The sequence below is a fragment of the Podarcis gaigeae genome (genome assembly GCF_964106915.1).
Source record: "Podarcis gaigeae genome assembly, chromosome: 2".
In the NCBI taxonomy this organism is placed as follows: domain Eukaryota; kingdom Metazoa; phylum Chordata; class Lepidosauria; order Squamata; family Lacertidae; genus Podarcis; species Podarcis gaigeae.
Genome location: NC_139679.1, coordinates 70,611,529 through 70,843,429, shown reverse-complemented (window position 1 = coordinate 70,843,429; position 231,901 = coordinate 70,611,529). Strand labels below are relative to the sequence as shown.

Below are 231,901 nucleotides of genomic sequence, written 5' to 3'. Positions count from 1 at the left end.
GCGCGCGCACAGCCGGTAACTTTCCTCTTGACCGTTTTCCCGCTCTCCGATGGAGGCGTGGCCAATCCGGACTCATCTCCTCTCGCTGGTGGTGAAAACACTGGTCCTGATGCCTGGGACTCCTCCCCCCCACTGCGCTCTGGTGGGGAAGCTGGTCCTGATTTCCAACTGCTGCTCTGGGAGTCCCCGCTGGCCCCTTCCTTCTGGGGTTTCCCCCTTGGCACCTCCCTTGCCCTGGCCATCGGCGCTCCCTTCTGTGAATCTTCCGATTCGCTGGAGAGGCTCATGGAATCCCTCTGATCACTGTCACCGCCTACGCTCCCTTCGGATTCCTCCCCCTCACTCTCCATTTCCTCCCTCTCCTGTGCCTCTGCTCCTGAGCCCCTGACAGATATGAACTTTGTAGATCTGCACTGTAAATAGTTTGCACAATAAAACCTGTGAAAGACAGGTCGGAGTTCTGCCTGGTTACTCACGAGCAACCACCATCAGCGTCTGACACCTACTGTAACACTATTTGTTTTTATTATTATTACCCTTCTTAGTGGTTATGGGGACTGGGTGAGCTCTTCAGAATGAGCAATATAACCTTTGTGTTTGAGCACTAGGAGGGATGATGAAGGCTAATTGACTTTAGCCCTGGTTTTTTTGGTATTGAGGTCTGAATAGGAAAAAGTTTGCCTGAAAGGGATTTCTGTTGGTGCTAGGAAATGCAACTGTGCAATGACTGTGTGTATTTAATCATATGTGCTTCTATCGTGTATTGATCTATTTCGTTGTGCCTTAGAGGAGAAATGGTTCTTCTGCCGTAGGTTTATTGTTGCTTTACAGTACGCGGGGTTTTTTTGGGGGGGGGGAGTTCAGTTGGCATCCATCTGTCTCTAGAGATAATGGGAGGCAGACTTCTTTGGAAGGGAGGAATATAATATGTTTGGGGTTGGATTAAATGGCTTTGGGGGGCTCCCCTCTAAGCCTGTGATTGTATAGCTATAGTTGCAAGATTTATGCAGAAAAGGGGACAGGAACACTTTGTCCAGCAATAGCTTCCTAGAAGTAGCATCACAGTCACTAGGAGAGGAAGGCTTGGAAGAGGCAACAAGGTTAGGGCTATGTGAGTGTCAGGTTTCACCTCTCAGCTCCTAGTAAACAGCAGCTCCATTGTTGCTGTGGCTTTGCCCCACCAGATGGGTCACTCTTTCCTGGAAGGAGAGCGCAGAAATTATCTGACCAGTTTCTTTGGTAAGTAAGCAGCCTAGCCAGGTCGGTTGAGTACTGCTTGGTTATGTAAGCTTTAGCGGAAGAGTTGTGATAGAAGCTAATTAGCTGTACAGTGGTACCTCGGGTTAAGTACTTAATTCGTTCCGGAAGTCCGTCTTAACCTGAAACTGTTCTTAACCTGAAGCGCCACTTTAGCTAATGGGGCCTCCTGCTGCTGCCGCGCCGCCGGAGCCCGATTTCTGTTCTCATCCTGAAGCAAAGTTCTTGTCCTGAAGCACTATTTCTGGGTTAGCGGAGTCTGTAACCTGAAGTGTATGTAACTTGAAGCGTATGTAACCTGAGGTACCACTGTAGATGCTTCTGGAAGGTAAGCTGAAGGGGGCATGTCTCTCTCTCTTCTCCCCTGGCTGAAGGTGATGGTATTGCAGCTTGAAGAAAAGCAACAGTAAAGCAATCTCGACAGAGAGGCCTGGTTTGCTGTCTGGGAGAAACCAAAGCAATGGCTTTGGTGCTGGTCCCCCCCCCCCCCAATATAATGTGGGAACAGTTTCTCTTGGAGGGATAATGGTGGGATGTTTCCATTTTATTCTCAGCCTCTATACCTGTGTAAATAAACAGAAAACATAACGGAAAACATCACCAGTCTTCAGTGATCTTCATTTCACGGAAACCAAGCCCAATGCAGGCCCTGGGAGCCCTGAAACTTGTCATACCATTATGTCTGCTGCATTTCCACAGTCCGCTAAGAGAGTAATCTTTTTTTGAAAATATTATTTATTGATCTACTGTACATGTACGGCTGCCCAAAAACTTAAATAATTCGGGTGACATACAAAAATTAAAAGAATAAAAAACAATATGGAAAAATACCATACAAAACAATAAAAGCAGCATAATTATTGTTATTTCTGGCAAGTAGACAATAAAACATGAATCACAGAACTGAGAAGCTCGTATTATAAACTACATAAACACTCCCCTTGTGCCTCTTCAGTTTGACACACTACTTTCTATCTACTCCTATTCTCTTTCTGTCCCTGGTTTCTGACTGTGGTTTTGTTGATTTCCTTTTCCTTATGAGTCTGCATCTCAGGAAGCTGCAGTCAATTGTGAATTCCTTGCAGTATGTTTAAGGCATGTATTTTGACACACAAAAGGACTTTTACTGGTTTCGTGTAGCACTGGCGCATAACGCCGTAAGGCCATTAGCAGCCAGTAAACATATCCATCCAGCATCATTTGAAAGCACTTTCTCACCTTGCTGATATTAGCATGAAAAGAAGCCGTTTTGGCTGGGTGGATGCTAACTCAGCAGGCGAGACATGTTAGCTGCCTGCGCAACTGACCATTCGCCTTCTGTGACAAGTAGATGACCTCTGGTACCACAGGGGGCCTTCAGGCAGCCAGAGTTTTGCAGGAGAGGTTCAAGTGCATGCTGGAAGTTTAGGTTTGTGCAGTTAAAGTGGATAAAAGCACTTTGTTGCCCTAGCACAGCAAATCCACTTTAAAAACCACCACCCTGATGTTTTTTGTTTGCAATTTGGAAAGTGACAAGGAAATATAGTGAAAAGGGTGGGATGACCAATGATTAATGTGAAGGAGTAAAAACACCCATGTAAGCAAATCAGGATGAATGCTCATTGTCGTATAACTGCTTTGAAAACCAGAATGAGTGCTCAATGTAGACTGGACATAGTGTGATCATTGCATAAGTTTTGTGGAAGCAAATCAGGATGAGTTGTCTGGAGGAGTTTGACCCTGTAAGTCGTAAACGGACATAAATCTGACATCAGGAATCACAAGACAGAGAAACCAGTAGAAGAACACTTCAATCTCCCAGGACATTCTATACAAGATCTCAAAGTAGCTGTTTTACTACAAAGGAATTTCAGAAATAGACTGGAAAGAGAAGCTGCTGAATTGCAACTTATCACCAAACTTAAAACCATGGAGAGACCTGGTCTGAACAAAGACATTGGATTCTTATCTCATTATACATGACAAAGCCATTTTTCACCTTCTCACCCCTTGCTTTTTCCTGTAAGACCTATTGCAGTCGTTAAGAGTCGTCAACAGGCTCATCACAGCTATCTGCCAATCACCCATTCCCACCACCCTTCTGAGTAATACCCCTCCCCACCTTCTCACTATATAGAAGGGTCTGGTAACTTCTGTTTCAGTGTATCTGAAGAAGTGTGCATGCACACGAAAGCTCATACCAAGAACTAACTTAGTTGGTCTTTAAGGTGCTACTGAAAGGAATTTTTTGACTATGGCAGACCAACACGGCTACCTATCTGTAACCTGTAAGTCGTCTTAGCCTTGATGCTACACTGCAAGATTGGCCTCTGAAGAGCTGGGTACAGTCCAATGTCTCCCCACCCTTTCAAAATTAGATTTGTAAGTGGCCGTTTGTGGCACCTGTTCCTTTATCTCAAATGTGGCATTGGAACTTACTATTAATATGGCAAAGGAAAGAAATGAGGCTGAATGCCTTGTCTGTACAAGGGACAACACGCCCTGTTCCGCCGGGCTGTAAATGTTTCCACTCGAGGTTATCGTAAATAGTTCGGTCTTTAAAAAGAAGAGGAAGAGCGATGCTTCTGCAGTACATTTGTTTCCAGACTGCTGCATCACCACCAGAAATAAGCATTGTGGTTTCTTGCTACATCTCAGTCACCCTGACACAGGAAATGCTGCTCTCTGCTTCTGTCACATTTTCCACAAGTCTGAGAAAAAAAATCAAGATTCAATGTGATCAGATTAAGGAGAAAGAAAACAAAAGGAAAACATCACTCACAGGACATAGACTGACATACCAAAAGGAAAGGAAAAAAGAAGAGTCCTTCCTATTGTCTGCTCCCTAAACCACTGCTGGCCAGCGACCTGCCTTTTGTATCTTCTTGGGTCTGATTACTCAATCAGATCACATTTTCTCATTGGCCATGTAGACTTCTCTCTACCCTTGGGGGGTCATGGCACATACACTGTTGTCATCAGGAACTGGTGGTAATAGTTGTTTTTCAGTGGCATCCCTGAATGCCAGTCACATTTTGATGTACTCAGGAGCAGATGGTCTGAAGCACCACAGTGCAGACTGACCGAGCTGCCAAGATCTCCGCTGCTTTTCTGCAAATTACGTAACAAGCCAATTGCAATCAAACTGGGACAAGACGTAAGATTTGTGCTGCCAGCTCTGATCTGTGGCCTTGGAGACACTCAACATTTGACAGTTGTGCCTTGGGCTGGTAGATGTCTGTGATTTATTTATTATTTGTTCCCTCTGATTTGTAGCCAACGCTATTCAAAGAGCTCGGGTTGAGAAGCAACACAATCAACCAACCAAAAGATAGCCAGCTCCTGTCTACACAATGTAAAGGTGTCTGTATACAGGTTAGATCAGGGATAGACAGTGTGGTGCCCTCCAGATGTTGTTGGATTATAACTCCCATCAGCCCTGACCATTGGCTACACTGGCTGGGGCTGATGGATGCTGTAGTCCAACAACATCTGGAGGGTAACACATTAGCTATTCTTGGGTTAGATAGTGACTTACTCAGAGCCCTCCTATTGGCTTCATGGCCACATGGGGATTTGAACTCAGGTCTCGCCATTCCATCACTTCATTCACTACACCACACTGGCCCTCTGGCTAGCTGCCTGATGCCATAGTTTGACAAAGACAATTTCTGCAGAACTCATGGTCTGAAGTGCTATTCTTCTCATTCATACTCTGGCCAGATTTCCCTCTTGACACAAAATTGCTCAATATGTTGAAAAAAGAGGCCATAGCTTTGTGTTCTAGTCCTCCTCACCACCTCATAAACTACAAAAACAGCATTAAAAAGAACAACAACTATGCTGCATCTGTTATCTTGGGGGTAGGACAGTGGATCTGGCTGGGCGGCAAATCATTTTCTCTCCTACCTCTCGCAGGCCAAGTATGACATGCAGGCTGAGTCTCACCTGACATCACACAAGCTTTTTTGCCTACAGGGGTCTTTGGCAGACCCTCTCAAAGTACTAACTTGAGCAGAGCTTTGAATGGGACTTCTGACAATCAGCTGACTGGCGGTGCCTGCAAGCCCCATTTTGGCTGAGCCAGGTTTTACCTGTCCACGTGGGCAGGTGGGCATGGCTTGGCACAAAGTCGCCTCATGGGCTAAATGAGGCCTAGCTGGCCTGATTAGGCCTGTGGGTCAGAAGTTCCCAACCCCTGCTGATCTGATTTTGATGAAGTTCCTGTTAATGGGTAGGGCAATTACACACTCTAACACACACCACAGAGAAGGGTTAGCCAAAACTCCCAACACTCTGTATTAACCTTTACCAGCAGGACTGAAGACATTAAATGGGCATTTTTTTCTGCCATGAAAAGTGTCTTGTTTCCAACTTAAAAGCAACCGCCACCAAAAAACTGTAGTAACCCCATCCTATCAATGTTTGCATGGCAAGTACAGATCAATGAGAAGCAGCTGCTCTGGATCTACACGGACTATCTGGCAAATGGCTGGTGAGCCTCCATGAACCTCCAAATGTTCTTGGATTACCAACTCCCAGTCAGATCCAGGACCGGGGAAAAACCTGCAACAGATTTCAGGAGTGCTAGTCAGTGTTTGTTCATTTGGAGGAAGAAAGGTTTGGTTTTGTACAACAGGAAGTGCTGTGCTGATTAAGGAAGGAAGGAAGCCAGGCTCCTACTGGCCATACTAGGCTGGGCCAACCCAGAAGCTTCTGAGTGCTGTCAGTTGCACAGACCAAAGAGCTACACCATGGCTCTTTATATGCCTGAAGGGCTCTGAGGTTGAACACTCATAAGCAAACAGAGAAAGCTTGCAAGAATTGATCTTCAGGCTTTGATTCAAGACTTGGGTCCTTTGTGCCTTCAGACTTACAATAAGTCTCACAGCTGCCATTTTATTGTCTTTTTCAACATTAATGGAACACTTGTTTTTCTTAATGACATGCCCTGGTAAGCCGAGCTGCCACTTTATTTTCTGTTTCCTTCCTCTCCTTAATGTGGGTATTGAGATATTTCCTCCACGTTTTGGAGCCTCTGTCAAGCACTCTGAGATCTTGGCATAAACAAATTAATTAAGCCTTACGACACCCTGACATGGTAGGTCAGCGCGGCTGAATCTAATTACTTGGCATTCTTTTTCATCCAAATGTCTTTCAACTTGTCAAAGGCATTTGATCTTCTCGAGTTCAATAGCACATCTAATGTTTGAAAACTAACCTTTTGAAAAATATTGGCTTTAAAAATATATCCGACTTGCATTATTTAAGCCATCAACCACACAGATTTGTTTTTAAAGGAATTGTCTTGCTCTGAGAAGATTAAAGGCGTTTCACAGATTTAACACAAGTGTGATATATAAGAGAGCCCTTAGCTCTCGCTTTACCTTGGCACACCCTGTAGGAGCAGGGTCACAAGAAAGACTGATTTTGCTGGCCATATAAATGCTTCACCTTGGATACTTGGGGTTAAACCCACAATAGAATGGCTCAATGGATTGTTAGCTGCTGCCACCTATGGAAGAGCAGGACTCTTACTGCTGCCAGCCTAAAAGACCTATGGCAAGGATGTGGGGTGAGATACTGGTCACATCCAAAGCATGCTCTTTACATCTTATACCACTTTAACAGTCATAGCTTCCTCCAAAGAATTCTGGGGACAGAGGTTTGTTAAAGGTGCTGTGAGTTGTTAGGAAAAATCTTAACAAACTGCAGTTCCCAGAATTCTTTGGGGGAAGCCATGACTGTTAAAGTGGTATAAGAAGGCTTTAAGTGTATGGTGTGGATGTGCTTTCTGTAGGTGATGCAGAATGCCCTTGGGTCAAATGACACTGTTGTATTTTTAACCAAGCAATTTAACTGCCTGATAAACTGACACAGTGGCCTAAGCTTCATCAGACTGGTGTGAAACAAAGGTCAATGCTGAGTGCTTATTCAGGAACCAAAGAAGAGGAAGGATGGCAAGAAGGAAACTTGGGTCTTGGGATCTAACAAAAGGTCAAAATTTTGGAAATTTCCTCTGATTCCTAAACTTCTCAATAATCTGTGACATCAACACAATGAACTACACAATGTTTCACAGACCGTTAAAGTGGGACATTGCCCCCAGTCCACAGCGAATGGTTGATTGGTTTGATTAAATAAAATAAATAGAAAAGAATCCCAATAAAATTAACAGCGACAGGTCTCTACAAATAGTAGTAAAATAGTAAAAAAATCAAGTCCTCTGTCTGTTTTTAACTTCCACGTGCATACAACTGAAACAGGCCAGAGAAGCAATCAACACATACCCCAGCATCTGAGGTGTTCCTCCGTGGTTTGAGAGTGTGAATGGAGATGTATTGACATTTCTGGACAGCATTTTGTTCAGGCATAGGCAAACTCTGGCCCTCCAGATGTTTGAGAATACAATTCCCATCATCCTTAGCTAACAGGACCAGTGGTTAGGGATGATGGGAATTGTAGTCCCAAACATCTGGAGGGCCAGAGTTTGCCTATACCTGATTTCATTTATAAAAGTAAGAGGTACAAACAAAAATAAGAAGTCATAGCAAAGTTTTTCTCTTCCACATTGCTGTGCAGGCTAGGGCCATCACTAGGAATTACACACCTGCCCAGCCCGCTTCTTTACAGAACATAAACTCCAGCCTTATGTTCCCAGGATGAGCAGATGAAGAAAGCTGGTTGGGGGGGATGTGTGCCAGACCACCCCTTGCCCATAAGGGCCTGGCAGGCTGTAGGTTCATGCATGCTAAATGGGGAAAGGACAAAAACAGGAATGTGTTGTACCCTGTGAGGATCGCTCTATGCCTGAGTGCTGGTTTGTGCTTATTGCTATGCATCAATCCTTGCCTTGTTCTTGACATCCTCTCTTTCTCTGTGCAGTGACTATAAAGCTTAGAAATAACACAACACGAAGATCTGAAATGTCTGCAAATCTAGCTGGCAGAATTGAAACTGCAAGGGGAACCTTTACTTCCTGGTTTTGTTTTGTTTTTGTTTGTTTTAAATTAGGCATGGCACTCAACTTTTGATTAGTGCCATTTTGGAAAATATTTATTTACATTGAGCTTCAAGGTGGTATTCAACACATCTTAGAAATATAAGAATGAAACACAGCTATTAAATAACCTGTTATAAGAATTTTAAGGTCAAAGTGGGAAACCTCCCCATTGTCTCTTTCCTCACAAATCCTGTCCTCACAAATCCTGTCTTAAGGGCACATTCAAGATATGAACAGGGTGTGAGCCTGTGACCTGTGACCTATATTCAGGAATTAAGTAGTTATAATAACAAAAGAGTGGCCAAAACCCAGATAATGCAACCAAGTAACTTGCCAGACAGGAGATAAACAACGCACTCAGATTTCTGTTGTAGACTGCCTTTTCTGTGATGTAGGTATGATGTATTGGGGGAGGTGGTCTTGGGCTACAACCCTTCGGTGATGTATGTATGGGGTGGTCTTGGACTCCAGGGTGGGCAATTTAAAATGTCTATATAAGGGCGGGCACACCTTTGTTCTGGGTCGTCCTCCTGTCTCCTGCGTGTGGGGGAGCACCCTGTTGCAACAGTTAATAAAGATCAGGTTTACTAGCTGCTTTGCTTCTGAATACTCTTTGGTTGGTCTCTGTTATTTTCTCCTAACGATGGAGAACCTACAAAAGGACTCTATATTGGCTCTTGGGTACCCCATAAGGGAAAAAGAGCAGTTTTTTTCTTATATCACGACAGTGGTTCAAGCTTTCACTGCTCCCTTAGTCTTGAGATGTTGGGAACTTCTGCATGAACAATATTGTCTGATGAATTCACTGAATGAACAGTGCTAAAGGCAAGATCTGTCTCTATCTGCAGAGGAAATTAATCAACTTCTCCACCACCTTATAGATTCAGCCTACACATGTTACCCTACAAGGGGTGGTGGAATAAAAACGCTGACCCTTCAGCCAAAAGAAGACAAACCCAGTGCATGGAAAGAGTTTATCTTTATTGCTGAAGCATTAATCTAGAGGCCCCAGTGGTTATCTCCAAAAAGATGGGACCCCAAATACAAAAATCAAGACACTTTTATGACAATTACATGTGTGATCACCTCGCGCACGATCCTTGTCAGCAATATGATTGGATAACTAAAGCATGGACAGCTTGTGGACCGCTAAAACTAATTTCATTGTTCAGAACAGCCTGCCCCTAATTACTATGGCAACAGGTATCTTTAAGCAAGCTCAAACCAAAATGTTGCTTTTCTTCTATTTGTTTTTTGTTGTTGTTGTTTAGTCGTTTTGTCGTGTCCGACTCTTTGTGACCCCATGGACCAGAGCAGGCCAGGCACTCCTGTCTTCCACTGCCTCCCTCAGTTTGGTCAAACTCATGCTGGTAGCTTCGAGAACACTGTCCAACCATCTCGTCCTCCGTCGTCCCCTTCTCCTTGTGCCCTCCATCTTTCCCAACATCAGGGTCTTTTCCAGGGAGTCTTCTCTTCTCATGAGGTGGCCAAAGTCTTGGAGCCTCAGCTTCAGGATCTGTCCTTCCAGTGAGCACTCAGGGCTGATTTCCTTATCTGTTACAGGAAGCCTATTCTGGGTCAGGAAAATTTATTGTTCTCCTGACTTTGATGCTAGCCCCCCATCTTCTGCAGAAGGCCAGTGAGTTCTTGGCATCCTTTACTAACCTGATAAGGTGAAGCAAGAGGTCTATAGTGGGTGCTATGCTAGCAAAAACAGAAATAAATGCAGCGTCTATTCCTAGGTGGGGGTGCAGGGTGAAGAATAGTTTAAACCAGAAAGCAACTTCAAACTAACGAGCTGTCAGGAGTTCAAAGCCAAGGTACCACTGAATTCTTTGCAAAATAAGTAGGCAGGAGAAAGATAGCTATTTCCAATACATTTCCAATACAGGACAAGGTCACAGCTACATTGTGGTTGTGGTTGTGACGTGATAATGTGTTTATGCAGACTCAACACTTAGCAGGCTGAGGTCAGTTGTCTATTAGAAATGTGTTCTGTGACAGAAGGTGTGAGTGTAGGTGTGTTTGCGATGGGTTCTGACATATTTCCTAGGCCACGACATCCACCTGGTTCCCAGGCTATGACACTCACGTATTCAGCCATTGCAGTGCAGTATTTTACGTCACTGTAATGATTGTATGGATCCCCTGTAAGATTGGCTCCATTTATTATTATTTTTTAATGTTAAGAAAAGCTCCTTGTTCCAGCACAACAAACATCCAAGAGGGCCTGATGTTGGATGTAGAGGTGAGAAGCTTAAATAGATGATTTGTAGCCTTTTGCAAAGTTGATTCCTGTGTCTGTGTGCTTCTGTTTTGATCTCATTGCAGAATCTCTGCTGCCTTCCTTCTGTCAAAGGTTGGGGTTAAATTTTCTCAACATTTTCTTAAGATGTAATATTTACAAAAACTAAGATTCTACTTCCATCAGTGTTTATATCACAGATATTAGAGTCGTGCAGAGGAATATTTAATACAGTCTACTCTGGCACTTGAGATAAAGCAGTTGATCAGTTGATCCCATCTGAAATTGGACCGGGCTTTGATTATGGATATGAGAAAAAGAGATCTGCTATAATCTGGGAGTCTTAGTCAACCCTCCCTGCTGCCTACTGCCAGTCAAGAACCGGAACCTTAGGAAGGACTGATGTACTCATTTCGGCCCTCAAAAGGATCATGAGTGGCAGTTGGACTGAGAAGATGTGGAACTCCTTTCCCCGGACATTTTAAGAATGAGACTGAAACACCTGCCATGTTCTGTTAGGTAATCCTTTTGCTGCAGGAGGTTGAACTAGATGCCATGTCCCCCCACAACCTGCCCTTTTTTCCTTTTCTTTTTGCAGAATTCCTGTAATAGCAGAAATTCATATTTGAAGCTTTTCCTGGTACAAAGAGACATCACGGGGAGATTTCACCTGCTGAATTTCTGCTCCTGCATAGTTGCCTAAGGCAGAAGAGTCTCATGAAGTCCTGAGGTGAACCTACAGTTTGGGACATGGGTCCTCAACACCACATCAGCAGCCCACCCTCCTCAACCCTGATGCCTTGATGCTAAAGTGGAACCTGGGTGGGCTCAACTGGGTGAGACTAAGACCCTCGTATTCGCCCATCCAGGACTTGCTTATATGCAAGGTCAGTCACCACAACCTTGACTCCATTGTGGATGGAGAACACATCCTCTCCACAGAACAGGGTCCAGGTGGCAAAAAGGCTGGCTGCTCCAAGACTGTCCTGGCAGCTACACCCCTCTCAGTGCTTTTAAATCTCCTTTGGCTATGAATTATACTGGGTTCCAGGGGTTCTGCAGGGGCAGGGAAACCAAGGAGGCCATTTGTGTGGGGTTAAGACATCCCTGCCCCCTCTTTCATATGAAAAACTCCATGAAAATGTGTCTTGAAACACAGGGGGTTGGGTTGGTAGGATGACTTCACTGTGTTTCAAGCCACTAATGTGAACATACCCCTTCCCTACTACCTTTGGGGGGGGCCAAATCTGCTTCTCCCCAGTTTTCCATTACTTTTTGAGGGAACAGTGAAGAAAGCTGAGTGTATTAAAAACAACCTTAGTAAAAGGAACAGTAGCTGAAGCAGCTCTAGTGTGTATCGCAGAGGCCTGTCAGTGCTTCTGCTTGCCAGGTAGCCATGGAAACGCACTCTCCAATACCGCTGCTTAGAAATAATTGGCAATTTCTGCCTTTGCAGCTCAAAAGAATCTCTCCTGAAATCAATTCACACCTGTCTACAGTTGTCACCTTTTGCTCCCAGGAGGACTCCTGTGCGTTTAACAGGCAGCAATTCTGCAGGTATTGCATTTCCCAGTATTGCATTCAGTGAGGGAAGAAAGCTTCACCTGTTGAGCATCTTCCAGAAGAAAATGGCACCTCTAGGCCAGTGAAAATTATACCTGGGGATAGGTTGCATAGAAAAACGTTTTTCAAGGTGAAAATATAGAATGCTCAACTTCTATTTTCTGTATTGATATATATCACTAACATGTGAATATACCCTTAGTCTGAAGCTGAAATCATTGGTGTTCGGGGCTGCCAGCGAAGGCCTTCATGGGGGCTGGGCTGGTGAGCCCCACCCTCCACTGACTTTAATTGGGGTGTAGGAGAAGTGTGAACAAGGCAACAAATGAAAATGTTAGAATTCAACAATGCCAGTTCATTGTTTGTAGTCATGTTCCAAAGGTATCCTCTCATTTAACAATGCATACTAATAACTTGGGGGCCACCCCCAATTCCGATAGGCCTAATTCTGTGCATATCTATAAATCCACCACTGTACAATCTCTAGGTGGACTTGGCAACCCAGGCTAGGCCAAGTTTTGCTTAGTGATAAATACAGTGGTATCTCAGGTTAAGTACTTAATTCGTTCCGGAGGTCTGTACTTAACCTGAAACTGTTCTTAACCTGAAGCACCACTTTAGCCAATTGGGCCTCCTGCCGCTGCTGCGCCACCGGAGTACGATTTCTGTTCTCATCCTGAAGCAAAGTTCTTAACCTGAAGCACTATTTCTGGGTTAGCGGAGTCTGTAACCTGAAGCGTATGTAACCCGAGGTACCACTGTATATACATCACTCGTTGGTTTTACATTCCTATAATGGAGAATCTTGTAGTATTCCAGATTATATAATATTATTTATATCACCAAGCTTCTATTTTCTGATTTATACTCCTTGGAAGATTGTAACTAATGAATGGCAATTAAAAACACAGTTTATTCTTGCCCTTTGCATTTGGGAGCATCTGGCAGAAGCCTATCAGATCTGGTCTTCCAAATCTACCTTCAGTTTCCTTTCTCTCTGAGAGAGAGAGTTCTTTTCGTGTGTGTGTGTCCCCCCCCCCTTTTTCTGCTTAGTTACTGTTTTCCCTCCTTTCATTTCCCTCAGTACCTGGAGCTTTTACTCTGAACAGCTGGTTCTTCTGTAACCATGACAACTCCGTGATGACATCAGCAAAAGGTCCCACCACTACTCTGTGGAGTCAGATCTCATTAATGCCTGTGATCCCTTTTAAACTGCAGTTTAATACTCCCTTCACAGGCCAAGGAAATGATCCACTGGTGTCCCTGGGGGGGGGGGGGCGTGTTATACTACATATATGCACAAAGGCTGATGGCGTTTTCACACACTGTTTGGAAGCATGTGCAGTAAACATGGGAGCGAAAGTGGGAGGCCTTAACTAAGCTCAATGCACATTTTATACAATATGTAGGAGTTGCGCTTGGATTACACATACCCAGTAAAGAAGGGGGGAGAGGAAGTTAAACCTCATTAAAGGATAGCTAAGAAGCCCTACTAGGTGACACAGATAATTCTCCGAACTGGAGAAGGAGCAGTTAAGGATGTGAATTTTGCAGTGATCTATTGGGAGTAGGGAAAGTGGTGAGTCTACAGCACTCCTCTCCCAGTGACATCTTTTTATCAGCATTATACTGTATTTAAATTTTTTTAAAATTTGTGCTAGAATGCCCTTTTGCCTATATTTTATTTTTTAAAATATTAATGTACTAGCACTTAAATGAAATTGGTATTTTACCCCCTTTTAGCACAATGTTGGGACGCGGGTGGCGCTGAGGGTTAAACCACAGAGCCTAGGACTTGCCGATCAGAAGGTCGGCGGTTCGAATCCCCACAACGTGGTGAGCTCCCGTTGCTCGGTCCCTGCTCCTGACAACCTAGCAGTTCGAAAGCACATCAAAGTGCAAGTAGATAAATAGGTAAACGGGAAGGTAAACGGCATTTCCATACGCTGCTCTGGTTCGCCAGAAGCAGCTTAGTCATGCTGGCCGCATGACCCGGAAGCTGTCTGCGGACAAACGCCAGCTCCCTCGGCCAGTTAAGCGAGATGAGCACCACAACCCCAGAGTTGGTCACCACTGGACCTAATGGTCAGGGGTCCCTTTACCTTTAGCACAATGTTAATCTCTCTCCCCCCCCCCCCAGCTTTTAATTCACACCAAAACACTTTTTAGGCTGATGCTTCAGCAGCTTCAGGGGTAGCTGGTTATGCAGTGGGTGCACTTTGGGACTCCTGCCACACTCCTACAATAATGGCACTGGCATGACTGCAACATTTTGCTTTTCTTTATTAGCTGATTTCTTGGGGGCAAGAGAATGAGCTCACCTATTTCCAGAAAAGGTTTCCACGCAGGCATCAGAGGATGGGAGTGGGTTGCTTTCTCTTCTGCCGCCATTTGCGTCCATTTCCCATTTGTCACAGCTCTTATCATCCTCTCACACTCAATCTTGCTAACAAGCCATTTCCAAGTTGCGACAATACAATTGGATTTTTAAAATATATATTTAAAAACCTAGACAAATTAGATCGATGGATAGAAGTATCAACCCTTATTAGTCAAATTGGCCAACGCACGACGGCTGCTGTTCAGTGTCTGTCTGTGCACACTAGGGAGCTCTGGGATGGGTGGAGAATTCCACTGTGACCTTGGCACTCGTGGACTCTTCCTTTGAAACGCCCGAGTCTGGCAATGTGATGGGGCTAAATATGAATGGTTGGATTGATCCAATAAGGCCAGGGCCAGATTTAGGTTTGATGAGGCCCTAAGCTACTGAAGGTAATGGGGCCCTTTATATGTCCAGCTGCCCTTTGTCAACAACAAATTGCCGCTGTTTTTGTGTTGAATGTATGCTATATGGTAATTTCTAGACCTAATAGATATCTAAAGCCATTTGCACATAACAAAATATGTATTACCATATTTTTCGCTCTATAAAACGCACCCGACCACAAGACGCACCTAGTTTTTGGAGGAGGAAAACAAGAAAAAAAAAATATTCTGAATCTCAGAAGCCAGAACGCCAAGAGGGATCGCTGTGCAGTGAAAGCAGTAATCCATCTTGCTGTTCTGGTTTCTGTAATAGCTGCGCAGCCTGCATTTGCTCCATAAGACGCAAACACATTTCCCCTTACTTTTTAGGAGGGAAAAAGTGAGTCTTATAGAGCAAAAAATACGGTACTTATATCATAGGAGCCTACACAACACAAAACACTGTTGCTGTATGTAGGTTTTATTTTATTTGTTTTTTATCTATTTTGGAAATGTATATCCAGTTTTTTCCCTTTAATTTTTTGGGGCCCCCAACAGAGTGGGGCACAGGGATCAGCAACCTTTTTCAGCCGTGGGCTGGTCCACCGTCCCTCAGACCATGTGGTGGGCCAGACTATATTTTGGGGGAGGGGAAATGAACGAATTCCTATGTCCCACAAATAACCTAGAGATGCATTTTAAATAAAAGCACACATTCTACCCATGTAAAAACACACTGATTCCCAGACCGTCCGTGGGCCGGATAGAGAAGGCGACTGGGCCGCATCCGGCTCACGGGCCTTAGGTTGCGTACCCCTGCTATAGCATGTTTAGCTTATACGTAAATCTGGCACTGAATAAGGCTGTCGGCCCCCTTCCTCTGCTCCATGGGAGGTCCCATTCTAGGGACTCTGCAAGAGATTGCAGTGTCTTGGAGCAGCATGAAACGAGGCCTCCTTCACAGGTAGAAAGAAAGGTGGAGGCAGACAGCTTTAAACTGAGCAGATTCCTCCATATCCCAAGAAAAAGCTTGGGAAAAGTTCTGGTGTTGCCTTGCTGCACAGGAACTGGAACAAAGTGAGGTGCAGCCCTAATCACACTTACTCGGCAGTAAAGCCCCATTAAACTGGGTGACATGCATTTCAGAGTAAAGAAGCATGCTTCCTCTCCAGGCTGACTTGTGCAGCTGTGTGCTTTTTATATGGTCCGAGAGGATAAGACCAGAAGGCTGGTTTCTGGATCTCTCTGTCAACTTTCCTTTTGCGTAGTTTCAGCAACCAACCGAAAGCAAGCCCCAACAAAGGGGAGATGTAAAAAAAAACTTCAAAGGCACAGATTTGCATATGCTACTTTATAGGTACAGATGTAAATATAGAAATAAGTACATAATTTAAACAGAAATGCAGTACGTGATCTCAGCATAGTGGGGGAAACTGCTTTTCAGAAGCTACCTGCTGGTGGGCATCTTCCAGGCCCCTCTTGCTCTCCTTTCTTAGATTTGAACATGACAGCTTTGTAAACAGAGGACCGTCCTCTGCAAAGGAAGGCATGTGGTCACCTGAGGAAGTGCAGATTCCCATGCCCCCTTCCTCCCACCTGGCCCTGCAGTTTCCTCATATCTTCAGCACGATATGTGCAAACCCCCACCTGCAATTTTCAGCCTCACAGCCAAGGCGCACATCTTTCAGTAATACTGATTTGCAGCTCTAGTATGATGATAAGGCCCATATTTCTATTCAGTAGCAAAAACACATAAATGTCCTTGCAGCCTCAAGAACACTCTTCAATCCTCCTTTAGCTTCAATGCACACACACTGATGCAATTTATTTCTGCCTTATACATATTTATGCCTCCTCCCAGGCAGTTTCTTACTGCTGTGCTCAATAAAGCCATGCAGAGGCTCTTATTCAAAGCAGCCAGAGCAGCAGGGTCTCAGGAAGCACGGCTGCACTTCCCTCTGACGTCAGAGTCTGGAAATCCCATTTTAATCAGGTTTGTTGATTTTATGTGTCCCTTCTGAAGAACAGAATGAGAGTGAAATCTTGTCTAATTGCTCTGGGGAAGCAGATTCATTTTAACTATACCATCGCTGCTGATTTTTGTTTGTACTTTCAGAGCTGGAGAGGAGCTGCAATTTTATATTGGAGGCAGACATCAGAATAGGTTGCCCTTGTTTGTAAAAATAATAATAAAAAACCAAATACAAAACCCCAGAAGCCTGTTTCTGAAGATTTATGACTCCAGGGGTTTGTGCAAACTAAGACTCACTTGCCTGTTTGCTTTCTTATTGTATCAGACTCAGCTCCACGTATCTTCCTACTAAATAATACTGTTATAGCTGAACACAACTGTAGCTATATTGCCATGTGCACCCCAGTGATCGGAGTTTACAACAGTTTTCCTGACAGTAATAACTGTGATCAGGTAAGAGTGCTCTCTCTCCCCTTCCCCATGATGAAGGCTTTGGAAAAGAGCAGAGCACAGAACTGTGTGAATGATCAAGAATTGCATGGCTGAAAAAGAGAGACATTCTTTAAATGAGAATTATAGCACACCGTTCTGTAAGTATTATAACCCTTGTCTGTAAGTAATTCCACAGATATGATAAACTGGGTGCTATTCCACAGGTGCAAAACTCTGACTTTTAAAAATGTCGCACTTTATATTGCCCGGCCAACATTTGCCCCAGCTGCAACAAAACATATCCCTCTATCAGTCTCTATAGCCACAGCAGGCATTGTAACTCTCCACCCCCTGAAGGCACACTCTTCCATTGTCTCCCAAGACAGACGGATGCCAACAACAACAGATTGAGCACCTGTGTTGTTGTTGCCATCCATCTGTCTCAAGAGTCAATGGTGTGTGCCTCTGGGGTGAAGTCAAACCATTGTGTGGGGAGGACCAAAGTGATCTAAGCCTGGGCAGCGTGTACATGTATGCATGCATGTATGTATGTATGTATGTATGTGTGTGAGTATGTATATAGATAGCCAGATTGTCTGATTGGTTTAATAATTTTTATATAATGAATATATCCTACAACAGACAGCAAAAATGCTGATACATTTTTGTATCAGCCCCTACAGATCCTTCCTTTGTTACCACCATTCCATCTAAATTCAGCGCTCTGCTTACTGTGCTCTTTGGTTTCAGACTTCCACTGATCAGTGTCACATTCTGAAGGCAGAGGAGAAGATTTCCAGGTCATTAAGGAAAACATCCTCAGTCATTAAGGAACAATAAGGTTCTTTTGTCTGACTACCCATTGGTTTGTCAGCGGAAACCAGTGATAAGCCCATTCATGACAACCAAGAAAGCAAAACTCAAAGGTGTTACGTATGACGCAACAGCAGTGCAGATCTATCACTTAGCATTAGAGGAAGCATTTTTGAAGTTATTTGCATGATTCAAGAAATGTATGCACAGATGGAATGCCATCAGCACTTATTAAAATCCTGTTGGTCCCTATCTGCAGTGTTCACCAACTCTTCTCTCAACACTTAAAAGCAGGACTGTGGCTTAATGGTGGAGCAGCTGCTTTAGGTTCAGAAGGCTTTGGGTTTGATTCCCTGGCCAATCCAGGTAAAAGGTGATGGGAAAGACCTTTACCCAAGTCAAAGTCTGTTAGATAATCACACTGGGCTAGAGGGACCAAAAGTCTGAACTATTGCAAGGCACCATGCAGAGGCTAATCTTGAAAAGATTCCATGAGTTAATATTCCCAGCAACCCAGAGCGGGGAATCGTGCTTTCAATGTGATTTAAAGGTATAGTGTGTACAGGGCAGTGTCCCAAAGGGGTAGCAGTGGTCTCCTTCTCAGCTGGTGGTGTTCCTTGGATTACTTTCTGCATATGTGGAGCCACAGAACTTGTACAGTTGCCCACTCTAGGAAACTTAATGGGGTGTTTCCAAAGTAGTGCTGCTGAGTATGACGTCCTGTCAGCTGAAAGATTTCCACTTGTGCTATGGGACACACAGCTTTCTCCCCCCCTCCCCCAGTACCTCCTAAATATGTTTTAAGGTTTCCCTCAAGCCTCTGAAGCAGGTTTGGCCAGAACATGCATGAGAGGGAGGTCGAGGGCCCACACTGCACAGGCAGAAAACCTTGCTCTGTCAGGACCTGTCATTGGATAATGCTGCCCTATGGAACATGGCTGCTTTTCTAAGATTTTCCCTGTGAATCAAAATGTACGGCAGGCAGTGGCCCTAAACTGAGCCAAGAGTTGCAAGCTTAATGTGTCGTAGCCATGGCAACATTACCTTTCTCCACAGTCCAGGTCCTCCTCATCAAAAAGTAGACGGCGTAAGTACCATGCCACCAAACAACTAAGATGTCTTGCCCCAGTCTAGTGTCCTCCTGCCAAACTTACATGGTTGTGTTTTGGTAAAGGCTGACTGTTTGACACAGGATGATTTTCCAGGTAACTGACTGATCACTTTCTAATGCTTGTCCTGCTTAAGACTGATGGAGGTGAAGAGTTGCCCAAAGAACTAGGGCTGAGTAGGACTCCATAACAGGTAAGATGCAAAGGATTTGGAGGCTGCTGATTTCTCCTCCCTCTAACACTTGTCCTTTCCACAGTACTTTTACATCAAAAGTCACTGAGCCAGGAAGATTATGTTTTCTATTTTGAGAAGCCCAGCATTTTTTATTCTGTTTGCACAGCCCTCCTAAAAGGGCAGTTCAGGGTTTAGTTTAAATTAAAGTTTAGAACTGGCAGAGGGACTAAAAACAGACTTAGGGGGGATTTGTCTGTTGAGCCGCCCCAGCAGACGTCTGCGCAGTGACTTCCATTGGTGCAATAGAGCTCTCCTCCCTGCATGCCCCCTGGAACTGGCTCTTGGGGGGATCAGGAGAACCACCAGGACAGCACATGGGGGTAGGAGAGGGCAGATAATTTCATCAAGGAAGCAGACATGCTTGTGCTGACACAGAGATCTGCTTAGCACTACACTTGTACCTTGGAAGTCAAACGGAATCCGTTCTGGAAGTCAAATGGACTTCCAAAACGTACAGAAAGCAAAGTGCGGCTTCTGATTGGCTGAAGGAAGCTCCTGCAGCCAATCGGAAGCCGTGGAAGCCCTGTTCGGCTTCCAAAAATAGTTCGCAAACCAGAACAGTCACTTCCGGGTTTGTAGCATTCAGGAGCCAAAATGTCCGAGAACTATTGTACTTTTCCGTGTATAAGACTAGGTTTTTTCCACTTTAAAATAATGTTAAGGGGGGGTAGTCTTATACATGGGGGAAATCTCCCCCCATTTTCTTACTTTTGAGTCCCCAAAAATAGGGGGTGTCTTATACACGGGGGTGGTGGTGGTGTTATACACGGAAAAATACGATAAGCTGTTTGAAAACCAAGGTACGACTGTACTTCTTTTCCCTCTAGGAGCTGGAATGTAGGAAGTGCCTGATTCAAATCTGAACCACTGTCATGGATTCCTGAGGCATTAATGAATACTAACATTTTTTCGTCCAAAACAGTGAGGAATGTTACAGCACCTTGAAGACAAATGTATGTATTCTGGAGCAAGCTTTTGTGAACTGTTCATCTTTTAACATGCCACAAGACGCTTTTGCTGTTTTTGATGGGACAACAGTTTGTTTGTTTGTTTGTTTGTTTATACATACCATTTCCAAATTATCTTTGCTCCAAAAGAGCTCAAGGCAATGTACAACAATCATATTCCTACTTAGAGTAGATCCATTGTAATTAATGAACTTCACTTAGTTATGTCTATTAACTTCAGTGTTTCCGCTCTGAGTAGGACTGGCATTGACTATCACCCATTAATATTAGCACAAAGCTAAAAAGAAGAGTAAACTTCTCGTTACAACACTGAATCAAACATTGCTGCTGAGGATTAAGCATCCTATTATCAAACTACAAAATCCTGGGTAAACAACAATGTCTTCAGTTGACATCTGAAGAACAACAATGAGGGCAATAGAAGTGCTGGAGATTGTTCCAGAGTTGAGGCCCCATCGCAGAGAAGACCTTCTATAGGTCCCCTCTGCAGGGAACTGTGAGAAGAGCTCCTGGTCAGGCATCAGCCCATTATAGGCACCAGCTGAAAGCCATGAGCCTAAATTCCTTGCCAGAAAAGAAAATCAAGCCTGATGTTGGATTCAGGGGACATGGAATAGAGCAGGCATAGGCAAACCCTAGCCCTCCAGATGTTTGGGAATACAATTCCCATCATCCCTAGCTAACAGGGCCAGTGGTCAGGGATGATGGGAATTGTAGTCCCAAACATCTGGAGGGCCGGAGTTTGCCTGTGCCTAGAACAGAGCAATGTTAAAAACCAACAATTAAAAGAGTGGCAAGTCCACATGTTTTCTGCAGTCACCTACTAGGTAAATTCCAATTTTGCAGCAAAGGCTGACGATTTCAATCTTTCCTGTGACACTACTCTTATTTTTAGATTGGTAGAGTCTTGTTTAAGACAGTCAATATGGGGCAACATCCAGTTTCAGCAAATAAAAGAAAAAAAACAGGACGCCAGGTCACCATGGAAATAAATGACTCAGAAGTCAAAAGTCACAAATGAGAAGGACATCTAACTTGTTGTTTTTCAAGGAATACAGCATAGTTCAGTCACTGCTGCTGTGAGCTGGCTGTCGGCCCCTGATTTAGCAAGAAAAGATTTATTTCTCTTCCCCTTGCTCCCTTTCATCATGCTTCTGCCTCCGACAGATGTTCTATGATTTAAATAGATTGAAAAAAACAAAATGATTGGTTCCCCCCCAAAACATGTCTTTCATTGCCTATTTATATGTTATATATGTGTTATCTAAAGTTATGTGGCTCCCACAGCAACGATGTTCAGATTAACCTTCTGATTTTGGAAATATTGTGGTATGACAATTAATGGGAAATGACCACAGTGTTCATCTGTGACCAGCTGGGAGACATTCTGGAAAGACTAGATGTACTTTGTGTGTGAGAGAGATGTGCAACAAAATCAGCTTTCATGACACCAGATCTGTACCAGGTACAAAAAGATCAGCTTGCATCACAACTGCTGCGATACAAACAGACCCATTCCATAAACAATGAAATAGTCCCATGAATGACTTCTGAAGGCTCCAGTATAAACATGCTTACATGTATTAAAGAGATGTGGCAGGATCCAGAGAGCTCATTGCACGAGCTGAAGGCACCTGAACTTGCACAAGGCATCATTCAGGTGGGTTGCTTGACCCTCCAACGTGGCTTTGATGGAGTTGTATTTTATCATTTGGGGTGGCACATAGCTTAGTTTGAAGAGCAGCCCCCAATTCATTATCTATGTGTATCTGTGTATTTAGCTATTATTGGTGTGGCAGGTTGCTTGTCAGTGTCAGTCTGCTACCCAAAGGAAGTTCTGGCTGGGCCAGAAGCAATGATGTGGCATCTCATAGTGATCACTGGATGACCACGCAAATCACTCTGGGGCTCTGGCCTGAGCAGCTGGCTTCTCCTTGCTGCATGGCTGCACTGACCCTGAGTAAGAGTTACATAGAATGTTATTATACCCAAAACTCTTTGGTTGCTGCAGGCCTACCACCTAGTTTCCATCTCTTGGTGTGTAGAACTTACAAAAAAAGATCACGTGCAGTATTATTCATCACATATGGTAATAATTTTTGTCCTGGTTCAAGGACTAAATACTCCATCACCCTAATCCTTCTTTCTAGAAGTCAGAATATGTCCATAATCACGTCCATTTTGTCCCAGGGGAAGAAGGAAACACTTTGTGGTTACCTAGCAACCAACTATCCGCCATATTGAGTGACATTTCCTTGATTCTACTAAGAACCAGGCTGTATACACAATGTTGTTTACTCAGACTCCAGTGCGCTCCCACCACAGATATTTGGATCTGTGTTCACACAGTGTTACTAATGATCGAGAGGCAGCTCATCGTATCTTGCTAAACACATAGTTTTATGTGCCTTACCTCAAGTCAGCTTCAACCCAACTTGAAAATGGTACCTGCATTGATTCTGCAGATTTCCCGCAGGTGGGTGTTTCCTGTGGAGGAGCCTGCCACTTCCCACCTGTTCACCACCTGCAGCTTATGTCAAAATTAGGGGTATATGAGGAGATGATGATACTAACAGTGATAATATTTCTGCCCCTGCACTGGACTCCCTCCCTGCCCCCCAAACATCCAAATTGGCTCCCCTCCCATTCCATGCTAGGGCGACAAGCAAGGAGCATCCTTTGGAATGATAGAACTGTAGAGCTGGAAGGGACCACGAGAGTCATCTAGACTAACCCCCTGCAATGCAGGAATCTTTTGCCTATTGTGGGGCTCGAACACACAACCCTGAGATTAAGAGTCTCATGCTCCACCCTCCTTGCTTGCCCCTGGCACATCAAGGGAGAGGGAGCCAAATGGTTGCTGTGGCTGCTGGCAGCATGGCACATTGATTTCTCCTGCCTCCCCCATGTGTAAAACATGGCTTCCCATTAAAAACAGACATTCCAGTTCATTAGCATTCTAGGACTGCCTTGCAGTACAGGCAACAATGAATTTTCTTGCATAGCCAGCAACACAACCCTAGCTAGGTCTGCTCAGATATATGCCCTGTTTAATTCAGTTAGACTTACCTTCAGATAAGAAGAGTTAAGATTGCCACCTTAAATGGAAATCCTACCCCTCCCTGTCCTTGAGAGTAAGCCCTAGTAAGCACAGTGCGACTTAATTTTGAGTGGCCCTGCACATGGTTGCACTGCCAGGCTGCCGTCTTATGCTTTCCCATTTACTTGGAAGTAAGACGACAGCTGCACAGACCTGGGGCAGGGAAGCCAATTGAGCAATCTGCATCAGGTGAAGACATCCCCTCTCCCCCCACTAGTGTGGACAGAGAACATGGAAACACATCAAAGACCAGCGATTTCATGAGGCTGGACTACATGATCCTTGGAGTCCCTTCCAACTCTACAGTTCTATGATATGCATGATCATGTGCAAATTTGACTTGAAGCACATGGCATACAACCTCACTGCACTTGAAGCTGATACTGCATCCACAGACCTACTCTGAGAACACAACACAACAAGCCAACACTGCCCCACAGCCAAAGCTTACATAGGACCCCCACTAGACTCTGTGAAGAACTTGTTTTGTGTCAGACATGATGAATGAGGAGTTGCCACCCTGCCCATAGCCTCTAGAGAAAGCAGGCAGCTATCAACCCAATTCTACACTCTGAATAGGACTAGGCAGTTGTTCGATAACTAGTTGCCTGATCTTTCCTATGGGTCAGTGTCCTGAAGGCATGTCCACCTACAAGAGAACATGTTTTGGAGGATGGAGACAACTTGTAAGAGCCAAGCAGCAAAAAACCTCTTGCACAAAGATAGAAGTTGATCGCTCAACTAAGCAGAGGCCTGACTGAAAAAGCATGGGAGCTCCCCACTGCTTCCTGATTAATATGCTAGGAGGCCTGTGTGACATTTCTATAAAATGTCTCTGTGCTCCTGGGATTTGATGATTCAGTGCAGGCTGCCTAGGATTTCTGCAAAGCATCAGCCTTCCACATTTGCTGCGGCGCCTTTTATCAGCCTGTCAAACAGCAGTATTTCCTCCGCTTTGGCTACGACAACAAAAAGGGAGAATGTACAATTCACAGTTAAGTTGTGTGTAGCAATGGATTCAAAGGGCGCTGGCACGCAGGTAAATCTACCTTTTAAATCAAGCTAAAGTCCAGCTGCCACAGCCAGTTAATCATTTTCTCTTTGATCTGAAAAATAATAATAATCCAAGATTGACACAGGACTGTGAGAGTTACATGAAGCAGAGCATTTCCAGAACCCATATAGTACTTGATTTTAGCCTAGCTCCTAGAATATGGGTGTATTTCCATGACTGCCTTAGGATGCAGCAAAGTTGTTGTTGTTTTTCTGGTGTGTATCACAGCCTTCCACCTCCCGCCCAGCTATTCACATCAGCACAGCTGCATTTGTGTCAGATCCGTTTTTGTTTCCTTCCAATCAGGCCAGAACTTACCTAAATCTGGCTGCCAGGACACGCTCCTGATGGTCCTGATCCTGGAAGGAAGAAAACCAAAAGAGGCTTGGACAAAGGGGTCAGCCTCTTTTCTTTGGCCTTAGCCCTACCCCTGGCCGGCTGTCCATTGTTGTCCCTGGCCAAGGGTGGGTCAAAGGCCCAGCCAAGCAAGTGGGAGGCACCCGCCCAGGTGAGCCCCCGCCCGGTGCCACAAACCCCGCCCACCTGTGGGGAAGGGAGGGCGGAAATTGTGTACACACCAGGGGCTGTTCACAGGGTGGGGATGTTTTTATCCTATGCTAAGGTGTTCACAACCTGGCTAGAGACAAATGTATGCAGCCTTAGAGGACACAGTGAAATGAAGCAGAAGAGTGTGATCATATTCACAGGGACAGAGAAGACCAGCTGGGAGGCATTTAATTTAGTTGACTTGAGTGTTGTCTTGGTGACATGACCATAAAGAGTTTGTTGCAATTTACTTTGGTTTCAGGCACAAAACCGTAGCCACAACATGTCACTAAAGATGAGGAGAATCATAAATGCTTTAGCACTAAAAATGAGTTAACAGAGATGAGGCATCTCTGGAGCATTCTCATAAATTATCCTGAATTGGTTTGTCCTTTCAGCTTTACTCCATGTAGATGCATATTTATGGCTTCTTGTGTTTAGATGTGGGAAGAGTGAAGTCAACGTGATCTAGTATGCCCCCCCCCAGTTTTAATAAAATCATCCTCCCCGCCTTTTGCAGCATTTCAGTCACATTTTATTAATTCTGAAATGAACAATCTACAGTCAGCTGCTGAAAAGCTCATTAATACCAGGAAATCCTGGGCTTGGAACTATGAATCTCAAAGATTGTGACCCTTTGTCAATATCTGAACCTGGTCCCCAAGCTCTGGAAATCAGGAAAATCTTGTTTGGGGCCTATGCCTGGACAACACACACAGCCCACAAGCCCTCCAACAAAGCTCTACCAAAAACAGTAGAATGCCACCACTCATTATTGTCTCCCAGTCTGTGGTAGGAGACCTTCAGACCTTTCTAGATGTCACTTCAGATTCAGCAAGGCATGCAGAGCCTCAGGCATTCAGCTACAAGGTAGCAGTTGACCAAGCAGGTCCAAAGCACTGGAAAGAAGTATCCCAGCTTCCCAAAAATAAATCACACAACCGTTGAGGTGGTGTATTTACAGTGAGTATTTCCATAAAAGAATACCAATAACAGGGCTGCCATACGTCCGGATTTTCCCAGACATCACTGGGATTTCGAAGGTGGAATTGACGTCCGGGGGAATTTCTGAAAGGCGGCACTTTGTCCTGGATCTTAGAGAAGTCAATCGAAAAATCATGGCGATTTTTGGCATTTTTGTAAAAAGAAATCTCAACAATTTGGGTGGTTTCCTGGTTTTTACTTTTTGAAATATGGCAACCCTAACCAATAAAAAGTTTTATTAAAAGGCTGTAGGTGAAAAAAGAAACAGGGGAAGAAACTACCAATCAGGGGGGAAAACCCCAATAGCATTAGCTTACCCAGTCTACAGTATGAACCTCACACTTTGGAACAAACTGCATGAGCATATGTGTGAAGTCCTGAACATAATAATAACTTGGAATTTGCCTAGCAACCAGACCAGATCTTTCAGCCAATCAGAAAGTTAATCAGCTGGAACCATGGATTCTCACAGATTCAGTGTTGCTAATAATGAAGCAGGCCGCCATGATGACCTTTGGCTGCTAGCCTCTGCAAGAGAGCCCAGGTGCAAGCAATCCATGATTTGTGAGGACTGAGTACCTTAACAGAAAATAATTCAGACCCTCCAAGTGTCCCTATTTTCCAGGAACGTCCCTGATTTAGAGAAACCTTCCCAGTTTCTGATTTGACCCTAGAATGTCCCTATTTCCAGTGGGGAAATGTTGGAGGATATGTCATTATCCGACCCCTGAGCTATCTGAAGGCAATCCTGTATAGGGAGGTTTTTGTTAAAAAAAAGTTTACTGTTTTATTATGTTTTTATATATGTTGGAACCTGCTCAGAGTAGCTGGGGCAAGCCTGTAAGATCTGTGGGGTATAAATAGTAAAATTATCGTTATAGAATGGGACGTCCCTATTTCCATCAGAGGCATGTTAGAGGGTATGATAATTTTTCTATTAATCCGAGGCCTGCATAAACCAACTCTGGTCAAGGCCTGGCAATATAGGTAGGGCCAGCCCCCCATTGAGGCAAAGTGAGACATCCACCTTAGGCAGCAGGATCCACAGGGGCAGCAGATCCTAATGCAGATCTTTATTCCTGATTTGGATCTTCATACACCCCTTCTTCCCTGGAAGTAGGTGTGGGGCACCATTTTGTGGTTTGCCTCAAGGGCCAAAATGTCTTGGGCTTCCTTGAATAAAGGCTTGTCTTGAGCCCTTCAGGCTAGTGAAGTGCTCAGGATTTAAGCCTACAGCTTCATGTCAGAGCAGCTAGGTAAGGTAAAGGTACCCCTGCCCATCAGGGCCAGTCATGTCCGACTCTAGGGTTGTGTGCCCATATCACTTAAGAGGCCGGGGGCCAGAGCTGTCCGGAGACACTTCCGGGTCACGTGGCCAGCATGATGAAGCTGCTCTGGCGAGCCAGCACCAGCGCAGCACACGGAAACGCCGTTTACCTTCCCACTATAAAGCGGTACCTATTTATTTACTTGCACTTAAGGGTGCTTTCGAACTGCTAGGTGGGCAGGAGCTGGGACAGAAAGACGGGAGCTCACCCTGCCACGGGGATTCGAACCGCCGACCATGCGATCGGCAAGTCCTAGGCACTGAGGTTTTACCCACAGCGCCACCAGCTAGAGATGCCAACAATAGCCACTGTATTAGGTCTTTAGATTGGACTAACTGCCAAGATCCTGACCACCTGATCTCTAGAGCAGAACCTACCACCTGTTGCATTCAGAGTATCAGCTCCTGCCTAAGATTCTGAGAACCTCATTGTTGCTGCGACCCCTGTGAGCTAGGTATATTCATTCCGGAGATGGTCCTCATATAGTGTCCATCTCTCCGATGGGCACACACCAGCCCTGGCAAGTGAAGATAAATGCAGCAAAGTGTTGCGTTCAGAATAAACTGTTTATTCTTTTATGTTTGTTGTTGTTGTTTAGTCATTTTGTCATGTCTGGCTCTTTGTTATCCCATGGACCAGAGCACGCCAGGCACTCCTGTCTTCCACATTCTTTTATGTAATGCCTAAAAAAGAATGGAAATCAATTTGGAATTCAATTAATGGAATATATATGCTAATTTGGAGCAAAGCAAAGGAGTGGGGGGAAGCAGATCCTGTGGCTGGCCGGAATCTCCTTGATTTCAGGATCTGCACTCAAGGTACATTGGAAAGTTTTAGGGAATAAAGGGCGGGGAATATGCTGCTATCTGGGGGATTAGCAAAATAATCTCATTGTGAGAGAGTTACACAGGAAGCGAAAGGCTAAGAGATGGTGATGTCAAGACACCAGGAGACCAAAATAGAAACTGCTTACTAGCTCAACAACATAGCAGTATAAATGCTGTACATAGAGCATGAAACAAACAGCTCATGTGACAGATCAACCTACAAATCACCATAGTGCATTCATCTTTTGAAGGTGTCATTGTATTGGCAACAAAAATGAGAACTCAAAGGCATGAAGGGTAAGATCTTATATTTAGAGTCAAACAATCACACGATATGACCTTTGCTTTCTTTCCTATTCATAGAATTGCTGCAACTGCAGTGTTGGTGGGGAACAAACTAGAACAATACTAATCTTCCAAATCTAACACTTCCTACAGACTAGTCAAAATAATTTGGGCTATATGAACATCTCATGTGCCTTAAAGCAGAACATATGAGAAAACAAGGTACCGGTACACTGTACCGAAGACTACTAGTTCATCACCTATCAACAAAGGCATCAACACTTGTTCAGTATTTGGTGGAACTCCTGCTCTCTCTTTTTCTTTTTAGGCATATTTTCGGAAAGATATAGATCTTCATTAGAGATGGCTTTGGCCACACTGTGTGGGATACTCAGGGGCGACATCTCCCTTGGTACTACATCCATTGTGCATTGTTCCTTGGACCATCAGAATGGAGTCTGTTAGAAGGTGAGACACCATGAAGGGTCAGTCACTGCTAATTCACGCAACTAAAATGGCATGGGAAGGATGTCATTAATATTAGACCAATGCCCATCTACTACTCTAAGCCAGGTTCCAGGTCCTTGTACTGATTTGCAAAGCCTAGAACAACTTAGGTCCAGTCTACCTTATTGCCCACCTAAATATCCCCGCTCAGTCACTGAGATCATTTGCAGGAGTGTTTTTGGATTTCTCCCAAGTTGGTGAGGCTCATTGGACATCACTGTGAAATAGAGGATAGTACTAATTGACCCAGTGTTGTCGCTGGAGACACAGATGACTTTTTATCAGCTTTGGCTTACGAACCAACTGTGACTCTACCCAGAGATAACTTGGCTACCATAATCCTTGTTCAAGTACCCCATTTTGATGAAGGCAATACACTGTACATGTATTTGAAAGGGCTTCAGAAATTCCAACTAGTCCAAAATATGGTGTTCAGGAATGAAATTGTTCCACTATTTTGCATTCTGCTTGGTTCTTATGAAATTGTTGACTTTGCTTTAAAGGCTATTCAGCACAGGATGATATAATGCACAGGATGGGCAAATGTTCACAGGAAGGTTAAAAATGCACATAAGTTCTATTTTGTACCACAGCCAGAAATGCTCACTGGAGGAAGTTTTGCATTGGAAGGTCAAAGAGTCATCCTCAGAATATGGCAATTGAGGAGAAATAGAAACTTATCCAGGACTCTACTGACTGGCTAATGAGTGGGAAGGGGAATGAAAATATGATACATAAGTCAGGATGTAAAAGAGAGGAGTTAGCTGGAAAAGCTGGAACTGATGAATCTAACAGCTAGAAGAGCTGGAACAGTTTTCTAGAAAGCTGGAAACATCCATTAGGAGTGGGTGTGGGTGCATGCCAGAGACAGAGGCGCCAACGTCTGAGGGAGAAGGGGTGGGACAATGTCATGCATGTGATATCAGGACATTGGGAGGAGCCAGGGATGGAGCCAATCAGGGGGGCAGCATGGCTTCAATGGTCAGCGGCTCTTCCTCCTCCTGCTGCTGCTGCCACCGGCCAGGAGCTGCTTACCTGCTCCTTTCTTACCATGGCAGGAAGAGGAAGAAAAGGAGAAGCTGTGCTGCGCTCAGCTCCATGTTTGGACTTCTCTGCCCCTTTTGAACATTGGGGCTCCCCCCCCCCAAAAAAATATTGAGGTACCCAAAAGGGCTCAGCCCCCCAGGAGTTGGTGCCCCTGGCCAGGGAGATATCCATTTGGTGGCCTTAAGAAGAAATGGTTGATTTGGTTGGTTGGCATGCCTCCTTTCACGGTGCAGCTAACCCCACACAAAGATATTGACTGGAACTGGATTATTATTTTTTTACTGTTTTATACTGAATGTTTAAAATGAAGTTTGCCACTCAGAGAACCTCATTAGTATGGTGGCATAGAAGTACTATGAATGAATAAATAAAGAATAAAGAAACACATTTCAATTACAGTGGTACCTCAGGTTACATGCACTTCAGGTTACATACGCTTCAGGTTACAGACTCCGCTAACCCAGAAATAGTGCTTCAGGTTAAAAACTTTGCTTCAGGATGAGAACAGAAATCGTGCTCCGGCGGCGCGGCGGCAGCAGGAGGCCCCATTAGCTAAAGTGATGCTTCAGGTTAAGAACAGTTTCAGGTTAAGTACAGACCTCCTGAACGAATTAAGTACTTAACCTGAGGTACCACTGTACTCTATCTTGTAAAGAGCCACTCACTCAAACGACAGATTCCCCTTGGCAAGCTCGGATATGTAACTGGTTTCAACATTTGGCACACAGAGTTTGTCCAAGGCCTCTCCATTCCTAGAAATTCTGGGCTCCAAGCAATTCCTTTTCAGAAGAGAAGTCTGCTTGTCTCAGTATACTTCCCTCCCAACACCATCCCTGCTCCCGCCATTTATTAAATGTGTCGCCTTTTCAGATTAATTAAGACTAGCTGCTTTGCCAGAAAGCTTCATACACAAGCAATGCACACGGGCTGCCTTTGCTGTGATGGCAAAAATCGCCATAGCAACAGTGTGTTTGCCGCCTGCATTCCTAATAGGAGTGACGTTGTGCCTGCATTTGCCTATCAGGGAAATTGATGTGGAAATTGAATCTATAAATATTGCAGTTACTTAGCTTGCCTTCTAAACAGCTTTCTATGGCTAACAGAGGGGAAGTTAATTTTTTGAAAATTGGCCGGCTTGTTTTGGGGGGCTGGTGGTGGCTTCTCAACTCTATGCAAAATGAATCTACAGGAAGAGCTTTTCTCTTAAGCTGAGATGCTGCCTTCTCCTTCCTCAGCAGAAAGATTTACAGTCAAGGTACCTGTTATAAGTGATAAAACTGCTCCTTTCCCCTCATGGGGTACCCAAGAGCCCATATAGAGTCCTTTTGTAGGTTCTCTATCAGTAGGAAAAAATAACAGAGACCAATCAGAGAATATTGTGAAGCAAAGCAGCTAGTATGCCTGATCTTTATTAACTGTTGCAACAGGGTGCTCCCCCACACGCAGGAGGAGGACCCAGAACATAGGTGTGCTCTTATATAGACTTTTGGAATTGCCCACCCTTAAACTCCAGACCACCCCCAGAAACATCATACATACATCACAGAAAGGGTGTAGTAGCCCAAGACCACCCCCCAGATACATCATACCTACATCACAGAAAAGGCGGTCTACAACAGAAATCTGAGTGCTTTGTTTATCTCCTGTCTGGCAAGTTATCTTATTGCATTATCTGGATTCTGGCCACTCTTTTGTTATTATAACTACTTAATTCCTGAATCTAGGTCACAGGCTCACCCTGTTCATATCTTGAATGTGCCCTTGTGAGGACAAGATTTGCGAGTGTCAGAGTTGCCTCCAGGTCCCAGCTCACAGAGGACCAACGCTAGTCAGTAATAATGTATAAAAGTCTTTATTGAAGATTAGTTTCCATTTCCAAACCGCAGCGTGCAACTCTACGTCTTAGAACCTAGACCGGCGAAGCTCCATCTGAGTCTCCGCCTCCTAGACACCAGTTTAAGACTCTAGCCTTACTCCACCTCTTCCGTTGTTCTTTCCTCCTCTGGGTCCTTCTGCCCCCTGGGGTTTCCTCCTTTCTGGACTCTTCTGACGCTGACCCCCCTGAGTCTTGCCCCTCCTTCCGGCGGGCTTTAGGACCTGGCTCCCTATCCGGGCTACCTGCTGTGCCGCTCGCCTGTACATTTGAACTTGGCGCGCGCGCCCAGCCAGTAACTTTCCTCTTGACCGTTTCCCCGCTCTCCGATGGAGGCGTGGCCAATCCTGACTCATCTCCTCTCGCTGGTGGTGAAAACACTGGTCCCAATGCCTGGGACTCCTCCCCCCCACTGCGCTCTGGTGGGGAAGCTGGTCCTGATTTCCAACTGCTGCTCTGGGAGTCCCCACTGGCCCCTTCCTTCTGGGGTTTCCCCCTTGGCACCCCCCTTGCCCTGGCCATCGGCGCTCCCTTCTGTGAATCTTCTGATTCGCTGGAGAGGCTCATGGAATCCCTCTGATCACTGTCACCGCCTACGCTCCCCTCGGATTCCTCCCCCTCGCTCTCCATTTCCTCCCTCTCCTGTGCCTCTGCTCCTGAGCCCCTGCCAGCGAGGAAAGAGACAATGGGGACATTTCCGACTTTGACCTTGCAGAGAAATATTTGAGGTCAATTTCTTCAGGACCTTGTCTATGGGGTTTCAGACATGTGGTTTATATACACAGTTATGATTTTTTTTTAAAAAAAAATGACCTTAAAATTCTGATAACAGTACCTGAGGGTGATAAACAGCTGATGATACATGCCATCTCCCCAGTGTTGGATTACCCAGTAGACAGACTAAGCACTTATTTAGGACACCAGCAAAGCAGGTGTACAAATTCCTTTAATAAATAAATAGATGACATTTGATATATTTTTTAGAAGCATTATTTACGTGGGTGGGTGGCCAATTTAATAAAAAAAAAAATCTGAGAAGCAAATTTTCTGACATGCCAGACTTGCACAAAAGAATAGGTTATTAAAAAAATAATAATGCATGTGTCATGACTAGACCCACCTGTAATCCATCAAGGAGTATCTCCCATATGGAAGTAGAAGGTGTGGTGATAGACGACACCCAGGAAAACATCACCACACAGGGGGGAGGGGAAAGGCCCACACAATACACTTCAGTACATCCACAGCTGGGTAACATGATTTTATGTTGTATTCCCTTCTCTCCTTAACACACTATTTGGCAAAATCAAAGTTAAATGGAGGGGGGCAGAATGTGGGCTGCCACTTGGCTCTGGAATGAATAATGTGAAAAATAGGCATGTGCCAAGAAGTTAAAGAAAAGGTCTCATGACGGACAGAAGGGACCAGCTAAGCAGCATTGTGCAAATCCAGCCTCTGCTGAGACCCATAATAACAAGCTTTACTCTTAGCTCGATTTTAGGGAGCAGGTTGTTCACTTGCTCAAAATGCTGTGAGTGCACTTACACAGTGGGCTCACCTCACTCAAATTACATTCTATCATTCATGTTCTGTGCTTCTCTGATAAGCTTAAAGGTAAAGGTAAAGGGACTCTTGACCATTAGGTCCAGTCATGGACGGCTCTGGGGTTGCGGCGCTCATCTCGCTTTACTGGCTGAGGGACCTGGTGTACAGCTTCCGGGTCATGTGGCCAGCATGACTAAGCCGCTTCTGGCGAACCAGAGCAGTGCACGGAAACGCTGTTTACCTTCCCGCTGGAGTGGTACCTATTTATCTACTTGTACTTTGACGTACTTTCGAACTGCTAGGTTGGCTTAGGAGGAGCAATTTTCAGAATGTGAATAGGGAAGGTAAAAATCAGATGCAGCTCTACCACATATGATACCAAATCTGTCAAATAATGAATAAATGTAGTAGAAAATACCAACATCTTGCCCCAGACATTTGCAATAAATGATAAGTGTATTAGGAACAGGAGTAATTTTCTCCGCAGAAGCACTCAACAGGCCTGTAACAAATTCAGTAACTCAGAATTGCTTGTATAATGTGCTCATTCACTCACCCACAGTCATGCAAATGTTCTTTGAATGCAGATGTTAAGAGATGTTGTAATGTTCTGATAAAGCATAAGTAGAACCTTTTAAGTAGAAAGGGTCATGTATTATCTGGTCAAACCATTTACCATAAGGAAAGGACTCCCAACTTCTGACAACCTTGTTTATTGAGCATTCATCTTGATTTTCTGGCACAAAACATGCGGTGGGGGCTGGTTTTGCCAACCCCTACGTATGCCTCTGCCTTCTTTGGTGATCTCTCGTAGTCGAGTAAGAATGTCTTCCATAAACACGGTTTTAACAGTGAGTCCGTAAGTGACTGTGGAGGCCAATTCTGCATCCACACATCCTTCCACAGCGGGGACATAGGTTTCCGGGCGGGAGTTGATCATCATGAGGGTTTGCCAAGCGTGCCTTCCTCTTAGCACATTTCTCCCTTGCGTCCTGAGTTCGAGTGTCTTCAAAGCCCATGACACCTTTGGTAAAGGCTGTTCTCCAAGTGTGGAAGGATCTGTCATTTTCAGTTCTCTCAGTGTCTAATTTTTCTAATCTTAAATTCAGTTCTCCATATTTGTGGGTTTGTTTTTTTAAGTCCTCATGAAAATGTTTCAGTATTTTAGTGCGAATCTCTCTTAAAAACATCTCTACCTGCAATTTTCACATTTTTGAACGCAACTTAATATAAAGCATTTTTGTATGCTATTTTCACAAATATATTTTAAAATGCATTTCCTCCTAGTATATGCATTTTTATAAACATTGCTTGGTTGGAGAAGTGCATTGCAGAATTTGGATAAGTGCTAATTTTGAATATTTTGAAGGATGACTGTGTTTTGGTTCTTATATTCTTCTGGAAAGTGCAAATCTGATAAAATTGGCTTCAAAATGTAAACAGAACCAAATTTGTCCCCTGTCCCTGGCTGAGACTGATGGGAGTTGGAGCAACAGCAAATGGGGGTGGTTGGTTTTTTTTGTGTTTTTTTTTTACAGTTTTCTCATCTTGCTCAATACAGAGTCATGATAGTTTTGTCCCTAGATGTTGAATGTCCAAAGGTATTCCATTATAGTATGCCAGTAAATGTGTGTTTGCATAAAAAACTGGATATGCTTTTGGGTTGGGGCTGTGTGCATCTGTGTTATGCGCAGAACCAAATGTATGCAATGCATTAAAAATGCACCCACTTAACACACTTGCCAAGAGCAAATGCACCAAAGCATTGGCTTGCTCCTTTAAGCAGGTTGCCTCTCTCAGTTGGGAGCAATTGCTGTGAACTCTGTTTCTTACATCTGCACACCTGCTTCCTTACAGTGAGAACATCTGTGGACGGGAGAAGCTGGCACATCCAACAAAAAGGACATGAGGCAACAGTCAGTGACAGAGAAGAGCAGGTTGGGAAAGGGTCTCCACTTCTATACAAGCTTCTAGAGCAGTGTTTCCCAACCTTGTGCCTCCAGCTGTTTTTGAACTACAACTCCCATCATCCCTGACTAGCAAGACCAGTGGCAAGGGATGATGGGAATTGTAGTCCAAAAACAACTGGAGGCACAAGGTTGGGAAACACTGTTCTAGGGGAAAGTCAGGCTCAGAGAGAGCACCCTAGACTGAATTTCAAAGCCAAGGAATTCCAGCTCAATCAAGAGAAAGTGCCCAAGATGGCTTTAAGTAACTTCCATCCATTGACTTGCAGTGTGGCAGCCCAGCCCGCCATCTTACGCAACACACAAAACACAAATCTATTTGCTTTTTCTTTGGCTGGCTATGGCAAAGACACCCCCCCCCAAATTATGGATACTGCAAGGAAGCAGTTTAAACTATGTCCTCTACTTCAGTATTCCTTTTTGTTCCTGTACACAGAATATTCATGTTTAATGAAGGATATAGGAATTCCTCTTCAGACCTACAGAAGAACTCTGGAAATGTGGACTAGATTTCCCACCCACCCCCATTTAAATTAGTGAACACTAGGGAATCTCTAATATTTACATATAACAACTGCAGCATTTAGCCAAATCTGACTATACCTGTCTGTATTTCAGATATTTAAATGGACAGGTGTGTTTCTCATAGCTAAGGGGTCTAGTAATCTAACATCTCATGCAAAACACATAGTATTTATTATTTTATCTCTTTCTATCTAATAAAAATGTAAGAATGTCACCACACAGCCTCTATTGGAGGATTTGTAGTGCTGCATCACAGTCCTGGATTTGCATGAAGTCACAGTGGGCTAAAAGGAGCAAAAGTGAAGGAAGGTTGCACCACTGAGAGGGAGAAAGCAGTGGTTTAAAACAATGACAGAAGTCTGACTAAAGGATGGAGGGAACTGGGAGGAAAACTGTGGTTTTAAACAATGTCAGAGGTTTGAATAAAGTACTCAGCATCCTTTCTCTCGCAGCTGAGGAAATGAAGAAGGCAAACAGCAAAAAGAGAAAGTGAAGGAGGGGAAAAAACTGTTTTAAACATAGCAGAAGTTTTAGCAAGGCTTTTTCCCCTCAGTCGGAACTCACCGGTACTGAGTTCCGGCACCTCTTTTGCATTGCTGTCACTTAGAATTGCCCTTGAGATCATTATCTCAGCATTCCCATTCTGTTTGAAGATGGGCATCTATGACCATTTTCTATCTGATCCCACACACTGCTTTTCAGTATAAGAAAGAGAAAACTAACATCAGAAGCAGCCCTAAGGTGCATCACATCAAAGATGCTAGAGGACGGTTGTAAACTGATAAACTACAAATCTGAAATCATTTGGTTTCAAATTCATGGGGTAGTTTATCAGCATGTTTTACAGCAGCTTTATGAGAAGTGGGACAAGAGAGTAAACATTCTTATTTAAAATTCCTATTCAAAAAAGCCTGATCTTTGCTTCCCTGCTCAGAAGTGTTCAGAGAAGCAGAGTGCCATTTATGCAAGCACGTATCTCTAGTGGTGCAGGAAATTATAACAAACTGTATCTCCTAATTGTGGTTTGGAATTTTCTTTTGCTTGTTCTCAATAAATATCTAGGTCAGAAAGGAATGCGGCGACAATACAGTGATCTTGTTAAGAGAATTTATGTTCCTCTCTATTGCTCTCCGATGCAATAAGAAAATTCTGAATTTTGCTTGGAAAGGTGTGTGTGTAAAGTGTATACAGCATCAACAAAAGGTTGAGAGGCAATAGCGAGCTTTAAATAGGTGATATGATCCAAGAGGAGAAATCTCTCCAGCCAACGTCATAGCAAACAGCCTGCCATCACACACACCAATACGCCAATTTAAAGCCACCGCATCACAATATTTCAATCTGAGCATGTCATAGATGCTGCCTCCCTGGCACCCGCAGGGTTAATGCAAAAATATTTCCCCCAGAAACATTTCTGCACAGTTAATTGGCTATGTCTTTTCCTTTCTTTTTTTAACTGTCCTCCATCAGATCACAAAGCTAGCATTTAGTTACCATGGTCACCTATTACCCTGGAAACCATTAGATATTTTCTATATTTTTAGAATTTCACAATTGGTTCCTTTCCCATAGGAGATGGATACAGTTAACAGCATTGCCCTCCCACCCTGTCCCAGGGAATCACATTGGGCAGGGGCCGGGGGCCGGGGACACACACAATGACAGCACAGTTACAAGTGTAAGCGGCATTTGCAAGTAGGTTACAAGACAAACAAATCCTTGCAGGATGCCCTTCCCTGTAGAGACGGCATCCAAGAGACTGATTGGATATTACTGGAATGAAACATGTGGAATAATGGGAATGAAAAACACTTTAAGTATGCTTAACTGGTGAGCCTTTCATTAACAGCACCAATAAAGCTGGAAAGGCTTTTTGTAGCCAAAGGCGAAAACTAACTTCATTCTACGGTCCCTCCATGACTTTCAAACCCGTAATTTTACACATAAAGATACAGTCTTTACATAAAAGCTATTTCAGACTCTCAGCCTGCATTATTATTCAAATCACTCTCATCTACTTCCAGGCTGTTGGGCACTTGAGCAAAGTTTCAGCAGGTGTGATACTTACTCCCTCTGGTGGACAAAAGATAACAATCCCGAGTTTTCCTGCTTTATTTTTAGGTGAATGATAACAGTCAAATCACAACAGGCAGGTGATCAAGGTATAATAAACAGTATTTAAACCTTAATTCCTAAATGTCAGCATAAAGAATAATCATATATTCTAATTTAGGGCTGTCCAATTTCCAGCCACTGGGGATTAACTGAATTTCAGAAGAGGCAGCACCTCTCTTATTTTGCTTCAAATTATTGCCCTACTCAAGCTTTGCTCAGTGTGGTTTCAGCTCAGTGTTCAGACATCCATGGGAGAATACGTAACAAAGGACAAAACACTGTACAATTCTAGGCAGGATTCTCTTGTTTTAGAATGCTGCCTAAAATTGTAGAATGTTCTGTCCTTTGTCAATTTAATCAGAAACGAAACAAATCAAAACAAATCCCAAGACAACCATGGTGGTCCCAAAAAAATGCCAGAATCCACCGTTGGGTAATACTTTTATTCGGACTACCAAAATGTCACAAAATAGCACACAAGCCATGGGCGTAGCTAAGGGGGAGGGCAGAGGTGCAGCACCCCCCCCCCAATACCAAGTAAAACAATAGAAATACTTAGTGCTTTTTCCCCTAAAAAAATGTTTAGGGGTACTCAAGAAAATCACTATTTTATAGTTCAAATTGAGAAAAATAAAAGGCAGGCCTTATGGTTTTTCCAAAATGGAGATTAGCCATTGGGTGAAACCTGATACCTGCAAGCACCTAGCAGGGACTAATTCTGCCAGCCTGCGGTCTCCATCTTCAGGCTTCAAGACTTCAACAATTAGCCCAATTTTGGGACTTTGGGGGGGGTGCCCCCTTATCTGCCTCACAAACCTTTTCTTCATGTAACATCCAGCCTGACATAAGAATTTTAAGGTCATATATATATATATTCATAACTGTATATATAAACCACATGTCTGAAACCCCACAGAAAAAGTCCTGAACAAATGGACCTCAAATATTTCTCCGCAAGGTCAAAGTGGGAAACCTCCCCAATGTCTCTTTCCTCACAAATCCTGTCTTAAGGGCACATTCAGGATATGAACAGGGTGAGCCTGTGACCTGTGACCTAGATTCAGGAATTAAGTAGTTATAATAACAAAAGAATGGCCAAAACCCAGATAATGCAATCGGATAACTTGCCAGACAGGAGATAAACAGTGCACTCAGATTTCTGTTGTAGACCGCCTTTTCTGTGATGTGTGTATGATGTTTCTGGGGATGGTCTGGAGTTTGAAGGTGGGCAATTTAAAATGTCTATATAAGGGCTTGCGCGCCATTGTTCGGGGTCCCTCCTCTCTCCTGCGTGTGGTTGTGAAGCACCATGTTGCAACAGCTTTAATAAAGATCAAGCTTACTAGCTGCCTTGCTTCTCAATATTCTCTGGTTGGGCTCTGTTATTTTCTCCTCCCGATAGAGAACCTAAAAAGAGGACTCTATATGGGCGCTTGGGTACCCCATAAGGGAAAAAGAGCAGTTTTTTTCTCATAACACTGATGAAACATTCTGGAGAACTTTACAGATGTGCACATTTTGCAACATTTCTTGTCAGTCCTAATAAAAGTCTTCCCAATGCTTGGAGCTTGGTCTTTTTAAAAACAAGTTTCTATACACCAACTAATTCTTATAGGCACTCAGCAAATATAATCAGAGCTGCAATGTTTAGTCAATTACTTAGTTATGTGATTAAAAAGATTTGGCAGACTACAATATGTCCCTGCTTAAATCAGTCAGCTGTTTAAAATAATTATTTAAATTCAAGTACTTGTAGAAATGGTTCTGGCCTGTTGAGTTCTCTGGGAAAGAGGGCTGTTCTCATTTCTATCCAATACTGAAGTGGAGGAAGTGGGGGGGGGGAGACCTTTTCTAGTGAATAAGCTCTGGAATTGGCCTCCCCAGGAGTCCCACTTAATCTTCTTTACCTCTCAACTTCTCCAAGGGCTACAAAGAAAGCTTTTTAAATGGGGGTTTGATATTTAATTATTCTGTTTTGAGCAATGGAGGGTGCAATCCATAAATACACACTTACTCAGGAATAAGTCCCATCAAGCTCATTTGACCTTACCACAAAGTATACATGTATTTGAGTGGGCTGTACTTCTGAAGGTTTTAGATATTGCTGCCTTACTATTAACAACAACAACAACAACAACAAAACAACAACAACAACAACAACAACAACAATAATAATAAATGTTTATTAAATGTGTTCATCGTTTTATCCTGTCCAAGGTAACCCAAAGCGACTTACAACCAAATTATGGATATTATGTATTTTTTTAATATTTCATGTCATTACTTTTTATGCTCTTTTTGGTTGCAAGCCTAAAAAAAGCACATTTTTCTATGCAGTTGATCAATAGATAGCCTCTTGTTCTGGTCCTGCAAAGTAAGTAACCTTGCCTTATATTATATAACAACTTAACAGTCTTCTGCGACGATGTCTGCTGCAGCACTTTTATGCATAATCTAAAAACCAGTACATGTTCTTTACAACTATTTTCTCATGTACATTTCTTCAGATTTAATACAGCAATTGACTAAAACTCATACTATCTTAAGTACCGTTATTATATTTCATTGGTGACAGAGTTAAACCTAAGGGTAAACAAAGGACTCCTTCAAAACACTAGTTCTCATGTTATAGAACTGGTTCTCCAAACCTTTAAAGCTAGTTCTACAAGCTGTTATTTTCTTCTATGCTAATAAAAGCTCTGCAATCTGTTGCCAGGAAACAATTGCTTATCTCACAGATGACAAATTTTATCTTAGTCGGGCAAGTTGGGACCAAGTGTCACAAAGGTGTAGCAAGTTTTCAAGTTCTCCAGCTCTCTTCAACAGGCAAGGTGTTGCACAATGCAGGGGGCAGTGCAGGGGAACAGGAGTACCAAAATTAGACTGATGTTGTAGCTCTGGGGTTAGTTTGTAGACTCAGTTCCAAGACAGGGATTGCAGACAGGTTCCAGGTTACACACCTAGAATTCTGGAATAAATAAGAAAATGGTTGCTTTCCCCATTTGTGAGTAACTCTCAGGCTTGTAACCCTGATCAGTCCCAAGCCTTAAGCAAAGCACAAAGATTCCTGGGATAGGCAGAGGTTTTACCTTAAGCATCAGAGATGGACTGACTTGTAATGATCATTTTCTAATCCCGTATTCCTGTATTTGGTATTAAGGCAGTGTTATTCACTCTAAGCTGCAAGTGCAGCTTTCTCCCGATTGAAGTTCAGAGTGTTTGAGGACCAGGACATTCACAGGGTAACCAAAATGCTTGTTTACAAAGCCATTGTACTACCAACCTTGCTGTACACTTGTGAAACATGGACCACTTATAAACGCCATTTCCAATTCCTCAAAAGATTCCATCAACAGTGTCTCTGAAAAATTTCACACTTCACTTGGGAAGACAGGCGAACTAATGCCAGTGTACTGAAAGAAGCAAAGATCACCAGTGTCGAAGCAATGATTCTTCAACATCAACTTTGTTGGACTGGTCATGTTGTGCGGATGCCTGATTATCGTCTTCCAAAGCAACTACTCTATTCCAAACTTAAAAATGGAAAGCGTAATGCTGGTGGTCAACAATACAGGTTTAAAGACTGTTTCAAGGCAAATCTTTTAAAATGTAGTATAAACACTGACAGCTGGGAAACACTGGCCTGCAAGCACTCCAGTTGGAGAACAGCCTTTACCAAAGATGTCATGGGCTTTGAAGACACTCAAACTCAGGACGCAAGGGAGAAACATGCTAAGAGGAAGGCATGCTTGGCAAATCCACACCATGATCAACTCCCGCCCGGAAACTTATGTCCCCGCTGTGGAAGGATGTGTGGATGCAGAATTGGCCTCCACAGTCACTTACGGACTCACTGTTAAAACCGTGTTTATGGAAGACAATCTTACTCAGCTACGAGCGATTGCCAAAGAAGAAGAAGAAGATACATTCCATTTGGCACACATTATGTTTTGCCTTCACAAAGCTTTTATATTTCCTCTCATCCAGGCTCTTGTTTTTACAAGGCCCTTTTTCAGATGAGTTAATCACCAGATCACTGAATGCAAAACATTGTTTTGCAGCATAATACCCAAATCCCTTGAGTTGATATGCTCACTTTTCTTCCTCCTCTCTCCAAAAATTCCTATGGTAGTTATCAAATAGTGGTTCAGGAGTTTGCATGCCCCCTGAAGAGGTTTTAGGAGTGCTTATAGCACTAAGAATGAGCCAGTCACAGATTCAATTCAAGGGGTTGGTTTTGGTCTTTAAGGCCCTTCACAGCTTGGGACTAGAGTATCCGAAGGACCACCTTTCCCCACCCCAAGGCAGACCCTTGGAGGGCCCTCCGGAGTGTGGTGTGGTGGGTCCAGGAGATATGGCCTTGTCAGTGGTGGTTGTGGAATTCCCTCATCTAAAGGGCACCAAAGGTGCTTACTTTGGTATCAAGCAATAACCCTTTAATTTCCCCAGGATTTTAACACTGTCTTAGATTTAAGCTCCATTTTCCCCTGTGTTTTCTGTTTTTGTACTTTATTAAGTTTCTATTGTTACTGAATTTTAAATTATTTCTTCTTATGGACAGCACTCAGAATTTTGTTATAGGGTGACCTATAAACACTTAATAAATTGGTGGAATGGCTGAATTAAGGATCACTATGGGATTTGATTTTTAAACCAAAATTCCACTTTAGGCATTCTGGGAAAATGTTTGGGAACTGTTGTGAGTAGAACCTCTTCAGAGTCATATTCAGATATCTCCAGTGAAGAATTGTGGCTGGTTTATGTTCTGAACATTTGAAGTTTTGTTCCATTAGTACATTCCACCTAGACTTTAACAATATTGAAGTTCACATGGTACCATGTTAACAATTTTCCTGACCTAGTGAGTTTTCACTAGCATTTTTATTGATAGACCTTATGAGCATTTTTGCATGCTAAGGCAATGGCTTAGAAGTGACGTACAATAGAATAACAATCAAGTTCAATAGTCAATGTATTTGAACAACTAGAACATCTTGTCAGGATACTTCTTGACTGTTTTCGTTCCAGGCACTAGCCTAGCATGCAAAAGCACTTTGACTGGGCCCCAACTCAGGGTTGCTATACAAGAGAAAATGATGGCAGTCATACACTAGGGTGCTGCAGATCTTTTGCCTGTAGCAGCTGCAGAAACAGCAACATTCAAATGCCAGACTGAGAGGGGATGCTGAAGACTTGTAAATAGTGGGTGTATATTTGTAAAAAGCAATATGCAACATATGAAACACCTTTTGGAATATACTGTGTGCATGAGGGCTTTCTATGTGCACTATATGTGTGCAAACGCATGTCCATAAGAAGGTTAAAGTACTTTGGCCACACCCACTACTGGCATGGAGCTTTTTAAAGCTTGGTCAATCCTCAATGTGGCCCTCAGCCAAAGAAAGGTTAACCAACACTGGACTATGGGAAGAACAAACTTGGGACATATTGCCTCTTGCCTTTCTGTTGAATCAACAGACATATAAAAATAGTCAATGGCAATGCTCACAAGTTATAAAATTCATACTCTATGTAAAGCTTTGGATTTTTATTATTAGTACATGATTTATAGAATTTGAAAAGTGTCTTGAAAAGAGAGCTCTTGCTTGGAATCTTTATGAAAGCCCCATGAACAATTTTGTTCAAAGAAAATAGAAAATAGTGGCAGGGAAAGATGGTCTCCTCACATATCCCTATTTTCAGTGTAAAAGAGCAAAAACATTCATAAATCAATGTTGATTACTCATTTTGAACAACTTGTCTTTGGCATATTTCCCGTGTGGAAGTAGCTTCCTGAAAGAAAGAGCCCAAATTCTGAAAGCACAACACAATACAATACAATAATTGGTGGAAGGAAGCAAGTTACGAACAGCCCTTCCAAGAACGGGGAAAGATTCGTGTTTACTGCACTTAAAAAATTAAAGAGACAAGAGGCCAATATATATTTGTCTACATTCCATATTATTTCTGATTCCAGTTTGTCATTGCAAATAAAACAGTAGCAGCTTTGATACTGGACTTTGCTACAAACACTTGTTCAAATATCTGTAATTCTCAAAGGTCTAACATCAAAGTTCATTCTTTCAGGCCAGAGAATTTCCAGGAAAGGTCAATTTCACAGTCTCAGGTGGCTGCTGTAAACTTTTTCTCCTCTGGAATCCTACTGCATTTGGTCCCACTGGTCCCAATACTTGGGTCCCAGGCTGCAACCTCTCTGCAGCTACGATACTCTTTTGAGGAAGGAGGAAATTCAACCACCATTATCCTGAAGTGACAAATATTCTAATGAAGAGAATTCAAGGCCTGCTTGGGGTGAAAAAACAGGAAGAGACACAGAATATAGTCATGATCTACCTAGTGAGAAATGATGCAGAAGCTGTGCTGGAGGCCAATTGATTGATTGAAGTACATTCCGTGGCCTTCAAACAAACCTTTAATGCAACTGGTGTTGCTCTCCTCAACCTTTCATGTGATATGATTTCAGTTAGTACATAAAGTGTAAAAACACTCAAATAACCATGCAATCTGTTCCCAAATATATGTTAGATACCTCTTCTTACTAGATCACAACTTTATAAAGGGCTCAAGTAGGAATAACAACAATTTGCTCTGGTAGAGTAAAATTATACAAGGTCATCTAGCAGGAGCCTTTGCCAGTCACCAAGAGCCTGAAAAAAACCAGATAAAATACTACTTAGGGTTCACAAAGTAATACTGATGAATGCATGTACACAGAGGCTCTGGGATACTTACACTGATACGTAACAAGACACCCAGACTCCTAGAATCTGATACAGGTGCCTGAAGTGTAAGCACAGATTCCAGAGCATTTGCACAATGGCTACAATATGGTATGGCTCAACCAGGTAACAAGATTGCCACTTAAAAGAGAACAGGGATAAGAGGGTGGAACAGAGCAGGGCTAAGTTTTTTTCTGTAATACAGCATCTTCATATCCAGCAATAAAAGAGAACTGTGTGTTCTCTCCATAGGAGATCAATGATTTTTCTGCAAGGCAGCAGGAAATAGTTTTTTTTGGGGGTGGGGTGCTGAGGTACATAGGTGCCTTCTTAAGAGGTGCCCCTGATTGTGAACATCCTCTATTCATGAGGTGGTGGTGGGGAGATGCATGTTTCTGAATAAATTCCAGTGACACAGAACATGGACTCCTAGGTAAGCAAGAGATCATGGGGCAATCTTTCCAGGGCTAGTAAAATAATTTGTGCTGGACAGAGCGGTACCGTGAAGAGCTCACTACAAGATGAAAGATGCAGGTGACAATCCAAGTCTGAAAACAGCAGCTCCCAGTAAGATGGGTCCAAGAATGGTGCAGCATCCAGGATGAATTGTTTCCTGAACATCTATCTGATCTCAACAGGCAGTCTTAGCATAGTCAGTATACATAAGTAATACCTTGGTAGACAGAATATGGTGGAGGAGCTTTTCATTTCCCATTAAACTGCAAAACATGATAAGGTTGAGGGTGAGCAGCTGGGCTCATCTCTCTCAATAAGACAAGGAAATGGCTTCACTCAGACTGCCTACCGATATGTTTCTATTAGTCCATGTAGCTGACTCATCCTTGGAGTCTCACCAGATCCTGAGAATAACTGGCTATTATCCCATCTCCTTGGAAATCCCCTTTCCTTTTCTCAGTTTAGTCACATAAATCCTGTGGGAGGACCTCCTCTAATCATTTGCTTAACAGCACCCTGTCCTGTCCTGCCTTGTTCATAAGTCAAGATACTCTTCATCCTTCCACCAGTGTATAGACAGCTGCTGTGTACGGATTATTCTTTCTCTGGAGCAATGCAAGCAGTCTCCCCCCCTTTTTTTAAATGCTACTAACACTGGCAGCTTGACAACAGCACAAAACAACATGTGGGGAGGAAGGTAGCCCTGCTGAGAAGGGAAAAGTTGTTTATTAAATTTGGAGTCTAACTCCTGACAGAGGCAGCTTCCTACAGTCCCCTACAAGCCCAAGCAGGAGTAAAGCTGACTAGACCCGATCTTCTGCTCTAGCCCATTTCACTCCTAAGGGGACATTTATTTTTTATAAGAACAAAATATTTTTTTCTCTCAGCACAAGCTATTTTGCTGCCTGAGGTGGAACAGCAGATACTCTCCAACCCAAACAAAGTGTGCAGTACCCAAGGCTGACCAAGTTATTTTTTCACCAGAGACACAAAATCCTACAATCACCTCTACTTGGCAGTCAAAATACAATAATAAATTAGAAGTAAAAATTAGTTGCAAATTCAGGACACCCAAAATCTGCTTTCTGATGAAGTATCCCCACTTAGCCTAATGGTAGAAGAGGCTCTGAAAGAGTGTCATTTCCTTATAATGAACGTTGTTTCTACAGAGGTCACATTAAAATGGGCATATTTAGTGTTTCTTCTGCTAAGAGGTTGCTTCAACTTCCCCTAGACCACTTGAAATGCTACAAAGTCTGCAAAACTAGTTTGACCAGAGATCAGGCAATGGTCACTCCAAAATGTTGCCTCCTGTTCTCTGAAAAGCTATTGTTTACCCTCTGCCAGTATACTCACTGTAGACTTGACACAGTGGCCTAAGAGGTACTGGAGCTGCCAATGACAGCTGTAACTGAACTATGATGGCAAGGATCTGACTGACTGGGCAGCAGGATTAAGACCTTTAAATAAGTTTGCTTTACCCAATCTTGTTGTCCACTTCTTACTGACTGACTCTGTTCCTCTCGCAGGCAGAAGGGAATACACTGGTATAGCGTCCTACCTTGTCACATCTACTGCTGCCTGTTCAACAAACAAGGGAAATGGCTGGCATTCAACATAATGAGTCTCCGTTTCTTGGTTCTCCTCCAGACCTGCCATGCAAATTCGAATCAGTCACTGTGAATGTCTGCAAAAGAATGACAGCAGCACTGTCCCCTTTACACAGCAGAAATCAGAGAATGCAAGTACTAAGGCTAGCTCAGATTAAAAGAATCCTGATAAAAGGAGGCAAACACAGACTGCTGCTGCTGCTGCTGCTGCTGCTGCTGCTGCTGCTGCTGCTGCTGCTGAAGAACTGGATCTACGTAACAACAGTGGCAGAGGAGTGACTTGTCAGTAAGCAAGCTGCTCCCAATGGAAAGGCTCTGTGAAACTTCAAGGCTTGTATTTGCTTACATTTGAGAGAGAAGGGTTCAACCAATAGGAGTTGGCACTTCAACGGATGTTGGTTGAAGAGAAGGCTATCGGATAACACCAGCTGTTGTTCTGGTGCAAGGATAATATCCCAAAGAGGTTCTAAAGACCATGTCCAACATGACAACACAAAAAAAGGAAAACAAAAGCCCCCCCCCCCAAGTTCCTGGAGAAACAATAAATATTTCAGCGCTACACAATGTTGAAAGACATTCTTGTCTGGAATGGGGAAGAGCCCAGATTTCATTATAAAAGTCTTTTCCAGCTATATTCTGCCTCTGAAGAGCGGCATTATTAGAGCCTTCTGCTAGCTACATGGGTTCTCTTGCTGTTACTCTTCTAATCTTACAAACCAAAACACAACAGCAAAGCCAGACTGTGGGAAGGATGCAGAAATAGGAGCACATTCTTACCACACCCTAAACGCAAGGTTTTCTGTACTACAAATGAAGTTTATTTATTTATTTCCTAAAATTTATACAATGCTTGATTGTAGAAAAAAAACCCACAAAACTGACTAAGTGGCAATTCAATTTTGCACCCGACCAAAAACAAGTTCTGAATTCTTCCATCGTGGACTTCCTAGCACATAAGAGGTAAAGAGAGGTTAAAGAAAAGAATTCAGATTACCATGTTATTTATATGGTGATCTGTCCTATGATAGTCTCAATATCAGACTCTTTCATCACAGAGCCATTAATGGCACAACCCTACAATGTTTACATAGAGATAAGTCTTATGATGTTTAGTGGTCCCAAGCAAGTGTACATAGGATCATGGCCTTATTGTGATAAAGTCTCTTAAGAATAATAGCAGCCAATAGAGAGGAAAATCTCCATTCAAGGAGCTCTATCATCCCCTCCTCCCATGAACTGTTAAACAGGCTACCCAAGGGCCAGCTACACATAATGTTAATCACATGGTTTAACATCCTGCATATCTCCTGCTCCAAAGATTGTAAATAGCAGCCACTGGTCAGGATCAGGTGCATGGGGGGCAGGTTTAACCCTTTCCTTCCACACTGCAGTTCCAATACCTGCCCTCACCGGGGGGGGGGACAGCTATTTGGCATATGAGGGGAGTTCTCACTGCTGCCAATAGAAGCTTTCCTCCCATGCCAAACAGCAGCTGAATGGGGGGTATTTTTGTTGGGACTGTAGTATAGGAGTTGAAAAAGGTGCAGGAAAGAGCAACTAAAATGATCAAGGGGCTAGAGAAACTGCCATATGAGAAAATATTACAGCATTTGGAGCTTTTGTTTCAAAAAAAGGGAGAAAAAGTGGGGAGATATTACGGAGGTGTATAAAATAATACATGGTATAGAAAAAGGGAGCAGGGAAAAAGCAGTCATGTGAAGTATCTTGAGTCACTCTGTTTCCTCCCATATTTGACAGAACAGTAAATAAATGGATCAAGATCTTAGAAACTCTCCTATGAAGAACAACCGAGAAGGGTAACATGTGGAATATTATGTCCCATGACAGGTGTGTGCAGCATAGGCCACCAGACCAAATGCAGCCCACCAGCCATATACGAGGGCCTGCCAGCTATCTAACCTCTGACTCAATTTTTGCAGCCTGAAGTATGCATCAAAAATAAGTTTATTGGGCCTCTGGCAGGTTCCCAAATATATTTGATCATCAAGCTGAATATGAAGCCCAGCTGCAGGATAATGATGTTCTTAAACATAAAACTGATAGGAAATTTAAAATAATTAAGGGACACAAATATGAAAAGACCACATGGTGTTACACAAAAGCAAACCAACAAAAACCAGACGCCTAACAATTTAGATATTTTGTTGCCTGCTGAAAATGTTTCTTTTATGACAATTGTTTTCAGAGGATTAATCTGATTCAGTGAGGGTCATTTGTTCTGTATTTTAGATTGTTTGAATACTTACACATTGCACACCATCCTGATATTTTCTTATGAGCCAGTGGTTTAGAAATACTTTTATAAGTATAATAAAAGTAAAACACCCAATTGGACTACAATTAAAACTGACCCAACAGGATGTGGTGAGAAGATGGGGACTGAGAAGCAGACCAGGCTAATATGAAAAGGTAGAAACTGCCTCAGGACTTAAGCATCTCTGGGAATGGGCTCAAGTTATTCAGCATCATCCCATCCTTATACTTCACTGGAAGCACTGCTGAAAAACTGTGCACACTTCTAGGAGAAGTGCTAACCCTGATCCCAGTTTATCAACTTCTATGCAAAAGTACTGCCTCATACAAAGGATGCTGGGAAGAGTTTGATGAATGTGCTGTAAAAAACACAAGGCAGTATCTACAAGCAACAACCACAGTGTGCTGCTGAAACACAAGTTGATAAAAGCAAGCAAGTTGATAAAAGTAGTACTGCTTTCTCTGTGAAACAGAAAGGCTTTCCCCTTCATATACTACAGCAATACAAATGTCTCACTTACAGCCAGCCCAGCATTCAAATGCACTTTCCCCAGTCATACATATTCCAAGCATAAGGAAGTGCAGCCATTGCACATGTAAACCCATACTTGATTCAAACAAAACTACTGAAGATTAATTGCATGGTACTAGGAGAGAGGGATCTGCTGGGTAAAAAGTGCAGTATGTTTCTACATTCTCACACTCAGCAAACCAAAGTACCTTCCAAATAGTAAAAACCTAATCTGAGATTTAGAGTCTGCATCCTTGACAAATTACAAAATGTAATTTGTAATTATAGCTTGCCAATTTTTTGGCACTAAACAGCTGCTGCCAAAAAGAATGGCAAAAATGTTGTGATTCATTTTCTTTGTACTTGCAGAGGCTGAACTATCAGGTGTCCAGAAGAGAAGTACAGCACACGAGTGCAGGTTTGTAACTGATTTGGAAGACGATAAAGGGAGTCTCTTCAACTATGGAATCTTAATGATAAGCCTTCTCTGCTCTGAAACTATACAAAGTAAAAAGTGTGCCTAAAAGTGCAATCCTAAAGTACACTGATTAGGAAGCAGCTTCACAGAACTCAATGGAGGTTAGCTTCTTAAAAAAACTTATTTAGGAAGCAGTACATGTCAGCCTGTAGTGAAAAATCAGGATTTAAACTGCATAGTGAAGCAGCTGCGTGGCCATGTTGCATACCCAACATCAGCCCGATTTGCCATTAACCTATGTAGATAAGGGTAACTGAAATTTGTTTCCAGCACTGTTAGATCTCATATATTTGCTCCACTGTTTAAAAGACTAGTGGCTTTGGCACATATTCAGAAGTTGGATAATTTATTAAAGGGCTAGGTTAGAGAACAGCAGGGTTTATCTATATACTATGTGTCTCAGTATCCCTGCACTATAGTCCTAGATCAGGACAGTCATCTGTATATGTTAAACTGTCTGGAACAGAAATGTTTATCATTATTTATCTATCCATTTGATTGGAGCATGATACAAAACTGAATTCGGTTTTTCACAGAATGCTAGATGGTTAGAGCGTGGTGCTAATAATGCCAAGGTTGCAGGTTTGATCTCTGTACGGGACGGCTGCATATTCCTGCACTGCAAGGTGTTGGGCTAGATGATCCTCAGGGTCCCTTCCAATGCTACAATTCCATGATAGTCTCAAACACTAAATAATATTGCCTCCAAAATGTAAGCAGAGTTAAGAGGGAATGATGGAAGTCAGTGGTGGCAGAAATGAGTAGTTCCTGAGAGCCAAGTAACGTTATCCCTTATCCACCCATGGAATCATTTAGGAATGTCCCATCACTTACTTACCTCATTACAAAACGCCAGAAAAGCTCCAAAAAGGGTTGCTACTTTTTGCCTACTTATCAGGCTACACTGCTTGAGCTCCAACCTTATATTGCCAGTGCAAATAAAGCATAATTAAAAACACAGCAGAAACTTAGGGTACCATCCATATTTCCTTCAGCTTCTTCCATACACATGCCTTTTCCAAACAATTCTTACAGAAAACAGACTGACCTGTAAAATATAAAGGCAACTCTGAAGCAGGGGGCCAAAGTGTTTGGTTCTTAGACAGTGGCTATTCAGGATTTCAACTCTTTGGAGAGACTGATTTGTGCCAAGGCATCCTCACACCCCCTGCTCCAACCGTGGTCCTCTTAGCTTCGTCACCTTCCTCCCAGCCTTATTCTACTTGAAAAAAACCATGCAAATAGTTCTACCATCGCAACATCTACCATGAGCAGAGTTAAAACTCTTCCAACCAAGCAAAAGAGGCTGCTTAGAAATAGGCACCAGATAGTGGTAAAGAAGCCAGCCGCTTGCATTCTCACCTTCCACCCCTCTCCCAAACATCTGCAGACTCCCTGCAAAAAAATACCACTTTACCCAATCCCACAGGCAAGCAGTTGCCCATGTAGCAAAGCACCAAGCAAACCTACACTTTTGTCTCTTGTTTCTGCCCAAATGAGTTTAGATAACACTTTCCCTCAGTACCAGTCACTTTGCTCCAGGCACTTCCTAACAATTCCCCACAGCAGCTACAGCATGACAACCAGTGAAATGCTGAATTATTATTGGGGAGCTCCCCACCTCCAATTAGAATTTCAGTGGCACCCGTCTTGATTTTTTTTTTCTTCCAGCCTCTCTGTCAAAAATGGCTCTAACCCTAATTGAAGTGTTGTTCCAGCAAAGAGTTTCCCTATTAGGGTTACGCACAGAGAGGGAATCCCAAAACAACAGGCTATGTACAGACAGATTAGCATTCTCTCCATCACAGAGATGAAGTGTAAATAATTCCTGAGGATGGCCATCCTCTAATCTGTGTGCCAAATTTCAGTCACCCTCTTGCCTTGGAATGAGCTCTACAAAGCAGTAGCTGTTATGTACATGATCTCAGCTCCCTTTCCTTGGAGAGTGCTCATCAAAGTGTCTGAAGAGCCCTAGGACAGACAGGCTGGGGTGTCCTTAGGCTGACTCGCCAGCAGCACTGGAACCTGTAACTTTCTTCTTGGGACGGGCTTTGACAGTCTTTTGTGGGGGCTGGAAAGCAAGAGAGGAGAGAAATAACATGAAACTAGTTGCAGGACAAGGAGTTTAAAAAAAGAAAGAGCTTTGATGACATTTTTGCTGAGACCTCAGATCATTCACTGAGCTTCTGCTTCCAGAACAAAAGGAACTGATTGCTATCCAATTTTAAGCCCTCTTACTTCTGTAATTCTATTAATGAATCAATTCAATTAGTAACCTCAGAATAAGAAAAACTTCCAGTACAGTAGCACTAACAGAAGATAACAAAAAAATAAAAACAAACCTATAAAGCAGTCAGCAGAGGGCACTCAAATAAAATAGGTTATTCTCCTACACAGCCATTTCCTGGCTCTTTACCAGCTCCTTCAAAACTATTTCCAGAAACAGAACCTGAACAATCAAACTGAATAACCAGTATCATTTCAGCTACTCTTGAAGGCATGTCCAGATGTGTAGGAAACCTTTGGTTCAGATAAAACCCAAAACTTCACGAAGAAAGCCAGCCACAGCCAATTCCTGTCACCCAATGATATATCATCAGCTGTAATCTAGCTGGGGACCAGGACAGCTAAAGCACTCTACACTAAATGACCTGATGTGCTGCATGCGGCCACCACCAAATTTCAGTTAATGTCAAATATGTGAAACTTTTTAGCTCTTTAAAAAGGGGTGCTTCCAGAAAAAGGTTTATTGTGAAACTGGTGCTGTCCATGCACACAAGCATTTTTGCACAGTCCACAGGAGACTGTTGTCATCAAAATGCCAGCCTATGCTTTTTGACATTTAATCCAAATTCCCTCTTAATGTGAAATATATATGGAAGCTCATTAGTGCATTTTTGGTTGGGCCTTCCCCCCTAAAAATAAAAATTTAATTTTGATTTTTACAAACAAAATGAAAATTTATATCCCCATATAGTTGTGCATATACCCAGAGCAGAAAAGGTTACTGAAGGACAAGGGAGCAATTATTGAAGGGAGAGGCCAGAAAACCACAGCATGGAAACATTTCTTCAAGGTGTGGTGTGGACCTGATACAGTGGAATTCCTACGAAAAATCTAAGATTAAAAACTGGATGTGTGGACATGTGCATAAACTGCGCACACAGAAAATCTTATTTGAGCCACTTGTTTGCAACATAAAACCATACTAAATAATATATTTCGGCACTGGAAAAATCAAGAAGTGGAGCCCAAACAAAAACAGCTGATGGAATGTCTGCAGGCTGTGCCCCTAATGTCAGCAGCAGATCATGCAAAAACTCATAAAACTGGATGCATCCTGAGTGCCAAATAAGATGTGGCAGTAGCACATTCATGTTTATTCATTCATGTGCCTATGCATTCACAAATGAAGCAGGGGAATCCAACTTTAACATCAAAAGGGAGTACATAAGAGAAGGAAGTTGAATCTCCCCTCCTCTGCCTTTCCTTCCCATGTTCCAACACCCCAAACCCTTTCTCAAAGCTCAGCCAACTTCCAGTACTGCAAGAGGGGAGTGGGGACAATAGAGCACGGGAAGGTAAGCAAATGAATGAAGAAGTATTCAGCTGGTCATGCACATTCTCATTTAAAAATGTTAAAAATGAGACACTATCCACTCTCTGCTTGGCAGAGCAAAGGTGCAAATGAACAAACAAGTTGCTACTGCCATCACATCTACTTTCAGCCCTTAGTAATGCCTTAAATTCTTACTATAGCGGCATTTAAATTATTGACAGAATAGGAATGTGAAACAACAGGAGGAATTCAACATCACACTCTTCTGATTGTTCTGTTACTGCAAACATTTCAGCCTGACAAACAGAATGATCCCTCTTTCCTTCCCGTGAGCAGTTCTGGGTGTTCTCCTGATCCCCTCCGAGCCAATTTTGGGGGATGCAGGGGAGAAAGCCCTTTTGTACAAGCTGAAGTTCTTGTGCAGGCTTCTGCTGATGGGACCCATTAGTTGAATCGTGTCCAATACTTCAAAATGTAGAGAAAGATATCTGGCAGGCAAGCAAAGCACACTTGCAAGGGAGGGGCAGCTATTAAAAAGGATTATGTGCCAGGCTGAAGCACACAAGTTGTACATGAGGCACGATCCAGCTGCAAGCTTTCCAAACAATTACATCCAGCTCACCTCAGTCTTTGTCACTTTTTTAGGAGCTTTAAGACTCTGGGTCCGTTTGGGAACTTTGTCTCCTGTATCGTCATCTGATGGGTCTGTTCTGGCATCAGACTGGGCCCCATTATGTCTTTGAGACAGAGTCATCTCTTCTGATGAGGAATAACAGGATGCACCTGAGGAGAAAACCAAAAACAGAGGTGCCCCTTATTTTTTAATATGGAGGAGGAGCAGAAATGAAAATGCGATCTCTGATGCCAAGGTTCTTGAAGGAAAGGAGAAAATAAATAATACTAATACTAAGGCGACTAATAATTTATTACACACACACACACACTTGTGCCCCACCCATCTGACTGGGTTGACCCAGCCACTGTGGGCATCTTCCAACAGAATATAACAGAACACAGTGAAACATCAGACATTAAAAACTTCCCAAAAAGGGGAGCCTTCAGATGTCTACGGAAAGTTGTGGAGAATCAAACTGTCAAGGTGACAAAAGACTCGGCGTCTTTAAATGACTCTTTGAATCACTTTATTGGGCTTCAGCCCCCCCCCCTTTAACAAAAGTAACAGGAGTTTGGTTCCTCCCCCAATCCAGACCAGTGTGGATTGGTGGTGTGCAGTGTAAAGTGAAGAAGGGGTGCCCAGGTGCAGAGGAGATCAAACCCTTCCTTTGCACACATCTTCTCCCCTCCCCCACTCTATCTTCTAGCTAGGATCACTGGCTGAATGAAAATTACAGAGAGGTATAGAAGATAAAGATAAAAGAAGTTGTTTTGTGTATGTGAACACAGAAACCTCCTTTTATGCTTCCATGCCTTGCTTTATATATTACTGGAAAATACCCGCATTTAAAAATACGGGCCTGCTGCTGTCATGAGTAGCGTGGCCCAAACTATAATATCTTGCTGCTGGGAAAATGTGAATTCTTTCTTTAAGCAGCATGTCCATTGCAATTGTGAGTACTGCATGAAATATAGGTGTGCATGCACTCCAAGTTCAAAACATAAACACAGCTAACTACCACTGAAGTTAGACACTTCAATATTTGCCCCAAGCCCACAACTCTTAGACATCTGCCCTCATTAAATAATATGAATAGATTGCTGTTAACCTGAATCATCAACAGTTTCAAGATGACCAGTAGCAGAAGTACGCATTCGTGGCTCAGGGCTCCGTAAATGCACAGTGTCATCATCCCGAATCAAAGTCAAGTCCTGCATGCTGAAACTCCGTAGTTTTTCAGATAAAACTCCTTGGCCCTTTAAGATATAATTTCTAGTTGTAACTATGCACATGAGTTGAACCATTCAGAACACATCAGAGGACATACTAGAACAGCTTCCAATGGAAAAGAACACTCGACAGCAGTTAGATGAGAGGGACACAGCTTGGGTCAGGCAATAGTAATAATAATAATAATAATAATAATAATAATTATTATTATTTATACCCCCCCTTCCCAGCCAAAACCGGGCTCAGAGCAGCTAACATTAAATATATAACACATTAACATAAAATCAGGCAATCATTTAAAACACATCCTAAAATCAGATCAGGATCAGAATAAAATCCAATCAGATGGCAAGCTGTACTTGAAAGAACAACTTAGCAGACAGCATGGAGGTGGGGAAGTGGGATAGAGTTATGACACCAAAAGTCCAACAGAAGGGAACAGGGTTGATATGGCACATAGGTATATAAGGAGTTACCTTTGCAGCTGCAGTAACTGCTGCATTGGCTGCCAAATTTAATCCTCGCTTGCCAACTCGCATCATAGTTTCATAACTCTTGTCACGGGCCTGGCTGATATACTCATCGATTTCCTAGGATTTAATTGGTGGGAAAGGCCACATTAAAAAATTATTTGCATAGCTATAGCCCTCAAGAATGATACATACTCACACAAAAGCTTTTAAGAGGAAGTTTTTTGGGGAAGGGCTGAAGCTCAGTAGTAGAGCATCTGCTTTGAATACTGAATTGCTTAGGGTTTACCGTAATTCTCAGTACCTCCAGGAAGGGCTGGGAATGTTGCCTGTCTGAAACCCTAGCGAGGGCTGCTAGTCAGTGTACACAATACTTGGCTAGATGGACTTATAGTCCAACTAGGTATAACGCAAGAAGGTCCAAGTCCATAGGGTTTGAACAACAAAACAGAACAGAAGTTCTCAAAGTCATCACAATGTTTTACTTTTGTTAATTATAAATCCTTTCAAACTTTCTCTAATGACTAAGTAAATCTTTCCAGAGGTTATAAACTATCCATTGATAGCTTGCATGGTGGAATGAGAAAAAGAATCAGCTATGGATCATCAATGCCTATACACACAACAGAACAAATGCAGCAACACTAATTAGCAATACACTAGATTACAGAGTACAAAAATAGTTCAGCAGGACATGGTAACAGAAAAACCAACACCTCTCATTTTGAGAATAATGTACTTAGAAGTACCCATCACATCTTAACACAGGCAACCCAAGTAAGAGGGGAAGAAAAACATGCTTAAACAATTATTCACATGGAAGTAAGACTAAGATCAAGCAGTAACTTGTCTTTATGGAACAGAAGAGAGGAATTTCACAAACTAGTTCTGGCAGCAATGAAGCATAATTCTAAAGGTCAGTTTTAAAGTATCATGACATAACAGTAAATGTTGGCTTCAATGTCAACATCAATGTCAATATGTTGACTTCCAGTAAATGTTAAATAGGACATTTCTGGATTTTTTCTGGAAAGCTTTTTGGAAAATTTCCTATGCAATTTTGGGTAATTAGCAATAGAAAACTTTGTTTGCACTGGAAATTTTCTAGGACATACAGAAAATTTATCTAATTTACCATGTTTATTTTATATGCATTTAGTAAACAAAGCTAAAAAACTTGGAAACTTCTAAGTCTGTCTAATACTATTCACTGATATTAATCACCTTATGAAGTGGAAATTTTTCCTCCACTGTCATTCCAAAAAACACACAGGAAAAAATTCTTACATCACTGGTTCAATGACCTACACACATCAAAGGCTGGGCTAAACTCATCTGGATTATGAGTCTGGTGAAAATTTTTGTCACTGATTGATTTGCATTTTAGTCTATTGAAATGGAGAGAATGTTTTGTCTATCCAACCTGGAGAGAATGTAGCCCTGATAGACTCTAAATGCATGGACTAGTTATTGTTAAAGGTGGCTGCTATCAAATCACTCTATCTACAGAAACAATTGAATTGTATGGACTTTGGAACTCACTGTTCACCTGTAGGCATAAACATAGCTAGCAGGTCAATAAGCAAAAATAGCTGCACTTGTCATGTCTAGTATGATCCTAAAATAGCCAAATTTTATGAAAGATTAACCAATTAACTATAAGAGAAATTTCAGGACCATTATTCTTAGTTTTAACAACAGTGGGGGGATCTCTTCCAAGACTGGGTGGAATCAAGACCCTCATCAGTTTGTTAGAAGTATTGAGAGTGTGACCTCTCCTATTTATCAGAATACAGATACTGTATTGGCCTGAATATAAGCCGCACCCACAAATAAGCCACACCTTTAAAATGGGGGGGGGGACAATACCTGGGCCGCTTCCTGGGGGGAGCCACACTGCTTTGCTGGCAGCCTGAGGTCACGAAAATAAGCCGCACTTTAACTTTTCACTGTTGGAATTTGGGGGGAAAGTGTGGCTTATGTTCAGGCCAATGCAGTATACCATGACCTTTTGGCTCATACTCCTTTTTTTTTTTAGAACACAACAGCATACTAGTATCCAGTGAGAACTTGAATGATTAGCTACTCAAGAGAAGAGACACAGGTTCTTCACAGCAAAACAACAACAACCCTGTGTCCTGCTATTGTGAAATCTGATCCCCAGGAGAAAAATGGGAAGCATGTACCCTTGGTTCTTAAATGAGAAATGAACATCAAGGCTCATGTAATTGTTGTATTGTGTTTCATTGTGCCAAATTCAGCACTGTGCCAATTTCAGTTTCTCAACATTAGCAGCATCAAGGAGAAAACAAATTACACATATACCAAAACTTTGCCACAGAAAGAAAGCTACTTCCTGGGGTCAATTTTCTTAAATCTCTTCTACTAGAAGACCTCCCACACTTCAGGCACACATGACAAAAATATCCACTTGTGGTATTCCACACTCAGCAATTGAATCCTTTCTTGATTTTGCATTCTGTATCACAACTATGATGACCTAGCAAGCCAAGTGCAAAAGTCATTGTTGACTCCAGCAGGTGGATGATCAAGGGGAAAGAGAAACAAAGGTTGCAGTTTTTTGGAACTTTTTAGTTTCGAGAAAAGGCAAGAAAGAGGTGACACAATAGAAATTTAAAGTTATGCATGCCATAGAGAAAGTGGCTAGAGAAAAGTTTCCCTCCTCTTTCATAACACTAGAACTCATATCCAGTGAAGCTGAATGTTGGAAGATTCAGGACAGATAAAAGAAAGTACTAATTCACACAGTGCCTAGTGAAACCATGTAACTCGCTTCCACTGCAGGCAGTGATGGCTACCAAGTTGAGTGGCTTTTAAATTTATGGAGGATAAAGTTAATCTCTACCAGCCATGATGGCTATGCTATGCCTCCACAGTTAGGAGGCAGTAATGCTTCTAACATCAAGTTGCTGGAAACTCTAAGAGGCGAGTGTTCTTTTCTTCAGCCCCTGCTTCAGTTTCCCACAGACATCTTGTTGGTCACTATGAGAACAGGATGCTAGACTAGATGGCCCATTGGCCTGATCCAGCAGGCTCTTCTATGGGTGCAAACTAGTGTTATTTAGTGGGAAATTCACCATATCCACATTTTCCAATGTCTGATACTGACTGTCCTAGTCAGTCCTATGCTTGGAACAGATTTAACATTTAGTTAAACATATAAAACTTTGAAATCCTGCTATGCTCATGCTCTGGATCTCTTTAGAAATATAGAAGTCTGAATTTCAAGAAGGAATGTGAAGCAGCATGAAAAAGCAGCACCAGTCTGAGAAGTCAGTCAGTGCTAGAGGAAGCTTAACTAAATGTATGCATAAAGACATTGTGATTGAATACAATGCTTTGTGCCCCCTCCCCAAAAACATAGAGGTGTACAGTGCTTTTCAAGAAATACAGACTGGGAGAATTATTTGTGTTAGTATACCTTTGCCTTACATGGATCCATAGGATCCCTATCAAATACAGGGAGAATTAGCTTAATCATTTCACAATTATCAGACTTGTTTATTTTGTGAATAACAGTCATCATTTAAACATACATGTGCTATCATAACTGACACAAGGCAAATATACTAATATAAAAAGTATGGTAAGAAGCAGTCCTCAGACAGAGCCAGCCAGCCTTTGGCCTGTTAATTCCTAGGGACTGCCTAGCTCTCTTTTGCAACACTGAGGGATTAGCAGAGAAAGGATTAAATATAGTTCATGTGATTTAAAGCTGTATATGGAACTTGTTTCCTTGTGCAGTACATTCTTCTTTTTTAGCATTATGATCATGTATCCATAATTTTTCAGAATCTCGAAACACTTCTGCCTGAAATCCTAACTCCCTCTTGCACCAACATCATGAAGCCAACTATAAAATCCAGAAATCCAGGAAAACATTACATATTAGAAAACACATCATATAGCAAGTGCTCTGAGTTTCCCAACGTGTTGCCCAGCACTAACATATAGTGGTTGAAAGGAAGTACATTCAATATTCCAGTGAATGCTACTCCCAGAAGGCTGAAATATTACTCAAACAAATTCTGTCCTAAGGTAAAAATGCATAAGGCACTTGCAAGTGGATGGAGACTGTCACGCCTTATCTGCAGGCTCAAACTAAATGAATGACAATGTCTATACTTCGCCCTGTGCTAGAACTACATGAGATTAAGGAAAGTAATTATGCATCTACCACTAATCGCAGTGTATACTACAAAGAGTAAAGGTCCCAAAAATTAATAAAGGATCAATTAATACAGCAGCAAATGCTGAAAACATTGGCCAGAATCCAAACTGCCTCATGCATGAATGGACTGCAGTTCTGCACACACAGAAAAAGTTTGTAGTTTCTCTTCTGGTTATAGCCCCCTGCCCTGCAACAAATGTTGTTCCAAAGAGTCCCTCAAACTCTCCATGCATGGCCCTTTGGCTCACAGTTAGGAGCCAAGAACTCTATTCTAAAGTTACGTTATTCAGCTTAGAGCTAACAAATTCTCATCAGGTTACAAACTAGGAATTCACTATTGCTCTGTAAAAGCAGCAGTTGCCACACTATTATGAGCAGGCATAAGCATGATTAATATCAAGCACAGACAGAGCTAATACCAGTATCTTTTCTGCAATCTATCATGATCTCATGTCACTAAACTTGCAGGATTTATATGTAGGGCAATCTGAAGGAAGTACCTTCTCCTTATTGGAGAGCGTTGGGTGAACAAACTTCCTGTAGAGCACGCTGGAGCCCTTGGTGTAAGGAGAGAGCAGCCAGATCACAAATGCGATTTTCAGCTCGAAATAAAAGGGAAACCTGAGAGAAATGGAAAAGCTAGAATCAAGCTCAGGTTAGAGATGAACAAAGACTGACAGTCCAGAGAGCAGCAAAGATGAGATAAGCAGAAGGAAGAAGAGAGAAGCTACAGATGGAACAGAATCAACATGACAAGGCCAGCTTTTTAACAAGCCACACATACCCTTTACGGGATGTATCTTCTTGAAGTCTAAGTTTTCGCCATAGCCTTAATAAGTCCATATCCAAAGTTATCCTCAACCCTGCAAACAGAGTTATGTCCCAGCAGTTGCACGACTCAAGTATTTGTGAAGAGAGTCATTGGGAAGAGAGTAACATTGGGATGTTCCATCAGGACTGGCCCTCTGCCTGGGAATGACTGGTGTTTTCAACCCAGGAATTACCCCCTTCATTTTAGACTTCTGGACAAAGTGGCAGCTAGGAGTTTTGAACACAGATACTGCAGGATTAGGACATCATCTCTGTCCTCAGTTCTAGTCAGGACAAGTAAGTCAGCACAATACAGCTCAATGTTTGCCTAACAGGGATTTACATTGTTGAGAACAAATCTTTGGAAATTTGTTAGCAAAGCACAAGACATGCAATAGTGTCAGAACCTAACATTTAATCAGAACTAGAATCACAATATTCAAAGATTACTCTACAACTATCCCTATAGTTTCCATTAGGTTTCAGCTTCTCTCCCTCACACTCCACAAATCAGATTCATAAAACTAGAATCCCATTCTTCATTCATTTTTTGCTCTCTAGAACAGAGGTTGGCAACCTTAATCAGAGGATGGGCCGGAGCATGTGTGCACGCACGCTCTTCTGGGTCAGAGGAGTGCCTGTGCACACACGCTATTTCCGGTGCTCTCCCGACCCGGAAGTGCGCCGGAAATAGTGTGGGTGCATGCACACAGGCACTTCTCCATCCCACACGAGTGCGCACACGCTATTTCCGGTGCACATCCAGGTCGGAGGAGCTCCCATGCGCATGCGCCATCAACCCAGAAGTCGGTCCCTGCGCTGCACCACGCTGTTAAGGCGGAGGGCGGCAGGGGTCGCCATGGGCTGGTTAGACAAGCCTCGTGGGCTGCTACCAGCCCATGGGCCTTAGGTTGCTGACCCCTGCTCTAGAAGACCCTATATCTTTTTTTTCTAGGTTGGGAGGACAAGCAAAACAACTACACATTTTTGCCAACAACACAACTTTCAGTCATTGTGTATATGGTTTACTACAGAACATTCAAATAATAAACCTGAACAACACTATGTTTGTTTTTCTCAAGAACAGGATAACTACAGGGAAGCTGAATATTTTACCAAATTGCCTCACAGCAACCAATTCTAGATGGATAACTGAAAAAGAATTGAAGTATCCAGTAGTCCCCCCACCCCCCGCTTACTTCCTAAGTGTGGCAGGGTACTTACCAAGAGAGAATGATGTCTGTGAGTGTCTCTGCTGTGGTGAAGAAAGCAAACACAATCCAATACATCATCCATTTGACCTGCAAGACAGCCAGCACCATTACATATCAGTTGAAAGCTGCAACCTACTTAAAACAAATTCCTGACTCATGCCAAATCTTGTCATTTTGAAGCAGTTCATTATAATTATACCCATGTCCAAATGTCAGCAATTCTGGGTTTCAAACAGTTGGTCTCTCTTTTCAACAGTGTCTAGTAGCAGAGACATCAAGGTAAGTTCCAAAAACAGAAATTCTGCTTTAAGGTTTGCCCGCCAATAATTTTCAGACACCTATAGCTTTTCACCACACTTAAGTCTTATTATTACTTGGCCATGTGTACAGCCTTCTCGTTAATTCAAATGACCTGGAATTTTTGCACTTTCGTGAACAATTTGTGCAGATCTAAGATATATATAGTTCAACGGTCCTGTTCACAGTGTAATGCACATTTCTCCTCTAACATCTGCACTGACACCATCAAGGAACCTGGGCAGTTGTAACAGATTCTGAACAACCATCCCTCTTTACCAGATTGCGCTAACCTCACAAAGGAATTAAAACCTTGCACATCCTATTTACAACTGGTGCTTGAGAATAGAGACCTTGTTTGCACATCATGGTGATGACTTATCATGCAGAATTGTATTACTCCTACTTCACTCTTCTTGACTCACGCAAGCAACAAACAAACAACAACTCCTAGCTTTCCATTGTGTCTGACACATACATTGTGCTTTGTTTAACTCCAACGGGCCACAGTTTGCAACTAAGGTTTGTTCATGGCTTACTGATCATGGTTTAATAGAATAGAACAAACCATGATTAAAGACTCATCTAAATATAATGGTTTGTATAATGTGCCAGGAGGAGCAAAACAGCCCTGCTTGGCATGTTCATGGTAAATTATTAACTATAGTTTACCACAATGTGTGACCTGGCCAGTCTTTCATGTCTGATTTTCCTATCCCTTGTTCTCCTGCTTTGGTTGTGCTGTGCACAAGTCTGATCTTCACTAGGAAGTCTTAACCATTTCCAGGATGAGAGACAACACAGGAAACTGAGAGATACATTTTATGAGTAAATAATGTTGCTACCCACAAATCAACAATTCTCAGCAAAAAAAAGTTGGGGGTGACCAGAACAACCTAATTATAAGATGGACTACCAATATCAAAGCAGATTACAAGGATAATAGTATAAACAATGCAATGTATCCCCACACCAAAAAGGAGGAGTTGACCTTTAGAACAGCATGTCAATTTTGCTACAGTAAAGTTTAATACTGTTACGAATATTTTGGCAGCCAAGGTTATGCCCTCATCTGTCTGAACAATTTAACAAGCCTGTTCCACACTAGAAAAAGAAGCTGGCTCCCCCTGCTGTTCCTTAACTACAAGGCATTATGTAAAAAAATATTGCCACTGAAATTGGTGTTGGCTTTCAACAACAAAAGCTCCTGAAAAGCAGCTTGTTCTTAAACAGTAACTTTGAACTTGCAATTCCTTCCAAATACCTGGGTGACTCACACTTCTATACTACGATGAAATCTGAAAGTGTCCAATTTTAGCCACTTCACTCTGTATTATGGTTATGAACAATATTTCTTTTTAGATTTCATACCGTCTACCCTTTATTAATTAGGGTTGCCCATGCCATATTCCCCAAAGTGAAAATCCAGATGGAGTTGTTGAGCCTTTTATAGGAACATTTAAAAAAATAAAAACAGCCCAAATTTACCATACATCCTGGTTTTCCTTGACATTTTGCCAATTTAGCAAAAATATGCCTGGATGCCATTTTTTCTGAGCAATTCCCAGATGTGTCCAGGAAAGCCCAGACATTTGGCATCCCTATTACTAATCTTTTGAAAAATATTTTTTGATGCTCTTTTTTTATTCTTACTAAAGCTTGAGGATATCCAAAGAGCCTTTTCCCACTGACACTAACATGTATTTTCAGCTAATACCAACTAATGCCAGAGACACCAAATCCAAGTATAGCTGCTATTTTAAAGTACTTTCCTTCGAATTGTATTCCTCAGCATTCCTCATATTATCAGGGGTTCCTCAACAAAATGATCAGTAATGGCAGACAAAGTAAAAAAACAGCTTGCTTGCTGTTAACAGATTTGCCTTTCAGTGCACAGCTACACAGAAGTGATGGGGTATTTTAGGGTACATACAACTCATGCAGGACAATGGTCAAGATTATCTGCTCTCCGTGTAGCCCCTCAATAACTGACCATGCAACCTTGAATAGGGGTGAGCAAGGGAGACTGGGATTTAGTAGCGGTTGGGGAAGGGCTGCCAACTTATAATAATAGTTACAACAAAAATTATTTATTTGGGACCAAGGCTGTTCGAATCCCTGAACTTGTATTTGCAGGTCATCACTGTGCATGAATCATGGAACGCAGCAGAGAGCCAAATTTTCTCCCTAATGGGTCTGGGAAACTTAAGGCAATAAAACAACATGGGCAACAACTGGAATGACAATAGCGGGAGACTCATGACAAATGTGATCACACAGGCTAGAGCTCACTTTCATCACCCTGGTGGTGATGGCAGCAAATAAGTCAGACTTTTCTGCCACCATTGAATCTACTCAGTTGTCCAATGAAACTCTTCTAGTGATCAATGTTTGGCCTTAAAGGCGGGGGAGGACCACTCAACTATTTCACTGTGATCCGTTCACTGAACACTTCACAGAAAAAAACTACTCACATCCATTCCAAATTGGGTATCATAATAAGGGCAGAGCCAGATGTACCTTTCACACCTCCAGTTATTTTGGATACATCTGCAATCCATGGATGTGGGACGAAATCTTGGAGGAGTGAGGCCTACCACATGTATGTTCAACTTTTGCCCTCCCTAACTAATAAAAGCCCCGCTGGGGTTTCTGGGCCCCAGAGCCCAGGCTGGCCTTGCTGCCGTGTCCCGGGCCCTCTTGCTGAATGACTGTTTGGCTGGCGCTTGCTCGGCACACTCCCTGGAGGCAGGCAAGCAAGGGGCTGTAAGAAGTAGAGAAAGGTTACAAAGCCTATATGCTATGCTCACTATGGGATTCTGTAATATCTGCTACATTAAAACAATTAATAGTGAGATCTCTGCTGAAGAATCTCACCATGGATCTCTGAAACAGAAGGCTTATGTTAAACCTCCCTTTTTTGCCAAAGTGGTGGAGCAAACATAAGTTGCTGGATCCGACAGTCTCCATTCTAGTCTAGTACCCCATTTCTAACAATGTTCTGCCAGGTGCTACTGGAAGACCCACAAACAGCGCATGAAGGCAATAGTCCTTCTATGTCATTTGATTCTAAGCAACTGATATTCAGACACATGAATGTTCCATTTAGTTATCATGGCTAGCAGCCAAGGGCACTCACTTGCCCCCCACATTGCGGAGGTGCATCATGTGAGGCATCATGTTACATGGCATGTGACGTGTCCCGCTCACTGTGATGCCGTCGCTTGTGTGCCGGGTGGGGAATGGGGAATGTGGTTGGCCTCCTCCTCCCTGCACAACATTGGTCAGGGAGGAGGAGGCAGAGTGGGGCCGCCAGGCTCCCCGCTCAGCCTCCTCATCCCCACATGACATCAGCAGGGTTTCACGACATAGGTGGGGTGGAGGTGGCAGAGCAGGCCACTGGATTTGGGGGGAGCCCAGCCCCCTTCTTGAAAAACTGGGGGGCTGAAGACTGCTCGGCCCCTACCACAGTACATTTGCTAATAGCCACAGAATTATTTTCCTTCAGGAATTTGTCTAATGCTTTAAAAAGCCATCTAACTCAAATATTCTGCAAAACTAGAACACAAACCAAAGAGGGGTTTTCTTTCTTAAACTGCTTCAGAAGCATTCCTAGTATGCATTTTCAAATGCAATCAATATGTTAATTTCCCCACAACTGAACTTTAGTAACAAAGTCATAGAAGTTAAAAAAGAAATTTTCTTCATTTCATAATTGAATCACAGAGCAACAAAATGTGGTAAATAAGTAAATGAAGCAGCATTGCCCCTTGGACTAAATTCACTCCCTCTTGAATTATTTTCAACTATATATATCTTGCCCATTTAACAACTATACATATGTACATCATTTTGCTTGAGCTGCACTGTATCCTAAATTCATTATGGTAGGATTTTCACAAGTAATGGGTAAGGATGGTCTTTGGTCCCACATTTTAAAAGGAAGGGCCTACGTTTTAAAAACAAATAATCTATTCTGGATTTAAAATGCCTCTTTGCTGCTTTCAGTTTTACAACAACTTTCCGAAGAAGCACATCTCATACTAAGAAGAATTCTTAGTATTACTCTTGAAAATGCCACAGTATTATAGATAGCAATGTCAGGGAAACTGCAGCAAATAGAAAGTGGCAATAAGAAACACTTGCATTTTCACAAATGGCACTAAAATGACACTTTTCACACTTTGTGCAAACACGCAAGTGATAGAAGCATAGTTTGTAATGTGCAAAAATGTGCAACCATCTGATTTAAATTGACTAAAACCCAAACAGAAAGTGGATTTTGCCATTTATGAAGCACATGCTACAGACTAGGCAAGTGGGCTGCACTAGCTGTAACCTTTACTGCAGAATAAAGCAAAGAGGTAATGCAAATTAGTTGGAGCTGTGGTGAAGTGACATCACGGATATGTAGGTGCTAAAAAAAGTATTTAAGTCAATTGTGAAGACACCTCAGGAATTTTCACATTTGAAGTTTCTGTCACTTGGTGCTTAAATGGGTCTATAATGTAATTTTAAAACCGAAACTGAGCACAATGGGTATTTCAGCTCTATTCCACCATTATTTACTCAAATAAGGAAGAAAATGCTCAGATGAACTATTCAGTGTTGTGTAACAGGGTGACATGGACTGTAGCATCGTTTTGCAGTACAATTCCAATTTCCTGCTTGAACAAGCTATGTCGCTAGTATCTTCACACCACCAGGAGACAAGCTACAGTAAGGGTTGATGTTAAACCAAGCGTATGGTTCATTGCCTCACACTTACATATTCCTTCACATTTTTCGTCTTCACAGCTTTGTAAGAGGAGTATGCTGGGTACAAGGTGCCGAAAACCAGCCTGGAACAAGAGGTTGTTGTTATTATTATTTAATCAGAAAAGAGAAAGGAAGAAGAAAAACCTCATGAGATTATTCATTCAGCTTAGAGTCGGCTCCAGGCCGGAGAAGCCCCGGTCCCTGCTAGCCCGCCCATCCACCCTCTTCCCCCCTTCCGCTGCCAGCGCAGAGAAGGCCTAGCGCAGCCGCTGCAAGGCTGGCAGAGCGTCAGAGGCGCTGGGCGCCCTACCTGCAGCCCTCAGGTGGTGGCGCCCAGAGGCCGTTAAACGGACAGCAGCTTAATAAGCGGGGGGGGGGGTTAGCCCCGCGGTGTCCAGGCGACGCCCCTGGGCTCGCTCTTGTCACCTGTCAGGGTCAGGGCTAAGCTGGGCGGGGTAGCAGCAGGGGCCGGGGGGGGGGCGTCCACCTCAGGAGCCCCCGAGAGCCAGAGGAGTGGAGGAGCCGAGAAAAGGGCTGGGCGCAGCGGGCACCACCGGGCGGGGTGGAATTCCGGAGAGCCGCCCGTCCAGACGACCCCCGTCCCCATCTTCTTCCCGTTGCCTAGCAACGGGCGAGGAGGGCCTCCCCGTCGTCGTCGTCCCCCTCCTCCTGCCGCCGCCGTCGCCGCGCGCTTACACCACCAGCCGGGAGATGATCCAAGACACCATGGCGAGGCCAAGGCTCCTCCGGGGGCCGGCGGGGACTGGCGAGCTGGCTTTCGGCAGCGGCACCAGCGAGGAAAGGAGAGAGCGCTGTTAAAGGGCAGGTTCCTGCAGCAAGCGCGGCCCCGCCCCGGCTCCTTAAAGGGGAGGAGCCAGCGGCGCCTGTCGGAGGGAAAAAGAGCAGCGGGCGCATGGCGGTGGGCTTGTTGTCAGTGCGGCGGTTGCTGCTGCTGCTGGGCCTTCGCGTCATCTCTCCGTGGCAGAGCAGCAGGTCCGGCGCCTCCGCCAGGCCCCGCGTCAAGCGACACGCTCCCCGCCCTAGAAGGCAGAGCCAGCCCCGCAATAGCGCTCGTCTCTGGACCAGCGCTTTAGAGGGCTTGCAGCGCAGTCCTTCCCACGCCTCCTCAGAAGTAAGTCCTGTTGAGTTCAGTGCGGCTTACTCTCGGGGAAACGGGGTTCAGGTGGCAGCCCGCCTGCTTGGTTTGCAACGCCGCAACTGGAATAGGCAGCCTCAGGCCCCAGCCAGCCAGTTGCGTATTTCAAATATTCGTGTGCAAGAAGAGCCTCCAGGTTTGTTATAATAAACCGTTAAAGGGCAAGGCCGGGAAATAACCGAAAGGCTCCCCCCGCCATAGAAGTAGACAATGGATATTGGTGTGGGCGGGGGGCTCTCTTGCAGGTGCTGTTCGATTTGACGGAGTTATCCATCGCGAATCCCTAAAATCCTTGGGGTTTTGTTCAGGACCGGGCTGAGGATGTGGAGGAAACACCAGTCTGGGCCTCTGCCAACAGCTCTCATCGGTGTCTCAGGCAGCAGCTACCCCATGCTTATCAGGTGGCCCTCTCCGCAAAGGCCCTGGAAAGGGGCACTCAAGGTGTTTTTGCACCCCTGCTTCCTTCCAGAAAGCAAGCAAAACTCCATCTTTCTCACCCAATCCCCTCAGCGTTTCCATCAGAATTGAGATTGAATACCTCTTGTAGTTTAGATCATGTAATTAAATCAAATTATCTTAAACTGGCTTGTTCTTCCGTTTCCAGTATTTAAGACACATCCCACTGTTCTAGTGAGTCTTTTTTAAACCCCCTTAATAAACAAAGCACTACAACGAATAAGATACCAGTTTAAAAGATAACCCTATTTTCTTTTGTTTTACAATTTTCTGACATCCAAGAAAGTTAAAATGTACATGCGTTCTCAGTGGCCTTGCCATTCTTCTTAAAATGTTTTTAGCATATATATTTAATGGATAATTGGTGAAAGTGTAAAAAAGGAAAAGGCTCACTGGAGTCTGCGCTTTTCAAATGTTCTACCACAACCTCAGATGTAAAGTTGTGTCGCATATAGCTTGGTCAGTCAATCACTCTGTTTTGCCATGTACTAAAAAATGACACTGAAACCTTTACTACTTTTAGCTGGCCCCCCAGTGGCTGAATAAGCCATAAGAAAGAAGGAAAGGAAGAGCTGGAAAGTGCCTATCAAAAGGCCAAAAAGGGAAAGGGAGTTCACTGAAACCTTCAAAGCATTTCAGCAGCCAGTTGGCTGGCTAAAGCATTTCACTGCACAAGAATGAGGATGTGAAAGGAGAACTGTAAGCCACAGTATTTTGATGTGCTCCCATGATGAAATGATTAACAGTTACCCATGGCTGGCCTGCTTAATGCCTCCTGAATGGATTATTCAGCAAAAATTTTGTAATTGCTGGCCAGCACATCTAGGAAGAACAATGAAAGAGGACAAAGGGTGCTATTCAACTAAGTTTTACTCAGAGTAGACCCACTGAATTAATGAACTAAGTTATGTTGTAATGGTGTGTGCCAATCTGAACTTTTTAGATCATGGCACTGGAATAGTTGGCATAAACTTTATATAAAATATACTCCTAAATGAACTTCCTTGACCCTGGTCCAGTTACTGTCTCAAATATGTCCCAGAAATATGTTCCTGGGCTCCTAATACTTTACATAAAGTTCAGCACAGTAATCTGGTGTTACCAGCAAACTTTAACATCTCCTGTAAAAAGAATGGGTTTCACTTTAAGAAAACCTTAAGACTCTGGAAACAAATATAGTAATTTCTCAGTACCAAATGAGCAAAATAAACAAAATGAGGAACAGACAGGAACTTAATAGGAAATAATGTAACAATGGAATATAGGTGTTATGACAAATCACTAATCCCAAAGACCCCCTCCCCTCTCCATAGCCTAGCATTGGCTCAGAATAATACCAAAACTCCAGATGTTCAGTGACTGGTTTGCTTTCATGGACCCGTTTTCACACTAATCTCAAGGACCAGCCTGACACTATGCTTTGCTTCAGGACACCATTCTCCCTCCCTTTCTTTGCTTTAGTGTGGGTACTGTGACAAATGTCACACTTAATTTCTCTTTGAGCTTTTGATAGGGATCTTTCTTTGCTCTTTAGACCAAGGTATGTTTGTGTTGTACAATTTGCAACCAGCTTGTATTTGTTAAGCCGCATCCATATATTTTGCCACATATATTCAAGTTAATCAATCTTTCTTTATTCCTTTTGCATGTGAACTTCTTGGGGCATAAGGTTAAGGCTAAACACATATTCATAAATAAATATTACAACTCCAGCAAAAGGTTCAGACACACTATAAAACAACATTCATTAATTTTAATAGGTCTAGTCAGCAAATTTTGGTTGACTATCACCCAAACAGGTGGAATTCAACAGTGCTAAGAAGGTCAGGGATCTTAATTTTATTGCTTTGGTTTCTTCTACAACTTGGAGAGGGCATGTTACATGCTCCTCTAGTATTGCTGCTATATGTTTTTAGTAGTAGCAATTGCATGACTTAGGATACAAATACTATACACACTCAAGTTTATTTCCTAATTGTTCAGAATCTAAGCAGTAGCTGAGATTTCCCATTAAAAACCCTATGAAATACAGTGCAACATAGCAATATTTTTAATACTTAGTCACTGGAGCACAGATGAGAGAAGTGAAAATCCAGGACATCTTGAAACCACCACAAATAAAATATGGGTTTGCAATTCAAATCATTGCTGTGATTTCCACTAGCATTTTTTGTCCTGAGGCTTAGATGCTTGGCAGCCATGATAAAATGTGTAGTTTGGAAGGCATCAACTCCTGCTTGAGAAGATTATCCTGCTCTGAGGGAATTACTGGAGGCTACAGAAAAGGAAGTACCATTAATGTCACCCACCAAAACCAGTACAGTAATGTTGGCCAAATGAGACAAACAAATTGCTAGTAGTTATGATGGTGGTATTAACTTCAGCTATCATAGACATGTTATGTCTGAATACCAGCTGCTGAGGATCATGAGCTGGAGTGTGTGGTTTTGCTCATGCCCTGCTTGTGGGCTTCCCATAGGCCAGGCTGGCCACAGAATGCAGGGCAAGACGGGCCTTTGGTCTGATTCAGCAGGCCTCTTAAGTTCTAATGATGAGGCCATGTTGACAGTCTGGAATATATAGTGAGGAATTTCAGCTGCTGTCCTATGTGGTCAGTGCTGATGAACTAGAATTGTTGGGGAGTATGCATGCAGAGATGAGGGAATAGATCTCTGGGGGGTGGCTATTTTACCCCTCAGTCACCCAACAGATGTGGAGAGATGTGACCAGAGCTGCATGTCATGGCACTGATTCTGGCCTTGCACCAACACAGTATGGGAGCCCAAGTATGCTCCAGCTGCCCAAACCTGGGTATCCAACGTTGGTTGCATGAGGCAGATTTCAAGTGAGATTGCCAACGAAATTACGATATAGCTGTAAATGGATGAGGAACATTTTGCTGGTGGGTGAAGGGAAAACTGAAGGCATTTTGAAGGGGCTTTGCAATTCAGATAAATAGCTGAGAGAGTAAGCACACAGAGACTTTATCCCAGTTTGAGTGGTGTAGATAAGTGGAAAACCCAATGTTGGCTACATCTTGGTTTCTTCTAAGTGATCACAACTATGACATTTTTGCTCTCCCATAGTAACTCTTACAGGGTTTAGCCTGTTCTGAATTGAGGAGTGGAGTCTGTGTTATGCCGGAGTGTTTCATGGGTCAAGTTTGACCACATCATACCTATGAGAGAAATAAAATACACATGGGATTGCTTGACTTGTTCACTGCTGAAACCATGTTGCAGTTTTGCTGCCTCCTGAAAAAAGGTCATTATTACTATGTACTGAAGGGAAACGGTGCAGCAAACCTTGGAAGTTGCCTCTGAAAAATATGCATGAATGCAGCTCTCAGAGTTATGGGAGAGGAGTGGGAGCTCAGAAGCAAAGGCACTTCTTTAGCCCCACCCACAATTCCTCTTGCACAGATTCAGTGTAGGTTTAAAGAAGATTCTACAGTAAATGACTTTTATTTTTTAAAAAATGAAATAACCGTGAACATATTAACAGGCCTGCAGGTGGCACTACAGTACAGCTGGATAGAAGGTAGATATAGTCCCAATGTACAGTCAAACAATGGAATCCATCAGTTCAATGGTGACAATTCTGAATACAACTCTATCAAGCAGGAACATTTTACTGAAAATATTTCTGGACAAAGTTGATATTGAAAATTAGCTCTGGGAAGTATAAGTCCCAATCTAGAACTGACAACTGGTGAACTATTACCTGGTTTGCCAGTTTAGGGAGAGATGTACAACATCTCCAAAACATAAAAGTTCTCCCCCCCCCCCCTTGCATTTGTGGAAACTGGTGTTGGAAGTCAATTTCTTTTAGCTCTCCTCTGGTCAATTGTGCTATTTTGGATTTATTTCTAAGAATCATTTCTTGAAAGGTTTTACTGAAAGGAAGACTAAACACAATGTGCCTTTCCTTGTAACCCAGGAACAGTTGTGGTATTTCAAATTCTAAAAATATCTACTTTCATGAAATACTGTTTCACTACAAACCTAGTTTTTCACTAAATACACATTTTTAAATCCTGGAGCCATCAGGGAAAAAGTGGTTTCTCTCTGCGATTCTACAGTGTATAGCAAACTCTTAAAAAGGGAGCATGAAGAACATCTTTCTTTCCTTGGCCTGTGTCAGACTCAGGAGGACCTGCTTCAGCAGCTGGGCTCCTGGTGATCGCACTCTTTCAGAGTTGGCTACTTAAGTCTGCAAGAGAATGTCCATCTTCACATCATTCTTTCTAACTTCTTGGAAAGACTAACTAGGCATGAAAAAGGTTCACACGTTCTATTCATAATAGGCAGGAACACCACATGGTTTCCATACAATTTAAATTTGCAAAAGGCCACAGGAAAGGAACACAGCACCTTTCATTAGGTGGGAAACTTTGCATGTTATAGTGACCTTCCTTTAGTTTCCTTAGTATTGAGGCAGCATAGAAGACGGTGGCTGGAGAGTGTAATGAATGCCATGGCATTTCTTAGCGAGAAGCGTTTGGCTCCTGCACAGGCAGGTATGTGCGCTCCCCTTCTATACTGTGAGCAAAAAAATGACTCCAGAGGGGGGGTGTTTGGAATCACCAGTTCCTACGACCTAGCCAGTTTGGACTCGTGAGCCTTTAGTGTGCCAACAGCATCTTTCACTGCATGGTAGATGATGTTCTTCACCTGTAAACAGAAGAAAATGAAGGCACTGAAAATCAAAACTCCGAACAGTCATTTCCACCTACTATGTAAGACACGCCAGAGTTTCTCAATTATTAATTCACTGTATTCATAAATGAATGTATTCATAAATGAATATGGGAAGGTGTCTAAGCTGGTAATACTTCTTACAAGGATACTGGATCAAACTTGAAAAGCATCCAATAAAATATTACATTCCAATATGAATGCTGATCTCCCTCCTCTCAAACCAAAGTCAGGAGAACCCCTTAATTGCCCCCCCTTTTGGCAAAACATGTACACATCTACTATGATAATCTTTTCTTAGCAACAGGCTAAGCCTTTGATACTGGTTTAAGTTGGATTGCATCCAAAAGTATAATGTGTTAGTGGAAAAGCACCCCCACAAGGCAGCCTTCCTTATGACCTACTGCAAGCCATTCCAGAGCATCCAGAGGGGTCTTTTGAAAGTGCAGGGGGCTACAGTGAAGAGGAAACAGGAAAGCCCTAGTGGAGTTCTTCTTGCCCTTCTTTAGGTTCAACCCATTTTATAAGAATTCATTCGGCTAACACAGGGTTCAAAAAGTAAACAAAACCCAAGTTCATTGACCCTTTTTTAAATAAAAAAAATGCCAAAAACCACCATAATTTTTCAAGTGACTTGCCTAAGATCCAGGACAAAGCACACCTTTCGGAAATTCCCTCCCATGCGTCAATTCCCCACCCCCCTGCCAATGTATGGCAGCCCTAGCTAACATGCCCAGCAGCTAGCTTATAACTTTAGTCAAATTTAACCCTATGCAATTTTGCAAATACTTTCTGCCAAATCTGATATGTGCTTTAGAGGTTGTTCCATGAAAACAGATGCTTACCTGCAGCTTATCTTCATGGTTTGTGTGAGTGTTAGACAGGTGCCTGAACTCCTGGGTTAGGCGGAAGCAGTGTTTCACATGTTCTGGAGATACAAAATCTTCTGCTACTTTAATGCAGCTATACAGATTATGAACCTGAAAAAATAAGCAGCAGAACCGGGTGCTAGATAAACATCAAAACTCAACAATCCAATGTATATTCAAAATATTGCTTTCTGCAGTATAAATAAGATTGGTAAATGCTATTTCAGTGTGTTCATGAGCCACATCTAACAGGTAGAAAGAGATCAGATGTTCAAAGTAAGTTTTCCAAACTGCCTTCCATTCAAATAATGACTTTGCACTATGAGTCAAATAACAGTGTTTCATCAATCAGGCCAGATTGTGTGGGAAATATGTGATTATTTTTTCTAGGGTCATTTTATATTTTAAAAAATGATGAGGCTTCAAGTTAATACTTTTAAAGGAAGACCAAGATGACAGTAATAACCAAGATCAAGAAAACCGAGAAAACAAGAGTGGAGAAAAACAGCTCTTCACAATGAAGATAGGAATAATAAAAAAAACCAGCGTTGGGTAAGAAAAGTTAGGAGTGGGGCGGATCACTCTGGAAAACAAATTTCTCACTGTCCCTTGAATGATGACCAAATGGTGAGATGACCAAGCTCAGGCAATCATCTCTCAGCTAAATAAGTCAGGATGCACAGAAACCTTCTGCCCATGCACGCACTCCTCCTCACTCCTCTCATTATTACATTCTGCAAGTCACCAACTTCCTTTTTCATCCAAACCAAGAAACTATGGTTACCAGCTTCAGAAGAAACAAAGATATTTAAATAGTGGCTTAAAATCCTGCCCTGTTCTGAAACTGGTAGGCACAGGGTTCAATCCAGAGGACAACTCTTGGAACAGGGCTTTATGGCTCCCCACCCCAAGGCCCACTTCTCCTCCATAAGCTGCTCCTGAAAACGGACAGACTCACTGGACTAGCATAGGATTTGGTGCCAAGTGAATGAGAGAAAGATAAGAAAACTGGAATAATTTAGTGGGGCCACTTTGCACGAGTCAGTTTCCAGGTTCAGATGAAGAGCAAACTCTGGTTAACTGTGGATTTCTGAGTTTAATTGCTGTGTTCTGCAAACTGAAGGAAAAAGGAGGATACATGTGAGAGCAGAAGGCCTGTGCATATCTTGGCATATTAGGCCAAACAAAGTTTACACCTGCTGCTTAACTGCCTCCTGAAACAACTGGCAATCATGCAGAAATAATTATCACCACTTTAGCATACACCTATGGTTTATGATGTGCATGATAAAATTTGCAAGGAGAATTGCACTGTAAATAAAGTTCAAATTCTTATTTAACATATTTATATACTGTTCTTTTGCTCACAGAATACTGAAGAGTTCAGTGGTATAAACAGGAATGAGAAACCCCCAGTTCTCCACGTGTTTGTGGGCTACAACTCCAGTAATTCCTGACCATTGGTCATGCTGGGTGGAGCTGATAGGATTGAACAATATTCAGAGCACCATAGATACCACAATCCTGGTATAAGAGTAATAAAAGGAGACAACTACAGCAAGCAGACAAGATCCAGAGCTGGGATGAGGGAACAGTTTTAGCCTGAAAACAAATTATTGGTTCACACCTGGGTGCTAGGCACTACAAAGTTACTGAATCCTTGCTAGACTCAAATAACTAGCTGCACCCAGAATGTACAACAAACATTTTATTGCTTCACCTGAGAATCCCAGATAGTGAATTTACACTAAAGTAAACACGCTAAGCGCATATGCTGATATTTTACTTTTAATTATTTATTCTAGTTTCCCGTATTCAAGGAATGTGGACCCCCCCCCCAACCCTTTCAAGAACTGGAATAAATTTTTGAGAAAAACATATGGAGCTTGAGACCCAGGAATAGTAGACATGGAACTCTATAGTAAGGTACTGAAACTTGACACTTCTGAGAACTAGAGTTCTCTCAGTCCTTATTTCAGCTTCTGGAATTTTACCAAGCACAGTCAGCAGGTTTTCAGTACTCTAAACTTGTTCCCGCCCCGCAACAGAAAAAGCTCAGGAAAACCAACCTAACCAATTGTACAGTGTTTCTGAAAATTCTGTTACCTGTCACATTCTAAAGTTGTGCTCTTTTTGGAACGCTTCATGAACAACTTGTTTTTTGCCCTACCCTTTTCGGCCCTAGCACTCCACACTCACCTGGTGAGGGGCCCCTGCAGGAATAAATACAGCATCTCCCAGGAACTGCACTATTGCCCAGCCTTGTACTCCATACTCCTCATACAGACGCTTACGGAGGGTCTGGTCCAGGTACCAGCTTTGGTCATGGATTGGGTCATGATCTGGAGGATTTTCTTGTCCTTGTTCTTCACCAACCTAATACAAATGTATCAGAGTTTAATGCTCCCTACTTGCAGATTTCATCTTCATCTGTATTCAGCAAACAACCGCAAGTTACTTTATGATGAAATTCTTAACTTTGCCTAAGGTGGACTTTACAGCTGCCCTAGTCCATTCCCAGACTATTTAGGGCATGAATAATCCACTCTTCAACAAGGTTTTTAGGGCAGTCCAATTAAAATATTGGGACACAAGTTTTATCAGAAAGTATACTGTATTGTTTTTAACACTTGATTGGGAGCCGCCCAGAGTGGCTGGGGAAACTCAGCCAGATGGCGGGGTATAAATAATAAATTATTATTATTATTATTATTATTATTATTATTATTATTATTGAATAATGTGTGAAATATTAAACTACTGAAACATCCAACCATCACACCTTGCGAAGAAGTTCCCTGATCTTCTCAGCATCCTTAGCAGCATAAATGTGCCATAGTGCTCCAGGCTTCTCCTTTGCTTCATGGATTCGCTGTTTTGTAACATCATCAGCGTCTCCCTCATCAATCGTTTTCAGCACCTCTGAAATTCACATCAGTAAGTTGCATGGCTTTCTAGTGTAATGTGTAACAATCAAATGAATTCAAGGAAGCACAAAACTACAGCCATAAGAAATTATCTAAGAAAGTTATCCTACTTAATGTTACAGGACAGTTAGGAAATTTGAAAAGACCAAATCATACTTTCTTTTGTAATTCTGGAAAAAGCACTAAATTTGTTCCCTTTGTCAAGAGCACATCATTTCAAGCCTGCAAGGGTGCTTATGTATGCCTAAAAATCATATATTATGTTTGCACTATCCATATATCACAAATATATAAGCTAAGAAACACATCAAACTGGTGACATTTGCATTTGTGCACAGGTGATACTTTCAATCAGGACTCCACTTCCAAGTTTCATCCGGGCAGAGTTAGCGCCTCACAGCAGTACTCTGCTTATTATAATGTTCTGCATGATTAATAGACAGGTATCTTATTTGTAGAGAAACTGATACATCTACTCATGAGTAAATTCACATGACTAGGCATTCCAGTTTGCAGCTGAACTATCTTTTTTGTCCTCTGATTACCTTTGTTCATATGTATTACCAGTGTGCAAAGAGCAACACAAGAGCAGAGAAGAAATCAAAACAAAAAGAAATTAAATGGTGCAGGCCTAATATAAGCAATATTTTGCATATCTAGGGGGAGATTCAGAAGTTAAGTTAAAAAGATTATCGTAGAAGTTTACCATCATCATGAGAACCTTCCCCGATGGGAATTCCAACGTACACCATGACGTTAACGGCATCTGACACATCCAAATGCAGATTGGTTGTACCAACTCTTCTGTCTTCTGCTGTTATCAGTCCTACAAAAAAGCAGCAAAGAAGAGAGACGATGACAGCAAGCTTGAAGCTACTTGTTATAGGTATGCTTTTTTATGCTACATTCAAAGTATATCATCACCACACAGAGAATATTCAGTTATTAGCCATGATAATGTGAGCAGTAGCAGAGATACTTGATCTCTGCTGATTAGATATATCAAGGGTAGCCAACATGATGCCTTTCAGATGTCATTGGATTCTTAACTCCCACCAGTCCCAGACATTATTGTCAAACGTCAAGAATGAGGGGGCATGTAGTCCAGCAACATCTGGAGGGCATCATAAGGGCACCTGCTATGCATGTTTAACTATAAAAGGAGCCAGACTTAAGGTGCAAACTCCCTATCACTTTGTAATTGCAGCACTTAGTACAAACAGATGTTATGGTCCACTGCTTCGAATCAACAAATGCACTTTATTGAATATTTTTTATCACAGCCACTACCACACTCGAAGTGGCACACAATCTGATAAAAATAAAATGCACACAGAAAAACCACCAAGGACTCAGCTCTTAATAGGTGTCCTAGAAACACCAGCAGAAAGGAAAATCCAGGCCAATCACCTTCAGCCAATAACAAAGTCTGTTCTGAAACATCAGGTTTTCCCAAGCCAACAGAACAAGGGGGCATCAAAACATGTTTCCGGAGTTGACGATCAACGCTTCCTTTAGCCGCTTAAGGAAATAGCCCCTTCTTCTGTGATCTATTTACCACAGCTAGCAAAAGCTTATTGAACTTGGGCCAGGCAGATTTACCAGCCAAGATGGACAAGGGTTGAGGATTCGTCTCCCAAGAATCACATCCATTTGTTTGGAAAATAGTAGTTGAAACCTGCTCATCAAAACTGGACAGGCAGATGCTCCTGAATCCCATACCCAGATCTGCTCCAACACTGGAACCCAAGTTAGAGCAGATGTGAGTGATTTTATCTGCAAAATAACTTCCAAACTGATCACAGCGAGTCTCAGGGGCTTCTCTCATTGGGATGAGCAGACGAAAACAGTCCTTTTACAGGTTAAGAGCACATGGATGCAACTGAATATGGATACATAAACTAGTGTAAAAACTCATCTGCTCTTCAGTGTGATGGGCATGGGTCCTTGAGTTCTCTTACCTGATTTGCACAGCATCATTTCATTTTACAAAGTTCTCTTTGATTCTGACAACACTGTCTGATTCCATTTAGTCTACAATTACCAAATTATATTCCACTTCTAATGACATTATACTTTTAATTAGAAGCAAAGAGATTTAAAGGAAACAAATTAATTTTATGACTCACATGGGTAATAATCCATCTAACTCATTTACTTCTCAGTCCATATACTTTCATAAGACACAAACTATGAGTAGGGACAAAATTATGCTCTCCTGGTCTACATACCATATGCGTTGTACATTTTGGGACCCAGATCTGGTCGTACAAAGTAGCTTGGCAACCTTGATGCCAGATTCAGTCTTCCATCCCTCTTAGTGTACTCTGGGAGAGGAAGGTTCTCCATTAGGTCCTCAAACCTGAAAAGGGCAAGTACCATGTTAGACACTGGCAAAGGCAAAAAGAATACATTGCTAGAACACCAACAATTCTTACAGAGGCCCAGACCCAGAGTAACAAGGGATCTTACCTTGTCGGCATCATGTCTCTAAAATCTTCTCCCGGAGGCCAGTCCTTTAACTTCAGTACCATGGGCTGTCCATCATCAGATCTTAGACGCTCTGAAAAGAAATAGTTTTACTTGGCTTGTATGTTGTTCTATTGCTACAGGATTTTTTGGGAGTAAGGGAGAGAAGAATGAAACCTAAATCCATAATGAGAGATCTGGGTTTAAATCTCCTGTTCAGCTATGGCATTAATAGTGTCATAAGTTGGGGCAGAGACTACACTGATGTGATAGATAACTTTTCACAAATAATATCAACAAAATTAGGTGGCACTTACTACAAATGACCTCAAAGCCATCCCAGAAGTCACGCACTTTCACATCTGAGATTATGGCACAGTTCCTACAATTGACCAGATCTACATCCTGATCTCCAAATTCTTGACTAAAGGCCTCTGGTTTCCAGAGTTCAGGCTTCAGCTTCTTATGAACACCAGAAACTAAAACAGGCTGTAAAAAGAAAGAGGAGGTATTATTCCAAAATGACAATTCGCAGAAGGCATTTTATTTTTTATTTACTAATTTATAATCTTTTATAAAAATATAGCCAGACAAAATGAAAATAAGAAACCACTATGTTTCCAGTATTATTCGTTAAAAAATTTCTGGTCTGAAAATGTAAGAGATGGAAATGTTGGCAAAGGACCAAGCTGTTGTCGTTTTGTTTTTAAAAAATGGATTCGTAAATGATAGACTTGTTCAAGAAGAAAAACAACAATAATTTCTGCAGGAAGGCTGCAACTCAGATAAACAAAATGAACATATATTCTCCACTAATCCTCTGTATATTTTACTTGGCTGCCTTAAATAAGTTATAAGGAGGGAGCGTTCAGAATTAGTAGACCTTTTAACAGCAGCAAAAATAATTACAGGCACCAACAGAAACAGAAGCAACTATGGAAGTCACTGATTGTATGAAACAACAAAACAGAGGTAATAACAGATATGCTCTGGTTGCTAAGATATCATTTTGTATAAATACAATATAAAAAAGAAAAATTAAATAATGTAAATTCAAATTAAGTAGGTAATACCTTATAGTGATAAATTTTAAGACTATTATATGTTATTATAGATTATGTATTTCTAATATTTTGGTAGGTTTCGTAAATTTATACATGGATTAAAAAATCAAAGTCCAACTTCTGTGCTAAGAAAAGCTATTCTAGTTTTATACAAATTGAAATCTATGGGCTGATGACCATCTTTTGATAATACCCAATATATTTACCTTTTTAACAGAAGCACTGAATTCTAAGCTTCTGGCTGCTGGAAATCCTGGTCAACCCAGCCAAGTTCTGAATATTCATCAGGCATTATCCATATTCTATCTAGCCCAATTTCCCAACAATAAGGGCCCAAAACTTGTTGCTGTAATTTAACTGAATCCCAGGGTTCTAAGGGTACCACGTCCTGTTCCAGAAATGAATTTTTGTGCTTGTATCACACATAGACGAGTGCCATTAACTGTGTTTTGTCCTTCAACCTTAACCTACTAACAAAGTCTGCACCAACATAATTATCATTAAATAGCTGCTAGTTTGTTTTAAGTACAATGAAAATTTTGCCACAGGCAGAAAGGATGTCCACACAAACTTTTTATTTACCTGGCCCTGTTTCCAACACTCCCTGAAGATCTTCCAGTTGTTTTTATTGCTGGGGTCATGGAGACACAAAAGCCTTCCGTCACAGAGCCAAGAATGGGAAGTGTGTGGGTCCAGCACATTTAATCCCATTACCATCTCTTTCACTTCTTTCTGAGTATCAGCCACGTTGCTTGCTCGCTTGGCAGCATCAGACGTCTTCTTATTTTCCACCACTGAGGCAATAATATGATCAAGGAAATTTGGCAAGCTGGCCTTATTCTTAGCACCCTAGAAGACACAAATCCACATAGCAACCCAAGTCTTGGGTAAAGAATTAGAATATACTGCCTGTGCCACAGATTCTGATCTTTCAACTAACTAAACACTTTCTAGAAAAGTTAGCACACTAAAGTGGCTAAAACAATGCCAAGGAATTAATAACAATGTGTTGAACCAAAGGGGAACTGTTCCAGAAGCAATGCAAACACCATCTTGGTAGTCAAGATAACACCACAGTTAATTGGTAGTTGTTGTAACAATGAGCTCATATATGTTTATATTCACTTGCTTTGATAGAAGCTAATTGGCTTGCTCATCTGTGGGCTTGGGGCCAGAAAGGGGAACTATCTGTAAGATTTGGATATTTGCCACTTATGCCCTCATCTGCTCAGGCGAAATGATGGGAAGTCTTGGCCGAAGTGCTGGTGAATAAAGAATGTATAAATGTTTGCCTGGGTGTGGATTACTCATGACAACCTCTCACTGGGTCTGTAAAGGCTCCACTGTATGTCTACATCTCCTTCTTATAATAAAGTACCAGAACTGATCACTCTGGCATTTTCAAAATCTTTCTTTGGTATACTTGAACCAAACCACTCCCACGAACCCCCCCCCCTTGGGCCAGTGGACAAACAATAATATGCCTAAATAAATCTTATTTTGAAAAGTTCAGTACAGTGGTGCCCCACAAGACGAACGCCTCGCAAGACGAAAAACCCACTAGACGAAAGGGTTTTCCGTTTTGGAGGCGCTTCGTAAAACGAATTTCCCTATGGGGTTGCTTCGCAAGACGAAAAAAATCTTGCATCCCCCCGCGGGTTTCCCCCCGCTTTTTTCGCCCTTTTCTTAAGCCGCTAAGCCGCTTATCAGCTGTTCCGCTGATAAGCCGCTTAACAGCTGATCGCTGGAAGCCGCTTGACAGCTGTAGCGCTAATCCGCTAAGCTGTCAATGGGCTTGCTTCGCAAGACGGAAAAACCGCTAGACGAAGAGAATCGCGGAACGAATTCTTTTCGTCTAGCGAGGCACCACTGTACTGTATAGGTTTTCCTACCTAAGAAAGAGATCATACCACTTTAGAGGTATAAATAGTTGCTTCTTTAAACAAAAAGCGTATTACTTACAGTGGAAGCTCCGGAAAAGACAGGAGGAAAAGGGATGCCTGTATCAAGTGAAGCCTGAGGCAGCTTTCCAGGCCCGGAGTTAAGCAAATCGCGAAGACTGGAACCTTCTGTCTTGTTGCTTGAGGCAACTGGGCCCAATAAGAGACTATTAAAAAGCTTTGGAGTTAAAGGGGAGGCCTTTGCATTGGTGTTGAAGGAATCCAATCCAAAAGGTGACTGAGATTCTTTATTGAGCACTGACCTCAGTGATCCAGCTTCTGTAAAAAAGCAAAAAAGGCACCATGAGGCACCATGAGAAGACGTATATTTCCGCGCCCCCTCCCCCAAAGGAAGTATTTTGACAATCACAGAGGAGGGAAGTGAGGTTATGAATTGTAACAAGAGATTTCATAAGCTCAAACTTATCATAACTACCGCTACAATATTTATGAGTTCAAAACAAGTAAGCCAAAATAGCAGTTGTAATTAGAAAAAGATAGCAAGCGTGAGAGGAAGGAGAAAATAAAATATTGCATAAATACTAATGTGTATCTTTGGACATTCTTCAATTGTAGATACAATTCTTGTAATCATAAGCAAGAGACTTTGTGACTGCTTTTTAAATCAGCATGGAATGGAATGTCTTAATGTCAAAGGGCCAGTGTTTTATGTGTGACCTTCAAAGGTTTAGATATGCTCCAGCCGGCATCAGTTTAAATTTGTTAGGACACAAATCTTCCAGAAGATTTACAAAAAAATCCTAGTAGCTGTCCAGATACCAGCCACTCATACATTTGATCATTAAACACATGAGAAAAAAATGCAGTAAGGAGGTCTCAGTATGAAATCCAAGCAAAATAAAACCCAACCCCCACCTTTACACAAGTTCTTTACCAGTTTAAGATATACTAAGATGGCCTAAGAAATGGACAAAACCAAGTAATTATGTATCAGTTTTACAAAGCCAAAACAGATAGGTTAGTCCAGAATAACTTTTAATCTCAAGGTTGTGAGTTTGGGCCCATGTTGGACAAAAGATTCCTGCATTGCAGGGGGTTAACTAGATTACCCTTGTGGTGCCTTCCAACTCTACAATTCTATGTGAAATGCAGGTGCAATACTACTGTTTGGATAGTTACCAAATTTTCAGACAGGCATGGAATTCCATGTGATATGACTCCCCTCACATCAAATAAATGATGTCAGCACTTGTGAAATTGCAACAGATGTTAAAAAGTAATTTTTCCAATGCAGTTGCAGCGTATGTGAAAGGGACATGCTGCATTTGTTTTATTAGTGCTGTAATCTTTTAAACATCCCTGAATAGCTAAGTACCCAAATTTAATCCCTTGGCATGCTTGAAACGTCACAGAACTATCTGTTTGCCATTTGGGTTAAGAAAGAGAGATGTCCCAGTGTGGATTATGAACATCAAGAGTATTAAAACAATGTGTCTTGACATGCAAAAAGCAGCCATCTTGGAGTGTCCCTGTTTTTTTCGGTCTTCTAAATCCTCATCTTCAAAAACATCCCTCTCTCTCCATGGTGATAATCAGCTCTCTAGCAAAAATCTTCAGCTCTCCAAGAACTTACCTTTTGTTTCTTCTTTTGCCTTTTGTGTTGCTAAATCTGCAAGCCAATGCAGTGCTGAAGAGGGACTTGTTTCTGGACATAGTGACTTGTTAGGTTTTGTCTCCCCACTGTTACTGGTTCCTTGAGCCTCTGTCTTAATAGGCTCCTCAGCTTTGTCCTCCGTAACTTCAGACTTAGGAATAACATTCGTGTCCGTCTGCCCTCCTTCTGTTGTCCCCGTGCCACTGGAGAAAGCGCTTTCATTTGCAGGTGTGGATACACTGGGATTCATACTGGGCAGCTGCTGAAACAGAGGATCACACACGGGGAAGTCAAAATGTGGTAACTGAAACTTAAGTATTTCTTTAAACAACGGAGACAAATGTAAAGTTGTTTTTTTTAAAACTAGCAATATTAAGACTAGACACAAGCATGAGACAAACTCAAAATATTTTAAGGGAGTCCATCTTCCCCCCCCAGTTCAGAAGGGTCTCTCTAACCCTTGGTAGAACATTGGGGTGGAGGGCTGCAATGGAGAATAGTGGGATGGATGACTTAGCTTCCATGAACCCATTGCATGAGCTTCTTCTGGATACAAGCCAATATATTGGATAAGGAGACCAGGGTACCTTATTATTCTCTCAAATTTCAAAAACAAACAAAAACATTTGACACTAACAGGTTGTGTATATTCCAAACTCAGAAAAAAATAAACATTCCACTGGTAGACACACTATCTGAGGCCATGTAAAAAGGCAAAATAAGTATGAATTGCAAATCTTTAGTAATGGCTGTTTCTTTATAATCTGCATTTTCATTAACATGGCACTTCAAATTCCACAAAACAATAGCAAATATATATTCCAACACACAAAATGCCAACAACTCTTTTCAAAAACAGCCCAGGTCAGGATGCCTAGAGGAAGTGGACAATTTCTAACAGGATCACATAACAGATTTCGGCCATAATAAAAGTTCACATACCTGTGAAATTCCATTGGTGACGGCAGGTCGCAGCACAGATTTATTCTGCCGATTAATACATGGACAGTTGGCTTTAATTCCCCATTTGCCACGGGCTGCATGAACCATATCTCCAATACTATACAGTGCTGAAAAGTGAGAAACCTCAGTATCAAATTTTGTAACAAGATCTGAAAGTCTTAAAATGCAAGGACTGGTATCTTCCTGCTTACAGCTGAAATGGTAGATCTTCTAGGCTTTTTACAAGTGTGAACCTATGTTTAAGAGTATGGCTTTTAGGCTGGGAAGGGAGACCCTCTGTCTGCATAAAAATCATTACCTTTGTTGTGACAATACTATTAATGGCACTAATTGTTAGAATACTCTCTTTAACAACTGCCTCAAGTAGCCTTAATAACCTCATAAGCATCCTTGTAAGCGATGAAAACTCTGCAACTGCAGATGCACTCTTGTTACAAAAATGCATTCAAATAATGAATCCACCTGGCTCGATCCGATGGCAAAAACAAACTACAACCTAACAAGGACCTGGCAACAGTCATTACCTCAGGCTGTAAGAGAGGGAGTGAAGGGAAGCAGGATCCTATAAAGCTCAGCTTAGAAGCCAGCACCATTAGGCCGCTGCTTCCACCAACTGTTGTAGCAGAAGCAGAGCCATGCCACTGGCACAACTAAGAGAGCAGCAACTTTTTGCTCCTGTCAGCAAACTGTTCTCCATTCCTGCTGATTGTGATAAGAAATTTGTTACTATGAACTCATGCCCAAGGTTGCTGTTCTCCTCCTCCCTTCAACCCTTTCCCCTTGTCTTTTAGATTGTAAGCCCGAGAGCAGGGGCCATCTTATTATGGGTATTTGCAAGATCTGGGAACCTTTGTGGCTGAAAAGCGGGATAAAATCTGTCAAAGAAGAGAGACATGATAGGACATGGAAAATAGGTTCACCTGTGCCAGGGATTATCTGTGTTGGCATGAGATTCTCTGGTTCATGCGACTGTCCCTTTGCACACTTCAACCATGAAAAAACCTCTTCATCACCAATCTCCTCTGTCTCTGAAATAGAAAGACAATTAAATCATTTAACTTTCCAAATGCTTGCTTGTATGTTCCAGTACTACAACGGCTTCAAACTAATAAATTCAAAGGTGGAAGGTTTTGCTGAGCACTCTCTTCATAGTCAAACAAAACATGCAACAGCCGTCTGTTGTGGTGCTTAATGTGCTACTAAAACCCTTCAGAGACAGTCACAGCTGGATGGGAGTTTCAGTCCAAAACAGCTGGAGGGCTAATGAAGGCTGTGCTAATGGAAGGTGTGTCAATACAACAACCGTTAGGTATGCAAGATTAAAACATGAACACACAAACCTAGAATCAATATTCTGTCCTATTTCCACACTGGAAGATGTTTTTTCAAGCTCTGTTGAAACTCTCCACAACTCCTTTCAGTAATGTGTTTGTGCATCAATAATCTATATGTGTATCAATAATGTGTATTTGTGCAGCCTTGTGCTTGCTTTTCCGCTAGTTTTTCACATTACCTCTTAAAGATGGAACATTCTGCCTCAAACATTATATTCATTTTCCTTTTTACAAAAGACATAATAGGTTGGGACAGTTCACAGGACAAAATAGAAAAATCAGACAGAAACCCTTGTTCCCATCTGTCCTAAGTCAGCACACAGTTCCTGTTTTAGTTTCAAAGCATTGAAAGGGCTTGCATTCTCTAATGGAAAAAAAAAAACTACCCCACCAAGGGCTCCAATTTTACTAGCAAAAGCACACCTAGAGTATTGCAAAATTATGCATGACCAAGTATTGTTATATTTTAATCACAACCATAAAGCCTTTTGTAACCTATTCAGAAGTTATTTTCCTTCAGAACTGTCTCCAGGGAGGCTGGGTGAGAAAGACTCACACACCTCCCCCTTGCTCCCCCACCCGGTAAAGAAACATGAAATGGAAGAACCCAAAGTTATTTCAATACAAGACCTTCTTAGCTCCTGGCTGATGGGTCTGTAATATCCCAAACCTTGGGTTTTTTAAATGGTAATACCTGACACTTGGAAAATAACTAAAGGCCTACTTTAGCAACTAGCAATTAGATGCCGTGAGGGACGCAGGTGGCGCTGTGGGTTAAAGCCTCAGCACCTAGGACTTGCCAATTGAAAGGTCGGGGGTTCGAATCCCTGCGGCGGGGTGCGCTCCCGCTGCTCGGTCCCAGCGCCTGCCAACCTAGCAGTTCGAAAGCACCTCCGGGTGCAAGTAGATAAATAGGGACCGCTTACCAGCGGGAAGGTAAACGGCGTTTCCGTGTGCGGCTCTGGCTCGCCAGAGCAGCGATGTCACGCTGGCCACGTGACCCGGAAGTGTCTCCGGACAGCGCTGGCCCCTGGCCTCTTAAGTGAGATGGGCGCACAACCCCAGAGTCTGTCAAGACTGGCCCGTACGGGCAGGGGTACCTTTACCTTTAATTAGATGCCATGCTTTACTCCAAAGGTCAACTGTGTCACAATGAAAGTTCCTTAAGAATGCATTGGTGAATTCTTTAAGCTATTCCTAGTGCAAGATGAGGAATTTTACCTGCGATTCCCTATGTTCTTCCTTATTCCAACTGTCCTCAATCTACATGATGATCCTATATATGCCATCCCTGTTCTTGAAGGCATGGCTAAGCTCAACATAGAAGGTAATTCTGTATTATGCTGCCACAAGGAAGCAGGAAGATGAAGCAGCAGCCGAGGAAATTAGGCCAATACTCTCAATCCATATCATCTTTTATCTTATCTAGCAACTCAGCAAACTGATCACTTAGCCTTCACACAGAACAACTCCCCCCCCAACCCTACCACGAAAAGGAGAACGCCCATCTAAACTTTACAGCATTCTTGGACAAATATCAAGTACTCACCACTGCGTGGACGGCTTTTTCTGAGACGGTAACAGTCCAGACACACCCCAAAGCCACATTTGCGACAAACCCAGTGAATATTGAACAGTGTTGTTTCACATACATCACACATCTCCCTCACTCCGCGTACAGCTCTCTTCCAGGCCACTTTCTCTATTAAAATGAATAAAATCAAGAGGAGGCACATGTTAACAGATTATACATTAGAACCATGCTGTAAAGTTGGTTTACAACAATTTCCTGGTTTTACAATAATTTATTAAAAGTTGTTCAAATTCAAAATGAAAACATGTGTTTGAGAGAAAGAAGTGATGGTGGTATTGAGAGATAAACTCAAGAAAAAGCCTCTTTGAATGCATGGATCACACATCTACAGTATTGGATTCAGGATAATTCATGCAATAGTTCTGGAGACATTTGGGGGGGGGGGTGTTTCCAAGATGCAGCGATGGCCACCAACTTGGATGTTTTTAAATGAGGACTAGTCAAATTCATGGAGGGTAAGGCTAGCTGTGGCTACTAGTTATGAAGGCTATGTTCCACCTCCACTGTTGGAGACAACATATCCCTGAATACCAGTTGCATACAAGTGGAGAAAATGTTGTTGTACTCAGGTACTGTTTGAGGGCTTCCCACAGGCATCTGTTTAGCTAATGTAAGAACAGGATGCTGGACTAGACGGGCCTTTGGCCGATCCTGCAGGGCTCTTCCTATACTCTTATTGCCAATTTTTAAGAGATTCCTTTATATGAAGACTTAAGGAAATTACTCACGCCTAGTTACATAAGAGCATATAATGTAAAAATGAGACTTAAGAAAATTGGTCCTCTAACAGATTAGTAGGCCAAGGTTTGATTTATTAAGACATTTTCATAAATTCCATGCATTCCAGAGAAGTGATATGTAAAAGAAAAATGAATATCACTATCCTTTAGATCAGAGGTTTTAAAGCTTTTTCAGTCCAAGGACCCCTTGACCAGTTACATTCTTCCTGCTCTGTGGGGCTCAGGAGCCCAGTTATGTCACCCCTTGCCTGCAGAGCTGGTAACCTCTCACCCTTTTTTGAACACCCTCCCTTGTGGACTGTTCCCTTGGTCTCTTTCCCTCTCTCCTCTCCTTGGGAGTCCTCTGAGCAGCCACAGCTGCTGCCCCTGGTCTCTGAGCTGCCTCCCCTGCTCAAAAGAGAGGTGCCTCCTCACACTGCCCCACAGGGGCCTAGAACTTGTCTGTCCATTCCCAACAGCAAGGGCTGGTGGATTGGCTGGCTTGCTTACTCCGAGGCCACCTCAACTTCTGGCGACCAGCACCCCCTGACTAGTCCCAGAGGCACCATTCACCTGCGGAGCTTGTAGCCAGGACAGCTGCAACAAACAGCTGAGCAAGCCTTTGGGAAGCAGAGACGTGAGACAACGTCAGAGGAGAGAGGGAAGAAAAGAGGAATAGAGGTCAGTGTTGCCCGCGGCACCCCTGAGCATCATTTAAGGCACCCCAGGGGGCCACGGCACATTGGTTGAAAACCACTGCTTTAGATCACTGGCTGGACAAAACTAGTATGTGAAAAAGAGGCCACCATCCACTTCCAAACTCCACAAGGGCAACTCCATTGGCTATTCAACACTTGCAGGTATTCAAATACTTGCAGAATAAACGATAGAGTAATGGGTTGGGTATCTTTTCTTCAATAATCAAGTTCCAGTTACACACATGGATTAAAAGAAAACACCAACTTACGGTGTGGTTCCACCATCATCATTGCCTCCTTCTCAGACATAACTAACTGACAAAACTGGTCTCCAACATTGGCCAGGATGTATTTGGAGGTTTCCAGGTCAATTCCCTCTGCAGGGGCAGTAGACGGGATCCACAAGCTCAAAGCATCAGTGTCACTCTGTTGGGGGTTCAAGAATCCCTCCACTCGTAGTATACCCTTCCGAGTAAATATCAGTCTGAAACAAAACTATGAGCTAGTTAAAAGAGCACATTAGCTACAATCTCTTCAAAACACAAATGAAATGGAGGTTTCCTCCATGGCTATTCTTTAGAACTAGTACAATTAATAGATTTCTTCCTGAAGACACGGTGCTGTAGAAACTTTTGTTAGAAACTATCATTAGAGGCTGGTTGGCTCAACATCTGTTCTGGAAAAAACTGGTAGACAGCATTTCCAAAAGATAAAAATTACCAAGCATATTAAAGAGCAAGTCTTCCTGAATAACAAGCATGGCTTCTGCAAACTAACCTTTTAGAGTTATCTGACAGTGCCAATAAGCACGTGGGGGAGGATGTGTCCAATTCCACTCACTTTCAAGAAACTTTTGATAAAGCCCTACACCAAAAACTATTGAGTACCAAAGCAATAATGGGATTAAAATGACAGATCGTATTATGGTCCAGTAACTGGTTAAAGAACAGGGAATAAATGGACAGTGGGCTTGGGAGCAAGTACTCTTTACAAACAAAGTGGGGAACTCTGAATTTCAAAACAAATTGTCAAATTGTCACCATTTCTTTCAGAGAACATATAAACTACCTTAAAATGGTTAGTCCTTGGTCAACACCTCACTCACTCTCTGCCTAAACAGCTCCTACCCCCCAAATGAGTGCATTATCTAGGCTAGTCTTAACTGGAAATTTAACGTGGGACTTTCTGCATGTACAGCTGATGTCCTGCTATTGAGCAATGCTCTCCCCCTGCCTCTGAGGGATTCTTAAAAACAAAACAAAAAGAGGCAATATTATTTAGGATGCACAAACATTATAATCAACTATTTTCTTTATTTTGCATACCGCCATTTTTAGAAGGCAAAATTCTTAATAATAATTACTATTTTCCCCACGCTTTTCTTCATTAGATCACAAATGAGTTAACAGATACTCAACAGCACAACATGCACTCACACGTACAGAGAAGAAAAGTGGTGCCTCGCAAGACGAAAAGAATCCATTCCGCGATTCTCTTCGTCTAGCGGTTTTTTCGTCTTGCGAAGCAAGCCCATTAACAGCTTAGCGGATTAGCGCTATTAGCGGTCTAGCGGCTTATCAGCGGATCAGCTGTTAAGCGGCTTAGCGGCTTAGGAAAAGGGGGGGGGGAAGGGGAAAAAACCTGCGGGAACTCGCAAGATTTTTTCGTCTTGCGAAGCAACCCCATAGGGAAATTCGTTTTGCGAAGCGCCTCCAAAACGGAAAACCCTTTCGTCTAGCGGGTTTTCCGTCTTGCGAGGCGTTCGTCTTGCGGGGCACCACTGTATGGTTTAAAGCAGGGTATGCATCACCATGGGTTTTATGAATCCATGATCTTTTGCCACTTCAACTAGTTCCAAGCCAGTTTAACCACATTTCTGTAACACTGACATCCTGCCAAGCAACTTAGTCTTTTATATTTATTAGTGTCTTATACAATTAACATCCTTCATGAATGCACACTAAAATCTAAAGCTTTGTGAGGCCAGACTCATACGGTTTCCAAAATGCCTGCATATAACCCTCTTTTGAAACAGATGTCTATTTTTCAGAATGGATTTCTTAAATCAAGGTGCTTTTAATATGCAGCTTAAATCATCAAGAAAAAATATGGATGTAGATCATGGTGGTGCATTCAACTAAATAATTGCATGTCTGGAACAGCTTCCTCAACCACAACAGAGCTTTCCTCCTTCCTGCACCACACCCAGATCTGCTCCAGCAGGTTGGGGGAAGCGTCTGTGTGTGCAATAATTTAGCTGGACACAACCCAACTAAATACAAGCATTTCCAGAATAAGAGTACACACCTATCATTTGGTATAATAAGCAACACATCTTGTTTTGTAGCTCAAACTCTACAGTACTTAGTACTATCTATGAGAATAATTCGAAGTCTCTGGTCATGCAACCAACATGCCTTTTGTATCACACAATTATATCAGTTTAGAGAAGGGGGTATATTTTGTCATTAATAGGTTTCTGTTTGGTTTTCTGCTCGCATGCAAGCAAAGCTGTTAACTTAACACAAGAGACACAATCCAATACAGCTGGGTATGTTGGTCCATGGACCAATTCCCCAGAACATTTTAAAAGTAAGGGGGGGGTAATTACTATGGATTGTATCCAGTTGGAGGCAATTTCCCCTTTCTCCTGCACCCTCCATACTCCAGAACAGATTGGGGGTGGTGCAGGAGAGCTAGTGGAGGGGGGGAAATAATAAGAAATCACCCCCCTCCTTGTTCCCCGAAGGACACCTACATGAGATCAAAGAGTCTCCTATCAGTGGAGGCCTATTAGATACCACTATAAGAACACCATCTCTCTCTGTAACAGGGAAAGTAAATGTTCACATTAGCAGATAAGAACTCAGTATTTTTTAATTGTCACAATAATGCAGTACCTATAGTATAATGCTTGCTTGCCTCAAAAATAAACTCATCTCATGGTTTGTTCTATGATATAGAAAAGCAGGTTTTAATTCAGTATGCCTGACAGAGTATTGGATTGAGTTTTAAGTGTAAAATTCAACAAGTTTGTTCAAATGATTTCATAGTAAAATATGAATGAAAGGTTTTTTAAAAGTGAAATGTACCTGAAATTTTTTAAAAATAATAATACTGTATAAAAAAATCATATTTAAATTAAAAATCCATCTTTGTTTTTGCTTTTAAATATTAAACTCTTGCTTTAAATGGTCATCATGTTATTCTGGTGCAATTTTACAGGCCAGTTTCCAGACGATGTGTGGAACTGACTACCCTGGAAGGTGGTGGATTCTCCACTGGAGGTTTTTAAGCAGAAGTCTGTCAGGGATTATGTAGCTGTGATTCCTGATTGCAGGGGACTGAATTCTACAATTCTATGATTCTAAGAAAAAGCACCAGGTGGACAGAAGTGCCAGTGGGTTCAGAGATCACTGCTCAATGGAACGTTCTATGAGTGCAAGGAGCCCTCAGAAGCTATAGCAGGAATTGCAACTGTCATTGCAGAAAGGATGTACCATTTTGAAGAGATAAAATTACTGAGCATTATCTTGCCATTAAAATATTTAAAAGCCAAGTGACACATTAGCCAGCAACAAGACATGCTCAGGGAGCTTTATTACCTGCGGAAGTGGAAGAAGCGACAGGCTACAGTGGAGTCGTCCTGCTCCTGCTCCTTAAACTTCCGGTAGCGTTCCAACCGACACTCCCGGCACTTGTGCAGATGAGGGGCTACGTTGATACAGGAGCCATCTTGGAGGAATGCTTCTCCTGATTGCTTCAGCTTCCTCACCTTACTCATGTCTTTCAGTACAGACTGGCCAACTATGAAGCAAAGTTAACAATTAGAGGCATTCAACAGAACAACAGAGGGAAAGGAGGTCAAGTTCCAAGTAGTACTTATTTAATGCTGACTCCTATAGAATGTAGCACTGTACCGATGTTAGGTTTGACAGACAGCAGGACTGGACTTGTCTGTACTTGACATTTATGACCTGGGCATCAGCATATGGGCCTGGGAATGCAAGCCTGATACAGATAATCTCTACATATCAAAGACAGTGCTTCGATCAGGCCTACATATTTACATGCCTTTCAACAAACATAAAGTAGTAATATGCAGTTAAGTGAAATTCAAGTAACTTATCCATTGACTCAATGGGACTACTCTGTCCACATTTTTCAATGGCTGCATTTGAACTGAGTAAAGTTGGCTATCACTCCTAATTTCAGCCAGGTAAAAGCAGGAGCAGGCATGATTCCACTCCCACTCAGCATTTAGTCTTTTCCCAGAAAAAAAAGTCTGCATGGGACTTAAGCATTCATACCAAGGGTTCCTAAACTTGCTCTAAAGTATAAATATTAATTAGGGGTTTCAAGATGCAGAAACATCTAGTCACATTAGTACAGTAGCATACACTGCTGTGCTCCCTAAGCAGTCCTTCTAAGTTAACATTCAGTTCATACATGTACTTCTGTCAGCAACCAGATTGTATCCATTTATCATTTCCTGAAAATAGGGGAGTAAATGTTTTTCTATAATGTGAAGAGTGCAAGATAATACTTTCACCCAAAAAATGAACTGCAAGTACATGCAGACAGATGTAAGAATCTCAGGTTGGTGGTGTGTTCTTCTGACGCCTTGCTTCTGGCTACATGCACAGAGGACATATTTGACAGAAGGTCACACACCACACGGCTGACCACACAGATAATATGGAAGTACAGAACAAAAAGCAGCCCTCCTTCAGCCTTCCTCAAATAACCCTTCCTTTAAAGCTGTCACCTTTCAGTGGCGCTGTGCGAGGCCTGCCCTTAGGGGTTTGTTTCCCTTTTCCTTTGCCCATTAGTAGTTCCGCATTCCGCTCGCCATTAGGACCCAGTTTCCCAATCAGATGCTCTGGGATTCCCTTCAGACAAGCTTTGGTGTGCAGCTGCTCCTCAGAATCACTCATATCCGAGAGGTCGCTATTGGTACTGGAATCAGAATCCTGCTTAGACGGCATGCTCCGCTCATCTAGAGAGAACCTTTTCACAGTTTCAAAGGGGTTTTTGTTCTCCAGTGCCAGCTCTGCCTGTGAAGAGAAAAAGCCAGCCGGATGTCTGCCAAACACATTAGAAAAGGTTTTCATAAGAGGATTGTCCTGCTGCCCAGGCCCAACAGATGGCTTTTCTTCTGTTGGGCTGGAAGAGAGCGTGGGCATTTCAATAGGTTGTGTCAAGCTTCCGATAGGTGAGGTGGAACGGCCATTCCCCAGAGTAGATGAACTCTGAACACCGGGAAAGCGAGTTGAAGTAGGTGCACTGGACAGGATCTTGGAAGAATCAGTCGTTATAAACAAGCTTTTCTTTTTAGCTAAAGAGTCAGCTCCAGTGTGCAAATCTGGCCAGCCAGAAGCTGCCTTGGAACCAAGAACTGAAGGAGGAGTAGCAGTTGCTCCTGGCTGAGATGAAGAGGCGAAGCTGCTGAAAGGACTGAGTTCTGATTTTTCTGAAAATGCCAAGAAAGGGTTTGAGGGCTCCTCTCGTGAGAGTTTTGGGGGTTGCAAAAAGAGATTCTCGTGGTTTTCTGGAGGTCGAGTACTCATAATGTTTCGGGGAAAAGCTGGAGTAAGCGTGGGCATAGATTCCGCTGGCAGTTTCCGGTCCACAGAACTGCCCAATTGAGTCCCAGCTTTAGCTTCTCCTGCAAGAGCTTTACCTTTGCAGATGCCCGCACTCAGGCTCTCTGAATTTTTTTTTAACGAGTCCTGACTAGCGGGCTCTTCAGCCAGGTTCTCTGACAAGGCTGTGAAGTAGTTGCTGGAGGGAAGATTCTGGGACATGCACTGAAAAAACAAGTTATTTGATAAATCAGAGTCTTTCTGGACCTCATGACCAGTGCTACTACCAAATGGAAATCCAACAGGCTTCTTCTCTGGAGCTATTACTCCATTGGACTGGCTTCGCCCGCTGTCAAACACCACAGGTTGGGAACCAGCTGAGTGTGCCACTCCAAACCCTGATGAAGCCAACATTGAATTGGGGGAAATCTGAAACAAAACAGGAAACCAGTCAGTTGTTCTCCTCTCCCAAGAGAGGACAAAACACTTTCCCGAAGCCTGCTTTATTTTCCCCAATATACTGCCTTTGCAGTATCTCTTGGCAGCTTGTTCTTTATCAGAAATATACATGTTGCACAACAACAGTTGAGGCATGAGACAAAATGCCCAGATTCTGCAGGCTGCCCAAATTAATTTAAAACTTTCAAAATTTTAAATTAGTTTATTGTATCTCTGCAAACCTTGCTAACAAGAATGGGTATAATGGAAAAGAAAAACAAATGAAATTCAATATTTTTAATTCAATTTCTAAAATGTTACTCTAAAATGGCAACATGTGTATCAAAACAACCATTCCGAAATTATTGATTGCTCCCTCTAGGCTACCATCTTCTGGTCCCTAGGTGTCCCAGGACTTTGCAGATCTCCCCTTATGTGAGGAAGAGGGAGAGCTATGGGTGGGGCTGCCTTGCAAGTGTCAAAAATTCCATGGCTGTCATTCATTTGCTTTTGCTCTGATGGCAGAGAAAGCAAAAAGGAGGTATTCGAGGAGTGTGTTGCAGGTGGACTGGGGGAGGCTTTGGATCCCGACATGCCCCTGAAACAGGACGAAAGTACATTACCCCTGGGGCTAGCATAGTTATTGTGCCTCCCAATGGTCCCAATAGCAGGAAAAATCATTTTTTTAAAAAGCCTCTAGCGGAGGAGGAAAAAAAGAGGAATAACACTTTCCCCTTTTCTGCAAAGCCCAGCAGGGCTTTGGATTTGGTGCTTTGTTTGCCTTTGAGTCTCTCTCCGTTGACCAAGTAGGATTGTTTTGCATATCTATTGATTAAAATATAAACACACTGATCTCTCTTCTAAGTTTAGTTGCCATATTTTCCCCATGAGCTTCCCCCCCCCCCCCGTAGCTATAGAAATCACTTTTTTGGGGGGGGGGGGATGTTCTTATGGACAATAAAGATATACTAAACCAGAGGCTATGAATTCAAGTTTTCTTTACTGTGAAACCCAGCAGCCTTTCCCTAATGTATAAATTTGGAGAGGAACACACTGTACACTGAGCAAAACGTAAGACCCTACCAGATAACAAGTCTGCAGTCGTAGTATTCCACATCCTGCTAGATGGCCACATCAATCATAACAGGTAAGGATCTCAAGTCCACTATAATGCTCCAACTGTACAGCTGTACATAGCCTTAACACAGCTATTCTAAGAGTTACAGCAAGACAAGGTATACAAAGTGCTATATATATATATGTGCTATGTATTATCACTACTCTGCTGACTGTAAATGGCTTACCTCTCCCTGAACAGGCAAATGGCCTGCCTTCTGTTTTTCTTGTCCAGTAGCTGCTGACATGCCAGCATCTGGAATCCGCACAGCAGCTGGCGTTGGCCCAGCTGTAGCAATAATGGCAGGGGCAGGCACCTGGACTTGGCTGACCTGCTCTAATGATTTTGCCATTTCTTGGTTACCACTGCCACTCAGCAGTGCCTGGGAAGCAGTTGAAGACAAGGAAGTAAAGGGCATAGGTGGCTCACCACCCACTGGTTCATCCTGGACCACAAGAGTTCGGCCATTCTCCTTGGTGTATGTGGCAAAACGAATACTGCGATTAACTTGAGGGACAAATGGAGGAAGTTGCTTGGCCCTTGGATCCAGAGTCACGTCGCTGCTGCTGCATCCTTTCCAAGCTCCCCTATTTGCCTCACCTCCATCATTCCCATTGCTATCCACTTCACCCCTCTCCTTTAGCTTCTTCGTTGCATGATCACACCCAGTATCGGAAGAATTTTTTCTCCTTCGTCCATCTTTCCCTTCCACACTTTCTCTCTTCTTTTTTCCTTTTGATGATTTTGCTGCCTTTAGAGAAGCTCCCTATAACAAATAAAAGCACATATCACTACAAAGAAGAAGCCAGTGCCAAAGGTTTTAAATGAGCCTGGCCATGAAACAATTAATACATTGCTTTAAACATCAGGGGCTTAGGGGTCAGGTGCCACTAGTACGCTAATGATACATAGTTCTATTTCTCTGTAACATCTGAAACAGAAGAGGCTGTGCAAGAGCTCTGGACCACTGCCTGGACTTTGTTGTGGGCTGGATGAGGGCCAACAAAATGAGTTGAATCAAAGCAAGACAGAGGCACTATGAGTGAGTGGCTCCCAAATCCAGATCATCAGCTGCCTGCTTTGGATGGAGCTGTATACTCTAAGAGGAAGGTTCATAGTCTTGGGGTGCTCCTGGATCCATCTCTGTCACTAGGGGGTCAGGTGACCTCACTGAGTAGGAATGCTTTTTACCAGCTTTGGCTGGTAAGACAGCTATGGCTGTTTCTGGACCAGGATACAATGATCACTGTAGTCCACACACTGCTATCCTCTATTACAGTGGTACCTCGGGTTAAGAACTTAATTCGTTCTGGATGTCCGTTCTTAACCTGAAGCACCACTTTAGCTAATGGGCTTCCCACTGCCGCCGCGTGGCAGCTGCACAATTTCTGTTCTCATCTTGAAGCAAAGTTCTTAACCTGAGGTACTATTTCTGGGTTAGTGGAGTCTGTAACCTAAAGCGTCTGTAATCCGAGGTACCACTGTATTGCTATGCCTCTGGGTAGGACTGCTCCTAAGGTTGGCCCAGAAGCTGCAGCTACTGCAGAATGCAGTGACTTGACTGCTCACTGGGGCTGAATTGGCACTAGTTGCCAATTAGCTACTAGGCAAGGAGCAAGGTGATGGTACTGGTGTGCAAAACCCTATACAGCTTGGGACCAGGATACCTAAAAGATTTATAGCACGATAGTATGCATACCTACTCATTCATAAGTCCCTTGAATTCAATGGAATTTACTCAGCTTAAGTCTGTAACGGACTGAAGCCTTAACTGGGAAGTCAAACTAATAGCTCTATGAAAATATAGATACATTTAAGACAGCTGTCATAATATGTTTTTGAGATGAGATCTTTAAAACATTATTGCTAATATAATGACCTGGTGCAACACAGTATGTGTACCTCGTTCAGTGCAGAGGTGTCCATCACTACATGAATCAGTCGGGGATCCACTGACCTGATTTCACCAGTCTGGTTTTTGTGGGCAACAAAGGGGGAGAGGGAGAGAAGACAAAGTCAATCATAAAGACTGGTAAGATACTGATCATAAAAGCAGCTTCCCCAATGTCCCTCTTCACCTGCCTTTTCCCTGCAAGCTGTGCTCCCATTCCATATCCCTTATCATCTTCAATCTTATAAATGTAACTGAAGTAATTTTACATAACTTATTCCATTTTAATAGTACATACATTTTCATGGTTGCAAAAATGATTTTGGCAAAATATGGAACGCAATCTTTTCTTTAAGGAGGACTTGTAAAAGAGCCTGGCTCTATAAGCTTAGGAGACTGGAAATAAATGTAAGATGGTAGAAAGGCAGGAGGTGATGTTTGTACTTTGAAAATGATGTATTCCCTAAGCATTAAGATATTCCACTCCGACTGCTTTACTTGGCTGCAACTATAAAAGACTAGAATTTGCTTAAATGCTGAAAACTGTCAGAGTTCTGCTCATGCTGAGTGTGCTTGTATTAAATGTCACAGTCCACGCAACATAACTAAGACCATGTAAATAACTGTTGGTAGCTAAATGAAGAAAGGAAATCAGGCATCAAGAAACCGCAAGAAAAGCTCCACACCTCAGTCAAAACCACCTCCATCAGACAGGTGATAGGATCTTGACAGCTCACAACAGCAGAGACCCAGCTGTTTTCCTCCTCTGGCTGGTACACCTTCACTCTTTGACCTTGGATGCTGCAAGGACCTGGGAAAGAACCCCAAGTGAGAATGCTATCAGCCAAACCAGTGCCACTGCACCAAGAATTAAAAGTGAGCATGGACTTAAAGCATTGGTCTCTTAATGTAACACACAAATAAAGCTTTATTAGGATATGTTTTGGGACAAGGGATAACAAAGGTAATCACCACAATACTGTGGAGTTCTGTGTCTTCATTTACATGTCTGTTTCTAAAATTCCAGCAAAGGGTGGATATGTTTATTCTGAATTTAGTTACGTCATATTGGAAACATATAACTCAAGTGCTAACTTCTTAATGAATTCTTCTTGCTTTTGTTTTTACACCTACAAGTTAACAAACCATTTGTGCAAACACAATAGCTGCTCAATATCTGTGACTACTCCGTGAATGCTTGGAGAAAACCCTCCTTTGCCACAGTAAGTGGCCTAATGAAGCAGGCTAACGAACTAAATATACAGTTACAAACATATGAAAAGATAAAAATAGAAGCAAAACGAGTAAGAGTAGTCAGTTAAATTAAAAACTAGCAGCAGCAAAATACCCTCAGTTCAATAACCTACAGGTCTGTCTGAACAAGGACTCCAGCTGTCAGAAAATGGCCAGAGAGCAGGCTGGATAGCTGTTCCTAGGAAGGAAAGCAGTTCCAGGGCCTTGGTGCAGCCACCTTGGTGCCAGGTACTCTCTTGTATCCCCACCAAACACAAATCCAGTGTTGCCGGAAGGATCTCTTCTTCAGATCTTTTTGCACTGGTATTCAAAGCCTTTTAGGGCTTTCAAATTCATTACCAATGCTTTGAACTGTGCCCAAAAACAACCTGGAATCTAGTGGAGGTGCTCCAACAAGAGGATCACATACTTCTGATCAGAAACCCCTTATCAATACTCTGGCCAGAGTATTCTGGATCCCTTCTGTGCTAAACATGTAATACTAGTCGTCAATCGTACAGCTCCAATATGACATTTGATAAGTCATTGAAATCGACTCCTTCAAATCTAAGCCAGTCAGGAACCTTTAAGCTCCTCTGAATAGCTCTCTCCAACTCTTATTTTAATAATATATAACAAAATATAGTCGTTCTTCAATGTCTTTCTTTATTAACCTTTGATTAATAACTGTCGTAGTCATTAATTTTTGACTAATGATAGTGGTTCTCCATGGCTGATTCTCTTCTTGTCGCTTGACTTAAGATTAATATAGTTGCTCTACCCTACTGATTTCTTGCATTCCTCTAGCATGCCAGAGTACTGTTACAATAAGGACTATAAACATTTTTTTCTCCTGAAAGGGTAGCTAAAGTTCATACTCAAACAACAAAACTGATTCAAACAAGAAAACAGAGTGTTAAGGAAATGAAAATTTAGGAAAAATTGAGCTTTCTCCTTCACAGCAAAGCTCAATTAATTCCTCAGTTTCAAGATCTTGAAACTTCATACGTAACAGACCTATGATAAAGCTGGAACAGGTCTTAGGATCTTAAGAAGCAGCTGTAAGCTGAATATAATTTCCAGGAGAACCAATTAGGTTCCTTAAAAAACTAAAACCAGCTGATCTTACCTCTGCTAAATATCTCCTGAAGCTTCTGATCACTGACCAATGAATTGACAGCTTCCCTCAATATTGGCTGTTGTTGGAGAATTTGGTTCTGACTTTCAGTTGCCATCTGCAAACAATTTTTTAAAATATGTAATAGCTGTTCAAGAACGGGGTAAAAGCATAATTTATATGGCCTAGATTGTTATGATTTCTTTTCCCCCTGTTTCTTGATGTTCCTTCCCCATGGTGACAGAAATGTATGGATTTATTTCTTAATGTTTATCCTGCATTTAAATTCTAAGGGATTGGTCTACATGAGGAAACATAGTGTACTCAGGCTACTTTTCTACAGCACACACCACTGCATTATAATTTTATAATTTTTATTATTAATACCCCAGCCAGTGCAAATCCCAAAACTACTACATTCCATAATGCAAGATTTTAAAGCCAGCTGGTCTTACATATACCAAGTATCTTGGAAGTACTTTGCCTATCACAGAGAAAAACAACTTGCTCAAATTCACATCACACAGAAGAGGCTTTTCCAGCACAAAATAATGTGAGAAGTAGTCCTGAGTGTCAGTTACCTCATCAAAAACTATGAAGGCCTACAAAGCTAAGCTTGGTACATGTAATTGTTTTTCATTTCATTAGCACTAAAGTGCTTTAAATTAAATTCGTAATCTAAAGAACTATTTTAGGCACAACAAGGTGGGATTTTCCCATGCCTTTGTTTTCATTGCAGATCCTCATGCCATATTGCAAGCCACTTTTTGAAACCAAAAGCCATTGACCATGTGTTGTTGTCGTTTAGTCGTGTCTGACTCTTCGTGACCCCATGGACCAGAGCATGCCAGACACTCCTGTATTCCACTGCCTCCCGCAGCTTGGTCAAACTCATGTTCGTAGCTTCGAGAACACTGTCCAACCATCTCATCCTCTGTCGTCCCCTTCTCCTTGTGCCCTCCATCTTTCCCAACATCAGGGTCTTTTCCAGGGAGTCTTCTCTTCTCATGAGATGGCCAAAGTATTGGAGCCTCAGCTTCAGGATCTGTCCTTCCAGTGAGCACTCAGGGCTGATTTCCTTAAGAGTGGATACGTTTGATCTTCTTGCAGTCCATGGGACCCTCAAGAGTCTCCTCCAGCACCATAATTCAAAAGCATCAATTCTTCGGCAATCAGCCTTCTTTATGGTCCAACTCTCACTTCCACACATCTCTACTGGGAAAACCATAGCTTTAACTATACGGACCTTTGTCGGACGTTAGTCCTCTTGGTCTAATGGAATTAGCTGTGTAAGTGTTCTGCCTGGTTATTGCCTTGCTTCCCTTTTTGCCTGCTTAGCTGGCATGGAAGAGAATGCTAAAAGCGAGAGAATTCCAGGACCATATTGCTGAAGTCATGATACCTCTACCACATGTACCTCTAACACTGCTAATTGTTGTAACCCACTCTGGACCTTAGGGTGAAGGGCAGGTAATAAATTAAAATAAATAAAATAACTAAACAAACAAACAAACAATATACCTGGAAGAGACGTAGTCCAGTGGCATCAGACAGGAATCTCAAGTCTCGGTCTACAAGAGACTCTACAGGAACCACAGAACCTAAGCCAAGCTTATCGACCAAGGGAGTGAAAGTCTGTGAATGAGAATATAAAAAACACGACTGCATAAAAACAGAAGGTAGCATACTTATTTCTTAAAAGTGCTATTATAACTGGTATTTCCTCACTCTTTTTACCCTCCTTAGATGCTTCCGAGAAAAAGTCTTACTCCATCATCTGCTGAAAGGAATCAATCAACTATCTAGCAGAAGCTCGAGTTTATTTCATAACTTGGGTGTTAATATAGATACAACAGCACACCAAGTAACTCTTCAAGTTAAAAAGTTTCTAAAACCGTATTATTCAGCTGGATAAAAATCCTCAGCTAAGGTTTAATCTTACATGTTTCCATTTATTAGAATACATTTTCACAATGGCCTAGATAAGAATTACAAGAAACAAAGACACTTGGAAAAAATAGGCCTTGAGACACATAACAAAACAATCCACCATTCAGACTTTGACATAAGGAATGTTTTTTATCAAGGGTAACAAGCTAAATGAAGATACTCACCAACGCAGGCCAGTGCCCAACTGACACTCTAGTTCCCTGAAGCAGAACTGGGTCATTTCGAGGGGCCCAAACAAGAGACCCTTCCAGCATCAAAACGATCACTTCTTCAGCATGAACTTTCACCCAGGCGTGTTGCTTCCAATTGCACCGGTCAAATTCCACAAATATCTGCAACAGATCCCAGAATGGGTTCTTTCAAACACATGTGGGCAAAGTCACAACAATCAGTCAGCAAAATGCTTGTAATGAATAGGGGTCTACAAATATCAGCTTGGCTTACCAGATAAACCTCTACCTGTCCTCACTACAAATTTTATCTCAACCCCACTGCCACACCTATGACGCAAGCAAAGGGGGCTTTTGGAAGAGGCCAGGGTCTCTTCAGTTTGGGCTGCAGTGTGGGGAAGGAGAAACAAGAGGTTCCTCTGCACCCCACCCATTTCTTTCTGCTGCAAGGGTGACAAGATTTCACCCCTTTCTCATACAGGGCTTGGGACAGAGGCAGAGTCTTGTCTATATGCATGGAGGTATGCATAAGATAAGAAACAGTGGGGGAGGTGCCAGGCTTCCTTATGCAAACTAATGCCAGTGAAAGTAAAATTGCACCTCACTTCAGACTCCTGTAATTCTTAAAAGGGCTGGAGGGAGAAGCAACCAATATCTGACTTGCAGAAAACTTTGGAGGAGGACAGAAAAAGTGGGGGAAACACAGCCTGTCTTCACCAAAGCTTCCTGAAAAACAGTAAATACTTTCCCTCTTCCATCAAGCCCTCTAGCAAACATGGAGGGTTGGAAGAAGATACAGATGGGATCTGGCAAAATCTTTGACTGTGCACCCACAGACTCCATCCTTCTCCAAAGTGTCCTGTAAATAAAAAAAGACCCCATCTTCGGCTCCATCTCTCTGTGCTATGGAAGACAGGCACTTATTTTACTTGCAAGAAGCTTAAGAGAAGGCAGAAACAGTGATGCCTATCATTTCTTATCAAAACTGCTCCACTAAGGAGGTGCCATTTTCAACTAAGGGGTTAAGGGACACTGTTGACGCCCAATTCTGAAACAAAACCATTTGAAGAATAATGTTTGTATACAACATTCCAGATGTAATGTACGTGATGTACCTGATGTGATCACAGGAATGAAACTGCATCTGTCCAATTTTAGATTACAATAACTTAATGCTATATATTTGTTTGTAATTTAGTTCCTCAAGCTACATTAATGTTTGCCCACTGTCACACTGTTTGAAGTTCACTCTGGAAAAGAGTCTACTTGATGCCTGGCATACCTTCTTCCTCTCTAACATCATCTCCATGCTTCTTCCTGGTGATTTTAACACTCAGGTTGATAATTTCTCTTACTCAGCTGCCTCCCATCTCCTGCCTTTCATCTTCAGCTTTTGACAGACCTCCCTGGACACTACCATGGCCACTCCTGATCATGTCTTTATAAGTGTCTGAACCTGTGTGCACGCTTGCAGCTGCTCTAGTCCAACCCTTCTCTGATCCAGAGCTGCTATATAACAGTCCTGTTGTATTACATCTGGAAAGGAAACAATCACCCAGGAGAAATTCTATTCTCCAGGACGTACCATTTTCTAGGAGAGATATTCCACTTTGTATTTATTTTATTTAATTTATTAAATTTGTATACCACCCTTCATCCATAGATCTCAGGGCAGTTCAGAACATAAAAATAAAATTGACTCTGCCCCTTTGGGAGTCATGTCACATCTCAACAAATTGTCACCAGCAAGTACTATAATGTTTGGATGAAGGGGAGCTGGAAGGTCTTCACCTCTCTCTGTTGGGTGGGTTAAGATTTTCTGCCTTCAGCAAATGAGAAGCTGGTGGAAGCAAAAGTGGGAGAGATGCTCTAATACCTGCTACCTCTAGTGAGAGATAAAGCATTATTTACTTCTATTTTTGTCCCTGGAAGACAGGAGGGATTAATAGGTGTATGTAGAACACACAAATAAGGAGCCAGTTGGGTACTTTATTATTGTATTTAGTACAATAATGATCTCTGGGGCTAATCAGAATGCTTTTGAGGGTAATTCAAATTTCCTATTTTCTTCTTTATATTCCCATTTCCCAACCTTGTTTCATTTTATGTTTTTGCTTGGATTTTTATATTTAGATTCCTTAGTGGTTAGTTTCCTTCTGTTTAGCTTTATTTGATGAAGTGTCTGTAATGGATTGTTAATGCAAATGTTACATTATTTTAAAAATATTGCCCTGCTCTGTATCCTGATAATAATCCTATATTATCTGAGTTTTGATGAAAAGTTTGTAAAGTTTTGGCTTTTAATTGTTTACTACTGATTATATTATATATTTAGTATTGCTTAATAATTAAATGTATTTATATCCCACCTTTCCATTAAAAAATTATCAAGGCACTTGGTAGCGTCTTCAAAATAGCCAAACAGCTAATGGTAATCCTAACAAGAGTTTTAAAAATTTGAAGATAAGATACACAAAGTCAGGGCATCAGCAAAAAACCCAGCAGGTCAAGATCACCTTAACCAGATGGCAGAAAAACAGAAAGAGAGCAGGCAAGACTGACTTCCCTAGGTAGGGAGCTCCTCAGTCTAAACTGAACCCTCCCACATCCTCACTTGCACTTCAGCTGCTGATGGGACAAAAAGAGTCTCCCCAGCAGATCTTCCAACTGTAACTGCATTGCACACAGTTACCCTGGAAAGGGATATGTCCTCTTTTAGATTATAACATACCATGCTCAGAAATTAAACAAATTGTTTGCTAGCTGCATATTAAGTAAGCCTTTCACTATCACTGAATAATGACAAGGCATGCTAAGCATGTGAAATCTCTTTGAAAGCATTTTTACTAAAGTAACTTGCCCAATGTAACAATACCTAGACGACACCCCATTATAAATTGTGGTATTCTGAAAACTTGAACATATCTAAGCCTTAATTTCTCATCCTGGTTCCAGTTGTCTCAGACTATCACTCCCACCAACACAACTCTGAAAAGTGTTAAGAAAGAATTATAAAACAGACCACTTGAAAATTGCCAAGAGTTTGGTGCAACACTTAAATTATGTTTCAATTTGTTACAGCAATTATGTAACAAACTACCATGCTATACGATTTTAATTGCATTTTAACTGCTGCTTTTATTTCTTTTATGTTCAATTTCATTGCATTACAATTTTAATTCCATAGAATTAAAATTGCAATACATTAAAATGCAAGATAATAAAAGCAGTAATAATAAAATCAATACAAATATTTAATGCAAGGGTTCTGCCATCTTGTGCCTTCAACCAAAAATTCATAGATACACGACAGGCCACCTGACTGAAGCTTGATGGTCCCTGAACCACAGTTTGGGAAAGCCTCAGGAAGAGGAACCCTCAGAGGTCCACTGAAACAAATCTGCAAAACAGTGCAAAACATCACTCATGGCATGTTTGCACATAAAAATCATACAGGGGCCTAGTTCTTGCCGACACAGAAATCAGTATAGTCCATCTAGCAGCCCTATATTGCCTACATTGACTTTCTTTCTTTCCCAGCAAGGGGAATAAACCTCTAGGTTCTTCTGCATGCTAAGCATGTGCACAACCAACTATGGCCATTCCCTGTTCAACACTACTGCTACTTCTTTTTCAGCATGCACAGATGCCCGTTTGTTCAGTGTAAAATGTGGACAGAAATCTTGAAAGGGGGTGGTCAATCATATCTGTATTTGACCATGCCTTTCCTGGAAAATCTAGTCAGTTATACTGGGACTTTTAATGAGGATTCTACACAGTGTTATAAACTCAAAATATATAAGCTAATCACCAAATAGCACCACGTATGTTCTAAATCTTCCAACATTCAACTTCACTGGATGTCCATGAGTTCTAGCATTATGAAAGGATAAAAACTTTGCCATGCCATGCATAATTTTATCAACTTCTTTCATGCCACCAATTAATCGCCTTATCTTTAAATTAAAAGTACTCATAAGCCCTATGAGCCCACGGCTCCCTTCACCAACTACCTTCTTTCTGCGGCACCCCTGTGGGGCTCAGGAGCCCAGTTATTGTAGAACTTGGGAAAAGTACAGAAAAAGGGAAAAATATATCAGGAGACTGGAATATATACCTAAGAGATAACAAGATTTGGGCTATTCAGTTTTTGAAAAAGTTGAGCAAGGGAGCAGATTACAGAAGTGAATAAAATTTGCAAGATATAGAGCAGAGAGGGGAATGTTTGTCTCCCCCTTCTTAAAATATTAGAATCCAGGGAATCCAGCTAAGTGGAACTGTGGGAGAGTAAGAATAGAAAAAAGAATCAGACTTCTTAAAACAGTTAAACTATAACATTTACTTCCACAAGATGTTGATGGGTCACCATTGTGGGTTGAAAGGGGGATTAGACAAATTCATGGGAGAAAAGACTATCAGCGGCTATATACAACTACAAAATAAGAGGCAGTATACCTCTGAATACCTGTTGCTGGGAAGAGCCGCAACGTAAGGGTTTTGCTCTCATGCCCTGCTTGTGGGTGTCTCATAAGTAATGGCCACTACAGACATAGGGTGCTAGTCAAGGGTGTAAACTATACACATATAAAAACCGTCCTGAAAATGCTTTTTTTAAAAGTGTTTTTAAAAATACATTGAATTTTCCATAAGGCTCACCATTGCCATCTAGTGCCACATGGTATATTGCACTTAAAACACACTTTAAATGTTTTATTTGCAGCTGTATAGCTGAGTCCTAGGTTAGTGTTTGATCTGTTCCAGCAGAGTTCTTATTTTCATATATAAACACAGCCCACATGATTTGTCAATTATTTAAACAGTTTCAGCTGATATTTTCAGGATTTTTTTTGAAACTCCCAAGATCTCTTTCCTAGGCAATTATTTGCAACTAATTCAATGTTTTCATACTTTTAGGATAATTTATTCCAAATTGTATTGCACCCTACTTAATAGCAGAGCAACAGAATTACAAATCGATTTGATTCTATCAACCAGATGGGAAAGAGCCTTCTCCGGGTCTTCAGTGTACTTAGTTTCTGAATAATTAAGTCACCTTAAATTTTAAAAATTGGGGTTAATCTGAAAAATAACTCTGCTTTTAGGGCCTAAAGGGATTCACCAAACATCCTATCCTTATTTTACAGCGCCAGAATAGGCAACCAAGGTATGATGGCAGGTGTAAAAAGGCAATGGTACAAAAAAGTCGTTGCTACAGTTGTTTGGAACACAACTTCCTCAGGCACTTTAGCTGAAGTACTTTGAATCTTGGAAATCAAGAGCTAAGTGCTGTGGATATGGTGTTTTCAAAAATAATCACACTGGCAGCTATCCTTCACAGACAATAACAGCATAATCGTAATAGCAACAGCACTGAACTGGTACCCATTATCAGTGCTGGCTTTCGACCAGTGACACAAATATATATATCCCATAGAAGGCTGCATGCCATTAAGAAATGAACGCACAAGCCTCAACCTGCCCTATTTGGAACACTTGGCAGCCCTCGACCTGGTACTTTTGTGGAAGCATCTTCGAAGTTTAGATTATCCTTTCTACCTAATAAAACTGCAAGGCATAGGGAAAACACAACACTGCACTGAAGTAAACATAAGCAGCGATCCCAACAACTAAGGAAAGTACGGGATCTAAGCTGGAAAACACGAAACGTTTAAAGCTCCCAGACTTCAAACGCGCTGCAGCTAGATACCAGCGTTAAGGGATCTGAGGCGCCCCAATCCTAACTACCACGAACAAACATTCCTTAGCAGGAACGCACAGCATACTTTCTTCTCTCACCCGCCACTTCAGTACAACCCCACGCACATCTCACCCCCGAGGTAAACGGTCTCGGGTGCAGCACCGCGCGCTGTCTCACTTCGGGGGGAATCACCAAGGACGGCCATAGATGCGGCAACCGAAAGCCGAGACGAAGCGTAACAAGAGATTCTGCAGCGGCAGCGGCAGCTGCCACCAGATAAGGAAGAGGCGGAGCAGGGAGGCTGAGCTACCTCGGCCGAAGAAGGAAAGCGGATAAACCCCTCCCCCTCCCCTCCGGAGTCCAAGCAGAAGCTCAGCAACACACCCCACCCCCACCTAGGCAGAGAGGGAGATATACATAAACACACGTACGCAGGACACGAGCCCCAGCTCCCCGCCCCCGAGGAAGGCGCTCACCGCTAAGTCCTGAGGCACGGCCCCGCTCATGGCCCGCACGGTCCCGCTCCTCCAGGCTCGAGAGGGCAGTGCAGGCCCAGGCTCCGGCCCCGCCGCCGCCGCCTCGCCCTCGCCCGGCCCCGCGACCAGCAGCAGCAGAAGTCGCTTCCCCACCGGGGAGGCCGCCGTGTCCGCCATCCCCGCCGGGCAGAAGCAGCCTCCGTCGCGCCTCCGAGCCCAACAGCCGCCGCCGGAGACACCGAGTGAGCGACGGCCTTGCGCTGGGCCCCCCGAACACCAGCCCGCCCTGATCCCGACGTGCCCCGCGCCAGAACCTCCGTTCCAATCCCGGCGTGCTCCGCGCCGGCCAGCCTGCCGGCCCCGCCCCTGATTCGAGTTCCCAGCGTGCCCTGCGCGCGCCCTTATTTATTTACTCCTCCGCTCCCGGCATGCACCGCAGTCGTCGCGCTCTTGTCCAAGGTGCCTGTTGTTCGTTTTTGCCCGTAGGGGGCGCTGCAGGGGACTCATTCCACAGGCCCCGATACACGCAGCACAGAACCTTAAAGCATCTCCCCCCAACCCCACAAGGCACATCACACCTGATGGGGAAAGTGGAATGGCCACCTACCGTGCCTTGGTTGACCTGAGGTACAAGAAGGGCTGCCCTCTTCTTTTCGGGTGTTATAAGTCATATTACTGTACTGACGAGGTCTCAGCCCGAGGGGAGCTTTCACCAGCTAAAGTTGTATATGATTTCCTGAACATTCATGTGTGTTTAGGGAATTCTTACTTCATTCTTTTGTGATGGTAAGTACTTTAATGCCTGAATCCTGGTCACAGGCTCACCCTATTCATACACAAATATGGCCTTAAGACAGGTAAGCAAAAGACAGTGGAGAGGCTTTCCCATTTCCTTCCTCCTTGCAGAGAAACATTTGAGGTCAATTTAGGAGTCAAAATGGTTTCAGGATTGCTCACCTATACTATTTCAGACACATGGTTTATATACTTATGTATGTGTTTGCCTTGTAAATTTATGAACATTTAATTTATATATTCAAGACCTTAAATTATTATAACACTGCTAAGTTGTAAAACGTTTGTTGCCTGCCTTGGATTTTGCTCATCTGATGAGTGTAACTGAACTAATAAAGTAACTGGCAACCAACCTAGGTCAGCTTTTTGTCACCCACTGTGCAAAATGCTCCATTTAAGGACAGTCTGCTCTCCCCAGTAGTCATTTACAATTTACAAATAGGGCATTCCCCAGGCTCCAGTCTAAGTATGAAGGCTTTGCATTTCTTCTTCTTCGGTGATGACTCATAGCCGAGTAAGATTGTCTTCCATTAAAACGGTCATAACAGTGAGTCTGTAAGTGACTGTATCCACACGTCCTTCCACAGTGTGATCACGGTGAGGGTTTGCCAAACGTGCCTTCCTTTTAGCTCGTTTCTCCTTTTCACCCTGAGTTTGTGCTTCTTCAAAGTCCACAACAACTTTGGTAAAGGCTGTTCTCCAATGGGAGCGCTTGCAGGCCCGTGTTTCCCAGTTATCAATGCTTATACTACATTTTTAAAATATTTGCCTTGAGAATATATTTAAACCTCTTCTGTTGTCCACTGATATTTCACTTTCCATTCTTAAGTTGGGAATAGTAGTTGCTTTGGAAGATGATAATCAGGCATCCAAACATGACCAGTCCAACAAAGTTGATGTTTAAGAATCATTGCTTCGGCACTGGTGAATCATTTAAGGTTTTGGTTAAGAATGTTTTGGTTGATGTTTAAGAATCATTTTGCTTCTTCCAGTATACTGACATTAATTCACCTGTCTTCCCAAGTGATGTGTAAAAATTTTCTGAGACACCGTTGATGGAATCTTTTGAGGAGTTGGAGATGGCATTTATAAGTTGTCCGTGTTTCACAAGCATAAAATTGGTAGCATAATGGCTTTGTAAACAAGCATTTTGGTTTCTCTGCAAATGTCCTAGTCCTCAAACACTCAGTGCTTCACTTAGGAGGAAACTGCACTCGCAGAGCTCAGGCGATGCTCAATTTCAGCATCGATGTTGGCCCTTGTGGAAAGATAACTGTCCAGGTAGGAAAAGTGGTCAACATTTTCTAACATGGCACCATTAAGTTGGATTTGTGGCACTGCATAGGGCTTTTTGTGTGCCTGTGGTGCAGCACTTTGATTTTTTTGATATTGAGCAATAGGCCAAGCTTTCCATAAGCTGTGAAGCTATTTAAGTTTGTTTGGAGGTCATTCTCTGAGTGTGCACAAACTACGTTGTCATCAGCATACTGAAGCTCTATGATGGAAGTTATGGTAACCTTACTCTTTCCTTTCATCCTACTCAGTTTAAAGAGTTTTCATCTGTTCGTTATATGATTTCTACTCCGGTGGGGAGTTTCCCTTAGACAATGTGTTGGATCATGGCGATGAAGATAATAGAGTTGGAGTGATAACTCATTCCTGTTTAACGCCTGATCCCACTGTGAACGGTTCATTTTGAGAGCCATTGTTATCCACAATTGTTGCAGTCATATTATCATGGATGAGTCAAAGGATGTTCACAAATTTATCTGGGCAGCCGATTTTCAGAAGGACACTCCACAGGACAGTGCAATTTACAGTGTCGAAGGCCTTAGTCAGGTCAATAAATGCCACATACAGGGGTTGGTTTTGCTCTCTGCATTTTCTTTGCCAAGCAGTGAAAATCATATCCACTGTCCCCCTAGAACGTCAAAAACCATTTTGGGAAGAATATCCTCGGATATAGCTAGGAGATGGTTTGCCAAGATCCTTGCAAGAATTTTTCCAGCCACAGCTAATAAAGAGATGCCTCAGTAGTTTCCACAATCCGTTCTATCATCTTTTTTAAAAAAAAAAAAAATTGATTTTTTTTTCATCTCTGAAGTCTGCTGGGATCTCTTCTTTCTCCCAGATTTTTTTGATGAGCTCTTGAAGTTGTTGTTTAAGTTCAATTCCGCCCAATTTGAAGACTTCAGCATGTATCCCATCAGGTCTGCTGGCTTTGTTGTTTTTCATTTGGTTAATAGCTGTACACAACTCACCCAGATTTGGACATACTGCAAGCTCATCTCCAATTTGTTTTTGTGGGATTTGTGAGAGGACCTCAGCAGCTACGGGGAAGTTGCCTTCCATTGCCACATCAACTTTTTATTACCATTTTAGACTTACCAGATTTCTCTTATCTAAAATCTTAAAATTTTAAGAGACCACATACCAAGTGCCCAGGATGCAGATCTGCCTATGGAAGGAGGCAGGTCAAAGGTAACTTTCCCAATCCCCTTCTCTTCCTGGCTATTCCAAGGGTCAAGAGACATTTCTGAATAGAGTAGACTGTGATGTACAGGGATATAGTGTAAAACTGGGCAGATGCATCTCCTGTGAGTAGAAACTATACTTACAGAAGTTACTTCACTAACTTTCTGTTATTTCTCCCTTTCCCCATAATGCCCCACTTAGTCACTTTCCACCCCACCACACCCCACTTCCGCAGGTTAATCTCTAGAGCCAACCCATCATGTTTACCAATTGAACAGATTTGCAAAAGTTGTAATGCAGACACTAAACGGTTAGTCAAATACATTGTAAAGGGAGCAACACAGTGAAATGAGAAAACCCACATGACCATAAAGGAAATATTTATTAAAATATAATCAAAGAAACTGTCAAACTTCTAACAAAAGCCAGGAGAGAGTTGAAGGGAGAAACATCTGTACAGGAAACATCATTGGAAATGCTTTTACATGCTTTATTGTTTAAGTTTCACAGTTTAGTTATTGGCTACAAAAATATATTTCTGAAACTCTGAGTCCTCTATAAAAAAAGCTGGTCAGCAACAGCAAACCTGACAAGCAGAATATACCTTAGGACAGAGTGAGCTCCTCCTGCAGATAAGCTTGGCATGACCCAGGGCACTCCTGCCTCAACGTTAGGAACAAATGTTCTTTGGGATTAAGCTCCACATTAATTCTGAAGGAAGTCTATTCTTCCTCCAGCATGCATAAAACTTGGAGCAAGGAGTTTCACATCTATACATGTGAGAAGGGGTCACTGAACCAATGTTTAGTGTCAGGAGAGAGACTCCGCTTTAGCATTACCCTTTCTTGTGGCAACTGCTAGTCTGAACCAAAAATATACCATGATGTGCAACTGGAGCACTTTCATCAGCACCTGGCCCATCCTGCTTTCTGGGGAAAAACCCCTTGATTAGCTAAGGAGTCTCAAACCTGATCTGGATCCTCAAGTGATGCCACTCTGGCAGTTTCAAAGTTGTTTTAATTCCCAAATGTAGGTCTAGGTAATACTGGCTATCTTTGAGGGCTTAAGGCTTATACAATGTTCACCAGCATTCAGAGACTGACACAGCCTTATCATTTATGTATTTCTAGTATGCCAATCAGCACGGTTTCTACAAAACAAAAGGCTCAGTGCTAGCCAGCTGGGATCTTCCCAATTTCTCTCCTTATGGAGGTTTTTACCTGATAAGTCTTTAGAGGTATTCATGTGTAAAAAATAATTTTGCTTACTAATATATGGTTGCCACTTTTAATTAAGTGTATCTTACACTACTCCCTGAAACAGGCAAGATGAACAGACTCTGGGCAATCCCACAACTGGGGACCTTGATCAGAAAATCTTACAAACAGAATTTAGGAATTGCTAGCAGCAAGCTGAGCAAAAGATGCTGCTGATTTCTCTGCTTGTAATACAATGTGACACTGGGGCAATAGGCATCCTATTCTCCACTGCAGGAATGCTCAACCCATGGGTTGACAGAACTTAATAGTTGGGTTGCAACAGGACAGTGAAATACATCAGTATCCCCTATCCAAGTATGAAATCTAATCAAACCTGGTATCCTGAGAATTTCAGCTTTCATTTTTTAAAGCACATTCCTGCTCTTATGGTCGTAGCCAACAGCTTGACAATGCATAACTAATGCTGATAAAGTACAAGAAACTAAAAGGCAGAGTGGCAGGGCACCAGAGCCCTGCAATTCCCTGCTCTTCCTCAATGGCTATTTCCTACCGTCTTTCTCACTAATCCCAATTTCTCTACAATTCCCTGCCGTTTCTGTAAAAATACCCTAAACATGATGATCTATTGGAAGCAGAATATGCACATTTATATTATTATGAATCAGAATTTTGAGTACTGTGTAATGGGGAGGTTGGTGGAGAATACACACAACCCTGAACTGCCCTCTGGAGTAGCACCTAATGTTATGGCTATCTGAGGCACATCAGCAATGTGTGAATGTTTTGTAGATTGGGATTTTCTCCTCAACAGATTGTGAAATGTAATACATGCAGCCCACCTCACAGCTGGCTAGTTTGCCCACTACAGAGAGCAGAGTTTTTCAAGGGCTGGTGCGGACACAATTCTGGCCCTTGGCTCAGGCCAACAGATCAACAGCAAACAATAAGATCACATCTCCGTCTCCTCTCACAGATACATTCCTTTAGCTCTCTTTGCCCTTGTTTAGAGTTAGGTCTGAGCAATGTTAATCTTGATTAACACAGATGTGAACCTAGATTTTGGAACTGAAGGTGGGGAATGGTGCGGGCACAGGAAATTTACACAGGAGAAAGGAAGGGGTGAGGAAGTGTCTTGTCACACAGGCTACTCCCATTTTCTTTAACCCAAGTTAAAGGCCAGCATTGTGTTATATTTGCAACAACCCAAATGGCAATGCATTCCAGTTTTCAGGTTGGTTAGAGCAGATTAGTATGCAGATCAAATAAAAAGCTGAAACTGTTATTTTTGCCCCAAGTTAAATTTCGACAGAGGTGAAGGCTTCACTCAAAGGTTCCCCACATTTACTGCCACACACTTAGCACTAACATCTGTTAGCATGCCCACCCATGCACAGACTGCTAAAAACCCTGAGCGACCCAAGAGGTATGTGAATTTTAAACATGAAGTCATAATCATCCAAGAGATTATAAAGCTATTGTGCCTCCCCCACTACCAGAGTCTACATTACACCAAACACTTCCAACTCACATTCTAACAAAGCACACACTACAAGGGCACCATATACCATCTCACAATACAAAAGTAAGATTTTTCTTGCTCAGCGCTTCCCTCACTTGAAAGGGATTCTCTGTACACCTGTCAGTTAGCACTTGGCATTGAAGAAATCCTGCCAATATCTGCAGACAGTCTTGGAAAATTGGGATGCTTGGGGACATGCTAGCCCATTATCAATGTTCAGTTGTAAGCAAGATCTAGGATGAGGTTTCTACTCCACCCAGTTCCCAGGTTGCCTGGCTGGCATTTTGTTTGGAAGAAAACAAGGTAAAGTTGAATTCTGATTACAACAAAAAATTCCTATTCTTCACCCCCAATTGTTTTCTGAGCTTAATACTTAGGCGGTCTGATTATAAGCCATAACATTTTCCTAGTCAAAGAGTTCTGTAAAGTCCAAGCAACATGACAAGGCTATCCTCCAACAATAATAAATACTTTGTTTATGAACTATATGCTGTGTGGACAGTGCCAGGGAATAAGAATTTATTCACCTCATAAGAGACAATGTACAGCACTAGTTCTGCCTTTAAATCTGGTTTAAATGCCTTGGTTAAAACATACGCCTGTTGTTGTTTTTAAAAGGCAACTGCCATAGTTTGCCACAGACCAACTATTTCTCCCCAAGAAGAATCTGTGTGGCCATCTGTAGGTTTTGAGAATGAATTCTGTTGGTTGGTTTTTTTGCAAGAGAAGGACTCAATTCAGAGAAAGGGGTTGAAGTAAAGAACTTGAAAATTCAGCACGCACACACCTGGGACATTTCATACTAAACAAAAATAAGAGGGAAGAATCCTGGCTTGGCCTTTGATGCGTGTTAAGAGACAGGTCAACGAGACTTAGGTCCCAAGTTTAAGTTCTAGGATTTCAGCATAATCATCTTATTGTAGCAAAGTTGCACTAATAAGCGTGCAAAGAGCAGGCATTTATGTAACCTGACACCTTGATTTCTGAAATGCCTTCTGCCTCCCTATATGGAGCTGACTCCTCATTCCCTGAGCTGGGCCCAAATCTCAGTTGAATCTTCCTCCCTGTAACTTCGTAAGCATCTTGGCTGTCAATGCAAATTCTCTGCACATCTTGAAACACAAATTAGATTCCAGGCAGAATTTCCAATTCACTCTGGTTCGTATAATTACTTACCCCCAGCATCCTAGGAGCAAATCACCCACCAAGCACATCAGTTAAGAGCATACAGGCAGGCCAAAGCAGTAAATGCCCACAACTGAGCCAGGGCTCCCCTTCCTACCAAGCAAACCTACATGCGCACCTTCCCTCCCCATTACAGTGTACTTTGCCCCTTGTACCTGAAACTCTGCTGACCTTCAACCTAAGAAACCACCTTAAATTCAGACCAGTCTTGTTCTGGAATCACTGGAATTCTCAGTATTCTACTCAGGTACTGTTTTCCCGTATATCACACAGTGGAGGCAGGGGAAGGAAACCTGCATGTTAAAACTAAACATTACCAAGAGGGTGAAAAGTCACTGCTTCATTGCCCCAGATAAGGAAAAAGATTCACCAAAAGATTTAAACTAAATCTGATATAAAATATCTGTTTAAAGGCAAGAGCTAGAATTTGCCAACAATGAAATGCATTCTCCTGTCCGGTGCGAACAGGAAACAGTCCACAGGGATCACAATATGTCCTAAAAAAAATGGAGGCATTCCCTGCTTTCTCATGGGGGGATAAAGAGAACAGAGATGCTACTGGTCAGTGGAGATTTCTCTGTCTGGCTCCAATTTGCTTGACTCTCCCGGAGAAGGGGTATGGGGTGCAGAGTGAGACACAGAGGGAATACCGTGAGGTACAATCCCCTCTACTGGTGGCTCTGGGAGCCCTGTGGCTGCTACTCCCACTACTCCTGGAGGAAACCTGCCACAAAAAAGAAAGCACAGGGTGATTACAATCCAGGGAGTGTTTCCTTGAAGGTTTCACTGACATTATATAAAAGGCATTCAGAAATTAAGCAATTAAGTGAAGGTTAGTAGGAAATGGCATTACAGTAAATTCTATTACAGCTTTAACTTGGCATTTATCAGGCCACAATCCTCTGGCCACTATCTTCCGAAGCAGGTTTTGTCTTAATTGCTGCAGGGTAGAGCTACATATTAGGGACGCGGGTGGCGCTGTGGGTTAAACCACAGAGCCTAGGACTTGCCGATCAGAAGGCCAGCAGTTCAAATCCCCGCGACGGGATGAGCTCCCGTTGCTCAGTCCCTGCTCCTGCCAACCTAGCAATTTGAAAGCACGTCAAAGTGCAAGTAGATAAATAGGAACGCGGGAAGGTAAATGGCGTTTCCGTGCACTGCTCTGGTTCTCCAGAAGTGGCTTAGTCATGCTGGCCACATGACCCGGAAGCTGTACTCCGGCTCCCTTGGCCAATAAAGTGAGATGAGCGCCGCAACCCCAGAGTCGGTCACGACTGGACCTAAGGGTCAGGGGTCCCTTTACCTTTACCTAGAGCTACATATTAAAATCATTACAACGGTGCCTAGCCAGTAACCCATCTGAAAAAGGTCCTGAAGCCCTCTGGCTAACCTGGGTTGGTGCTCTTTATTCAAGAGCTACAATCTACAAAGCAATGCAGCTTTATTTCAAAGGAGTTTGCTGCCAGAAAGAAGGTGGACAGGGAGGCTGGGTCAGTCTCACAAAGCTAGATAAATTTTCTGAATACAATCCTTTTGAGACCTGATGCATATGCAGTGGCGTAGCATGGGTTGTCAGCACCCGGGGCAAGGCAAGTAATTTGCACCCCCTAACCCGTGGATTTGCGCCCCCTAACCCTACCCCCCAGATGTTGCGCCCGGTGCGGCCGGCACCCCCTGCACCCCCCACGCTACGCCACTGTGCATATGCGACCTGTGCAAAAAGCTATTGGTAAGAATGCATGCACATCTCACCTGTAAGCTGCAGCTCCGTTAAGCTCTGGATGCACAGCCGCAGGGTCAATACTGGACCACTGAGCTGCTAAAAGCAAGTACTCCTTATTAACACAGTTCCTCAAATGATCAGGTATGACACCTAAAACAAAGTCAAAATATACAGAGGTATATTAGGTGCTAATGCCAAAGTTATTTACACCCAAATGTCAAAGGGGAAAGATACCCTAACTGCTTCTCTACTTTGTATATAGGATGCAAGATAGATCCACAAATATAATATGAAAAATAAGAATGGTGTAGTGCAAGAAAAATTTGCTTGTTTCTTCCACAGTGTTCATGAGAAACGATTCCCTCAACTGCAGTTTCTAGGTGCACCAATGTCATTAGATATGACTGCTGTCAAGAAAATCCTCCAAGGCATCACTCCATGTTGAAACAGCACCAAACATCTCCCAAACACCAGGGTAGGAAAACAGTCTAATTCAGGCACCCCCAACCTTCAGCCCTCTAGATGTTCTGGACTACAATTCCCATCATCCCTGACCACTGGTCCTGTTAGCTAGGGATCATGGGAGTTGTAGGCCAAAACATTTGGAGGGCCGCAGGTTGGGGGTGCCAGGCCTAAGTGGTCTAAAAAGCTAAAGAACTAATCCAGTGACTTAATTTCCACCTCCACCAATTAGGCAAGGAGCTCCATCACAACAGTTGTATAGACCTATCCCAGTGAAACAATCTCTGAAGCAAAAGCAGAGCTACCTGTGATGGCTCTTCGGATCTCCTTAGCTGCATCCTCTCTAGATTCAATGGAGGCCTGTTCACTATACCAGGCTGTGTGAGGAGTACAGATCACGTTGGGAGCATCTTTGAGGGGTCCATTCGCAAAGCTGTGATGTAGAGAAAGGGGCATTTTTTTATTATGATCTCTGGCAGCCCTAACACTTGGAGAAGGAGAGGTGAAAAGTGGTATAGGCAGGCAGCAGTACAGAGCAATAGTGGAGTTGTTACCTGAAGGGTTCTGACTCATGAACATCCAATGCTGCCCCTCTGATTCTCCCTTCCTTTAGGGCTTGAGCCAGGGCTCTCTCTTCAACTAGTCCTCCACGAGCTGTATTCACCAGAAAGCAGCCTTGGCGCATCTGCAAAAAAAAACAAAAAAAAAAAAATACAGGCTACTGTTGAGCTTGAATAACCTATTATTGAGTCCAAATGACATTATTGTTAGTAAAATTTAAATGGAGCACAGTTTAAAAGGAGTATGGGACAATCAGGACAAAATAGATTTGAAGTATTTCCCTCACATACATTCTGAAATACACAATTTTCTTACTCAAAAACACACTTAGGGCTCAGCACAACATCACACCAAAATTAACATAAATCTTCAAAAGGTGCCCAGGGAGCAGAGAAAAGAAGGGGAATCTAACAACAGAAACTTGGAGGTGGGGGGACAGACGTTGAAAATAGTGCCTGAGAGGTTCATCATCTGTCCATTCTCTGCACTCTCTCCCTCCCCCAACCAGTCCTTCGTCACCAACCAGAACAACTGCTTTCAGGTTCTGTTGGGATCCCCCTCAAGGTTTTTTAAAGTAGTAGTTGAAGAGAACAGCCAATATTTGGATCATGGGGTGACAACAATTGAGAAGAACCATTACTGCAAACCCATATAACAGAAGTACAAAAATTAGACCTCAAATGAAATAAGCGTTGAGTCACTATAGTATAAAACCACACTCGCTCTAAAAAGAACATTGAGTGGGCAAACCGGGAAGAACATGATATTAAAAGAATCTAGAGTTGTTTGAAACAGTTCAGTGCTGTCACTGTTCTTTGCTTACTCAGCACTGCCAGTTACAGAGTTTATTATATTTAGACTGAAGCCAAACATTTGTTACAGGCAGTTTCTAATCACAGAATCAATCTATTCACAACAAAAGAAGCCACGCTCAGCAGAAATGCAAGCACCAGATCCACACATTTCTAGCTTTCATGAAACCACCCTACAGCAGCAACTTATACTCCCAGCACAATGCAATGTTGCACCTGTTTAATGGCAAAGTCATTGATGAGGTGATGATTATGTTCGTTGAGGCTGCAGTGCAATGTGATGCAGTCACTGTGCATGAGCAGATCTTGCAGGGTGCTCATCCGCTGTAACCCCAGGGAACGCTCCACTCCATGAGGCAGATATGGATCGTAGAAAATCACATTGAAGCCAAAGGGTTTTGCTCGCAGAGCAACTGCTTGCCCAACTCGACCTTGAAAAAAAGGAACACATATTCACCTGAATAACAGCACAACACATTCCTCCCAAAGAGCTAAGTCATTGGGAGGAGACTTGGAATGACCTACGAAACACTATACTCTTTTTTTTAGGGATAGAGAGAAGGGGAGGGAAGACTGATGGTGGGCGCTGAGGTCTTCTGTGTATTCTCTCCAAGGAAACAGACCCCACATATATGCAACAGTTGTGATCAATGGACTAGTTGAGGTTCTTTGCAAGCACTGCAGAACGCAACTGAAGTTTCGATTGTTCACAATACTAGAGTCTTCCCTAACTTGGGGCCCTCCATGTTTCGGACTGCAATTCCCACCAGCCCCAGCCAGCATGGATAATAGTCAGGAATGTTGGAAGTTATAGGCCAAAACACTTGGACAGCCCCAAATTGGGGAGGGCTGCTCTACCAGGTGAACTACTGGCCTAACTAAATATAAGGCAGATACCAATGCCACCCCAAATCTATCAGTGGGAACCTTCCATTCGCACTAGGAGCAACAAAGTTGAACTACAAAACCAACAAGGCAGAAAGGCTGAATGAGCAGGAGCGTCATTCAACATGCGACACCCATTTCTGCAAACTTTCAATTTAACGATTAGATAAGTCTCTCCACATCTAGTAAATTTCCCATACAGGTAAGTCCCCATTTACATAGATGTTATGTTCCAGACTTCTATGCATGTCAGTGAAAGACATATAAATGGGGAGCACCCTGGAGAGTCCTAGGGGCTTGCAAGGAGACCCACCCCAAAGCCGGAAGATATAAAGAAGCAGTCAAGGATGTTTTGGGCTTAGACATTCCCTCCTCACCTCACCTCCTGTCTTTTGCCTCTCCGATCCTGGTTTGCAGTAGAAGCACAAACCATAGCAATGGTTTGCCTCAAGCTATGAAAAGAGGGAGAGAGCTGCCACACTGCAAGGCTCCTTCACGACAGGAGAGGGACTGTGAGCAACATCATGGGAGGGGTGACTCTAGGACCAAGGTGAAACTGTAAAGCTCCCTTGTTATTTTTGGATGCTTGATGTTGTTTATGTAATCTTGATATATTGATAGTACTGAAAAGTTTATCAGCTGTTGTTATTATTTATTAAATTTGTACACTGCCCTTCATCCAGATCACAGGGTGGTTGACAACATTATTAATTATATTTTATTTTATTTTTTATACCCCGCCCATCTGGGCGGCTTACAGCATATCTAAAAACATAATAAAAATATCAAAGCAATAAAAACCTCCCAATACAGGGCCGCCTTCAGATGTTTTCTAAAAGTTACGTAATTCTTTATCTCCTTGACATCTGAAGGGAGGGCACCACAGGGAGGGCACCACTACCGAGAATAATACAAAATGAGAACACAAAATACATAATAATGCCACTCCTCCCACAAAAACATTTAAAGGCCATAAGGCCTAGTTATAGAGAAACATTTTCACCTGGTGCCTGAAGATATGTAATGAAGTCGCCAGGCAAGCCTCCCTGGGGAGAGATTTCCACAACAGAGGAGCCACTGCAAAAAAGGTCCATTCTTGTCTTGCCACCCTCTCATGGAGGAGGCACACAAAGAGGATGATGATCAGATTATTATATTTGCTACTGTATTGTTTTGCTATGTTATTATGAAATAGTTTTTGCACTCTTTGCTTTTGAAATGCATTCCTGTTTTCATTGTTGCAAGCCACTTGGAGCATTATTTTTTGTGGAAAGGCAGTATACAAATGAATAAATGAATGTCTGATCATATAACTCTGAACAGTTTGGTCTGTATCTCTAGGAGCAGCCAATTTCTTACCAAGGCCAATGATGCCCAAGGTCTCCCCACGGATACGCACAGCACCTCCAGCCACCTCTCTGATTTGCTCCATACTTGAGGCTCTGTTTCCTTCTCGCATGGCCTGGTGGAGCCAAGTAACCCGACGATAAAGGTTTAGAATGTGGCAAAGGGTAGAATCGGCTGTCTCTTCCACAGAAGAAGAAGGGACGTTGCACACTGCAATGCCTGAGGAAATAGGAAGAAGAGGCTAGTGCAATTCCCAAACAATCTCAATACAGATGAAGAAAAGGGATTCCCCAACACTCCAGAGCTACAAACAAAGCAATATATTTGATACTGACACGAGCACATTGCCCAACATTTTAATGTACAGCAAAATCCTGTTCCCACTATCAACACCATGATAATTTTGGGGACAGGAAAACTCTCTGTCACAATCAGGCAGTTGGATGAAGGAGAGAAGAAGCTGCATTGCACCAAATCAGGTAAGTAGGCTATCTAATTTAGTCCTGTTTTTATCTGATATTAGCTGTCCAACTTCTGAGGCAGAGGTTCTCCCCAGCCCTGCTACCTAAAAGATTTTAAACGGTATGTATCAGTGACTAAACCTGAGAGAACCTTCTATTCACAACACATGTCACTTACTATTTAGCTATGATCTATCCACAAGGGACTCGATTATATACCACATTTTTCCATGTATAAGACTAGGTTTTCCCCCTAAAAAATAATGCCAAAAATTTGGGGGCATCTTATACACAGATACACCCACCCCATTTTCTTAAACTGAAGTCCCCCAAAATAGGGGCCATCTTATACATGGGGGAGTCTTATAGATGGAAAAATAGGGTAGTTTTTTTTCTTGAAAATACTTGTCCTTGTGGAAATCATAGCTCAGGAGACACTATAGTCTAAAAGCGCCACAATACTCCATTTGGCATTAAACACTTCAAGAAGACTATACAGACAGACCACCACCAAAACTCAAGAGAATTTAGGTTATTCAGTACGACAAGAGTTTAAGGCTAGGACTGCAGAATCTATAGGAACTCCATTAGATGGCTCTCACACAGGTGTTGAGATCAGTAGCAGAACACTTACTGCTTTTAAGCTAGACGTATACGTAGAGTTTAATTTGCAAACTATGCTATACTTTTGTATTGTGTTTGCTTAATTAGTAATTAGGTGTCATGGACTTTGAAGACGCTTGAACTCAGGACGAAAGGGATAAACGTGCTAAGAGGAAGGCACATTTGGCAAACTCTCACTGTGATCAACTCCCATCCAGAAACCTATGTCCCCAGTGTGGAAGGACGTGTGGATCCAGAATTGGCCTCCACAGTCACTTATGGACACACTGTTAAGACTGTGTTCATGGAAGACAATCTTACTTGGCTACGAGTGATTGCCAAAGAAAGAAGAAATCTACTTATTAAAATGGTTTACATCTTGAACCAAAGTATCCTTGTGAAAAAAAGGCCCACTGAAATCTGTACATTATCTCCACATAAATCGGCTTAGGACCAGAAAGTTAGAAAATTACAGCCTTAGCTAACATAGCAGCCTGCAAAAACTGTTGCTCAAAGCAAACACAAGTACTATGTTGTTAGTGCATGTCCTCATAGGTCAGCCACTACATGCAACAAGTAGCTATTTAACAGCTTACATTTTATAAAATTCCTAAAATAGTTCTAATCCATAGTAGGCCTGACTTATAGGGGTTCTTATGAAAGCAAATGTATTAAAATAAAACAGTGGTGCGCTTTGCAAATTTCTCTCTCTCTGCAATAGTGAGCACTTCATCGCTTCTTAGGAGTTTATGATTTTGGCTAGCCCCCAATTTAGACCCAGTAAACTGAACACAAAGAGGCAGTGCACATGTTTTCACTCTATGTATTCATTTATTTTTTAGAAAATATTGCACTGGGATCACCATACCTAATTCTGCAGCTGACTTGATATCCACATTGTCATAGCCACTGCCAATTCGCACAATGACCCGGAGAGCTTTGAACTTCTCCAGGTCCTGGCGCGACAAGGTAATGGTGTGGTACATCAGAGCCCCAACAGCTTCATTTAGCACCTATGGGAAGACAGAACAACAGAATAATGCTTGCTCCACAGCATTAGAACTAGTCAGATCAGGATTCTGCAAACCCACTTACTTGATTGCCAGCAGCATTGCCCCTCCCTGCCCCATGGTGAGCAGCCCTGCCCCACCCCACACACCCAGCATAAGGATCCTTTTCCCTAAGTTCTGTGAAGCAGTGGTTTTTGCAGAAGGCACAAGCAGCATCTCAGTGCTTTTACAGAAGAAGAGAAACCACTCACTTTCCCTCAATTTGTCTTGAGTTCTCACAGGGAATTCAAGGGAGGAGTTGTTTCTCTCCCTCCCCCATGGCCTTCTGCAGTAGAAACAGCAAGCCATAGAGTGTGGCTTCTGCACAAGCTCAGTGTGAAGTCTAAGAAAATGCACCACCCTCCCACAAATTCTCTGCTAAATTATTTGCAAATTCATTGGGCTTCTGCAGAATTTAGGGGGAAGGGGTTGGAAGCAACTACAAATAGTAGCTAGTTATTAAAGATATTCTTGTTTAAGTGTGTTTACCTTTTCATGGATTTCCTGAGTTGACTGTGCATCACAGAAAGCCACTGTGGCAACATCCTTCAGGATGGGCATCTCTACAGTGCAATCTCTGCCATCCAGGAGGGCAACCAGCGGACGGGCTTGCATTGGGCCATTACCAATAGGAGGCCTTATACCTACAGGGAAAAAGCATCTTAATGAGCTGCAAATGTGAGCATGACAAGATTCTTATGTCAGTCCTAAGCAAACATCACCAAGAATTCGTAGTGAAAACAAATGTAAGGGTTGGGGGGGAATCAGAGAAGAGTCACAGCTCAGTGCTAAAGCACATGCTTTGTATGCAGAAGGTCACAGACTCAATCCCAAATATTTCCAGAACTGAAAAACACACCTGTCTAAAACGCTAGAGAGCTGCTGCCAACCACTGTAAACATTATAAAGCTAGTATGCCAGTGGTCTGATCTGGCACAGGCAGCTTTCTGTGTTGCTTTTCTTACATGCAAAGGCTACCATGAATCACTTGTCATACCAGCATGCAAACATTACCTGAATTCATGATGCATGCAACAGGACCCAGAGATACTTGCAAACTATGTAACCAGTTCTGAGGTTTGGCTATTCACAGACCTTTTATAAAGTCAATTATCATATAACAGATACTGATAACCCGTTCACAAATGTATGCAATTTGGGAGTTATCTGTAGAAAAAATAAAATTAGAAGAGCAATATTTTTCACAAGTTACTTTGAAGGAAATAGGTCTAAAAGCAATCTGAGAGGAGTGTGGAGATAAGGCAAACAGCTTTTCTTGAACAGAAGCAGTGTCTCTAGGTCTCTATACAAAGTGATGACAACCCACAAAAACAACGCTTTGTATTTTGTGCTCATTTCAGGAAGCATGCAGTTGTTTGAAACATGCAAACCTAAAACCATGGTTTCAAAGTTTAGTCTGAAACAAACCATGGTTAACCACAGTTTGTCTGTTAGGATGGCGCAAGCTGTGGCTTTGCTTCCAGACTCTCAGTCCAGAGATAGAAAAGTGTATCTGCTTGTTCTGGTGAACAGAGGAAGCCTCATGCTCATCATGCTATCCACAGGGATAATGATAATCAAGCCTTACAAAGGAGTAAATTCAATAGAGAGACATTGCCAAACACCATGCACAGAATCATGCTGCAGTACAAAGCAAGGACAGTTTATCTAACAGAGATCAAACTTCAACCATGCATGCAACTAGTTGAAGGGAAGGGAACTGGCAATATGTTTTGAGGGTGAATCCAAAAACCTTTTGAAAAACTGGACCCATCCTCCCTAGTTAAGACATTGTGTGTATATGTGTGTCCAGGGTATGGAGACAGTACAGTTGATGCCTGAGTCTAGTCAGTAAAAATCTAAGATAATGAAGGAGTGAGTGAAGAGCTAAGCACTCTGCTTTGATAAATCACAATATAATCAGGAAAGGAGGAACAAAGGAGACATTTGCACTTGCATCAGCATCTTCCCCTGTCTCTTTAGGATGCTACACAGATACAGGATTATTTGTGCAATAGTGTTAGGCCACAGGGCATTATACGCAGAGTGTCACCTAAGAATGGTCCAGCTCACACATTAAAGCATACAGATAAGAAACCATTGTCGGGCAATTAAAGGAATTAGTCACAAGATGAGGCAACCACTGCATAAGAATTAAGAAAGCATAATGTCAAATAACAGCTGAGCCAGCAACACAACCCGTTTCTTCACAATTCTCTTTACTTTCAAGTAACCACACATCTGCTGCCGAACAGATGAAGTTCCTTACTCTCTTTTCTAACTTTACTTTAGAACAGTCTTGCAGATGTCCTCTTGACTCAGGGAAAGAACAATACCTTCCAGCCTCACTACTTAGATCAGACTGGGTTACTTTGGCAAGCAGACAAGCTGAAAATTTATATGGAAGTCTGGAGAAGTGGGCGGTGGCTCCAGAGACCACATTAACAGTATTCCAATTAAGAAAAAAGGGGCAATGACACAGAGTCTTAAAAGGGGGCTGTGAATAATGGACTGATTCCAGACTTAGTCCAACTTAAGTCCCATTGAATAAATGAGATTTCACTTCAACTAACCTAATCCAGATCCAATACAATGTTCTGTACTTTTCAGTTAGACTGGACCCCCAATTTCCCACACAATGCGAGAAGACTCAGGAAGCACCTGTCAGAAGCATCAACGGTTTACTTGGGAGAAGTTTACTTGGACTCTCCCATCAGGCACAACCCAGCTGCCAGAGCTTCTAATGACCCACCACCACAGCACAGCTTTTGCCAGATTCTGCCAAGATAAAAGCCGTCAATCTTTTCTGCTCCACTTTGAAACATTAGACAGCTGTTTCCACGCCCTGCTTTTATGGAATTACTTTGTCTGAAAATTCAAGATACACTATGTCACTTTATAATTCCATTTCTCCCACAAATTTGAATCCACTTTACTCCTAGTCTAGCACACCATGGGAGTAAAGCTACTATTAGTAGTAGTAGTAGTAGTAGTAGTAGTATCCCATCTTTTTCCCAGACAGGAACTCAAAGTGGCTTATGTAAATTAACACGGATAAACTATAAAATGCTAAAAAAATATAAAGGGCAATTGTTAAAAAGCAATTAAGCTCTAATAGGATTAAAACATTGTAAGAAACAAATCTATTAAAATGCAGATAATAAAAACAGCAGTACTGTATTAAGAGCCCTTTCGGTGTCTGGTCATGAACTTGTTAAGAGTTCATGACCAGAAAAGGAAAGCCCCCGTTCTCTTGGCCTTGGCTCTTTCTCCCATCTACAATACAGGGATAAGACTGTTGGGCTACTTGATCAGAACACCGTTAAGATTTCTTGAGACGGGAGCATGTGTAGCCACCTGAACCGCTCTGCAAGACCGGAAACGGGATGTGGCTGCCTTGCTCCTGGCTCCCTAAAAGGACAGGGAGGCATTTGCACTTGGGCTAATCCTGCTTGTGTACACATTCAGTATCTGGACGGACCTGGCGAGGGTACCAGGATCTAAGCTTTGAGTGGCGAAAGGGCCACCACATCCAAGACCCCGTTAACAGAAAGGGGCGTGGGGGGCGCGAATAAACCTTCCGCCTGAAGTCGCCTGTCACTGCGGCGGAAGGGCGACGAGATCCTCCGCCGCTTGGCAGAAAGGAAGGCGCTCGCCCCGGGGCCAGGCCCATTCCCCGCCGCCCAGCGAACGCCTCCCTCCCTCCGCCCAGGGCGTTACCTTCGCAAATGCGGTCGAGCCTCTGGCGCTTCACTTTGTGCCTGTCCATGGGACACACCGAGGCAGGCCCGCGCGACTCTGAGCCCGGGAGAGGCGGGCGCTAGGGAGGCGCAAGCTCGGGGACCGGAGGAAGAGGCGGCGGCGGCGGCCTCGCCCCCGCCCAAAGACTCGCAGAGGCGGCGGCAGCGAGCAGCCCGCCTACAGCCGGAGGAGAAAAGGGCGGGGAGGAAAGGCCAGGCCAGCTCAGCGGATGCGCTCCGGGCGCCGTCCTCCTGCCTCTCGCCTGCCGCGGCCCTCCCCCCACTGCACGTCGCTCGCCACCGGCCTCCAAAAGGGAAGCGGAAGGCCTCGGCTGGGTCCGCGGAGGGCAAGATCCCCGTCGAAGCCGGAGCGCAACGGGCTGCGCAGCCATAGAGTAGCGCGCCCAGAGCGGCCCCCGGAAACCAATGTTCACTTCCGGTCCTCTGGGCTCTCCAGCGGCGCTGGCCACAATCCTGTCGAGCCAGGCGCAAGGCTAGAGCAGAGATTCAGGGTCGGCGAGGCAGAAAAAAATTAAATTAAAAGCAAGGCGTGGTTAAAGGTTCTGGTCGCGGCAGTACGTACTTTGAAACATGGATAGAAGGATGTTTCCCTCACCCTTTTCGCCTCTTTAGGTGCCTTGTGCAAAGCAGAAACTCCTGAGGTGCAGCAATGAGAAAAGCTCCCGTCTGGTTTGTTTCAGCTATAAAGAACCACCACAGCTATAGCAGTTTATTATTAGGTGTGTTCACTTCTCGCCTTTCTTCAAGCTATATGTAGCATGAAAACATTAGCCAGGTCACCAGTGCTCATAAAGGGCACCATACAGGAATTCAAACAAAAACAATCCTAGCGCAATAAAGCTATGGCAGTGGGCATTTTGTTGAACTTCTGCTTATGTACCCTTTTAAAGGCAAAGGTTTCCCATCCTGAAGCTCAGCTCCTTATATTCTAATAAAATCTTTTTTATCCCAATGAAACCTCCAAAGGGGTGCCATTGAGGCTCCCAGCCTGTGTGTGTGTTTGCACACACACATTGGGGGGGGACCAAACTGGGTCTTTGACCCAGGTGAAATAAAGCCTAGTTCTGCCCCTGTCCAAAAGCTGTTTGTAAAAAATATTAGTCTCACTTTTTGCAGTGTCTCAAAAATAACTTACATAAGTGTATGTGTCTGTGTGTAAAACCTTCCCTTCACTATAAAACTTGAATCCAGTCTCAGCTGTTCAATAGTTCCCTTTTCTCTATACACTTCCCCTTTGGGCATGTTTTCCAGTTACTCACATATGGTCTGCTTTTCCGACAGTCAGGCAAAACATACAATCTTTACAGTGTAAGAAATTTAGATTCTGCTAGGACAGCATTACTTGAATTGAGACAAGTCCAAGATACAGACTGTCTCGCCAGAGTGTTGCATGCTCTAGTTATCTCCCACTTGGATTACTGCAATGTGCTCTACGTGGGGCTACCTTTGAAAGTGACCCGGAAACTACAACTAATCCAGAATGTGACAGCTAGACTGGTGACTGGGATTGGCCGGGCCACCAAAACCATATTACACCGGTCCTGAAAGACCTACATTGGCTCCCAGTACACTTCCAAGCGCAACTCAAAGTGTTGGTGCTGACCTTTAAAGCCCTAAATGGCCTTGGCCCAGTATACCTGAAGGTGCGTCTCCACCCCCATCGATCAGCCCAGACACTGAGGTTCAGCTCCAAAGGCCTTCTGGTGGTTCCCTTACTGTGAGAAGTGAGGTTACAGGGAAACAGACAGAGGGCCTTCTTGGTTGTGGCGCCTGCCTGTGGAACCCCCTCCCATCTGATGTCAAAGAAATAAACAACTATCTGACTTTTAGAAGACATCTGAAGGCAGCCCTGTTTAGGGCAGTTTTTAATGTTAGAAGTTTTATTCTATTTTTAGTGTTCTGTTGGGAGCCGCCCAGAGTGGCTAGGGGAAGCCAGCCAGATGGGTGGGGTATAAATAAAATATTATTATTATTATTATTATTATTATTATTATTATTATTATTATTATTATTATTATTATTATTATTTCCTTGTTAATCTTCATAAAGAAACAAAACTAAAATTAAACTGAAGTCTTGACTTTTGGATTGGCTGATATGGGGAAGGAGGACAGCAGCAAAAGCCTCGAGTTCTATACTTACCACCAGAAAGGAAGTAGGTACTACCAATGGGGGTGGAGGGAATGAGTATTACAAAGCACTGCAACAAAATTTAATTTCCAACTCTGCTTGTTTTGTCCAGCATTTTTATAGAGATTCCTATTTTCCCCACCAAATTTGTGGAATAATTTCACTGGAATGAGGTCATAGTAGAACTCACCCCCGCTCCCAATAGTTTTACGGTATTAGAGACTATAATGTTATTATCTCCCTTTGGGGTAATGGAGTCCATTTTGAAACGTGGGTGCTCAAGCGGCTTGCTAAAAAACTGATATGGGAATAGGGAGAAGGATTATTGGCAAAGTTCTGTTTTTCTCACATATGGACACACCCCTCTGGCAGGACTCCATCACTCCATCCCAGAGACATACAGGATCTATACAGCCATTTTTCCTTTTTTTTAATAAAAAAGAAACAAGCAGACAAAACCCCACCAGTCCCACCGCCACTTTCCCCTCTGCACCCACCCCACTTCCCTCATCAAGGAGTGCAGCCTCCCTTTGTGGCTGATCCCAGAGTCAGTTTCTTGTGGAGACATCCAACCCCTAGTTCTCCTCAATCAAAGTTAGATCCAGATCGCTAAAGTCTGGTTGGAAGAGTGTCCTTTTGCTTGCTAAATTCCAATTTAGTCGCCGTGCCGCTTGTACTGCTGCTTCCTCTTCCTCCTCCTCTTCCTCACTTTCACTAAGAACCTGGGCACAGTTGCTGAGGGGACTACATGGAGCTGAAGGTGCTTGTGGGCTACAGCCCAAGAGCCATGATGAATAGCCACCTTCTTCAGATTTGTCCAGCTGACAGACGCCTCCTGCAAATGGTTTCTGTCAAATGTAACAAAACAAGTTTTTATACACCAATGCACCTTCCATACTTAGATTACATTATTCTAATACTGACATTTTATAACCATATTAATAATCACTTGCACTAGAGCTCTTTTAAGTCATAACTTGCCAAAGAAAAACACCACTCCCACCCCCCCCCACCCCGCTCTGGGTCATCTACCTGTGGGCCAGATTCCAGATAAGGCATGAAAAGCCACCTCAAAGCCTGTTCCAGGCTGCACAATGCAGTGCCCCACCTGCGGTGCCATCTACTACCACATGCAAAGGATCCTTATGATGTTAGTACTGTATTTTGTATTTTTTAAAATGTAGTTTAATGTTTCTTGTGAAAGCTGCCTTTGAAGTTATTTGTATCCTGAAAGGCAGGACATAAATAATTATCATAAACAAATAATAAACTGAAGATGACGCAAGCTTCTGAAGGCTCACCGTTGGCTATGGATCTGAACAGATGGGAGACAGAATTGAATTTTGAAAAACTAACTGCTCTCATCCTGACCTAAGCTGACGAGTGAGACAGGCAATGTTATTCTAACAAAGCCTTCCTGAAGCACTAGCTTCACATATGTATTTCTGGTAGCCACCTTACTTTCCCCACAATATAATTATTTATTTAATCTGTCTTCTCAGACCATAGTAGACTACTGTTGAAGTTAATGGGGCTAAAGTCCCGAATGCTACACTTTAATAATAATTAAGCTATAAGTGTTCATATTTGCTTTGCCCAAGGCAGAGGGAGTGGGAAAGCAGTGGCCATAACTGAATACCCCACACTGTGTATGGAGGATGCTATAAAAGGAATGGGTGCTCTACCCAAACATTTCTGCCCTAACTCTATGTTTTGAATCTGAAAAAAACATGGAATGGTTGATGGATCTTCCAGCAATAATTGAACAACCAATTACTGCTGGTCAAATGTGAACTCTGTAGCAATAGGGACATAAAACAACAGTAGTTTCAGCTGGAAACCGGTAATGTAAATGGAGGAGCCCATGGAGCAGGGTCTATTATCACTTCTGTATTTTGTGCAGCACCTGACCCAACATTACCAATAAACACAGAGTAACATGTTTTGTTGGCATCATTCAGAGAAATCTCGGTGTGGCTCCCAGCCCCCTTGGCCAGTGCTTGTAATCTCATCTCAACTATCTCATAACAGCAAATTGTTGTCAGAGGTTAAGGACAGAGGCAAGAGAAGCTGTGTGTGTGTGTGTGTGTGTGTGTGTGTGCGCGCGCACTATTTTTATGTGACATAGCCAAATTTTGTTCTTCACTTCAGTAGATTACCCTTTTAATCTCACTGCACCCCAACATTTTCCATTTCATATGTATCCTTAAGGCACTCAGATGGGAACAGTGCTTGCTTCCTTCCCTACCTGGTTCATCTTGTAGAAATCAAGCGAGGGCCTATGCCACCTCACATCCTCATCATGGCGCCGCTTGAGACCAGATTTCCTGGTGTCCAAGTCACATGGTTGTGAGCGGCTGCGAGGGAGGCTGTGCTGGTGTCGAAGCAACTCTGGAGTGGAGGTGGTGGAGCTTCGCGGGGAGGGAAGGAATCTGACAGGTGACAGGGAGAAACGTCGTTGCAGAGGGTAGGGCTGCAAAGTCTCTCCAGTCTCCCATGATGTGCTTGCTGGCGATTCTCGGGATAGGGCCAGGCTGAAGAAAGGGGGGCTCCTGCCGCCGCCGCTGCCACTACCACCAGGACCATCTTGAACACACTGGTGAGAGGCACTGGGGGCAGGGTTGAAGCAAGGTCTGTTGGCTCCCTGGGCCAAGTTCTGGGCTTGTACTGCCAAAGTGTCCCCTCCACTGTTGTCCCGGCGTTTGACGTGCGTCCAGACTTTGGAGCCCAGGGGCCTCCAGACAGCCTGCCAACGGGAGAGGTCTTCAGGCACTGATAGTGAACGGCAGTGTCTTTTGGTGGGGGGCACAGAAGCCTTTTCTGAGACTACTGAGTTGGTGGCCAGTGTTTGGGATGTGAGGCTGTTCTGAGGACGGTTGTCTGAGCTGCAGGGGGGCAGGGGAAGGCTCAAGCTGGAGTGTTGGTAAAGACCTGTGCTGTCCTGAAGATGGATCTTTGGACAGGGAGCTAGGTCCCTCCATGAAGTTCCCTCTGCAAGAAATATCACAAGACAGAATTTGAAAGATGAAGGCTCTAATTAGCACCACAAGCCAGACAACCAATTTATCATTTAACATGTGAGCAATCAGCACCCTTTGTTGCCTTATTTTTACTTTTTATTAGCACCATCACACATACAAAGTTTCAGAAGCTTCTACAACAGCAGTTGTAGAACAAACAACCATTCCAAGCAATTGTTAGATCAGAAATGGCCCTAACTATTCTACTATACCCAATTAAGATTTAAGATCTGGTTTAATCATCTTTGTTGTGTATCACTCTCGATTAAGAAGGAACCCACAATGACAACAAGATAGGGAAATGTTCTCCAGGATAACATTCTCCATTTGCTCCCCTTAGTTCCCTGATTATGATGCCCCTGGTTCCCCTTCTCCTGTGATGCATGAGGTCTTCACATTGAAGAAGCAATTCTCTTCTTTCAGTGTTAGATAGGAGGCACTTGTGGATCAGAGAAAGGGAGTAAAACGAGTGAGGGACAACATAAATTTTATTGAATACTTACACCCTGTTACAGTTGGAGCAAGATGTTGGCAGGGAGCCAGATTAAGATATCCTACCTTTAAAAAATCTACAATTTATTCATTGTTTGATTACTACAGTTGGGGCAGTTCACTGAACAACTGTGGGAACCAATTAAAGGAATTTAATTCAAACTGAGTAACAGTTGGAGAAAACAATTCATGCTTTTTTCCAGGTTCTTCCATGTTTAGCACAACTGGTGAATTTGGGGTGCTTTTCATGTCCACACCCCCACCCCCATTCATATTTAACACACATATAATAAAATAGCTGGAATATTTCTCTCGCCAACATCAGCACATAGTAAGATCTTCCAGCCACTTCCCTTCTTAGTCACGCCTTAAGAAAAGCAAGAAGCAGTGCTGTGTTTCACAACTGCAGTCCCTCCAGAAAGGCTGTGTTCATTTAATGACATTGTTCTTATAAGACTCATTTGTCTCTTAGAGGTGGTCAAAGCTGGTAGAAACAATAATCAAATGAGTTAGCCTCCAAGTCAAAAGCCAAGCTGTCTTGAAGTAAATCCAGAGAAGAAACCCCAAGTTGTCTATATAAAGAAGGTGGTGTTTTTTAAACAACAAGGAGCTAATATGGCTCATTTCATTCAAAAGCATACCGATTGCAAACTGAAATAAGAGGACTAATATGCAAAAGCTAGAACCAAACATGCTGCACAAAGAGAAAGGAGCAGACACATGACAGGAACCTTGAGAAACACAAACCATGCTTTCCAACAAGACAGAAAGAAGTTTAAATATTCTGTAAATCCCACACAAAGTCACTCACATAGCCAATCTGAGCTCCAAAAGCATAACCATACTAGTCTGTAGCAGCAAAACTGAGTCCTGTTGAATCTTAAATACCAACAAATTTATCGTGGCATCAAGTTTTAGGCTACAGCGCGCCAATATATTGTGTAGAAGAAAAATCAAAGATAACCATGATGGTCCATTAGGACTCCCAATATCTACAGGTGAGCAGTACCTTTTATTGGAACCAATTTTACCTCACTGAGGCAGATCTCCGTGTGTGTGTGTGTGTGTGTGTGTGTGTGTGTGTATTTAAATCTTCACCCTCCAATTGATGCACCTGATGAAGTAGACTTATGCCACGATACATATGTTAGAAGTCTGTAGCCTCTGAAATGGCCTTCTTCAGACACTCCATTAGAGCAATTATTATGCAGAAGATAAAGCTCTTTTAGCTCAGGTTATGCAGCTGAAAATCCTGACAGCCTATTATTGTCCCCTATCAAGCAGGTATAAGCTAACAAGTTTAAAGCCAAGGTACTTTGTTTTGTAAGTTAGCCTGGAAACTTGCTTAAAGGATAAGGTGGAAACTTCTGTAATAAATACCGGTAAATCAGATAAATAAAATGGCCCATCATGCTATAGCTGAACCAAGAAAACACACTCGCCACCAACACCCACAAAGTCATTATTATGTGGAAAATATTCTAATTCTAAGCCTACAAAGGAGTCACAGTCAGATTGCTGTACAATATGGTTCTAGTACAAGTGACCAGAACAGTCACAGGAATGACTCACTTTGGCAGGGAACACACACTTTCTTTAATGTGCCTTGCAAAGAAAACGTGCTGCAAACAAAAATGCTATTTTAAAATAAGTGACTAGAAGCTATTCTACTCAAGGCTCAGTACACTGATTGTACAATGTAGGTTTCCTACATTGATCGGAAACACAGTTCTTTATTTTAAGAGCTACAAAGGATCCAGGAATACACTTTGATACCTTACGGTTTTATGACATACAGCTGAAATTAATTACGTACCAAAATTCTATATGGGCCAATTGCAGTAAGAGTCAACAGACCTGATGAAGACAGCAGCTAGTATTTTTAAAAAATTAAGATTATCCACCTGGCATCCATTCTTCCTCCATGCATAATCAAGCACATCTATAATTCAAGTGCCAAAATCAAGTTATTTATCAGAGTATGTATACTGCCAATGTAACTATGCTACAACGTAGTTTGTATCAAGAGTTAATTATTAGTGCTACCTATCCTGAAGTGTTTACATGACCAGAATACCAGTGGTGGTACTTGGCCACATACATAAACTGCTTTGATCAAGCGGGTATATACATTTTTAAATAAATAAATAAATAACTTTTAAATATAGAGAGCACCCAGTATGGATATAGCAATATTAAGCTGTATTAGATTTGATTTTATAGTTTAGACAATTTATATCTTAGATAAAGGAATCTTAGTGGTTTGCAACATTTTAGATAAAACGGTGGTGGTTGCCAGTTCAAAAATAAAGACAGAAAAATGAAATGGGAGCATTAGCAGGATAAATTTTTAAAACTACTAAATAGAACACAATTGGATCTCTTTCCTTCCATTCGTCAGAAGCATAATGACATTTCTTTACTGAAAACAGCCATTATTATTATTATTATTATTATTATTATTATTATTATTATTATTATTCCTGTTATTTATTGGGATATCCTCCTGCATTTAACTCTGTTAAATTCTTGTTATTAAAACTAAACCACAGCTGGCCCTTTATTTGCACCAAGCTTTCACTTAAAAGTGGAGATGTTATAACAAAATACATGAGCTCTAGGAGACCTGGAAAGCAAGCTAATCTTATTAACTGTGAGCTGCATATAAAGGACATCAGATGATAAAAAGGACAGACAAAAGAGAAATGGATGTAGGCACAAAAGGTGGAAGTCCAGCCAGACGCTCTTACCAGGCGCTATCTGGAAGGGGCTGCCACAGCTGGCCACATCAGCATGATCAGGCAAAGGCTAGGGAGGAAACACAAGAAGTCACCACATCACAGCAAGGACCAGCATCTCATAAGCACCTCTGGATCTCTAATTCCCAACTTGTGGCCTACAACAGAAGAGTGGTACCAGCTGTGGGATTCTACCACATTCAGATATCTTGCTGTATCTCAGTATTGGAGAACTTGTGGCTCTTCAGATATTGGTGGACCATGATGCCATTCACTTCCCACCATTACTCATACTGGCTAGGATTGGTACAAGGTGGAGCCCAACAACATCTGGAGGATCACAGGTCTTCCACTCCTGGACCTATCTGAATTCCTTGGATCCTATGACCCCCACCTCCCACCCCTGCCATTATTAGTAGCAAATCTTCAAGCTTTCCCCACGGAAAGCTTCCAAAACTTACTTTAATCTGAATGTGGAAATCAAAGTTCAGAGGGGCAAAATAACCAAATGGAAACTCTGATTTGCTCAAGCTTAACTACCAGTCCTTTTCATGGTGCTGCTCTTACAGTCATCCACAAGCTACTATGCTACAGAGGTTCTACACCAGAAATAGGCAAACTCTGGCCCTCCAGATGTTTGGGACTACAATTCCCATCATCCCTGACCACTGGACCTGTTAGCTAGGGATGATGGGAATTGTAGTCCCAAACATCTGGAGGGCTGGAGTTTGCCTATGCCTGTTCTACACAGATTTAAACTGCTCCCTTTATACCATGCCTAAACTATTCAGTATCAAAAGCCCGAGGATACTTCACTCTCATTAGAAAAAATGTGAGAAGACAAACCAATAAATTAATGTTTTAGATTATGGCCACAGAAATAATCTAAATTTGCACTTACCACTATTTTCCTCTTTCATTCTATCACTGGAAGCCCTCTGAGACAAGGACAATGTAGTATTTGTCTGTATGTCAGCTCCCTTAATATAAGGAGAGCTAGACACTAAATACTGTACCACAGGCCACCATAAATTAAGATGCACCACTTCTACCTAAAGCAATGAGCGATCTCATCAAATCTCTTGCTTGACAATAACCCATTAAACATACCTAACAAAACACCACAGGAAAGAGTTATGGAAGGATTAATTCTTGTCATCTTTGCCTCCATGGGTTGTTTCCAAATGTCAATAGAGTAACATGCCTCTGCACATTATCCATGCTTAAAACTTGAAAGGCTGAAGTCCCTTTGCTCTCCAAACCATTGACTCTCTGCTACAGAGCTTCCTCTGCTCAAACATCATTATGCTTTTGGACTGTGCCTTCCCCTGCAAAAACTTCATTAGGCCACACATCCCATTCTTAGAAGTCTACACCTCAATGTTGCAGAAAAGTCAAGTTCTGTAACTGGCTGCAACTTTGTGCAGTTTTAACTTTTCTTCTGGGCAATATTTCTAGGCAACAGATTAGTGCATCTTTAACTCATTTTGAGGCAAAAAACTTATTTCCATGGACTCCAGATCCAAGATAAATCAGGAAACGCATGCTTCATATTTCACCATGTCATTCTCTTTTTCATTAATTTTTGCTACAGCAGCACATTGCCTTTCATTTTCCAAGTCAGGCCAGCTCTCCTTAGATTACAGGGATAGATTAGAGAGAGGATCCCTTGGTACAGTTTATCCTATCCCCATTAAGAAAAAATATGGAGAAAGTGTACTGGGAAACACTTTACATTTAATAAGGACTGGGGTGATTGGAAAACAAGGACGACAGAACACATGCACATGAGTGAGAAACTGGTGGGGGAACTTGGAAACTGCAGGTCAGTTCCCCTTGTAAGTGATATTCCACAGTCCTCAAACAGTAACATGCTAAAAAAGAAGAAAATAATACGGGATTTACAGATAATAGTAAAGAAAAAGGCAAGCTCCCAGCGCAGTAGAATGCTTGAGTAATATTCTATAAAGCAAAGAAATACACCAGTATCTTCTTGATTCCTCCCCAATACTCTTACTCTTTCCATCACTGCCCTGTGATGTATTGTAAACCAACCTGTGATCTTCAGATGAAGGGCTGCATAGAAATTCAGTAAGTAAATAAATAAATCACCTTCCAAAGGAGTGACCTTTACCCTCAGTCATTCAGTGGCAAACGAGCCTTTGACCTTTACCTGTTCAGAGCAGCAACAGATATAATGCTAACCTGAGGCATATCTGTAGTCATCTGTAGCAATAACTTCAGACCATACCTGTCCCTCACTTGTCCTTGAAAACAGGAAATTATAGAACTAGCATGGGAAAAACAAAAAAACCCACCCATTCTCTTGCTCTCACAGAAAGAAAGAAAAATCAATATGTGGGTAATTTTGATAAGCCCCTTGAAAACACCAGATAGGCAATGTGATGTAGTGGTTAGAGTACTGGACTAGAGAGACTAGGGTTCAAACCCCCACTTAGTCATGAAGCTCACTGGGTGATCTTGAGGCAGTCACTTTCTCTTAGCCTAACCTAACTCATAGGATTGTTCTGAGGATAAAACATGTTGCTCAACAACTCCAGGTGAGCACCCAGGAAGTAAAGGGCCCCTGTGGCAAAGGTATAAATTGGTGCACTACTCACAAATCACTTTACTGTAGCACCTAATCATGTGATGGGGTGCCAAGTCTCTTACTCTTCTAGCATTAAACAGTAACCTTCTGAACACTAAAAGACAAGGCATGCCATATATGCAACTTGGCTTGCTTCGCCAAAATATGACCGGGTGAGGGGAGGAGAGTTACCATCTCCCAAATATGTCCAACCAAACTTCGCAGTACAGCACAAAGTTCAATTTGGGATGGGAAAAGTTGGCCAGAGTTGAATGTCTATATCTGGTATTGAAGACCCAATAACAAATTGGGATTCTCTGCATGTACCAGACACCTAGCTGCCCGACACTCTCTCTGTTTGAGCTGACAGAGGTGGTTAGTGTGGCATTGAGAACTGCACAGTTTATGGTTTGGGGAAACTTTAATAGCCCCACCAAACCTAATTGAGGCTGATTCAACACATGCAGGATGACAAATTTGGAAGCTAGTCTTCTGTACAAAACAAAGAGGGAAACATCTGCAGGTGAGGGAGTCGTTCTTGGTTCTGTTGCGTTGGCCACTTCATTACATGATCAGATTTGACATTCAGGCTGTAATCTCCACAGAACCTGATTAATTTCAATGGTTTTCTGTAATCACTGGAGCTTTTCTTAAAGGTCTAGCTGATGGTCCTGCCAAGGCTCTGGTATCTGCTTGGAATGAGGAGATCACAACAGCAGTTGATGGGATAGCTCCCAAATATCCTTGACCTGATTTGTATAAGCATGTCAGCTCTATGGTATTCCAAGAAGCTAATGGTGATGAATCATCTGAACCAACAATTAGTGTGTAAGTGACAGAAAACATTCAACAAATATGACCAAACACAAATGAGAGTTAATTTACTTCTCTGCCACCACTGCATTTGTTCAACATCATCCACCACAGCTGTTTCTGGTGATGAGCAGACTCCTCAGTGGAGGCTCAGTGATGCAAGATCTAGAGCCTGAGTTTGCTGTTTATTTTGCAGATAAAGTAACTTGCACCTGTGCCAACTTGGGTGTAATAACTGTGATAGAGTCCAAGACTATGAGCCTCTATGAGAGTCATACTATGATTATCACCACCTCGCACCAAACTGAAGACATATACAAGCTGCTTGGAGAGTTGAGGCCCACCACATATTCCCTTAACCCTTGCCCATTTTAGCTAGTGAAATCTGCCAAGGCTAGGCTATGCAATCTGAACCTTGGAGGTGATTCAACACCTTTATCAGGGAATACTGTGGTCACTGCTACCTTGAAATAGGCCATGGTGAGGCCACTTTAAAGGCAGTTTAGAAACTTCAAATGGTGCAAAATGCAACTGCCCAAGTATTGATGAAGGTCAGGTGGTTAGAGCAAGCAACAACTATATTGCACCAATTACACTGATTAATAGTGCATTTCTGGGCTCAATTTAAAGACCCAGCAATTACCTTTAAAGTCCCAAACCAGGTGTGGTGAACACATGGATCATGCCAAAAGCAGTATCTTCCCCTTAAGGTACTTGGTGTCAGGTACTCAGTTCTACTGTAACATCTCTATAAATATGGAGACATCACTCCTGCCTAATGAAACTATTAGCCAATGACAGCCTACCAATTTACCTTCATAGACATTATCATGTGGAGATCAGTTCCATAGGTTAATTACATGTAAATGTAGAATGGAATCTCTCTCCTTAAGCAGTGTATGGATAATAATCTCTGAGAAGAAAGATTGCCTACTACCATGGCAATAACTCCAACCCAGCAACAGTAGCTCCACAATTGTAGAAAAGTAATGGGTAAGAGGGGGAAGGAAGCAATTGTCTTTATTTTTTATCAATTCTTATAAGTGTAAAATCACAGCCCTTTTCTTTAACCCCAAACACATCACTGGAATGGTGAAATTGACTTTGAGGAGAATAGAAGCAGCTTTTGGTCTACTCGGTTTTACTGCTAAGGAAAAGATGGTGTTCTTGAATGCCAGGGTACTGCTGAAAGAAGCAGAACCCTCACTTTGAGATGTCTACCCCAACACACCACATTCATATTTGCATAGATACTTACTCATCTGTTCATCTGCTTAAGAACTTTTTTTAAAATTCCAAATCTCCTCTGGCCATGGAGAAGCAAGGAAACTTGGGAGTGGGGGTGGGGAATATAAGCTGTTTCATGGGTCACAACCATGGCCATAACAAGAGGTGCCCATAACAATCACCAGAATAAGTGTTCTTACTTATTGTAGAAGTGTTAGCCATGTTCCCAAGAGCTGGTTTTAGCTTTGCCAAGGTAAAGATCAAAACAGAAAATCTGTAAGGGTGATTGGCGGTAGGGCACTAAACAAAATATATGTACTACTGGCAGTGCTAGCTCTGCAGAACGCCCCTCTCTCCCAAGCCAATATAGCAGGCTGCTGGTTCACAACAAAACTAATGCTGTTGGGACTACAACTCCCATTCACCCTTGCCAACATAGTCAATGATCAGGGATAATGGGAGCTGTTGTTCAAGAAGATCTGGGGGAGACCATGTTGGTTACTCCAGCTTAGACTGCCACAAAGTACTTGTACTAGCCCAATAGATTTAACAAATTAGTCTTTGAATAGCAGATCCTCATGCCATCTCAAAAGCTCTGTTGGAACCTCCCCTCAGTTTCAAAAGCAGTTTGGCATGCAGTATGGGCAGAAGACTGTTATGCGCAGGGAAGACCCAAAGTATACTTAGGCAATCAGAATTAGTTATTTGACTCCTGATCATAGGCAGCAGTAGCAGCTTGAATCATAGCGTAGCAATCTCTCCAATCTTTCATTTATTAAAATGAGGCAACGGGTGAATTCAAGGTCACTGAGGAAATCATTCCACCACTGCAAGCATTTTTGCTTGCCCAGCAGAACAATTTTCCCTCTCTTCCACCCTGTGTACTGTTCCGGGGGTTCTCCCAACCTCCAAAGTGGATTTGGAAGAGGCATGGGGGAAGGGGAGCCCTGCTGCACTGGCAGGAGTTCCTGAATTGGTTTCTACGAACAGAACAAGTTAGTTGAATGTGACCCTATGGTTCAAGATAAAAACAAACATTATTTCTTCAACTGATTTGAAAATTATCAAGATGCAAGGCAAGGCAGGGCAAATCTTACCAGGCTGATGCTGAAGGATGTGCATTTCAATTCCTCCAGGCTTTGTTTCTGTAGCTGTTCAGTTATCAAGGTGATCATGGCTTCTTACAGAGGCCAGGCACCAGAACCCTTGAGAGACTCCAGCTCCTGCCACCTGCCACCCTTTCGCCTCCCTCAGCAAGTCCAGCCGCATTCAAGCATCACCATCACATCTGCTAAGTTGTTGTCTTCATACATGCTAGCCATACTCCATCTCATACTCAGGAACCCTGCAAAAGACAGACATTAATTAAGGAAGGCATATTATATCATCTCATACAACCACCTTATTCTCTCCAATTCTGCTGTTCAAAAATAAACATGCATATGTGTGCAATATACCTATACGACCAAGACACAAGTTAAACAAGCTTAGATAAGGCTCCAACCTCCATAGCTAGCATCATATTTTAAAATATTACATCTTTACCCTGCTTTTGCTACCAGGAACACCAAGCAGCATATAGGGTCTGTTCCCCCTACTCTATTTTATCCTCAGACCTACCCAGTGAGGTAGGTGAAAGCAGCAAGATAGTGATGGACCAAATGTCAGCCAGTGAGCTTCTTAGCTGTGTGAGGATTTAGTTCAAACTCTATAACTTAAGCCAAGGAGACTATATAATCACACTGGCTGTCCAACTTTCCCCCCCTGCATGTTGATTTTATTTCAGCACTCTCAGAAAGCCCCAACCATGTGATATCTTATTTCTGTAGTACAAAGAGTCAGGACTCCATCCTCAGTTTTTCCTTCTAGTTCCTTGAATAAATTGATGCCTTACCTTATTCTTCAAATTATCTACAATACTTAAAGGCTAGTGTCTGGGATTCTTAAATGTATTATAGTAAAACATGCAATGTTCCATAATAAGGAAACAGAACTTAGTATTGTGAGCAAAATCTAAATCAGATGCGAAGCTTACCTAATTTAATCTCTCATTATCAGCGCTCAGTACATTAAAAGTCAACATCTACTCTGAGCAAGCTTGATCATTTGCCACTGCCACCTTTCTCCCAGTGTGAACTTTCCCTCTTGATGTGGATAACCAATCCCTAATGTTCAAGCTTTGCTAACTTATCTCAGAATGCTAAAGTGATGGTTGTATTGTAAATAGCGTACTAGAAATAGATAAGGCAAATTAACTACAGTATTTCATTGAACACCTCTTATTCTGTGCAGGTTAATACTTATACCTCTCCTAAACACTGTCATAATGTGCTTTATAAAACCAAGATCAGCAGCCCAGAAGCTCTACTATAGAGTAAAATAAGGCAACAAAGGTAAGATGTTATAGCCTAATAAGTTCTACAGAGAGCTGACCCACTGAAGTTAAGTTAGTCATCTCTCTGTATTGAGTATGACAAATGTTGACTACAACCCAGGCTACTTATGATGTTCATTCGTCATCTAGGAAAGGCAAATTACTATGCATACCAATTTATATAGCACTTTTTGGTATGTGAAGACTGAAATTCTACACACACTTTAGCTGGAAGTAACTCATTAAACTGTCCAAATTACTTCTGAATAGATATGTATAGGATTACAGTATAAGTGGTTACAATCTTCACAGTGTGGTAATTCCCACTTAGTTCAAAGGGGTTTACACTCAGTTATGGGGTATAGGATTGCAGTCTCAATGCATATTTATAGACACAAACTCATACAAATGACTCTTACTTTTTCCAAAAAATAGTAGGAGAACTAACTAGTCCTAAAACCAAAGGGAAAAGAGGGCTCCAAAGACGATGTGTAAAAAGGATTAGTTCAACAAGATGGACTTGCTGGTGGAGGGGAGGGGAGTAGTTCACCAAAAACTATGCTGTATTTGTTTCAGGTGAAAGGAACTGGCAGTCCATTTTTTAGTTTAGTCCAGAAAGAACCAAGCTGAGAAAAGTCAGGTGGCTTGCCTCCTTGAAAATCTTAGTTTTTCTAAGTACTGTATTACATCCCTTCTTTGTTACCTCAAAATAGTTGATTTTAAAATTGCTTCTCTAGGGCCTCCTTGCTGCACCTTTGTCTTCCACTCTACCCTTTCTGAAATCATACATTAAGCATTAAAACACAATTTACAATAATTGTGGGAAAGAGTGAGGCTCCATAGATTTACCAAGCTGCTCACACACTTTCATCCATTTCTAGTCCTGTCTCTGCCTCTTCATCAGTTATTGTCCTCCCCATTATCTGTTCTAGACTGCAAGATTCTTCAGGGCAGGAGCTGGGGCCTATCTACATTTTTGCTTATGGAACTCAGTAAACTAAAATATACTCCATTGGTGCTCTCTAAGCAAAATAACAAATACATTTTCAAAACTTCACAATATTATTTTCTGTATGCTCTTGATAAGGTGGGGTGTACTTTTTCCTCTACTACTTTTTACAGATACCAGAGCACTTTCTGACCATAAATCTAGTAAGGCTGCAGTCCTATGCATTTTGCTAGGGATTAAGTGAATGTGCATAGGACCATGCTGCACACAGAGAAATAGCTTAATTTTGCCACTTCCAATTTACACAAGCAACTTGGTCAACAATTAATATTTCCCCTGGCATACACTGCATACATTGAAGGCTCCTCATAACTTTCTCTGAACTTAAAATACTCCAGAGACTCTGTTCTAGAGAGATTCTGCCAGGAACAATTTCTTTCCCCACGTTAATCCTGGTTAATTTAGCAGCTGATAGCATGCAAAAGATTTGCATCTGAAAGACGGAAGTTCAAGCCCCTGCTCAGTCATGAAGCCTACTGGGTGGCCTTGGATAAGTCAGTATCTCTCAGTAACAACCTAACTGCAGGACTGTTGTGATGAGAATAGATAAAAAGATGAACTGTAATCCACCCTGGGCCTCAAGGATAGGGTGGGAGAAGTCTGCAAGAATAACTAAGAACAAGTCTCCTAGAATGTGCCCAAAATCTTGTGGCTGTTTTTCACTGTAAAGAACGTGCTAGAATTATTTTTATACTTCATGTATTGTCCTCAGGCAATTAGTTATAATACTTTGCTATGCATCTTCCTCCACGCCTACTTATTCTAATAGCTTCAGGCCACAAGCCTTTAGAAAACACTGATCCACCAAGCCCCATTACCAGACACCTTAAAACTAGTGTAGAAAAAATTCCAACAGCTTAGCAAAGTGTTGGGTTTTCATTGCAGCTGCTTCCCCTCCTCCGGTACTACATGATGCGCCCAAGACTTGATTCCTTCGTTTATATAGCGATCTAATTATTTTTTTAAAAAACCCCAAACACAAGCAGGCCTTAAGCAACCTCGAGTCTGTGCGATAGGGAGACAGCGCGAGACTCCATGACAGGATTGTGCCATGCAGTGCGATTCTGCTGTGTTTTTAAGAATGGGTCCCGTCAACCTAGTTTTAGGAATGCATCCACAGGGGACGCAATACCTAACAAAGCAGAACCATCCCAGCCTCCGCGGAGGGAACCACTCCCCCCCCTTTCTCCACCAAGGCCCTCCATTCCACCCCAAATTCCCATAGATTCACGCGCTCCCTTGCACGCCCAGGCAAGCCCCTGAACCCACATCTTCCGCCGAAACCCCAACGTTATCCAATCCAGTGAAGCAAGCGCCCATAACGTAGCAAAACAAAACAACCTCTGCCTTGCAGGGTTCCTTTTTTCCCTTTTTTCTTTTATGACAACAGGAGACGTCTGTAACCAAGGCACCTCACAAAGACAACCCCCCTCCCTCGCCGGAGACTCCCAAGATCCCCACACCATAAACACACACACACACACACACACACCTGGAACCACCAAAATCCCCCACCGCGCGCGCACACACCCCACAAATTTCAGCATTACACCCACCCGAGCTCCGCAGCCCCCTCCCTTTTGCCACCTTTCGCGATACCCACCGCGCCAGCTGAAGGCGGCGGCAGAGGCGGCGGCGGCTCCAGCACCTCCTCGCGGGGCCCGCAGCCAGGCAGTTGTGCGCCCCCCTTTCTCTCGCGCGCCCCCCACCCCCGATTCCGAACAGCCCCGAGACCACCCGCCCGCTGTGTGTGTGGGGAGACCTCGTTCCTGGGCTCCCCCGACACGCCAGCATCCACCGGCCCTCCCTGGTCCAGCTGCCGCCCCCAACCCGGCGGCCAGGGCTCCCAGCCCCACCACCACCACCCCGCCAGGAGCCTCTGCTCCCCCTTCGGTCGGGAGTGGATCGACCTGCTCAGGACAAACCACCCAACTCACAAGGGGGGCGGTGAAGCCCCATAGATCAGCTGCGACCCACAGGGGAATTTCAGGAAGGGGCTCGCCTCTCCGCAACAACCCACTACGAACCCCTCTTGCAGCAACGCAGGGACTTGGCTTTCTGTCGTCCTGGGTTGCCCCAACGCTAGCCTCCTCTTCTCCCCCTTCTACGGACCGTACCAAGTGGCAAAGCATGACGGGATATGTAGTTCGAAGTGAGGCTCTGGGAGAATAGCGTTTTACCCCTTCCTCTGGATCATTCCTTCTATGGCCCAGAGGCATTTTCCACTTCTTAATTTAAGCCAGCCTCGGTTACAGAATAAATACCTTTCAGCGAGAGGGCTCCGCCTCATAAAATGTGAAATACATTGTTACTAAACATATATATACCCCAATGATGTCAAGAGTCCCTTTCTTTCTCCACCTGAGCTCTTTATTAGCCAACCTGGCCAGCCACCTGAAACTGAGCAATAACGCTTCTGGGGCCACTGCTTGCATTGAGCCCTGGCCCCTCATAACACAAGCAGTATTTCTGAAACTACCTAGACCTAAGTATGCCTGAACAACCTTTGGCAAAGTTTGACAGGTTGTAGCTGCAGAAGATCAACTGATAAAACCTATGAAACATGTTTTGTGCCCTGATTCACCAGCTGCAACACATATAGAGAAGAGAATGGCATATACTGAAAGAGCGACCAGCTGGACGTGCATAATCAGAAAAGTAAAAGTCATGTTTTCGTAACCAAGCCACACTCATGACTAAATGATAAATGAATAGGGGCAGTCATATTACTTAGGTCACAAGCAGGCATGTGTAACCTGTGGCTCATGAGATGCTGCTGGACTCCCAGCTCCAAGCAGCTTGGGCGATGGTCAGAAACGAAGCAGTTCTAGTCCAACAATATATGAGGTGCCCCAAGGTTTCCATCCCTACTCTACAGTTTTTCCCTACTGTGGGGCAGGGGGGAAGCAGCTAGCTCTTCATGGTGCACTTTTTTTCCATTTTAAACAGAAAGAGGCCAAGGTTTATGCATTTGATAGGACCCCCTCCAAAAACACACACACAAAAACAAGCCTTAGTCCCTTACTAAGCTTCATGCTTATAAATTCTCTAGCTCCCACCCAAGGTTTGGGGATGATGTTCTCACCTAAGCAACAGAAGGATCTTTACTGAGACCAAGTACAAAGGAGGCTTTCCTCACACCACTGTACTTGTGTCAAGTAGATCTAAACAAGCCAGGCCAATGAAGAACTCATTGATAAGCTGATCCTGGGTGCTCACCTTCTAAAGTAATTCATGCTCAAACTTTTCATCTTTGGTTATCATCTCCCCCCTTTCCCCCCTCCAGTGCAAGGTACTGTCACCAAGTATTCCACTTCTGGAATGTACTTTACTGACTTTACATCCTCCACCCATGCTTCAACAATAGAAATGTCAATGATACAAACAGGGCTTCTTCAAAGTTAGTGGGTGAAGCAGAGGCAGTAACAAGTGCTCTCTGTGTGAAAACTGCATAGAACAAATTACTCAAGAATGGAAATAGATTAATGTATTACAAAATATTGCAGCAATCTAGGGAAGCAAGAGTAGGCCACAGTGGAAAAAAGCTTGAAGATAGCTCAGGTTCCCACTCTCCACTTCTTATTTCATTTTAAAGATGCTGCCTCTTCTAGGGCATCAGGTGCTTTGGGTTTCCAGAAGATATGATTCACACCCAGAAGCAGTATGGATGATCTTCTGTATCTTCCATAAAGTTATCATCATGACACAGCAAAGCAGAAGAGTGGTCAGAAGATGACAAACCAGCAAACTAAAACCAGAAGAGACAGTGTTAAATGAGTAGTCTAATAAAATGAGATTTCGTAGTTAACAAACCTTTTTTCCCATTTAAAGTTATTTTCCCCACCCCACCTGTCATTGAATCGCACATGAACATCTAGAACTCTACAGTTTATGTTTATTTTTAAAAAAACAACACCACCAAGTTTATTTGTATTTTATCGGTAAAACAGAACAGCTGCACTTATTGGATAGGAAGAATAAATGTAAATTCCACCTTAACTATAACTTCATAAAAGTGTATCAGTCCATAAATGGTCATGTGGTCTAATCCATCCTTTCTTGAGAGTGCATGAAATAAAGCCAAACCATTTTCTCTTAAAAGTGTCTTTTTTCTTGTTACTCCTACGTTCTCTCATTCTGTTAGTTAACTTGTCCATTAGGGCTAATTCCCACAGCTGTGCCAGTCACATTTCATACAAGTCCATGTTCAATGTCCTCCAGTTTTTAGCTGCTGTCATAAGCTGTATAGTAAGTTCTTTAAAAGGTAAGCCATCAGTTATAAGGGTATCAGGTGCTATAGCTATTTGTTGTTTGGTTGTGAAAGACCAGTTCCCCAAAGGAGGACACTAAGGAGCCTATCATTTGTGGAAAAAAGAGGCTGGCCACAGGTGCTGCAACAGGTAGCTGGGCAAGTTGCATCTATTAGTAGTGAAGAATACATGCACCACCAGTAAGTTAATTTGAGGGCCTATTTTAGTGAACTCTAGAGGAGGAGGAGCGATTGGAGAACATGTCCAATATTTTATTCCAAGAGATCTTGTCTATAGAGTCACCAATAATATCTCATTCCCAAAAGGTTTTCAATGGTAGTGAAGATTTTGTACAGAACTGTGATAGAGAACTTGTAGTTGAAGGAAATTATGCTTTTCCCCAAATCCTATGAATTATTTTTTTAATACAAGTCAAAATATTTTGTTCTTTTAACCAGTGCTTTTTTTCTAAAAAAAATGTTTAGGGGTACTCTCATTTTCCTACTCATATTGAAATACTGCCCCTCAGTGAGGCCAAACTTAGATTCACAAAATGATTAGGGATATGCATACCCCTGCATCCCCCCAGGAAAAAAAAAGCATTGTTTTTAACTATGGCAAAATAAAGCTATAAGGAGCACAACTGAGTAATGTTAAATACCTGCCCATGCAAGACTTATTTACAAAGTTTTTCCAGGGTCCCTTGGGCAACAAGCCAGTCATTTGAAAGAGCAGGCAGAGGACCCACCAGTCCTGCCTTGCAAGCAAACAGAATTTCATTCACACTGAACCAGGCAGCAGATAGCATTAGATGTCTTTCGATCCCAGACCAGGCATAAGGAACCTGTGTACAATTCTCAAACCATGGTTGATAAGAAGTAACATTTAGAGGCCAAGAAGTCCCATGTTGTCCTGGACGCCAAGGATGAAATCTCCCCGCTATGATAACCATACTGAAAGAGAAGTGTATGGCTTCTCTCTTCATCACTGATGGTAACTGAACTCAAATGACTAAATTCTTCTTCGCCACATACACCTCTGGGGAGATCACCAACTGCCAGAATATAGGCAATGATTGAAATCCACTAAAATATAAAGTTGGCTACATCTTTCTCACTTCTATACCACAGCAGTATTTCTCCCTCTTATCAATACACATGTGACCACCACCACATAGGCATTCACACAACAGTGTACAAAAATACTCCCAGACTTTGATAAGCCCAAGAGCCATTTGCTCTCAGCAAGGAGCACAAGAGCTGTGTTGACAATTAACCCTGTCTCCATGGTGATAAGGAATACCAGGGAGAGAGCCTACATAGACTAGGCCCGCAATTCCTGAAGAGTGTGTTAAGATTGCTTTATAAATGGGTCACGGGGCTGCTGGCAGTGAATGCTCCACAATGAAAAGGTAGTTACTTTCTAGTATGGAACCAAGGTTCAACAGGAGTATGTCAAAGAATGAATTCCATTAGCAAGTTCTCTAGAGTCTAGAGCAAAAGATTTGGGCAGGGAAAACTGGACACACATGGCCATATTTCATCTCCAAAAGCATCTTCCCCCAGATTATCCCGGAATAGCTAAGAGAAACTAGCAAATACTTCCCTGTCCACTTCCTGTGAACTCAAGTCCAGGTGGGTCCCAGCCATGCAGTGCCCGTCGCCACAGTTTGATCTGCATATCCCAGGAGCGGCGACTGTACTTCTTATATTTATTTGGAGTTCTTGGGTGAACACCTGGCTGCCGAGCAGCTCTAGAGCAAAGCATGAACACTTGTTAGGTTCTACCGTTTAAGACCACATTAAGCCCCCACCCCAAAAAAGTGGTAACCTTTCCCAATGGTTCATCAGGAGCAGATGCCAAAGTGAATGTCTCAAATGCCAGTCCCTTGAAGTAGGTTTAGAGAACAGCTGCCAGCCACCATTTGGAAAGGAAAGCTGTGGACTCCAAGCCCGTGCTACATGAAGATAAAGACTTGGTAGATAAACAACTAGCTTTGCTCACTTCGGCACCTGCTGTACAAAGCACTGGTAACCAATGGTGTTTTTCCCATAGTCTATCTGCTTCTGCCTCCTTTGCAAGACAGCCACATCTGTTTCCACGCCAGACCTGCTGAGAGAAGAGATGTAATGCTAAATGCAAATTCTTCATCAGTAATAAACAGTATTGGAAGACATGAGGTGAATGAGTTGATGTAGTTAAGAATGCCGTATTTTCAGCATATCCAAATAAACATTTTTTGAGGAATCAAAGCAAATTTTGTGTTTTTATTTAAACTGAAAAATTAGCAGCAGCAAATAAGCAAAAGCTAACTATATGGGATGCTACTGATTAGTAAGAAAAGATAAAGAAAAGTGCCTATGAGAAAGTGGTGCAGAGATTGACAGAGAGAGGTCCCAGATGACATTTTGAAATTATTTATCAAAAGAGGTTCTTGCGTTTTGTTTCTCAATGGCAGCTCAATATAGGGAAAATTGGTTTTAAATGAGTGCATATCGTAGGGAAAATGGAAGCTGTATAAAGTAGAATTATTACAAAGAATATGAGATAAGGTATAAATTATTAGATGGTTAGGGGAACAGAGATGTATATATGTTAATATGAAATCAATATGAACTAGGAAATAAAATAATAATGATAATAATAAAATAATTAAAATAATAATTTATTATTTATACCCTGCTCATCTGGCTGGGTTTCCCCAGTCACTCTGGGCAGCTCCCAACAGAACATTAAAAACACAATAAAAGTTCAAACATTAAAAACTTCCCTAAACAGGGCTGCTTTCAGATGTCTTCTAAAAGTCAAAGAAATCAGGATACAAATGTGAACAAAACAGAATGTGACCAACAGTCAAGGAGGAGGAGGTAACAGTGGCAATGGTGAGGTGGTCTCAGGATTTTGGCCATTCAATAACCATGGCCCAATGGGAAAATTTATGGAAGATCAATTGGAAATTCACAAATTGTTACACGACTAGAGAGAACTTTCAAAAAATGCAACATCGATGGTATCTAACACCATGGAAAGTCTCAAAAATGTATAAAAATGTGTCAAGTAATTGTTGGAGATGCGGAGATTCAGGAACATTCTACCATATGTGGTGGACATGTAGGAAAATACAGGTATTCTGGGAGAGTATACATGTAGAACTGCAAAAAAATGCTAAAGATCTCATTCAATAAAAAACCAGAGGCCTACCTCCTGGGAATAACAGATTTGGATATTCCACAAAAGAGGAAGGGTATCTTTTTATATGCGACGGCGGCAGCAAGAGTTTTGATCGCAGCAAAATGGAAGAGTAATGAAATCCCCTCTATACAAGATTGGATCCAAAAGCTGACAGAATATGCTGAATTAGATGGTTTATCAGAAAAAATAAAGAATAAATCCAAACAGGAATTTGTTTCTAAATGGGAGGTTTTCAAAGAATATCTGAAAAATAAATATAGTAGTTTAAATTCTGTTGCAGCATTCGAGGAACTTCAGTAATAGTTGCTAGGTAGGGAGAAGAAATTAGATTTATTGAGAATAAGTTTAATTATGGAAAAAATGTGTATTGGCAATAAGTAATTTGAACTTGAAATATGGAATAGACGGGAAGTTGGGTCTTTAGTGTTAAGACCAATAGATGTTTTATTGTTTGCCAAGAAAATTATGTGTCTATGGTTATTTTTGTAATTTGTGTGTAATTTGGTACTTGTGTTTTTTTGTGTGTGTGTGTTTTCTTGTTTTTTCTTGTTGTATAAATAAATATTTAAAAAAAAAAAAAGAATGTGACCAACATGTAAACTGTATCAATGGATGTACATATAGGTATAAGTTTGTAGTAAGTGTGTTTATGACATATAAGCCCCCGCACCCCCAAATAAAAGCACTACAGTCCTACTAAAACTTACCTGGATTCTGGTCTGGATTCTGTTGTCCTTTCTGGGCTGGTGCCTACACACACACTCACCATTTCAACAGGAAACACCTGGGATGAAGGCCTGTTCCAAGAAAATGAGAGGCAATATCCAATGGTAGTCATATTTGGAGTAGGCCCACTGAAAGTTACTTAAATCTATTTACTTAAGTGGGTCTCCTTCAAATATGACTTCACTGCTTATCATCTGCTTTGATTACAGAGCATGAAAAATAGGCTAGAGCCAGCTATGGCAAGATCTCACAACCTCCAGTCTAACATGGTCACTACTGAAAGGTATTCACAGGTTAAAACATGCCTCTGAAAATCAGTAGGATCTTTTATTCAGTAAAGTAAAGTGTACCTTTAAGTAGTTACTGCCATCTGAAGCCACAGAAGCAGCCTAAAGGGTACACTTTTTCAACTAAGAGGTGCATAACAGGATGTCTCAATGTACAAATAGCAGTTATTTCTTAGAAATGGAGCCGATGCATCAGGATCCCTTTAATAAATGGTTTCTGCAAAAGGTTTCTATCTCCAGGAACTACCAGTAATGGTTGAAACTCAATAGCAAGGCATCCATACAACTTTCAGACCCAGTTCAAGATCAGAACCACACACTATGGAGAAAGCCCATAAACTTTGAAATCAGTCTTAATGTTGTGCCAGTTTAAGGCTGGACAGCATGGGCTTTAAATGTGCAAATTCATAATGTGGGACATTAAGTTAGAGGTGAAGGAAAGTTAGCATTTTTATTGTTCCATTTTGTGTCACATTCCATGTACAATATGCTAGCCTGCAATAATCGCCTGATATCACCCATGATATGCCTGACACTCTTCATGCCAAACTAAAAATACCTAAACCAATGCTCAATTCAATATGCTCCGTTTTGTTTCTCCCCAACCTTCCCATTAATTTTAACATTTTCCAAGTGTCCGAGCAATCTCTTGGCTACTCTCCCCAGAGCATGCATAACTAAACCTCAGGTTTTGTGTGCAGCTACCTGAATCATGCAATATTAGCGTTATACATTCCCTAAACCAAACACTGCCTGCCAGTCTGAGTAATCCAGGTGCTACATATTATTGCAACATCTTCTATACTAGCAGTTCCCAAACTCACCACCAAGACCACTTGAAAATTGCTGAGTTTCTTGGAAGACCACTTAATTATTTTTCTGCCTGTTGTAGGAATTGCAGTGCACTGTGCTAGATGCTGTGTAACTTTTAATCACATTTTTACAGACATACCACCTGAAAGAGGCTCACAGTCCACCTGTGGACCACAGTTTGGGAATGCTTGCTCTATGCAACATTGTGGCCTTGAATGGGGAGAGAAGGGAAATGTTTTATTAATAATATGGATTCATTTATACCTTGAGACCACACGTTCCCTCACATTTCAGCAGCTTAGTCATGCTGGCCACATGACCCGGAAGCTGTACGCTGGCTCCCTCGGCCAATAAAGCGAGATGAGCGCCGCAACCCCAGAGTCGTCTGCGACCGGACCTAATGGTCAGGGGTCCCTTTACCTTTTTTATGACATAGCTATCCCACTTTTCCTCATGGGAATCAAAGTGCATTTCTCAGTTTTCTTCACTCATACACTTTTAAAAATCACAACAGTAACCCTATAAAATGAACTAGGCCAAAAGACAGTGATTGGCTGTCCATAAATAGAGGAGGTACAAGTTGCTGCCAGCTTCATTCCCTAGTTCATGTACTATATACAAGGTAGCCTCCTTATTGTGTTTATTTCCAGCTCAGCAGTCATGAATTGCTCCCAGAAGGAACCTGTTCACTATTGTAATGAGTAAACCCATGGCCATGAATGAGAAAATAAAATAAAAATAATAAGGCATAACACAAAAGTCTTGGACAGTTTTCAGTGCCTTGGAAAATATTAACTATTTTATTCTTAATGCTTCTCATAGTGATACTCATTCAAGTAGACCAACACTTATCTTTTGGAGCACCAGGCAAAATTTTTAAAAATCCAGGCATTTTAACTGATTTAATTTAAACAAATCTTAAATGCTTAAGCAAATGCAGTTTCTGCTGCTTTTATCTTTGTTTCATTTGTATTTAAATGCTTTAATATGACCACTAGAGGCTGAAAAAAATTTCTGGTTCGTTCCCTTCTATATTACATTCATCCTGCTCTTAAGCTCCATTCTAAAGCATCAGACGTTGGCTGAGATTAAACAATTAACCCTCTTCAAAGACATTGTGATTTGTATCACAAACTGGTGCCTTCATTACACCAGAATTGCCAACTGATTTCCTTTGTGAATCCATGTAACTAATGAATTGGCTCTTATTATTTGGAAAAAGTTTCTTCATTGCTGCTAATAAGTTCTTGGTTCATTGGTATATCTTACTTCATCTCATCCCCACTGAAACACCTACCTGTTTCTTTGAAACACAGGCGACATCCCAGCAGCAAGTGCCCCATGATTGAAAACCAATGACCCATAGTACAGAGAACTGAGGGAAGATTAAAAGACAGGAATTTGTTATAAATATTCTACAGACGAGACTATTACCAATCCCAAAGACCTCCCAGAGGAGAGCAACAGATCTTAGCCTATACGGGTATTCTAACTAACGAGAGTGGACTGAAAACTGTTTCCAGGCACTTACGCTCTTATCAGTTCTCATCTCATTCATAACACGCAAACAGCAAAACCCCTGCAGCATGAAACCACATTTGCAGAGCAAAGCAAAACATAACTACAAACCTCTTATGCAAACGTGTTACCCCCTTCTAGCCTTTCCATACGAGTTCAGAAAATAGGAGGATCAGAGCTGTTACAGTTAGTCCCAACATAAAATAAAACTGAGCCCGGGAAATGGGGGGCGGGAGACAAATTGACATGGTGCTGAGCCTAATTTTTTTAAGTGACTGGTCAGATAAATTTAGAACAATATTTTTTAAAATGTTGTGCTACAAGGAAACCATTCATTTATTCCGTGGCTCTGCAGCACTCTTCCTACCAGCTTTGGAAACCAATACTCGGGGGGGGAAGAAACAGAACAGAACGAAGCAGCCAGCAAACAGCAGCTTCCTTCTCGTTACATTTCAGAAGGAAGAAAACTGAGCTTCGCATTCCACCCATTCCAGAAATCCAGGAACAAGCACCTGTCGCTCACGGGAGCCCACCCATCACCCACGGAACTCCCAAGGTGCATGACTCAAATGGAACAGCAGCGTGTCTGTCAGGTGCAGTGCAGAATCTTCCCGGGATTTAAATCTCCCTCCAGTAGCTCAGAAGGGCGGGGCTTGCAGCACAGTCCTGACCTATCGCGTGGTAGTGGGGGCGGGTCCTCCTTAAGCGATTGGCTGCACGAAAAGCACAAAGGAAGGCGGAAAGCCGCTGCGGAACAATAACAAGCGTGGTAAGCAAAGCCCCGCCTACCACCACTACGCTCTCCCAATAGGTGCTCCGGGGCCTCTTTGACGCCCGTGGCTACGTTGACCAATTGAAAAGCTGTTCAAGCCGTAGCTAGGGCTCCTCTTCCTCCGCGCTTCGGTGGTTGGTTGACGAAGAAGACGGCGTTTGGGATTGGCTGGCTGCTCGGGCGGCAGGTTTAAGTTCCCAGACTTGTCCGCTTTCGAGCCTGTCCCGGGAAGGGCTGGGCGAGCGGCGCAGCTGCGTCGATGGGCAGCAGGTGGGTTTGGGGGAACGGGAGCGAGGCGGTGGGATGAGCTCTGCTCGGAGTGGCGGTCCTCGAGGGGACGGAGAGATTCCCTTGGTGGGGAGCAGTCGAGGCTCTATCTGCCTAGGGCTGCAGGTTCTGGCTGCCCTTGTACTGTATGTTTGCAGTATGGGGTCAAGGGAGTCTGGAGGAGAGCAGAGCCGGATTTAGGTTTGATGAGGCCCTAAGCTCCTGAAGGTAGTGGGGCTCTTTTTATGTCCATCTGTCCTTTATCAACAGCAAATTGTCGCTGTTTTTTGTGTTGAATATATGCTATTATGGTAATTTATGGACCTAAAGCCATTTGCACATGACAAAATATGTATTTTATCAACGTAATTGTTGAACTGAAATACAATTAAGACGTATAGTAATAGTGACATAATTATTAAGCTCTAACTTAAAATGATTTTTTTATTCATAACAAACTTAATAATGCAAACACATTGGCATTTGGCAATAACAAAAGTTCCTTTAAAACACAATTTACAAACTCATAATCTAGTCTCTAGAAACTTGCTATAACATGAAATAATAATAGCAAACCAGTGATATTTTAGGGAGCAGGCTAGCAGGCGGGGCCCATTACGTACATCATAGGAGCCTACACCACACAAAACACTGTTGCTGTATGTAGGTTTTATTTTGTTTATCTTATATTTTTGAAATGTACATCCAGTTTTTCCCCCTTTAAATCTTTTGGGGGCCCCCAAGAGAGTGGGATCCTAAGCTATAGCTTGTTTAGTTTATATGTAAATCCGGCACTGGAGGAAAGAGTCTTCAGATGACCTGAAGAAACGCAGCTTTGTGAGGGATTAAACTTCCATGGACAGATGAGTGCAGGAAACTAGCAGATATTCCTACATGTGTGGGGCCAGGGAAGAGTGAGGTCGCTGGGTGACAAACTGCAACAGGAACACACAGCTGTGTTGGTGATAATTTACCAACAGCAGGATGCTTTCATCCACAAACCCATAAGCTTGATTCAAGCCATGTATGACAGAATTGGCTTTAATCATAAACTGCCAGAATTTGACTTTTGCTTAGCTTTGGAAATGGAAGATGAATACTGTATATTGATAGGTTTATAATCTTTTAATTTTATAACCCCTCAAGGGTTCTGTTCCAGGGTTCGCTCCCAAAGCCAAAATTGTGTATTGTCAAAACACATTGAGTGCAATAGCAAGTGGGATTGCCAAAGGCTTTTCCTGGATGCCCACCTCCATGCTACTCTCTCCTTATTTTTATTTTTTTAATTGCCAAATGCATAAAGCTGAATGCACACAAGTTAAATGTGCATAAATTGCAGGCTTGCTATGTATTTTATTTTAATCTTATCGCTACCATTTTTGAGTGGTTCTTTTGAACCTCACTGCTGTCAAGTTTGTTTTATGTATGTTTTAATAATTTCAGTGATAACTGTACTGTTTATATTGCAGTTTTTGTGTTTATGCTGTAAGGTAGTCTGGTTATAATAAAAAGCAGGATATAAATAGTAATTGTTGTTCTCCGCAGGCAGCTGCTCAGTGGATTCTGTGTCAAACCATGTCTGAGAACTTTCCCCCCATAGAGGGTGATGCTTCTCATTTGTGTCTTGGGTTCCGATCCAGATGCAGGATGATTATGTTCCAGGATGCTGAGTTCTCACTACCCTTTACTCCAGAGGCACCTCTTACCCCAATCTCTAACCTAACTCAGGGTTTCAGGACCTTTAGCACATTAACCGGGTAAGTTTCTCTTTTCAGAATAGTGAAATGAGGTAGAAAACATTGCATTTTCCCAATTTCCTTAATTTAGCAGCATAATGAGTGGATACAATATGGTTCACGTTAGGTAGTTTCAAATGTGTAATTAATTTTTCAGATCACTATCTCTGCGAAGTATGCATGCACATATAACGTACACACTATCACTATCCAAACACAATGCAGTCACAGGAAATCATTCTTTAGGTGAGTGTTTGCACAATGGGTCAACAATTTCCATTAATTCCTATGGGAAAATGTGTTCCCAACCACAGAATTTTGACCCCTAAATGACAAAAAACTCTGAAACCTTGCAAAAGACAAACAAGGAAGGAAAATGCTTTGTTTGTCCAGTCTCTTCTCCCACTATTGTCTCTGGTAAAATGGCCAGTGGGGACCAGCAAAACACAAGGCTTGTTTAAGGCTTTATTTGTTTACAGTACTACACACTGGTCTGACTGTTTGGAAATCTGAATCTCCAATATGTATAGTAAGGTTTGAGTATTGAGTTTGAAAAGGAGAGGGCTAAATCAGTTGAACTGCTGAAAATTTAATGGCCTTGGCAAGTATGTCATTTGTTAGGGAAATAACAGGTAAATAGGCTACAGCCCAAACAACTATGATTATTTGAAAGCTGTGGTAAAGGCTCTTGAACATAAAAACAAATGTCAATTTTCATCTCTAGTACTTTGGGTGACTGTCTTTTTCATGGATACTGGTAAAATAATGATTGAGAACTGACAGCATAACCATATTGCATTTGACCTAGTTTGTATTTAGTGCTGAGCAGCATACATTGTGATTTTTTTCCCTTCCATAATTAAATCTGGCTTGTGCTAATTAGTTAAATTTTCTTTCATTATCTATAAATTATTTGCATTGAAACATGCTATTTTGCTCTGTACATGAAAAGTACAATGCACTTGTTCTGTTAGTGCAACAGAACACCCACCCTTCTTATTTGTGTGTGCCCCACACCATCCCCAAATTTGCCTTGGAGGTTTGGGTGGGGGTCCTGGACCAGATTTAGGAGGCATATGAGGAAAGGAAAAGGGGAAGTTCCATTGAGTCCTTGTGTTGACAGAATGAGTGCATTGAATACCACCCAAAATATTCAAAGCAAAGCAATAGTATATAAAATCACAGGTGATTTAAAAAAAATAGCAGTTGCAATAAATCAAAACACAGCAGCTAATTCTAAAGCAGATCATAGTAAAAACAACTTAAGTGCTCTCTAAATGGTGTCCCTATGGCAGTGATGTAGAGCTGGAGCCAGACTGCAGCTGCAAACCTAACCCAGTTACCTGAAATTAAGTCTCAATGAGTTCAATAGGACTTATTTTTGAGTAGACACGATTAGGGTCCTGATGGAAGTTGGCAAATGGGGCTTAAGGTAGTCAGTGAGTCTTAAATGCATCTCACTTAATCTAAATCCTAATCTGACTTCAGTCCTTAGTAATTACTTCTCTGGTGCAGCATTCTAAACTGGTTGTCATCCCCTGATCATGTATAGTAGAAGCTGATGAAATGGCAGCTAAATGCAATTTGTCTAATAATTGTGTTTACTGTCTTAGGAGAGAAGCACACAGACCAGAATACACTCACAAACTTTATATTTCAATCAGAAATTCAGTCTTTTATTATCTGTATTAATTTGTATAAGATGTGTGTGTTTCTCCCAAGCATTCCTGTTACTTTGTTCATGCAGGGATACACCAAGACGCTGCCTAGATCTGTCCAATCTCAGCAATGGGGAAGAGGAAATTGCCTTCAACTTCAGCCAGTCCCCAGGTACATTGGAAACTGGTAATAGTTGTTGCCAGCAGCACAATTCTCTGCATGCTGCTGCTTGTCTTGATTCCTGTAGCTCTGTTCAAATGGCTAATGTGTTAGGGCATTTATATGGGCTGCCCAATGACAACATTCTCTGAATGGCTCATTAAAATTAAAATAACCATAAGAAATGCAGCATAAAATTGTCAGTAAATCAAGCCCCCTCAGATAATTTGATTACATATTAACATGCCAGGCAACTTGTGGAAACAAGTGCCCTGGACTCTCCCACTGCCATTCTATTAGAACCCTGGGAAAGCTCTCTTCCCAAGCCGCACCCCTCATTGTGTGCTTCCAGTAGGCTTTTGTGATTTGTTTTCTGGTTAGTCTAGGGCAGGGGTCCCAAACTGGCCTGTTGTCCACCAGTGGTTCACAAGCTTCATTCAGGCGGTCTGTGGCATGATTGCAATAAATATTAATATTGGTTTTTAGTTGTATTTTCATTGCTTCTTTTATTTCTTATGTTGTATTTTATTGTATTCTAATTTTAATTCTATGGAATGCAAATTGTAATACAATAAAATACAATACACTAAATAAAATAAGCAATTAAAAGTCAGCATCTTGCACAGCTGTTACAATTGCTACAAAAGGAAGAAAAACAATTAAGTGGTCTGGAAAGACCACTGGCAATTTTCAAGTGGTCCATGGGGGGAAAGTTTGGGAACCAGTGGTTAAGCCATTTTTACAGGTAGGAGGAACATCTTCTGGCTCTTATCTTGTCACTTACACGTCAAGCCTGGATCTTTTCTGGTCTTTTGCTGATTTATTTCTTTATTCTTTTACAGGTCAGAAGGGTTCAATGGGACTCCAGAATAAGCTGTAAGTTATGCCATCATGGGACATGGGACGCAGGTGGCGCTGTGGGTTAAAGCCTCAGCGCCTAGGACTTGCCGATCGAAAGGTCGACGGTTCGAATCCCTGCGGCGGGGTGCGCTCCCGCTGCTCGGTCCCAGCGCCTGCCAACCTAGCAGTTCGAAAGCACCTCCGGGTGCAAGTAGATAAATAGGGACCGCTTACCAGCGGGAAGGTAAACGGCGTTTCCGTGTGCGGCTCTGGCTCGCCAGAGCAGCGATGTCACGCTGGCCACGTGACCCGGAAGTGTCTCCGGACAGCGCTGGCCCCTGGCCTCTTAAGTGAGATGGGCGCACAACCCCAGAGTCTGTCAAGACTGGCCCGTATGGGCAGGGGTACCTTTACCTTTACCTTATGCCATCACATTCTTACAGCATATTAAACATTTGTGTTTAAAATGTTGATCTGCTTTCAAAGCTGAAAATAATGGGGGATAAAGCTGAGAATGATAGGAGAGAGGGACGATTCTTTCCCAATTAGGTGGTTTCCTTTTTTTGAGCCCTGAGAGCTAGAAATCTGTGAACCTGAGCAAAGCACAGACATATTTGGGTTCTTTGGAAGCAAGTATGTTTTATAAAAAGGTAAAGGATCCCTGACAGTTAAGTCCAGTTGCGAATGTCTCTGGGGTTGCAGCACTCATCTCGCTTTACTGGCTGAGGGAGCCAACGTTTGTCTGCAGACAGTTTTTCCAGGTCACGTGGCCAGCATGGCTAAGCTGCTTCTGGCGAAACCAGAGCAGCTCACGGAAACGCTGTTACCTTCCTGCCAGAGCAGTACCTATGTATCTACTTACACTTTGACATGCTTTCGAACTGCTAGGTTGGCAAGAGCAAGGACCGAGCAATGGGCGCTCACCCCATCATGGGGATTCGAACCGCCAACCTTCCGATTGGCAAGCCCTAGGCTCAGTGGTTTAGACCACAGTGCCACCCATGTCCTTAGTATGTTTTATAGCTTACCACTCTTGTCTTTTTCTAGGGTTTGCCAAAGTATATTTAGAAAACTGTAGAGATGCTTGTGGAGGCTTTTGTGCTTTTTTTCCTTCTTTTTTTTTTGCCAACAGTCTGGCAGGCCCTAGATTCCTTTCTTCTCACTTTCTTTAAGACAATTTATTTGTTCATTGCTAAAGAAGATGCATTGGAAATGCCTTGTAAACTGGGGAACAGCTTGCTACTAATTTGCATGGTTTAGTTGCATACGACGTAACTTTCATGCCTGGTGGACACAGGTAGAGCAGATGTGCCTGTTTCACCATCTGGGTCTACCAGGCAAATGGAGTTGTCAAAGCTCTTGATATTTGCAGTCCCAAACATTCATATCAATAGTTTGACCCAAACTGTAGTGAAATACAAGCCAGACCTTTTCAGCCTTAGATGGATTTATTCACAATATAGATGAACTACTGTAGCCGGATTCATTTACATGATTAACATGTGGGTTTTTATCAGTAGAGGGAAAGGGTGCCTTACCCTCTGAATGTCTGTCTGTCTGTTTCTGTTGGAAAATTCCAACCCAAGTGCAGGTGGAGAATGGTTGGTCCATTGCTTAATTTTCATGCACCCACATCAGTAAGTCCCTGTCAATGAGATGAGGGTGCTGAATCTATAAGATGCTGGTCCAATTGATGATATTTTGCTCATCAGGATTCACAAGCAAAATGGCTGTACAAAGGACTTGCACTGCTTTTTCTTTGTACACCAGCATTCTAAAGATTTGGTCTTTGCTAGGTTAGTTTATAGGGACCCGGGTGGCACTGTGGGTTAAACCACAGAGCCTAGGACCTGCCGATCAGAAAGTCAGCGGTTCGAATCCCCGCGACGGGGTGAGCTCCCATTGCTCGGTCCCTGCTCCTGCCAACCTAGCAGTTCGAAAGCACGTCAAAGTGCAAGTAGATAAATAGGTACCGCTCTGGCGGGAAGGTAAACGGTGTTTCCGTGTGCTGCTCTGGTTCGCCAGAAGCGGCTTAATCATGCTGGCCACATGATCTGGAAGCTGTACGCCGGCTCCCTCGGCCAGTAAAGCGAGATGAGCGCCGCTACCCCAGAGTCGGCCACTACTGGACCTAATGGTCAGGGGTACCTTTACCTTTTTAGGTTAGTTTATTGTGAGAATAAAGAGAACGTTGGGGTTTAGTTTTGTGTGTCATCTGGAAGTTGACCCCAGATGTTGGAAATATGAAAAGTGAGTGGGTAGCATGAACTTAACACCAAGTTTATAAAATAAGGAACTGTTCTGTGAATAAACCAGGAGGTGAACTCTAAAGTGATTTCCAGGAAGGCCAGGAGACCTTGCCTCAGTTCTTCTGACTGAAAATTTGGCTGAAATCTCCTCCTGCTGGACAAGTGTTACCACCCTAGTGGATTTCTAGCAAGTGTATACAAGGCAGATTGGGATTGACAGATTGATCACTCTTTTTCAATGAGGCGGCTTTCTGACTAGTTGTCTCTTTCTCCCAGCAGACTTTCAGGGAGGCAGTGTTCACAATTGCTCCAGGTGAGTAATTCCTGTCTGGTGAGGTGGAATTCATTCACCTCTTTGTAATATTCTGCTGCCAGAGAACGGTGAGATAATGAGGCAGAGGACTTGGAGCCCCCGTTCTAAGATTCACAACCAATATTAATTTACTGAAAATGTGTTTCTCTGCTCGGTCTTCCAGTCCCGGGTACTGTGTAGCACACCAGACACTCCAAGCTGCTTCCGACGCATTAGCAGGGTGATCAGCAGTCCTTCCATGAACAAAGAGATTGTGAGTATTTATTTATTTTTGCAGCAAGCTGGGGTTTCCAGCCATATTAGTAAGCTGCAGGCCAGGATATCAGGCAGGCAGAAGTCTTTGCTTACCAGAAGGGTACAGAAGCTAGGCCCTTCTTTTCACTTCATGGTGATAATACTTAGCTTAACTTCCCTGAAACTTCCCTAGGTTCTTGATTCCAGAGGTAGTTCTCAACTCTAAAAGCCACCTCCTTTCCTTATCTCCTTCCAGGAGGGTAGCCCTTTTAAGCACCCAAGGTGGAGCATGCCCAAATCCCTGCTGTTCTGGAAAAAACCACGAGATGCACAGCAGACCTATGCTACTATGCTGGTAAGTTAATACTGCTTACTTGCTGTTCAAATAGAACTAGGTTTGGACCTTTTCAGCTATGTGTGGGTATAGATATTAAGTAGTAGTCAGACCTACCCCTTATCAGTATGGCCAACACCATAATTTGATTTGTTTTCAGTTTCATCTGCACTGATACATGGGAATCCATGCATTGCAGGTCTACATATTTTTTCTCCTCTACAAAAATCATTGTTCCTTGGGAGCATTAGTCTACCAGAGTACTCCACTTAAATGTCCAGTTCAGGCCACTCTTTCAAGCTTCACGATGCAGGGAACTTCTCCATTGGACATGAACGGGGATGAAGCATTTGGTTAGGGAGCTCAGAATTAATCTCCAGCACCAAGGCATGTAATGGTGATAGATGCTGGCCTCCATATGCTGGTCATTTTTAGGTGCCAGCTATCATTGTGGGGTGCATCATGTGTCCCTTCTTACAAGGGAGGTGTGGCTCACCAAGGGAATCAGTTTATGTGCAATTATATATATGGTTACATTTTGAATTGCCAAAACTAACAAATAGCACATGCACTTACAGGAATATTCAAGTATCGAGACAAAAAGGCATACCAACAGAACAGGTGCTTTCATCTCAACAGTTAAGGACAATCAAATATTTCCTAGTACAGAAAACTAATATAAAAGCCAAATTACCCAACCACAGATATATAAAAGTTCTAGGGGAAAGATATATAGATACACACACATATATCATGCTAGAAAAGCAATAGGTGCCATCTCTGAGCTTCTTCTCTTGACAGGAAGCAGGTGATCTAGAGGAGTATGAGATGAAAGATCTTGGTAGCCCAATTTCTGCAGTGACACCACCAGGAATGCCAGAGTCCTTGGGTGGCTTTCCAGAACTCTCCCCTGAACAGGAAGAGACTGAGGTGGGACAAATGATATGTTCACTCCATTATTGGCATTTGTGAAAAGCAAGAAATCTTAGAAAATGGAACAGTAGATCTTGCCAGTTATTATTCTCAGGGCTGCCAGAACACAGTGGTCTTGGATCTGTTCCTACTACAAAGCTGCCAATGTGGTTGGAGAGAGAGCTTAGATAGAGCCTTTTGAGAAGTGTGGTTTGGTAATGGCTAAATCATGGACTTGTGTACTATTGCACTGAAACATCATGAAGCAGTAGAAGACTTATAGGTATCTTGCTCAAAAGTATATGGTTAAGTGTCCCATAAAGCGTTCACAATGGGCCACTGAATTTTTTCACACTGTTGCCATAGCTGTGCTGAGCAGCTTCTGTATTTCACCCGCTACCCTAAAGTTGATCTAGTCTTGATTTCAGCATCATGACTTCTGAAAACCTAGGTGCAATTCAGTTTATTTTCCATCCATTGTCATTTCCGCAAGAGTCATCCAACCATCTGCAGTAAATGGTTACGAGTAGGAAAATGATGAAATGCGAAAGTTCCTTGTGAGATCTCAACAGGGATATTTGATCCAAGTGCAGTAGTTTTTATATGGAGGAAGGCTCAAAACATCACACAGTGGTTTCATACATTATGCTTGATGGGAGTTATAGGCAAGGTTGTCAAAAATAGGTTCTGATTATTTGTCCCATTTTTGTTTTATCATACCAAAATTACACTCCTTGTCCACCCCTAAAACTCAAGGTTCCCTTATTCCATCTACTATTATTGGTCATCCATCCCCAAAGCATTTATTCCTCCCTGTGGCAAGCTTGTGTGTAAAGCTTTTGGGCATCTGTAGTACTAATAAGCCTCTTTTTTCTGTACGAAAACACTATGTCAGTTGCATTAAGGGGAGGGTCATGTTGTTTCTTCCTATGGGCGGAGGAAACAGTTTTAAGTTCTCCTGTCTTCATACTGTGAAATACTGCTTGGGTTCTGCATTCTTCTTTTTTGTTTCTCTTAGAAGCCACTTTCTGGGCATCTCTCCAGCATGGCTATTTTGCTCTCGGGACCACTTCTTACTCAGGACATCAATGTCAGTGAGGCAAGTAGTATATAGCAAACCTAGCCTTCCTTGGTTGCCTATGGCAAGTAAGATTCAGACTAGAGGGAAGCCTGAAAATGTAATTAGAAACTGCATCAGGGTTTATTAAACAATGTATTAACGTTTTATCTTAGGCTGAATAGGTAATTCAGGATGCAGCACATAGGGAGCAGAGGTTTACCCCTCCTCTCCAAGCTGTGATGTTCCTTCAGATGAAGTTAGAGAAGGGAACCTCTAGCCTGCATGCTTAATCAGGCCTGCCAGGCCAAATTAGCCAAGTCACACCCACCTGCCAACCACCTGATGTCATAAATTGTCACGCTTATGAAGGAAAGACTTCAACACCTTGCAGAGTTCCCCAAAATAGGCCAGAGGCAATTGTACTTCATCCAGCAGAGCTTTACTGCTACTGAAGGAAAATGAGTGTAGTGGTCACAAATCCAATACATTCAGGAATGGCACAGTTTGTCAGAAATCCAGTTGCAGCAGACTTAACTTAAACTTAATAATAACTTATACTGTACTTTTCCATGTACAAGATAAGGTTTTTTTACTAAAAAATGTTAAAAGGGGGGGTAGTCTTATACACGGGGGCAATCTTCCCCATTTTCTTAATTTTGAGTCCCCCCAAATAGGTGTGACTTGGCTAATTTGTCTTACACACAGGGGCGTGTTATAAGAATCTGCGCTTTCAGCTCCCCATCCCTGATCTCTCTAGTAATTACCAAAAACTAAAATCATGATGATGAGGCTGGTGCTGCTCACCACCAGCCTTCTTTGTAGGATCCCTGAAACATTGTCAATGAAGCAAGGGAGTTCCCCACTGCTCCCTAATTTTCATCACTGTCTATTTGGCACTCTGAGCAGGTCTCTATGAACAAGACTCAACTCTTCCGATCCCCATCACTGCCAGAGAAACTGAACAGGCCCGCGCTGAAGAAGGCAGCAAAGAGCCAAGATGAAGACGAAGCACCCATCAAGGTGAAACAGAAGCACAGCCCAACCCAAGAGGAGCCAGATGGGGTAAGATCCTGCTTGGTTCAAGTATGAGTTCTGGGTCTAGGTGGTGACAGCAGAATGGCAGTCCCATGTGCTGTATCAACAGGTAGCTATCGGGGCATAGCTGCTGTCATGAGAGCGTACCTGATGATGCAGATAATAAACCCGTCTAGTCCAGCATTCTCCTCTTGCAGTGGTCCACCAGATGCCAGAGAGGCAGGGTGTCACACGCAGGACCTGAGTGTTGCAACACTTTCCCCACTTGATTTCCCCAGCAACCAGTTATTTCTTAGCCCATAATGCCTTTGTTCATTGAGGCAGGACACAGTCATCATAACTTAGGGGCCCATCAGACTGCTGTTTAGTTGCGGGTGTATGCAGCAAAGTGTTTCTGATTCACAGTGCATTTGAAATGGATTTGTACTGAGCTATCCAAACATCCCGTTTTCTCAGTTGTTTTGCGATGCTTCCCCAACATACCTGCGTCATTGCATCCACGCTTCCACTCTGCCCGTTCCATTGTTCGGGTTCTGGCTACCCGTAATTCCCAGCTGTGCAAATCAGTCATGCCATGACGCCATGCCACTACACTTTCATTTCAACACCTTTTCAGTTTTTATATTCGGGCTGTGATTGCTGTGCTAAATGTTTGCTCATTTCCATTAAAAAGAAAACACCCACAGGAATGCCAATTTTGGGCGTTAACAGGAGGGATAGGAGAGTGGCTACGTCACAAAGGAGCAGATGCATTTTGGCACATTGCCAGGGCACTTTTGTGTGATAGTACATTAACAGCAAGAGTGAAAAGATGAAACGTAACATTTGTAGTGTAAAAAGTTATGGCGCTTTAGCTGGAAATTTGAGGATGTGCACTGATTGCAGCCAAGGCAGTATCAGCAGAACTTTTGCGTGCGCAAATGGTATTGAAAGTTTGATTGCATACAATTGTCCTGATAGCATCATGAGCACAAACCAAGATGCATGCACAGTAGAAAGGATGCCTAGAGGGGGCCCTAGAAGCCATTGATAGCCATGAATTTCTCCAAAGCCCTTTTAAAGTCATCCAAATTGGAGCATGTGATTTCTACTGTCACACTTGTGTGAACAGAGAGAAACTAGCAAGTAGGTAGCTGGGCAGGGATTCATTTGCTTACATGTTGCTGATGACTGCCTGCTTTGTTTATATAGGTAATGCATTTGAAGAAGGCAGCCTCCCTTTCTGACATGGAAATTGTCAGAGCACTGGATCAAGACCACAGCTTCAGGCAGCTGATTGGAGATTTCTCCTGTGTAGGTTTCTTCAACCTTTGTGGGGCAGGGAGGCTGGCTTTTGTCTTTCACTCTCCAATGATGCTGAATTTCTTACCTTGATTGTTGGCCGATGCTGGGAGATGCAAGCTTTCTACATATTTAAACTGCCTGTTGATAGTTTATCTTCTTTTGGGGGCAAAGCAGGGCAGGCACAGAGTTACAAGTGGACTTGGGGTGTATATTGATATACCACACACACACACCTGTTTTTGTGACCTAGCTGTAAGACTACTTGCATGTTTTGGGTGGGGTTCCAACTAATAATGCATTTCTATAAGCAGCTCCCTGAATGAGTCAAGAAGATCTTAACCAGATTGGTACATATATGCGTGAGAATTGTATTGGGGTAGTTCAAGGGTGGGGAACTTTTGCGGCCCTAGTGGCCCCACTCTGTGCACCAACTTTGATAGATGGGGTAGGCAATTCTACCTGCAAGTCACATGGCATAACTGACTGACATATGGGTTGCCCTGCCCATGTGTCAAAATGCCTTTCAGTTCCTACAGTCCCATCAAACTTCAGCAGCTATCTTTTTAAAGGGTGGGGAAAACAGTTCTTCATGTTAAACTGTTCTGTACTAATTAATGAGAATTGAATGTTATAGTACAATATGGCCTAGATGCCACTGTGCCATTCATTCCCTCAAGTCTTGTTTTACCAATTGTTGTAGCACAGAATCAGATAAGATTTGTTTCACAATCCGGAGACTCTAAGGACATGGTTCCCAATGTGGGACACATGCCCCACAAGGGGGGCAATTTGATTTTTAAGGGGGGCAATTCGATAATGAGCTATTAACAGTTAATGGCCTTTTAGGCTTCCTCCACGTGAATAGGAGTTCTCTTTTTGAATAATAAAAATTATATGTCATAGGGGAGGGGCATCAGGATTTTAGAGATGCTTAGGTGGGGCATGGCCAAAATAAGGTTGGGAACCACTGCTCTAAGGTATTGCGCTCAACATTTTTTATTCTTATTGCAGGGAAGCTTTAGAATATGGGGACTGTCTGCTGAAAGTTCTGAATGGGTTATCCCGTTTGTCTCTTGCTGCATCATCCTGATTCATTTTACAAACAGGAGTGCAACATCACTCCTCAGAAAAGGTGTTTGCATAATACCCAAAAAGCCTATTTTCAACCGCTCAGCATTGCCAGAATAGCTGTCCTTCGTTACATCTTTAACTAGTTGTTGGAACGTTACTTGCACCTAAACTGAATATAGCTCTGGTGTTTAAGAGTTAAACAGCAGTACTGTACATTTCTCCAATGCAAAAGTGGAATAAAATGCCATTAATCATACTATCAAGAAACTAACTGGAAAATGAAAAGAACAAAAACAATCTCCCTTCATTCACAATCTGCTGTGTTTTGCTTTTTACAAGGTTGTATAGGGCTCCACTCCAGACATCTTCCCTATGTTGTTATCCCTTTGTGGCATCACCCATGTTAATCTGCCCCTGACAATTCCAATAAAATGTATACTTCCCCCCAATTTGTGTAATTCTGCCAACAGGGTATGAGTTTTCAGACTATAAAGGATTTTTCTTGTAGAACTCTCAATGCTGCCTTGTAATCTTGCGGAAAATGCAGCCTAGCAAATAAAGATCAATCAGGTGGTTACATTGCTTTTCAGAGCATAAGGAGTGCTTTTGAACCAGGAATCAGATGATACATTCAGTGCTTGCAGCCCAAATGTCTGTATGCTTTCTAAGAAGTAGGTCTCATTATGGAGTTCACTGGGGCTTGGTTCCAATTAAGTGCACTTAGGATCACAGCTTTGGTTTGAGAATTCATTTTGCTGGGGCTTAGGAGATCTGGGGCGTTTGGGAGCTATTGCAAAGCCTGAAGTGGAATGTGGCTGCATTGTCTCTAGGTGTATTCACTGCCAACAGTAGCAGGAAGGCATCAGGACCTGAAATACATCACTTCAGAGACCGTGAGCAATCACCTCTTCTGTTATCTGTGTGCGTCTGTCTTTGGCCCTTTGGTTTCCTCCACATCAGCTGAATTTTGGCTCCTTGACCCACACTTGGTTCTATAAAAATCCCGGAAGGTACTTGGGGGTGGGGATATAGCTGTCCTTCCCACCCCAATACAGATTTGTGTTTTTGTGCACTAACTGAAGGACCCCGGATTTACCTCAGTCTACCTTTAGTGTTACCTGCTAGAGCTATCCTCCACCTTAGGATATAATAGGTAACCATGTAATGACAGGGAAGAAATAGTAGAGCTTGTGGTTTTGTTTACTTCATTTTTAGCCCATCTTCCCTCCCAGGAGCTCAAGGTGGTGGTAGAGATGATTCTTCCCCCATTTCTAGCTGCATTTTATCCTGACAACCGCCCTGTGATGCAGGTAAGGCTTGAGAGACAGCGACAAGTTAAACTTGGGTCTTGTTCTGCTATTCTTTTAGATGGCTGCTCTGCTCCAAGGCCAGTTCCAAAGCCTTATAGAGAAGTTTTGCATTATTGACTGTCGCTACCCCTATGAATATGATGGGGGACATATCAAGGTGAGAGAATCATGCACTTAATTAAGGGTGGTGATTGGTTTCGTGGGCTGCATGATGGGATAGCCTTACCTCGGTGGCAAGGCATATGCAAAACGTCACGGTTAAATCCCCCACACCTCCTTGTGGGGCTTCTGCATATCAATGCTAGACAACCACGACCAGCTGATGTTGATGCCTTATACCTCATTCTGAGAATTTGTTTTCTATTTCTAACTACAGGGGGCTCTGAATATCCCCAGGGAAGATGATCTATTTGAATCCTTCCTGAGGAAGCCTCTACTCTCATCAATGCCTCAGAAGCGCCTCATCCTTGTTTTCCACTGTGAATATTCCTCAGAGAGGGGCCCAAAGATGTGAGTGTGGGTCTCAGTGAGGCAGCTCTTGGGAGCAGGATAGACAGGTGGGGTTTTGGAGGTCCTTTGCTTGATAGGGTGGCTTTTGTCTTGCCTTTCTGCTTACTCTTCCTGCCTTGCTGTTACTTGAAGGTGTCGCTATCTGAGGGAAGAAGACAGAGCCATGAATGAGTATCCTGCGCTGCACTATCCTGAACTGTACGTCCTTCAGGGTGGCTATAAGGACTTCTTCGTAGAATACAAGGTAACAGCCAAGACTTTGACTTCATAATCCTACCAGGCAGGAACATCTCATTCCAAGATTTAGGTTCTCCTAGCAAATGGAAAAAATGATGTCTTGTCAGCCCTCTTGTGCATGTTTTGAGGGACAAGAAAACAATAACTAAAAACAAATCCTAAAAAGATCAGTATAAAATGTCTCTATAATGCATCAGATTGAATTCCAACAGCTGAGATAGCAAGAAGCAATCAAGAATCAATTATTGTTCCTTTAAAAAGCTCAGGCAAATGAAATCAGGCACAAAAAGTTAGGTAACATATGCACCAGACTAACAACCCGGGCAAGGGTGTTGCACAGTTGTGGTGCCACCTCAGTGAAGGTCCTGTCTCCACTCTTCTACATCTGAAAGAGGAACACCAGTGGAAGATCACCTTAATAAGCTTAACAAATATGGGCACAGTCAGTCCTTTGGACTCCTTGATCCAAACATAGATCTCTATAGGTATAAACCAGCACTTTGAATTACAAGTGGAAGCACATGGAGCTGCAGTATTTTGGACCAGTTGAAGTTCATTATTTGTTTGTTCAATTTATATACTGCTCTTCATCTGAAGATCCCAGGGCGGTTCACAACAGGAAAATACAAAATGAGAATACAAAGTAGTCTTCAATGCATTTGTTGTAGCCTTGTTTGGAACTCAAAAATTATAGCTCCCATGTTTGTGTTGTGGGCAGACTGTCAGGGCTTTCTATTGCTAGATGCTGGTCAGCAGGTTGGTAAAAAAAATATCTCCCTACTATGATTATGCCAGGCCTCATCACTGAGAATGTAGGTGGGTAAACTGTTGTTGTTGAGTGATGTGCAGGAATTCTGTGCTTAAAGAAGCTTAGGGAAATCTATATTGCACACATTTAAATCATGGGGCAGGAATGCATTGGATCTGAAGGAATGGCTTCAACTAGAATCTGGTCAACTCAACCTAAGCTCCTTGGAGGAGGCATGGGACTTAGATGTAATATGTTTCTTGTGTAGAACTTGAAATCCTTTGATATGACATAAGAAATTAGATGGGGAAAGGATGTGTTTCCTCTAGGGAACAATGTTGAGCAGCTAATTGTACATAAAAGCAGGAGAATATGGAAGGGAAAGGTAACCATCTAAGAATCTGCTTGAGTCCCATCCAGACCCTTTCTTGGTTTCTCATCCTTTAACTGAAAAAGTCCACAAGACTTCAGTTTTCCTCCTCCTATGTGCCCAAGAGCTGGAAATGCACTGTTTGGGGTTTCTTAAGTTGTGGCTTGATATGTTTGTGATGAATTCACTGGGTCTTTGGCTTTAAAAGAAAAGCTCCAGACCTTGCATTCTACTGCGTTTCCCTTCCCCTTAGGAGCTGTGTGAGCCCCAGAGCTACTGCCCCATGCGCCACCAGGACTTCAAGGCAGAGATGCTCAAGTTCCGCACCAGAAGCAAGACATGGGCAGGAGAGCGGAGGTGGAGGGGTCAAGTTGCGCGTCTCATGAAGCCGTGAGGACAAAGGCAGTCTTGGAGAAGGGATTCTGCTCTAAGAGGACTCTTCCCTGGCAAAGGGATAACCTGAGGTCTCTATAATTGACTGCACCACACGGAGGCTCAGAAAGTGAGGAAGCCAGCACTTAGGAGTGCATGTCAGTTGCTGCAATAAGGAGAGCTCAGAAATGTTAGGGAAGCGTCATTTGTGTTTCCACAAGTTTTCATTTGAGAAGGAGCTCAGTGTGAACTGCCACTTAAGCGTCTGGTTTTAATGGTAGAATAAACTGTACTGGAACATAATACCTGTTACTCCTTTGCATATGCATTTCTTCCTGTGCAGTGTAGTGGTCAATATATTACAATTTTGGGGAAATATAACTAATGTCTCCTAGATTTATTTATTATTTATTTATTAAATTTATACACCGGAAGGTCTCAGGGCAGTTTACATTAAAAGATCACAGTATATAAAATAAAAATAAAAGCAGTAACTCAATAATACCCACCTCCTGAAAGAGCCACATTTTGAAAGGGTATGGATACATAACATGTGAAGGTGTCGATGTTGCTCTGGATAGCATATAAACATAAGAGGCACGCAAGTTGTTTGAGAGGGTTGCAAAGAGTGGGTGGGTTTCTTTGTAACTTTTAAGTTTGAACCACATCTCTGCTGCAACTGATCCACACAAACCTGGGAGATGAAGCGTGTGGGTTGTCTCCAGTGTTAGTCCTTCTCAAAGAAAGCCCATTGAAATTTGTAGACATGACTAAGCTAGGTCTATTAATTTCAGTGGATCTAATCTGAGTACTTGGCCATAACCCTGTATTTTAATATACTGTATAGGCATGTTTGCTTAGAATATTGTTTACTGACATTGAGGGAAGAAGATAAAATAAATGTAAAGGACCCCTAGTCCAGTCAAAGGCAGCTATGGCGTTGCAGCGCTCATCTTGCTTTCAGGCCAAGGGAGCCGACATTTGTCCACAGTCAGCTTTCTGGGTCATGTGGCACAACGGAACACTGTGACGGAAGCCAGAGCACACGGAAACGCCGTTTACCTTCCCGCCACAGCGGTACCTATTTATCTACTCACACAGGCGTGCTTTCGAACTGCTAGGTTGGAAGAAGCTGGGACAGAGCAACGGGAGCTCACCCCATCACGGGGATTCTAACCATCAACCTTCTGATCAGCAAGCCCAAGTGGCTCAGTGGTTTAGACCACAGCGCCACCCGCGTCCCTCATAGAATTGAAGAGTTGGAAGGGACCGCAAGGGTCACCTAGTCCAACTCCCTGCAATGCAGGGATCTTTTTCCCAATGTGTAGCTCAAACCCACAACCCTTAGCTCATTTGGTAGAGCATGAGACTCTTAATATATCTATGACAATTGCCAACATGAAGATAATGGGTTTAAGGCAGCTTTAAAGCATAAGCGTGTGGTGGGGGCTCCCTAAATGTCTGACGGAATTTTAAATCGCAACCTTATGAAGCAGTGGCATCGCCTAGATTTGACGGCTTCAGGAGAAAGGTCCCTACTGCAGATTTTTAAAATTGCCTGCTACAAAAGAGTTATGCCACCAGATGGCACCACTGGAACGCTTAAGCCCAAATTTGAGTGTGGGTAAAAATCCTTTCTGTCAGCTCTGGGTGGCAACTTCTAGGCAGAATGAAATGATGACAGCAGGAAGCAAACTGGTAAAGGGTCGGGATGCACAGAACTGTAGCAGAAAAGCCGACAAATGGCCTTGTGACACCTTAAGAGGTGAGCAGGTTTATCATAGCATAAGCCGTGGGTGGGCTAGGGTCCCACAGCATCTGATGGACTCTGGAAGAAGCTTATGCTACAATAAGCCTGTTTGTTTTGAAGGTGCCACAAGGCTCTTTATTTTGCTGCAACAGTTATTTCTGTTATTGGTGCAGAAAGGGATATTCTGACTGGGCCTTTGCTTGGTACCTTTAGTCCTGCAGTTGGCATTTAATGGGATCTATAATGTCCTAGCCCATTCACCTGATTTGAAACTAACTGAAACAAAATGAATAGCAAGCACAAAATTGAAGTCGCAAATCAGATGGCACTGCAGACATCAATTACCTTATGTGCTGTCTTCTAATTTGTGCTCGTATAAGCTTAACAAACATATGGATAAGCTCTTCAAAAGGCACTCATATGCTCACATAATCACTGGTGCATTATTGTAGGGGCAAAAACCACCTCCAACATCTGGGAGCATCTCCCTGCAGGCATACAAATCACAAATTAATGTTTTGGGTGCTCATTAAATTGATAGCGCAGAAAAACTCCTAATGCTTTGCTGCCCCTATGCTCAGCACTTTGCAAAACACTGAGCTTGGGGCAACAGCCCCTGCACTGTGGATCCCAAATGCTCGTCAGCCAGCTGGCTGTTGGGCACCTTGGAAACCTGCACAAGGGAATTTGATGGGTGGGTGGGACAAGTGTGTGATGTCATAATTATGTCATGTGATTGATAGGTGGGTTGCCTGTCCGCCAGAAAGGTTCTCCACCAATTTGGTACTGTATATGCAAGGCTGGTCCTTGCCATACATCAGGGCAAGGGAACCTACTTCAGGCAGTACTGGCAACTGTGAAAGGCAGGAATTAATGTTGGCATGTGGTGGTAAGGCTTTTTAAAGCAATGCAGGGTGGATGGGGCATTGGGACTTTGCTTCAGGCAGCAAAATGCCTGGGGCTATCACTGTGATGTAGCCATACCATCAGCCAACCCATACATTCTGTTGCTTTTGCTGTGGCCACACAACTAAAGACGGGGCTGGCCCAGGACATTTTGGCACCTGAGACAAAACTCAGTGCTGTGCAGAATGGCATCGCCATTTGGTCTTCTGTTTCTTTCCTCCTGCTTACTCTGCTCTTCTCCCAAGGCAACATTCAATCCTGGTGCTCATGCATTACTTTGGCGCTCGACCGAAACCTAATTTATGGTCAATTAATGGTATTCCTTTAGAGCAGGTCAGTTGCTTCAAATACCTGGGTCAGGTTGTTAGATCAAATAGGTCCTTCTTGGCGCACAGAGAATACATAGCCTCGAACGCATCGAAAGCAGCCTCTAAGAAACAGGCACAAACTGTCAAAGTTGCCTTGCGACTCTTTAAAATGAAAGTCCTCCCTCTTCTACTGGTGGGCATTGCCTTGGGCTCACGTAGGGACTTTGAAAAATTGGAATCTATCCAAACCCAATTCCTCAGGGCCATACTCAGGATCCCCCCCTCCGTGGCAGGTGCGATCATGAGACTGGAAACCGGTTGCCAAGCCTTTAGGTATGTGGCCCTGAAAGCGAAGTTATGGCTTTGGCTTAAGCTTTGTTTCAGACCGGTAGGTTTGGCCCCCTTGATTCTGAGGGATAACTTTAAATCTCCATGGGAAGGGGAGATAGTGGAGGAAGTGCAGAAGTGCAGGTTGTCCTCCCTTTATATAGAGTCCATGATGTATAGCCACGCAAAGGCGGTGATCGCCCAAAGATTAAAGGATATTGCGAGACAGGAGGACATAGCCCGTGTGAAACCAGGGCTGTTTCTGGGGGAACAGATGTACCGAGCTGCTCCAGCTCGCTACCTGGCGGATATCCACTACGTGGAATACCGCAGACTATTTACCGCGGCTAGGCTGAATGTTCTTGACTCGGCGGTTCTGAAGGGAAGATATGGAGGAGTCCCATATGACCAGAGATTATGCCATTGTGTGTTGGGTGAGGTAGAATCCACAGAGCACATTTTACTGAGCTGTCCCTTCTACAACGATTTAAGACAGTATCTTATAACCCCATACTTACCCCAGCTTAGTCCCCGACAAAGAGGTAAGCAGACAGCATATCTGCTAAATAAGTCTTCTAGGAAAACAACTTTGTCAGTGGCTAAATTCCTTTTCCTGGCACTCAAGCGTCAGAAACGTACAATTGAATGCCTTGATGTGGGTTATCTGTGAGAGGTTTAGTGCTGTGGCCCTACCTTATTCATGTAACCCTATGATGTTTTAGTTCATAATTCTGTATTGTGTTTTATTTCTGTGTTTTATTTCTGACTATCGGTCGAATAAAGGAAATTGATGATGATTACTTTGGCGCTAACAAGTAACTGTCTCCTTTCTCTAATTCTCTTTTTTCCTGAAGCCCAGCAGCAGTAACCCAACCCACGAACTGAAAGAACGCTTCCAAACGGAGTCCTCAGATAGCATCCTGTCTCCCAAGGTTCTAGCCTGTATCCGTTTCCAAAGTATTTTGGGGTCGTGGCTGTGAAGTCCCATCTGTTTTGGCTCAGTACATATTGTATAGTGACTAGAACCAAGAATCATCTTCTTGGAGGCTGGCTCTGTGTGCCTGGGGGCTTAATAAAAGCAAGAAAACAAAAGTGCCCCTCTGTTGCTAGGGGCTGGAGCGGGGGGCCTGTCAGCTTCAGAAGTCATGCCAACAACCCGTCTGTGCACAGCAGTTTCACTGCAGTTTCACTGCTGAGGGTCAAAGTCCCGTTGGAAGGGAAAGCCCTCTACTCAGTCTCTGGCTAAAGTCACTGCAGCATTTGGCTATGCTGATAAAGAAAATGGGAAAACAGCTGCCTCTACGCCGCTGCCTTTCCAGGTGTCCATGCTAATTGTAAGCAAGAGGGTATTCTCATCTGATCGAAAAACAGCACTGTTGTCAGGTGATAATCTGGTTCAGGTGTGTGAATGAGAGAGAGAGATTAGCCCAACATCACCTGCTCTTGACATTTCTCCTTTTCTGTGTTTGCATGGAACAGTGATCCTGTTTGCTAACAGCCACCAGATTACAATGGTACCTTGGGTAACAAACACTTCAGGTTACAGACTCTGCTAACCCGGAAGTAGTACCTCGGGTTAAGAACTTTACCTCAGGATGAGAACAGAAATTGCGCGGTGGTGGTAGGGTAGCAGCGGGAGGCCCCATTAGCTAAAGTGGTACCTCAGGTTAAGAACAGTTTCAGGTTTCCTTAATAAGAGAGTGGGAAAATATAAAGATCTGTTAGAGCGGAAAACACCATGGTGGCTGTCACCCACTGAAGCATTTTCACTTAAGTCGACCAAAAAAGTAAGCCGGTTGACATATAGAGAGTTGATAATAGAAGAAGGTAAACTCAAACTAAAAGAGTATGATGAGCTGAAAGACTATTTACAAAGTTGGTTACACCACAGGCAATTAAATGAAATTTTTAAAGAAGACAATAAAAGGGGGTTTAGTTATACAATCTCCACATTTCAAAAAGTAATAGTTGAAGAGAATGTTAAATTTTTTAAAAAAGCATATAATATTTTATTAGAGTGGGAAACCAAAGATGAAGATGTTAATTCAGTTATGAATAAATGGGCTCAGGATGTGGGACACAACATCCAATTTGAAAGTTGGGAAAAATTATGGAAAGTTGATATAAAATTCACAGTTTGCATACTATTAAGAGAGAATTACATGAAAATGATGTATAGATGGTATATCACACCAGTGAAAATGGCAAAGATGTTTAGGAAAGGAAATAACAGGTGTTGGAGATGTAAGGAAAAGGAAGGAAAATTTTATCATATGTGGTGGGAATGCAAATGCATTAAAAAATATTGGTAAATGATATACAATGAATTGGAAAAAATGTTTAAAATGAATTTTGTCAAACACCCTGAAGCCTTTTTGTTAGGTATCTCAAACCAAGAGCTACCAAAAGAAAAACTGACATTAATTATGTATGCTACAACAGTGGCAAGAATCTTGATTGTACAATATTGGAAGCTGGAAGAAATATCATCAAAGGAACAATGACAAGAAAAGCTGGTGAACTATGCAGAATTGGCTAAGCTAACAGACAAACTATGAGAGAAGGACAAAAAGGACTTCAAAAGAGTCTGGGAACCATTTGCAGTATATTTGCAGAAACAACAGAATGGACTGGATTCACTGGCAGGATTTGAATAAACTTTCACAACTTCATTTGAGTAACAGATATTTTAGAGAAATGATAAGGGATTTAATTGTTGTGTAGGAAAAGCAGGATATGATAAATAAAACTAAATAACTCAGCAGAGGGGGAGTTGAGGGAAGTCCAGAGGAGGGGAGGGAGAATAATTGTAAATAACATGATGAATGAGATTTGTATCATTAATTGTCATATATATATATATGTCATATATATATATGAACGGTTTCAGGTTAAGAATGGACCTCCGGAATGAATTAAGTTTGTAACCAGAGATACCACTGTACTTCTAAATGTTCATAGGGAATAAATTTATGGCACTCTATAATGCTTCCACAATTTCGTTGGTTCTGCCAAGGATGGCTTTTTCTTCTAAGCTTTTTGCTCATTGTCAGTGGCAGCACAGTACACTAGCCCTCTCAACAGCTGCTGATCCTGAGGCACTGGCCCATCTTTCTATCTCTCCCAGTGCACACTCACCCAGGATTGCCTTGGGCAAAGGAAGGCACTCTGTTGCCACTAAACTTACGGCACATCTGCAAACTTGGGCATATGATGAGGGAAGGCAAAACAAGGGAGAGAAGAGCATATTGAAACACAGGCGCTTCTCCGTTCTATACAAAAAGCATTCTACTTATTCAAACTTAACTCTGCTGAGTCTGCTCTAATTCTTTCTGAGTGTGCCAGTGTCAGTTGGCCAAAAAAAACCTCAAAACAGAGCTAACGATAGCTCCGAGTAAAATGCCATGCTCTGCTCATTGCGAATGGCAAATGCCAACTAACTGAAACATATGCAGAATGTTTACACACTATGTTCCAACACTGAGGCTTATGGGAAACGGCTTGGCTGTGCCATTTTGAAACTGTCCTGCAACACACAACTAATGCACAAAAGCAGCAGAACAGTCATCCTAGATAATATCTATTCTAAGGATGCTTTGGGATGGGTGCTGCTCATTCAAGCAGTTTTTTTGTTTGTTTTTGCAGTGTCCACATGCACCAGAATGCCATCTTGCAATTTCTAATCATTTAATCCAAATTAACCATTAAAATTTAGATAGCTTTTTCTTTTTAAAAAGCCTGTTGCCAATGTTACATTTGTGATATCAGGTCTCTGTCTGGAAGTACCCCAAGTCTTGCTCCTGACAGTCCTGAAGGCTAACTTGGAACCCACTTTGCTTAGAGAAGCAGGGTCGTTCTTAAGTAAAACCAGCATTTTTAGCAGTAGTGTAATTCAGATAGGTGGGGGCAGTGCTTCAAGGAAATGTAGAGTTGGAAGGGACCACAAAGGTCATCTAGTTCAAAAGAGAAGAGGTGGGGGGGTGCGGGGTGGCAGATTTACTCTTCCTTTGAAGAGCCAGTATGGTGCAGTGGTTAGAGTGCCAGACTAGTACCCGGAAGACCAGTGTTTAATCTCCACTTGGCTATGAAGCTCACTGGGTGACACTCGGCTAGTCACTGCCTCTCAGCCTTACCTACCTCACAGGGGTGTTAAGGGGGTTGAAGAAGAAGGGGAGAACCATGTACACCAACTAGATCTCCTTGGATAAAAAGGTGGCATATAAATGCCCCTTGTCCACGTGTGATAATTATTTGAGCTTCACATTTTTTATATATATATATGAGGGTTTCCACACGACAGTCTATTGGTGTGGCTCATGGGTGCAAGTTTTCTGCACTGTCTGCAGGATCCCATCCTTATCAAAATGGCAGCCTGTATTTTCCTCCCATTAAATCTGGAGGATTACCTGATTATCTGCAGAAACAGTAAATCTGTATTAAATGCGTAGAGAAACGAGATGGCATTTTGACAATGACAATGTTGTGTAGATGCTACACAAAAGTTGGAAGCATCAAGCCTAGAATAAATCGCGGTGAGGAAGCACCCTCGTGCTAGTTTTATAAAATGCTTCCTGGGATTTCATGTGGACAATTCACTCTGGGATTCAAGCAAAATATTGTTCCTTTCGAATGCTAATTGCTTTTCCTCTCTGTTTGTTCTGGCTATCTACAGTCTAGATATCTCCTAGTTATCCAGGAGTCAATTACTAATCCCTCTAGACCTCTATTGTTAACTGCATTTTTGTTCCAGGGAACTTAAAGTTTATATTTGCTGAGCTCAAATATATTGATAGTTGTTCCAAGATAGATGGGTCTGTTGTCTGTTGCCATCTGGAAGAGTTCACAGTGACTGAGATGACCCTTTACCATTTCAGAAGACTTGACTACTGTTTCTCTGGGTTTGTGACAAGAGAGGCTAAGGCAAGGGACTTATAAAAGGCTGTGGCTGCATATGCACAATGCAATAGCCAGGCACCAAGAGACTCCAGGGGTGCCAGCACTTAGGGTTCGGTTTCTTTGGATTAAGGTAAATGGAGACTGTGGTGTCTTTAGGATATATGGTTTTATTTACACATTGTACAACCTAGTATAAGACGGAAAGGCTCACACAGCATTAACACACCCACAGATCTTGCTTCCTTATTATGTTTCTGGGGGAGGTGGGTTCCTCAAAACCACAGCTTTGAATTCAGCACCAAGAACAAGCTAGTCAAGCGTCTGTGAGTTCCAGTTTCAGAGCAGGCTAAGAACAAAAGCTGGCTCCCTGGTCTATGGAGGCCTTTCCCTCTCCTGAAAGAACATCATCACCCTGTTGTCTCCATGGCAACATGACCACTCATTAGTCATGCAAATAGCAGGTGCTTATAGACCCAGGTGGGGCTGTTATCTTAACTGTAGCAGGAACCCCCCCACCCCAATCATTCTGTTTGTATAAACTTCACACTCACACACTACATACGCCACATTTCTGTTATAAATTCATAGAAAATCAACCATACATTGGATTTGCACTGTTCCATTTTTATTTTACTCCCAATGACAAGAACTAACAAAGGGGGGTGACTTAGTCAGCCATAATCCCTTCACTGTCTCAGCACATACACTGGAGCCCTGCCCATGCCAACCCTGATGATCCCAGACAGAAGACAATCAAGATCACAAAGAACCTGCATATGGAAGTGGATTCAAACGAAGGACACTGATCAGATCTTCCCTCAGGGGGCAGGAAACTGCAAAATCCCCTTTGTCTCCTAGAAATTCCTGGAAGGGGAGGGGGGAAGGAGGAACCAGCCAGGTGACAAGACACTCAAGTTACCACCAACTCCTCCCTCAGCCCCTCCTTTCTGTAATGTATGCCTCCCACAACCCCTCCTTTCTGTAATGTATGCCTCCCTCAGCACCTCCTTTCTGTAATGTATGCCTCCCTCAACCCCTCCTTTCTGGGGGTGGGCTAGACCTAGAGGAGGGGAATTTCAAAAGTTTTTATAAGACCTTGCACACTATTCTTCTGGGTCTTTCCTCTCTCCTGCACGTGAGGGGAATACCCTGTTGCAACAGTTCAATAAAGGCCAAGCCTACAGGCTGCTGTTTTGCTCCAAGTTATCCTGGTTGGTGTCTTTGTTTTGTCCAAGGGAGCCCTCAGATTTTTCCTGTAACAGTTTTTGGCGACCGTGCTCAGGGACACTTGGTTCTCCTGCAAAGGTGAGAGGGGAGATAGAGGGGATCGGGCGCCACTGGGCAACCTTAGCCCAGGGATCCTTCTTCCTCTCCCTGTCTCCTCTTTGCGGGCGGTAATCAATCGTCACCAAAAGCCCAACCAGGGGGAGCAAAGGCGAGGTCAAGCCGGCTAAAAAAAAGAAAAAGGATCCCGGGATCCGCGGGGGACATCTTCAAACGTGAGTATGGTTTGAAGTAAATACATTGGGAGGGGGGTGGAGAAGCAGTGTCCCCACGACAGCCAGACTTTCCTTCTTTCATTTCTGGCGTAGCCCCTCGGAGTCGGCCGGGTACGCTTTAACTCTGCCCTTTTCTACCCCGATTCTCCCCTTCGGAAAGTGGCCAGGAGATCGCGGAACTTTACTGTCTGGCGTTACCTCTCGGAGTCGTCTGGGTACGCCAAAACCTTTCTCTTTCTCTCCCCTCAATTTCTTACGCGGAGTGTGACCGGGGAAATTGTGGCACCTTTTACTGTTTTCCGGCGTTACCTCTCGGAGTCGTCTGGGTATGCCAAACCCTTTCTCTTTCTCTCCCCCCAATTTCTTACGCGGAACAGGTCTGGGGAAATTGTGGTACTTTTACTGTTTTCCGGCGTTACCTCTCGGAGTCGTCTAGGGACGCCTTAATCTCTCTATCCCTTTTCTCCCCCGTTTTCCGTCTTGGAATTGAGTCCGGGAAAGCGTGGCTCTTAGTTATTTCTCTGACGTTCCTCCCTCGGAGTCGTCTGGAGGCGTCCTTCAAAGAAAAATTCTCCTCCTATCCTTTTCTCCCCCGTTTTCCGTCTTGGAATTGAGTCCGGGAAAGCGCGGCTCTTTACTGTTTTTCTCTGACGTCCCTCTCTCGGAGTCGTCTAGAGGCGTCCATCCAAGCTTTCTCTCTCTCTCTCTCTCTCTCTTTTCTTGTCTATTATGCAAACAAAGCCGCCCCTGCTGCCTGGCGACCTTTGTTAGGGATGACCCGGGTACGTCAGAACGCAAGGTTGTTTGTTTCCTTTCCAAACCTTCATTTTCTCGGGCCTTAATCTGGCATTGCACTGCGCAAGCGTCCAGTAGGGGTTCCGAACTTAGTCTCAAAGGCTAGGCAGGAGGCTGTCGTGGAGGGTAGAGGGGGAAATTGGGGCCCCACACTAGGGTTAGTCTTGTAAGCAGCGCTGAGGTAAAGGAATTCCGGGTAGAGAGACCCGTGGTTTGAGGTTCCGGGCAGAGAGACCCGTGATTTGAGGTTCCGGGCAGAGACCCGTGGTTTTGTTTCAGGTTCAGGTTTGAGATTTCCAGAAATTAATTCGTGGTTTATTGATAAGTAGGAATTGTGTTAGTCAAGGGTACTTTGAGTACTGAAAGGATCCTTTTCTGTCCCCCCTTTCTTTCCCATTGCCCCTCCTCCCTTGTGTGTGTGCGTCCACTCTTTCTGTCTTTAGCGTACTTCGTTAATGAAAAGAAAAGAAAAAAGCCTAATAATAACATATGAGAGAATGGGAGCTCACTAAACACCCTAACTGGACTCCTCCTGGCGACAAGGCTTCCATGAAGCCTTTTGCCCCAGAGAGGATTCTAATATGCCCCTCCAGCTTGTCATTTCCAATTAAAATAAATAAATAAAATAAAAATAAAGGGGCAAAATGGTCTTTCCAAGTACAAAGTACGAGACCATTGTAACTTTTAGTGGGTGGATTAGGCCCACCACCTGGAACCCAGGGCACAGTGGCCACCCCAGGAATCCTTCAACAAAATCAGGGTTTGAACCCTTAGGGAGAGCTGAACACATCAAATTTGTGGTGTTGAACTATAACCTAAAGCTAGAACATGAAACCGTAAATTTAATGGTGCTCAGAAGGCAGTAGATATAATAACAGCCCAGCCTGAGAGCCCACACATTAGAGATCTTAGTTTCTCTTGGGGAAAAAAAAAAAAGGATAAGAGATGTACTCAAAGATTTGGAAATATTAAAAGGGTTTGTGTTTACATTGGCTCCGGCATCCACAGACTGTTCTTAAAATGCACATAGTTTTTAAATTGCAAGCTTGCTTCAAAAATTTTAAATCTAAGGAAGCCATGTTGGGCCTTATCAATCTTAAACAAGACAAAAAAAAAATTGAGAATGAAGTGTGCAAATGTTTATTTGAGAGAGGCTCCAAGGAGTCTTCCTCCAAGTAGCTTGAGTGAGGAGTATGATTTTAAGTTGATGGTAGATAATGTTATGTTGCAACGTTTGAGTTTATGAGTTTATATCCGTGTTCCAGTATTTTTTTTCCAGTATTTTGAAATGTGCTGTGAAGAAACAAATGTTTCTGCTGCAAAAGCCTAGTAGAGCCAACTGCTCTCAAGCTAAAATGCAGTATATGTATTTCATTAAGCATCTGCCTATAAAAAAAATGTGTTCTTTCTAAGAAAAAAAATTGGTATTAAAATTGGTATTAAATGTAGAGACTTCCATAGCCAGCAAAATTGTCTATCTGAGTCCAGTCCTGATATCGGTCTTCCTGGCCTCTTTTCTTAAAAAATGCCCCTTTGTTTCATTCTGTCTCTTTCAGGGTTTTTCCCCCCTTCTCCTTCTTACTTCTGTGCCAGGTAAATTTACTCCCAAGTAAGCTTCCTGTAAAGGAAACTGCAAGGGGGGGGCATAGATTAGGCTTACTATTCCTCTGCAAGTTCAGGAAAAACTCACTTTTGTATTCCTTTTAAATCAAATCTATGGCTGCTTTAACTATGCTTTATAAGAGATCCTCTCCCTCTTAGGAAAAATGTTCACTTCAATCTTCCTTTAAAGATAATTTCTCTAGGAACTTGAAGGAAGCAAACTCACTCAAACTATCTCAAGATCTGCTAAAACGGTTCTGTGTAAAGTTGGCTACTTTTCTTTTCCTCTTCCTTAGTACATGATAGGAACAGATGTTTCCTTTCCCAGTTGAAAATCTGTACTTAAATGTATATGTCCTTTTGGTAGTGCAAATCTTGCTTTGAAATCTTGCTATGAACACTGTATTTAGGGTTGGACTAGATGACCCAAGGGTCCCTTTTAGCTCTCCCAATTTGTGGCTGTGTGGAGAGCCATGTGTCTGCAAGCATGTGATGAGTTGAAATTCAGACCAACTTTGCTCTTTGTTTTTCTTTAAAAAAAAAAGAAAAGAAAAGAAAAGGTGAGAGATAAAATCCGTGATGTTTTGAAGCAGAACTGGTAATTTCAAGCATTTGATTGATTACAGTGTTTATCATTTTTTCTACTATTAAAAAAAAAAATCAAACTTCAAAGTCAATTCAAAGTTTAAGCACATAAAATACATATGAGTCTTGACCATTTATCCTGTAAATAAAGGGCAGCAAAATTTGTCTGCAAATGGTAAGGCTGAAATGACCGAGAATGTTAAAAAAAATATATATATATCCTATAAATTCTTACTTTCTGGCCATTTTTTCCCATATATAAGGGCGTGGCATTGTTCCGCGGATGGCCAGAGGGATATTAGCCCTTTCCTGTAAATAAAGGAAAAACTCCCTTGCTTGGGCTGCATGAAACATGATCCCTTAGAAAACTTCTTGCCTTGGTAAATGCTTGAATTGCGGAGTTTATTGTTTTGCTTTAAATCTATACCCTTCATTCCCTTTATTCAAATGGTAATTTAGCCAAAGGTTTCAACATTTTCAATAGTATAAAACGTTTGCTGAGACATGAACTCTGCACATGCACAGAGGCTAGATCAGCAACAAAGGGGGGAGAGAGATAGAGAGAGGAAGGAGGGGGAACTGTAGGGAGTGAGAGGAGCTTGGGCTGAAGGGGGAAATTTATCCTAATTTCCTTATGTAAAACTTGGAGCCACTGAGGGAAATCACCCTTAATGTGTCCTTTGCTCCAGGGGCTTTGCAAGACAAAAGGTGTGCCAAGTTTCAAATCTTAACATGATTAACATGCCAAATTCTTTTCACAGGTAAATTTCAAAGCACTCCCCCCACCAAGGGATTTAAATCACAGACTTTGTGTGCATTTTAGGAACAGCATTTCCTGACAGGCTTCTCACATGAAATAATTTTTCCCTTTTAACAGGATATGTGAACCCCGATAACAAAGTGTTTGTCCCTTCTTTTCTCCCACAGCAACTTTCTTTCCTGTTCTGTGGAGCAAGTCAAGAAGTCTGAATCCCTGACACTTTAAGTGACAAATAATCTCTTTTCATTTATTTGATCAGTTTTTCCATGATGTCTATGAAATTAATCGAAGCACAACCAAATATTGTTTGTGGAATGGTATTTGTTAAACTTTGCCTGATCATTTCTTATTAATTCTGTCATTTTGGCTAGTTCAAGGTACTTGCACAACTTTAAATTGCCATTCATTTTCTTGGTATTAAGTCATTTCCCAGTATTTTGCTATTAACATTCTAACTGATGTTGTCACATCAAGAAACACTCTTTTATTTTCATTTGGGATTCCTTGAAATTGTGTGTCTTAGCATTTATTTATTTTTCGTTCCTCATAGGTCATTGTGTGTGCGTGTGTGTGTTTTATTATTATTTTTGACCTTGTATTTTTTTTACAGTGAAGGAAAGCAAACAAACTTAGCAGATAATAACAGTAATTATATGAAAATGTGATAATAAGATTGAGATGAGTAGAATGCTTAACATGCTAAGATTTTATTATTTGCAGCTAATAACTCAAGGAGATTTTCTTGGGGAGGGGGTTTTTGCTCTTCCCTTTTCTAACTGTCTTTTTAAGTTCCTAAAAAAAAAAAAAAACTTAACCCCTTGCAGGATATCACTTCTACAGATGTGCAATAATGAAAAAGCAGCAACAACCCCCCAACTCAGTTCTTCGCCATCACAAGACCTGCGACAACAGAAGACACCAAAGTTTACAGAGTGGCCACAGCTATCTCTTTCAAAAGATATAGACTGCCGGGGGAGTGGGGCTGACAAAGGGGGGTCGAGTTGAATTGCAAGGACATTTTCTGACTTTTGAACCTCAAGATACATGCGTAAAAATATCCCAATTGTCTCAAGATATGCAACTGATATTTGATTAGTTTGTTTTGTATTGTGTGTTATTATGTGGGAGTGTTGAAATGTGTCTGACGGTGTGTTATTTCCACAAAAGGGGAGGGGGCTATTTTTGTGACTATTTTTGTGTGTAATTGGTTTTGTGTTTTATGTCTTGTTGCTTACACCCCAGTGGAGGATTCTCATGCATTTTATGCTTTTTCTACAGATCAGGCTATTATGTAGTCCAATGTCTAGAATTAGATAAATTTATAACCACATTTAGTTGTTTCACCTGGCACTCTGCCAACTTCCCTACCCATTTTAAAAATGTGCTAAACTCACTATACCAAGGAGACGCTTCTAAGATACATGAAGGTGGATATGCTTTGGTTTAGCAGGAATGATCCCTTATAGAGTTAAATTGACTTATTTGGACAAGTGCCCTTTTAAGAATGGTTTTCTTTTAACAGATTGGTTTGAAGAGCTGAGAACCATGGGGCAAGATAAATTCAAATTGGACTCACTTTGAATTGGGCAAGTGTATCCAGGCTGCAAGTAGCTTTTTGGTCCTTAAAGTGCAAGTGAGCAACTTCCCATGACTGCAAGACGAATAATAAAACTCCATAGGAAGCCAAGGTAAGGACATTTCCCTCAGGACGTGTCCAAACCTGTGGCAGCTGTGGTGAGTGCCAGGCAACATGGTTAATATGAAAGCCCTAAGGGGATTCACCAGGGATTGCTACTACTGTTACACCAGGCCGTGTGAGACCACAGAAGAGCTACCTTGACACCTGAGAACACAAAAATGGTGGGGGGGCAAAGCAAACTGCATTTTCAGTCATCAGTGGACCTTCCTGCTAAATGTAAAGCATATGCCACTATTGAGAGAAATATTCCTTCCAAGGTACTAGAATACCACAAGTAACTGAGCAACAAAATATTAATTTTACATGATATCCTATGTCTAACTATGTGCACTGTTACACCATTATATTTCTATACAAATATGCTTAAGAAACATGACATCCAAGTCCCTTTCAACTTCACATGGACACACGCATCTGGGACGGAGAAAAGCAGGTTAATATTTACCACCTTAAATTGTGCGGAGAAAAGGATTGCAAAGTAACCACCTTTGCAATCTTATCTCCGAAGGGGGGAACTGTAGCAGGAACCCCCCCACCCCAATCATTCTGTTTGTATAAACTTCACACTCACACACTACATACGCCACATTTCTGTTATAAATTCATAGAAAATCAACCATACATTGGATTTGCACTGTTCCATTTTTATTTTACTCCCAATGACAAGAACTAACAAAGGGGGGTGACTTAGTCAGCCATAATCCCTTCACTGTCTCAGCACATACACTGGAGCCCTGCCCATGCCAACCCTGATGATCCCAGACAGAAGACAATCAAGATCACAAAGAACCTGCATATGGAAGTGGATTCAAACGAAGGACACTGATCAGATCTTCCCTCAGGGGGCAGGAAACTGCAAAATCCCCTTTGTCTCCTAGAAATTCCTGGAAGGGGAGGGGGGAAGGAGGAACCAGCCAGGTGACAAGACACTCAAGTTACCACCAACTCCTCCCTCAGCCCCTCCTTTCTGTAATGTATGCCTCCCACAACCCCTCCTTTCTGTAATGTATGCCTCCCTCAGCACCTCCTTTCTGTAATGTATGCCTCCCTCAACCCCTCCTTTCTGGGGGTGGGCTAGACCTAGAGGAGGGGAATTTCAAAAGTTTTTATAAGACCTTGCACACTATTCTTCTGGGTCTTTCCTCTCTCCTGCACGTGAGGGGAATACCCTGTTGCAACAGTTCAATAAAGGCCAAGCCTACAGGCTGCTGTTTTGCTCCAAGTTATCCTGGTTGGTGTCTTTGTTTTGTCCAAGGGAGCCCTCAGATTTTTCCTGTAACATAACAAAGTGGCTGATTTGACCAACTCAGTGGTTCCCTTCTGCTACAAACTCCCATCTAAGAGATCCTAAAACACAGACTTGGTTGGGACAAATGGGCATAATTCAAACCAATCCCCTAGCCCTACAACTATGCATTTTAAGCACATCCCTTCCTCAATCATCCTGTGAACTGTAGTTCACCCCTCACAGAGCTACAATTCCCAAAACCCTTAACAAGCTAAAGATCCCAGGATTTGGGGAGGAAATGTATGTACTTTAAATGTATACAGCCTATGTGTCAAAACTCTGGGAGAATAAGAGCTTTCTACAATGATCTTGTGGTATACATTGGGAAGGGACGTGGGTGGTGCTGTGGGTTAAACCACACAGCCTAGGACTTGCCGATCAGAAGGTCAGCGGTTTGAATCCCCGCGATGGGGTGAGCTCCTGTTGCTCAGTCCCAGCTCCTGCCAACCTAGCAGTTCGAAAGCACGTCAAAGTGCAAGTAGATAAATAGGTACAACTCTGGCTGGAAGGTAAACGGCGTTTCCGTGCGCTGCTCTGGTTCGCCAGAAGCGGCTTAGTCATGCTGGCCACATGACTCGGAGCTGTACGACGGCTCCCTCAGCCAATAAAGCGAGATGAGCGCCGCAACCCCAGAGGCGGCCACGACTGGACCTAACGGTTAGGGGTCCCTTTACCTTTACCTTATACATTGGAAGGGCCATAGGTTCAGTATTTTTAGTTTGTAGAACTACTGTAAGATAATGCTTCATGTTTTCATTTTGTTTTTAGATATGCTGTATGCCGCCCAGAGGGATGCGGGTGGCGCTGTGGGTAAAAGCCTCAGTGCCTAGGGCTTGCCGATCGAAAGGTCGGCGGTTCGAATCCCCGTGGCGGGGTGCGCTCCCGTTGCTCGGTCCCAGCGCCTGCCAACCTAGCAGTTCGAAAGCACCCCCGGGTGCAAGTAGATAAATAGGGACCGCTTACTGGCGGGAAGGTAAATGGCGTTTCTGAGTGCTGCGCTGGCTCGCCAGATGCAGCTTTGTCACGCTGGCCACGTGACCCAGAAGTGTCTTCGGACAGCGCTGGCCCCCGGCCTCTTAAGTGAGATGGGCGCACAACCCTAGAGTCTGTCAAGACTGGCCCGTACGGGCAGGGGTACCTTTACCTTTACCTTATGCCGCCCAGAGTGGCTGGGGAAACCCAGAAAGATGAGCAGGGTGTAAGTATTATTATTACTTGTCAGTAGTACCACCATCTGACACAGCTGGAAAAAAAGTACTTGTTTTTAATTATTGTCTTACTTATTTAATGCTAAGTGTTTCTTATTTACTTCCAAAATAATTTTTTTCCTTTTGCCTTTGGATTTAAAGAAACTGCATCCACTCTCTTAGGAAGCAGTCTTGTTAAAGGATGTCCAGGCTCATCTAAGCAGTTCCAGTGTCTAAAGAGAAAAGACAAGGGATTGCCCAGACTCCATAGCATCACATAAGCCCTATGTTTTATCCAGAGTGGCCTTAGCATTAATAAAAACAAATGGTGGCAGCCTGACCAACAGTTTGTGGCTTTGTACTGGTAATGGCTCTCTGCAGTTTTACAGTGGCGGCGGCAGTGATTTATTAGATTTTTATCCAGCACTTCTTCCCAAAGGAGTCCAATGATACGTTGTGGAAGCTCTGTAATTTTGTTTGTGTAGTTGTGTCTCACTCATACTGTGTCTTCCTAAGAGAAAGCAAGTTTAGGGAAAGGAGGAAACTGGTACTTAAGCATAATAGACAACAGCATATTAGTCCCAGAGATTTAGCACCATGGGGTTAAAATATCTTGGGATAATATATTTCCATCTGAAGATAAAAGCAAAGGGATTTCAAGCCCAAAATGCAGATTCTCCTTCTTAACATCTTGCACTAAATTCTAGACAGTGCTTTATGGGCTATATAATGAACAGATGTTAAGAAACAAGAGTGCTTTTGTTTGTGTCCTTTGAATGTTGACATTTGCTTGGGCTGGGGTGTTTGCTGGAGGTTAATAATACTGTGTGCCACAGATGCTAGTGCATACCTGACTGCAGTGTGTATGTGTTTGTGTTTCTGCCTGTCCCTGTCCCTGTCTCTATAATGAGAGAACCACATTGTCCTAAAACGCATTAGTTCAAGTGGAGAAGTGTTCAAACAGCTTCATGTTGCCAGCGGCGTTTTCATCCTGACTAAGGTCCAGACACTACGGTCAAAGCTCGGGTGGCCAGTTATGCATTGCCAAAAGAGAGGCTTTACATCACCAAAAGACACAGTGGCAGAAGGTTCCAGGAATTCTATATTTTTTCCCCAAAGCCTTTTTCCTGTTTTTAGACAGACCTTAGATATAGATGTTTCTTTACACCTTAAATAAAGTGTCCTGTCTCTTTATTTCACAAGGGGGGAGGGGACTTGCCATGCAAAGCCTTTTTCCTGTTTTTAGACAGACCTTAGATATAGATGTTTCTTTACACTTTAACTTCTCAGATTTAGGTGGGTGTGGTTTTGATGTGGGTATTTTGGGAGGCTAAACACCAACTGCACCTCTTCTCTTTTAGCTGCATCTCACCTGATACCAGAGCCATTCTGTTTTGCTCCAGGCATTTTTTACTTTTACAAATAATGGTTTTGAGGAGCTCTTTGCTCAAGAATCTCAAAGAGTGAATGTGGACAAGTGGTCCCACCACAGTAAATATTCCTGACCTTTAATATAAGGAAGTATCTGCCACTTACATGTACATTCATCACTTTATGAAACACGATAGCAGGCCACGTTTTCCATTGTGTAATGCAAATTGCAGTGTGTATATGTCAACAGAAAACTTACTATTTTTCACAGGAAACTGAAATATTTATAAAAAGGCAGGCAGTGGGAATGGGGCTTGCAGAATTCTGATGTGTCTCAATTTTAAAATTGAAAAAGGGAGCTTCATGTGGAAAGGGCAACACTTCCCGCATACTACAGTGAAGTCTAGCAAATTGAGGTTCTATGTTATGAACCTTCTACCTCCTCAGTTCTCCAGTAGGTATCCCTCCCAAACCTTGCTCCATTTTTGTACATGTGCAAAGTTAGAAAAAGCCTCATTTATACCACTTGCTAGAGCCAAAGTGATTAGAAAAGGAAACAGAAAAGGGGAGAGGAAGAAAGGCTGTGGCTAATCAGAATTTAAAGGTTTTGAAATACTGGTTGGAAAATGCTGTATGATGAAGAAGGAAGGGAAGGAAAAGGAGGATGTGTATTAAGCATGTGTGTGAATGCTAAGCAAACACAAATAGCTATGTGGGAGGGTCGAGGGAAGTGGTGGGAATTATGAGGGAACCAATGGCAGGGAATGAACTCTTTTCTTTCCAAAAACATGATTCACCCACTGGTGAAACAGCATGACCAAACTTATAAAGAATTAAAAGTTAACAATTGTCTGGATAGCCCATTGCAGTTCCACAGGCAACAAACAATGGGAAAACAAAGGCCTCGTGGGCAAGAAGCTTTGCATCTTGAAGCATTCCAATATTATAAAAGAACTGGATGCAAAGCTTGGCCTTCTGTGAAGAAACAAACACCCCTGCAGTCATATGCAAGTTTTCCTATTTGATGGATTTTCAAAGTGTGTTCTTACAAACCTTAACAAATGATGAAGCTTCTCCTCTGCTTTAGGTAGTATGTTTTCTCTCTCTCACTCTGACACTGTAGTGCATGTTTCAAAGGTCATGAGAAGTATATACTGGGAAGGTACCCAAACTCAGTTCCTGAAATTTCTTCAGAGGTGCTTTCTGCTAATCCAAGAAAGGCCTCATGCCAGGTGGTGAATCAACTTTTTCACAAGCTGCTGGCCACATGCCGGTTAGAAAATATGAGAAGTTTCTGTTCTTGACAGCCCACTGTAGACAAAGAAACATGTGAATCAGGATTAGGAAACTGCACATGCCCTGTCTAAAGCTATTTCTTCTCAAAGTGTTGTCTAATTATTTGAATTGCCAAGATATAAATATTGAGCAGTAATAATAATAATAAATAGACTAGGAACAAGGAAAGAGTAGCTGACAAGATCTCCAAATTTCTGTCAGCAGCTGTTATGTCACTTCATAAGACTTGTGGAACCTAGAAGTTGCTAAAGAACACTTAGTTTTATTTGGCTGCAACAGGAGCCAAGTTAACACACGTTCCTCCAGGGCTTCATTTGTGCCAGGGCTGAGCCCCAGGATCTGTTTTCAATAGCAAGGCTGAATTCTAGAAAATGTAAAGTTAAAACAAAGAAAGGTTGTAAGAAAGCCTTGTAAGGAAAAGGCTATTATTTAAAATAGCCTTTTCCTTACAAGGATCTGCAGCCTATCCAATTCTAACACATTTCAGATTTAGAGGCAGGGATCACCTTCAGAAGGCCGAAGGCTGAACTCCTCCTGATCAGAATCTGGCTGAATCTCCTGACACAAATAAGTGTTTGGGGAGGTAAACCTGTGCTCCTTGGAAGATGGCAATGCATAAACATAAGAACCTTTAAAACTACACTGCCATCAGAAAGAAATGGAGGCCTGTAAGCTCAACATGATATGGACAGAGGTTGAAATGGTGGGCAAACAGTTGCTACAAACAGAAATGGTTTTTTGTGGAATTTCTGATCTGATCAGGCTGATCTTAAAACGAGAAAGTATTAGTACAACCAGTGCCAATTCAGACAGTACACTAAGCAATAAGGGTCTCTATGTATCAAAGACAAAGAGCAATAAGAGCCACAAATATACCATTAATGTACTCCAATGAGCCAAAAGATGAAAAGGGCAATGCACAATAATACAAACAAGATGATGAACAATAATAGTACAGAACAAGCAGTAACTGATCTGTTTTGACCATTAAGGGCCTGTCCATATCTTGGCTTAATGTGGATTGTGAACCCAGTTGTGTTTCCTTTAATTCTCCCTCATCCTTGCAGTGTTCTCCTCCCAACTACTGCTGTCCCACTCTTTCTCCTCCCTAAATCCAGATTCCCTATGCCCTGAAAATCCAAACAGGAGATCTACATCAATTGCATAGGGCAGGGGTTTTCAACCAGTGTGCCATGGCACTCTAGAGTGCATTGAAGGGTGTTCAGGGGCGTTGCAGGCAACACAGGCCTCTGTCCTTTTTTCCTTCCCTCCCTTCTCTGTTGTCCTCTCTTGTCTCTGCCTCCCAAAGGCTTTTGTGGCTGTTTGTTGCAATATCCCTGGCTACAAGCTCCCCAGGCAAATGGTGCCTCTGTGGCTGGCCAGGGGGTGCTGACTGCCAGGAGCTGAGACAGACTGCTGCCCCGAGGACTCCTAAGGAGAGGGAAAATGAGAGGAGGCTGAGGGAATGCTCCACAAAGGGAGGGTGTTCGAAAAAGGATAAGAGGCTGCCAGCTCTGCAGGCAATGGGTGACATAACTGGTCTCCTGAGCCCCACAGGGGTGCCGCAGGAAGAACGTAATTGGTCAAGGGAGCCATGGACTCCAAAAGGTTGAAAAGCTCTGGCATAGGGAGCCTCCGGATTTAGAAGAAAGTGTGAGACCTTAGGAATCATAGTGGACGGGTTCATGAAGATGTTGACCCAGTCTGCAGATGATCCAAAGCATGTTTACAAGCAAGTCCCACTAAATTCAATGCAATGTTCCCTCAGCTATGTGGAATTAGTCTTAAGTTTACCTCTCCAATTGCTCTACTAGGTAAGTGAATAGTAGAGCCATGCTGTCCATGTTCTACTGAGCAACCAGAGCTCACTCATGGGGATTCAAACTGCTGACCTTCTGAACAGCATGCCCTAGGCTCTGTGGTTTAACCCACAGCGCCACCAGTGTCCCATAAAATATAAAGGGAGAGTTCTACTATTCCGTGGGTGGTGGCGGCAGATGTCTTAAGAGACTGACTTTGGTGACATACCTGGGGGACAAGCCATTCTTAAAGGACGGGAGGCAATGTCCCACACAGTATTTAAAGTTTCTGTTCAGACATTGTATGAAATAACACCTGCAGGATGCTGAAAACGGAAACTCATACTGGTTTTCAATGAAAGTATATAAAAATGCTTCAAAGATGTAAGGTCACTTCTGAGGAGCCTGAGCCATGAAGGACCTTAAATATAAGTCTGAGTTGAAATTATATTTGTGAATAAGAATAATGGATCAGTTGAAATATCAAGCTTATTGTAGTATTGTTGCAGTAGAACTGTGTATGGACTTCCCATGCCCTCATATTCCTTTCTTCAGTTCTGGGAGATTCTCCTTCAGTTCTGGGCGATTCTTTTGGAGATACCTGGTATTTCTCCATGATAAACAGGATTTCATTGTTAAGCCTAGCTATCTCACTGCTCATTCTTGACTTCAGAACACTAGTGCATATAGAAAATTGGTGTGGAATACTGTTGATAGTGAAAATCATTTTATCCCTACACCAGCCTCTCAAGGATGCCCAAACCTTTTGGAAATTCAAGCAAAGGACAGTGTCCCCCAGATTGATCCCTGTTGTTAGGCGGGGAAAAAAGTTCCCAAATCAGAATGTATCTAACAATTGTGTGACCCAATAATTTATTGACGTTTTGCTGCTGCATTTGGTTAAGTTTCTCCTTCTCCCGCAAAAAGACAGATCAATGTCCGAGAGATAGCTGCAACTCTCCAGCTTCAGGCGGGGCCTTAAGCAGTAGTACTGGTCCAGAGCAAGTTTAACATGCAAAAATCACTGTTACCTCCAGCAGAGGCAAGACTGGCCAAGACTCCTGTCTGAAAACCCGGAGAGCTGCAGCCACACTGGTCTAGATGGACCAATAACGCTGTGTGCAAAATCTGCACCCTCCCTCCTCTCAGATTTAACTGAAGTGTTGAAGGAAGACTGGGTGAAATTTATATGCTTCCTTTATGTTTTAAAATGGCGTGCCGCATGAGCAATATTTGCAAACAGTTCAAACAGTGTTGGTTTTGAGCTCGTTTATTTGTTTGCACCCCTCAGGAGCGCGAGAGCAACACGGCGCGAGGAAACGTGCGCGCGCCAGAAGAACGCCTGAGCGGCGACAAAAGCGAAGGCGACACGCCCGTTTTCCCGGGCGGCGTTTTCAGACCTGGGGGAAAAAAAATAGACCCGTCCTCTCTGCTTTTCCGGACGAGGTTCCACCGCTCACAAAATTCAAAGACAACAGGGGCCGCTCCGCCTCCTTGTCTGAGGGGAAGCGTCCTCCCAGCGCCAGAAACCAAACCCCAAGGCCACGACGGGGCTGACCCCGTCCCCTACTTCCAATCCATATCGCTACCCCACCCAGAGAGAGCAAGCGCCCTAGCGCGAGGCGGGCCATTCCTGCCACGCTCCGCCAGGGCGCTACTCCTGCTCCCCTCCCCTCGCGCGCCGGCGGCGAGTTCCCGCCTCCCGCTGTAGCTCCGCGCGCGCACCTGCCCAGTGCGAGCTGAGAAGGCGAGTCCCCGCGAAGGCGGGACGACGGGGGCAGGCTGGCAGCAGGTGGCCACGCGAGGCTGCCCAGTCCCCGCTGAACTAGCGGAGCATGTGAGCCCTTCCCTCGCAAGACCGGCTCGGAGTGGAGTGACCGCGCGTGCTGCGCCTGCTGCGCTTCCCTCCGCCATGGGCCTCCCTTTGCTGCTGGGGCTGCTGCTGCTCTCCCGAACCGGTAATGGGGCGTCGTGGGGGGGGGGGGCGCCGTTGAGAAAGGGCTCCGGTGCGGGGAAAAGGCGGTGTTGGATCTGCTGTATGTTTTCTATCCTACCCCACCTCCGTTCATGGGGGGCTTGCTTGGCGCCCCTCGCCGTCGTGCGGGACTGGCGCTGGGGTTGCGGGCATAGAGAATCGGGCGCTCTGGGGCGGGTCAAGGGAGAAGTTGTGTGCCCATCCGCGCCTTTTAGCTTTTGTTTTGCGCCCCGCTGTCTCTAATAGGACCATCCTTTCTCTGTGTTTTTCCCCCCCTGTCTCAAGGCAAAGAGGGTCTGGCATCCTATGCCCGTCTTGCTGGGAGGCGAGCCCCCTGAGCGGACTTTGCTTCCATGTAAGCCAGCTCAGGATCGGGCTGCGCGTGTCTCTCTCGGCGGGGCGATGTCTGTCCAGGTTTCTGATCCAGCGTGCGCTCGGCGTCTCGGATTTGCAGGCGGCGACGGGGAGGACTGTCTGACCACCCTGTTTGCTAATCACTTTGGGTGTGTTCAGGCCAGGCAGATCCCCGATGGCTTTATTGATGGGTGCTGGGAGAGAAAGGAAAGAGGGATGTACGGCCATATAAAAGGCTACGGAGGAACAGCGCAGTCCCTATTCCGCCGCTTGCTAACGGAGGGGAGAAAGTGCCTGTTGTTTACGGGGTAGCTGATTTGCGGGAATAAAGATTTGATCGCAGATTTCCATTTCGAGTGCCAGGCTGCTTTCTCTGTCGGAGAAACTTTCGGCAAGTGGCTGCCAAGCTGTTTGCCGGCCAGAGAAGGGCTGTGACCCTTTCCTCAGCCGTAGAGTTAGAGCCGCTCCGCAGCGCGCTGTAGGAGCAGTTTGCAACGTACAACTCGCCTGCTCGATGGGGTCGTTTTCTTATAAATTGGCCGAAATTAGATCTGTGTATGTTCCGATTGTGGAATACGATCAGAAGGGTTTTTCACATGACGTTTATATATATTTTAAATATATGCATATGTATGGTCTGCATTTAATTTGCATATCCTACACTGGCTATATTGGTTTTTAAATTGCGTTTCACACTTGTCAGGGGCAACACCAGGGGACAGCTATCTCCGTCTAGCTCTGTGAGCTTCCCAGACAGATTTGTTTGATACAGAGTACTGTTAGGTGGATCCTTGGTCTAATATAACATAGAAAGGTCTAATCAAACACGGACAGTTCTTGGGTTGCTAATGCAGGAAGGAAAGATGAAGAGGACCATTTTAAAATGAAATGCACATTCCATCTGATGTGAATTTTAGCATGGCATTATCTGTCATGCTGCTGCGAGTGGAATCTTCCAAGGATGACCTAGAGCTCTCCAAAGCAGCTCATGCCATGGGGCAGCAAGGCGCCGGGGGATGTTGGACAGCCACTGAGCCCTAGGAAGCGCAGGCACCTGAAGGTGCAGGCTTAGTTAGGCACTGGAGTGCAAGCCTGAGGAACAAGCACTACACCAGAGTAAAGTGATACTTGTGTGAAAAAAGCTATTCACGAGTAGACCAAATCCTCAGGCAACCCAGATGCCCTGCTGCTGTGCTCAGACTAAAAATCATTCAGTTCATGGCACAAAGTGCTGTAGCCGTAAATTTGCTCCATTGCCCTGATGACCGCATCCCTGTCTACCTAGCTGTTCAATTCAAGACCTCCCCCACATCTCACATTTTGACTTCAGATTGCCTTTGACCTTGCTTCTTAACCTGCCCCTGGGTTTGAACATGCAACTAATACCAAACTGAGTTCAGTATTGTCCATGGTTAACTGTCAGCTGCTCTGTCCTTGCGTCACCTGGAACAGGACATTGTAAACTAGGGAAATACTGGTAATGGGGTGGGGTTTTTTGTATCATGAATGAAAATATCACAGAAAGGGCTGTTGTGTTTACTGTATCTGTGATCTGAAAATATAAAACATACTTTTGTTAGAATAGCTCTAATCTGCTCACTTTCCTGCATTAACAACATTAACACATGCACAGATTGCATGGGAGTGAGTCAAAATGCTTTGTCAAACATGAAACCACTATTCTGCTTTCTACCCTGTATTAACATAATTCACAAGTGACTCATTCCAGACTAAACTAATATGAAGACTTCTTTTATTTTTGAAACTTGTATTCATCTTTAGTTTGCGTGGTAGAATTGAACTCATACCTTTGGGATAAGGCAATATAGAGTTTTAAGGCTACAATCCTATGCACATTTACTCAACAGAAAGGATACAATGAGCCCTTTCTGTGGTGGCTCCCTGCTTGTGAGATGCTCCCTCCAGGGAGGCTCACCTGGTGCTTTCTTGCATATCTTTAGATGCCAGGCAAAAACATCCCTTTTCTCTCAGGCCTTTGGCTTATTAAACAACCTATGGCCTTTTAAACTGTGTGATTATGGGTGTTTATTATTTTTGTTTTACTATGTTATGCATTTTTGTTTTTTATATTGTAAACCACCCTGTGATCCTCAGATGAAGGGCAATAAAGAAATTTAACAAGTAAATGAAAATATACTGCTTGGTAAACAGGAGTAGGGTCAGCCTTTATGGAACCACATGCATTGTTCACTTGCAGGGAAACCAAATTTCCTTCCTTGGATCCCCCACAGAATTGGTTCACAAACTTTAATCTAGAAACATAACACAATGACGATTATATTAATTTTAGATAGATATACCACTGGCTGTACCACTGGCTGGATGCGGGTGGCACTGTGGTCTAAAGCACTGAGCCTAGGGCTTGTCGATTGGAAGGTTGGCGGTTCGAATCCCCATGACAGAGATTCCCGTTGCTCAGTCCGAGCTCCTACCAACCTAGCAGTTAAAAAATACGTCACAGTGCAAGTAGATAAATACTGTATTTTTTGCTCTATAGGACACACATTTTCCCCTCCAAAAATGAAGGGGAAATGTGTGTGCGTCCTATGGAGCGAATGCAGGCTCCTATAGTGCAAGTAGATAAATAGGTACTGCTCCAGCGGGAAGGTAAACGGCGTTTCCATGCGCTGCTCTGGTTTCACCAGAAGTTGCTTAGTCATCCTGGCCACATGACCTGGAAAACTGTCTGTGGACAAACATTGGCTCCCTTGGCCAGTAAAGCGAGATGAGCGCCGCAACCCCAGAGTCGTTCGCGACTGGACTTAACTGTCAGGGGTCCTTTACCTTTACCTTATTACCACTGGCTACTTTTAATGACCTGGGAGATATGTGTGACCACCTGTACTGAGAGATGTTGAATCAGTATCCATCACAAGCAGTAAGAAACACAATAAGAGTCCTGATAGATCAGATTGAAAGTACATCTAGTCTAGCATCTCATATCTACAAGCCAGCTGTCTCTGGCAACTCCGCTAGTAGCACATGAACACAACAGCACTCTCCTGATGTTGTTCCCCTTTAGCTGGTATTCAGAGGGAATCTGATTCTGGAGGTAGTATATAGCCAGCATGGATAATATTCTTGATTGAGTAATAAAGAGTAATTTAGTAGTGAAATGTGATGTTTAGCACTACCCATCTGCTATATCACTGACTTTCTGTGTGTATTGAAACAGCATTTGGTGGCATTATATCTGTCAGCATTTACTTCTCTATTGAAATTATGCAGAACATCATAGCTAATGACCCTATATCCCTTGCTTCTCCCTTTTGCATCTCACAGGGCATTGGTAAACAGTATGGTAGTTAGCAGCATGTAGCATTTTAATCACCATGTAAAAATGGTGAAGGTTATTATTTTCTCTAGAGAAACTGCTCAGTTTCTTTTTTGTGGTTTAAACCCCTAGTTCATGCATGACCAAACTTGGCCCTCCAAATGTTTTGGGACTACAATTCCCACTGTTAGCTAGGGATGATGGGAGTTGTAGTCCCAAAACATCTGGAGGGCTAAGTTTGGCCATGCCTGCCCCAGTTCATCTGCTTGCCTGCCTTTGAGCTGTTCCCCTGGGCTTAATTGATCCAGAAAGGGTTATCTGTGCTGGCGCTCATTACCTCCTTGCATCCTTGCTTCTGCAAGTGGCACCCTAAAATTCCAGGCAGCGACAGAGGATCTAGGCCGAGCATTGTCAGATCCAAGACATTACGCTTAATGCCAGACTGCAAAGGTTCATTAGAGCTGCTGTGGGCCTTAGGCACCAGATGACAGGTGAGGAGCCAACCCTGGAGTAGAACAACTGTCCCACTTCAGCTTCAGAGAGTGCTATAGCTGAAACTGGTTGTGCACCAGCAGCTGGTGTTGGAAGCTCCTTTGCAGTCCTTGTTGGGCACCCTGGGCAAAGAGGACCTGTTGCCTGACCCCTTGTTGCTTGTTATTTCTCTTTTTTCCCTAGGCAGCCAGCTATCCATCCTGGCCCCACTTCCCTTCCTCTACTTCTGCATCTCCTCCCTGGTGCATGTCTCATTTGCAGCCAGCTTCTGTTTCTGTAGTGGGCTGTACTCCTGTTGGCTGTACTCCCACCCCCAAGGTTTAGGGGACTTCCTGCCCAGGTAGGACAAGGTTGGTGGTTGGTAGTGCTCCCCCACACCCAGGGGTAAGGCTACCACTGGCACAACACTTCCATCCACCTGGCTGCTCTTTGGATTGTGGGCTGTGATTGCCCTGATTAGACAGTTGCCTGGCCCTTCCTCCCTTCCCTACACGAATGGTTGTGGTATCCCTGCAGATGGTTGTGTTCCTCCTGCCATACGAGGTATGGTGGTAGGAGAGACATGGAAGATGGTTGCAGCAGCTATACTTTGTAAAGACAGCTGCCCCCTTTCCCCTGCATATCTCTGTGGGATGCTCTATAGTCAAATCCCTGCCATACATTTAAAATACATCTAAAGCACATGGCTCTCTAAAAAATCCTGGAAACTGTTATCTACCCATCACAGAGTCACAATTCTATGTGGGAAGCCCATGTGCTTTAAGTGTATGCTGTGGAAGTGATATGTCCGAATTTCCTAAAGTCTCTTGTTAAGTGTATAGTAAGAATGCTTGGGATTCAATAGATGTTAACCAAGCCATAATAAAAATTGAAAATCAATATGCGAAGAGAAACACTGAATGTAAATCAAAAGCACACTGGGGAAAATGAGAGATGGTGGACAGGAATATGAGTGTTTTAGAATGGGGCCATATTTCTATGTTGGGGTGGGGAACCTTTTCAGTTTGAGGGCCACATTCCCTCATGACCCACCTGAGAGGGGTGGGAAAAGCCGGAGACAAAAGTGGATGGGGCTCTTATTTTTCTACCGAAAGCTCCATTCCCAGCCACACACATACCAGAGATTTCTAAAGGCCCTCATGCGCACGTATCTTTCCATTTTCCATCCAGGCAAGGAAGAAGCTTTATCACAATCCAAGGACACATTCCAGACAGACAAAAGCACTTGAGGAGAGCACTGAGCAAGGCTGGTGAGGGATAAGGCCAAGCTAGAGGAGTTCAGACCTCAAGGGAGCCCCAAGGGCCAGATAGATCTAGTGGGCCACATTTGGACCCTGGGCCTGAGTTCCCCCACCCCTGTTGTATGTGATAGAAATTTGAGGAGCGTTTCATTTCTGCAACTGTCATTTTTCAAGGACAAGAACATCTGCCCTTCAAGCATGGTTCAGTCTGCGCTGTTCTCCATTTGGCTCACATTCAAATATAGAAACCACTGCAGTAACTGGTTGGACCTGAAATGAGTCTATTTATTAGTGGTTATAGTAAGATGCCAAACGTGATACCAGGAAGTCTGTCTGTAGCTGTCATTTCTGTCACTTATGTAAGTATCAGGACGTGAGTCTGGAGCTGGTGCCAAATTGCTGAAGTGGACTGGAGGTTCAAACAGCACTGCTGTCAAAGACTGGGCCCATCTATTTCACCAAAATGTAGATTTCCACCAAAATTCAACACCAAAGTATAATCCTGCCCAACTGGACACTGCTGCTTTTTTTTTTTTTTTAAAGGCTTTAGAAACTCTTGATTTTATGTCAGAAGAATAGATTAAAGTGTGGAGATCTTCCTTTCTTCTAAAAAGCATTTAATGCAAGGAGTGGTGATCTTTACATGCTAGCAATTATCAATTGCCAACAGCAAGAGGTAGATAAATGTAGATTTGTAAAAAGAACTCTCATACACATCCGTTGGAATATCGAAATAAAAACCATACTATAGCAATGGGAGGAATTAAGTGTAGCACTATGGCGTTTGTTTTGTCAGAACAAGCTTTTCAGCTTGCCAGATGGAACAACACCCTTTCTCTTCCTGCTTTACACTGTTTTGAGACTTCTTCCAAATCGGGGACGAAACTAGGCTTTATTTCACCCAGGTCAAAGACCCAGTTTGGCACACCCCCACCCCTACGCGGTAGTCACGAAATCTGGGGAACCGGGTTCACGTCTCCGCTCCTCCACCTGCTGCTGCTGGGTGATCTTGGGCCAGTCACACTTCTTTGAAGTCTCTCAGCCCCACTCACCTCACAGAGTGTTTGTTGTGGGGGAGGAAGGGAAAGGAGAATGTTAGCCGCTTTGAGACTCCTTAAAGGGAGTGAAAGGCGGGATATCAAATCCAAACTCTTCTTCTTCTTCTACATTTACACACACACACACACACACACACACACACACACACACACACACACAGAGGGAGCCTCAGTGGGAGTCCTCTGGAGGCTTAACATAGGGCAAGAGAAAGGCTACCCCCCTCCCCGTAGTTACAGCTCTGACTGAACTCACCCCCACCAAAAAAAAGCCAATGGGGGGGGACAGTGAGGGAAGTCCTGTGGCACTAGCTGGAGTCCTTGTCTTTGCTTCCTCCAGTAGGACTTGTTACTTGAATCCCACACATCTCCCCCACACACACACCTTGATAATATGAACAACAGGATAGGCAAAGCATACATGTGTGCTAATCCACATTAGTGATTGTGGCAGTATAAACATTCCAGATTGCTTAATTCAGCAAAAAGCAGGAGCTTATGCTTGTGCCCTTGAAGGGATGAGAAAGTGGCTGCAGTATGTGAATTTCTGAAATGCTAACACACACTCTCTCTACTTGAACAGGAGGCCTCCTTGTTCTCTCTCTTGATCAGCCGCACACCTGTATAACAGCAGAGACCCTTTGCTTGGCTGAGCCTGCCTGCAGCGCCGCTTATCAGACCTTGCAAAACTGTTCCCAGTCTTTTTCCAAGAGCAGTTTCCTCCCTGACCAAGAAACCAGGAACAGATGCTTCGCGGCAGGAACATTTGTAAGAAACAGTTATTTTCAGGAATGCAAGTGTCACCGGCGCACACGAAAGTTGGAGCAGCTGTGCCTGCGCATCTACTGGACTGTTCATTTTGGTGAGATAGAAGCTTTGCTCACTTTTCATTTTGTATTATCACTGGTGGCGGGAGGATAAGAATTGTGTGCCCCACTCCAGAGCAATACCTGAATATCTGGGAGAAGACCCCTGGACCTGATTGCAAAAACAAAACAAAAATATTTGCACCAAGTCAAGACTAGCAATTGTCTGGCTGACTAGAAAGTGTCTCCCCAGGGTCTCAGTCTTCTTAGATCTAGCCTTGTTTCTTGAAATTCTTTTTAACCAGAGATGCTGAGGGTTGATTTTTGGATCTTCTGCTATGGCTCCTCCCAAAGAATAGAAAGCTATTAGAAACCCATTGCTTAATTTTTGCTACCTTGAAATTTTATTTTCCACGATGGTTTACAAAAAGAATAAAAACATATATTTGAATGTTTACATTGACAATATTCTAAAATAGATGTCAAAATCAAAAGAGATCCCTCATAATTGTTTTTTAGACTGAGGTGTGGTTCTTCTCTTTCTGTTAATTAAAATCTTAAGCATTTCCTGCTTAGTTTTATGTGCCCCAGCCCCCGCATTAAGGAGCCAACTGGGAACATGTAGATAGACTTCTTTTCCACATGCAGCTGCCTGCAAGTGCTCTCCCACGCTGAAAGTGGAGGGCCTTCTCCGTTGTGGCCTCTCCTTTATGGCATAACATCATCATCATCAACAACAATTTATTATTTCTACCCTGCCCATCTGGTTGGGTTTCCCCAGCCAGTCTGGATGGCTTTCAACAGAACATTAAAAACAGAATAAAACTTCAAACATTAAAAACTTCCCTAAACAGGGCATGCTGTCCCTTGGGGCATTTTCCCTTTTTTGTCAATTATTTTTATTGGTTTTCCAAAGTTTTCCTTGCACCTACATTAATAAATGTTGGTACCAGGCAAATAGTTTTCAATTCACCCAGTTTTTTATGAAATTATTTTTTAATGCTGTATCATTGTTTTTAATTTAGCTCTGAAAGAATTTTAATCTGTGCTAGATTGACATGCGTTTTAGCTTTGTATTGCTCTTGTGCTTTTATGTAAATAGATATGTTTAGAGTTGCATTATGCTGCCTTGGTTACCTTTTTTTTAGAGTTCGTATTTTGTGATTTTCTGTTTTATTCACTACACACATAACTTATAGTGTGACTCATAAGTAAATAAATTTATTTTGCACAGATGACTTTCATTTGGAGGTGTCACCCTATGAAGATGCAGACAATGAAGACTCTTCAAAGACCAATTACAACAAACTGTCAACTAGGATTTCAGGTAGAACCTATACTAACATTTGGTTGTCTTTTCTTTTCCTCAGGACCTACATACTACAGCTGAGTTTTTTTAGGGAGAAAGGAAATGTTTTATAAGCAATTTAAAGGTAGCATCAAGCAGACTAATGCTAGGATGCCAGGGTAAACATATGGTCTAGAGGTGAGGGATATCAGCATAGACCAAAAATAAAACACAAACTCAAATCTGAAAGGCAGAAATAACTGTTATTATAATGTAACAGAAAGCAGAAAGTATTAGACTCTCAAAGATAAAGTAGTCGTGTGAGGTAAATTTTCCACAGAAAAAAGTTTTAGTCTGAGAGGAATCTTCTGAGAGGTAACAGCAGTAGCAGCCAAAAGAAAACTCACTGGGTATGTAGAAGGTATCACACCTTTTGATGTGTGTACACAGAGAATAGGAATGCGCCACCCACCAAAACTCTGGCCTAGTATAAAATCTTCCCAAATGAGGTTCTGCATAAGGGTAGAACCCACCCATGTGATTGCTTCCCCCAGCCTTCAAGTCTACTCTGATGCTACACAGAGTATCTGGGTAGCAACACCAGGGCAGCAACACCAGTGTGCATGGTGCTTTTCAGAGCACAGAAGGACAAGTGCCTACTCCAAGGAGTCTACAATCTAAAGCTTCACACAGGGAAAACTATGAAGGAAAAGGAAGCAGGTGTAAATAAATGAATTTCTGAATTGCAAAGTGATACTGGAAATGGCTTTGACTACATTTTCTTCGTGTTTAATCCACATCTTCATGGAAATGATCTCTGGAACCCACTATATATTCTTGTCTTTCTGTGACTTTTGTTGGCTCCCATATAGCTATGGATAGGACAAATCCCTGCCTGCATGCCACAAACGTTTGCCACTTGAACCACAAGTGCATGCGTCTGCGCTCACTCTATGCCCAGACCTGCAGCACAGAGACTACCTGTGATCGGCGCAGATGCCACCGACACCTGAGACACTTCTTTGAGAGGATCAGCGCGGATTTCACGAAGAGCCTTCTCTTCTGCCCTTGTCAAGACGAGGTCTGTGGTGAGCGGCGCTGGAATACCATTGTCCCAGAGTGCTCTTTCCAGAGCAGCAGCAGCAGCAAGCCAAACTGCCTCATCCTGTTGGACTCCTGTCTGAAGGACAATATCTGCAAGTAGGTCTGGCACCAAGGGCGTTGGGGTGGCTGCCATAGTAAGCTATTAGTTGTATGAGGCACAAGTAACTGGATCCTCAGGCGGATTGTACACTTGATACAGTAAAAGAAGGAAATAAAACTATATGTTTCCATAATGCCTAACAATTTAGATAGTCCCAGTCTATACACATTTTAATTTTAAAATGCAATCTGTTATGTTTTTGAAACAGCAGATCAGGAAAAGCATCACCTAAATCAGGGATGGACAATTTCTACATACTAGAGAGACACTTTATTCTCCAGACAGATGCCTGTGAGCTGGAGGTGGTCAGTTTCATAATAAAATTGGAGACCATCTAGTAAGAAGGACTTTGCTCTTAAGGAGAGCATATGCTCAATATGTATGTTTATAAAAGGTAAAGGACCCCTGGACAGTTAAGTCCAGTCAAAGGCAACTATGGGGTGTGGTGCTCATCTCGCTTCAGGCCGAGGGAACCAGTGTTTGTCCACAGACAGCTTTCCAGGTCATGTGGCCAGCATGACTAAACTGTTTACCTTCCCGCCACAGCAGTACCTTTTTATCTACTTGCACTGGTGTGCTTTCAAACTGCTAGGTTGGCAGGAGCTGGGGCAGAGAAACAGGAGCTCACCCCGTTGCATGGATTCAAACCACTGACCTTCCGATCAGCAAACTTAAGAGGCTCAGTAGTTTAGACCACAGCTCCACCCGGTCCCCTTGTATGTTTGTATATTACATTAAACATGTGAGAGATGTAGGACTAACATGCCTGTCCCATAAAGTATTGCCAGAAAACACTGCTTCAGGAGCCACGTAAGCCATGAGCCATCAGTTGCCCATTCCTAATATAGCTATTACTTTTAAAATGAAGATCTATGATGTTGCTTGGCTTTGCCTAAAAAGTGGCTTTGGTTTATAAACTACAAGACAAATGAATAAAGCAATCTCTGTGGTGGTAAAGAAAGCCCTCGTTCTGATATTGTTATCTTCCACCAGATCCCGGCTGGCAGACTTCCAAGAGCAATGCAAGCCTTCAGGCACATCTTCAGATGGCTGCTCTCCACACAACCATGCTGCATGCCTGCAGGCTTACATGGGGATGGTTGGTATGTGCTGGGCCCAGAGGAATACACTGGGAGCTTGATGAGGGTTATACCATTAGACATACCTGGGGGGGTGTGCAATGTAAGGTCCTGCCTTCCCGGTCTATGGAACAGAGAGTGAGAAAGGAGCGTAAGCTTCTCTGAGCTGTAGGAAACTCCCTCTTCTGAAGACTTGGTCCATCTTCCTTCCCCTTATAGCTGAATACTATTCCACTTTCACATTCACTCTGAAGTTGGAGGAGGAATATTAACCATCAGTTTCTTATGTTAGGTGGTTATTAGCCATGGTAACAAAATTGAGTATCCATGTCTACGCCTCTGATTTTGATATGCTGATGCCAGAAACAGGATCATTTAATGCCCTGCCTATGAAGCATTTGGCTGACCACGGCAACAGTGTGGTTGTGCTTTAGTTAATTACAATTTTAAAAATTAGATACATTTTTCCCTTCCGCCAATTTGGAGCACAGAGCGACTTCACATCAGAAATCCTTAGAAGGAGGTTGAGATTGGCAGGATGTTGAATTGAGCAGATTGAGATAGCAGATTCTGGGGTTATGGAAAGCATGCCTAGACTGGTGGGTCTGTATCTTTTGATTCGTTGGTATTCTATATGGGAAAATTCTGACTCTTTGTTTTTTTTGTCTTGAAATAAATAGGTACACCTATGACCCCCAATTATGCCAGCAATTCCAGTACTGACGTCACACTGTGGTGCTCCTGCAAGGACAGTGGCAATCAGAAGGAGGATTGTGAGCAAGTCCTCAGCTCCTTTGCCAACAACAGATGCCTCAGTAAGTCATCCAAACATATGCCAGACATTTAGTCCATCTACCCCTATTAATTGTTATCCCCTTTTCATAATAACACTAGAAGTCAACTTTTCTCTGATTAATTTAATTTGGCAGCAGATTCAGGACAGGCAAAACAAAGTACTTCTCTATCCAGAGAATTCACTGCCACTGGATTTTATGCATATATTAAATTTAAATCCACCTTTTCATTGAAGGTGCTCAAGATAATGTGTTTTATAAAGGATCAGAGAAGTTCATAAAAGAAAGATCTGTCAACTTATTCGTTGTTTAGAAACATCCATAATATTAGAGGTTGTATGTCAGAAGTCGGCTACAAACAGAGACATCTTGTTCCAGAGTGGGAAACCTTTAGCCTTCCAGCTGTTGTTCCCATCATCCCTGAGGGCAAATTGGCTGGGTCTGATGGGAGTTGGAGTCTAGCAATAGTTACCCCTTCCCATCTAGCTACTGGCCTCTTGCCTACATACAAATTTACCAGAGGCATCTAGTCAGCCTCTTTTGGAAACAAAGGTCCTTTATTCTGATCCTTTAGGGTACTTCTAGGGTTCTTGTTGCTCATCAAGCAAGGGATGGGAAACTTGTAGTCCTCCAAGTTATTATTGGGCTACAGCTCCTATATCTCCTGACTATTGACCATGTTGACTGGTCAAGTGTTGGAATCTAACAGCATCTGGAAGACCAGAGGCTCCCCACCCCTGTTAATTAATCACTCCGGCATTTACAAATTCATTTGTTCTAACTAGTCCAGTGGACTTTACATCAGCTCATTGATCCTGCTTCTTGAGCATAAAATCAGATATTGGCCCTAACTTTGCCCTTCTCTCTATCTATTATTGTCAACACATCTCTTAAAATGTTTGGTCTTGCTAAGATTTAAATATTTTATGACTGTAAAAGCTCACAGAGGACGTAAAACAGAACCAAAGCTTGCTTGTTAAACATTTAATGGCCCGGCTTTTTTCTCTGTTGATTATAAATATGGAAATTTTTTCGTCCCCCCCGTCCCCACCCCGTTTAAGATTTGGGCTCTTCTTTGACCAAACATGCTTCTCCCCTTTGGAAGGGAGATAAGCCATTCCCCTGCAGACATTGGCTGGTCTGTGTTTCGTGTATGCACCTTACAGCATGAAAACAGCAGCCCAGCTAAATCATGACACCTAAAGCACAGTGGCAAATTCCGGAGTAGACTTGCAGTGGGTTAATTGCCACATGCTTCGGCAATCAAAAATCAATTAAAAAAAATTGTTGATTCACTAAAATAAATCAAGCTGTACACAAGGAGTGTGCAGTGTTTTCTTGCTCAAGAGCCATATCCCCTCGTAGGCAACTTTCGGGCGGGGGGGCACACATGCCATTAAGTGGGTGGGGCCAGAGGCAAAAATGAGTGGATTAATAAAAGTGGCTCCTAACTTGGTTCAACAGGCTGTATTCAAGCCATGCAAAAAGTCAGAGAATTCCATACACACAAACACTTCTCTCTGTCATTCAGGCAAGCAAGAGGAGATGGTGCTGTTCAAGGACATATTTGAGTCAGAGAAAAGCACTCAAGAGCACAGAGCAGGGCTGTTGAGAGTGTGGCCTGGGAAGGGGGCATGGCTTGGGGTGATTCATGGGATTTGGAAGAGCCCCTGGAGGGCCACATTTGGCCCCTGGGTCTGATGTTCTCTATCCCCGCAGTAGATGCATGCATAGCCAAAGCTGAGCAGAAAAGGTCTGCTCTCTCCCTCTCAGGCCATTTCCAGGCACCAATGCATGGCTGTCTTACAATGATTTATCCTGTTAGTTACACCTGGCGCTCAAAGACTCTGGGACCCAGAATGTGTAACCTGACTGTAGACACGCATTCAGGTCCTCACACAATCTCTTGTGTGTTCTCTGCTTTACAGGAAGTGCAATCCAGTCTCAGATGATCTTAAACCAGAGGAATATGGAGGTTCAGGAGCAGCTGCAGTTCACACCTTCCCTAAATTTCCAGGGAGATGCCACCAGCACAGATGGCACAGTTTTCACTTCAGAAATGCGTTGGGTATGAACCGTTCCTTCTGTTTGACACAAAGCCAGCTTCTTCTGAATCCGTAGCAGGGATATAGGGAACCTGTGGCCCCACAGAAGTTGCTGGTCTCCAAGCTCCCATCAATCCAGTAATGAGGGACGATGCAGCTGCAGTCCAGCAACATCTGGAGGACCACAGGTTTCCCATTCCTGATCTGTAGTGTAAGTGGAATCAGGTATGTTGTTATGCGCCTATAAAGCAAATGGTTGGCATAACAAGGTTGCTTTAGTTAAGTGTGTTCTATTGTGAGAGAAGGATGAGCAAAGAAGCTGGCACCTTTGTTCCCAGGGATGTCCTCAGGTCTTCTGAGTAGAGCAGGGGACACCATGCAAGTAGAAATGGTGCTGGTGTGGAAAGGAGGGATTCAAATGATATGTTGTGACGGACAGCAGATGTATCCAGTCATGAGTTCTCTCTCTCTCTCTCTGCCTTTCTAGGAAGCTGAGAAAAGTAAGATGCAGCCAGAGGTCCTCATGCAAGACGGAAGATCATTTCCTAACTCTGTCTACTCTGGAGCCCATCTTTCTTCACTCACTTTGACCTTCACGCTGCTCCTTCTGTTACTTGGTCCGCCATAACATCATACATCTGGCATTGCTCCTGACTTGTAGTTCCATGAGAAGGGAAACTGGACATTGTTTCATGCCAAAGAGGAAGCACTGACCACCGCAAGCCTCTTCCCAGGGCTCATCCGCTTCTGCCTAGAACTCTGCCACTTTCACTCGCTGTTCTATGCAAGGTTGGCCTGCCTGTGAAAGGAGCAGGGGTGCTGGTTCTCTTCCCAGTGCCCACAACGAAAAGAAAGCAGGCAGCTTGGAGATTCTAGGGACCTATTGCCTTCCAATATTTTTTATTTTAAGAGGAAGGCGCCCATTGCCTCTAGACTAGCAAATGAAATGCTATTTCTGGCTTCAGGCTTCTGCCCCCAAATCTGGATCCTCTACTCCTTGGTGGTGTTCAGGGCCATGTGTGTACGCATGTCCATTTCTTTAGACATACAAAACAAAACTTGACAGTGATGCTAAATTGTATCCTCTGCACTTAACCCTTTTCTGCCCCATTTTCTGTGACTCATGAGTCATTTAATAACTCAGAGCTAGTTTGGGCGTCTGTATTCATCTCAGTAACATACAACTTTCCTGTCTGGTATTATATGAGCCTTCTAGACTTTCATAGGAATTTGCATGCAGGCTTACTAAGATTTTACCCACCAGAGTTTCCTCGGAGCAATGAAGTCTCTCCCCTGAACTGCAGAGCAAATATTTTTTTTCCATATGTGGCTACCAAGCATCCCTCCACATGTGTTTCTGTACATTCTGTAGCACCAGACATTTATCCATAATGTAATAATTCCAGATGTAAATATTTGTGTGGTGTAAACTGCTGTTCTTTTGTGCTGCAGTGGTATGTTGTCCATTTCTAGGCACACATTAATAATTCACACCCCCATTGTGTCACCACTTCCTTGTTGGCCTGCTCAAATTTTTGGAAGAGGTAGCAAGCTAACTGCTACAACCTCCCTGTGTTGCTGTTTGGAGGCTGTGAAAGATGCAGTCAGTATTGCATCTTGTTTCTCTCCTACTCCCCAAGAAAAATAGACAATGTTGTGGTTGCCAAAGTTTCCTGCCCTATATTTGGGAGTGGGTGGGGAACAAGGGCACAATCCATCTTCCTGTGAATGTTCTACCACATCAACCAGTGACGACAATGCCTCTGTGAATTTCCTGTTTTTCTCATCCAGGTATGAGTTATTTGTGCCCAGTGAAGGGGTCCCTGTACTGCCCACCAGCATAGGCTCTGTTTCTATGTACATTTACTGGTCTCAAACATTGAGGTATCATTTGGAAAGGCCTGCCCATCCATTCTGCAGTGGGAATGGTGTTTGTATTATTCCAGCTCTTTACTGAAGGCAAAAAAGGATTTGCTTGTACAGTGGTACCTTTGGTTGTGAACAGGATCCGTTCCGGAGGCCCATTCGCAACTTGAAAAGAGCACAACCCGCATCTGCGCACACGCGGTTCGCAATTCGCTGCTTCTGCACATGCGCGTGACGTCATTTTGCGTGTCTGTGCATGCGTGCGCGGGGGAACCCGGAAGTAACCCTATCTGGTACTTCCGGGTTGCCGCAACACACAACCTGAAAAGGCGCCACCTGAAGCAAATGTAACATGAGGGATGACTAGCGTTTTTAAAATGTTTGTAGCTTGTTGTAGCTGTACAGATAACTTTGAAAGCATGTCTTCTGAAAAACAAGGCAAGGAATGTGAAAGGGTTACAATAAAAGCTTATTGGTGTGTTTTTTTTAAAGGAAAAAACAACAACAACAAATATTGGGTTTGGCAGTGTAATACTGGCACAGAATATGTCTTGGATCCAGGCACCTGAAGTGTTGTGGGAATCCAGACCTTGGAACAGGCTTAGTATCCATATAAGCTGAAAGCTTTCTCAACTGTGCAAATGTTTTTACAGCATTCCTTAGGGTAAGCAAGTCCTGAGTGGAAAATCATGGGAAGTCTTAAACTTCATTTGTAAATGCTTTCCCATAAGCCAATTTGCATTTCACAACACTGTTCTCCATTCTAGTTCAGTTGCCAAATCAGGCTTACTTATACAACATAGAAAGTTACAAAAATAAAGTTCAGCAATTTTATCCAGCTAAGAAGCATACTTACTGTAAGATTTCAAGTCCACAACCCAGTCCGCAATAGGTCCAGTACCCATGTGCAGTGGGATTGGTCCCAGTAGAGCAGGGGTCACCAACCTTTTTAGGCCAGGGCATACTTGTGAAATTTTGGAAAACTGCTGTGAGCACCAGTCATAAAATGGCGGCTCCAGAGGTGTTTAAATTACACAAAATGCTACCTTCGGCCATGGCAGAATATATATAATGGCTGCCACATCTAAAAGAACAGAAAAAGAGACCGGGCCACTAAATGGTGTGGGAGTGGCCCACAACAGTGCATGCAGCCCTGCTATCAATGGGGCGGGGGACCTCAGCCTCTTATGCATTCAAAGAGAGAAGCTCTTTGCACTTTCTCTCTGTTCAGAATGTAAGGGAGTGTGTCCAGTCCTGGCATCCATGGAAATGTGGGAATGTTTTTAGACTGGGGGGCTCAGTGCAAGCAGCAATTGAGCAAAATATTGTGCATTGGATTTTTAAGGGGATTATTTACCAAGACCTTCCATGGGAACCATAGGAGGTACTTGCAGGCATGCTGGCAACTCTTGCTTGAGCTTTGTTTTCTGGGTGCCTTCTTAGGTCCACGTGCCTGTCTCACCATCCTCTTTCAGCCCCGCTCCCCCTGTCACTTTGCTATAAATTACTTGTGCTCCAGAACATAAACTACTTGCTCTGTGGAGGGAGGGAGGCTGTATGGCGGAAGAAAAGTGTGGTCCCTTTCTCCTCCTACATGGGTAAGTGGGGGAAGGGGCAAAACTGCTTGCTGGATCTGCAGTGGACTGGATCACGCCCCAACTGCTTTTATTTCTAGTACATTCCACTGAAATTCCATTTTCCGTATCTGGCTGAAGTGACACAGTATTTGAGTCTCTGTTGACTTTTCAATGTTGTGACGTTATTTCCTGCTACTTAACATAGTAACAATGGTAATTTGTCTCTACTGAATACACCAGCAACTCTCATGCCTTTGTTAAAGCTTCAGGGCAATAGAAATCTCTAAAATGTTATCCGTCTTCAAAATACAATTTAGGTCTCTTTGGCAAACAGAGGAAGCAGGAGCATTGAGAGCTGCTGTAATGTACATTGCAATATCTTACAAATGTGGTTCAGACTATAATATCCAAAATAAAGTTTATCTTACAACTCTGGGAGTTCCTTTCCTTTACATTCAGCAAAAAATGCACAAAATGTCAGTTCTATCTAGTGATGGCACAGTGCAGGCAGCTCTCACACAACAGGTTTGAAAATGAAACCAAACCAGAGAGATATGTCTAGTCTCTCCTGGCAACCTATGGTGTTAGAATTCAATTATGTTTATATAACTTGACACAGGAAGCATCAAGCCTCAACTTCTCTATGTGTTGGCATTCATCTGCCTTGAGAGACAATGGAGTGTGCCTCCAGGGGTGAAGTCAAACCACTGTGCTAGCAGCACCAGTAACCTCCCCAGGGTGCAAGTCGTGGTGTGTAGAGATCCTGGGCTTCCCAGACAACGACCCCCTCTTGGCTTCACAGACGTAGTCCAAAGACAAGCAGAGCAATATGTTCAGCACCAGCTTGGCTGCAGGAGTTGCCAGAAGGAGGCATGCAAGATGTCATCCAGCCCTTTTAGGGACTCCACTCCAGATTTGTGTAGGGTTTACGCCTTAGCCTTTTCTTCTCCTGAAGATAGCCCACAAGGCAGCAAAGGTTTAGGTTAAGAGTTTTCCTTCTAGACTGGCTACCTTCTCAGGTTGACAAGCTGCATCTGCTCCTCACTTCCCTCTACAGCACATGCAGAAACTGCCCTTGTGGTGCAGGAGAGGGACCAGGCACTTACTTGCTCAAGGTCATGCTGTGAAAATACAATTTCTTGTGATGCAAGATTTCGGCGATAACCTTTACCTATAAAGCTTCCATCACACTTGCTAACAAAGACCAGTCTAAGAACTTGGTGAAGAAATAGGTTCACCAGTGTGCCAACTTTGTTAAACAGATACTGTTCCATAGGTTCGCTATTCCTCTGGAGATGGGGAAAGGTTAGGTTGGTTGTTTCATCATAGCCTTGGGAGAGTTTATAGTTGATTCGGCATGTGTTCCTGTTGAAGCCCTGGTTGATCTGTGGAAAAAATTAGATAAACCAGATAATGGATGCCATCTCTTCTAAGCACACACCCTTGAATGGTACCCCAGGGAACTTGGAGTAATAGCAGCAGGGATAATTAGTAGAATGTAAGTGGAGAAAGACACATTCTAAATGTGATCAAACACAGGCTAGATCTCACTTTAGATCATACTTGGTGATAGTTGCAAAGAAAGAAGTCTCCCCACCACTATTGCATCCACACACTGCAGTCCAGTGGAACTGTTTAGGTCTGTAGAGTGTTAGTCCCCAGTGTGAACACCAACAGGTTACAGATAGTTCATTGTGACTTATTTGCTAAGCACTTAGTGGAACATAGAACTCGACATTCATTCAAACTGATCCTGACATGCATCTTTAACATGCAGGTTTTCTGTGTTGTTTTTTAAAAGGCAAATTGCATTGACTGGAGAGGGGAATCTGCTAATTAACCTCTTCCTCCTTTGCTAAAGTCTTAACCACTGCTAGTGGTTAAGTTGCAGATGTTTCTGGGTGACATGAGGTAGCAGATTGCCCTGGTAGATGACCTACATCAGGAGAAAGTGTGATGTTGATTCTTCTGAACCTTTCAGCAACTTTCAGTACCATCAGTCCTAGTATTTGGGACAATTTGGATTGGGAATTAGATATACTGTACAGTGGTACCTCGGGTTAAGTACTTAATTCGTTCAGGAGGTCTGTTCTTAACCTGAAGCTGTTCTTAACCTGAAGCACCACTTTAGCTAATGGGCCCTCCTGCTGCCGCCGCGCCGCCGCAGCACAATTTCTGTTCTTATCCTGAAGCAAAGTTCTTAACCTGAAGCACTATTTCTAGGTTAGCGGAGTGTGTAACCTGAAGCGTATGTAACCTGAAGTGTATGTAACCCGAGGTACCACTGTACTATGCTTCTGTTGTTCCACTCCTATATAACACACAGGTCTCATAAAGTGGAGGTGGAGGAATTTGGCTTTGTGCAGCGGTATCTGTGGCTATGGAGCTAGGCGTTGTTGGCATATCAATGACACCCAGCTCTGCTTTTCTTATAATTTAGATGTAGCAGTGGATGTCCTGAACAGATGTCTTCACTTGAAACAATAGGTTGGCTAACAAGCTAAACCCAGACAAGATGGAAATAGTGCTGATGAGTAGAGCTTGGCAAATGCTATTTAAGTCAACAGTGAGTGATAATGGCTTTGTGTGACAAATGGCATCTGTGGTAGTCCCATTCTTCAACTGCTTTGCCAGCTGCACCTTATCTTCGAGAGAGCCTTCTCACAACTTTCCATACTTGGATAACACACAAGAATTATTGCTGTGGTGTTTGCACATGGACTTCCCTTTGAAGAACATTTGGAAACTTTGGTAGGCTCAGATTCCAGTGACCAGGTTGCTAACAGGGATCTACTACACTGCACCCATTTTATGGGTGCTAAAATATATTCACTGGCTCTTAGCTTGTGTCCAGGTGTGATTCAAAGGGTTGGTTTTGTAACTTGTAAAGTCCTGAACAGCTGGGGACCGGGGGGGGCTACAAGAGGGCTGCGGTCAGAGTCCCCACAGTTGCCTGGCACAAACATTCTATATCCTTCAGGCGCCAGATTAAAACTGTCTTATTTGCCCATGCATTTAGCGGATGATTGCTTATTGCTTACTTATTACTCCCTTTTGTGCTTCCCTTATCTGCTTTTTCTTTTCAGTGATTGATTTTTTTATTGTTTGTTTTTATTACTTGATAAGCTGCCTTGGTTGCTTGAAAAGCTTCAATGCAGAATGCAAATGCTTTAATGAAAGAAATTAGATTCTCTAAAATTATTCTTAATAATCCAAAGACAATACAAGGCAGCAAGCAACCAAAGTTCACTAAGCCCCCACCCCAACACTCCAAGTGTCCTTATTTTCCAGGGACAGTCACGGATTTACAGAAACCGTCCCAGTTTCTTATTTGATCTCAGAATGCCCTACTTTTCCTTAGGATGTCCCTATTTTCATCAGAGAAATGTTGGAGGGTGTGGAGTTATGCAACCCCCAAGCCAAGGAGACAAGTAACCATAAAGCTTTTTAAAGACATCTGAATGCAACCCTGTAGAGGGAAGTTTTTATGTTAAAACATTATTTTTATTACGTTTTTATATATGCTGGAAGCCACCCAGTATCTGGGCAACCCAGTCAGATGGGCAGGGTGTTGTGTTGTTGTTATGTCACACAATGCTTTTGGTTGTGCATCCAATTGATCCAATACGCTTTTAAATGTACCGGTACTTTTTAAAAAGTATACTTGCTTTGGAGTGCTTTATAAATCAGTACTTAATTGCTCAACTTATTAATAAGAATTAATACTTCGCTTAATTTGTTAATTACTGTATGACACCTTGTGAAGACTTTATTATAAAAGGCAGGATATAAATACATCAAATTAATAAAATACAATTAGATACAGACTCGGACACAGACTTAGCTATAATCTAATATAAACATGTTCACAATTACATGTTTCATGATACAAGTGCACTCACTAATGAGCCCAGATTGGAAGCAGCTCCCTGTCTAGTTTATGCCGAGTAAGGAGAATTCTTATGAAAACAGAAATGAAAGCAGAAATTGCCAGTGTTCATTTATTCATCTCATGTCTAGTGAATATGATTGGCATCGACTGTTGTTGGTTTCACTGTGCAAATGATAATCTGCATTCCATTTCCTTTCCGTTGAAATGAATGGGGTGGAATAATGTAATGGCAACATAACTTATGTAACTTATAAGATTTCATCGCAGTGAGAGGTGTAACATAGTTTTCAACAGAAGACAAACTGCAGCAGAACGGAAACACTGCTGCGTGTGACGAATACAGGGAAGAAAGGAAAACTATGCCTCCTTACATCCCTAATGCTGAGCGGTGCATGAAGGTATCTGGCTACATGATGTGTCACATGGTTATGAGGATCTATAAATATTTTGGCTTTCTTTTCAAATAGGTCAGGTAATGGTCATTATGTAGCAGGGCAGATGGCCGATTAATTTTTTTCTAAATCTCTTCCGGAAGCTACTTACAAGCAGATTGTTCCATAATTGGTTTGTTTTTTAATGCCCCTTTATTATTCATTATTGATAACTATCAGCAAAAACTACCAGAGACGATCCTTTGGGCTCTGTAGGTGAACTGTTGATCCATAAGCAATTAAGGAGTTATCTGCTGACCCACCAAAAGAGTCCTATTATGGAATGTGGAAGTTCTCAATTATTGAAACCTAATAGTGCCCACGCACTCTGCAGTAGCTTTCATAAGGGACTAAACCTATTTTTTGAGTCAGACACCAACCTGTAGTTTTCTACTATTTGCCAATAATTTGTTTCAAGTGAGTTTGAGGCAGGCCTCTGCAGATATGGATGGAGAGCTGCCAGGTGCAGCCTTGGCTCCCCCCTGGCCCCCAGCTGTGTGTCCTAACTGGGTCCTCCTGAGACAGAGGTGACGACCCCACTAATAACTTTTTCGGAGATGTGGAGGTAATATTGAAGAGGTGGTCTCTACATCCATAAGAGCCAGTGTGGTGTAGTGGTTAAGAGCGGTAGTCTCGTAATCCTGGGTAACCGGGTTCGCGTCTCCGCTCCTCCACATGCAGCTACTGGGTGACCTTGGGCCAGTCACACTTCCTTGAAGTCTCTCAGCCCCACTCACCTCACAGAGTGTTTGTTGTGGGGGAGGAAGGGAAAGGAGAATGTTAGCCGCTTTGAGACTCCTTAAAGGGAGTGAAAGGCGGGATATCAAATCCAAACTCTTCTTCTTCTTCTTCTTCATAATTTATTCTGTGCAGCTTTATGAAACCGACACGATATGACATTCTGTAAGGACCTTACAGAGATGTAGATGGACTAACATATGGTTACTGTTGCTTTGCAGTTATTTTCAGGGAAGTAGTCCCATAGTTTGACAGCAGGAGCAATGAATCAGGCCTTTCTTTTGGGTGCTGTGGTTGAACTTTTACACTGGTAAAGGAGAGTCTGTTTTATTGACCAGTTGGTTGGGATACTAATGGAGATGGTTCTCCAGAATGCCTTTTCCTGTTTGGGCCTTAGGGTCAAGGAAGGTTACTCTGTGCCATGCTTTCTCTCTCCAGTGCCCACAAGCAAACAGTCCTTCATCTTTTCCATTTGCAGCTGATCTCTTCCATTATCCACAGACCGGGAGGAGATGATCAGTAATTGTTAAGTGCTTGAATCAGAGACTAATAGCTGGCTGCTAATTTGCCCTGTAATGCAAGTCTGAATTCCTGGTAAACAAACTGGCTGCTTTTCACACACAGGGATGGTTGCCAAGAACCTAATATTAGAACTCTGGAGTGAAGGCTTTTAGAGCAATTCCATCCACTCAAAAGATGTTTAATGACATTAAATTGTGTACTAAATAATTAGAAGATGAAGGCTCACTTGGAGTCAATGAGTTATTGTCTGATTAAGGTGGAAAGGGGTTTCTGTCCTACTTTTTAAACAGTTGTACTAAAATGGTGTACCTGATAAATGATAAAGATAACAAGGCCTTTACCTATGGGCAAAAGAATTGGCGCAAGATGACGTTATCCATCAAAGTCTAAACAAGATAATTCCTGGCTTCAGCTTTCTTCCAAGTGGCTTTTTAAAAGCATACCGTTGGTAAAAGGTGATATAATAAAAGTCAGATGTGCTTCTAAATTTTTATAGTAAGCATCTGCTGGCAGGAATTTATGACTTAGCAAAAGGGGCTTTGGGTGGGAAGATGCACCGATTGCTTCTGCCTTGAGGAAAGTAGAAGCTCCACACCACAGAAAAACACAGAGTCAAGTTCAGAGGCTGTGTGTGAGCAGGAAACAGGAAAGCCAACGATATTCAGTTTGAAGCACATGCAGAGATGGATAAACTAAGGGATGTTATATTGATTTTGCAACTGAATCAAAGTTAATTAGTAAGTTAACCTTCAGCGACGTTGTGCGTTGGCTACATCCCATCAATATAAACAGAGTCCAGAAAAGTGCAGCTGTGGCTCAGATGATCAGTGCAGAGGGAACTGGGTCTCCTGCCCTATCCTTTGTGATGGTTTTACCCTTTGCTGGTTCTGCACTTGTAGCAGCTACATAGCATGCAGAAATCTAGCATGTCATGCATTCCCTGGCATGGAGATAAAATTATAATGAAGGGCTCGTCTGACAAATCACTAGGTATCTGTAAGCAAAATAAAAGTTAGCAAGTTTTTTGGCGCTGCTTTCCATTTGTTTTATCACAGTGTTCCTGTACAAAGCTCTGGTTTTGCAGTGGCGGTTGGGGTTTGTCTGAATTGGTAAATCCCGCCCCCTGCATTTCAACCTCGAATTGTGGTGATATATGGGGTTTGCCACATAGCAGGAGGCAGAGCAGGGAGAAGACAAATGGATCACATCTCAGTAGTGATGAGAAAAGCATTTTTGATGGTATGATGCCAAACATCTGAGATGCCTGGCAGTTGTACCTTATCTGTGGCTACTATTGTGCAGCAAATACCACACTGTGTTCTGCGGGAGCCAGGTTCAATATCCCCCTTGCCTTTCTTTCTTGAGGGGCAGCAATGCTTACCAAAATGTTGCACTGTAATACAAATTACCTTGAAAATTTGGGTTCCAATTGTTTGAAAACAAAACTCAGTGTTCTTCAACCTTATTTGATGATCTACCTATGTTATCAATTTTAAAATAGTTGAATTTCTTAAGTAAAGCTTTTATCCATATCCATAACACTCCAAGGGTAAATTTTGTTGTCGTTGATTTCCAACTTTCCACTAATCACATTGTAGATGACGGGCAGCAAAACAATAATTCCAAATAGTGCAATATGGTTCATTTCTGGATAAATCCTTTGTTTTCTCCAGAATTTCTTTCCAATAAACAATAACTGGATATTGCCAAAATGTATCAAAATAGCTGCTCCAAACTCAGTTTCCTCCAAAAACACCTGGATCTGGTCCATGATCTTGCCCAAGAAGGGGTGATTGACAGATGGCCAGAAATTACTTAGATTTTCCAAATCCAGGGAGGGATTCTTGAGGAGTAGTTTTATCACTGCCTCCTTCAAGCAGGCATGAACCACACCCTCTCACAATGAGGCATTAATCACCTCCCTGGCCCCCTCACTCTTAGTTTTATCAGCCTCACCCAAGAGGGGCAAGTAGTTGCTCTGATATAAGCAACTTTTCCACATCCTTGAGCCTTACTAACTGAAACTTATCCAACACAACAGGGCTAGACAGTGCTCTGGACACCTCTCGAAATAGCAACAGGAGAGACATTCATGTCCCTCCTGTGGGCTTCTCAACGGCATCTACTTGGTCACTCTGGAAAAGAAGAAGTTAGACTAGCCAGGTCTTCCATTTCCTGAAGCAGATTCACAAAACTTTCTGTTTTAATTAATCATTTATTGATTTATTATCCCCAAAAGACCTTCACATATATATGCCATTTACAGATAACATATAATGTAAACAAAGCTTAACAAATAAGTTAACACGCTGCTCTATTAAGCCATAGACAATAGTTCTTGCCAAACGTCATCTATTAATGTTCCAGTATTCAGCAAAAGGTCACCCTTGATCACACAGGGCAAATGCAGTTTGCTTTGTATTTTCCCAGGCACATTTATAATGGTCCAATTTATTCATTAGCATGGCTTGCCAGATCTTGCATAACTCCTCTTCTGTTGTAGGCAACAAGTCTTTCTTCCTCTCTAATATGGTGCCAGAAAGATTTGTGCTTAACTATTTGCAGATTAAAAAAAAGAAAAAGGAGTCAGTCCATTGGTTTTGATGGGTTTCCTACAAGGTTTGCGGGGGGTGTACTTTCTCATGAACAACCTTTTGAAGGTTGCATGACAGTGGTGGATGGGGCCAGAGTTTAAAGTGGGTGGGATATGTGAGACTTTTACCTGTTGAGATTGGTAGGGCAGAAGGTAAGGAGACCAACACAGCCTCAACTTAGAAAAAGAATAATCAAACAGCAGAGGGAACAGTTCTAGCCCAGCCTAGTTTACTGGAGGGTTCTTGTTTTTTTTGATGGAAGGAAGTATTCAAAAAGCATCCAGGAAGTGAAGCAGCAGTCGATTCTACCACCTTAGAGGTGATACCGTATCACTTTGTTCTACTGCATGTGTAGCTAGGGATGGGGGAGAACTTTGATTACGTCTGCATTTAAAGGTAAACCTATCTAATCCACACTTTCCAATACAATATGTGAACTGAAACACAGCCATCCTTCAAAACTGGCTTATCTCTGGATTTTGCAAGGGAGTTCCCTAGCCAAGAAATATGCAAAAGAAATGAATATACTGGGGTGAAATCTGCCTACAAATGCGTATATTGGCAAAAGTAACATACAAAAAAGTGTTGTATTAGGAAAATTGCTATGCAAAAGTGGGCACATTGGGTGCAAACGGTGTACAAAAATGCAATATATTAGGAGAGATCTGCACTAAAATTCTGAAGACTCTAAAAAAAAAAAGAGCAGATTGTTGTGGAAATGTGAAGTGAATTTAAGATCAGAAAAATGAGATACCGAAATTTGCCCATCCCTACTCACTGAGGGCTCGTCCACACTTCTGCTTGGCCCTTGCCTAGAAAGCACAGGCCCAAGCGGTTTTCCACTTGCCCTGCTGCTTTCTCAGGGAAAACCCGCTCTTTAGTGCTAAATCGGTGTAAGCAGCAAGCGGAAGTCTCAATGATCTCTAATATGACTAAGCAGAGCCACTCGCTGAAGAAATGGGCCGCAATCTGACACACAATTGTCACAGTTGCTTCAATCCCACTGATATTAATTGGGGTTTAAAAACATGACCAGTTCTCCCAGACTGTGGCTTTGCAACATAAAGGTAAAGGTAAAGGGACCCCTGACCATTAGGTCCAGTCGTGGCTGACTCTGGGGTTGCGGCGCTCATCTCGCTTTATTGGCCTAGGGAGCCGGCGTACAGCTTCTGGGTCATGTGGCCAGCATGACTAAGCCGCTTCTGGCGAACCAGAGCAGCGCACGGAAACACCGTTTACCTTCCCGCTGGAGTGGTACCTATTTATCTACTTGCACTTGACGTGCTTTCGAACTGCTAGGTTGGCAGAAGCTGGGACAGAGCAATGAGAGCTCACCCTGTTGTGGGGATTTGAACCACCGACCTTCTGATCGGCAAGTCCTAGGCTCTGTGGTTTAACCCACAGCACCACCTACTTACCTATAAATAAGAGTTCTTTCCCTGCATGAACATGTCTGATGAATTATGAAGTGTGAGGGGGTGTTTCCTTTGCCTAATTGTGGAAGAATGTTTTTTTCTGCATTATGGAACCAAACTCCAGCTGCTCTGTGTCCTTCCCCTGCTTCTCATTGAACACCCCCACAGCATTCCACTACAGGCCAAGCAGATGTGAACTAAGGGTGGGTTTATGGGTGTAAGACTTTCCCTGAATTCTAAATGGCTGAGATAACAGTTTTATTTTGCAGCCTCCCAGACTAGCAGCCAGCAAAAGCCAGAGACCAAGGGATTCTGAAATAATCTTTTGATTAGCTGAAGTCAATTTTGCTAAGTGCTAGTGGCTCTGAGAAACTGGTTCTGTCAGAGATCCCTTGGGATCCATTATGTATTCAAGGCAATAAAGGAAGAATTGCTTGAGGGGTTTTTCCCCCTCCTTTTTTCAGAAATAGAGAATTATGGAGGTTATTTTTCCCAGACTACAGCTCTTTGGGTTTAAATCTTTGTATCTTTGGGGAAAGTGTTTGCTTCAAATGAGAGCAGTTAAGTACCTCCGCTTCCTAATGTAAGGTTTAGCAGAGACATTTGAGGAGGTTAAAGCACTCGCATCTTATTTCTGAGGCAGAAATTCTCATGTGCCTCTACCCCAAACATTTTGATTCCCTGGGTATTATAATCACTTCCCCATACCCCTGTCCAAGCAGGTGTTTATTTGCAACAGTGGTCTGTTACTGCAGTGTTCTTCGATCTGGTAATCCCCAAATGTTGCTGGACTACAACTCTCATCATCCCCAGCCAGTGGTAAAGGATAATAGGTGTTGTAGTCCAACAACATCTGAGGACCCAAGGTTGAAACGCACTGTTCTACTGTTTGTCTTGACCTTCATGCTATCTACTTTTGCCCACAGCCCACCATCCCTGTCATCCCTGCCCATCCTTTATGTGCTGGTTTCCAGCCAAAAACGTTCCTTAACAGTAACCAAAATATCTACACCTGTTAGGATGAACTGAGTAGACATGCGGCATAGTCCATACTACACAAGGGACCTGAAGTTTGAAGTTGGCTGTTTCACAACAATATACAGAATTCTCTCCTCTTGGTCCCCCTCTAGCCCTTTGTCCCTCTGGTTTCCAAGCTTCCCCAGTTCTTAGGTTTTTGAATCCCCTTCCTCTTCCCACTTATAAATACACCTTGGTATGTTCATCCCAGGCTGTGTGTGCACCATATGTTTAAAGCACATACCCCACTGAAAAGGAGTCCTGGAAACTGTAGTGTGTTAAGGGTACTGGGAATTGTAGCTCTGTGATGGGTAAATTACATTTCCCATTATTCTTGTCTTGGGGGGAGAATGTGTTTTAAAGATGTGTGTATGCAGCCTCAGCCTAAAGTCCTCCTTCCCCCAATTTCCCTTCATCTGTTCCCATTTAGCTCAGCTCTGAGCCTCTATCCCACAAGCCCTTCTGAGTTGATTCCCTGCCCTGCCAATGTTCCTTCTGCCACCTGGTCTTCTGGGCCATTTATCCTTTAGTTGCCACGCCTCTTGAAATCTCTTTCCACAAACGTTCACAGCCCTCTGTGCTTTCCTCATCCACCCAGACGGCCCTGGATCTTTCTGCCTCTGTTCTTGCTTGCTGCTATAACACAAAATATCTCTTCTGCCTACATGTCCAATTCCATTTCCCTCGCAGAAGATGTACCGTTTGTCCTCCTTTTCTCTGCGACTGACCCTTTTCTCTGTCGTAGTTAAATTTAGTGACCAGTCAGTCTATGACATCAGAGCAACTCAACCAATGACACAGGAGGGGTGCTCACAGAAGGACATTGAGCTTCCCTCAGTTATTTAGATGCATGTATGCTATAGTAATTATGAGAAATTGTTCTGACAGCTACTGCTAATCTTATGGCCAAGTAAGTACTTTTGCTAAGTGACTAAATGTCAACTTCATTTCCTATTAATCAATAACATTTATCGTGCTCCAGGTGTAAATATCAAAAGCAAGCTTCAAGTTGTAACATAATCATTAGGCATTAATTGGTACATTTCAAGAACCACCAAAACTATTCGATAAATGACCCAAGTGCATTATTATGTCCATCAATTACTGGTAAATCTTCATATTTGCCAGAGCTGGCTAGGAATTTGAACAAATTAATTGCTTTTCAGACATCTTCTTGCTTCAGTTATAGTTTTATTTAACCCAATAAAAACACCTCTGTTGTCCTTGTCCTTAAATATATGGTACTCCAAACATATCACAGCTGGATGAAAGACTTCCTTTGACTTTGGCTTTACCTTGTACAGAACTGCTTTCCTTCCCTTAGTTTTCCTTTTGAACTATTCCATTGAAATTGTGCAATTATCTGTTTGCCTCACCTTGCATTTCTGACCTTCCTCAGGATTTGCTTTAACCCCTTACTATGGATCCCACTCACTGATAATTACCTTCTTCTGATGTTCCATCAAGACTTCCGTAGCCTTGATTAACCCAAACAATTTTCTGTATTATTATATTATCACTTTTCTTGGCAGGTCACTGATGAATCAGCCACACACTGCAGCCTTCAGAAACAAGCCATTCCACGAGGCAAAGCAACCTTCTGCTAATCCTTAAAACTTGCCCTTAGCATCCCTGTATTGTGCTTGCTGCTTTCCCTCTCACTCCTTTCCACTTTTCTGGACCTGAGGTTTGGAAAGAATCCAGCTTCTGTGAGCACCATGCCCTGGTCTAATGGAATATGTAATTATTGCCACTGAGGCATGCAGCTAGACTCTGGGTCACTATTAACTCAGAGTGACAGGGTTCATTACGCACATGCGTCTCTTCAAAGAGGAGGGAGTGATGGATCAGAAATTAAATCAAGCCTAGTCGCTCCGCTTCAAGTGCTGTTAGTTGGGGCGTTCCAAAGAACATAACTAGGAAATAATGAGATGAAATTAAGCAAAGATAGATGGAGGATGAATTTAAAAAAAATTCTCAAAGCCCAATTAGCCTGCAGCGCAGGGACAAGCCATGGTAGACAGTATTTATGTGATCCTGGGGCCAGATTGCTGAACTCCTCTGTGGATGTGAAATACAGCTCCCAGAACATTCTTTCTATTCAGCTTCTGAAAGATACGGTCAGAGCTGTATATTTATTTCTATTCTAAGGGAAAAAAACCCCTAAATGAATTTTGCATCAAGGTAATCCAAATTCTGCAACACAAAAGCAGAGTTCTGCGACCTGAATAAATTATGCAAATTAACACAAAGTGTGTATTTTCCCACTGTGCTTTATTTCTTATTCTGCAGTCTTTCCAATTTGCATTATTTATTCTGCTCTAGCCATTTGACAGGAGAAGCAAGAAGCTATGCAGGACACTGAAGCTGTGCTTATCTATTCAGTAACTCCTCCCTGCTGAGAGTCACCAACCATTGCCTGCAGATGTTACTGAACTGTATCTCTGCTAGACACAAAATTCTGCACTCAACGTTGCATTCTGTGGCTTTTTCACACTTCCACAGAATCACAGCCTACACACCTCTACAGCACTTTTTTCACAGTTTTTTCTATGTCTCACCTTCCCTTTGGTTGTTTTTAGCTTTTCAAAACTCCATTAACATTGCTGGAGCATGTTGGTGGAGGAGCAGGGAGCAGAACGAGGAATTATTCATTACTGAAAAAACTCTGCAGGGCTGGGGGGGGGGGGACAGCCATATACTGTGAAAGGTCAAAAACCAACGCAAGCAACAAGAAATGAAAGAATTAATATTAGTGGGGATTGCTGAATATATGGGTGTATGATCAATCAAACATGCTTACACTGTCAGAAACAAAAAGAGAAGCTCTAATAAATGGTGAGTGAGACCAGGACAGGATGAAAGGCACCAGTCGCATCCACACCATACACTGAAAGCACATTTTAAGCACGTGGCTTCTCCCAAAGAATCTTGAGAACTGTAGTTTGTTATGAATGCTGGGAGTTGTAGTTCTGTGGGGATAAACTATAGTTCCCAAAGTGCTTTAAGGGAAGCCATGTACTTTAAATGTGCTTTAGATGCATGGTGTGTGTTATGTATTCAGCGGTCTGTGTTCGTCTGAACTTGAGTCTGGACTAATGATTCTGAGCCCCTGTGTTCTGATTCGATACATGATATCCAATCACAGAACATTTCAGGATTTGGGCCTCTGCCATTGGCCCTTAAACTCTGAGTAATGATTCGCAGCTTGGAAGTTTAGACAGCTAATCACATTGGGAGTGGGAGCGGCCGAGGCCTTCAGAAATGTATATAAGCAGTCACTTTGCCCCGTTGTCCAGTTCTGTTAGTTCAATAAAGATTATTGCTATTATCACTGAAATATACTCGGAGTCGAGTGTGGATTTCATGCTCTTTATTCAGCTCAGAGTAGTGAGAAATGGAAGTTCCCCTGAAATGTCTGCTTTATATACATTATTTACACAATGGGCCTCACGTGATTGGCTAATTCTGGGATTCTCCTGTAGGCCAATCAAGTTGCGGATTCACTTCCACCTGGAGTTGGGTTGGGTGACTCCTGCGGACCAATCAGACTGCTGCATTCTGAATCCTATTGTTCTAGGACCAATCAGACTGCTGCATTTTGGATCCTATTCAACTCGGTACATAACAATCACTGTGCCTTGCCTCGTGAGAACCCACCTACACTTCAGTATGGATCTGCCCATTGTCTGTCATAAAGTGGCAGGACACCGAGGAAGGGGACAAGCTGAAGAGGGGGAAGGGGAGGTATTCAGGGGACACCAGAGAACATCAAAGGGGCAGCTGACAGTTCACAGGAGACAGGGGAACTGGACACACCACCAGACCCCAAGGTGCCCACTTTTCCATGCACACAACAGGTTCGGTGTTATGTACTGAAGTTCTCACCCTGGACCAGCAGGGGGATACTGTAGATAGTTCAGGTCCACATATGCAAACAAGGGATCGAAAGTGACGTTCAGGGATTGGATAGTTACAGAAAGTTGTTACAATTACGTTGTTCTGGGGTTCTATATAAGCAGGCTGGCTGAACCCTTCAGTTCAGTTCAGTTCTGGCCTGTGAATAAACAAGAGCTGTTTGAAGAATCACTGTGTCGTCTGATATGTTCACCCACAACTTAACACTCTGAGACGTTGTGAACAGCAGTAAGTGCACTTTAAGAGGCTGTGGCAGGCAAGAGAACACAGCCCAGCTTATAATTGATCAGGTGGAGATCATGGGACATTAGCTGTGGGAGGAGTTTTGTTGAATAAGCTCAGGGCAGGTGATGACCACATCCTTCATTAAGGGGAGAGGCACAGCTCCTCAGCTGGAACAAGCTCAGGTGTATCAAGTAAGATTGGAAGGAACAAAAAGAGAAGTTGATAGACCATGGCTTGACTGTTTTGGGAGCTCCATCAGACTGCGATTTTGGGGCTGACTCCAGGATTCCAACTTTGGATCTGCTTCAGAGATGGGAACCTGGCCTAATGGTTTGACTTTGAACCTTTCTCATTACATTGGACCTGAACCTGCATTTGATCATTGGACTCCTCTCTAACGTTGCCCTTGGTACTGTTGTCCATAACACTTTCTGCTTAGACTTTGTGGCTCGCTGTGTGCACTATTGGATCTTTTCAGGAAAGCCACACAGATAAAAACAAACCATATCCAGCAACTTCTAGCACTACCAGGGAGAGTGCTGAGAGTGCCGTGCATGGGCTCTGGGCACTGGGGGCCACCCAGACACCAACCCACCGACCCCCAGCTCAACTTTCTGGTCACCAGAGGCTGGCAGGGTGCACACATTCAAGGGTGGGGTAGACAGGGACTGCTGAGAGAAAGCCACTTCCCAGTCTCTCTCAACAGCACCCTCCCCACTTTACGTAATTTCACATATACACACACAGTCTGGGAACAAAACCCCCACATAATGGGGCAGGGAGGGAAATGCCTGTAATTTTCAGCCAGTAAACTGTCAGCTTATGACATTTCCAGTTTCCAAAAATAATGATGAAATCAGTCTGCCACGATATTTACCAGAGACAAAGCCACAGTTTAAAAAATACAAAATAAAAATCATGCCAGTTCTTTAGATAAACCTTGGCAGGTCATCTACAAAGATGGAATGTGCCAAATCTTTATCCAAGCAACCCTCCCACCGAGAGGTTGGCAAGAAACACAGGGCCTAGTTGACACGAGAGTAAGAAGAAGAGCTTGTCAGCCGTGGGGGAGAGACCAAGGGCTAAATAGCATCTCTCTTCTTTCTGGGTTGCTCATCCCTAGTAGCTTTGTCTTAATTAACTAGATATGATCTGTGTTGAAGTTATATGTAGGGGGATGTGTAACATTGTCAAATTTACAGACAGGCATTTCTCCCCATTAGGTTTTCCTGGCTTATTTGTAACTGGTTTCTATACTTATTCTTTCAAGCAGGACGCGCACTAAGCCCATGCTTTACTTATTCTGCAGCCAAAGAGACTGTACCGTATTTGTGTCATTTGTCTTCTTTTCCTTTAGCCTTTTCTTTTTGGGGTGGGGAAGCAGTTCTTGTACGAATTGCACGTTTTTTAATATGTTGCTGGAAAATTGACCTTTGATTCCTCCTCTCTTTTAAAAACAACAACTTTTTTTTTTTTGCATTTGTTTGGTTTGCTCTCTTTCACCATTTGCATCAGCTAGCAATTATACAAAAGGGAAATGCTGCAGGTGTGCCCCCCAGTTGAGTAAGGGGCGGAAGCAGGCACAAGGGACTTGCGTGCCTTTCCAGGGGTCACCAACTAGAGAATGGTCCTTTTGTTACCAAGTCTGTATGTGTTATGTTGACATGCGTGTCTGCACGTATAACCATGGTAGCAACATATTCGGAGTTTTTATATTGAAATTTGTGGCTCGTCATAAGAAGGTTGTGTTGTATACTTACTTACCTGAATTACCTGGAGGAATTAGCAAAAACCACTGAGTCCCAATCTGGATTCAAATGAAAGAACATCCATTGTTTCAGGTGCCCAAATGGCATTAAATAATAAAATAGCTATGCTGTTTGTATTGTCAAGATGCAATTGTTAAGATACCGAGGAGTAAGACAGCATAAAATTCGTATAGCAGCTGCCCAAATCCCTGCTGCCTGGACCCAGTGCTTTTGGGGGGGGCGGGTACGCAGGGGTACGCATACCTCTAAACATTTTGTGAATCAAAGTTTGCCTTCATTGAGGGCAATATTTCAATATTAGTAGGAAAATTGAGAGTACGCCTAAACATTTTTTAGGTGGGGAAAAGCACTGCCTGGACCAATAGTGTTTGCTTAACTAGTTTCTATGACAGAGACAGAGTCAGGGGGATCTTAGTGCTGCTGCATAAACAGTAGAGGTTGGTGCTAGGGATCCACTAGGTTGAAATGGAAGTCTAGGCACACCAGAGAAATGTGGGAATGCAAACGACACAAGTTTGTGCCAAGAGAAGACAGGAAGTCAGTGAGATTTAGGAAATGTAGGACACAGTGATTAATTCCTGCCTTGAAGCACCCCTCCTTGGATGTAAGTCACCATTGAAAACAATGGAGGGCTCACCCAGACTTACACTTGTTCCACCACTTTCCCCTGGCAAAACCCACTCTTTAGTGCTGACTTGGAGCAAACGACCATTGGGGATTTGCTCTGGTTTCGTGCTAAAGAGTGGGGTTTCCCTGGGAAAGCAGTGGGACAAAAATTAGATGGGATAGAGAACTTTTAAAAGCAGACAAATACTGTCAGTGAGGACAGCCAGTGTAGAGCTAGACGCCTTTCCGCTGTCATGCTCGCAAAGAGTTTGTGCCAGCTGCAGTCACCTGTAGAGCGAAGTTAAGGGACTCCAGCAATATAGAAATCTTCTTGGCATGGCAGGTGAACCATGCAGGAAGCTAATCAATACTTCCTTTGGAAATGGAAATTAAGGGATGAGTCACTAAACACCTTTGCTCTGCATATTGATCAGCTATAGAGGAGCGTAAGCTCACATAATACCCAACAAAGTAATATTTTGGTTGCCTATATAGTTGGGGGAAAGTTCTGTTTTCAAAAGGCCAGCTTCTGCTTTCACATACACCTATGTGCACATCCTTTCAAGGTTACAAAGGTATAGCAGAAGAGACTGTGCCCTCATTTTTTGCACTGGCTCCATGCCATCACCTTTTCTCTTGCTGTGCGTGCTATGTCTGACTCTCTTATTAATGGCGTTTTACAGACAGACTTCTATTTTTGAATCTTCATTC

At 42.9% G+C, this 231,901-nt stretch overlaps 7 protein-coding genes across 40 annotated transcripts; 2 read left to right on the top strand and 5 right to left on the bottom strand.

The window, feature by feature from the left end:
- Nucleotides 1–14,804: 14,804 nt before the first annotated feature.
- CDC25C (cell division cycle 25C) lies at nt 14,805–173,227 on the top strand. 10 transcript variants are annotated; one of them, XM_083726380.1, is made up of 16 exons: nt 14,805–14,819; nt 158,037–158,248; nt 159,975–160,057; nt 160,888–160,921; nt 163,411–163,447; nt 163,611–163,700; nt 163,938–164,036; nt 164,817–164,945; nt 165,946–166,026; nt 166,894–167,049; nt 168,214–168,315; nt 170,208–170,270; nt 170,746–170,844; nt 171,064–171,197; nt 171,330–171,441; nt 172,806–173,227. In XM_083726380.1, the coding sequence occupies exons 2-16, from the start codon at nt 158,067–158,069 to the stop codon at nt 172,944–172,946; spliced, it is 1,542 nt and encodes a 513-aa protein (XP_083582506.1). In that variant the 5' UTR covers nt 14,805–14,819; nt 158,037–158,066; the 3' UTR covers nt 172,947–173,227. The 10 variants fall into 10 exon arrangements, with proteins under 10 accessions (XP_083582506.1, XP_083582512.1, XP_083582511.1 ...); XM_083726386.1 differs by lacking the exon at nt 14,805–14,819 and adding an exon at nt 155,861–156,008 and having other exon boundaries at nt 158,132–158,248; XM_083726385.1 differs by lacking the exon at nt 14,805–14,819 and adding an exon at nt 155,958–156,045 and having other exon boundaries at nt 158,132–158,248.
- On the bottom strand, nt 43,965–68,920 carry REEP2 (receptor accessory protein 2). Of its 10 annotated transcripts, none has more exons than XM_083726410.1 (9): nt 67,936–68,920; nt 67,250–67,322; nt 62,195–62,271; nt 55,975–56,088; nt 55,377–55,524; nt 54,275–54,435; nt 47,077–52,164; nt 46,702–47,037; nt 43,965–44,327 (listed from the first exon to the last, which is right to left on the bottom strand). In XM_083726410.1, the coding sequence occupies exons 1-7, from the start codon at nt 68,209–68,211 to the stop codon at nt 52,090–52,092; spliced, it is 924 nt and encodes a 307-aa protein (XP_083582536.1). In that variant the 5' UTR covers nt 68,212–68,920; the 3' UTR covers nt 43,965–44,327; nt 46,702–47,037; nt 47,077–52,089. The 10 variants fall into 10 exon arrangements, with proteins under 10 accessions (XP_083582536.1, XP_083582534.1, XP_083582535.1 ...); XM_083726408.1 differs by having other exon boundaries at nt 43,965–47,037; nt 47,077–51,141; nt 51,974–52,164; XM_083726409.1 differs by having other exon boundaries at nt 43,965–47,037; nt 47,077–51,141; nt 52,012–52,164.
- KDM3B (lysine demethylase 3B) lies at nt 72,297–109,791 on the bottom strand. Of its 9 annotated transcripts, none has more exons than XM_083726348.1 (24): nt 109,416–109,791; nt 103,236–103,403; nt 102,643–102,756; nt 101,134–101,239; nt 99,458–99,582; nt 98,783–98,851; nt 97,068–97,646; nt 94,509–95,754; nt 93,346–93,547; nt 90,010–90,224; nt 88,279–88,431; nt 86,316–86,423; nt 85,375–85,502; nt 84,412–84,694; nt 82,840–83,096; nt 81,460–81,726; nt 80,131–80,302; nt 79,817–79,907; nt 79,576–79,706; nt 78,051–78,170; nt 77,200–77,339; nt 76,617–76,793; nt 74,394–74,528; nt 72,297–73,524 (listed from the first exon to the last, which is right to left on the bottom strand). In XM_083726348.1, the coding sequence occupies exons 1-24, from the start codon at nt 109,590–109,592 to the stop codon at nt 73,444–73,446; spliced, it is 5,244 nt and encodes a 1,747-aa protein (XP_083582474.1). In that variant the 5' UTR covers nt 109,593–109,791; the 3' UTR covers nt 72,297–73,443. The 9 variants fall into 9 exon arrangements, with proteins under 9 accessions (XP_083582474.1, XP_083582475.1, XP_083582473.1 ...); XM_083726349.1 differs by having other exon boundaries at nt 84,412–84,691; XM_083726347.1 differs by having other exon boundaries at nt 84,412–84,691; nt 103,236–103,427; nt 109,416–109,743.
- On the bottom strand, nt 113,049–128,776 carry LOC310838744 (C-terminal-binding protein 2-like). Of its 2 annotated transcripts, none has more exons than XM_083726387.1 (9): nt 128,233–128,776; nt 125,002–125,156; nt 124,332–124,476; nt 122,412–122,618; nt 120,384–120,598; nt 119,349–119,479; nt 119,100–119,227; nt 118,362–118,482; nt 113,049–117,333 (listed from the first exon to the last, which is right to left on the bottom strand). In XM_083726387.1, the coding sequence occupies exons 1-9, from the start codon at nt 128,279–128,281 to the stop codon at nt 117,165–117,167; spliced, it is 1,320 nt and encodes a 439-aa protein (XP_083582513.1). In that variant the 5' UTR covers nt 128,282–128,776; the 3' UTR covers nt 113,049–117,164. The 2 variants fall into 2 exon arrangements, with proteins under 2 accessions (XP_083582513.1, XP_083582514.1); XM_083726388.1 differs by lacking the exon at nt 128,233–128,776 and adding an exon at nt 127,265–127,520.
- On the bottom strand, nt 130,821–146,796 carry FAM53C (family with sequence similarity 53 member C). 6 transcript variants are annotated; one of them, XM_083726402.1, is made up of 5 exons: nt 146,694–146,796; nt 142,381–142,628; nt 136,666–136,723; nt 132,652–133,394; nt 130,821–131,251 (listed from the first exon to the last, which is right to left on the bottom strand). In XM_083726402.1, the coding sequence occupies exons 2-5, from the start codon at nt 142,456–142,458 to the stop codon at nt 130,979–130,981; spliced, it is 1,152 nt and encodes a 383-aa protein (XP_083582528.1). In that variant the 5' UTR covers nt 142,459–142,628; nt 146,694–146,796; the 3' UTR covers nt 130,821–130,978. The 6 variants fall into 6 exon arrangements, with proteins under 6 accessions (XP_083582528.1, XP_083582527.1, XP_083582525.1 ...); XM_083726401.1 differs by having other exon boundaries at nt 146,687–146,786; XM_083726399.1 differs by lacking the exon at nt 146,694–146,796 and adding an exon at nt 146,604–146,626.
- LOC310838763 (oocyte-specific histone RNA stem-loop-binding protein 2-like) lies at nt 148,139–156,094 on the bottom strand. Of its 2 annotated transcripts, none has more exons than XM_083726428.1 (6): nt 155,965–156,094; nt 155,232–155,309; nt 152,816–152,905; nt 150,921–151,028; nt 149,578–150,669; nt 148,139–148,414 (listed from the first exon to the last, which is right to left on the bottom strand). In XM_083726428.1, the coding sequence occupies exons 1-5, from the start codon at nt 156,012–156,014 to the stop codon at nt 150,507–150,509; spliced, it is 489 nt and encodes a 162-aa protein (XP_083582554.1). In that variant the 5' UTR covers nt 156,015–156,094; the 3' UTR covers nt 148,139–148,414; nt 149,578–150,506. The 2 variants fall into 2 exon arrangements, with proteins under 2 accessions (XP_083582554.1, XP_083582555.1); XM_083726429.1 differs by having other exon boundaries at nt 150,921–151,031; nt 152,831–152,905.
- Nucleotides 173,228–196,408: 23,181 nt separating the features above from the next.
- GFRA3 (GDNF family receptor alpha 3) lies at nt 196,409–214,493 on the top strand. Its single transcript, XM_083726392.1, has 8 exons — nt 196,409–196,950; nt 203,988–204,266; nt 205,445–205,537; nt 206,371–206,698; nt 207,696–207,805; nt 208,462–208,596; nt 210,504–210,643; nt 211,108–214,493. Exons 1-8 carry the CDS (start codon nt 196,905–196,907, stop codon nt 211,246–211,248), a joined length of 1,272 nt encoding a protein of 423 aa, XP_083582518.1. The 5' UTR covers nt 196,409–196,904; the 3' UTR covers nt 211,249–214,493.
- Nucleotides 214,494–231,901: the final 17,408 nt, after the last annotated feature.

Coding starts and splice junctions, on each gene's coding strand:
- REEP2 (XM_083726407.1), bottom strand. CDS start 68,211: ATGACGCGAAGGCCCAGCAGCAGCAGCAACCGCCGCACTGACAACAAG. Junction 56,089..62,194: donor ACAGACATCATTCTCTCTTG/GTAAGTACCCTG, acceptor ATTAAATCCTAG/GAAATCGATGAGTATATCAG. Junction 54,436..55,376: donor TGAAACTGTTGATGATTCAG/GTTAACAGCAAT, acceptor TTTTCTCCTCAG/GTGCATCCTGTTATTCCTCA.
- KDM3B (XM_083726346.1), bottom strand. CDS start 109,592: ATGGCGGACACGGCGGCCTCCCCGGTGGGGAAGCGACTTCTGCTGCTG. Junction 98,852..99,457: donor TGGAGGTGGTTTTGACTGAG/GTGTGGAGCTTT, acceptor CACAAAAACCAG/ACTGGTGAAATCAGGTCAGT. Junction 83,097..84,411: donor GGCAAAAGAAGAAACAAAAG/GTAAGTTCTTGG, acceptor GCTTTTTTACAG/AAGCTGGATCACTGAGGTCA.
- LOC310838744 (XM_083726388.1), bottom strand. CDS start 127,337: ATGTTTCAAAGTGGAGCAGAAAAGATTGACGGCTTTTATCTTGGCAGA. Junction 122,619..124,331: donor CAAGTCAGCTGCAGAATTAG/GTATGGTGATCC, acceptor CTATTTCCTCAG/GCATTGCAGTGTGCAACGTC. Junction 120,599..122,411: donor CTTGGGCATCATTGGCCTTG/GTAAGAAATTGG, acceptor CTTTTTTTCAAG/GTCGAGTTGGGCAAGCAGTT.
- FAM53C (XM_083726402.1), bottom strand. CDS start 142,458: ATGATCACCTTGATAACTGAACAGCTACAGAAACAAAGCCTGGAGGAA. Junction 136,724..142,380: donor CATCCTTCAGCATCAGCCTG/GTAAGATTTGCC, acceptor TTTCCTCCCTAG/CCTTTGCCTGATCATGCTGA. Junction 133,395..136,665: donor CCCCTTCCAGATAGCGCCTG/GTAAGAGCGTCT, acceptor TATTTCTTGCAG/AGGGAACTTCATGGAGGGAC.
- LOC310838763 (XM_083726428.1), bottom strand. CDS start 156,014: ATGCACCTTGGGAGTTCCGTGGGTGATGGGTGGGCTCCCGTGAGCGAC. Junction 152,906..155,231: donor CCTGTGTTTCAAAGAAACAG/GTAGGTGTTTCA, acceptor TTCTTGGAACAG/GCCTTCATCCCAGGTGTTTC. Junction 151,029..152,815: donor GAATCCAGACCAGAATCCAG/GTAAGTTTTAGT, acceptor CTCTTCTCTCAG/CAGGTCTGGCGTGGAAACAG.
- CDC25C (XM_083726380.1), top strand. CDS start 158,067: ATGTCTGAGAACTTTCCCCCCATAGAGGGTGATGCTTCTCATTTGTGT. Junction 158,249..159,974: donor ACCTTTAGCACATTAACCGG/GTAAGTTTCTCT, acceptor TTGTTCATGCAG/GGATACACCAAGACGCTGCC. Junction 168,316..170,207: donor TGATTGGAGATTTCTCCTGT/GTAGGTTTCTTC, acceptor CATTGTCTCTAG/GTGTATTCACTGCCAACAGT.
- GFRA3 (XM_083726392.1), top strand. CDS start 196,905: ATGGGCCTCCCTTTGCTGCTGGGGCTGCTGCTGCTCTCCCGAACCG. Junction 206,699..207,695: donor CTGAAGGACAATATCTGCAA/GTAGGTCTGGCA, acceptor ATCTTCCACCAG/ATCCCGGCTGGCAGACTTCC. Junction 207,806..208,461: donor GGCTTACATGGGGATGGTTG/GTATGTGCTGGG, acceptor TGAAATAAATAG/GTACACCTATGACCCCCAAT.